The sequence below is a fragment of the Netta rufina genome, assembly GCF_964035555.1.
Source record: "Netta rufina genome assembly, chromosome: 9".
NCBI lineage: Eukaryota > Metazoa > Chordata > Aves > Anseriformes > Anatidae > Netta > Netta rufina.
Window position 1 is genome coordinate 16,828,688 of NC_140132.1, and position 223,770 is coordinate 17,052,457.

The window sequence follows — 223,770 nt, forward strand, 5'->3', positions numbered from 1 at the left end:
TTTGGGGGAATTATAGAGGAATTATCGGGGAATGGCTGGGTAAGGGCGGGGCAAGGCTGAGGTGAGGGCAGGGGCAGGACCCCCCCCCCCCATGAGGCGCGAGGCCCCCGGGCGCCGCCATGAGCGGGCAGGGCTGCCCTCCCCGCGCCTGCCCGCCCCCCTTTCCCATCAGGCGCTCTACGCGGCCACCCCCTCCCGACAACCACAGGGGCCCTGCCGGAAGGGGACCTCGGCGGCACTTCCGGGCCGGGCAGCAGAGGCGGCGGAGCGGCGGCGGCGGCGGAGCGGCGGGGGGGGGCAGCGCCGTAGTTGCCGCAGCGGGGCCGGGCGAGGCGAGGCGGGGCGGAGCTGGGCGCCACCTCCGGCCGCGGGCCGCCACCATGATCACCTCGGCCGGTGAGGGGGCCGCGCCGCCCGCCGGGGTTTCGCTGAGTCAGGGCCGGCACCGGGCGCCGCCGGAAGGCCGCGGGGAGGCCGCTGGTGGGGGTTATGGGGGGGGGGGGGAGCAGCACGGGGAGCTCTGTAAGCACCGAGCGTGGCTTCTGAAGGGAAATGAGGCCGGGGAGCCGCGGGGTGAGGTCTTCGGGGGGGGTCCTGACCCCACAGAGGCCTTGTGGGGGAAGAGGGAGACCAGAGGGCCCAGGGAAAGGGGGGGGTGGGGGGTGTTAAGCGCTGCTTCTGGGCCCGCTGGGGTCTTTCGGAGTGTAAGAAAATATAAAAAGGGTTTCTGAGGGTGCTCAGGATGGAAATCGGTGTGTGGCCGAGCCCTGGTTTGTGAGGGAAGTGGTGCAGAGGGGAATGGTCTGCACGGAGCTTTCTCTTTCTGAGCCCTTTGTTGTGTGTTTTAGGTTTTTAATTGAGTAGAAGCAGGAGTTAATTTTAAAGGCCTATTAAAGTGGAAGTGGTGTGTTGAAGAGCAGTAAGATTGCTTTTACCAAAAATGCAGGAGCTTATAAAAACGAAACGTATACTTGGAGCAGAGTGGCAGAAAACCACAGGAAGGAGGGGTGCTGCCTGGCGTGGGGCCACCTCAGTGCTCCTTGCTGAGGGATGTTTGTGTACCTTGTTTTTTTTTAAAAAAATCTGGTAATGGGGATTCCACAACATCCATAGGCAAAATGAGTAACTTTATTTCTGTCAGAAAACTTTTCTTATCATTGCACTTCAGCCTGTACAGCTCCAAATAAACCTTGGTCCTACAGCTCCTGTTCGTATCTGACAGCGATCAGATCGTTCTCTTCCTGCTGACACCCAGCTTACTCACATGTGAGCTGTGCTTGTTTTAAAGATGTCAGTAGACTGAACAGTTACAGCCCTCCCCACACAAGTGTCCCAAGCTCTGAGCCCTGGACCTCTTTGCTCGTGTTGCTCAACGCCCCGGTTTGTTCCAGCTCCCGAAGCAGGGCTCCTGGTGCAGGACACAGCACTCAGGCGTGTCTGTGCCAAGTGGAGGGAAGGATTGCCTCGGGTCTGCCAGGAGACATTCTCACTTACAGGTCTCAGGGTGAAGCTTGGTTCTGTGCCTCCTAGGTCAGCCGTGTGATATTCTGATCAGGTTTCACCTGGATTGACCCTACTACTCTGCTTCCTTTCTGTGTTGTATGTTTTAGTTTTGTTCCGTGCCCTCTTTTTAGATCCCTCCCCTCTCAGGTTCCTCCCTCTCTTCCCACAGTTTGTCAAAATCTCATGAAAGCCCGACTGCCCTTCAGTAGGCTTCCTGGCCTTTGTAACTTGATGCCTCCTGCAGATTTAAAAAGGTTATCAATTTATGTAACAAGTAGAAGATTAAATGCAGGGAGTTCTGTTGAATTTTGGGCACATCGTCTGTCCACCTTTTCAGTTGCATCCTTGTAGTCTGACAGTGAACCACCTGTAACTGCTCTTCAGAGTGAGCTCTTCAGATTGAGCTCTTCAAGCATTTTGGGCTTCTCTTCTTGATGTGTCGGTTAAACCATGTTTCTGTAGCTGTTTGTACAATTGTTCTGGGATAGCATCAGGAACCGTGATAAAGCTGAGAGATACGATGTTTTCCTGGCAGAAAAAAAATAGGATGTTTTAAAATGATCTTCACGCCCTTCAGGTGAAGTGGAAGTGACTTGCTAGTAAACAGGCAGCAAACTAGTGATGGAGCTGGAAGTAAAATCCAGGTTCTCAGACTTCCTATCTCATACCTTTTCCTCTAAGAAGGATCCTCTTTTTAGAGAGCGTACCTTTCCAATTACAAATTCTGAGCTTTTATATTCATTTTTAATATAAACGTGGATCTGGCCTTTGAATTTTAATATTGAGAATTTTAAACCAGTATTCCGGAGACAGCCTTCTTTCGTCTTCTTTTGTTTTTGAGCTAAATGAGATGTTCACCTTTAAAGCAGAGTCCCAAACTGACTGTGATCTTGTTTTGCAGCTGGAATTATCTCCCTTCTGGATGAAGAAGAGCCACAGCTCAAGGTAACCTTGATTATGTCTGGGAACAAATAATGGCAAATGCATTGTGCTGAGAGCTTTATGTGCCAATCAGAAGTGATTGAATCTCAGTAACTGTAACGGTTGGACAGCAACAAATCATATCCAGCCTGAAAGCTGAAAGAAAAGGCTTAAATAACGTGGTAACAGATGGCAGACTTCCTTCTTCTGAACATGGAGCAAACTGGAGCTTTGCCGAAGCTCCCAGTTCTCTGATGGTAATGGGAATTGGTTACTTACACGCGTGCCAGAGGCTGCGTTCTGACTGTGTAAAATTCAGAGCTGAAGAATATCAAATTTGTAGCACAGCTGGAGATGTGTAAAACAATAATCACATCTGGTTTTCTCTTGAAAGAAAATCACATTGGTAGCAGAAGGGAACAGCAATCAGAGCTCTGCTATCCACGGTGTATGAATCCATAGGACAACACTGAACACCCAAAGTGGTGATGTACTGATTTTAGAAGGGGGAGATGCATCTTACAATATTGGCAATCCCCTGAATATTTCACTTGGAAGCATTTATAGATGGTGATAGGTCTGAATAAGCCCTGCTTTTGCACTGAGCTGATTGCAAGTGGGCTGATTCTAGTCTGGATGTCGTTCAGCTGCCGAAATGATGTGCCCAAATTAATGGTGATGGCTGGTGTAGACCACAGCCAGAGTTCTGTGTGCCGCGCTGAGGTTGCCACAAATGCTTTGAAAACTTTATATTTTTAGGAATTTCAGCTGTCAGTCATTTTTAGCCAATTTGTCATCACAAAGAGACCATGGGAAGGGGCATCAGGGCTCTCTGCCTTAGAGCAGCCCTTTGCAAAGGAGTTACAAAGATGAGTGAATGTTTACAAAGATCTTTTCAAATAGAATGTGATATTTAAGTGGGTCAGTTCTTATCATATTAGTCTTAGTTCACATATCATTTTTATCAAGGTAAGGTAATAAATGCATTTTTTTTAACGTAATATGACTTTTTTTTTTCCATGTAGGAGTTTGCTCTTCACAAGCTGAATGCTGTTGTCAATGACTTCTGGGCAGAAATCTCCGAGTCAGTGGACAAAATGTAAGAGTAAACGCTCACTACTGCAGGGTGTGCTGTTTTAAAACAATATGAGATAAAAATGGATGCAGTTTTCCTTGCTTGATACTGGCGAATATAGAATTTAGCCTCATACATCCAGGAAAGCCCTAATTGAAGTGGATGTGGACTTGGTGCTGTGGTCCCAAAGATGAAAGTTCAGTCAAGTTATGTGGCCTTAAGAGGACTGGGCAGAGAGTTGATGCTCTTCCCTCTCTTCTTTTCAGTGAAGTTCTCTATGAAGATGAGGGCTTCCGGAGCCGGCAGTTTGCTGCTTTAGTTGCTTCCAAAGTGTTTTACCACCTGGGAGCTTTTGAGGAATCGCTGAACTATGCCCTGGGAGCAGGTGACCTCTTCAACGTCAATGACAACTCGGAATATGTGGAGACGATCATTGGTAAGCAACTGCTTCTGTAAAAGAAAAGCTCTTGTGTTGCCAAAACTTCTGCAGTTTAGAGATTTCACTTCTTTAGCTGCTTTTCTCCATATTCCTCTTCCTCTTATATTCATTCAAACTAATGCTGCAGCTACATTTATCCATTTTATTTTTGCATTGTTTCCCATCTGCTTTGGGATTTTTTTATAGTACTCATTTGGGAGTTCTGGCAATCTTCTCCTATTCTTAGCTGTTATCTCACTGCAAGTTCTTCACCCCAAAATTGCTTTGCTTGTGTGTTTTCCCTTCTCTCATTTGTGTTCTGATGTCGTTGTTAATGTCAGCCTAACCTTGGAAGTAATCAGCTAATAAAACTAGCTGCACACCTGAGGGGTACTATTTTATTGCTCCCCCCTTAAACAAAATAGCAGGTCATGCATAAGGTAAAAGTTGTTTTTTTTTTTAAAGTATTGACCACTTGTATTAGTTGCCCTTGAGAGGTTTTGATGGACAAGGGCTGGCTTTCAGTCTCCCCAGCTAATGCTTAAAATGGATCTGGGAAGCCTCCTACTGCTGTTTGTGCATTTATTTAAAATATCCTGCTGTTTGAACAAAGAACATGTCCTTGGCTCCATTTTAAAAATAACTTATTGGTTTCAGTGCTAAAATGAGAGTTTCTTAGGAGAGGTAAGTATCTTCCACTAACATTTGTGCCTTTGATTGCACAAATAGCTCTTGTGCCTCATCTTCATGCAGTTTCCTATGCATTGTGTTTTGCTGGTTGAATGCGTGTACGCACACGCCTTTCAGATAAAAAGACCAGCGTGGTGAGCACCAGGTTACCTAGTTTAGAATAAATTCATATGCTGGCTAGGATTGAATTTTAGGTAGACCCCCCACTGGTCTCTGTTTTCCAACCTATGTGAAAATTGCAAACATCTCAGAAGCTGACATCTGTTCCCCTACATTTTTTTAATGTCTTTTCAGCAAAATGTATCGACCACTATACCAAGCAGTGTGTGGAGAACGCGGAGCTGCCGGAAGGGGAGAAGAAACCTGTCGATGAAAGGCTAGAAGGGATAGTGAACAAAATGTTCCAGCGATGCTTGGATGACCACAAGTACAAGCAGGCAATTGGCATTGCACTCGAGACACGCAGGCTGGACATCTTTGAGAAAACAATCCTTGAATCGGTACGTGCAAGATCCAGAAGCGAAGTGCTGTGTTGCTTTGGAACTTGAACTGTTTTGTGTGGGCAAGATAAGAGATGAAAGCTGGGGGAAGAGTTTATGCAGCTTTTGTGGAGGGGAGTGAGTTGGGACAGGGGGTTCACTTCAACATGTTCGTGGAAGACAAAGCTGCTCAAGACTATCATTAATCAATTATAAAGAGACCACTGCTGAGCTGCAAGCTGCTGAGGGAAAATTCCCAGAAAGCCTGGATGCATGCTGTTTGCTTTAGGTATTACCTGTCAGCTACTAGCAGAGATGATACTGGGCTAAGCAGACTGTAGGTCTGGCCTAACGTAAGAAGAACTTGTATTTTGTTGTGCCTGTCATCTGCTGTGATTCAGTAGAAGGGATCTTTAGGGATAGGTAAGTGATTTATGTATGGCAGGTTAATAATAATAATTAAAAAAAAACAGCATGATAATAAATAATATCCAGTTGCTGGGTGAGGTGCTCTAATTCTTAGAAAATGGCCATGTGCAAACTTAGTCCACCCTGGCTGCAGGGCAGTACAGTCTGTTTAACGTGTCTCGTTGAGGGTTTAAGATAAATCGTTTTACCAAGACATAGCATTAAGAGAAGCATGCCTGTAGTAATTTGCAGTAATTCTGTGAGTATGTCTCATCTTGTTGTGCTGCAGTGCCTCAGTCGTATGCCAGAACAAGTAAATCCTTTAAACTAAGAAGTGGTATAATTTAGAGCTTTCCAGTATTCTTGGATGTCTCCTATTTCTGTATTTGGGAGTGATAATCATCAGGCATCTGTCTCGCTTTCCTTGTTCCCTTTACTGTGCTATGCATTTACTAACTTCATTGCCTATTACAAATCACTCATTTCAAACTGCTTTTCTGAAGTCTAGTATGAAATCTGTTTCTCAGTCTCTAGCAAGAAACAGGTGTGTTGGAGATATTTTCTTGATTCACAGTTTGGTTTGCTGACATTTTATGTTAATGCAGTGAATTTCATTAGGAAAGCAAACAGGAAAGGTGAAGGGGGGAAATAAGTATCAAACTTTTAAATTAATCTTTTGCATATTTTAGGTCTAAATTAAAGACTCAATTTAACTGCTGAATTGTATATTTGTCCCATACATTTTCTGGTAGTATTTTTTTCTTTACATTGCAATATACCAGTATATAAGCTTTTCTAAAGATGGGTCTTCTGCAGAGATTCTTCTGAAAAGGGAAAGTGTGAAGTTTTATGTGTGTGTGTCTTCTCTGGGGTAGCTTTATCCCAATCTCTAAATCCTTTCTTGTCAATCCAAACCTAAACTTCATATCTCTGACTTTTGTTTCAGAATGATGTTCCTGGGATGCTAGCCTACAGCTTGAAGCTCTGTATGTCTCTGATGCAAAATAAACAGTTCCGTAATAAAGTCTTGAGAGTTCTAGTTAAAATCTACATGAATCTAGAGAAACCAGACTTCATCAACGTGTGCCAGGTAAACTTCTCAGAGTGCTGTTTAAAGATCACTCAGCAGTTGTTGTTCTTGTAGATGTCAATTCAAATACATCTGTGATCTGTTGTTTTTTGTTTGTTTGTTTTTTCAATTAAATGAAATACTTTTTCCTGGTTGAGTAATTAAAGTGTATGTACTAACGAAATCAACATGAAAGAAGCGATGGAAATACTGTACACTTGATCAATTAATAGTGAAACGTTCAAAGGCAGTTTGGAGACACAGATGGCTGATTATTTTAAGCTTCTGTAGGGAGGATCAGATAGCAGCTTCACAGTTTGGAATTTTATTTATTCCTCCAAAAAACAACTGGTTTTTTTTATAAGCTGTTGTCTGAATGTATTCAAACAACCAGATACCAAATTACTCAGATTCTCAAGCATTTGACAATATTGGGATGCGATGTACACATGACTTAGGAGTGTTACTCCTGTTGCATTTTAGCGGAGACAACCGTACAAAATGACTGATACTTTAATGTGCTTTGGAAATTTGTGTTTAGTAGGATAACATGGTCAGTTTCCAAAGATAAAGCTGAATAAATAGAAAAGCTTGAATGGTGCGTCTTGAATTTGTAACGCTTGGTCTTGCTTTTAAACTGACCTGTGAAAACTCTTTGAAGATTCTTATCTGCTATGAGAGAGAGGGAATGGTCCTTTCTCTGAAGAGGTGCTCCATAGAAGCAGCAGATCAGGCAAAAGGGAAAATGGATTGTGGCCTCACATTGTGTTTCTTTTTCATTCTGAAGTAGATGATGTCTTCTGATTTTTCTTTTCTGTTTCCCTTCCTTTCCCTCAGTGCCTGATATTCCTGGATGACCCACAGGCTGTAAGCGACATCTTGGAAAAACTGGTGAAGGAAGATAACCTCCTCATGGCCTACCAAATTTGCTTTGATCTGTATGAAAGCGCTAGCCAGCAGTTCTTGTCCTCTGTGATCCAGAATCTCCGCACTGTCGGAACTCCCATTGCCTCTGTGCCTGGATCCACCAACACTGGCACTGTCCCTGGATCAGAGAAAGACAGGTGGGGGAATTGGCTTGAGGAAAGGCAGAATTGTTCAGTTACAGTCCTGCTCTGGTGGAGCCTGTTGTTCTGTGTATGGCTCTCCATTCCAAGCAGTTGAGTTATTCCATTTAAGTTAGGGAAATAAACATAAAATTGAATGTTACCAGAATCCACTCTTTGAGAAAGTGCATTTCCTGTGCAGTTGATGCAAGCATGGTGCACTTGTGTGGCTCGAGTAGCTCAGCTAATGAGCAGTAATGAATTAAGCCATAGTGCGAGTTGCTCTGGAGTGCTCTGATGTTGTATGGTCTTCGTAGAAGTTGGTAGGGCTAAGAAAGTAGTGGGTGTGAGCAAAAAGTTGTGGGTTTTGCTTCAGATTGTAGCTGTTCTCATGCCTGCTTCTGTGAAGAGTTCATAGATGATATTGTAGTATTGCTCCAGAGCTGTCATGGCTGTGTGCAGCCTGACCCCTGCACTATCTTTGACAATGTGTGATGGAAAATGCTGCCTAGATCAAGGCTGGCTAAGTGCGAGAGCTTATGTAGTTGTGAGGAGCTCATTCAAAAAGCTTATAAATCAGCAATATGGATATAGCAAGCATTATTTCACTAGAGAAGAAGAGAGAATAAAAGCCAAGGCACAAAGTAATTGATAAATCCCTCTTTGAAGCATTAGGACAAGATGCTAACAGCAGCTTAACATCTTTTGTTTCCGTTTCAATGCTCTAGTGTTTATCTTAATAGTGATGAGCTCAAGGCTTTTGGGTGAGGACATAATTACCCATGCTGCCTGGTTGTTGACCCTGTTTTCTCACTTGTCTCTGCCTGTTCCTTCCATACCAGCATCTCTTTTTTTTGCCTCTCTGGCTGGAGTTGGAGGGTGGGGATTTCCAGGCCTTTGTCTTCAAGTCCCCTGGCAACTGAACTGTAGAGTTTGCTTCTCAGCAATGACCTCCAGAAAGACAGCCCTTGTATTGTCAAAGTCCTGTTATTTTCAGCTGTCATCTCCAAATCCTGGACTACTGTTTCAGAATAGTGTTTAGCCATAATTACAGTACTTGGCTAGCTCTGAGTGATGAACTGGGTTGCATTTCTATTCTTTTTCAGTGATGCTATGGAAGCAGAAGAGAAACCAGGAAGCAGCTGTGCAGGGAAGTCTGCAGAAGTTGTGAGTGTCGTTTCCAAAAACGTGCCTTGCTTAATAGTTCTTATGTGTTAGAACCTGCAGTTGTTGGGTTGGTTCACCTAATGAAAAGTAATTTCACTTCTGTTTTGCTGGGAGGCAAGGTGACAATCTCTGAGGACAAAGTAACTGACAATATAAAAGTCCAACAGTTGAGATACTGAAAACTGGAGGAATTAAGTAATTTCAGCAGGTAGTGCTGAGCCCAGAAAAGGGGAGAAAAAAACCGAAGGAGCTGGGTTATGTCTTTGCTTTTTTTTTTTTTTTTTTTTTTGAAATAACTAACTGCTAGAAGAAAGAGCCTGAAATTTGACGGATGGTGGCTGTCTTCCTCAGTGGAATCCTTTTGTTCAGATTCTTTTCCCAAGTACTGAAGAAAGCAAGTTCACTTCTGACATGCACGTGCAATTGCATTTCACCATTTTATGCATAGCTAACGCAATTCTGATCCTGAGAAAAGGAAATGCTACCTGAGAAGGAAATAAAACCCAAGACAAGCTGTTTTTTCACCTTCCCAAGTCGCATTTTTGCAAACTAGACTTGGGAATCTTTGAGAGATTCTTGCAGATCAGTTAAAAAGGATAATGTTTTACTCAAGGGCAAACTGAATTGTTTTCTTGAAGTTATATTCTGTGAGGAAAACAAAAGGGGTGAATTTTCTTGCCTCATCAAGGAACCTGTAAACAGTGCTTTTGTGTAGTAAAGGTGTCTTGAATCAGTTTCTGCTGAGTTGGCATTGCTGACTGTGCTGAGGGATAAGCACATAAAAATGATCTTTGGGGCCAGAAACATTCTTGAGCTTAATCTTCCACAATACAGAATACTAACTACAAAGAAATAATTGAGAGGATTAGTTTAAGGGCTGAACTACTTATGTTTGGCTGATCTCTGACCACTAAAGTAATGCCAGAGAGCAGCAATGTACTTTACATCCTTCTGAAAAGGTACTTCAGCTGGGACTTAAGGTGTGGAAACTGTTCCACAGTGGGAAAGGGAGAGTCTTTCTTGAAGAGCTCTGGAAGATAGCTCTGGAAGATGAGTGTAGTAGAGAATCCTAGATCTACTAGCTGCTGTTCTAAATAAAGTCTTTGGGCTTGTGCAACAATGTCCGTTGGGTCCCTAAACCTGTCAGATTTTGGAATGTGGTGGTGGGGACATACCAGAGTGGCTTTTCATGAACTGTGTTTTCTCAGAGCTTTAATTAGGTTCTCACTTTTCTTTTTCTCTTTGCTTATATGTAAAGAACCCAGAGCCTAAGGACCAGATCTCAAAAATGATTAAAATTCTAAGTGGGGAAATGGCCATTGAGTTACATCTTCAGTTTTTAATACGAAACAACAATACGGACCTCATGATCCTCAAAAACACAAAGGTAAGAAGCTTTGTAAATTGGTTGTCTTGGATTCATCTGATTCATCTTGGGTTTGTAAAGTAACAGTAATGTGGTCAATACAGCATCTTATTGTCTTAGCATGACCTCCCTCCGTTTTGAGGACACAAATCTGTGTTTTTGTCATAATACATTAACGTTTATAACTTGAACCTGTGACCCTGGGTAGTGCTAGTAAACTGAGTAACTGATTTTGTTTTGGAATGTGTTGTTCAAGGATGGGCAAATAAGTTACAGGTAAATCAAACTCCTTCTGTTAAGCTGAATGATTATTAGAAACCACAGGAAGTTGTTTTTTTATGTATGAAATGAGATGCATGTCATTGGCAAAAATGGTAGGGGATGATTGTCAGTGGGCTCATCTGTTTCAGGAGGTACTTTAAGCATATCGGAAAAGCATTTCCATCTGCTTGTTAAGTGCTTTGGAGTCATCCTGTGTAGCGGCTGAGGGATGGCTTGAAAAAGTCAGCAGCGTGCACTGCAATGCTTGGTTTGGAAAACCAGAAGTGGGATTCTTCTGTTAAGCTGTAATTGAAGCAATCGTGCCTCTGACAGAAACTCATAGAGAGGATAGATTTGCACTGGAAAGATGGGTTGAGGATATATTAGAGTGTATTAACAATCTATTAACTCTGATTAAAGGGAAATTGCTGGTTAAATTGAGTCTAATTACAACCCATTTTTCTAGTGTACTGGCAAGCTTGTTAAGTGACCTGGGGCATGTCTTTGGCTGGCTGTGATACTGTTTGTTTTTATTCTTTCAGGATGCAGTGCGGAATTCCGTGTGTCACACAGCAACGGTTATAGCAAACTCCTTTATGCACTGTGGTACAACCAGTGACCAGTTCCTTAGGTAAATCCATGGCAAGGAAGCCCCGGTATTATTTAGAAGTGTATAAACAGCATTGTTGCCCTACTTAGCCTGATAGTTTTAATGAGTGGCTGCAGAACTCTGGGCTTAGAATATAAAAAGGTCTGAAAGCTAAGTTGAGGATAGAAAGAAGAAGCTGGAATTATTTACTTTTCTCTGTCCTCACAAATAGGCTTTATTGGGACGGTAACCACACGAGCAGGTTGGAGGGTTTGGAATTTCTGTTCTCCTTGTTTACTAGTTGGAGAGTTTCTGCGATGGTGATGTATCTTCTCTGGTAGAGACTGACACTGGCTCTTGATGAATGACTCTGGGAAGGGAAATGTCAGGAGTGACCTTCCCAGGAAATTGAGGAAAACACCAGAAACTCTGCTCAGGTTTCTCCCACAAAGCTAACAGGCTGCTTATTGACTGACTGTTCTCCATCCTTCACTGAGATCACTGCTATGTAGGAGCTTGACTCCTGCCAGCCAAACAGCAGTAGTGATGAAGGAGAGAGAGGTACAAAGTGTAATTACAGTTAGCCTTGCCTTCTGGAACTGTTTTCTGGTGTGAAAGCAATCTTTAATGCTGTGAAACATTGCTTGCAGAGTGAGGAGTGGGCTGTGTGTAAAATTATCTAACCTGTATCTTTTTGTCTTACAGAGACAATTTGGAGTGGCTGGCCAGGGCCACTAATTGGGCTAAGTTTACTGCTACTGCCAGCTTGGGTGTTATACACAAGGTAAAGTTGCATTCATTCCCTTCTGTTCAGTAGGAGAGATTTATTTCTCAACGCAGAGAACATTGAAGGGGGGATTCTGAATGTTGCCTGTACTTCAGTTAACCTAGTCTGTTGCGAGGCACAGCCATAACATAGCTTGTGTCTTTGACCTGAAGAAAAGCTCTGCTTTATCAAATCCAACATGGTGAATATCTCATCTAGTTCAAAGTGTATTTTGCTGATGGTGAGAAGGGGATTGGGTAACATGGCTTAAGGAGAGAGCCTTCAACTGCAGTCAGAACTCAGTAGCTTATGAATGAGTGTTGTGATCAACTTAATGGATGTACCCAGTTAAGCCTTTTCCCTGGTGGACAAAACATCTCTCAGGGATACTGAGCAGGAAGAGTCTCTTGCTGAAAAGATTTAAATACCTTTAATCTGATAGATTGCACATGTCTTGTGTTGAATGCTTTGGGATAGAGGAGTTAGCTGAGGAGTTAGGCTAGGCTGACGAAAGCTGGATGGCTTTCTTGGTACTGTAGCATTAGAGCAGGTACCTTTCTTCCTAGACTCCTTCCTAGATCTTCTTTTCCTTTGATAATTTCGGAGGATTGGTAATTTCTAGCTATTAAAATTGCAGGTGTATATTAAGTGTATTCCCTGGCCTTGTGACAGGACCAGAGTTCTCACTGTTGTAATTTTCATAAAGTTTCAATGGTGGACTAAGTAGAAGTCACTTTCTTCAAATTCATTAATGGAGAAGGTATATTTAGGGGTGTTTTGAAATAGCAAGAAGTTTTTGTAGTGGTTTTATTTGCCTTGATCCTCACTGAAGTGCTCTAGTGAATGAATCAATGTAGCTTCTGGCCAAATTTGTCCTTGATTTAGATCAGTGATCGAGTGATTGATGCATACTCCTGTTCTGGGGTGGATAAAATCTCAGTACTGAAGGATTCTTTGCTGATCATACAGCACTGAAAGGGTAACTTTTTGTGAAGAAAGTAAAGCAATGGCTATGACAAGTTTTCTCCTGACTTATTTAAATATTGTTTAAATGTTATTGCAAAGTGTTTGCATCCACTGTTTTTTCACCTTTCAATTCTCCCTATTTTCCCTTTCTGCTGGACTCTGGACATGCAGGGTCATGAGAAAGAAGCACTTCAGCTAATGGCAACGTACCTACCCAAGGACACTTCGCCGGGATCAGCCTACCAGGAGGGCGGAGGCCTCTATGCCTTGGGTCTCATTCATGCTAACCATGGTGGTGACATCATTGACTATTTGCTGAACCAGCTGAAGAATGCCAGTAATGATGTACGTACTGGGTTTGGTAATAAACCTTGATTTTTTGGGGAATGTCCAGAAGGGTGCTAGCTGGTTTAGAAGTAACTAAGTCTGTGACTTCCTATGGGTTTTAGCAACCTTTTGCTAACAATTTAAGTAAGGTTTTTAGGAAGTTTTTATGTTAATGACAGTGAATCTAGCTTCATTTTCTTACTACTTAATTATCTTATTTGTTCTGCTAGTAGACCTCCAGTGCTAAAGTACCATTACTGTTTATGGCTTAGCTGTCAAAGGAATAAGCCACAAAATGCTTCTGCCTCCCTGTAGGTTTGAATGCATTTTACACAAAAAACGTGCTTTCCTTCCCCACTTAACGTTTACAGACCACTACAAAAAGCCTCCTTTAAAGTTTAAATTGATTAGTATTTCTCCCAGCATGTTCCTTTATTTTCTTTTGGGAATTTCAGACTGTATCTTTGAAAATACTGTGAATGGATCCCACTCATCTTATTGCGAGTGTAGTACTTTTCCCATATCCAGTTAGAACAAGAGGGGAGGTACAATTTAAGTGGGTACTGATTTACCTTTCTATATAAATGCTATTACTAGGCAGCAATTTTTATATATGGTACAGCTTTGTGGTACTACATAAGTCACTCAGTGGGGGGAAAGAGCTTAAAGGTATTAAAGTCTCACGTGCTATGTGGAAAGCTTCTGACACTCGTTATGGGCTTTGAACTGCTGCTTTTAATCTAGCTTCTTTCTTTCTAATCAGTTACTGCCTTAAAAGGTAAAAGAGGCTTTTCTGACAGGTCAGGAGATCATAATGGGTGGTTTGGGGTTAAAAGTTTGCAGGTTTATATTGCTAGAAAGACATCTGCTTCAACTGAAGCCATGTTGTTACTGTTTTATGATGACTCAACTTGCATATGCTTCTCTCTAGATTGTCCGACATGGTGGCAGCTTGGGTTTAGGTCTTGCTGCCATGGGGACGGCACGTCAAGATGTGTACGATTTGCTGAAAACAAATCTATACCAGGATGATGCAGTGACAGGTAAATGTTCAGCTTTCAAAGCAGATAACCATCTGAGGCCTTATCAGGCATCTGTTTTTTTTCTAAGTCTTCTGTTAGCAACATAGATCAATTTTCTGGGTTGCCTTAGCTGTGTTTTATTAGCTAACCTTTTCCTGATCAGCATGGTTCTTTAGTTAAGTGGTAGTAATGGTCAGAGGTCCTGTCAGGACTGGTCTTTGGCACTGTTCCAATTGTTAGTAAGATATGGTAAGTCTTTAGACAGTCTCTTATTTTGCTCTATTCTTAACTTTGTCATGTGTTTTTTATTCAGTGTAGTTGATCTCCAGAGCCATGTGCCCTTTTTTTGACTGAGAAGCTTCTGAAGGGCTACTGCTGCATAGCTTGGGGTTTGCAGGAAAATTATCTGAGCAGCTGTTGGCCTACGAAGATAAATTGGAACTTGGAGGGGGAGGGCACTAACTCGTGGCTGGTGGGTTATCTTTACAAGCACAGTTGTCTGTGAATACTGGGGTTGCTGAGTATGGTGACGTTGAAGTGACCTGTTGGCCTCTATCCCGTGTAATATTTACAGCTTTTAGGAGCTGAGTTTGCTGGATTTTGTTTTTCTGTGCTGTGCAGGTGAAGCAGCTGGCCTGGCACTGGGACTGGTTATGCTGGGATCTAAAAATGCTCAGGCAATTGAGGACATGGTTGGCTACGCACAGGAAACCCAGCATGAAAAGATTTTGCGAGGCCTTGCTGTTGGAATTGCTCTGGTGATGTACGGGAGAATGGAGGAGGCAGATGCTCTCATTGAGAGTCTCTGCAGAGATAAGGTGAGTTTAGCTGTGTCTTAATCCCAGGTCCTTTTGTTATGCAGGTGATCCGCTGTTCTTTTCTGAAAATTCAAGCTGTGGTGGGTTGGCTATTTCATCCCAGGGAGGTTCTTACATAGAATTAAAGTGGGTGTGTTTCACACATTGCTTTCTCCTGATCAAAAATACAGGAACAATGGTGCTTAGTCTTAATATTTCCTTTGTGTGATACTCAGCCTCTGTAACAGAGCACCAAAGGGCATAACAGGATGTAATGGTTAAAAACAGACGAGGCTGACTGTGGATGGTTCGCTCATGAGGATCTAATAGTGTTCAAAAGCAAATAATGAATATGAAGCAGAGTAACACATCTACCTGATGCTCTTTGGCATCTGTGTCATAGCAACTTTCTGGCCCACTGAAATAGGTAGATGACATATCCTGCTTTGGGAATTGTTCTGTTATTCATCCATAATAAACAATAAAGCACAGAGGCTGCCTGCTTGCAACTTGCAAGCCCAAGAGAGGAACAGATTTGTATTTGGAATTACCGAGTCTGATAGGATATATGTTAAATATTGACACTTTCTCTTCCAGGATCCAATTCTCCGTCGTTCTGGCATGTACACAGTTGCTATGGCATACTGTGGCTCAGGGAACAACAAGGCTATCAGACGCCTGCTGCATGTGGCTGTAAGTACTGGGGTCTTAGGAACACATAGTAAGACATTAGTGGTGAGAGAGTAAGCACATTGCTTTGGCAGGCTTTGCGTCTACAGTGTTAATGTTCTGGTCCAAATCGGAGAAAGTAAAGTGATGAAAGCTTTCTTTAATACTGGGAGTAGAAATAGTAGGTTCTTCTTCTGGTATTAGAATAAGTAGACATACAGGTAGAGAATCTGGTATCACAAAAACGAATCTATTAAAAAAATAAAACTTGATTCTCAGGTAATTGGTAATGAGTTTGCAGTGAATGGTCTGCATAATGACGGGCTGGAGGAAAAAAAAACACTTAAGCCTTAAAAGATGGGGTCTGCCTCCTCTTTGATAAGCTTCCAGCCACAGTATGTGAACCAAAGCAAAGCTGTTTCAGCTAAGGTTTACCATGATTGTTACCTTCCTTTCTGTATACATCTGTCTTCCTGATTGACCTGTGTGCCTGACAACTCATCCAAAATGTTGCAGAGTCCTCAAGTGTTATAACTACATTCTGAATATCCTGTTTTCCACCTTGTAGGTAAGTGATGTGAACGATGATGTGAGGCGTGCAGCTGTTGAGTCGCTTGGTTTCATTTTATTCAGGTACAGTATCTTTTTTGGTCACTTCCACAGCTTTTGATTTGGTGCCTGTTCTTTTCAGGAAATGTGTACACTATTGCTGGCATTGAATAACTCAATTGCTAGCTGAGTGAAGGTTAAAAAATATCAAAAAATTGAGAATTAAAACTGGGTCCAAAATAGGAGCCTTCTCAAATGTTCAGTAGATGCTTAATGAGCCTTTTAGCAGGTTTCCGGACTTCCAACTTCATCTAACTCTAGTCAAACAATTAAGATGACAAACAGAATGAAAAATTAATATTTGCAAGATTGAGAGTTGATTAAAAATTAAATATACAGTGCTTGTGCCAGGCATCCTAAAAGCTGTGCTGATCAGACAAACATGCCTACCTAATTGCTAAAATGTTCCTGGAGATTGTGACTTGGTAAAACTAACATGAAGAAGGATGTTGAAATAGCCTACATTTTTTGCTGTTGTTTTTTAAACATCCCCTGTTAAACCCTGACAGGTTACTGGGCTTACATTGTGGTAATGGCAGCCCCACTACAAACTGATTTTGATGTTTGCTTTGATTGTCTAAAGTAAAAATCTGTCAGTGCACTGGTATTTTTGTAGTAGTGCTCTACGGTTCCCTAGGTAAGAAGTTGTGTGGGTTTTTTTGTATGTGTATCTGGGAGAAAGAGGAGGTTGCTTTGGGTTTTTGATCAGATTGGGGGAATTGGAAAGCTCCCCAGGTACTAAACCATGTCTTTATCTGTTAATACAGGAATTTGCGTAGGCTGAGCATTGAGCCAGGCAGTAGCCTTTGAGTATGTCTGAGAGGTGGTAGTGCATACTGGGGTCCAGGGCTGTAATTTTCAATGGATATTTTCTAAAATCTTTGTGTTCTTTGGGTTAGTAGCAGTACATAAATTCTTCTGAAAAAAGCAAGATAGTAACAGGTGCTTAAAGATGGTTTGGGAAAAAACAGGTTACTGATGCCACCAGCCAATTTGTCATTAACCAAGTTGTTTCTCATGTAGAAATTACTCCATTCTGTTTTATCTGAAAGTTGAAATTTAATGTATTTTACAAGCAGAATTAATTCTTTTTGTGGTCAGCAGGCGTCTCTCAAGAGCTTCTGCTTGGTTTCATGAGCCCAGATCATTCCTCTGTGTCTCTCCTGAAGCCAAAGGGTCTGTTAAACTGACTTCTGCATCTGTGTACAGAAGGAAAATTCCACACAGGCCTTCCATAGTTTCAGGAATCTTTTTCTTCCAAACAGGTTGTGACAAAGCACTTTTGATCTCTGAATCAATACCATTGTTCTTTTCAACAAATGCAAGACATAACTGGACATGTATAGCTTCCTACCAAAATAAGAAGCTGTCTGGGCTTTGAGCTCCACCATTTACCAAGTAGTGGCATTTTGTTGGAGCACTAAGTGCCTGTCTGCTTCTTCAGGTTTTCTCTTTAAATGAATGAGGAAAGCAGGGCCTTAGGTAGTTAAAATCTAGCCAGGTACGTGGAAATCTGAAACCTCATCTTACCCCTGTCCTGTTCTATTTGCACATACAGCATTATGCTATGTCTACATAAGTTGCCCTAAGGTATGAATTTTACAAGATAGTTCTGGGCCTGTTCTCTTCACGGTCAGCAATGAGGAAATAAATGGCAGTAACTTTTGACTCTTAAAGCTGCTCTGCAGTGATTCAGATCTTATCCTGCCTCTTTTCTTCCTGTTATGGAGGGGTACGGTCCAAAACCTTCTTGCATAACAGGGAGAAATATTTCCTTGTAAATTCAATTCCAGTGTCCACATTGGTTGGTAGAAAAGGTCTAAAACTTTGGTCTGAAGTAGTAAAGGTCTAAAGGTTGGATGAGTGCTCGCCTGGATGTGTGAACGTCTGCAGACATGGTGCTCTAGGAGCAACGCAGTAGCCACCGTGAGAGAATACATTATGTTCATATAACACAAAGCTAGCTTCCTTTTTCTGTTCTTGGGCTCCCTAAAGCTTTCCAGGGGTTCGTGTATATAGAATTAAAGCTTACTTGACAGCAGTCTTGCTTTACTTGTTCTTGACTACTCAGAAGCAGTCACAGATCTGTAGACTGGGCATCAAAACCAAAGCTCTAGGACTTGGTGTACCTTTTTTGTCTGTGGTTAGTGCCATACAAAAAACAGGCAATGGATATATATCTTGTGACTGAGCATTTTCATGCCACTATATTAAATTATCAGAAAATGCTCTTGTGCAAGACACTTGGTTTAAAACTGTCTCCTCCTTTCTTCTTCCTTACAGTTTGTAAGACCGTCAAAATAACATCGCATAAAAACCTGAGACTTAACTTCTTCTCTTTTTCAAAAATGACTGCCTCTTAGAGGAGACACACTTAACTAAAATATTATTTTTAAATGGTATGGAGACATGGAAAAAGCTTGCAGTATTTGGGGATGACAGTGCAGATGACACGGCTGTACAAAATTATGTGGTGAAATAGCAAGAAGAGAAGTGATATAATGACTTGGATAGTGTAATGCGTCTTTGTTCTCCCAGCTCTGCCACTTGTGCCGGTAGATTGTTGTGATCGTAGACTACAAATTTTACTTTATTACTGATGCTTATACATTAATCCTTCTTCCTATCAAAGTGGTTTATAAAATATTTAGCGTGGCTGCTGAAAAACAACATTAAATATGCTTGTAATTTCTGGTCAGCCTTTTTTTTTTGATTATTATGATGAGATAGAAAACGCTAGTGTTTTACTTTATAAAAATGGATTTTTTTTAATCTTAATTTTTACTACTTTAGATCATGAAATGATGTTTATTTCAGATTGAGATGTGATTGATCTATGCAGTCAGCTTTATTTTTAAATTGTTATGCGTTAGGGCAATGAAGCGGTGTTTCTAAATACCTACAGGTTATAGATGAAACGAGGAGCTAGAAGCTCTGCGGATAAAATAGAACCGATTAGGTAGAAGGCTTCAATGTGGACAGTGCTTGAAAGCATGAAGTGAAAAGGTTTAATTGCTCTGATAGCAGATGTTAAGCCCAGGGGAATAAGAAATACAGAGAAGCCGGACCTTACTGCTGCTCTGAGTATTACAACAAAGCTCCCTGAGGCACACGGGTTGTGGGATGCTACTGCCATAGCGCAGCCTTGCTAGTTCCTCTTTGGGAAAAAGCTAAAGGCACGAGAGGGAATAATGCAGCCTCTAGCAAGTCCCAAAAGGAAGGTGTAGTACCAGCTGCTGGGTGTTGGCTGCCCAAACGTGGAGCACTGCATGTGGTTTACCTTCAGTTCATTGGTGTAGGATGAAGCAAGCAAAACAGAAACGTTTCCTGCTTTTGTGTTCGTTGGGTTTATGTGGTCTTTGATATTATAAAAGACACATTTGTTTTAAAGCAAATGCAGATCAGATGCTTGTATTTTGTTCGAGTAAGACTTGGACAATTTGTTTTGTTCAACTACTGCAGCGTATCTTTACCCAGCAGGCAGGTGGCAGATCTTCGTAGCACCTGAGTATCAGCCAAACAGTCAGTCTAACTTGTGAACTTCAGTGCGTTAATTGTGAAGAGGAGGAATGTAGTGTAACATATCTGCTTGTTAATTCTTGTGTAGAAAAGATTTAAAGATTTTTGTTTACTCTCCAACCCATTTCATTGTCATCATCCACAGTCTTGGTGGAGGAGAATAAGGAGCCCCTTTCAATGACAGGTTAAAAGTAACAGAAATCTTTTTTATAATTAGAGGAAGCTGTAGACTTTCACTGAAGTCTTTCTGGATTTGAAAATGTTTCCTTTATCTGCAGATCTGAAACTTGAAAGAAAGCTGTGTAGGACATAATGTCTTGGTCTTCACTTACCAAACTGTAGTGATCTGGAGAAATTCCTTAGCATTTCTGGAAAAAAACTAATCTAACTTCTAAGGAAAATTGTAGGTGTACAATCAGATTGCAGGAATACTTTGTTTCAAATAGTATGGAAAGAGATCTTGCATTAACACTTTACCTGCTATTTTATCATTGTTCTAGACTATTTGTATGCATGAGATATTATTTACTTGAGAAACCAGTGCTCAGAGCCTTGTACCACTTGAGTTCTTTTGAAAATCTCAGTGAATGTTTTAACTTTCCACTGTAAACTGGAATGCCTGTGCAGATAAGTAAATTAATGATTGGCTTAAACCTGAGGTAGTTCTTTCAGTTTTGCTTATATCCTACTCAAAACTCAAAAATATTCCTTCAGGAAGTCATTCTCTCCTTATGGCCTAAAAATACTACCCACATTGCCTATAGTAAGCTTACTGAAGATTTTCAGATCACAGAATTCTTAAATTTCCTTTAAAACTACTGTTCAAGCAAAGTTTCACATTAAGTCATCAAAAATGCTGAGATGCTTTGAGCCATTAGGTTAAGTTGATTAATGTTATTTTTCTATGGCAAAGTCTTCCTGTTGGATTTTATTAGGGAATATTGATGTGCATCTAACAGAATAAAAGGCTCATCTGTTGTGCAGAGTTTAATGAATTTGCAAATGAAATGCATTGCTGTCGCCTGTCCAGAGCATTTGTAAAGAGGATCCTTTGAAGAACAAAAAGCTTGTTAGTTTTAAGAGAATGATGTTGTTTTTCAGGGCTTGGAAAGGGCTTGAATACCTGGGTGCTTGGACTCTTATATGTAGCTAGAGAAATTATGTTTGACATGAATTATTAAAAGTAATAATTATAATAAAAAAGGACATTTCAGCAAGCCGTCTTTCCTATTTTTTTCACTAGCTTCCCATTTAAAAAAAATAAACAACACCGCTTCTTCTGTTCTGCAGGGCAAAAGGCTCTCTTTGCAGCTGGAGGAAACAGTTCCTCACAGGAACTGACACTGACATTAAGCACCATGATGCCAAATGCCAAAGCAAAAATATGGAAATCAATTCTCTACTGACTGTTGTTTTTGCCGTGTTGATGGTTACCTAAAGAGCCAAAGGGGAAGCGAAACAACAGAGTGCTTCTTAGCAACAGTGCATGAGCATCTTTATGAATCTGGTGAAGGAACTCTAATGCTTCGTGGTGGTATTAAGTATGTCCTGAGAACTGGACAGAACTCTGGGACTCCTGGTTCTAGCTTTTAATGCACAAAGCCAGAAAAACTCTGGCGAGCAGCCTCTGTTTTGGGGCTCTGTTGTCCCAGGTTGCTCAGTATGCCCTTTCCAGGCTTATTGTGCTTGCACTACTGTACCTTTTAAGGCTGATGTTACATAGGACAGCCTACAAAAAGATGAAGGGAACAATGCTTTTGCTTTCTCAAAGCAGCTTGCAGTGCTGTGGATTTTTCCACAAGAAATCAGTGTAGGAAAATGTTATCTGTGAAGAAATCAGTGTGCCTCTTGTCTTGTTAGTGAGCAGCATTATAGTATTAGTGACCAGCTTTATGGTACCAGTCTGTTTTCTCAGTGCCTTGACTTCTGTTTAACACTGGGTTATTTTTTTTAACTGAATTTTGATGCATTAGTATGGCCAGATGTAATGCAGTTGGGAGCAGTTTTGCACACGAAGACAAGATGAGTGGTGAATGATTTTTTTATGGCTGCCTGAAAGTTTTCTGACAGAATCTTAACTGAAGGCTTGTATCTTGCAGAACCATGGATGGCTGGGAACTGGTTTCCTAAAATGCGTTTTATATCCCCATAGTTGAGATTAGTTGAAATAGGCTTAAAGGTTGGTTTTGCTTGTTTGTTTTTGTGATGTGTAGTTTTTTACAATATTCCCTTTACTTGAATTTGAAGGCACTTATCCTGTTAGCCTTCAAATTCTGTTATTTTTCTCTTAGTAAGACTGTTGAGGTGGATAGGTCCATGTCTGTGCTTTAATTTTTGTTTAATTAGATAGCCAATGTTCTGACTGCCTATCTCCTAATGTATTTTAAATAATTGACAGAAGAACAGCAGCAACAAAATACTTGACCATTGTTCCTCTAAAATTTCTTCTCAGAGTGGTTGCATGTTACAGAACAGCTTTAACTTTTTTCTTTGTTCTCTAGTTTTTTAAAAGGGAGTGAAATGTACTGGATTACAGGTTTCTGTAATAATGAAGAAAACTCAACTAAGTACTCTGTGAGTTATTTCCTGTAGTATGTAGGGGGCATAGAGCTGGTCAGGTGGCTGGCTTGGCATGAGCTAAATTCTGAAAGAACTGAGAACATTTCACTCCAGAGAAAAGAATGTTGAGTTTTCTGACCAAGTCTTTTTTTGGTAAAAACGGGGAGTGCATGACCCCTAAAGGTCTTGTGTTCTGCTAACAAGTGACTGCAAATCTTTTATCGATTAGAACTTACAGTGCTATCTTTATGTAGGAATCTCAAAGCTATAAAAATACTCTCTTTTCAGAACCAGCATCTAAAAATACATATTTGTGCAAGTGAGTGTAACAAGATGATGGTAGTGAATGTAGTCTTTATCCCATCTCACTCATCTGTTCTGTATGAACACATTGTCCTTAGTTACAGTATAACTAATTTGTGCTTCCTTACAGTAGCTTGCAGTGACCCTTTTAATTTTTCACCATGTCTTGCTAACGAAGGCAATGTCTTTGTTCGTACTTGTTCTTGTAGATACAGTTTCCAAAACAAGAACTCTTCTGTACGTTGTGTTGTCTTTTTATTTCATAGTTCTCCATCTTCATCTTTCTTCTCCCTCTGTCTGTATACTTTACAGGCTTGTTGCCTGAATTCTCAGGTTGTTTGTTTTGTAAAAGAGAAATTGCTTGTGCATTAACATTTAGCATGTTAAATTGAATGTGCATGTTCTCTAGCTGATATGTTTCTGTGCACAGAGAATTAATTTTTTTTTTTCGTAGGAAGGCTAGACTTTTGGTTAGTCACTGGTCCCTTTGAGGTTTATGTCTCAATTTAGCTATTGCTGCTGACTAAATTCAGTAACTGGAACCTGGTGACCTTCTATTTCTGGTTATTAAAATTGAGAAACGTGTGTGCTGGCTTGACATAGCACATTTTTGCTGGGTGAGACCTTTTCAGGGTTTTTTGTTCCTTGGAGTCCAACCGTAAGTTATAAAGAGTCTTTGGTATCGTTCTCTAGGGAACGCTTGAAGCAAATTACTTCTGCTGTCGTTGCTCGCTGGAGATTGATGGTTGTACAAGAACAGGGTCACCCAGAAGATGACTAAGCTACCTCTTGCCCTTTCCAGATGCTGGTAGCCATCTGTGGTGTTTCTGCTGGAAAGATCGAAATTGTTGCTGACGGTGGGATTGTTAATCCAGTGGTTTTCTTCCCAGGTTTAAGATATCCCTCCCGTTGTTCTTGTAATAACACACTAAATAGTGTTTGTTTTTTGAGCTCAATAGTACATTTGCTGGGAAGAAGGGAGGACAGCTGCAAGATTTCAACAAGCAATCCTCACAGTTCTTCCTCCCCACTGTTTCCGCCAACTTCTGAAGAGATGGAGATTTTTTTTGAGAAACTGGGTGGACTGGGAGCTGTTGCCACTGAGATCAGCAGATGGGGGCAGTGTGTCTTTCTGAAAGGCAGGGTTTCCTTCTCATCTATCTGGCCTTCCCCTTCTTCCTATTCAAGTGTGGTGATCTTAGCCCAAGAAGCTGTCTTTATTATCAGAAATGAGGGATTTTAAATTGGAGGTTTATCTTCATTCTGAAAGTAGATGATTACTGCTTTTATTGTATGCAAGTTTTTTGTTTAATCTGCAAGGATTTATTAAGAGGCAGGAGAGTTTTCAAAGATGACTGCATCTTGCTCTCTGGCTGCTGGGAAATAACCCCTCAAGTACTGTGCCCATTTGACACTTTTTTTTCTTCCTTATGAAGGCTGGTTCCTGCTTTTCAAATAATGCATGTAATCTTTTTTTTGGTGTTTGATCACAATGTCTATAGACATGATTGCACTTCTACCTGGTACCAGTACTCCTGCTTTAGTGTAAGTGGGATACGGATGTGTGAAGATTTCAGCTAAATGCCTGGAAGTTTGGGGGTTGTGGTGTTTGTTTGTTTGTTTGTTTTTATTACTACTCTGTCTCCCTTAAGAGCTTTTAAGTAATCTACTAATTTAGTAATCTACTAATTTAAGTAATTAAAGGCTTTTGATCCTCAAATATTTTTAGATATAGGCATCTGCCACAGCTATAACAAAACAGCAATTCTGGCTTTTAACTACAGGATCCTGTTGAACAGATTTTGATTACTCAAAGGGTATAAGAGCAGTTAAGAGCTTATCCTAACTTTCAGTGGCTAGTGACTATTTCCAAAAAGGGTAGGAAGGAGCAAAATTACTGTAAGTACCACAAAAGTATTTTTAATACTTTCTCCTGGAACATGCTGGTATTTGTTACATCAGGCTCTGTTTCGAAGTTGCATATGTTTTAAATTAAATATATATAAATAAATGTTGGAAGGACATGTTATCTTTAGTACTTTCTGTTCTGTGGATAAAAAACCTAAGCTTTTTGCTGTACATAATTTAAGCGTGTAACTAAAGAGCTCTGAAAGCATTAAAAATGAAAACAAAGCTTGGGTTGAAAATTCTGCTGTAAATGGAAACTACAGGGGAAAAAATGGTGACCTGGCTGCTTACTGTCAGAACTCCAGTACTTTGGGGAAATCTGATTTTCCTTCCCAGAGGGGATATGGCCTGGGACTGTTAGAAGCTCCTGACTTCATAGAGATAATCTTAGCTTGTCTGGATTGTGAAGAGCAATTCTTTCTATGAATTTTGTGTTCTCACGGAAGATTAGATTTACCAGTGTTGTGGTTAAGAGAGTACAGGATGGGACCCGTGATTTTACAGCATTAATTAGTCCAATGAAATGCTTCTGAGCTAAGCTGAGCAGTTAATGTATACAGGCCTAGATACTGCCCTTATCCCTGCTGCCTCTTGGGAGCACAACTGGCAGACCACGGACAGCTTTTACTGAAGTTCTGAAAGCTACAAAAAGGAACTTTGCTCATATAAATTAAAGGGATGTTCCAGGTACTGCCTGTCCTGTTTCACATATGATCGTTCATGCGGTATTGCCCTGTTTTAGTTAGACGCTCTCACTTTCTTAGTATGAAAAGAAGAAAGGCTATTTTTTTGTGACAAATTTGCTAATGCCAAGCTTGTTTGTATGTGAGAGTAATGGTGATGAAATTCAGGTGGGTAAGAGATTCTGGCTTCCCTACAGTAAAACCACAGGGATAATTTCCACACATGGATTATTATTTTTTTTTTGTCACCTAGTTAACAGAAGGTTTTACTGCTTGTGGACTGTGAATAGGCACTTTATGGTCTCTGGAACTAGTGATTTTGCTTGTGATACCCCCAATACAGAGAAAGTCTTGTATCTGAGTGTGCAGTCTCAGCAGTGGAACTGTAGGAGGCAGTGCAGTGAGCGTGTGTGCTGTTTTGTTTGCCCAGAGTAAACCATCGTAGGTTTAAATCAAGAGACTGTAGATGATGAGAACTGAAGTTAGATACTCACATTGATTTAGCTTTTATTTATTTCCCTTTTTCTGTAGGATACAGTTTTGCAATAGTCATTGTTTATCACGGAATGGGAGGCGAAGATTTCTTATAAATTTATAAGGTATTGCTTGCATAAATAAAACAATAGTATTTATGACCTCTTATAGCACAGTTACCTAGAATAATACAGACAGTAATCCTATGATATGGACATGGCTGCCATTCCACTATACATAGCTTACTTGTTCTTCTGTTTTATCAACTTCATTTTCTGTGAGCAGCAACGTGTCCAGCAGAATGGCTGATGATGCTTGGATAGGTGAATTCCTCAGCCTCATTGGGCTCTGGTACATTATGGGGTTAATCCCGTTTCTCATCCCGTGCATAACAAAGAGCTTGGAATTTTCTGTCACAGAATTCCTGAAAGAGATCCTGCTGGAACACTTCCGAAGGATCTTGGCAGGCTTTGTGGTCCCATAGTTGCAAGTGATATACCTGCTGAAAGCCTCCCTAAATGTTTTGTTGAAGAGTGTATAGACAAGAGGGTTCACTCCCGAGGAAATGTATCCTATCCAAACAAATATCTCCATGAGCTTTTGAAAAATTTCCTTGTTGCAGGAGTTGCACAGGACTGAACTTATGTTAGTTATGAAGAACGGGCACCACATCAACAAGAAAAGTAAAAATACAATCCCAAGAACTTTTGATGCCCTTTGTTCATTGGTTATGGTTTGCATAGACTTCCTCCCAATTGTAGACATTCTGCAGATGGGCATATCGTTGGACAAAGTCTTGTCCTTTCTGGAGCCGTTTAGCATGGCCACCTTTTCTGGTGAGTAGGAAGGTGTTGTGTCACGCTGAAAAACCGTGGACACCGTTGACCAAGTCAAACGTTGAGGTGGCTTGTTGATCAAGTAGGCCTTCTTGCGTAGCACTTGGATTGTCAGAAAATAAGTGACTATCATGATAGCTAGGGGAATAAAGAACGCAGCCACTGATCCGTATAGAATAAAGTCATGAAAACGATCGGGCGTCAGAAGACACGTGATGTTTGTAGAGTTGCCATTTCCATCTTCAATGCCTCTGATAGGAACTGGGATAGCAATACCTAGAGGAGAAAAAACAAATACTTCAGTATATGGTGATTGCTTGTCTTATCCTTTCTTGGGTCTGAAGCCTCAGGGTCTCTAAAGAATTCCTGAACTCTGGAGTAGGCACAAGGGTTACTGAGAAAACATGAGTTGTTTGAGGGCCTCACGTGGGTAATTGGGAAAATAGTACTTTGTGAGACTTGGCAAGCTCAGCTTTAACAGAATGCCCTTTTAACGAGATTGGGACGAACCCTTAGAGGTTGAGGAAGCAGTATGAAGTTGCCAACTTCTCAAGTGTAAAACACATGAATTGCTTTGACTCTAGTCACTGCAATTAGTATGGCTTTTCCTCCCTTGAAATGAGTTTCCCTAATGCTCTTCACCTCCTTCCCTCTCCCTCTGCCCCCCTTTTTTTGAGGTAACTGTTGTACTTCTTGAAGGCTGGTTCTGTAAATACTTAAAACTTGTCTTTCCCTCTTATCTTAATGACATCAAGTGATTGAATACAGCTGATTTTTTCACCCTGCTTGACTGTGGTATATACAAGTAGTTAAATAGATGCCAGAATTATGCAGTGTGTGTATTTGAGATGGATTTGTTGTTTAAAGTCTCTTGGATATTTAAGAGTGTTTAAATGAGGCTAGCTAGCGAGCTCTGTAATTCACTGCTCATTTAAAAAAATTAAAAAAAATGTTAGCAGTCTTGTCTTTTAAATGATTTTTTTTATAACCACTAAATTACAGTCAGCACTTCATTTGCCAGCAGTCTGACATTACAATGAAAACAACAGGTTCCTTGCTGTCTGGTGGAGGTTATTTGTGCTATGTTTCCTGATACCACTTAAAAATGTAGGTATTTACTGCAGTCCTCTGCTACTCTGCTTACCGAGGTTGGTCGGGGGCAGCAAGCAGAGAAATGATTTACCCTTCAACCACTTGACCCCTTTCTTAAGTGGAGGCACACCTTCAGATAGAGCAAATGCTTAAAACAAGGATTGAATCAAATTAACCTTTGATTTCGAGAAATTTGGCTCAGCTGCAGGGTACTTTCATGTTAGATAAAAAGCAATGAAAAGTACAGCACTGATTAATAACAATACATTGGGTATTAAAAGGTCAGCTTGTAAGTGTGTTGTCTCATTAACAGTTTCCTTTTTTGCGATAAGATAGAAATATGTCTTTTCTCTTGTCATCATCACAGCTCTTCCAGAATTTTGTTCAAGTTGAAATTTCTGGGTTTAGGCACGTATGTCTAAGTCAAGAAGATGGATGTACCTATTCTTGTATGCGTCATTGGCCTAAAGTAATCCGGAATAATTTTGTTCTTCCTCTTGCATACAGAGCACAACAGCTCTATGCTTGTGGCTGCCTGCTATGCATTTTAGTTACTTGAATTCAATGTTTTCACCTCCTAGCTCATTTAAAAGACTTGTAAGCATTGAAAGCAAGCGATGTGCTACATACACAACAAAGAGAAGCTAATATCATAAATGTTTATACATTTGCATCCTTTATATCAACAGTTTGTTTTGGTGTTTTGTTTTGGTTTTGGCTTAAAGGTAGCCTTTCTGTATGATGTATTGCCAGTGCGTCTCAGTTTTCAGTGTGAATATTGCCAGCTGCTCACTTATCTTTCATTCTTTGGTGCAAGTAATTAACCTTTTCAAAATTTGTTTCATGAGATGATTGTAAGTAAGGCACTGTTTTTTAACAGCATATACTCAAGGCTTAAAATTACGTTTGGGACAGAATACTAGATTGTTTCCACAGAAACATGAAATCTTGCATTCCCAGGAGACATGCTAGCCATGCAGACGTCTTCTGACTTTTGGGACCTTAAAGAACTGTGATGATTAGGCCTGCTCAGTCCTTGACCTTTCTAGTAAGCTTGATAAGGAGCAGCTATCCAGGCAGATTTTTGATGTAGCTACACATGATCCAAGTGGTGGACTTAGACCAGCCCAGGTATTACGGTCTGCAAACCATATAGTACTTCGTCAAACTTGTCTTTGTGCCCAGCTTACACCTAGTTTTTTGGACATGAGAAGCTTCTGTATTGCTTTTCCAGTTTCCGAGCCTCACATACCTATTGAAATGAGCCAAACGATGATGATTTTGATGATTGTTGTAGCCCATGAGTTGTACTGGCTAGCCTGGATTGGCTTTTTAATCGCAATATAGCGGTCTAGTGAGATGGCACAGAGGTGCATGATGGAAGCTGTGGAAAAGAGGACATCAAGGAACAGCCAGATAGGACACAAGGCAGCTGGAAGAGGCCAGGCATTATCTGAAAGAGAACAGAAAACTCATTAGAATCTTTTCTTGAGAGACTGTTTTTGGTGTGTAGGTTGTTGTTTTTTTGTTCCCTCCTTGGTATCAGTATCCTTAAAGTTCATAATTCTGCAGAAACTCAAGTTTGCCACCACCTCAGTTGGATTGTAGTATTTTTCAGTTGACGTCTGATTGGGATAGTTGCCATCGTCACACTGATCAGGATGTTTGTGTATAATAAATCTATCCCTATCGTTCTGTCCATTTTAGATCATAATCTCTTTGTGGCAAGGACTCTGGATTTAAAAATAAAAATAATAATAAAAAAAAATTAAATGGGCCAGGACTGTGTTCAGTGCTTGCACCCTGATTTTAAATGACTTTTTTCAGCTCTGTATTTCTGTTAATCCTGTGATTCAAGATTGTATTAAATGCAGGAGGTAGTAGGTCATAATCAATGTATTAGTCATTACAGAACCATGTTTGGATCTTGAAATTAGTGGTAATCTTGAGGAGCCTAATTGTGCAGAAACTAGAAAGAAGCAGGGCTCTTCTGACTAGACATTTTATAAACATCGAGGTGCTTTGTTGTACTTTTTTTTTTCCAAGAAGGATGATATGAATTTTTTAGTTTTTAACCCAGTTTCTGACAGCAGTTACCTGTCTCTCATGTTAATCTTCATAGCAAATGTATGGTCTGTCAACTGCATTGGGTCCAGCTAAAAGTTTTGTAATGTTCAGTGTTGCAAAAGGCTGGTATTTTAATGGTATTGACTGATTTGCTTAAATTCTCCTTCCTTATAAAACTCAGCTGTGCTTGATCAGTAGGTTCATTAAAAGTACTGTCAGAGAACTTGGTTCTTTGTTGAATAATGACTAAGAAAAAAAAAAAGATATTTGTGACAAATGAAATTTGGTTTTAATCTCCTTATTCTGAATGTTGGGATGTTGTAATGCTTGATCCTGTCAGTGTGGTGACGGTGCAGCAGTTTGACATTAAAACATTTTTTCATAATGTGACTGGTAGATGGAAACAGCATATTGCTACCTTGACTTGAGTAATAAGCCCCAGAAAACAGAAAATGGTGTAAAGACAGTATGTACTTTTCTGCATTGCTGCCCATGTTTGGAAACCTTTCCTGTTAGATAGAGAACAGGTCGATGAAGCGTTACGCTGGATGTCACCCATCCCCAAAGCAGGGGACTCCAGGTGAGGATGGTGTAGAAAATGAGGCAAAAAGGAAGACGAATGGTCTAGTTTAAAATCAGTAACCATTGAATTTTAATATCTAGCTGCGTATTTCCAAAAGTAGATATTTTAGTTAAAATTATGCTTGAAAAATGTCATACAGTTATGAGAAAGTCATAATTAGTATATTTTGAAATAGTTGCTCATGTTCATGATTTCTATCTACACTTTTAACTGGCAGTGAAGTGTGTTACCTCTGAACAACAAGATAAAGGAAATCAAAATGTTTTGTGGTTCACGCAAACAGAAAGCAAGCCAGAATAAAAAAGAAAAACAGTTAAATAATTGATTTGATGGGTTTTAAATGTTCTTGCTCACTCCAGAAAAGTAGAACTATTTCTTGACTTACATGATGAGTGATTAGTTGAGATAAAATATGAATAATGGAAAGCGTATTCTACATCTTGAAGGACACACAGATAACACTGCTAGATTTCAAATGAGGAGCTAACACTTCTGTTCAGAGTGCTTACGTGCTGCTCCCTGGATTATAACTGCTTTGCTTTCTGGAGAATTGCAGCATAAAAAACTCTTTCCATTTGCAGTTAATTTGCCTTTTGCAAAAGAAATCCCTCAAATACCTCACAACAGAAAGTGCTTTTCTTTTAAGTATAGATGTATTGAAACAGCTACCTGACACAGAGCAACTTTGATGAGTTGTAGGGCATTTGTTAGTTGGGAAGTATAACTGAAGAGAGAAAGCTTTTTCCTTTTTTTCTTTCGAACTGCATGCAGAAGACAGTAAGGTTCTGCATTCGTGGCTATAGCATTGTGTACTGTTATATTTGTGTGTATGAGGTGATATTATCCATACAAAATCAGAGTAGGCGGTAAATGCAGTAGCTAATGAGTTGATGAATATGGTTATTAATTAAACATATATTTGTAGTGAAACTCTGATACCTGTAAGTCCTGAAGAATCACCTAGTCGTCTGGGATTCATATTTTACTTTGTTTCATTGTACACGTGTTAGAAGCTCTGTGCCTAGCCCTGAACATACTGTTCCAGGCTATGATTTTGTGCTTTCCTCATGTATATTATTTTGTCTGTTCTGTTAGTTCAGGAGTAGGGAAGAAGCAGAACATTAGTTTCACCTCAGGACCTCGAAGGCATGTCTGACCCTAAAGAACAAACAAGCAATCGTGTTTTTCCACTTTATAATTTAGGCTGAAGGTAAAATGGGTGAGTCCTGTCAGAGCAGTCCCTACGGAGTTGCTAACAGGTCGTGCTTAGTTTGGATTGTTGGAAGTTCGGATTCTCCTATTACAGATCCACACTTCTAGAGGAAAAAACAAAGCATTAAATGGTTTACTCTGCTGGGATTCTCCACCTTTTTTTGTGGGGAATTGAAATGAGGATTTTAACAACTAGTGGATTCGATTTATTTATTTATTCAAATGCCTGTGTTAGCTGACAAATGTGCTGGCTTGAAAACCTGTTTGCTTTCTCTAGCTGTTGGGTGCTATAAGATAAAAAGATAGTCCTTACAATCCTGGTCTCAGACCCTCCTAAATGCAGCAGTGCTGCTGTTGTGCATTATTTTCCTTATTTCTAGTTAATACAAAATCAAATACGTATTTTAAGGTTTCTCTTGCACCTTAAGAAAAGTAAGATGAGCTTTTAACACAACTGTCTGCCCTTGTTTAATAGAATCTTTATTTCCAGAAAGATTTATTGATAGGAAATACCTTGGAAATGTGTAATCCTCAAAACAAAGTACAGTATAGAAGAGCTGCTCTTGCTGTAAGCCAAAAGCTTTTTTTGAAGGCTTGGGAGAAAGCACCTATTGTGTGCATGCATAGGCATGATTGAGAGATCTTTAAACAGGCTTGGAAATTGTTCTTTTGCTACAGGGGCTCCTGAAATGTGTTGCTTGCAAGTGATTTAGTTACAGGAGTCATTTTGTTGCTGTTAGACAACAATGTTTTCACCAAGAAGGAAATCTGATGCTTTAATCGCCAACTGAGCTAAGCCTAGGCTTTAATCTTCAATTTGATGTGTGCGTGTTTGTGGTCTGTGTGTTTGTTGTTCACCCTCGTGGCAGCATTCGGCTTTGGGGACTTCATAGGCCTGGGATTTCTGGGCTGCTGCCTTGCTTTCGCACTCCCATGGCTGCTTGCTTTTATTTCTCCACTCCAATTGTAGTGTCAGCAGTGGTTTTTCACTGTTATGCCGTTTTTTGACCTTTACTTAGGTGTTCTTTTTATAAAAGTTGCTTTGTTGGAAATAAACCCTGGTTTTATTATTTATCTTTAGATTTGAGATATTGGGAAGTAGCCATCAATGAAATAAGTCCTTGTTACCACAAGCAGGAAGGAAATGTTTGCCGTGGTTCAAAATCAATAACGGGGAAAGATGGTCAGAAACCTTTTGACAGGTCTCAAAAATTAGTGTTGGCAGCCTGGGACACACAGCTTTACCTTCTGATTTTTAAGTGCATGTACGTGAGAATCGAGAATACAATTTAAAAGGTGGCACATACCCTGTCTGCAAGTAAACCACTGCCTATGAAGGCATGGACAACAGACTTTTTCTTGCTGCAGGCTTTGCAAATTAGAAGTTCCTTCTGAAGAATTTGCTAATTTCGCCATCTGATAAATAGCAACGTTTTTGTTTTGCTTTGGTATTTCTTTGGTAGTTCTGTGTGTTTATAAATTTTGGTAACTTCTGAAAGCTAGATTTCAGAGAATGCAATTATTTCCTAACACGCCTGCCTTTTTGTGGAAGAAATGAGAAGAATTTAGTAACCAATAAAAACAATGAATTGTTTGTATATTCTGCAACTTGTATTCTTAAATCAAAATCGCAGTGTATATTCAGACTGGAGAACATCTTAGTCACTGCTGGGAAGAAGAAATCTGCTGCTCATGGTATTATACCTGTGAGTTGGTTACAGATTTTTTATTTTATTTTATTTTTTTGAAAGAGCAGCTGCTTATCACAGTGACAGCCTATTTCTGAAGGTTTTCCTTTAAGCCTATCGTCAGGGCATGAAGCCAATAGCTGTAGTAGACTTTGAATTTGAACATTGTGACATTATTTTTTTTTCCAAAATCATTTAACGTGACCGCATTTTAGTTCACACCTTTTTCCTCAAATATTTTCCACATAATTAAATATCAGTCTCATCTGAAGCATAATATTTGTATTCTGTATCTAAAAACTGCACACAGCTATTTCATTATAACAGAAACATTCCTGTGTGAAAGTGCCAGGAGGCCAGACTTAATTGGCTTTCTGACTATCAATTATTATTCTATGTTCAAGCAGTTATCTGGATAATGTAGCTTCAAGATTTGGACTTGTTCTGTACTCAGAAGTATGTTCTTGCTTCATTCCAGTAACTCCTTATGTTTTGCTCATGCTTTGGGCTTCTGTAAACACCTCAGCATCTTCTGCCAGTTGGTAAAGAGGCAAAGCAGCTTTTCTGGTCGGGAGCCAGAGAGAAATGCAAGATAGCAGTGGCTGAAACTGAAACGTGAAGGGCTGGTCACAATCTCATTTAGTTAATTGTCACTAATTTTACTGCTTTCTGGTATATTTCCTGCACTGTGAAAGATGCTTTTGTTTGTAAGATTCCTAGCATGCTTTAAACTGTTGTAACCAGGGTTTTGCACTAGATTAATTGAGAGATTAAGGAGCAATAGTCTCTTTATAAAGTTAAAAAGAAAGGGAGTTACTAGTTGAGCAAAATTTAAAAAGAAAAGAAAGAAACCACCCACACCTTCACAAAGCCCAGAACCTGCCCTCTCTTTTTATTGGTTGCTAGTCAAATACTAGTGCTTTTTATCTTAATAATTTTATTATTTCTTTTCATTAGTGTGGTCTTTGGCAGGAGCTAAGCACTTACAGTATCTGTATATTAGTACATGTTTACAGAAGTTTTTCACCTGTACATGTGCACATACATTACATCAATTGTTTTTGTAGGCAGTGGTATTTTTTCAAGGTAGAAATCACAATTTTGGTTATATACATTCATTTATCTTTATAGAAACTGTTGCTTGAAATAAAAAAAAAAAAAAAATCTGCCTATTTTATGATATCAACCCTGAATTCTTCCCTCCAATTCATAGACTGTTAAGGGTGAAAGTCTGTACTATACAGAAATTCAGTGTCCTTTAATGAATAAACACATTTGTTAATAAAGTGATACCAGTCTTCTGCAGCAAACAAAAGCTACTGATGCACTTTCTGAAATGAAGTTTATAGTTGTTTGCTTGTTGCTTAGGCAACTTTTAGAGAGATAGCAAAGGAAACATGAACTCCTGCAGCCTTTCATTATCTAGAGCCCGGTGATATCTATACCTTAAAGATAATTCTGTAAATCCTTAAGCTTTTTGAAAAAGCAATATCAGACTGCATTTTAAATTGTCAAAATGATATCAGATTGCATTTTAAATTATCTATTCTAGTGTCATACAGGTGGGAAAAAATATTCTTAAAGAAACTTCAGGAGTAAAAAAAAAAAAAAAAAAGACTTTTCCATGCAGCTGTTTCTGATTGGGTGTCAAAAGTAATATTTGAAATAAAGCTGGGCATGAGAAAATATGAAAAAGGCATTCTTCTTCTGTAATGACTAAGTAGAAAGAAAATGTCACACCCGATGTATAATCATATAAAATATATATATTTTATTCCCTGTGAGCCAGACTGAATGGTGAATCTGAGTCTTGAAGATCAGGTACATGGATGCATTGAGGCTGCTGTGGCTTGACAGATGAATTAATTCTATGGGACACTTTACAAACCATTTTTCCTAGGGCAGGAGAAAATCACTTTCCCTGAAACTGAGACTGGTAAAACTTGACATTGATGCTTCCAGGAACCATCTCTGACTGCTCATGGAGTATGGAATTGATATCAAGACAAAACGAGGTGGCTCTTAATCCCAGAGAGTTAAAAACTGTTCAGTTTAGTTATTTTAGCCCAGATCACTTAGTGTCACATTTCTAAGAGGACACTGACTGCAAGTAATGTAATACCCAGTAGAACAGATCTCAACATTGTGCTGAAGTTATTAAAAACAATGATCGACTGCACAAATGTTCCCATGTCCCTGTCTGATTTAGTTCTAAGTCTCAGGTGCTTTTTCGATGGTTTATTTCAAATCAAAGAACATAGTGGGTATATTTCCCATAAAGACATTAGGCTGTATTACAATTAAAGGAAGGAAAGATTTTGGAGCCCTTATCCGAATGATTTTTAAAATCCTAATAGTGGAAAGCAAACAAATTTTCTGTTTAAATTAGACTTCCAAGTTTGTGCCCAGGATGCTTGCCTGATGAAACAAACGCACTGTACTTACCAAACAATATTATGAGAAGGGCAATCGGCATCACAAACAGTCCCACGAGCAAATCTGCCACTGCCAAGGATGTTAAAAAGTAGTTGGTAGCATATTGCAACTTTTTCTCCAGAGACACGGCCAGGATAACGAGAATATTCCCCCCGATGGTGGGGATGATCACCAGCAGGAACAGCAAAGCCGCCCAGCGCACTTTGTTCCCTTGCTCATCATTCGGGTAGTTCTCTTTGGGTTCTCCTGTTACTGAGAGGGGTGACAAAGATCCGTTGTCAGCTCCAGACCCGTTCAAGAAATGTAAAGGATGGGACATGTTTGTTTCCAGCAGAATATATTCAGGAGCCGTATTTTGGGCAGAAATTGCGTACGGTGTAAGACTTCACTGCGCCTCTCTGGTCCAGGATGGTCCTGAAGAAAGGCCAGCATGGTCAGTATGGTGAACTGGTCATCTGCTATTTTGAGCCACAGTAACCATGTCAGAGCTGGTATCCAAATTTTTTTTTTATCCTGTGCGTTGCTGAGCACAGTTAGTTCTTAAAAATGAAAGTCTTGTTTTGTGTCCATCTCTGGCCGCTCAGGTTTGGTGGTCCGGTCTCCTCTTTAGAGTGAGGTTTGGCTTTCAGACGATCACACGAGAGAATTCAATAGCTGAGAAAAGTAAGCAGTGCATTAGCTCCAGTCTTTTACTGCTGTAGGGGAAAAAAAAAAAAAAGTGATAAGATGAATTTGGATGCCAAACGGTTCCCTCTAGCTATAGAGTACGTAGATTTGCTCTTTCTAAGTACAAACTGATGCAAAGACAGATGCTCGCATTGTGTGTATGCAACTCCTCCTCTCCCCAGTGTCTAGTCTCCAGCAGTGTGTGCGTAGGCAGACGGCAGTTCCCATATTTCCCCTTATTAAGAATCCTATTTCTCCACAGAGGGTCACCCCAAAAATATCTTCAGAAATGATGTATGAGGCTTCGGTTTTAATGTCTACAGTTCCTAATTTATCAGGTGAGGGTCAGGAAGCTGTAGACAATAAAACACTGGTGACAGTCTCAAGGGGACAGTAAAGATTTATGGAACTGAGACATCTAAATTTACCCATTACTTGAAGGGGGGGAGTGAGTAAACCTTCTTTTGTTTTTGTAATCTGAGCAGGGCTTTTATTAAGCACAGCCTTTTTTTTTTTCTCTCTCTCTCTCTCTCTCTCTCAACTCTGCTGAAGACTTAACGCTTACATTTCCCTGTTCAAGCAGACACTAAGCCAGTTGTCATGTCGATAAGCTGAACGCACTCGGGTACTGGCAAGATTTGATGTGCTGTAATTTTCAGGTGAAGAAAGCCTTACCTTTTTCTCTTGGATTTCAGTAGAGTTCACTTTATATCCAGGACGATCCTTTGTAAATTATTGTTCTTTTTCATCATGTGATGGATTTTAAGATGCTTTTCACTGTTTTCTAGAAAGCAAGTTGTTCATTTGGTTTTGTTTCTTATTCTTTTCTGAAGTGTCTCTCTTTGCCTGCTTTTGTTTAGCACTTATGTTTCTTTTCACTCTAAGATTCAGAATTTCTCTTTTGGGAAAACTATCTTCCTTATCCAGGTATTTTCTCCAGCTCTTGAATGGAGGAAAAAAAGTGTTCTTGCTGCATTTAAGAAAGATAAAAGTAAGATTCTTTTTTTTCTGCCCTTCCATTCTTTTGATGATTTTATTTAAGTAGTTAGCACAGTCTCAGTGCGATTTTCTTTGTTCGTTAGGAAAACTTGCAGTCCTCTGCTACTGCTGTTTGCTGATTGATTCATTCCAGTGCATCCAGCTCCGTGCCTGAAAGCAGGGAAATAAATGAGTGGGGGCTCAGCTGGAAAAAAGCCAGAGAGGGTTAATTGATTGAGCACTCCAGCGCTCTAATGTATGCTCCTTGTAGCTGTATCAGGATGTGCAGACCCTGCAAAGAACCCTTCCTGCTGGACTATTGGAACTACATGCAGGATAGCGTGTGTGCATACGCGCGCTCGCGCTCTCCCTCAGCTCTCTCTGCTTGGAAGCAGTTAACCCTAAAAAGTTCTACCGCCATGTAAACACTCCAATGAGCACACTGTTTTAAGTGTGTGGGCTGTGATTTTCAATCTTTCTACATGCAGCTGCTTCTTATTACTGCGAGTGTTCTCTTTTGTTACCTTCCAACTTTCAGTCAGATGTGTGTGTAGTCTCTAACTTCATGCATTTCTGCATAAAAATGGAAATAGAGTTTACTTCCAAGGACATTAGCTGGACAGTTGTGTAAGAGTCATTGAGTTTAAGGCCAGAAAAAACTGTGAGATCACGGTCTGGCCTCTGGTATATTACTGGACGTTGCAGTCCCTGAGTTGTTCAGTGCTCTCACCGGGCTCAACCTGGGAATTGGATCATCGAGGAACTACAAATCAATTCATATTTGTTTAGAAAGCAAACAAAAACTTCTTTTGGATACAGCTACTTTGGGGCTAAAGAGAGAAAGCTGCTGTCAGAAATGAACAGAAGTATTTAACTTTTTCAGATAGCACTGTAGAATTTCCAGAGAAGTAGTTACAACTTGTTCCTTTTTTTTTTTTTTTTCTTGTTAAAGGAAACTTTTGGTAAGATTTCATGATGTCTTCATTTTCAATTGACTTTTGACATCTTTATTCTTCAGAAAGTCCTATCTTAGGAAATAAAGATGAATCCAGCTATGGTAATTGTTTCCTTATGTGACCACCTCCCCATTATCACCTCTGACAGCACTGACAGAGCACATGCAAGGGAGTGAATACATACAGATACAGGAACGGGGATGGAGCAGTACTGTATTGGACTAAGAAGCTTTTAGATTCCATTTTCCTTAATCTCAACTTTGTCTAATCAGCTTCTGTACTATTTTATGAAATTTGAAGGCTCTCCTAGCATTAATTTAACTGGAGTGAAATCTTTACCTTTTAAATTTTCTTTTGGATTAAACACGGCCAGTTTTCACTCCTTCTGATTGTGCAGATGAAGCTTGTTTTCCTTCATCACTAACACCAGAGCTATTTTTGTCCGTGTTGAAAAGTGGCTGGAACTATTGCCACTTTCTGGTGACAGAAATATTGGCAGGATGGTCTAAATAATGAATGTGCGGGGGAAAAAAAAGTTCCACAGTAAAACCACTGAAGTATAGTAAAAGATAAATTAATCCTTTAACTTCAGTGGTCTACTTGTGGGTATATGGCATGTGCTGATCTTCACATCACATCCCCAGATTTAAAGAACAGAGTTAAAAGCTCTGGGAGTTTAAAAACAGACAATGCATCTATCAGAAACCAGCTCATCATGAGCATTGTGTACTGATGTAAGCCTGTGCTGGCTCTGAAGCATTATCTATAAAGTGGTTTGTTGTTTTTTTTCTTCTCAAATTTTGTCTTTCACAGTGCAGTAGCACTATCCTTCAATCACTTCAATGTGGGGGAAGTATCAGAGTTAGAAATGCAATTTTGTCAGCTTGAGTTCTGCATTATAAATTTCCTTCACAGATCTTAACCACATCTGAGAAATATCTCTGTAGGTTGCTGCATTAAAGAGTTGTTTTCGTCAAAGTGAAAATCAAGCGTTCCCACTTCTCTGGAATGCCTCATTGGATTTTATAATGTAATTTATATGATGAAAACATCTCTTTAGCTGCTAAAACGGCTAAATTAAACAAATTGGGAGGGGGGAGGCACTTAGAAGCACCACCTGAAGGCTGTACTGTTGCTTGCAGACCGGTGTGATGAAAGCATTCGTATCTAATTGAAAGGGGAAGGATTTGTTAATACAGATGAAAACAATTTTCTTAGGACCTCTCAGAGGACGAGAGTTTGGTTATGTGTCGGCTTGTACAGCACGTAAGCTTGCTTTGTGTGCTGTTTCGTTTCAGATGGTGAGAGCTTATCTGCCTTTTGTGATGTTTTTTTGAACCTTCCCAGGCTTGAATAATTTCTGAGAAACGTACATGCCTGTGTATCTGTGACAGATCTCAAGCACACAGTGAAGAGAGCTTAGTTACTCACTAGGCCTTTTCTGTAGGCCCGTGCCCAGGCCCTTTCCTGTATTAAAACCTAGGCCTTGCTAAGATGGTCTACAGTAACCTGAGTGTTTGAAGTGTGCACAGATCCCCCTGCTGTTATTTCTGTATTCACGTTGCCCATGCTATTGCATTGTAATGGGCCAATATCTATATCAGATGTGAGCTGTTGCTGGTGACAGAGCTGTTTGGGAGGTGCATAGCCCTCCAATTCAAATGCTGTGGCTGTCTGCAGCTCTCAGCCTGGTCCTCCTGGTGGTGGGAGGCCTCCTGGAAGTTCTCATCCATCAGCAGATCTTGGGTGTGCAACTGGGAGGCACTGCAGAGAAAGACATTGAGGAGAACCAGCCTGTGTCGCGTGAGATAGCTGCAGGAAATGCCTGCCATGGGAATCGCTTGGATCCTTTCTGTCAAGAGAGAAGGAGAGGATTTGCACCAATGCTTAACGTACACTGAAATATGTCAACTTGTTGCATTTTTCTCTGCATTTTTCTGTGTTGTTCCCTATTCATCCATCCTCCATCAGAAATGAGTGCAAACTGCAATTAGACATCTACATTCCTCCCTTATTAACTCATTCTTGTATGAAATGGAATATCTATCAAGCTTTTCCTTTTGTCACTGGACAAGAACAGCAATGTGTAGAAGTAGTACTGTATCAAACGATTAATTCCTGCCCAATAGTTTAGAAAGTTTATAAATATTTTGAATAACGTGAAATATGACTGGCGAGACTTAATGAGGAATTTAAAAGATATATTTGACATTTGTTCTTTAACATTTCATATTTCACTTAGTTGTAAAGCCCTTAAATATTTAGACTAAAAAATAAATGCATGTTACTGATGCTTCAGACACTTCCATTTTTAGTCTCAATTGCAAGAGCAATCTGATGGCTTATTTTCAGCATTCTGTTTATTTACTTATTGATGCTAGCTTTTATACATAAACATGGTTTCATGTTCAGATATTGCTAAAATAGAAATGGCAATAATCCTCCACCCTTCAAGATGTGTTAAGTCGTAAAATTGCAGATAAATTGCACAAAGGTGTTCGAATGTGATTCTAACTGGGATGTAATCTAAGAAACTAAGTGCTTCAAAATGTGGCAATCAGAGCTTTTAGCTTGTCTTGTGGTATGGGTGTATGCTTCTTGGACAAAAAAAAAGTTAAACGATCAATGTATCTAACAGTGTTTCTTAACTTTTAGTGTGGCAGTAAGGCTCTTGTAGGCAAATCTTGAAAAGAATTGATTCTGCATCTGCACATCTAATTTATGTTTAGAAAAGCCACAAGGTAGAGATACCTTACAGATTCCAAGTAAAGCTACATTAAAAAACAAAACACAGCAAACAAAAAAAAAAATACTACTTCCTTTAGTTTTCACAAACTCTAGGGCAATTAAAAGCTAACTATCAGCCCTTATATATAATACTTATATATAGAGATCTCACGTTTAATTCACATTTAATTATAACCATAAAGGAGATGAATATCCCTAGGAAGGAGATCAAAGCTGCGGCTAAAGTTGAGGTCACTGGGCAGTAGTTAGGCAGCGCCTGTCCATTTCAGTAAAGATTCAAAATCCTCAGTTAAGTAGGATGTTTGTTTCTTGTGGTGGTTTTGAGGGGAACCAGTTGGTGAGTAAAACTAATAAAATGCTAGCTGCTATGTTTTGCTGATAATCTCTCATTGCTGTCGTGGTGCATCTTAATTTTTTTAAGGTTTTGTTTATGGCTTCTCAAACAAACCAAACTGAACCTTGGAGCGAGTCCTTCATCTGCAGGCCAAACATCACAACAATAAAACTTATCCTGGCATCGGTTGGAAACAAATCTGTAGCCAGCTACTGTGTAGAAGTCTATAGAAAAAAAAAAAAAACACAAAAAACCTTGTGAAGTTTCTTTGGCTTATTTTATTTCCTGATAACATAAAGGATAAAGTGAGGCAAATTATGATGCTGTTTTTTGGATATGGGCGTGGATTCATTGACATTTGTTTTGATGGCTTACGTAGGAGCAGTTGAGCAATTCTCAAATGAAAATGAAGGAAATAATCAGGCAGTTCTTTTGTTGTTTTGCTGTTGTAGTAAAATGTAATTGCAAAAGCAAACTGCTTGAGCAAAACCAGCGTTAGGAATAAAGGAAGGAACCGGTGCATTAAAGATAATTTGGTTTAAAAATAGACATGGGGCTGTATATCTTAGAAAGATGGGCAGTTTAGAGACGTGCCTCAGCCTTTAATGTAGGAATTTGTGCGATGGAATTACTGGCCTCTGTTACGGGAAGATCAGAATAGAGGACCATGATATGTTGCCTCACAATATATTAAACATACTCCAGGCTTAGAGTTTTTCCTCTGACTTTTAAGAGGAGGGGAGCCTGCAGATGAAACTTCTCCCCACTAGATTTCCAGATGTTGTTCTGTTTTTTCATGCGTTGTTATCATCTGTTTAATTTGCAGTAACAACCGATGTCCTTACTAACACTTAGGAGTATCCAGTTCCTGAGTGTGACCTCTGATAAGCTGTGGTGGAGGTGTCCAGCAGGGAGCTGGAGGGGTGCAGTAGGTTTGGGAACCAGCATGGGGTCTGGTCCCGGTGGAGTGGAAGCTTCCTCCAGCAGCAGCAGCAGAGCTGCCTCCTGGTTGTGCTGAATGTCAAGTCTGCAGTTTGCGTGGCTGCACTCTAAGTGAGGGCTGGAAACCTTGGGCTAGTAGAAGGAGAGCAGGATCACTTTCTAACCATACTCCTCAATTGGATTACCGGTTGGAAATAATGCCACAGGAGCAGGATTGCAGGCTGTAACTGCATATGAGAGCGTTTTAAGTTTTTTCCTTTGATCGCTTGACAGAATTGTTTTGAGTTTTATGAATTTTACTAAGTGTGGTTTGGGGTTTATATTGGCTAACCTTGTGGCAACAGTGTGTAAGATTTTGTAAAGCATCTCAGCAACGGAGCGAGCAAACAAATGTTACAGCTGTAACTTCAATGCCAGCAGTGCTCTTGTACATTGAAGTCCTGTTCCTCTGATAAGCATTTTTACAAGGCTCTTCAGATTCCTCTACCTGCTTGTGATTCTGCCTTCTACTTCTCTAATAAGCGGGAAAGCACTTTTTGAAGGTTGCAGGGTTCAGAGGGCTGTGGGACCGAGGGAAGTGGTGGGGTCCTTTCAGTAATTTCAGCTCCCGAAGTGGATTTACAGAAGGCCACCTGTCAGAATGTTTGACTGTTTTATGGGTAGATATGAGACAAAAGCATTCACAATAAAGGCTACAAATAATGTAAATCTGACTAGGAATTCTGTATTCAATTGGTGTGCATTCATCTTGATTTTTTTTTTTTTTTTTTTTTTTTTTTTTTTTATAAAAAGCTATGCTGGAACTTCTGACCCTGCAGACACAAAAATCCATCCAAGTTAATGATTCTATAAAATTCAGCTTTCTGAGCAGGAATTTTATGATTAATGCTTCAAAGTGCATAATTACATCTTTGCCAGAAGATGTTTTTCTCTTCTTTGGCTCACAATCTGCCTGTTCAACATTTGCTGAAGTTAAGCAAACACAAAGGTGTTAAGAGTCTTTGTTCAAGAGCTGAAATCTTCCGTGCAGCTGAATGCTTGCGCTCGTTTATTACAGGATTTGTGCTTCCCAGTCTCCACATCAGCTCATTTTTAGTAAACGTTGTCAGCATTCAAGCTATTATTTGACCAACAGACTGACAGGTAGTTTTAAACGTGCCTTTTAGTTTATAGTCTTCACTTCTGCTGCTTGCCTGTGGGACAGATTTGTTTTGTTTCCCAGCTTTCCTTTGCTTAATGTTCATCATGGCTGAACCGTAGAGGCAGCAGAGCTTCCAGCTATTCCCTTCTTCTTGTGTGTGGTGGTGTTTTTTTCTTGTATCCCCCACCGCTGGTGTTTTAGGAAAGACTCATAAAAAATAGATTGCTGGTGGGTTGAGTAGCCTGTGAAACGTGGGTGCCTTCAGGTCCCTTCTGCAGTGCCTGAAGCAGGGCTGGAGCTTGGGTGGGTGCTGCTTGTCTGCGATAACAGAAGAAGAGGGGAGTGTAAGCAGGAGTTTAGGGCTAGTTGTCAGAGAAGACTGGGAAAAGCGTTGAAATGGGGAGAGATAATAGCTAGAGTAGAAATTAGCTGATCTGCGCAGTGCAGAATTGATGTACATGGTTATATGAATTTGTCTTGGGTCTTCAGTCACAAGAAACAAAAGGAATATATTATTGCTTTGAGGTGCCTTTACCTGTTTTCAATGATTCAGGGATGCATTTAAATAAAAACAACGCTGGAGCATACTCCGTAATATCATTCCTACGTCTTGAGTTGGTTGAGCACTTTGATAGATGCCTAATAATACAAGGTGATGATTTATAGTTCCCGTGTACCACAGCTACTGCCTCCCACCTTCATCTTTCATTATGGCAAAGGTGAGAAGAATAGAGCCAATATCACAAACTGCGAACTGAATGCCAAGAGCCAGGAACACCTTAGTTTTCACTTGTACGTTTTGATCTGAAATAGGTTTATAGTCAAAGTAAATTATTTGCAAGACTGTATTTAGGATTGCAAGCGTGGCAGATACAGAGCTAGTCCAGGCTGCAAGGCAGTGAAATGGAGTAGATAACCGGAAGATATCCACTTTGAAACCAGCTGTAATTTAATCTCTTGCAATGTATAGTTTCCCATCTTTCCTTTCATGAGCATGTACTTGCCAAATGCATTCTTGCGTTGCTCTTGTGTTTGTGGTGTCATGAGATTGGGTGGATTGAAAAGATGAGCTGTGGTGGATGTGCTTGCAGTGCCTATGAGTTCAGAATGCAGATGTGTATGAAACGTGCTTATTTTAAAAACATTTTTGTCTTTGCTGCATTAGAAATGCTAAAACAGACAGTGTACAATGTTATGAAATGTCTCATAGAGCATCAAAATTAACTGAGTGATCAATACAACTACACAGACAGGAGGAAAATGAATATATATCTATACCTGCAAATGAGCTTTAGAATACTTCAGAAATATTTGATATTTATGAGACTCTTTGCATTAGCGATGTGTGCTTCTTGCTGTAGGAAATTAAGAGCTTTCTCTCATCTTTCCCAGCAGAGGGCTTGGAGTTCTGTTACAGTAATGGCCAACAAGACGTATCTCAGATAGTGAGGCATAGGACATACACTCCAAGTTCAGATCTCTTAAAAGACAGCAACATCACAGCGTGATATTGTGAGGAGGCAACAGTACACAGTGCTGGTACTCTGTTTGGAAGTACATTTATCAAAGTTTCCTCACAAGCCCTGACTGTGAGTGTTAGGTGGAGGTGAGGAGGAGTGAGCAGAAGCAGTAGTTGCAAAAGGCAGTTTGGAATCCACCAAGCTGTCCATCCACCAGGATTTCTGAATACTGGAGGTGGTTTTATGTCTGCCGATGGAAGGTTTAGTACTGTGTGTCTCACAGAGCATACACCTGGGAGTAGAAAGTCAGTCACAACGGTGTGATTTCTAGAGAGAAAGACCTCAGTCTCAATATGTATGTCATTCTGCTGGGTAACTTTTTAATGTCTCCATAAAAAGTAGACACTAAAAAGGAAGATCTTAAGAGTGGGAACCATGTGTCATATCTGCTAGGATGGGGAAGTTTATTCGTTTGTGCTCTCTTCCCAGTTCTTCTCTTGAGTCCACCTGTTCCACTCCTCCAGATATATTTTGAGAAATGCAAGCATATTGCGTGGAAGGACAATTTAAGTTTTCCAATATGAGCAAAGTAAAGTCTCCAAATTTTAAAGAACAATAATAAGAAATAACATTCTCTTTTGCCTTTCTTTAGGACTCCTGAGCAGTGTCCAAGTGTGGTTTCTTTGCTGTCAGAGAGCTACAATCCCCACGTGCGTTATGGAGCTGCCATGGCTTTGGGTATCTGCTGTGCGGGCACTGGAAACAAGGTGAGGACCAGTAGTCATCCACTCTTTCTTCAGTCTCCTTCCACAGCAACATTTGTGCAGAAATGTCATGCACATAGATCAGATTTCTTGCACGTGCACACTCCTAGCCAGCTGGAGGAAAGCAGTACTTCTTTACATTTTTTAACTGTCCTGGGCATAAAGACTCTTTTCCTGCTTGTGCAGAACAGATAAAGTAGAAGAATGTTTTTATACGTTATTGCCACATTCTTGGAATTTTATCTCTAAAACTTTTCTTGGAGTTTTCTTACTGACAGTTGCTACTCAATATTAAATACATATTCAGTACTCCAAAATCATTGTTCTTTGGAGCTGATTCTGTACGCATCACTTCAGAGGAGGATGGGGGATGTAAATGATGGGAAAAGAGCAAGTACTTTGCATAACTCCTAGTTCTTTTCTTCTTTTCTGTGGTACATAGTTCACAGAAGATCCATATAGAGTGAAGTGCAATGAAATGTACTGTTTTTTCAGGTGAATAATATACAGCCAGTAAATTTTACTCTCAATTTATAAGTATTGGTAAAAGATAACTATCACAGTGGGTGGCAGTGGGCTTTTAGAGCAGAAGGATTCCCACTTCTGTAGGATGTGAGTGCTCAGTGTGGGACAAGCAGCAAGTAAACTCTGGGATAAGCTTCCTTGCTTTATCCACAAACGTATGCAGTCTGTACTGGTAACGAATCAGTTTTGAGATAGGTAGATTGACCACGTGAAAATATTATTTCATGCTTCTGAGTTTTTGATAAAACTCTCATTTATCTGTATCATCCCTTCCTCAGCTAGTATTAAACATTAGTTCTTTGGCTCTTGCACACGAGATTCCACAGCATGTCACTTGTGTTGCGAAATGTGCAGAATGCTGACATACGCTGCCTGCCATCTTTAGCATCCAAAGCATGCAGACTTGAAAGCAAACTTGAAATACTATTTTTAATTCAGGTTGCTTTATTCTCAAGTGGAAGGTGGAATCAAGGAGCTAATTATTTTTAACCTGCTGCATCTGACAAGTTGATTTAAGTGGAAATGCTTTTAGTGGCACAAAGTCTGTTTTATTTCTAGATACTTCGTGTGATAAAGATCTAGATCATCTGATTATACAGACATATCATCTGAAGCTTATATTAGTAGGTTTTGAAAGTCCACATACATGTATATTTGACTTCAGAGATTGGAAAGCTTTTTGTAATGGTGGATGCTCTGTATATGGTGTTGAATTAAAGCCAAAAAATGAGGCACCTGTGATAGCTTCTTTCAGAGAAGTGTAGTCTTGAAGTTAGCTCACATGGAAAAAAGTGAGGGCATGGGATTATTCTAGAAGTTTTCCTCAGAAATAGTGTTTTGTATAAAAACAACTTGTTTGTGGAAAGCCTCACCCTGAGAGAAGTACACTGAGAGGTCTGTGCTGGGACACTCGTGCATTCAATTGCATTTGCTCATGTCCTCAGTTTGTGTGGACAGGAGAAAGCTCAATGCATGAGACTGCAAAGTGATTCTGTCCAAATCCTGTAATCAGAAGATCACATAATAAATTAAAAGAGCTCTTTCATCATCTTAGGGTGGGTGTCAAACTGTTGCATTGTGTTCCAAAAAGCATCTAACAGCTTGCTTCATGTGACATTTTGGAGTGCTTTTAGACAGCCCCTGGGTTGTCACAGACCAAATTAATCTGTACAGCCCACGGCAGTACAAACTGCTATTTAAGGTTTATTCCACTTAAATCTGAAGAGTGTGGGTGGTGAGTGTTGGCTGAGCCCCCTAACAACTTGCTGTTGTTGACACAGGTAGCCTCAGTCCCTCTTTCCACCTTTCCCTGTGTTATGTCCAGCTCCCCAGTGCATTGATGCAGACACAAAGTCAGAGAAAACTCATCCAGACAACAACACAAAAAAAAAATGTGAACAGCTCTCTACTGATTTATCAATCTGGGAAAGCTCACTAAGAGGTGTGATGAGGGCTGCAGCTAGCACAGCAAAGGGGAGGATCAGTACAACTGAAGGGAACCTGAGGAAGGAGAGGATCTCCTTGTGGCAGCAGTGAGTTTAGGTCAGGTTGGTTGTCTTGTGTAATGTGCACTGAGGACCTTGGATGGTCAGAAATGAATTAGTGTCTATAACAATTATTTGTATGTTTAAGTCATGGCTTGCGAAGTGGCAGAAGTGTAAATAGAGAATAAAAATGTGTCCAAAGAGATGATTTAGCCTGAGAAGTCTGCAAATTGCATGTGCTGGTCCTGGGTATGTTTAAAGAGTCCATTGCAGTATATGCTGCTTACAGCTTTTCATAATTCATATTCAATGTCCGCTTTGAAATGAATGCTTGTTGGTAGATCCACTGTGGATCATGTTCCTGTTGTGTTTACCTGAGCAGTTAGTAAATTTGGAGAAGCAATAGATGTTTTGAAATGTTTTTAAAACCTGGATTTACTGTGTAGGTGCTTATAGGCAGCCCCAGCTGATGTGAGTTTGAGATGAGTGCTTTCATGTGCTGCTGAATGTTACAGATTCTAACAATAAAGTGTAAGGCCAAAAATTTGGGACCTGGATTACTTTACTGGCTTGTTTTATAACCTCTGACGTGATGTTTGATATCTCAGGATCATCTGTTCCTAAGTGGAAAATGAAGTTAATGCTGATGTATTTTGTTGGGAAGAATGGCAAAGAAAGTATAATTTATGAGTAGATTTAAGACATACCTTTGTCATCAGTTCTTATGTGCTGAATGTATCTTACTTCTGCAGGTAGATCTTGTTCTATCCATCACTTTTTTTCTTCCCAATTTTTAGATGAAAAGCCCCAGCTATATAGATTTCTGCTTTATTTAGCAAGAACATGCAAAATATGTTTAAAAATGTATGTGACAGCACCAATCTTACAACCTAGGATTAAAGGACTGGATCCTGGAGTACTGAAAATAGCAGTATTAACTTTGTGATGATTTTTTTTTTTTTTTTAGGAAGCGATTAATTTGCTTGAGCCAATGACAAATGATCCTGTGAACTATGTACGTCAAGGAGCTCTGATTGCATCTGCCCTTATCATGATCCAGCAGACTGAGATTACCTGCCCAAAGGTAATAAAGAGTGCCATACCTTGCATACCAGCTTGCTGGGTGGGAAACATGATGCCAAGTCATTAGGTCTCAGCACTACATGCAAGTCTTGGCAGGAGGGTATGTGCCTCAGAGCAATATCTAAATGCACAGCAGGAAACTCCTGCGTGGATCAGAGCATGCACTTCTGAATGGGGGAGCAATGCATGCTGATAGAAACATGCTTGGTAGATGACAGCATTTCAAGTTGAGTTGTTACATGAATAGATACTCTTTCTTAAAAGGTCTAAAACCATCTTGTACCGATACAAAGTGACTGGATTCCACTAAAATATATAGAGGCCTCTATACTTCCGATTTATGTGAGAACCGTTGTTTAGTAAAGTTGTTTCTTGTGATACTAAACTTGATTTTTGATGTGGCCACCATACAGGGTAGCAATAAAAAAACTGTTTCTTTTGTAGCTCGACAAATGCTTTCCAGGTGAAACAATTTCTCCTGTCAGATCTGTCTCAGTTGCTTTATAGCAAATAATTTTTTTTAATGGAGTCTTTCTGCTCGGAAGGCAAAAAGAATTGCGTGTGCTGTGTTTAGCTTTTAAAAATAGATTGCTTTGTGAATATATGACAGATGATAATATGCAAACATTTGTACAGACGAAAAGTCTACATTAATAGAAGCTCTGAGGTTTCACATTTCATCTGCCCTGGTGAGTGCTGAGACAGAGTTGTAGCTGGTACTTTGCTATTGATCTGTCATATAGGGGTTGCTTTTATCAACGTCATTTTAGAAACTGAACTATGATAAAAGCAGATACTTTTTTTTGCTCAATTTGTATGGGGAGAAAGTGGGGTGTGTGTGTGACTTTGTCCAGTGGAAAGCTGTACTTGGGAAAGTCGGCAAAGAACATCTACAGATACAGGTGTTTGGGTGTTTCCAAGCTACAGATCATGAAGATTTGCTAGCAGATGGTTTGTTCCTTTAAATTATAAACCAAAAACAGACCATTTTCACTGAGCAGAATCTAGCATTAGTATTACTTGCATTATCAGAATTGTAGTTCAACTGAATAAAACAGTGGAGACCACTAGAGATCTGTAGGATCCCCTCATCTTACAAGATATGAAATATGTGTAACATGATGCTGAGTGATTCTCTCTTCGGGAAGAGACTCTTTTTTGTTTTCACAATTTCTTCCTTAATCTAGTGCTTGGAATGCCAGCCCTGAGTATAGGAATCATATAATCATTTAGTTTGGAAAACACCTCTAATACCATCAAATCTAACCACCCACATCTCTACCAAGTCCACCACTAAACCTTGTCCCTAAGCGCTACATCCACACTTTTCTTAAATACCTCCAGAGATGGTAATTCCACCACTTCTCTGGGTAGCCTACTCCAACGCCTTATCACCTTTTCCTTGAAGAAATTCTTCCTGATATCTAATCTAAACCTCCCCTGAAAAAAAAAAGAGGCTATTTCCTCACATCCTGTCACTTGTCACCTGAGAGGAGACCAACACCATCCTTGCTGCAGCCTCCTTTCAGGTAGTTGTAAAAAGCAGTTAAGTCTCCTCTCAGCTTCTTCTCCAGACTAAACGACCCCAATTCTCTCAGACCAGGCTTAATCATTCTTCTGCACTCCTCTCTAATGTTGGGCAAATTGTATAGCTCCCCTGTGCCTCAGTTTGACACCTGAAATGAATAAAGATGATACTTTCTTCTGTGAAAAGACATTAAGAATAAATTCATTTTAGTTTGCGAAACACCCTAATCATATTGTGAGCTGGTCTGAACAAGTCAGACATCCAAGACTGTTATGGATTACTTGCTGAGTCTGTCTATTGAGTTTTCAGTTCTCATGAGATGATTGGTGAGAGTCTGTATCCTAAAGAAAAGTGCAGACAGAAGAAACGGCTAGCAAAAATACAGATTGTTTTAGGTGTGTAACAAGCCAGATCTCTTCCCCCGAAGAGTCCTGCTAACCTTGACTTGAGAGGTACATGTAATAAGTAGGTTTCCTAAAGGGGTTGCAAATTTGGCTAGCAAATACAGGATGAGGTGTTCAGTCTGGGGTTCGGGGACTTGTTTAAAAATGGGGATTGTTACTGAAAAAGCTTTATGCTAAGGACCTGTTTGTAAGCTATAATTTGAGCAGTGTTACACAATATAGATACAGAAAGCAATTCATTACCCAGTCATACAATTGCTACCGATATTAAAAACACAAACCAAAAACCCTAGCGATTATAAATAATAAATCCTTGAAATAATTTGAGAATACAGGATCTCAACACAGAATATATAAATTTCTCTTCTTTTGAAGGAAGAAGGTTCTCCAGAAGTTAGCAGTAGCTATCATGGCTTCTTGCTCAGAAGTAAAAGGAATATTGTGAGGAATAGACTGACGGTTGAGTTATTTATTATTCCCATTTCCATGGGAAACATTTTTGGAGCTCTCTGCCAGTCTAAAGAAAAAATATTCTCATGTGAAAGGGTGGAGTTCAGATAACGAGACATTTTTGGATTACAGTGACATTTTGATCCAATTAGACCCCTAAATCACAGGGTGACGTGTTGTATACCAAGCGTATAACCTGATGTATGTATTTGTACTGCTAGATAAGCAGCTAGTAAGATGAGCATGGTGGATTTTATGTCCCACAAGCTGTGTTTGTTGTCTTTAGGGGTTACTGAGAAGCGAAATTTTACATTTAAACACACTTCATATCATTGTCTCACTGCTGATAAATATTTTGAGATGCTTTGCATGCAAGAGAGTGATTTTATAAAGATTGTGGCATATAGTCTGGCAAGCTTCCTGTCATTGCTTCTCAGTTTCGTGTTTTCTGCTTTTTGTGCTTTCGTAGACTTCTAGTGAGCTGTGTGCTTTGAGTTAGATGGACTTTAAGCTCTATGATAACTTGGTATGAAGAGAGTAGCAAATAGAGTAGTTGCCTGCTTTATCCTTCTTTCCAGGAGATCTTACATAAATTCTGTTTTAATCATTTTTTTTCTTTCCATCCTTCCTTTAACATTGCAATCTGAGGCGTGGGGAATGATAGTGACATATTTCTCAAGCTGTTCTAGTAACAGGCTTTGCTCTTAATTTTGTTCACGTAAAGCACAGCAAATAAGGTGCCATACCTGCTCGTGGAATTAATTGCCTCGATTTCCCCCACCCCATTCCCTGAGAATCTAGTGCAGAGGTGTTAGTGGTTCTCCAAACACCAGCAGTCCTGCCTTAGGACCGGAAAGGAGACTTAAGAGAAAAGCATTCTGTAAAAATAAATAATAATTACAAATATTGGAAAAAGACAACTTCAGATTTTCAAAAAAATACTCGTTTTGAAAGCTGAGTGTTGCAATGCTGAAATGCCAGTGATAAGTAGAGATTTAATAATCAAAGTATTTTGATTTAAAATAAATTACTTTTGTTGTGAGAGAATGTAGGTGTGTATCTTTGAATAACTTTTGCTTTCCTCTTTTCTTTGTATTGGTCTTTGTGCTCACTCGGTTTAAGCAGACAGCTGAAGTAAGCGGTGTATTTCATAAATGAAGGATGGAGGTCCCTAGAACTTACAAGTTGCTTAAGTGCTAAAAAGGGTAGCAACTCTTGTATAAAACTGACTTGGTCTCTTTGATGTTCCAACTCAGACTCCTCTGTGACCAGCCAGTGTGGTTTTTCCTGACCTCTGCTGATACATTTAAGAGCCATATTAGTGGAGGATACAGAACAACAAGTTGATTTTGTGAAATGGAATCCTAAATTATGGATATGATGAGATCACTGTAACAGAAATCAATGGCAACTTCGTTAAGTCTTTGTGACCAGCAAGGCAATTAAGGCAGCAATTTGTGAGGCATGCTACATGTCTTAACATCTTGAATTGAATTTACTTTTGCTCTTTTTGCGTTAGGGTAGTCATCTTCACAGACTGAGAAGATAATAAGCAAGTTCAAAGGTTTTCTTCCCTTCTCCTTCCATCACGGCCTGTTATCGTTAATATGTGAGGAAGCCAGGACCTGAGAGTTCTTTTTATCTTATCTTAAATGAAATGCCAGATCTTGCTAGGATGCAAGAATATTTTTTTTGCAGTGTTCTAGTAGCACCTTAACTTTCCTTCACATAAGCCTGTTACTGTTAGATGTTTCTGTATGCTGTGTGCTCTTACATGCTTTGAAGAGAGCAATCGTAGGTAGAACAGCTTTGACTTTTGAAGATGGAGAGAAAAAGCACACAAGCACTTGGAATCTTGTTTTTATTAAAAACAGATTCCTAAATAATCTTATTTTTAAGAATTTTGCATTTGCAATAAGCATCACATGCGGACTGTCACCATTTCCTGTGGCTGTTAATGAACAGAGGCCGTATTCTTGACGATTTCCTAGGCTTCGCATACATGACGGTGACTGGTAGAGGGAGAAGTGGTAAACAGCCTATTAAATGATAAATAATACGAGCCCCTCGGGCTTGCGGTAGGAAATGGTGCTGTACCATTCTCATGTCTTAAAGCCTGTGTTTTCCTCTGTGTTTCCAAGGTTGCACATTTGGCTTCGTTTGAAATCAGCGGCATGCAGTTGAGGCCAGCATTAATTATCAGAGTGGTGTGTGTGGATTGTTAGGAAAGATGAAATGAGTCACTGCCCATGTTTTAGTGTTCCCCCTGGATGTTGCCCAAATCAATTGCTTGATAACTTCATAGCATTTGGAAAAGTGCTTGAAGATTTTGAGGGGGGAAACAGAGCTTGTGAGTTTCACAGCATATTATTAAACAAACCTATTTGGTAATTTGGGATGTGCTCATTGCCATGATTTGAAGGAAAAACAAGAGCAGATTAAAGGGCTCTCTACTAGACAAACTCTGACAGGTTTTGTTTCAACAGCTTTGGAAGCTGTTGACGTCTCGATCCATTCTGTAGGAGGTGGCTGCCACAGCAGCAAAGGTAGAACTGCGTTTTTGTCTGAATCTGTTTTTCTTTCTCCGGAGGGATGGAGCAGTGGCCGTGTGAGGACGGTACTTTCCTGAACTGCTGCTGCTAGATCTGCCAAAGCAGGCTTTTCCCAACCCTTTCAAGGAATGTTTTGCAGCTGGGAGCTGATCTAGTTCAAAATGTCCATTGCTGTGAAGCATTTGCTGTATAGGAACAGCCTGGAAAACGTGTAGGCCGGTAATACGTGTTTGAGTGTTGAGTCAGTTTTTTGATCTAGGTTTGCCTGGTGCCTAAGGCCAGGCTGGGTAGTCTCCTACCCTTTCATAGAGCATTTGTGCTTCTGCTAATGCTAAAGTAAAACTTTGAATGGAGCACGCTATCTTAACATGTTTTGCAGGTTTGGCAGTGGTCCCCAGCTCACAATCCTCAGGTACACAAAATATATCTGAAAGCAGAACTCTTACTGTGGCACTCTGTATTTTGTATTTAATAAATACAGGGTGTAAGGACTATTTCTTACTCTAGCTGTTCAACATTTGTTCGTGACAGCCTGCTGTCCACTAATTCCCTACTGTAACCTGTCCACATCACCTGGAGATGTGGCAATTGTTCCCTCAGGTGTAGCAGCCAGGTTTCTGTCGCTTGGTCTCTTGCAGTCATAGGTGTCCCGGTTAGCTTGCTGCTCTGCGTGGTGTCCCAGTACCACAGCTGGTTGGTTCCTGCTGGGGCTGGTACCAGCATGATTTGTTCATCTGCTCTGGATTCATATATGTGAGTAGGAGCAGTGGAAGCCGTGGTAGGGAAAGGATGCTCAGAGACTGCCAGCTGTGACTAGGGGAAGGAAGTGAATGACTTCTGCTGCTAGCACTGGCTCGTGTTTGCCAAGTGAGGTGTTTCTGCCCTGCGCTCCGAGGTACTTCTCTGTCAGACTTCAGACGCCAGCGTGAACTTTAGCAGACCTGCTGAACACCTTCTTGCTTTGCCTAGGGTTTTGTTCTCTGAAGATTTGATTACTGTGTAAATTCCAGATTACAGTCCACTGAATGAGTGATTTTTTTTCAGAGCTTTGTGACACTCAGGATATTCTATGATTCTATGATCCCTTTTAATAAATATTCCAAGCCTAGAAGCTGAGCCCAGAGTTACAGGAATGATGTGCTTTAAACAGAGGCACTAGAATCCTACTGTTCAGCAAAACCAGACAAATAGTTTTACATGTTGCTTCTGTGTCCATCCCAAATAATAACTGAAGGTCTTGGTTTAGCTGGCCTGCATGTGGTTGCCTTGCTCCAGGTTGCTGGAGATCAAGGTCGCTCCGGGAGGAAGCAGGTGGTAGGACATGTTCTGTTTCCGAGGCTGTGAGTATGAATATTGAGGGAAAATAACACCGTGAGTACAAACTGAGGTATTTTTCCAGTGTACAAGAGGTCAGGCATAAGAAACAAACTATTTATATTAAATGTGTAAACCTCGGTGTAAGCTTTCCTAAATAAAAATCAGGAGAGCGTGAAAAAGCATAAATAGAGTGAAGCGGTGGTGGAGTTCCTTCAGTATATCGAGAAGAAACCCTGTGCTGTGTGTGCAGTATCACCCCGCCACCCCATCTCTATGTGTGGCTGCCCTGAAAATGTACATTGCTCCTTTTCCTTAGCATTTATAAAGGCAAGGACATTTAAGTCACCTCCATTCGGTGGCCTTACCACCTAGTAATGAAGAACTTAATGCAAAGGAGAACTGGCAAATAGGGAACGGATATTAATACACAGATTGTTGGACTTGGGCTGAGACAGGGAAATAGCTGACATTTTTCCTGTCTGTTTTAGTAAATGCTGGGCTGCTGTTCTGCTCAGCTTTGCTGAGGTGGCCAGCTGCTGTGGTGCTTCGTGGTTGTGAGGCTGTCCATTTGTGGGAATCGAAGCGAGTAATTTTATTACAGCTGGTGTTCAGCAGGTCGGGGCTTACTCATGTGAGCGTTCGTGTCCTTCACGTAAGCCAGAGACTGGGTTAGATTGCATCAGGTTAGATGTCATCAGTGCTAAAGATGTTGAGGTGCCGATTAGTACAGCTGGCTTAGCTGCTGAAAGAGCAGAGGAAAGGGCAGTGATTGGAATGTGGCTTTTCCTTTAGGGCTCCTGTGTTTTAAAAGGTGTGGTGAATTGATGCCTGTTGTTTCGTTGTTTTTTGTTTTTGTTTTTGTTTTTTTAAACAAAACCAGTTTGCAGAAAGCATGCAGTCTTTATCTGAAGTCTACTAATTATGTAGGCCTATCAGATGGTGTTGGGACTCTGGTATACAACGCTCTTGGGTTGGGAGAGGCAATTTGTCTTCTTCCACCCCAGATATTTAATATAATTTCTCAGATACTGTCTGGTGGGTGGGAGCTGGCTGCAGTAGCACAGCTCTGAGGCTTGGGGCGTTCTGCACGTGCAGGGTTAGCAGCCAGAAGGGAACCTTTCAATATCTGGTGGCTGTCTGGCAACTCGAGGTAGAAGTTTGTCCTCTTGTCTGGCTGTAGCAATAGGAAGAGGACTTGGGTCCAGTGATAAAATGGGCTGATAGTGGGGAGAAGCTTGTTGAAGACTTCTTGTAAGGAGACTTTTTGAAAAGACCTCCTTAGCTTTTGAGTGTGTCAAGCAAAGGCATAGTATGAAAACAACATTTTCCACAGATACCTGAAGGAAAATGAATTTAGGGAAGAGGCACAGAAGTTTCCTCCAGACATTCAGTGGATTGGATGCAGCTTCTCAGCTTTTGACTGCATTGCAGATTGGGATTTTCTGGTCAGCTTCTTCAGCTATAAAAACCACTTGAACCGTATTGTTGCTCCCCTGTATGCACTGAAAGATAAGCTATTAATTTTTGATAGATCCTTAGGTATTTCTGGATGTGATACTCTTCTATCTTTACAACTCTTAGTGAATCAGTGAAAGATGAAGCTGTTGGAAGCAATGATGATAATGTAACCAAAGGTTTAGTAATTTCCTTTATTAATGCGCACTTAAAACATTGTGGTAAATGTACCGTGGCATAAGCTGTTACATTATTAATTATTTTCATTAATGACTTTGACTTAAAAGGTACGAGTGCGGTAGCAAAATCTGATGACGCACCGTAGGAGCATTATCAATACAGCAGAACTATTCTAGAGGAAAAACAGAATAGGTTTGAGGTTTTCAGCAGTAGGAATTGGAGGAAATTTAATAAAGTGCAGTGTCACGCACCTAAGAACATATAGTAGTTGTCGCCACAAAGTCATCAGTTGGTCTGTTATTCTGCTGATACTCCAGAGATCGTCAGGCTACTCACGTAAGGCCTGCAAGATGTGGTTTGGAAATCTGTCTGTGCTGACTATTTAAAGTCGCTATATGGGTATCTTCAAGTGGGAAAAACCTCTGCAATTAATTATGAAACGTGTATCACCCATGATTAAAACCACTGAAAAACTGAATGTCCTCCTAGGATGCAGAAATCCAGGATACTTCCCATAATGACAGAGTATTTGACTAGTGCAATTTTATAATCTTTCTTTTTTTTTTTTTTTCCCATCCAGGTCAGCCAGTTCAGACAGCTCTATTCCAAAGTGATCAACGATAAGCATGATGATGTTATGGCAAAGTTTGGAGCAATCCTGGCTCAAGGCATTTTGGATGCAGGTAATTCCCCAAATATCTAAAGCAGTCAAAATTTCTTACACTTGCTTGACTATAGAATGCTTCTAATAGATGTAATATGAAATTTCATTTGGGAGATGAAGTGCTGGCTTTATGCCTGTCATGTAATAGCAGCACGAAGTCTCTGATTTCAAGTAATTTTATTTAATTAAAGAAATAAACCCTGTTTTATAGTTCCATCTTGTATCAGTGTGCTCCAGTTAAAATAGACCAGTCCAGTCATTGCAGTTGGTCATTTGTCCAGAAGTCTGAACAAATATGATTTTTTTTTGCTCTATTTTGTTGTCCTTTATGGTGATTTATAGCATTTTAGATTGCTTCTTTATTTTTCTAAGGTCCAGAAATTTGGACACCTTGTGGTATCCTGTCTTTTTATTTTGAGATTTCTGTCAAAATCTGAAATGACCAGCAAAAAAAAAAAAGGCATTAAATATTTTTCAATCACTAAGCTTTTCTTCTTCCATGATTATTAGGAGTAGTGTTACATAATGCGGGAAGCAAATTTAACTGTATTAGTGTTACTTCAGAAGACCCAGTTAGTCACACGGAGTCACACTGCCTTTTCCTAGCGTAGCGAACATTTCATGAATGTTAATGACTAATGTTGAGCCAGGGGGTAGGATCCTGTGAAGGGTGTAAGCGTTTCACAAGGGCTGAATTGCAGGGCCTATTAAGGAAGGTTTCTGTAAGCAAAGAGGGCAGACAATGTTTTGTTTTGAATTTTTCCTTCTGCTGGAGTTAAGACATGTGAAGTGCTGTGTGTCACTAGTACCTCCTTTCCAAGTTTCCAGTGCTGTCCCATGCATCCAAACAGTTTGTCCCTACTGGTCTCTTGTGCTGTGAGCTTCACTGGACACAAAGTTCCTTGTCCATATTCTTTGTGGTAGGTAGAAACAATCTGCTTTTCCAAGTACTCTCAAGATCAAGGTTAATCCAGAAGTCACACCAGCAAAGGAGTCTAATTTGTCTCAGTGGCGTGGCTTAAGCACAGCACCATGCCCCAAGCCTTGTTGTTACAGCGTCTGTATGAAATCACTACATTTTCAACCCATGTGGTTGGGGGATTAAAACATAGGGCTGCCTTTGCCTATCTGTGTGGAAGCGTGCTTCCAGACCTCTGTTCCTGGTGGGCATATGGCAGTCAGGCTGCTCTGTGCTCTTTGACCAGGGCTAGCCAGAGAAGGAGGCAACAGGAATCACCAACAGCCTCCTTTGTCTTCCACCTTGTGTCCCAGGTACCTCTCCCAGAGCTCAGGCTTACCAGGACTCTTGGCACAAGATTGTACCAATAACTTTTGTCATTCACATTCTCGTAATATGTTGCTGGGAAGCTGTTTCAGCTGGCTCAGAAAGATTTTTCTCTCAGCTGTACAAACCTGTATTAAATTCTTACCTCTAAGATTAAATGTAAAAATGCAGCTAAAACCTTATGTATTTCATGCATCGCTCATGTACTACACAGTGATTTGGGAACCATAAATACCCAGTTTTAGTAAACTACATGTGAATTTGTGTCAACATCTTGGCTCTTTATTTCTTGCTGTGCTGCTGGGGGAAGGCTGTGACCTACCCTTTCTTAACCTGTTGCCATTTACATTAGAGCCTCTTCAAAGAAAAGTCTTTTTTATCTCTCCCATACAACTCCAAATCTTATCTGAAACAATGAGCTATAGAATTTAATTATCACTACCAGGAAAAAAAGGTTCTTTGTGTCATCTGCCATACTTAGGTCTATGGAGCTTGCTTTTTTTTTTTTTTTTTTTCTGGGGGAAGTAGAAAAATATAATTCTCTTTCAATGACAGGCTTTGATTAAAAGTGCAAGATTTCTGGTGGGCAACTGGGAAATGATGCATTGGAGGTGGCTTTTGTGCTCAAAGAATGAAGCAATCGTCAGACTGGGGGTTTCATGGAAGGAGGGGAGGCTGCCTTGGGAGCACTGAAGTGGAAATGAAAAATTTCGTCATTGTCTAATTGTTAGGCCCAAGCAGCTACTTTTTTACTTCTATTAAAATAAGAAAAACATAGACACTCTAAATTTAGATTTATTTTTTTTTCCTCCAAACGTCTGAACTTTTATAATATTCCCCTTCATGTACAGACATGCACTCTTGTTCCAGGCTGATGACTCCCTTTCTGTTCTTTGCAAAATGAATATGCCTTATTTTATGGAATATGTGTCTATAAATGTGAGCTATAAAAGGGATGTGGTGATGTAGTTAGGCATCAGCATTTGACCTACTTGAAAACTATTTTGCCCTCTGGGCTCTAGGTATCTTTGATTCTTAATGCAACGTTTCTCAATTGATGAGAAAAAAGGGAGTGATAACATGTAAATATTTATGTATTACATCTGGAAAACCCTCTCTGCATTTAGGAAAAGTCTAGGTGGGGTTAGCTATGCGTTGGGTTTGGGACAGACTGTAGCCTTGGGCAGTGCAGGCTGAACTGAAGCAGCTGCTGACAGCGTGAAGGTGAATTTACTGTTTTCTCCACGGTTTTGGAGTCAACTGTAGTGAGTGATGGGAAAGGAAATCTTTCAAATTACAGAGGAAGGGGCTTCCCACATTGCTTTCCCTCCAAGTATGTGTCTGATGTGATATGTTGCATTTTGGCTCTTAAAGACTTTAGTACAATAAATAAACTTTGGTGTTCATCACTTTGGCCCTCACACACATTGAATTCAGTGTTAGTGTTTCCCACCTTTCTCCTGGTTGTCCCTGCTTACAGGCTTTTAATGTAAAGTCAGGCATAACTGGTAGGTAAGGGGAAAAAAACCACATTGTATTAGGTGAGGGTTGCAGTGGGGCTCGTTGCTGATGCTGGCACATGCTGAAAGCCCCTCTGCTAGGGATCGGGCAGATGATGGATTTTTGACCTTTCTGTGCTGCTGCTAACAGCTCGGGTCACCTTCATTCATTATGTAGATGAAGCAACTTGTAAGTCTCTTCTGATACAGAAGGAAGTGATAGGATATTGTTTGAAGATAGGATGTAGTTTAGGCCAAGGTTGGGGACTGATTTCCTAGGTCTCTGAAGCATCTGATGAGCACTGTGCTAGTGTGCTGCCAGAGTATTACTAGCAAGGTGTGTGCTATCAGAAAACTTGTCAAAGGAACCAAATTTGTAGAGTTGAGTGATGGATGTTACAAAAGTGCCACCATAATTACAAGCTGTGAATGAGTTCATCAATGTATATAGATCATCAGCATCTGCTTGTTGCACTCCCTCTCCTTGTTAACATTAAGTTTGAGCCAGAAGATCCTCGTAGCCTTCAGAACAGCCCCTTTAATTCTGGCAAACCTTGCCACAACAGCAACACGAGCTCAGGGAGCTCAGGAGCCCTGAAAATCTCGTGTTCTATTGGTTTGGTTTTGAGGTAATCATGTCACAGCTTACATTCATCTAGCTAACAATCTGGAATGTATTCCTTTCCAGGTTGTCAGTGCTGCTTCTTAGTCATGAAGATCTATCACAGTTGTGCAATATCAGCCCTCTCCACCTTTCCTGCTCCACGCAAATCCCTGGGAATGAGGGTGGGCTGTGCACGGACGTGAAACAGCAGAGAGCAGCAGCATGACAGCATCTTTGGAGTACGAAATCTGTTACTCATCCAGGAAATTCCAGAGATTTGATAATAAAATTCTGAAGGTTAAAAATAAATTTGGAAAATAAAATTCCAAAAGTTTGATAAAGTATAGCTAAGCTGCTTGTGCAACATTCACTGGGCTGCTTTACCCAGTATATCCGTGGATTACTGACCTGGCCCTTATATAGCGATGCGGTGAAGGAAAGTTCAGAGTAAAGATTGAGGAGAAGACCAGGCATTCAAACATGCAATGCTTGGTATGTTTCAGGATAGCACAAGACCTCAGGCACTCCCTTGTTAATGCTACTGCAAATTCAAATGCAAGTATGAGAGCGGTACCAGAGGGAATTAATGAGAAGCACAGCAGACCTGGCAGTGGGAAAAGCAGAGATCACATCGTTGCCTTTCTTCAAAAAGGCATCTGGAAGGAGTTCTCTAGTCAACCAGCAGGAGAAGTATTGCTGCCACAAAAGGAACAGCAGGGAGATAGTATGTATGCGGGGTATACTATAGGAAGACATCAAAATCCTCCTCCTTCCACTGCCTTTCCTGGGACTCGCTCTGACGAGTGCCTAAAACGAGATTACTGCCTCGTTCAGGGCTTTCATTAGTTGTGGGAGCAAAAATTATTTTTGATTTCTTTAAGACGCAGACGGCACAATTGCTGCCTGGCCCCGCTACAGATCGCTGCTTATGCATGGCAGAGGAATGCTCCTCCAGTTTGGGATTTGCAGCTCTGAAGTGCCCTGAGTTAGGACAGAATGGGGGTTTGTATTTTAACCGAGTTAACCTCCCTGCACCTGGTCATGGCAGCGGTAATGGACTTGCCTGGTGCCCTCTTCAACTCAATTCACTGTGTTCATCAGAAAGCCGAAGATCAGATTAACACTTTCTCGCTCTGTCTGCAAGCCCAATCTTTCAATTTGGTCTCTAGCTGGATGTTTCTGCACTACATCAACATATGGAGTTGTTTTGGTCTCTGCTTTGCAAGTACAAACCTAGGACTTGGGTTGTCTGGCAGAGATTTAATTTTGTTGCAAAGACTGCAGGAGCTTGTCTCTTTGCTGCACAGATTGATCACCTCCAGAAGCAACTTCTGAAGTTGCTGCTGTTTACATTTTTTTCTTCTGAGATGGTGTAGGATAAAAATGCAGGCGTATTTCTTCTGAATAATAGGCAGCTTAGGGAGGCAGACAGAGAGAAACGTTTATGTATAAGTGCCTTATGTGTGCTGCTTTCTTTGTGATTCCTGCCTTGTGGCTCATTGATACGCTATGTTTTGAAACTGGTTATAGCTAAGGACTGCCTTTTTTATTCCGTCTCTCCCCACCTCTGATCTGTACTTCTGCTTTAACTGTCTCCTGGCAAAATGAGCAGGAAAGGGCTGTAATCATTGATTGCATACGGGTAACATCTAGCAGATATATAGAGCTAGACAGAGGTGGTTACACTGCTCACGAGTTTCACTGTGAAAGGTGAGAACAGAGGAGAAAGCTGACAGCATTGTGGTCTGGCTTGCGCTTGTAGCCCCCTTGACAGCATCTGTTTTAAAGATGCATCACTCAGGAATCCTTGTGGAGTTACCCAAGAATTCATTAATCCATTTGTGATTCCTTGCAGGGGGCCATAACGTAACTATTTCGCTGCAGTCAAGGACAGGACACACTCACATGCCTTCCGTGGTGGGAGTTCTGGTCTTCACCCAGTTCTGGTTCTGGTTCCCCCTGTCTCACTTCTTGTCACTGGCTTTCACCCCAACCTGTGTCATCGGCCTTAACAAGGATCTTAAGGTATGTAATGAATGGAGGAAAAAAGGCAATGATAGCTGTGTGAGAGACCTGAGTGACATGCCTGCTTGCTTTTGTTGGTTTTCTTAGAGTGCCTCCAGCTTGTATGCACCAGAAATGGTGCTAACTGGAAGAAGTCTGAAAAGCAGGCTTTAATTGCAGGGCTGGCAGAGGACTAGGGACAAGAGAGATGTGAATAGCAAACTTTGTCTCCTTTACTTCAAAGTAAATTAGGAAGAATGGAATTCTATTCAGTATGTGTGGGCAGAGACCACCCTGCTATCACTCCAGAAGATCAAAATTACTTTTTAAAAAAAAAACAAACAACTGTTCTTAAGCCACCCTCAAATGAATCATGTAATACTCTTCCCTATGGCAGGTAGCAGTGGAAAAAGGGGATTTTTTTTTTCAGTTCCTGAGGGAGTAAACATTAAACCACTGTCCTGGGTACTGCACTTGCCTTGCACATTTGTTCCTCCAGCTGATCAGTCGTGGTATGGCCCCTGTGAGCTGTATGCCATGCTGGGTCTCCCGTGCTGGAGAGCTGAGCTAGTAACTTCCACAAAAAAGCTTCAGAATACACATCCCCCTCCTGTCACTGCTGCAGGGTTATTCTGTGATGCACAGAGCATGGATAGGGCTGTGCTGGTCTTCAGAAGCCCCCTGTGGGATGGAGCCAGCTTGCAGGATTGCAGACCCTAGACCAAAAGCTTACAGCTGTAGGGTGCACTTCTCCACCTGTCTTGGGTTTAGCATTCAGTCTATACACAGCTCAAAATTACTGCTCTGTTTGAAGAAAGGCTTGCATTTAAAATGCCATTTTCTCCTCTCTGTCTTGAATACATCAAACAAATTGCATTGCAGCTTTGTCAGTGCACCTCTGCAGAGGTGATAGGCTCAGCACCTTTCTGCCTGCTTGGCTGCACTGCCATTTTGTCTCCTCTCCCCATCACTTAGAGTTTCCAGCAGGCCCAAATGGCATATTTATGTGGCTAATATGTGTGTTATATTGTTATATAACTTGGCCTGAATACTAAAGCCAGCTAGGAGCTGGATGTATATTCCAGGCAGCACCACACCCACCTTGCTTCCTCAGAGCACTCCCTGGTCTCTCTTTGCTCCATGACGTGTTTTGAAGGAAGAGACAGGAGAAATTAATTTAGCCTAAGAATTCAGATGGGCTATCAGGAGGTGCTTTCTGGCCTTGCTTATATAGACAAGTGTAAGACAATATGTGAAATTGGTTACCCACCCCCAAAACAGACTGTCCTTTTGCAAGAGGTGAGCGTCAGGCAGCGCTTGGTTGGCCTAGCATGCACTGACAGATCTCCACTTAGATCTTAAACCAATTTTGTGTTAATAAGAGCAGGCACAGCAACAACATTAAAACCACAAAAGCATTGAAACAATGAAAACAAAGCATGGTGTGAATAGCATGGAGTGTATGGAGAAGGCTAGGAGAGCTTGCCAGAGTCAGATTATAGAATAATTAAATAACATTGTTCTAGTTGAACCGTTGCCACTGATAACAGTTTCTCTGCTTCCGGAGGGGGAGTAGGGGAAGCTCGTATTCTTTAGAGGATCTGTGTTTGTCTCTGCTGGAAGGAAAATGAAGCTAAAGTAATTATTATGCTGTGGACTTTTTCCTCTGCTTTTCTTGTCTCTAACGATTTTTTTTAACTGTTTTTCTTAGATGCCAAAAGTCCAATACAAGTCCAACTGTAAGCCGTCCACATTTGCCTACCCCCCACCTCTGGAGGTTCCAAAGGAAAAGGAGAAAGAGAAGGTATTTGGGCTAGCTTTCCATGTGGTGAAGACCACCCCATTCTCCCTCCTAGTATAAACATTGACTTTGGTGGCACTAACAGGGTACTTGGAGAACAGGAGAAAAATTGGCAGGCGCTATTGTCTCTGAAGGAGAATTCTAGCTATTTTTTCCTGCTGAGCCTGGGACCGTTGCTGATCATGGCATAGAGCTGCTGTGCTACCGAGTCACTGGAACTTCCCTTATCTCCAGTGATCAAGCAGAAGCACTGTTTAACACTTTTTTTTTCCATGCCCTGCTGATTTGTGTCTCATTTTTGTGCAGCACCTAAAACAACAGCGTCCTTGTCTGTGGCTTGGGCCCCAAAGTGCTGCTGCAGTGCAAACGCTGAACATATTAGGTTGGACAGATCTTAAATAGTTCCATATGGAAGGACAGAACTGTACCTGGTCTCAGGGTAGTACAACCGTGTGCTAGGATGTGAGTTATTGGGCCCATGGATTGCAAAAAGGTAAGCGTGGAACTGAGAACATGTAGGTGTAGAAAGGGAACAGATGAAATCAGATGGCTGGCAGGCAACAGTGGAAGTGATTTGTCTCCTGGCATAAGATGGTAAGAGCTGCTGAGCAGACCACAGCAGCAGGCAAAGCAGCCCTCAGGGAGCAATTGCAGCAGTGGAGACCTCAGGCATGTCACGCTGATGAATGGCGTTGTGTGAAAATTGTAAAACATTTTATCAGAATTGAATGATGGGCAGGAAATCAGTGCCACCAAGGAACCCAGAAATGAACTCTTAACAAAAGGCAAAGTTTACTGCTCATAGCTGCATTCTCGCCTTTGGAATAGGATATGAATTGGATAAATCTGTTTTTGTTTTAAACTTCCCTGGCCAAAATTAAAACATGCCACGAGGCTGCGTTCAGCCTAGAAAGCCTCACCAGCAGCATGACAAATGCAGTTGCTCCCTGTTCCTCTGAGGAAGTTACTGTCTTGTAGAGGCAGCTGCTGTGGATAGAGAAAGATGTGCTTACTCGAAGGGAGGAGACGTGCTGAATTCTTGTACTGAGCGTTGCTTCTGGGTACTTTGTGGCTCAGGAGTGCCAAAGCTCCATGTGGTCTCCTTCACAGGGTATTTTGTGTATCTGCTTCTTTAGGTCAGTGAAAAAGAGCTGTCTGGTTAGGAGAGTGGAATAGCTTTTCAGGTCATTCTGAAGAGAATCTATAGACGTGTTTCTTTATCATAGAAACTCTAGCAACAGATTATTTTTTTTTCCAATAACAAAAAATCCATTCTTTGCTCTGTTAAATAAAAATCTCATGTAGAGACCCAACCAGTAATTATTAATCTCTGAATTAGGAAATTCGTCCTTCTGCATGTGTGACTGTACCCAGTCTGTATGCATGGCATCTTTTGTCCCATCTGTACCTTTTATTTGCTTCGGTGGTGGAGTATTTGTCTGTTCAACATAGCAGTGCATAGGTAGAGGAATTGATCTCGTTGACAGCTGCACTGAGAACTAACCTAACAGTGGTTTCCCTTTGTTCCCCTGCTTGGGGAGCTGAAGCACAGCGTAGTGTTGCAGTCATACTGAATGCCTGCCTCCTCTGACATATCCAGGTTTCCACTGCCGTGCTGTCCATCACTGCAAAAGCCAAGAAGAAGGAAAAGGAGAAGGAGAAAGAGAAGAAGGAAGAGGAGAAGATGGAAGTGGTGGGTGTAAACTTTGAAACTTAAATGTCCTCTTCCCTCTGCCCTGTAAATGTAGAAGGTGTGTCATGAAAGCTGGCACCCACTTAACACTGTACCCAACACTGTGACCCGGATAATGAATTCTTGGTGGTTGCTGTAAGTTGGAAAATAGATGGCAGCTAAAATTCTTGATGTACTTTGACAAAGGACCCTGCCTTTTGTGCTTACATAACAGATGCAAATATGCCAAGAGTAACTGTAAGCTGAAAAGGTGTTATGCTGACCAGCTCAGTAGAAACTTTTCTAATTCCAGTTTAACATCTCTATGAGTTGTTAAGCAACATGGTCAGGGAGTTTTAAGAAGAAACACACAAATGGTATGCAAAGGGAGTGTGTCGTAAGATCAAAGGTGTATGTGTACAATAACTATGCAGACCTACTTAAATATTGGCCATGTTGTAGGTGCTGAACTTTCTGCAGTTGGTTTAGAAAATGAATCACCTCAGGTTCAAGGTAGAATCTCTGTTTTTTTTTTTTGTTCCTTTATCAATGTTCCCTTGTCATCAAACCATCAAACACTGCCTTTTCTTTGAATTATTCTTGCAGCACTATTGACTAAGCAAAATGTGCTGAACAGATGAACATTTCTTCCAAAATCATACACAACCTACAACTAAGTAAAGGTGTTGAGAGGAAGCATTGTATTGGAAGGGATTTACGTGTTGGGCTGAGGGATTCACATGTTGTATCTGTGTATGCTCCAACTGTCTGAAAAGTTTTCTTGGCTGAATCAAGCAGAAGAACGAGGATAGCAAAAAGGGAGCTTGCTGCCACCTGCTGTGTTTGAGTTCAGTGCTTTGCTATTGTCCAAATGTTTTAGAGGTATAATTGCTTTCCTGTTTTTCTCGTATGCCTATTAAGTGACTAGTAACCCACAGCTTCCAAGCGGTCTGCACAGCAGCAAACAGTCTCTGTGACAGAGATATTCCTGTTGCTGTTATAGGACATAACATGCATTTGGTGGTGTTTCTGATCGTTTCCTATTGGTTGTTTCCATCTTCTCTGCAGTGTTCTTTTTTTTTTTTTTTTTTTTTTTTGCAACATGCAGATGTCTCTGAGCAAGAGGAAAAATATGATCCACGTTCTTCTTAAGTATATAAATGATGCTGTATTTTTTTTCCTTCTGAGCTTTTGCCTCCAGCTGCTGAGTCAGTGGTAAAGGAGCATCTAACTGCATTTCCCTAGGGAGTCGCTGGAGTTGAGTCATTTTGGTTGAGCTGCTGTCGCTACCGGTAGTGTGAAATGCTAGTGATGGTTTTATGGCAGTGAAAAGACAAGGGTGGTTTGGGGCAATTTTTATGTGCTTAGTAATGATATTAAAGAATTTTAAGTTGTGAATAAAAGTGGAGAGTGAGTTTAAGAGGAAGTATTAGAAAGAGAAGCCAGAGGTAAAACCATTCTACTACCACGTCTTGCTGAACTTGCTTTCACCTGCAGTCAAGAGTGAGCCATTGCATTGATGAGGGTACTTAGATCCACACTGATTTTGCTGATGCCAGCTCATAGACACATCGTAGCTTGTTCCTCAGATGGTGAATGGCTTCTCACCATGCTCTGGAATTGCTCCCTGTGTGAAGAGTAATTATGGAAGGGTTAGAGACTACCATTAAAACAACGTTGATTTCCTCTTCCCCTCTCCACAGGATGAAACTGAAAAGAAGGATGAAAAAGAAAAGAAGAAAGAACCCGAACCCAACTTCCAGCTTCTGGATAACCCAGCAAGGGTCATGCCTGCTCAGCTCAAAGTTCTCACTATGACAGAGAGCTGCCGGTATCAGCCTTTCAAACCAGTAAGTGTCACATTACTAGTTCATGTGCTTGACTGAGCATTCCCTGTGCTGGGCTTATGTATAAGGACCCTGAAGCTCTATGTTTATGTGAGAATGCCACTCACATGTATTGCATCACTCTAATTTGTTTCAGGGACTTGCAACTTCACTGTTGTCATGTTTACTTTCTAATATCCCTCTCCTCAAATGATCGTGTACAGTTCTAGCTGGGGGAAAACCAGAGCTGCCACAAACCTTTTCACCATGTTGATGCTGCTTTATCTCTTTCTTCTACGTATGACACATGCTGTAACCTGGAAACCAGTTAGACACTCTGTGTTAATGACATTGCTGGGGACGTAGAGACTGAGACGTGGTATTTCCAATGAGCTGAAAAGTTGAACCAGCTCATTGTCAAAGCAGTAAAATAAATACATGGTGACGATCACCCATCATGTGCTGGAGCCTTATTATTCTGCAGTGGGGGTTGCCTATAGAGTTGTGAGTTTTTTCATTAAACAGATTTATTTGGTTGCACCTGACTTTAGAGGAGTGCCTTCATCTCCTGTTAACAAAGAGAAGAGCATGTAACTGCCAAATGGAGAACAAATTAGCATTAGCCCAAGGGATAACTAACTTTTCTGTGAGATGCTCCAACATATTGCAAATATAAGTTTTTTTCCTGGCCTCTGTATCTCCTGAATCATATTCTTCTGGCTTTTATTTTTGTCCAACAAATAACACTACATCCCCCTCTTGCAGTATTGTGCTTGGGAAAAACATGTGCAGAGTGGTTTTTTTGTGTGTTTTGTTTTGTTTTTTAACTGGGAAAATAGTTGGTTTTATTAAGTGGATTTCCTGGAATTCCATCAGCACATCAGAATCCACTTTACATCATCCCTGTTTGAGACATCTCTTAGCAAATCTATGTAGGGATCTTTCAGTTTCTAACCTCTAAAAAGAAGAGGCGGCCCAACTGGTATTTGGTTTGGGAACATCTGCTACGCAGTCCAGTAAGTGTCCACTCACACAGCCGAAACATGGATATTTGAAACTGCTTGCTGCTTGTTTCACTTTCAAAAGAAGCAGAGCCCTAGTACAGAGCTGTTTAGTGAAGGGAGTACAGTTTCCTCCCTTAACTCTCCCCAAAAAATTGGTTTTGAAGAGAACTGAATAGTGCACTTTTTTGCTGGAAGTAGGGTGTGTAACTAAGGAGTCTTGAAATGGAGCTGTTTGGGAGCTTTGCTCTACTTTGGGAAATGCCAGAATAAAAGGCCTCTTTGAGATGCTTGTTTATAGCCTGGAGTCCTGGTGTGGTCAACACTGATCCCAGCCAGGCATGACACAGCACTGCCTCTTCGCACCTCATGTTTCACTCCTTGAGACGCAGGGATTTACTTCAGCCTGCCAGGATGTTTGGTTGTGACCTTTGTAATTAATTCCACTTTGTTTTACGAGGTTCTGCTAATAGGATTCCTCAGTCAGTGGAAGCTGGTGATCAGATTAGTCTCTGTTTCAGATAGCCTCCTGGGAGGTGGCTACGGAGAGAAGCTTCACTAGGCTTTTTTGCCCTGAAAGGATGAGCCATATAAAGCTATTATAGTTCAATTAGTTTTTATGTGGAAAGTGCCAGACTGGGACTGGGGTAAAGCTGTGAATCCAGATGCCATTTTCTATCAAACTGAGGCTTAGATAATCGTAATATAAAAAGTAGTCTGGATAGGCTCCGTCTGCTCCATCCCCTTATCGGGCAGGGATCCATGTGGGTGTCAGATGCTTTGCTTTCTGAAACTTCCCCTTTTTCTGGGAAAGTCATACCTTTTGGCACAGAGCCAGTCAGCAGAGAATCAGCAGATACGGTGCTATTCCTGGCATGAAATGTTGGTGTGAAGGCCACCGTTGAGCAATCTTTGCTGTGACTCCTTTGTCTACGAGCAGTGAGGAGAAAGGAACTGCTTTTTGTTTCTTTTCCTAGATAGCACCGAATAATTCTTGAGGGGCTTTGCTTCCTCCTTTCCCCTTGCAGAGGCATGCTCGTGAATGGCTGGCGCCTCCACTAAGACTTTCAGAAGTCTGTGAGCATTTGGCCTAGATACTCAGTGAGCTTGTAATGCAGGGTGCAACCAAGTAAGGAAGTGTAAATTACCATTAATTACCATTTTTATTATTACCAATAAATTACCATTGAATTACCATTTGTCCCACTTCTCATGGCACCTGATTTTTGTCCCTGCCAGCACAGGGTTTCAGTTTGATGTAATTTGTAGCTACATCCTAAAGGCCCTTTTCTCCCTTTGGTGTCAGTTGAACATTCGTTCCTGCTTATGGGGAACCTGATTCATCTAGGATAACATCGTGGCCATAAGCACTCCACCACCAGGCAGCAAGCTGCTTCTAACGCTCACTGCACTTGTCTTGCAGCTTTCCATCGGGGGCATCATCATTCTGAAGGACACCAGTGAGGATATGGAGGAGCTGGTTGAACCTGTGGCAGCTCATGGTCCGAAGATAGAGGAAGAGGAGCAGGAACCTGAACCACCAGAGCCCTTTGAGTACATTGATGATTAAGACCTGAGGTATAATATAGTGTGCAGAGTCACCTTTATTAATCCCAGTGAAGCAAAAGCCTCTTTGGACCAACTGAAGCTGTTGCCAGCATCTGGCTGTCTTGTTTTAGCTCTTTGCTTCTGCATCAGATTCAGAAATACGTGCTCAGTATTAATTTAGAAGAATTGGGTAGCAGTAGAAGGGAAAGCCCGTGGTTCTGGATGAGGCCTTGACCCAGTCATACTGGATCTAGTCTCTAATTGCACAGGCTTGGCTACTTTTGAATAGAACCCTGCTGGGCAGAGTCTGAGCGGTGTATGGGGTCACAGGCAACAGCTGAGCTGGGAATACTCAGCTCATGAAGGACGGTCCCAGAGGAGCAAGTGGTTTATGTAAGAAAGCTGTCATCTACTTGACCTCAGTGTGGCAGGATTGGTCGAAAAAGACCTACTCTGCTCTCTCGGGTTGCCTTCTATTCCCAGAAGTTCTTAGCAGAATTTAGAGACAATTCAGTCATGGGCTCTACGGAGGGCTCAGAGAACATTACAAGGATCTTTGTAGAACTGTTCCAGGCAATGAATAGTGCAGTTCTCAGGTTCCTTGGTTAATGTGCCTGAACTGATGTGCAAGTTTCTCACTGAGAGGCAGAAATCCAGTTACTTTATTTCCAAATATGGGCTGGCATGTCCCAGTGCTCCCACGAGCAAAGATTATGCACTTGAATCAGTGGATGGGCAGGAAAACAAACTCCCTGCTAAAAACTGTAAGTGTTGCGTCAGTGGCAGGCTTGGGTGAATGTGTGGGGCCAACCACAAGAAGCCTTAGTTAAATATGTTTGCTTTTCTGGTTTCTCTCTCCCCTTTCTCCAGGATCATGTCCTCTAAAGAAGACACTATGCTTGGTATCGGAAAGACAGACATGAAGACCTTCCTATCGAGATCTGCTGTTCAGTGCATGCAGCCCCAATCTGTGCTGAGCTAAAGCTGATAGTCCGTGTTTTATGGTTGAAGAACAGATATATGCTATTTAGTGTACTCTTTCACAAAACCTTGTTTTCAAATAAATATATTAAAAATTCTTGACAGAAAACTTAGTGCTTGGGGGGGAAAGAGGGAAGCCTACCAATGTCCTCTTCTATTCATCTTAGGAATTAGACCCAAGTCATGCACATTCTTCCAGCAGAGCTCAACTGACTATTCCTCTGTAGCACACACTTAGGCTGACCTAAGCTAGTCTGTAGTCACTCACTACAGTCTGACCCAGCCACAGAACTGATGCTACAGAGACAGCAGCTCTCTACTTGCCACCATCTGTCTAGGTAAGGTCTGCTTCCAAATTACCTCTGTGATACTCGCTTTACAGTGATCTTCCCCCTTGCTCCTCCTGGTATTCCTGTGTCAGCGTGGGGCTGACAGAAGGGCTGTGGGTGTTAGTAGTGGAGAAACAGAGGCATGTTTCTCTTTGTTTCACAGAATCCCTTTTTTGTGGGCTTTCACCAAATACGAGCATTCTCTGATGTTAGCAGGCAGCTAGAAATACGTTACAGACCTCGATGGCGTGAATCCAGACATGCAAGCATCATTAGCCAAGGGGGAATTTGCAGTCAGGGGTATGCAATGAGCAGCAGTCAAAAGGAAAGAACGCAGCTCAAGCGTTCGCTGTGGGCCCAGCCAGACCCTCACCTGTTGGGCTGTAACACTTCACAGGTTGCATGGCCAGCGAGCCAGCCTGCAGCCCTGGTCGGCTGAAAGCCAACTGCTGGGCTATGCTGCGTGGCTTGAAACGGCATTTAAATGGAACGAGGGTTTTATTACATGGATGTGGGAATATCTTGCTCCATGTGAACATACCACAAGCTCATGTGCATCAGTAATAATGGAAGACAAATCTTGCATGTAGCACCCGGGAGTTTCTCCAGAAGATGGTTTATTTTGGTGGATGTTTCTATAGCGATCGAATAGTCCGCCTTTGTTCTCTGCAGAGCTTCAGCAGTACAGCGCAGAGCTATGGGCCTTGAAGCCAATTCTGAGTCCTAGGCTTCAATCAAAGTCCCTAAAGTTGAAATGTCTCAGTAGGGGTGCTGGCTAGAGCTCGCTGTAATTGTGATCCAGATCTGTTCTCCCATGCAGCAGAGCTGAAAATGAACCTGAAACAACTACAGACATCATTACTGTGGGTAAGACTTGGAAACAGGTAATCAGTGCTCCAGTCCCATGGTTGTTAGATGTCAGACCTAGCTATTGTGGAGCAAGAAGCAGAAGCTGGACAAATATGAATCTTGTGAGTCTCCCCACCGCTTTAATCCTTTCCCTTTGAGTGGGTGCATGTAACCTGTATTGCTGCTTGTTCTGCTGATGCCAACCGGCATGGAATTTGTGTTTTTCAAGCAATTTGTTAGTAATGCCTCATGCCACTTACAAAATACCGCAGAGGGGAGGGCAAGGGGAATTAAAAAAAATAATAATCATTTCAGGTCATTCAACAACCGGCTGGGTAGATAGGTATTGCTAGGAGAGCTCGAGTCCAAGTAGAAATGCTGGGAAAAGCTGGCTTAGAAAGGCCTGAAGGCCTTGATGCCTTGGCCATGCCGCGAACAGACAGCTTCTATTCATGGGAGTTTTTGCTGAGTCTTAAATACTTTAATGTATGCCAGGGTAGCCAATGTATTCCTTGTGCTTTCTGCAGGTTTGGTTCTCAGTGTGGCTGTGTAAATCTACACACACACACACACACACAGCAGTTCCCACTGAGCCATGTAATGCCTGGGGCACCATCCAGCAGACTTGATTCTTGTGTTCAATGTTTTTCTTGAGCCTGTGAAGTCCACTCCTGGAGCTTTCTTGGTACAAGTACAAGTAAAAACCAGATTGTCCCAAACTGATTTCTGAGCTGCTACTCTGGGGACATGTGGCAAGGTTACACTCAGGTGGCCAAATCTTCAGCAGAGCTTTTTGGTGGCTGTGGAATAAAAATGTCATGTGTGCTGGGGACCCCAGGAGGGAAATCTGGGAATTGGCCTGTTCACACTTCCCCAGCTCTGCACTTGCCGTGTCTTGTCTGTGCTGTGTAAAGACACATGGGAACTGCATGGATCGGGGTGACTGCAGAGATGCGTGCACAAAGACATCTGCTTTCTCTCTAGGGCTGCTCCGGAGAATGTCAGCAGCGCCGTGACAGTCCTGCCAAGGAGCCTGGGTGGTGGAGAGGAGCTGGATGAGTGCTGCTGGAGATGGCTACTGGTTATAGGGTGAAGCAGGTGAATTACCGGGTGCCCCAGCAGCATGCAGGAGGCTGCATCTGAAACCTGAGCGAGTCCCTCTGAGCTGAGGGGGAGCGGGAAGGGGCAGCTCTGTGGGATGGTGCACAGGGAAAGGTAAAGCTGCTCCTCTGGGTAGGACAAAGTTTTCCAGTGAGTTGACCTCTTGCTGGCGGGCTGATGATTGAGAAGTCACTCCTCTCTCAGCAGGAGGATGCACGGTGAGTGGCTTTCAGGGATTTCAGCCTGTCTGCACCTCTTTATTAGATCTTGATCCCCTTTTCAGTGTATGCTGAGGAGCCTGAGCAGCTTCCCTGGGGACTGGTGGGGCTGGGCACTGCAGGACCGGCTACGTGCTGTGCTCAAATGGAGGCAGCTGCTGCCTTTCCGATCTCTGGTTTTGGAGAACATGTGTGAGAAGCCTGAACGCTGCTTTAACGAATGTCCTTTAGCCCCAGTGACTCACTGGTGTGCTGATTCCTCAGGAAGTGCTCCTCTCCTGGGCCCACCTGGGAATGCTGTAGGGAAACCCACCCCTGGGGTGCTTGCCAGGGCCTTAATTGGCCCTAATGCTCCTGGGTTTGCCGCAGGGAGAGGCAGAGGTGGCAGGAAGCCTGCTTCTGTCCCTCCTGAGTAAAGGGCCTCGTCCCCCTGAACCCTGGTGACAAATCACTTCAGAAAGCGTGCCGCTTCTGACAGGTCCCAGGAGGCCCTGGCCATGTCCTTAGTCCCATTTTTTCTGTCTAACTCGGATTAAAAACCTTTGGGGCACTATGCTGGGGCCTGGGGTGGGGATGGAGATGCTGGCGGCTCCCAGGAGGGGCTGTTTGGGGATGGGGCCGGCAGCATCTCTCTGTCTGGACTCTCCCCATGGTGGCGGTGCCGCCCTCCCTATCTCTCCCCTCCCTTCCAGGGCCAGGCCAAGCTCTTCCTCCTCGCCAATTCCTGCCGAGGTTGGGCGCTGCTGATAACAATGAGCACTTGGCCCTTTATCTCCCCGCATCCTTCAGGCCGCAGCGTCTCCCGGCCTCGCCCAGGCCCCAGCCTGCCCCTGGTTGTTCCCTGTGGTGACGGGCTGGGTTTTTGGCCCAGCTCTGGGCACACCTTAACCCTGGGGCGGTGGCAGGATGGGAGAGGTCTCTGTAGGGCTTGGGGTGTTTTCTTGCACCCTCTGGGACCAGTGATTCTGAAGGCCTTCACCCAAGGGTGCTGATCTTTCCTCAGGGTGTCCCCACATGGGAGCAAGGCTCTTTCTTCCCCTCGTGAAGATACGTGGCGGATATACTGGGCTGTGCCAGGCCCAGTGCAATGTGGTTTTCTGGCACTGGCGGGACTGGGCTGGCCCCGTGCTCTGTGCCTCAGGTGAGGAGAAGCCGCCCCAGGCCCTGCCACTGGGTTTCAGCTCAGGCCTGGCTTCACGCAGCCTCTCCAATCCTGCTGTGTGTGGGCAAATGGCCCAGCTGGCAGGAGCCCAGGCCTGGAGTTTTGTGTTGGGGGCTGTATTTTCTGCCCCAAACCCTTTGGATCCCAGCTAGTCAGAGATCCTGGAAACCATAAACCACAAACATCCCAACCCCATGCACTTGGGCTGATAGGCCCGCTGCCCCATGTGTGTGCACGGGGGTGTTTAAACAACACCCACCACTGCTTTTCCTTTGTGTTGGTGAAGGACTTGCAGAAAATGGATGGCAGAGGGTCTGTGCCATGAGGGTCCAGGTGAGGTGGGTCCTGGTGTGCAGGACAGCACATAGAAGCACCCCAGGGCTCACTGCCTGCGGCCTTGGCTCTGGGCTGTTTGAGGGGAAGGGCAGAGCCCTTCGGATGGCAACAGCATCCCCGGCCAAGGGTATAAATTAATAGCTGCTCTGGTGACCCAGGGAAGAACCGCCATGCAGGCAGGGTTAATTGTCAGCAGAAATTATGGGAACATTGTTCCTCCGAAGATAACCTACAAGGGATGAACCACGGAGCAAATTTTTCCCCTTCAAAGTGAAGGAAAAAGACCTGAAATATTGGTGTGGTGTCTTTGTTCTCAGCATTAGGCTGGCTCTCCCAATTAATTGTTTTTCTCCATTTCTTGTCAATGAGAAGATGGATGAACTTTTTGTTCCACCACTGTCTTCCCAGAAGAGCTGAGATAGCTCCGGTAGGGCTGGGCCAGTTCTCTGTTTTCTTTACCTTCACACTGAGACCATTTTATCTTTAACCTACACATGAAATTTAGGGTCCAAGGATGGATTGTCATTTTTGGCAGGAAAGTCTTTGGTTACAGAAAATTACTGGAGAAGGGTCTGCACGTAAATAGCCTGGCATGGGGCTGACCGCATCCTTCTGGGCAAGGTGGGGACAGAAGCTGGTGGCTCGGCAGCAGCTACATCCAAGGGAGACAGAGCAGCTTTATGATCGCCCAATGCTGTGGAAAACAGAGAGCTTTTGCAATTACATTGCCTCGGTTTTCCTTGCAGAGGGCCCTGAGGGTCACGCTGCTGCGTAACTTGAAATGTGAGCAGTGTTTGCACGGCAGGGTACCCTGCCTGAGCGCAGGACCGTGGTCCAAGCAAACTTCTCTGCTCCTGGGCAGTACCAGTAGGAGCCAGGCCGTGCTCCAAACCCAACCGGCAATAATGTGCCATCCACCAAAAACTGATTGATTTATTGTCCAAATGCTCCTTTAAAAGTATTCACAGAAAATCCAAGCCAAAATCATTTTTAGCAACTAAAAGCTGAAGTTTGACTCAGAAAATAACAGGATGTTTAAGTTTTGAAAAACGTTCCCCTCTTGCCTGCTTGCTTTTATTTTTAATGCGACCGCTTGGAAAGGCTACTGAAAGAAGAAATTCCCTGCAAAATCTTCCACTTGGGCATAGAAAATAGCAACCTGGTTTTTAATTTAGCAGCAGGTCACCGCCCAGCCCAGGACCTGCAGCCAGCCCCAGGAACATTCAGCTCTGTGGCAGAGGCAGTGCCACCTGTCCCCAGGAAAAAAACCCTCTAAGCAGGGAGCTGGATGATGCCAGATGATGACATTTCATAGTGTTTCATTTAGAATTCAGATTCATTTAGTATACAAACAGCCTAACCCAGAAGCTCTAATTGCCAGCTCAGCTGTGTACCCAGCTGAGCACTTAGCAGTGCACGCAGAAGCTGCCCAGCCAGCCGGAATGGTGAACGTCGCGCGGTGAGCAATGGGAACACAGCCTAACGATGGACACAAATTGCCCAGCACCTCCCTGGTGCTTTATAAAGATGCTCCTGTACTTTCTAGGAATTCAGGCAAGATCCTAGGAATCTCTCACTGCTTCCTTGAAACTTCTTTGTGTCTTTTTTTTTTTTTTTTTCCTTTTTTTCTTTTTTGAGTATCTATGTTCTTTTTAGGAATAACAAGATCTTTATAGGAATTTACACACTGAAATTCCAAGGGGCTTTCTGAACACCTTGGTGTACCTCCTGGGAATTTCAGGATGCTTTTTCTTCTAGAGTTTTTCAGGCCTTTCCCTGTGCTTTCTAGGAAATTTCAGGTGCTCTCTAAGCATCACAGAGTCATTTCTAGAAATATCTAAATGCTTTCTTGGGATGTGGATGTGAATAAGAGCACTTTCTGGAAATTTCCCAGTACTTTCTAGGAATTTCCCTTTGCTTTCTAGAAATTACCAACTGCTTTCTAGGCATTGCTGAGCGCTTTCTAGGACTCGCAGTGTGCTGCCCAGAAACATCTTTGATCCAAAGTCCAGGCTGCTAACGTTCTCCAAGAAGCCACAGGGCTACACAACTGTCTCTGTTTGCGGCACACAGCATCTATTTCTAAATAAATAGAAAGGGGCCTACCTATTTTAGCTTTGAACAGCAATACTGTGGCAAACCATAGAAGCACAGCGGTCTGTTGAGCTTCTGCCATGGTTCAGATGTTTTTTCAAGGTCTGGAATTCTCAGCACAAATAAATTCAGGGATATGGCAAAACGGAGCGTATCTGGAGTGCTTGAGCAGGGGGTGATGCCCCAGTGAGAGATGCTGAGGTTCGTTATAGCAAAACACTTGCTCAGGGGGAGGTGGCAAAGGGCTTGCACAAGCTATCAGATATTCATCTTCCCTTTCAGAACAAGCGCTGCTCCCAGTCCTGAAGCCTCACACCTGATTTTAGCATCATTAGATAATTCTCCCTGAGTGTCTTCTGCCTGAGCTCAGCCACCACATTCCCTTTCTGCAGGAACCGGTCCTGGCTCAAACCACTGCTCTGTCCCCTGCCTGGACAGCCACCATTTGAAGAAGGAAGGCATGGCAGGGGGGATAGATCTCTAAAGGCTGCCTCTGCCCTGCGTAAGGTATTTCACATCTTGCTTCCCTTTCCCAAAGAGTAGCAGTCTGCCTCAGTGCTTCATTCTCAAATACCAACCCTCTGCAGGCTGGCAGTGGAGCAGAGCTATTTGCAGCAGTGGTGGGCTGATGATTCCCACGAGTTATGGATGGGATGCTGGTGCCCGCTCACTCAGTGTGACGTGTTTCTGTCATAACTGTTTTCCATCACCTCTCTTTTTCCCAACATTTTTCTTATTAAACCGATAATTTTAGATCTGTTGAGAATGTCTGAGGGTGATTTTTTTTCCCCTGTGCCTTCAATTAAAAAAAAAAAAAACCTGCGTAAGGAGAAAAACACCCTTAGATCACTAGCCAAGGGCAGGCTGTGCCCTGAACCACATTCATACTGAAGTGCCAGTGTTGGGAAGTTAAGGTTTGGCCAGGAAGTGGTCTCAGCAGAGAGCAGGGCCTCTGAGCTGTCTGGTGAGATTAGCTACTGGTTTTTGGGAGGTTATTGCGGTTCAAAATCCGTGGCTGGGGCAGAGCACTGCAGGCTGTTCTTGCTGCCTCTTTTGGCAGCCTTTTAGAGGCAGGAAGATGGTGTCATGTTGTGTCTGGCTGTGGTGGGGAGGCGAGGAGGACATGAGTCTTCCCAGGAGTTCACCTGAGGTATGGGCAGAGGAAAACACAGCTGTGCAGGTGAGACCAAAATCCCAGAGAGAGCATCACTGGTGATACAAAGACATTTTTCTGTTTCTAGCAAGTCTTTCATAGAAAAGTGGGTGCCTGTGGGTCCCTCCTCTGATGGCTTCTGCCTCTCCACCGTGCGGGTTGTGGCATGGCTGTGTCTCAGCTCGCTGTCACCAAAAGCAAAGCCCTTCTGCCTTTATCTGATAACTTAATTAATTTTCTAAAGGGGGCAGTAAATGGAGCAGGTAACCTTTGCCTATGCGTTGTTTCCAAAAGAACAGAAATTACAGTTGCAGTTTGCATTTGCTTAACAGACTGCGCCATAGAGGTGTGCAGGTGTGGATATTGTAGCATGTGGCATTAAACCTTATTATGAAATTGTTTAATTGTGCATCCGAAAGCTCTGCCTTTAGGCCTGCAGAGAAGATGGCGCCCACAACTTCTCCACAACCTCTGGGCTGTGCGGGGTGTAAGGGAGCTACACAACCTGTATGGTAATGTGGTGTGTCTTTTTTCTTTCTTTTTTTTTTTTTTTTTTTTTTAATTAATTTGACCACAAACACTCCTCAAATAACTTTAAAAAAGAGAGGACTGAAATACAGCAGCCGTTAGACAGAACCAGCCCAACCCCTCACAGACTCTCACCCCCCCCCCCTCCCCAAGGGCCGCCCCGCAGCGGCCGCCATCACGGCGAGGCCGCCACCACCCCCGCCACGTGACGCCGTGTCCCCGCTTGGCATTGGCCGAGCGCGGTCACGTGCCGCAGGAGGGAGGTGGGGGCGTGAGGCCGCGGTTGCCACGGCGACCGGAGGCGGCGGCGGCCCGCAGGTAGGCCGCGGCCTGGCCCGGCCCGGGGCCGCTGTGGGGCCGGGGGGCTCTGGGGTTTTTTTGGGGGGCTCTGAGACCGCTGTGGGGCTGCTTTGGGGCCGCTGACCCTCCCCTCTTGCCCTTCTCCCCTCCAGGTGTGTCGCCGGTGAGCCCCGGCGGTGCCGCTCGGCGATGGGCGACGTGCTGGCTTACGAAGCCGAGCTGCTCGGGCTGGTCAGAGAGGTTGGTGTGCGCTTACTTTCCCCCTTTTTCCACCCTTTTTTGTTGAAATGAGCAAGGGAGGGTTCAGAACACTTGTGTTTGGGAGCAGGGTGGTGTAAGCGCTGCGTGCTGTGGGTGTGCCGCCGGGCAAGCGTTTGCTATGCCTGGAAGTCAGAGGTTCACAGGGTTTAACGTGCATTAAATGCCAGCAGCCACACGTCTGATAATTAAAAAGTATCTATTGTTCGTCGTAAACGAGGCTTTCGTTAAAGGGACAGTTAAATTGATTAGATTCCGGACAGCTCTGGGGCTCGGGTCCAGCGTGCGGCACTGGTGAGAGCCTTAAGCCAGGTGGCTCAGCTGCCATCTGATTTTGTACCTCTATAAAATTGCAGAGGCACATAAAAGCCCCAGAAATGACAAAGCGCAGGCTGAAGTCCTGAGACCACTGGTCTCCACGGTTTAATGCCTAATCACAGTTCTCTAGCTAGGTGCTCCTCTATCCACATTGCCCATTAGATGATATTCTGAAGTGTGAAACAGTCCTATGGAAAAAAAATGCGAGAGGCAAACTTTAAAGGGTGGGCATTTCTCTGGTGGTTTGTGCTTTTGCCTTCCAGATAAATTGGCTAAATGGGATGTTTGTGACTGGGAACAGGGACACAAGCTGTGATCCCTGTTGCTTGTTACTGTCACGTTCCTTTGATCAGCACAGTCTCAGTAGCCTGACTGAGACCTGAAGTGAGCAGCAAACAAACCAGCAGCCTCCCACCTGCACCGTGTGCTTGTGTGACCCAATTTGCTGCACGGTTCTGCAGGCGCCAGCGCTGTGATCAGGGGCAGCAGTCAGCCGCTATTGTGCCCAGCTTTTCCCAGGCTGTCTGTTGAAAGCTTGGACTCTCTGCCTAAAGAGTTTATCAAAAGGCAAAATCTTACAAAGCCTATTTTGTTTGTTTGTTTGTTTCTCAGAAAACAAATTAAAAAGTTCTAAGTACTCAATTATTAACGTAGTACTGTTTATGTTAACAGTGAAGAAAATAAATGATTCCAGTTCTCTGTGGCAGCGTTGGACACCCAGATCAAGGTTACAAGACAAAATGTGATGTCCTGCCACAGCAACCAATAACTAAGGCTCATGAGATGGGGGAGGAGAGGGAAGACATGTAATATCATGACTGTACATTGTGGGAGGAAGAGAGGGGGCTGTTCTTCTCTTCTTCAGATGAGCAATGCTTGGTTAGCTGGCCGTTGATTTGGCTAATGCAACTTCACATATCATGGGTGAACTGGCTTAGGATTCCAGCTTTGTGGCTGCTGAAGAGTCACACTTAAGAATTCTGTCCGCCGAGAACATTATCTGCAAGGAAGTTATTTACTTTTTTATTCAGCTGAGGTGTTGGCAGTAATGGATTTTCTTTCTTTTTTTCTTCTTTGGTTGCATTAAGTTACTGTCTAAACTGGGGGGCATCATACTTTTAGAGACAGTGTGCTTGGTTTCAAATACTGTTGTCTAAGATGTAGAAGGAAACCTAAGTTAAGAAATGGTAGGCTCTCACCATGTGAGACACAGTTGTTTGTTCCTGTATAATCTTTCAACGTTTATGGACCATACTACAGAGAAACTTTTAAGGACTTTGGCAATTCATGGATCACTCTTTGAAGCACTAATAATCTAAGAAAAATATTTCTGTATGTTTTTATCTTGCAGTATTTGGATTTTGCAGAATTTGAAGAAACAGTGAAGGTATTTGCAAAGGAATGTAAAATAAAAGGGAAGCCTCTACCCAAAACAGCAGGTGTTTCCTTGAGAGATTCAAAAGCCTTGCCTGTGCAGGTAACGCATCACTTGCACTTATTTTGAATAATACTCAAAAGGGTTTAAGTCCACTAACCACTGTGTGAATTATTACGGCACTGTCTGAACCGATTCTTATTTATTTGGAGAAGGCTGCTAGCAGTCTTCTTTCAGTGCAGGAACCTCCACATTTGCTTTTTTGAAGAGCTTCAATCCTTCTGAACCTGAGGCAGTAGTTCTAGTTCACAGTATTTTAGGCTTTTAGCTTGATGTACTTTGAAAAGTTGATTTTCAGATGCTGCAGGTATTTGTTTTTCTCTTATGGTGAAGGTGGGTCCCCAAGTCAATGTTTGAAAATTCTTTGCTTCTTGTATCAATGGGTGATTCGGGCTCTCAAAGACATTAGAGATAGTTGGAGAAGGAATATTTAGCCAGTCATCAAATGGTAAGAGGTTTTGGGTAAAGCTTTAATTCAGCATCTTCAGATGGCACTTGGATTCTTCATTGACTAGCCTGGGTAGCCTTTGAAAAATGTTACTCTTCTGTGTTTGTTTTTTGACTGAATGCTTTTGCCTTTTGCAGAAAGATTTGCTAGCAGCATTTGAAAATGGTGAGCAGAAAGCTTTCTTCCAGCTCTGGGAGGAGCATGTTTCATCTTCAGTCCGGGACAATGAACCAGCTGCTCAGAAGCTGGAGTTCTATCTTCACATATACTTTGCTACATACCTCTTGAAACACTCTGTGGGAAAGCCTGTAAGTTTCCTTGATGGTTTGAACTTCAAATTGCCTTCATTTGTTTTACTTGATATACTTGTCTTTAGTGCAGATGGCAATGGGATGCTTAGTAAGAAGTCACAGAGTACACATCTGGATTTTGGGCAGCAGTCCACATTTTAGATGAAAGCAGACACTTGTATTGTGAAGTACAGAGATGGAATTTGTTCCTTATTGTGGAGCTCCTGAAATATCTTGGAAAATACCAGTGTACTGATATTTTCACACCTCTAATTGTATACACTGAGATTTCAAATTTGAAGTTTATGTCTTTAGGTCTCTGCTTACATCTGCCAGCTTTACAGTGGATTCAGAACAGCAGTCTTCTAAATAAATATGTGGTTTTATTTCCTAGGACAAAGCTGAACTTGAGGAAAGGATTTCTCACTTTAAAGCATACCTTGAAACAAAAGGCGCTGCACTGAGCCAGACTACAGAGTTTCTTCCCTTCTATGCTTTGCCTTTCGTTCCCAACCCTATGGTGCATCCTTCATTTAAAGAACTTTTCCAGGTACTTTGCAGAAATTGTATTTATGATGTGTTTGTTTGTTTGTTTGTTTTCCCCTTGGAATGGTAGGTGTTAAATGATATTTGATTTGGTAATTGCTTTTATCATTTCCTCTAACAGAAACTGTACAATTATAAAACAAGACGTTTCATGGAGGAGTGTAATCAATAGCAGAGTAACATCTTAAATATTTGAGTCTTAAATGGTGTGCTGACATTAAAAAAATAAATAAATGCCTCTTCTTCCTTTCCACACAACCCTGAAATATGCTTGCTTATGGGAGTCACTGTGTAGTAGTGCAACTCCACTTATGTGCTTTGAGGATGTTGCCCTGGGGTATTCCACTAACTGTGTGTACAGTTTGGTTTTAAAACACGATAGCTAGGCATAAGAAGATTGAAGCAGTTTCATTTAATGTGGAAAAGAGAAAGTCAACTTTATAAGTAATTAACTAATCTTCCTGTAGCAGAAATTGAGGATGTAATTGTCTTAAATGAGACAATAAGTCAGTGTTGTCTGTGTTCCCTGGGAGTTGTTGTTTTTTTTCTTCCCAGAAATACTGGAAGAGCATAGCTGTGTTTAGTGGCTTAGTGACTCTTGCCACAGGCATTTTTACTGCTTAATAAATCTTGTTAACTACATTTTAGCCTTTGCCTGTGGCTGTTTCAGAGTTCAGTTCTTAGGCATGTGCAAGTTTTTAGGCGCATGCACATGCAAGGTGAGGAAAGAGTATAAAAGTTAGTGTGGTTCAGCTTCAAAATAGATTTTCATTGCCAGGTGCACTGATAATCTACAGTTATTCTGTTGATGACGGGGTAATAAAGCACCTTCACGTTGACTGCCTTCTGAGCACCAGGCAGGGGGATGCTTAGGAGATGCTGTCTGGAGCTGCGAAGTATCAGTGGCAATTCCTTTGGGTAGGGTGCTGCTCCCATTCCACCTGCTGACAGCTTGTTCCTGCAGTGGAAAACTGTCATTAACTTCTTGGTTTTGTGGCACACAGCTGGCTGTGCTGCTGCACTTGACCTGGATCGAGAAGCTGAGCTGCTTTATTGCATGTGAATGTGTGGGTATAGAGCTCCCCCATGTCTGCACGCACATGTGCACAGATTTGTTTGTGAAGTACATGTAAACCCCGTTTGCAGGGCTTGATGTGCCCCACCATCCTACCACCTGGGCGGTCGTGCTGGCTCACCTAAGAGGCTGTGGGCAGTCACTGTGGTGGGAAGGGGTATTTTAATCCATGTTTTTGTCACACGTGGTTTGATATCAAATCAAACCTGAAGTGATGCTTGCCCTAGGGCTGACTTTATATGTAGCAGCTGATGAGGAGCTTTAGTTTAACACCAAAAAAGGCGTATGCTGCAATTTTCCTTTGGGACTAGCTATAAATAATGAGATGTGCTAGTTGACATCAGGCTTGGGATATGACTACTTTTTTAATTATACTTAGCAGCTTTTTTTGTTGTTGTTGTTGTGGAATGCCTTATCTAAGACAAGATCCTGGGGTTTATTCATAGTAACTCTGTCAAAGCTCTTAGTCCGCAGTCACTCATGTTTTCTCGTGGGAATTGTACAATTCACTCTGTGTTAGTGTGGAAGCACAGGTTGTTTTACATTTGAGAAAGAACAGCAGTGAGTCACTAGTCTACCAAGCAGTGTTCTTACAGCATTACTTTTTTCTCAGGCATCTGATGCTTTATAGCTGGAGTTCCTTGCTGCTTGTTTAATATATATTAAAAAATAATATACACTTCTTTCTGTAGCAGACACAGCTCCTTTGCTAATATACAACATCTTGTGTGGTACACCCTGCTTGTTACTGAACCGGTGAATGCAGCAAGTAAATTCTGTACACTCTCCAACATGGTGAGATAAGGGTAAAAGGGCAAGTTCGAGCTGCAAGAGCAGCTTGCAATGTATACAAATACAGCAGTAAAGTAGGAAGCCCCTGCTATTTTTTTGGAACATGTTGCTTTTTCACTTATTGGAAGATAACTGCTTTTTCATCTATTGGCTAGCTTTTAAGCAGAAACCAGCTGAACTGAAGGTTTGAAAAACAAGAAATGAGTAATCAGTGAATTCTTAGGTGTATTTTTTTTCCTTAACTATTATTTTCTTGTGCTTATGAGACAGAGACACTATGTGAGACAGAAAACAGTATTCCAGTTAGTGGCTGATGCGTTAGTCCAGATTTTCATACGTGAGTCATTTTTTTTTCTCCAAATGTATTTTGGAAATGTTGTACCCTGACCACTGATGTCACGTCATGACGCTTGCAGTAGTTACAGACAGAGTCTAAAGTCCCAGATTTTGTCAGGAATGAAAGATGACTTCAGGGATTTCCTTTTGAAGAATGGAAAATAGCTCATTTTGTGCTTTATTTTAAAAATGCTAAATTCATATTATCTTTTTATCAAGTTGCTTGTATTTTAAAGGTACTTGTAATTGAAAAGCAGTTGTTGCTTATTCATACAAGGCACCAATACTGTGTGACAGCTTTCTAAAAACATGATGTGGCTTTAGTTCAAGTATAAGTCTTGTATAGAAATAATACTGAATTTACTCTTGGTGTACTTTTATGAGTAGTTAGCAACCACATTCACTGCAGTAACAGTGAAAGAAAAGCTTTTCACTATAATGTTGGATGCCTTGTTTACTAGTGGAAGGTTGCTGTGATCCAAACAGTACTTCCAGCAAAGCGTACATATTTGGCGAACAGCTGTCATCATTTGTTTTTCTTTTGAAGGATTCTTGGACATTGGATTTAAGGACAAGATTGGAAAAGTTCCTGTCTCTGACTCTCAAAGCCAGCCAGACTCCCAGGCTTCTCACTTTATTTGTATCCTTTTGAGAAAATACTTTGAAGATCATTAGAATTACTGTAAAGAGACAGTATAATTTATCAGAAGAGTATGCTGGTAAGATCTATTGTACAACTGCAGTAACATTGCAGTTTAATGTGTTTTGGTAGGAAACATTCAAAACTCTATGTTCAAAACCAAACTTTTGAAAAAGTAATGCAAAGACAATGTATGGATGCATATGAAACTGTGTATTTATTATATGACCCTTCTCTGCTTCTGTGTGTGATGTACAGGATACCCCAAAGCCCGACCCCTCTCTCTGTGTTTGGAAAGCTCTTAATCTTTTCAATTAGCCATTTCAGGGACTAGCTGAAAGTTTTCCAGAGCCTTTAAGGGTTCCAGAAATCACTGTTTTATTAAATGAGTTGTCTTTCAGACTAATTTTTCTTCTAATATTGTTTAAGCTGTGTTTTCAGGCCTTATTTGCAGGCTAACTAGCTGTATGACAAGATAATGTTCTCCATTTTTGGTCAGTATAGTTAAAGGCAAGGCAGAGAGAACTAAACTGCAGTCTTTGTTTCTGCCTGCCTCCTGTTTTGACAGGACAGGTTTAAAATCCTTTTCCTCCTACATCTTACTCCATCCTAAAACATCATGCCACTGTGGAATTGAATGAGAGCTGGAAATGATATTTTTCCTGCGCAATTCTATTTGCCAGGATAAGGAGCAATGATCAAAAGAGTCTGCTTTCACTTCCATGTTAGAGCAGTTTGTGTGTGTGTGTGCGTGACATGGAACAGTTGTATTTCTTTCTGTTTATTCATCTTTATGTAGTAACGTACTGGATCCTGACTGAACCCTAAATATTTGTTAGAATATATTGTTTGCATATTTGTATATTGATTTTATGAGCAGTTTGACTTTTTTGTTGTTGTTAATATATTTAGTCTGGATTTACCGTATTTTCAGATTTGGATCTTGTATGTGCAAAGGTCAGCAAAAAGTCTCATGTTTCTATATAACGTTGTGCACTTGAAAGATTTTTATGTGTTTATTTTGATTCATTTATTACTGATTTTCCATGAAGCATCAGGCATGGGCTGTTGCCTGGGGCTGCAGGAATATTTGGCTTGGTTGGGTGTGCTAGTTGGTTGAATTTCTCGTTCTATCTCTGGAACTAAATGCATACTTGAAAAGAAATATATTTTCCTGAACAGTTCCTACTCATACAACAGAAGGAGAATGGACAGTGCAACAAAGGTAAATGTGGAGATGCGGTAAGGATATTCTGTAAGATTATTAGGGGCTATAAAAGTAGCGGAAATTAGGCCTAAATGACAGGGAAATATTTTGATGCATGTCAAAGTCCTTTGAAATCCATACCCCTGTTTTGGTGGTAGCTATTGCCAGGCTGCTTGAAGCCCGTGGGCTTGAGCACAGAGATGTGCTGGGAATGGAAGGAGCCTGTTAGTGGGATTTGCATTTTATCTCTGTTCTGTCCTGAAATAAAATTATGGTAAAAACAAGTGGATAACTCTGTACAAAATGCATGCCATCTCTCTGTTTTTAGTTATGATTAAAACATGTTTCCTCAGATTTGTTTCCAGTACCCACCTAGGCCTATCTGCATCTTCCAGGCTTCACATCTCAGTCCTTTACTCTGAAGGCTGTCAGACCTTCTTAGAGAAAGTAGATTTGTGTTCCTATTCACTTACCCTGTTTAAACTCTTAACATAGTACAAATCGGTATCTCCTAAGAATCTCTGAATAAGAATGTCTTAAATATTTTAAGTAGGCTGTTCATAAACACTTATCTAAGTAACTTGGGGTCCTTTAAAATGGTTATTTCAGTGCTAAATCCCATTAGATGCAGATGGCACTTGAAGTATATGCCTTTTAAAAATCGGTTCAATAAATAGAATTGAAGGTCCTAAGTCCATTGCGTTCATTTTTTCAATTGACTTTTTGTGTTCAGTTTGTTGATGGGAATTTGTATGAGCTCAGGTTGGGTTCCTAAAATTTTTCCTGCTGAGTTGCTTTAATCGTAGTTTTACCTTGAGAATTTTTTAGTTGTGTATTGAATTAGAAAGAAAATGAAGGTCATCTCTCATTGTGAGGTTTGGGTATTTTTTTTTGTAAGTTTGTGCTTTACGTTGTTAGAATTTCATTGAGTAATAGATCTTTATTTGCTAAAAGTCACTTTTTTTCCTTGTCATGGAGATTCCTGAAGGCGGTAATTCCATACTCTGATTTGAAAGACATAACTACTTGAATGGGCCTCAGTTATTTAGGGCCTAAGTATTCTTTTATTTCGGTAAGTTCTGTGCTCTGTATGAGTACAGAGATGGTCACAGTATTGACTCCACACAGCCTTAATTTGTAGATCTGTTACATGCCTTAGAGTTTGAGTCAGGGTGGATTTTTCGTAAAGGCTATTTGAGGTCTGTCTCATTTGAAGGTACCGGGTCTGAGACATTAGTTCTGCAGTATGTTTCTTGGATCACGTGGGATCTGCAGTATGTACTCACTGCTGGAGAATGTTTACATTATCAGTGAAGAAGAAATGTAAAGAAAATTAATAGGTAACATATGAGTGAAGAGTGGTATGGCAGAGAGTCCTCTTAAACAGCCTTTTGTAAACAGTTGCCAGTCATTAGTCTCACATACTGAAGCACTTCAAGTTTGGGTGGGATGGTGCATGTGCTTTCGAAGATGTCCTGGAGCGTTTAGTGGGTGTGCTTTTCCTGACTAACCTGCTACAGTCTCTGGCTCTTCACCCATTTGCCAAATGTTCTTCTTAAGAAGACGTGACAAATGAGCAGAGATAATTACATAGATGAGAGAGCAAGCCAAGAAAATGGGTATCAGGAGATGCCTGAAGCCAGCACCTTCACTTTGCAGAGCCACTGGCTTTACTGTACACTCTATCTTCCTAAACCAGGTTAGTCCTCTGCTCTTTATTGTCCCATCTTTCCCTCCACGTAAAAGTAATGATTGTGGTAGGTGTTAGGTCTGGAGCTTGTTTTCAATCCTCTGTAACCCTAGTTTATTACAAGTTGGCTGTAGAAAGCATTTATCTGTTGGGAGAGAGAGGGGAAAAAAAGAAACCAAACATTGTGTTACTCTGTGCTTCCCGTTACAGGGGCAGTTTGATTGCTGCTGCAATGTCACTTAGATGGAAAAAGTGTCTTTCAGTGGCAGCTCACTTCTTCCCATTCTGACTCAGATTGCAATGATTTAATCTTTCAAGCAAGCAGCTAAATAGTAATTTTTAACTGGGCTGGTGGCTCCCTGATCAGTCTGCATAAATGCTGGTATTGATTATGGGGATGTGGCAGGAATGCAAGGGGGGGAAAATGGAGCAGAGTAGGACCAGCTCTTACAACAGCCATCTGTACACGGGTCAGTTACATGCCAACAGTCAAAGCTTCCTGCCTTGCTAGTAAGAGAAACTTTCATGAAATATTTTGCCTTTTTTAGTAAAATTACTGTTTGAGAAGATAGTGCTGTAAAAAATGCAAACTATGTCACGGTTTCATGATTCTTCTCTTTGACTCCTCAGTAAAGACCAGTGTTTATAACTGCTAATCCCTTGATTTAACAGAAAAAGGGTAAGTTGGCCGGTTTCTCAATTGCTAAGACTAGCACTCATGAGCTGTGTTGAGAATTGGTTTTGTAGTTCTTCCTGCTGGCTGTAGTTGGAAGATGTATTTTCATCACTGGAAATTTTCTGTAGTAGTCTATGTAAAGCAAGCAAATGATGAGAAGATTTATGTTTCATGACTTGATGCTTCAGACTTTCCTCTGAGTGAAAGTCACGCTCTGGATATATCCCCTGGAAACTTCTGAGCTGAAGTTGAATAAAAATATATTCCAATTTGGTCATCCAAGCAAAAGAAGAATGTGCTGAAGAGCAGTTTGCTTTGTATAACGGATGTTCTCAGGGTCTTAATGCATTTAGTATTCTTGTTTCAGAGCTATACGATACTAAGGCTGTGGTAGTTGTTTAGCAGTGGTGGCTATAAAATAAAAATTAACTCAAAGTTGAATGATTATTATCAAGGAAGAATAATTCGGGTTGTCTTTGGAATCTATCTTAGCTCTTATTTGTAAGTACATTTTGCTGTATTTGAACACAACCTGTGGCTTGTCCCAGCCTCTGTTATTTCACACGGGTTTTTGTCCCTCCAAGGAAGTATATAAAAAAAAATACCATTAGGATTGCTAGATTTGCAGGTGGATAAAAAGCATCAGTCACAAATCAGGTGCAGAGTGCCGATTCTTGAATGATTCTCAGAAAGGAGCCACTCTAAGAGGGGAGGAGGCTGTCAGAATAAAATAAAGTCTTTTAAAAAATTATAAATTAAAACATATAGATCAGAAGTAAGAAAATGTACCTTCTCTGCATTCTGTGCTTTATTTTAAGACTGTAAATTTATAGCTAAGGTTTATAGCTGGTTTATTAATACACTTTTTTTCTCTAAAAGGTCCCATAAAAAGTTCATTTTGCTAAATTTTCTGAAAGCAGAAACAAGCTGTTGTGCCATCTATTGCTTTTCGTATAAATGGGATAAAACCAGCCTATTTCAGAAACCCTGTAAATCCATAAGATCTATCAAGATCAGAATTCAAAAAGCTACATGATGACTTACCTTTTTCATTACCTTTTTCATTTATAATGATGGACTTATGGGCAGTTCTACTTGAACAGTATTGTCTGACAGCCTTGTCTCTGAAGTCCACGTGTTTATTGCTTTAAGAAGCAATTTGTCAGCAAGTAACTTCCTGTGCAGTTACTTGGGTGATATTTACACATATTGCAGATAGCAATATACTAATTACAGCTTGATGGTAGAAGACAACTTGTGAAGGTTCTGCAAGATAAGCCATGGTATTTAGATACCACTTTCACTCCCTGTTCTTCACTCTGCTGATTATTACCTTGTGTGCAAGCCACCATGGAACAGAGCAGAGGTTTGTGCATGACTTCAGAGAGCAGGGGAGTAAACGGCGAGGGACAGTTATATTTTTAAGTAACTGTACATAAATTGTCCACAGCTTGTTTCTCATAGCTGCAAGGTGTTCAGCTCAGCACAGCATGGCAGTATACACAGCAGTTGTGCATGCTGAGTTTTTTTTCAAAGAGAGCGTAACTGTGCAGTAAAAGTTTATATTGCTGTAGGATTCTCCAGATAACTATCCCACGGTTTTCCACTTATCAATTATGTTTCCCAGCACTTCTGTGATACGGGAAGGTATGATTTATATTGTTACGGAAAGAGATAGTGAATCATGAAAGCGCATGATGGTTTCCTTAAAGGTCATGGACAAAGTTTGTTCAAAGCCAGGAAAAGGAATTTGTTTTTCTAATTTCCAGTTTTGCATCTTGAGCTATTTACTTTCCTTTTCTGCCTTCTGGGTCTGTGTGGACCTGAACTGTGTTATATGAGGCTGCTTGGAATGCTGTATTCGAATCCAAGAAGTTTTGAAATCTGTGAAAAAGAATCCTACCTCTGTTTGGAATTCCATAGTCAAGCTAATTCCTGCACCTTGTTTTAACAGCAAGTTTTATGGTAAATATTCAGCCTGTTTGCAGATGGGTGCTAGCTCTTTTTCACAACACAGGAGCAAAGCTGGCTTCTCATCAAACTATTTTAAAATGTAATGTTTTAGCAAAATACATAAGCATCAGGAGTAAAAATAGCGTTATTGTGCCTCTTTTCATAGTTTTGTCTGGTTGTAGGGATGCCTGCTCTGGTTCCAGCTCTAGATTGTGTTCCTGACTTCCATGTATAATGTTAATTTTGAAAGGTGTGAAAACAGGAATGCAGGACACAGATTTTGGCATTCAGTTTGCTTCTTTCATCTCTAAATTAACGTAATCTGAAGAAGCAAAATGTATTAGGAATTTTACTTTTCTTTAATTTAGACAAAATAAATAGAAATAAAAAAGAAAAATTGGTGTTATTTCCAGAAACTGAAGGGGGTATTAAAAGCAACTAATATAGGTCACCATAAACAAGAAAATAATGGAATCACCTGAAAAAAAATGTTGGAAAATTGAAGGCATCTATGATCAAATGAAGTAGGGACTTACCTGCAACTTCTAAGAATCCACTATTTTAAGAATGAGTGGAGAGCTGGTTAACTTGTAGGTGATTTTTTTTTTTTCTGAGCTGTTCCATTTTCTTTAAAAGATGCAAGACTTAGTATGTATTGTAGAATATGTAGAGACCTACATAATTTAATTGTCAATGGACTATGTCTATAAATCACCAGGAAAAAACTCCCAGCTTTACAATGTAACCTTCCAAGCACTTGCATTAATCTTTGTCACTTTCTTTCTCCTTTTCTGTTTTATTTTTGAAGTAGCAGCTAGAGCTTTGCAGTTACTCTGTAATGTTTTTACCTTCTGTTACTTTAGTGAACGTATAAGATGTTGCATGCATCTGGTGTGTAGGTAACAAGATCACTTAACCACATCTGGGCTGCATTTTGTCACAAATTCTTCTGATTAGATGATCACACTCGTTTTGTCTCTAACAGCATAGAACTTCTTGTTTTAGGACTTTGTTTTAAAACAGTATCCTTTTCACAAGCGTATTCAGTGACTTTTACTGTCTTGTAGTTATATTGCTGCAATACGTAACTGTGAAGCACTTGATTGTGCAATTAAGATAAGTACTTGTAATGATGAAATAAAATCACACTGCTAGTGTGGAATTATCCTTGCAGTGAAGTTCCACCCTTTGGGTAGAATTCCACATCAGCAGCCAAAGTTGTCCCTTCAGAGCAGTAAAAATGCTCCTGGGTTCTCTGCCCTTTCAGTTGAAAAAGTGAATTTATTTCCTTTTTATTATTATCTTGACAGAAATGTTGCAGCATCTTCATCAACAGCTAGTGGAGTCTGAGCACAGGACCATGACCTACCTGAAGCGATTTAACAAAATGCAAGCAGACTACCATAATCTCATTGGAGTCACTGCAGAGCTTGTGGATTCCTTGGAGGCAACAGTCAATGGCAAGATGGTAAGAGGTGACTTGGATGTGTACCTACTTCACTCCTTCCACCCCCCCCCCCAAAAAATGGAAGAGAGAATGCCACTAAAAAGTGAATTAAACTTCGTAGTTAGAAGCATTTCTGTAAGTATTGTGTCTCTTTACTGATGAAACAGTGCTTGGGATGAGTTTCTTCCATTGCCCCTGTGTACTAGGATAAAGGTGGTGCAGGCCATGAGTTGAGTTGTCAGCTCAGAAATCTTGTAGAAAGTAGCATCATTTCACAAGACCTCCCAGATCTCTCGTGGGAGTCTCCTTTTGAGCTTTGGCATAAGTAGTGATTAGAGGGTGTTACTGTGATCACTGACTGCAGTTCAGCCCATCAGAAATCCTTGTGTATTTTAAAACAGCTGCCAGGTCTGCTTTAAGTTGCACAGTGGTGGAAACAATCTTCTCTATTTATTCAAAATTTCAGTGAGGAAAAGCTTTACTCTCTGTTCTGTGAAGCTGAACTTGTTAATTTAGTTGGTAAAGGGAACTGGTTGGGGAGATGAGCGAGTCGTTTACTGTATCAAATGGGCCACACATGTATTTATTTGACTGGAGAAAGAACAGCTTTCTTACGGATATTTCTTATCCAACGATGTTTTACACTTCGTCTTTTGTGCAAGCAGGCCTCTGTTCTATAACTTCAGTATAACCTGAAGATGATTCTTACAGCAGGTGTTAGTGGCCTCTAGGTGATTTTAAGGGATCTGTGAATTGTTAGCAGGGAGAATGACCTTGGAGTTCCCGTGCTGCTTGCTGAAATATCAGTATGTACCTTCCTCCTCTCATCAGCATGAAGATCTTGTGGCTTGCCACTCTACAGCTGGGATTACTGTCTGCTTATATCACTACTGCAGGGAAGAATTTGCCTACATGTGTGGATTTTGTTTTACAGCAGATTAGGAAACGTATCTGCTGATACATTTCATGAGTGTCAAAAGCAATAAGAAACATAGCAGTCATTTCCTGCCTACCGTTTCAGGCTTCATTGCTCTCTGAGGTGATATTCCCTTACGTTCTGTGGTGGAGGATAGATGCTTGTTAAATTTTTTTTTGTAAGCCTTGTGCCAGGCAGTCATTTGATCCTTCCCAAATGTGTCCAGTTGATGGTGCTCTTTCGTTAGGATTCTTGGTTTCTGTCACTCCAAAGCGGAGCTGGACACTGAATAAAATAATGTTGAAATTACAGCATTCTGAATTTGAAGGGTCTTGTTTTCTTGCTATACGTGTCCCTATTCCCCTTTCTGTAATCTCTCTCCTCTGTTTTGGGGTAACAAATAACTATTCTGCAGTTAGGCAGTTCTGCTGTGGTGTAGATTTCTCAGAACAAAAACTCTAAACCCGCTGAGATGTTTTGCCTTGGAAAGTAAAGTCCTGTACTGCATAACTTATTTTTATTCTCTCTTCTCTACAACTGTGATTTAAATTCTTCTCTTCAGATAGGTAACACTTCAGCGTATCGTTTATGTCTAAAGCTTAAAACTGCTTCATACTTATTGTTGGAGAACTTACTTCCTGACTGAGGAAAATCTATATGCAAACACTGGTGTGACAATTCACTTTTTCTTCCAGATTCTGAAATTTCTAATGCAAGTTCTGAAAAGCATAGCTATTCCCTGATGAAGAAAGTTTACAATTTTCTTAATTTCTAAACAAAACTATAGTTTGAGTATATACCTTGCGCTTGCATCAAGTGTGTGGTTTCTAGCCCTCAGAAACCCTCAAGTATACAAACGCTTGTCTGGTAGAAAATGTCAGTTTTATATAATCTGGTTCTCTTGTTTTATTTCCTAATTTTTAGATCACACCAGAATATCTTCAAAGTGTTTGTGTTCGCTTGTTTAGCAATCAGATGAGACAAAGTGTAGCACAAAGTATTGACTTCACAAGGCCTGGAACAGTAAGTATTAATGTTTGCATTTTGTTTTTTTTTTCTTCTTGTTTTGTTTTGTACAATACCACTTGAGCTGTGTATTAAACAAGGGATTTGAAATAGTAAAAGATGAAAGATAGTGCTCATGTTTGCATGAGAACGTGGCGTAAAGTTTTGTTGATCTCATGTGCTGGTGAATGACAGTTACGTAGTTATAGCTGCATAAATATGATTAATTCTCTTGTTATGATAACACAGTGAGCTGTGCGTTTGTTAAAACTGCTAACGATGTGTGGGTTTTTTTGGGGTGAAAAAAAAAGCTAACGTCTTTAGTGTGGTTTGATGGCATGTACATGTGTTAATCGATTTTAATGTAGCTAAGAGGAGGTGGTTGCATTGCTCCGCTCTGGACACGTGCTCTGTTCCTTTCTGCTTTCAGTGATGCTCCTATAATCCCAGAGTGAGTTGGTTTAACCAGCGAAAGAAGGAGCATCAGACAGGATAATGAGAACACGTGGGGAAAAGAGGAGGAAGGGAGGACTTCCCTTTTTTTCTAAGAGCTGTTGTTAGAATCATACATCTAAGCTACCTTGTTGATTTAGATGATGGGCTTAGCTTCATATCTAAAGTTCTTCATTCTTACCAACAAGCATCTCAGGATGCCTGTTTGGTTTTTTGATTCCCTTTCCATCAGTCTCTTGTTATTGTCAGATGGCTACAGTTTACCTGGCAGCTTGTGCCCATTTCTGCTCCGCTCAATCTTTTATGCCATTGTGGAGAGGGAGCTTTTTTTTTTTTTTTCAGCAGCAGAACGATCTTAGGGTAGTTTCTAGTATCCATGAAACTGTGCCTGCAGGTGTGAAATATTACATGACTTAATGATAGTGTAAGAGCTGTTCAGTGGCACAACCTGTTTTAATACCTAGCTTGTTCAAATCTTGTCTTGCTTCATGTTTTTCAAATAAGTGTTAATATTAGAACTCCTCAAACATTTGAATAAAATACTGTGCCACTGCTTTAGAATGACATGCCAAATTCATGACTTAAGCTTATTATCTTGGCCATGGCAGACATTCACGTGTACTTAACTTTGCTGTAAGAGAGCTCTGTGAAGTGTCAAAGGAAAAGCAGAAGAAAATAAGATTCTCGTTCCTTGTTCTAGCCAAAATTTTTAATAACAAAACCACTACGGGTACATCTTGTTCCTCTTGAAGATCTGTTACAGAAAGATAAGGAGATAAGAATATTCCTTTTTCTTTTTTTCTATGTTATTATTTTCAGAGGTAGATATTATTCTTCATTGTTCTTCAAGCTGAATTAAATACCCTTGCTTCATTGTTGATGGTCAGAACTCCTGTCTCATTTAAGAGGTGCACTCTTTTGCAGGCTGTGTTTCCAGGGGTTCAGGAAGGAACCAGGATCTCTGTCAGCTACCTCAATGTCAGGGATAGTCTATAATTCCTCTCTGATGCCCACCATGTCTGTGGTGCATGGTTATGCCATGTCCCACCCCTTATCATAGCCCCCTCCTCCTGCCAGCCTTCTAACCAACAATTTTCTGGGATCTTCCATCATTCCTTATTGACAGCTTTCCAAGGTAATGCTTGGTGTACCCCAATCATCTGCGTTTTGCCATCTGGTGCAGCCATATGCACTCTGCTGTCTGTTCCTGTACTTTAGTTGCACCAAAGCTTCCCTTCTTCTACGCTTTCAAGTTGCTCCATTTGTGTAGTGCTACCTTATTATTTCTGTTCTTTGTGTCATAAGTTGACCCTCTGATCTCTTGAACCCTTTTGGGAAGGGAGCAGAGGGAAAAGTGTCATCCCTGGGGAAGTTGCTGATTTTTGTCTTTATCCACTGCAGAGTGTATAGAAGTGATTGAAGCTGCATCTTCACTGATAAACACTGGGTGGATTATTGCTAGACATGTAGCTTTTAGCTATAAATGTCTGTTTCATTCTCTGTGAAAGAAGACTTTATAAGACTTTTCAGATCAATAAGTGATCATGGAAGAAGTGGGTGAGCAGCAGTGTATCAACACAGTGTATCAGCCAGGATCTCTGTCACACTTTTTAAGAACCAAATAGACCAATAGTTACTATTTACCAGGAATGGTTGATGCTTGGTTGCTCCTCCAGGACAGATTAGGTGACAGTTCAAAATCTCTTCCTTTTTCTTCTACAAAATGATGCTCAAATCACTATCGACCTTCTGTATCATGTTTGCTTACTGCTGCTTCTCTAAAAGCATCTCTAAAAGCGTATTTGCTCTGGAAATGCATTTGCCGCTGTACTTGTGCCAATGTGCCCACTTTAACGTAATCTCCAGCTATGTAGGTAGGTCAGAGAAAGAGGTTTTGATGGTGGTGGTTTTTCTGCTCTCCTGGAAGTAAATTTTTGCCTCCTTTCTGTCCCAAATTTACTAGGTTAAGCTGAGTATAACTGTGTTCTTTTGGCACAGTTGAATCTGTTTTTATATGAGGTTTTACTCACATAACTGTTTCAGTGTGACTTTATGGCTCCCCTACCCGCAGTACTTGAGGCAGTTGTTGTGCCATCAAAGTTCTCTAGGGAAGGGCCAGGACAACTATAGCACTGAGTCTATTTAGATTAAGGGTTTCTCAGCTGGTTCGGGTCACTCCTTGACAGTGAGGTTATAGTAGCTACTGTGGTTGAAATCTAACGCCGTTTCTATAAGCAGGCTCATGTACTCAGGCAGTCCGAGGCATTAGCCGAGTTACGGAGACAAGGCTAATCACAGTCCTTGCTGTAGACCTTGACTAAAACATAACCAGGTTTCCCAATCTTATCCTTGTATCCTCCTTGATTAATAATATTTTCTTGTTTATTTCCCATGTAAAGAGTTCTGTTTTCATATGTGAACAGCAAACATGCAGAAACACAAATAAGTAAGAAGAACAAATATATATGGTATGTATATAGCCCCAAAATACTTCTAACCACTCCCTGCCCCTGTTGATCCGTGAAGCCAGATGAGACTGACTAAAAACCAAATTCAGACTGTTGGTCATTAAGGTATCACATTACGTTTTCTTTAGGAGTTCCAAATTCCTCATTGTTATACACTTAGCTGTTATTGTTCTATCCTTAAGTGGTTTCAGGTTTTCAGATAAGTTTTGGAATAAAGCTGGAGGCATCATGACCTAGACAACATAGCAGAATGCGTTTGCAGCATCTGTGCTGGATTTGTGTTGGAAGGTCCCATCACTTCTTGCTTATAATTAATTAGAGTCACTAGAGTGTGGTCTTGCCAGCTACTCTGTCTCACAAAACTCCTTCCACTGTAAGGAGCTATCACCTACAGAACTGCGGAGGGAAGAGACTAGCACTCCTTTGCTCATCCTCACCATTAAGTTCACTGTGTAGGCAAGATAAGCGAGATGTGTTTTGTTTTTTTTGTCTATTTCTAAAGATTGTTTTCAGCCATTAAAAATCTTTTTTTTTTTCCTTTTTTTTTTTTTTTTTTTCTTTTTTTCATCTTTGCCAATAAAATTGATTAGGCCTTTATAGTTTACCTGGGTTTTCAGTATTCTGGATTTGGCCTTGTCCCAGTGACACCATTGATGTCAGGCCCATAAATCCCTAAATAAATTAATTTTGGTGGATCAGTATCTCTATATAGGTTAGCAGCTAAGGAAATCATTAGGTAGAAAGCTCCTTTTTTGTTGAACTGATACGCAGCCTTAAATTTCTACCGCTTAGGGGATGTTTAGATGTTTGTTATGTTGTTTGGGAAGACTGGATGCTTGAGTTCAGTCAGCTGTGCTGGCACAACTCAGGACAAGCCAAATTTGGGAGCAGGTTCTGAGAGCAGAAGATGTTAAAGCCATTAGTGCTTCTAGGAGGAGTGTGTTTTTAGTCATCCCTTAGCTGTGTAATGAAGATTTTAAAGGCAATTAGGAGGTGATGCTTCAATTTTTTATTTACTGATAATTTCTGTCCTTGAAGTAAATCATGCACAGATAAACTTAAGAACTCCTTTTTAGGAAGGTAAGAAACCATTTTTGCTTTCTGGCTGCAAACAGGCATTCTGTAGTCCCGTTGACATTAAAGACCTGCCACCCAGTGCACAGTTGACATGGTCTAAGATTGTAGCATCATGCTCTGAGATGTGTACCTGGGATTTATGGTGGATTTTGTAGTTTCTGCTACAGCACAGTGGTAGTTTTAGGATAGACTTAGAAGGAGGCCTGTACCAGTGCTGTACCCAAAATGATGTATTGCCCAAGGAAGTTAAAGAGTGTGCCTTGGGTTATATCCTTGGTGGCATTACTTGGCTGTAAACTTCATTTTGTTCCCAGTGCATTGTACTTGGTGCACAGCTTTTATTGCCTGAAAAGCAGTGTTGTATAATATAAAGGCTTGAGGTCTCAGGCTTTGAGCTTAGAGCAAAAGCAGTGTGTATCACTTACTAATGTGTGCTGTTACTGTACAAACATCAGCTTCCTGCTTTGTCTCCTGTGGTTAAAGGCCCGTCCTTTCATACTGAAAGAAATCCATATCAGAAGGACAAATCCCCAAACTAGTCTTTCTTCCAGAACTGGCTGTGAGACTTGAGGCAAGACCAAAAGACTTTCCTAGTGTAATCACCCCTGTGAAATCTTACTCAGTGAGGGTGTCTGGTGTTGGCTGTTGCCCTGTGCTCTCCTGCAAGCTGGCTTGGATCTCGTTCTTCTGCAGAGCAGCTTTATGCCTCTTGCCAGCTCTGAGACCTCGTGGGTCAGCCTGTGAGCCTGATCTGCTGTCCATTAACAGGATGCATCTGGTGCACGTGGGGGGGAATAGAGGCAGCAGCACGGCATTACAGATGGGAGATGTTTCTAACGCTTCTGTAAGGCCCTATTGTATCATAAGGCCTTTTTTTTCCTAGCTGCAATTCAATGTAATCCCCATCTTTGATCGTGTCATTTGACGTGTGGGAGATAAGGAATCTGAGAAAATTGTCGGAGCAAAAAGTCTGCATCTAAGAACAGGAGGTCAGAGCACCAGTCCTGACAAGTTGAGGAAGCATTCAGCTGAAGATTTAATCAGATTCCTGACTTCCTAATGTTTGTTTGGGCAGGAAATTGATGCGGGTAATGGTGGGTAAATTTGAAATGAATAGTTTTAAATACAGTTACTTAATATAGTCCCTTATATTTGTAAAACACTTAATAAATTGTTTTACTTTTTTTTTTTTTTTCATTCTTCTAAAACTGATTTGTCCAATGGATGAGAAACATGGGTTGTAGTCTTTTGTTGCATGCAGCTGCGTCTGTTTAATACTCATCATGATGCCTAAAGGATTCTGGCTCTTTACTGGCTTGGATTTGATCCTCTGAAGTCTTGTACCTTCAGTCCCCATCCAATGTAGTTCTTAAGCATGGGCTCACTCTTCCTGGAATTTCTTGAATTAGGGTTCCTGTAATAAGATTCTCTAAATTTTGGATTAAAGGAAGAACAGGAAGCTCTTCTTCACGTCTGCAGTCTCCATCAATAGCCAAGATGCGTCTTAACCACTGGAAAATGGTTCTGTGACTAGAAAGCTGTATAGTTGATTGCATATATTGTTCCTCTGTCAAGGAATAGAATAAACACCCATTACATTTTTGCTGCTATTCAGTCTGATTATATTTACCTGTCACTCCAATTAGTTGAATTAATCTCCCTTGCAAGATTTAGATGTCTTTTGGCACAGCTCTTTTGAAGCTGGGCTGGGAAGTTTGTTCTGTCACACATTGGACAAAAGCACCAGTTCTTTGAAGTTAGCCTGTGACTCACGAACTGTAAACAGGGTAGAATTTATTTTTTTTTAATTTGTTGGAAAAGCCATGAAGACTAGCATGTTTTTTGTTTTGTTCCCCCATAGTATGCACTTTTTTCCTCAAAAACTTTATACTGCAAACGTGAACATGCCACCAAGTTGTAATAGTTAATGGCAGCCATTCTGTTTCTTATTTGCGATAATGTTTTCAGCATCAGCAGTCCACACGAAACCTAGGAGACATGGAAAACAGAAGTCACTTTTTATTATTCTGAGCCATTCAGAGTGGATTCACCAAACGTTAAGTGGATGTACACTCTTTCATTTCAAAATACTACATGCTGTTTGCTGTGAATGTAACTAAGCTTTTCTTAGGATGAAGTATATATTTCTTCTCCATCCTTGTCCATGGGATGCTTCTTGTATGTTATATGATAAAGAAGAAACAATCTTACCTTCTTGTGTAAACAAGGATAAGTCCCTTTTTTCTGCTGTCACAGTATGTGATGCCTTTTTCACATATATCTGCTACCTGCCACAATTTGGGCATCTTCTTTGTATGAACTGTTACATTCCTCATCTCTAAAGGTAAGGCATTGACATCAGTAGGGGCTTCCACAAACTTTTCCTATTACTGTCCTCAAATCCTTTAACATCATCTTTGTCTTGATGCTCGTGGACTTTTTCATTGGCTTAGGTCATGAGTGTGTTGAAATTCCATCTCATCATGCCAGAGGTTATCTCCTAGTTTCTTTTTGCTCATTTGTTGTTTCTCTCAGTGTTGCCTATTGTGTTAAATTGCCTCAGCCAGGAACTGTGTGTGTGTGTGTTTACACGTGTATAGTGCTGGTAGAGTTAAAATACTCATTCACTTCAGGGAATTCAACTGCTCTTTCTAGATATTAACCTGTTCTAGGTTAAATCAGTTAAATATAGTAGTCTAAGTAAAGAGAATATGGACATATTACTATACTACTCAAACCATGAATTGTCTTTAATTTTTTACTTCAGTAGTTAAATCATAGGTTTCCTTCTAGAGACTTTTCCTTAATATAGCCTTGGAACCTTTTGGGATGAGGAATAGGTAATGTTGCTGAAACACCTCAGGTTGTGTCAGCTTTCATTATATGCTGGTGAGAAATGTGAGCCAAGTATGGAAAAAATCCACAGCTGCTTTCTCGGAAGCTGAGGTCTTCTGATTGATACTATGTTCATTGGTACCTGTCTCTTTGGCTGCTTCAATGCAGAGAACAACAATTCATGGATCCACATAAATGTGTCAGTGCTTGGTACACATCTATTCTAACAGACAGTTGCAATGGAATAATGTGCAAACTAGGTATGTTACAAGAGAAACACGCTGATTTCAGTCCTAAAACGTAAAGTATGTGGAATGGGAGAAGATGCTTATACTTTTCTTTTCAAAGCTAATGGTCTGTTAATACTTAGCTAATTTTAATTTGTTGTTTTCTTAGAACTGTGCATTTCTCTGTGATTTATTTCTGTTAACTTGTGTTTTGTTTTTTTTTTTAATCTTCTTTATTTTAATGTGTGCCTGTTTGCCCATAAAGGGATATTACTCTATGAGCCCTTGTGATGACGGATATGTAAGTGTCTATATCTTTATATCCTTTCACGTTGCCTGCTGCAGTCTGTCACAGTTTGTCTCTCTTCATTTCACAATGTATAACAATTTTCTATGCATTTTAACTTGTCATTACATTAACCGTATGGTTCATACAGAGCCAAAAACATGTGCAAGGCTTGGAATTTATGCATGGAGAACAGACTAGAAGTTCTAAGTAACCTTATGGCTTTTAATACACGTAACACAGCATGTCAACAAAAGCACAGCTTTGTCTACAACTTCTCACATGAAACACAGCTTCTTTATAATATGTGGAAAACTATTGTTTCTTCCATGTGAAAGTCAGTGAATATAACCTGAAGTCTTCAGTGTGCCAACACCATCTGATCCCACAGCACCTTTGAGTAAGCAGATAGATATCAGTGCTTAAGACAATGCAGTAAATTGAACTGTGCTTGTTAGAGGTGCGTCTTATTTTTTGTGTTTGTATTATGAATTTGTAAAGTGAAACTTTGTAGGAGATATTATCAAATTGTTTCATGCAATTAAAATGGCCCTCTTCCATTGAAAACTGAAAAAGCAAAACAATATTTTGTGTACTGCCTGTGACTTCTGTAACCAGATGGAAGTCTGTATTCTGGCAATATCACAAGTACACCATAAGTATCTCATTTTGCCTGTAGTCAGTGCATTCTTTGTAAAGAGAGGAAATGAGTCTACTTCTGAGTAACTCAGTTTGTAATCAAATCATAAAAGTGATTGACACCAATTCTGAAAAATGTCAGTCAATATTCTACTTGAAAATCATCCATATTTGTATTTTTTTCTGCTTTGTTAGGGTAGAACAAGATTTCACTTTTCAAGGAAAATTGTACTTTTTCCTCAAATGTATTCCTCACCTGGAACTATAGTAGCCTGGGTGGACAAACAACTTCCTACTTAAAACAACATTTTATTTTAAGAAATAATCACTGAATGCAATGGATTATTCCTTATGTGCTTCTTTTTGTCTTGACATAGAGAATGTTACTCATGTTCACCTGTGTGATCACAGGTACCAGAAGACTACCTCTATCGAGCAACGTGTTCCTGCTGATGATGTGAATGGTCATACTGGCCAGCTTTTGCTTGGTGTTTAGCATTCTGTTCCCTTTCATAATGGTGTCTTTTGAGATTGAGAAAAGCTGTTTTCATTCACAATTTCACATCTGTAATTATCTTTGCTAAAGAAAAGTTCTGCCCATATGCAGGGAGTCTTAGTACATTCTGCATTGTATAAATTATATGCAACTATTTTACAACGCAGAATTATTTATAATTTTTAAAGCTATCTGGCTAATTCTGGGATATTTCTCCAATACATAGATTGGTTTCCTCTAGCATATCTGCATTGTTTATATATAGTATTTTCTTTTATCTGTCATCTATTGTTATTACGCTATCACGTAGTATCACAGGGTGACTTTTTTTTTAATACACTTCAGGTCTGTTACAGAAACTGTTTTATATGCCAACTAGGAAGTTTTCATAACAGCATATGTCTAGTATAAGTAAGATTAAAAAAATAATAATAATTAAAAGCATTTGCAGATCTTCTTATGAAATAAATTTGCATGGTCCCAGTGGAGACTTGCCAGGTTACACAAGCTCAAAACCTAAAATGCAACAAGCTGCATGTAGCAGTCTTCTTGTCACTAGTGTGTAACGGATGAGCTGAACATACACATTTATGATTTCTAATCACACGCACAAATTAGCTAAAACTTTGGCTTTACTCCTCATGTATTCATCACATATCTTGGAGTATTAATTCTGAATTTGCATTGCATTTACACTGAATTTTATAGCTCATTTTCATAATGGTAACAGAGGTCAGAATCTGGCTTTCAGCTTCATCCTTCAGCATATTATGAATATATACATCAAATTGTAAAGTGGAGATGATTTGAATACAGGACTACAGGATTTGATAAAATCAGTTGTGCTTTTGGCTTCCAGATGAAATGCATCTGTTTTCTTTTATAAATATTGATATTTTTTTTCTCTTTGAACTTCTTTATTTTATTCCATGCTGTTCATATTCAAGCCTTTCTTCTTTCAAAAATGAAGGGCTATCATCTGTGGCTAATCTGCACTGTGACAAAATTACTTAATATGGCACCTGGTTTGGCTTTGGTAAGAAACAATACAAACATAAGTCATACCCCATGATCCTACCAGAATGAGCTGTGCTTGGGCTGTTTTCTTGTGTTTGTTTCTCTTCTTTCCTTAAGACACCTGGTTTCTGCATGTGCTTTAATTATTGAAAAATGGTTCTGTCCTGCGGTTCTGCATGAAAAACATTTTGTTTGAGATTAAGTCTGTTAATGTTGGGAGTCAGGTATTGCAGATAAGTCATGTATACTGTGTGTTCTTCATAATCATTCATTGACTGGTACTGTACAAAATACTTATGCAGAAGCTTGAATTAGTGTTTAACCTATTCCAGGAAAGGTAAGACCAAGGAAAGGACATGGGAGAAAATGTTAAGGTTAAAATACCTCCCAAAAGCAAATCTTTTTCATCTGAGAAATTGATGGTAAAGAGGAGTTGCCTAGGAAGGGCATTGTCTGGAGAATAATGTCGGGTGCAGAGTGAGAAAGATACCTTTGGCAGTGCTGCTGACTGAGTCTCACTCTGTGGCTCTGGATTCATCATTGCCAAAAAAGGCCAAAATGGACCCCATTCTGCCCACTTTCATTATAAAAACTAGTCCAAACTGTCAGTTAAGACTTGAAAATTAAACTTTTCCTCATTTAAATGTATTCTGTTGTCCCTAAAAATAGTTTTAGAAGACTATATGTTTCTATATGTACCTACAACAAGCAATTTTGCTTGTAAAAGCATGTGGCTAAAGTTTACAAATAACTTAAACAAAAAAAAATTGATTTAAGTTTTGTAACAGGGTAGGATTTTGTTCCTTAGCATCACTTGGTTTTGCTTTCCATAGCAGGAATATGTTGAGGAAGGAAGGCTGGTTAAGCTGGAACTCCTGCCAGAAGTAAAATGTGTGAAAGCTTGGCCTTGAAGCTACTGTGTACGGAGATAATGGTGAAGAAAATGTCTTTTTTTCCACTGACCAGAATATATGGCTTAATTGCACTAACGGTGCTCCTGATTTAATGAAGCCCTAGAGCTACTTTGTAGAACCCAGCTGTGTTTGAGGTTTTCCCTTTTATTAAAGCTAATGCCCAAGTAAAGAACTAGAGCTTAGCAGAGCTTTTTGGGGTTAGGTTATGTAAAGATGTTTAACTGGGTAAATATCCTGAGACTGGGAAATGTCAGATAGCACCAAAGAGGAGAAACAGAAGTGAACAAGCAAACAAATGTTATCTTGTGAACTGTGCAAGGAGGTACTGAGGCTGAAGAGTTGTTTGCTTTGGTGGGCTGCCTGGAAGGAGCTGTGTAGTACACATTGCCCCACACGGGGAATCGGAAGGGTAAAGGCACTTTGTGAGGGGCAGAAGAGCACTCTGCTTAAGGAATAGAAGTATTGAAGCAAGTTAAAATGAAATGTTAGAATGGTTCTGCATTTCTTCCTGTTAATTAGAAAAGATCTTGGGACTCTCAGGGGCAGAAAGTGAGGAGGAGCAGAAAGTAGCATGTATGTAGCATGTTATGTTATGAAAGCAGGTATGACTTTCCTCTTAAAAAAAATAATAGGATAAGAAGATGAAAAGATGAGAGTCCGTGGCTACAGGTAATCTGGATGTTAAATCGAATGATCAGTGTTTGTTGGTACTGTATTTAGATCACTTGTTTGAAAACTAGACATTGAAAATGCAGAGGAAGAAAGGAGATCTCTGCCTGTGATGTGGTTGCACTCTTTCTTATCAGTGGTGCTGCCCGTGGTCAGGCAGGCTCCAAAAGGCAGGTGCAGTGAAGGACAAACCAGCCCTGAGAATCCCTCTGCTTTGCCTCGTTGAACCTGATGTAATATAAACCGTATCCAAGTTGCTTTCCCAGGAGCACCGAAAGCCTAAGAAAGCTGCCTGTATCCTGCGTGGGTTCTAGAGGGGTGAACCTGGGTCTGAGCAGGAAAGCGAGTGCTGGACCAGAAGGCTGGCCATCGAGGTGCTCCTGCCCTCAGAGCTTGAGTATAGGGTCAGCATCGTTATCCAGGGCCTTTTCGTGTGGGGTAACTGCAAAGCCAAACCTTTATAAAGGCTGTGCTGCTCTCTAGCTGCCACCTTAGAACTAATTTGAGAATTAATAGGACGTTGTCCTGCTTGTTCTGATTGATTGTAAAAACCCTAATGTTTTTCCAATTGAATTGTCTTTAGTTTGAAATTTATAGAAGCTTTCACAATCTTACACTTACCAGAAAGGTTTATTTGTATAGATGAGGGATGTGTGTGTCTTTACCATTGTGGATCCTTTATTTGGATTTTGGTTGGAGCACATTTTTCTTTTTATGGCAGTAAAGAACTAGTGGGTAAAAGACTTTGCAGAGGAGCAGAGGGCTTTTATATTCATTTATTTCCTCTTAGTAACCTGCTCTGTTTCTTATTGTTGTTTTTTGTGTCACGTTTTCATCTTCAAGGACTCAAGGTCATTTCTTTTGCTTTAGGGTGCTATGGCCACTTTCTTCCATGTTTCCTTTAATGGAGGAGGGTGCTAAGGAAGCAAGAAAGTGATTTGTGACTTCATTGCACACTCAGGTGCAAGCTTGTAGTTTTTGAAGTGGAAAACAATTTTGTTTAAACAAAAGTAAACTTTTAGTATTTATTTTATAATAATAATAATACAAATAAGTGAGGGGAAGACAGTTGAAGTGTATGTGATACTTTGAAAGACTTCTCCACTGTGTAAAATAAACTAATATGTGAGAAGTGCTGTCAAGACAAGTTAATTTTGAAGTGCATGACCTGTTAATTAGCTATTGTGTGCAGGTCATTCATTGACTTAAACATAATATAAAATGCTTTCTGATGCACATGTAAGCTTATTTCACATCTGAGAGAGCAGTTCCTTGCATTACAAAGGATACCCATGAGGTTTGTGAAATCTAGCACGTTCAAGAATATGTCAGCTGGTTTAATTTAATATTCTCTATGGTATTGCATGCCTTTTGTCTACTAAATCCCTCAGTTTTAAACCTGACAATAGACGTGGATTATATAGCTCCCCTTGAAAGAGGCCAGGTTAGAAGAGGAGACTGGTTTTAAAGACGTAAGTGGTAATGAGAGATTTCTTACAAAGTAAGTAGTGAGGTCAATACAAAAGAAGACACAGAATATACTGTGAATGTGGCATGTGGTTGACATCAGAATGCATGATATGAAGCGCTTCCGTGCCAGAACTGCTGCTTCTTGGCTCACCTACAGTTAGCTCTAGCTAAAAAATACTTATTAAACCAGACAACTTTTATACCGTGTTGACATTTTGACTTGTGCAACAATGGTGCCTTCCTATGCCCTGTGTCACACTGCAGCAGAGAGCAAATATCCAGGCTTAAATTGAACTTACCCTAGGCAGAATCCCTGAGAAAAGGCATGCTGTTCCACATCCCTTTTGTCTGTACTAGAATGGATAGTATTTTCTTTACATAATTATAGTTGTTTATTTAGGTGTATGTTAATATCAGCAGGCAGTCTGATAATGTTAGTATTAACAAGAGTGAATTGTAGCAAACTTGGATGCTGAATTACATGGTAGATCTCCACTGGAAAAGAATTACAGCTTTAAGGTAATACCATTTTTAAAGTCAATAAATGTCTTTAACAAGGTCTTCATCTTTCTTAGTGGGCTTCAGATAGTATTTTCTTCTACCTCCCCCCCCCCCTTTATTTTTAAATGCTCTCAGTGTAGGTAATACTTGGAGTATGAAAGTAAAGATAACATAACTAGATCATAACACAAGATGTTTTAACTTTTGAACTACTCGGAGGGAAAATAAATGAAAAATAAAGTCCTCTCCTTTTGTTTTAATCTGCGTTTCTAATCTGAAATGTAGGTTTTATAGGAAAAGAACTGCAGAACTTGAGTGAGATAATTCACTATGAACCTCATTAATAGCACTCCTGATCTGATATTTGGACTCAACTGTTGTGATTTCTTTTTTTTTTTTTCCTGATCCAGGCTTCCACAATGTTAAGAGCATCAATAGCACCTGTGTAAGTATTTATTGAGCAGCTACAATTATATCTGTAAAGAGTAGGAGGAGGGGTTATTAAATTGAAGTGCGCTACCTGTGGTCTGCAAATGAGAATCAGCCTGTGTGCTTCCTCTGATCTCAGTGAACATTACATGCAAATGTCCTCTGATCAGTATTCCTCTGCTGGGCAGGTTCAATAACATCCTAATTTCAGCAGGATGTTGCTAATCCAATAAATCTGCCACTCCACACCTGCGAGTTGGCTGCTTTATTTTCTTTGCTGTTTCCGCACAGTACGGTCCTATTGTTGTAGTTGGTTTTTTGGTAGTTGTTTTTGCTTCCCCCAAATCCAGGAAAAGGGGGAATGGGTAAAATGTTTTTTTTTTGTGTGCTTCAAGATCAATTCTTTTGTGCTTAATTTGATATTTTTTTTGCTTATAAATAGAATAGATATGGTGTGTCTGAGGAGGTTTTTAGTTGTTTTGAAGCACTTTTGATCCTTCCATTGTTTACGAGATAATTAAAGGGTCAACTATATATAGCATTAAAAATTGTTTTGAAAAGTAGCAGGATAGGAACAGAGGAGTAAAAATTGTTTTAGTGGAATTTATTTAAATAATAAAATTAAAGCATTGAAAGCAATGTTACTATTTTTATTTTTACTAATTTTATTTCTATTGCAGTGTTAAGACTCAAAATAGCAGGATAGTATTGGCACATGGAATGTGATCCTGTATTAAATCTTATGTGGACCAGCATGGTCCAGCCGGCAGCCTGTAAAAACCCATTCAGCTTTGCCTTGGAGAAGACTTTGCTGTGTTTGTGAGGGCTTAGAGGTGTAGTTGGAGCTGCAGCTTGTTACTCTGGCTGTTCATAACCATGTGCTGAGAGCCACAAGCTGCTGTCCTTCAGCCCTTGTGGGCCACAGAGGGCAAAGACATCATTGAACTGATGGCTCTTCTATGCTGCTAAAACACTCAGATAAAATTTTCGTAGTTTAACATCTCCATATTCGGATGACAAATGAGCTGAAAATATAATAGAATATTAAAAAAGAATAAGTCCAGGTTTTAAAAACTTGTTTTAAGCCTGTTATTTTAACATGGTAATAAAAATAGCAAAGGTGTAAAAATGTGGAAGCCCTTCTCCTGCAGCAAACTTCCTGTTTTGGCTCTTGTCACCTCAGTAACATCAGCTGCACTGAATAAGGAGAGGGTTTTGATGATTGTCAAAATTCAGTGAGTTTCCCTTTTGCATTGTAGAAAGATGCAGGATGTGCCATTGTTGCCCTCTTTGGACTATGAGAAGCTGAAAAAAGATTTGATTACAGGGAGTGATCGTCTCAAAGCCTTCCTACTGCAAGCTCTGCGCTGGGTAAGTGGGATAGCCTCTGTACAAACCAATAGGTCCCTTCTGGAGGGGTCCAATCTTGTGGGCAAGCTGATTGAACTCTTCAACAGAACAGCATTATAGGCACCTTCTGTCTTTGTCAGTGAAGCTCGCTGATGCTCTTGAAATGATGAAGAAAGCCCAGGCAGTAGGTGTGTATTTGTAGCAGTGTCCTCCCTTTCTGAGGAAAGCCAGATAGAAATTCCTGAAATCTCCAGTGGAAGTTATTTCTGATGTGTTTTTGAGAAAATTGTTGCTCCTGGCAGCTCCTTTTTCCATGTTTTGCTCTGTTTCAGATTTATATAAATGCTACTGTATCAGAGAAATACCTGAATCTAATCACCAGTTTTCCTTCATAGTCAACGTATGCTACAGGAGCCTGCAGTTTTAGTTAACTCAGATCATGTAACGGTATTTTGTGAAAAATTAAAGGTGACAACAGGAAGTTTCATTTTCCTGCCGAAAAGGAAGCTGACACTTTCAAAGTGACACGTGAAAAGTGATAATAGTGAAATTCTGGTCAAGCTTCAATATCCATTTTTCACATTTAAAAAAAAAAAAAAAAAAGGCAAACAAAAACTGTTAGGTCTGACTGGTGGTTCCTCTAGCCCAGTATTCTGAGATCTTTTAGAAAAGCACCACATCTGTAGCTATTAGAGGGGCTTTTTAGCTTTATGGGAAGTCATGCTGTATCTCTCTTGTATGGACAGTGATGATAGCTTATGAGTAACAGCTCTGTGATGGATCGCTTAGCTGACATCAGGTCAGTTCATTTCATCTCATTCCCTTAGATCACTGAGGTTGAATTCCTTTCCTCTGTGAGAAGAGGATTAATTTTCAACTATGGGGTATCTGCACCTTTTAAATCTTCAGTGGTCATCAATTCACATTACCATTCATTTATTTGACTGGATTATTTATTTATGTTTTTGTGTTGTGTTATTTTGTGTTTTTTTTTTTAGCGCTTGACAACATCATATCCTGGAGAACAAAGAGATACTGTCCTGCAGGCCTACATCAATAATGACCTCCTAGATTGCCACAGCAACTGTCAGGTCAGCTGGAATGGCTTTTCTCCAGCTTGTGTGCGATATTGCTGATTTGTTTCTATAAAGTGCTGATCAGAAAATATTACTGCTCTCTGGAGCGTGGGGGGGAAGCACTAGTACTGCCAAAATTGTGTGATACATTTAACTCCTTCGCCCCAGTCTTTAGATGTAATTGGCAAAGCTCGGCGTTACAGGAGTTCTTGATTTAGATCATCTCAGCAAGTGTATACAGTCCTTGTAGCCAAGGGGAAGTTTGTCACCTCTCCTGGTTTTTGATGTCTGAGTTGAGCAGAAGCCTACTGAGCCCCCCACATAACAGTCAGCTCTTGTTTACGAGATGCTCTGTCTCTTTTTGAGTCAGTATGTGTTGTTAGATAATACACTCATTTTCACTGCTCTAGGATAAGAGCAGAATTAGCACTTCAGTCTTAATACGTGCATGGAATGTCTGATTATGCCCATGTTCAACAGTATTTTAGTGAGTTTAGAATGGATTGTTACCTTTCTTTAGAAGGGGGATTATCAGGCATGTTGATTTATTCACTGATGATCTAGTACTGTTGCTAACAAAAGGGAAATATTTTTTTCATTCATAAAGGTTAATTTTATGCATGGTTGATTTCCCCAGTTGTTTAAGCTGTGGACCTGCCTGCTGCATTGTCATTGCAACAGTAACTTGTGCTATTAGAAAAGTTAAAGGATTAATAAATCAATGATCGCTTTTTTTTCTCCCTGAGAATTTCTGTAAGAGCAAAGTTATGCAAAGGTAATGCCAAAAGTAAAACAGATTAAAAATAGTTTGCAATGTGTTGTTCTTTGTAAGTTACTGAGCTGCTTTCCCACACTCCTAGTTGTCAAACAACAGCATTCCTATTCGGATGACATTAATATTTAGCCAGTGACCAAGAAAACCTGTTAATTTAAGTTCACAAACAAAATGCGCTAATTTTAGTTTTCCTCTTTGCCAGTGCTGGTTAATTATAATTCTTATTCTACACCATGGAGTTTAATAACATTATAACAGAGCTGAGTGGCTGTGATCTGCTTATTTTCTGTCTCTTCCTTAGCCACACCCCCACACCAAAATTTAAAAAAGGAAGTGGAAAATTCTAAATCACAGTGACAATTTTTAAGATATCGGTATGCGGTTTATGCTTGTTTGCTCTGAAAATTTACTGAAGCTTTTAAAATGTTACAGAAGACTAGGTTTGTTTTTTTCCCTCTTCGGTGAGCTATTACTAACATTTGTTTTCTTTTTCAGAGAAATGTCCTTAAATTATTACAGTCTAAGAGCGAGGTAGTCAGACAGTACATGGCAAGGCTCATCAATGCTTTTGCTTCATTGGCAGAAGGTAAGAGATCCATGGTGAGGGGAGGAGGGTTGCAAATCATTTTCATATAATGCTGGCTCATAGGTACTTTAAAAAGTGCATGTCACCCCGTGTGGGAATTTAGAGTCTCATTGGCATACTTTTTCTAGGGCTTCACTGTCTTTTGTTACGTAGATTCAAAAGAGTTTTTCAGTGTCTGGAAAGTTTTCATTTTGACACTGTGTTTGCATCATTTCTGTTGTTTTTGATGATTTGTGGTCTGTGCAGGAGCCTAGCCAGTTGATGTCTTTATGTAGGCTTCAGTCTCTTTATGAAGGTCAAAAAATATATATATGGAGAGGAAATTCCCCACTAGTTAAAGTGCCTGTTGGCAAACCTGCTCCCAGACTGCGTATCTCTGCCTGTCCCAAGTTAGCCACCAGGTCTGGTGTTTCTTCAGAAGCTAACTATTGCTAGGACCTGAAATCCCTTTGAAAGTCAGTAACACCTAACTTACCTGAACTCTTTGGACATCTCAGTTCTTTTTGTAGAGTATGTAAAACTGTAATAAATCAGAAAGCATGTTCTGAAAGAATAGTGGATTCTGTGTGGTACAAGCAGAGGTACTAACTAGGCAGGTAGGGACCTCTAATATGCCAAGCGGGTGGATTTGGTCTGCTAGGCAACTCATTTGTTCGGGTTTGTTTGGGTTTTGGCACATTGTGGCTCCTCAGGAAAAAACTAAGGTCAATCCAACGTACTCTTTCAAGGAGAAAAAACTTTTCTGTCATAAGTTGATATCTCAGCATCTGTTCTTTCATCACTCTTTGCACCAGGTCGTCTCTACCTTTCTCAGAACCCACTGTTGCTGCGATTGCTGGAGGAGAGACTGAAAGCTGAGGACAAGGATTCCCTTACATGGGAGAATGTTCTGGGGGCTTTGCAGAAATTCAGCCTCAGGTGATGAAAGCACAGCACTCAGTGGTGACAGCAGGGGAGGAAATGCAGGCTAAGTTAAGCTCTGTTCAGGGAGGAAAGAAGAGTGCTTGATTTTCCCATAACAATCATCAGACCCTCTGATGACCGATGAAAGCGGTGTCATTTATAATGGAGGAGAATTCAGTTTTGCTGACTGAATTAACCTGATTTCCTACCAGCTGTCATGACTTGAGTAAACGTAAATCTCCTACCACGGCTCTGTGCACTTCTCTATGTATTCTTTAACTGAACAACTGAAGTGAAAGTCTTAATGTAGAAAGTTCTGAAAATGCCACACAGGAGAAAAAAAAAAAGAGCTGTTTTACATTCCCATGCATAATGTTTTCATTATCCTTTCTGCAAACATTTTTCAGGGATTTCATTCTCATGCTGTTGATCCTCTTTCCTGGAGCTGTCTATACATGGGCTATTCTGTTTTTTCCTTTTGAATTACTGACTCAAATGAAATTTCACGCAAATGCAATAAAGTGCATGATATTGCTCTCATTTTAAAAGTAACTATGATCTAGGACCTCTGTTTTCACAGTATTTGGGAGGAATATTCAGCTCTGAATAGCTAACTAAATGTAAGGAGATAAATATATCTCTCTCTTCTAAATTAAGACTGCAAGTTGTGTTATTTTGTTTGTTTGTTGTTGTTGTTTGTTTGGGCTTGTTGAAGAATAAGTGCTGCTCTTGAATTTGCCTCATTTAGATTTTCAGTAGATAAAGTATGTGGAAATGTGCATAAGATTCTGCACTGCTTCCTTACATAATACCTTACATATATTTGAGAAGAAATCTTCATATCCTACTGCTTGAAATCCTAAACCGGTCTTAGACAAAATGATTTTTCCATTTAAGCAGCATTTGATAGAACAGTTGAGTTTGAATTTTGGGGTCAGGAGCATTTTTGTGAAATAAGCCACTGCAATTTTTGTTTTCAATCTGAAAAATAACAGTTCATTTTATAGAAGGTTAATGCCAGATACTTGACATGTGGGACTTTTAATATAGGGTCAGATGCTCCCTTGTTTTGCCTCAGTCCTTGGCACAGACCCACCCTACGATCCAGGACCGAGGAAGTGTGTGTGAGTTTTCAAGGGTAATCTAAATCCCAAATACTAAGACCAAGGAAATAACCGTTTGATCTTTGGAGTTTAGACTTGCTGGCTGTAAGAAATAAAGTAATTAACAAGTGATGTTCTTCAGTAAGACATTTTCCACCACTTCTAAGAGAAAAAAAAAATTCTACATGGGGTGTGTATGTTTGGTGTTGTTAAGTTAGGAAGTTCTGTGGCAGGAGTCAATCACAGTTGATCACCTGGCACTTGTCAGAGACAACTACAGTTTGAGGAAAAAATTTACACAATATAACAATCCCTAGAGAAAGTGCAAACAGATCTAAGCAAAGATTGCATCTGCCTAATCAGCAGTACAAAAATGCTATAGTGCTTTGTCAAACAGTAATTGTTTTATGGGTCTGTTATGTGTAGCTGTTTTTTTTTTGTTTGCTTTTTTCTTATTTTAAACCAATTTGAAGTCAATGGAAAATGCAGTATTAGGTGGAATTAGCCTTAGAAAGCAATGAAACTTACCCCAGCAATTTGCAGGTGTACACCCAACAGTATTTCAGTCTTCTAACCCTACAGGAATCTGCATCTACTTACCAGGCTTTGTTAATTCACTAGTATGATTCTGCAAAATGAGCAGTTTATTTTTTTTGTTGGCGAGCTAGCGTATGGCAGGTAGATACAGTAGGTATTTAATGTGCTCGTATTCAATATAAATGTATTCAAAAGGTGTTTACCTTGTGGTTTGCTTTTTTGTGTGTATTGTTGTTTTTAATCCTAGGCGTGCACTGCAGTCAGCAATGATCAAAGATGGGCTCATTTTCTGGCTGGTTGATGTTCTGACAGATACAGATAGCCTGTCTGATTACACACTGGAGTATGCTGTTGCCTTGCTCATGAATCTGTGTCTGAGGAGTGCAGGTATCTTACTTCTGAATTACAATTTTATTCCAAGTGGATAGGGAAGATCCTGAAACCTTTCACTGTTATCCCTGGATTCTTTCAAGTAACTATATTTAGTAGCTGAGACTCAACCAACTAGTGACATTTGAGTGTCATAACCAGTATTTAATGAGCATATCTCTTTCCCAAGAATCCCAGACTATGGTGGTTGGCTTGACCAAAATCCCAAGAACTAAGGAAGCAGTTAATCAATGAAACCCTCCAAGATTTGATTTTTTTTCGGATCAACATGTGAGGACTGCCGTTCCTACGTTCCAGGTCCACTTTTAGAAGGACACTTACTATTTAAGAGATCTGTTTATGTAAAAGAAAGTCAGAATTGACTTAATCACTAATGGCAAGGAGCTTAACCTTCACCATGTGAAATGAAATACTTGTGTGCTATACTTTACTGTGTAGAGATGTCCCCTGAGAAAATAAGGTTCCTGTCTTAAAAGACTTAAAAGAACATTAAAGTAAGTTTCGTTTTAAAAAGGAAAGTAAGGCAAGGAAGAGAGCTTGGCATAAGAAAAATAATGCCTTTGTTTAACTTTGTTAAATCCCTTTGTGTTGCATCCTGTCCAAGATTGCGATTGTATAAAACTGGAAAACTCCACTAATTTCAGCTCAGTTATGAGCAGCATTTGGCAGGAACAGTATTGCTCTGTGTAAATTCATTCTATTTAGTACTGATTTTAAGAAATAATTAAGACACTTTCTCTGATCTGCTGTTTTTTTGGTGTTGTTTTTTTTTTTTTTTCAAGCATATTTATTTTCGCCCTTTGCAGGGAAGAAAATGTGTGCAAGGATTTCAAACCATGTGCTCAAAGTTCTCTCTGATCTTCTTGGCCATGAAAATCATGAGGTACTTGTACAGCAACTTAGGGTTAAGAAAAAGGTAAAAAGGAAAATTAAAGATGAAAAAGGCAAGAAAGGAAGAAACAGAAATAAATATATAAATTGTCTTTGTTTCCCTTGTTAGACTTTCAAGTAATTAAGTACCTCGAAAGTTTCCTAAAATTCACAATTCTGTGAATTTGATTTCATTGGACACAGATCTTTCTAGATGTAATTATGTCTTCCTTTAACACAGGTTGATAGCCAGAAGTGAAAGTCTTGTAGGTGCCCAGCTATCGTGTAATCCACATGCATTCTTGACTGCTGTTTCTGACACTGTTTAAATGTTATCTCAAGACCGAGAGGATTTGGTCTGACTACTTCATGAGCTGAGGTGCAAGCCATTATGTAAAACATTGGTACAAAAAAACAAATCTGCTGCTAATTTAAAGAACGGTACAAGAAAGCAGTACACCTGTGATGTTCAAGCCCAAATATGTTTTTGTCTGCCACTTTGTTTAACCTGCCTCTTTACTGCCTTGGGGTTCAAGCTTCTTTTCTGTCTCCAGACACACTTGTGCCATAGATGTTATATTAAACAACCTCAGAGGAAAGTGTTAAAGGTGATAGTTTATTTCTGCCTAATGTTTTCAAGACATCACTCTGATAAAATTTGTCTTTTATGTAAAGCATTGATTCAGCTCTCTCTGCAGAGGAGTACTTCTTTTAACCATTTGGTAGAACTGAAGGGAGGAGAAAATGCAGACAAATATTTTTATGAAATTGAAATCAGAGAGAGGGAGAGTTTAGTGGGATACTCTTGATAGATAGATAGATCGATCGATCTTGATAGATCAATTCCTTGATGATTTGCAAGGTGGTTTGGGACATCCAGTAAAAACAAAATATAAACTGTGGGATCTCATGTTTATATCTAATAATTGGATCATCAAGAAGGTTTTTTTGTTTATCACTTAAGCTGGAAACAGTGAATGTTTCAATGAACTATTAGCTCCAGGTTTTATGAATTAATCAGAGGGCGTAGATCAGTTCTTTACTGGCACTGTTTTAATTAAGACAAATTTTGTCATATCTTTATTGAACTCTTTCAGTATTTTTGTTTTTATGAAAGGGAAAGTTAATACGATACATAGTAGTACAAAATAACATCCCAGTTCCTAGACTGAAATATTTAGAAAACGCTGTGATACAGTTGAAGTCTGTGCCTTAGAAGGACCTTGAAATTTCTTTTTAAGGATGGATTCTTAGGACTTCGTACCAGTGCAACTGATGGAAGTTTTGTTATTGCAGTCAAAGGTACAGGGCAGCTCTCTTGGGTGCCAAGAGAACTTTCTGAGAAGCTGTGGAGCCCTTGTGTAAATACTAATCCCTTGTCTTTCCTTGTTTCCTCTGCTCACTGCCTAGCTCACTTGTTCGTTTTTCCAAAATACAGTCAGAGGATGACTGGACGTCTTAGTGCTCCAACAGTAACTGGCCAACACAACGGGTCACATAAGTGCTACTAAAAGTAGTTTGACATATCTGGTGGTTTTCACTAATCGTATTACCAAGTTTTTTTGCTTCTGCTGAGGGACAGTAAATAGGAAGCTGAGTGGGAGGATCTTTTACATTTCTTCAGCTTTTATCATCCTGCTTAAGGCTACAGTGCTTGAAACCCGTCTGTGTTTATGCTGACATGGTTTTGTCCCAGTTGTTTGTCCTTTCCTTTTTTTTTGTAGTGCTAAGCAGAAAAATTAGGTTAGTTTCTGACTTTCTCCTTTCTCTCTCTCTTTTTTTTTTTTTTCTTTTTGGCCATGGGCTAGGTCAGTTTGCAAGAACACATTAACACATTTTCAAAAAAGGGGTGGGGACTATCAACACACAGCAGTACTGGTTTAGCTCAATCATGTCACAGTGTACTTGCATCCCCCCAGAAAATCACTGCTTACCAAGTGGGAATTTTTGCAAGTGTGTAGGCTACCCTGATTAAACTCTCTGAACATAGTTGGTTCTGTTCCTTCACTCTTAAATTTTGGTTATAGTCTACTTGGCTGAATGTCAGAGTTTTTCTTAGTGGTCTGACTACTGGCAAGTATTTCTTCCTCTTAGATACAACCATATGTGAATGGAGCACTGTATAGCATTCTCGCCATCCCTTCTGTCCGAGAAGAAGCCAGAGCAATGGTAAGAAGTTCTGCTTTGCTTAGCACAGAGATCACTTCATGCACTGAAGATGACGTGTGTGGGTATCTGTTGAGAGGCGTGCAGCAGATTTGTCATAGGCATAGCATTTTGAGAAGGGAATCCGCAGGAGGCCCTCCACCTTTGATACACAAACAGGTATAAATGTACGTCTTGAACATTTTTGCCATATTTGCTAGCCTTTTCCTAAAGGTGAAGCCCCAGCAGCATAAAGGATCCTTCTTAGTTTATAAATGAAAGATGTTATTTTAGAACAGTTGTCCATGTAGCATTTCATAGATTGGATGTGGCTCAGAAGATGCTTTCATCTGACCTGCTATTTATGGCCTTCCCTGAGTTAAGTAATTCTGCTCAAGTGAGCTAAGGGGATAAGTGTTCTTCTTGCTGTTTTTTTTTTTTTTTTTTTTCCTGTCTGGTCTAGACATGGTTAGCTGGGGAGGGCGGGAGGAAGGTTTTCACAGAACTAGGAACTGGTTCAGGTGAAAGCTAGTCTAATGGTAACAAAAGTGTTTTGACTTGGGGTTGATGAAGCTATTCCAGGGACAGCAGTGTATCCTTGTATTTTAAGGACTAACCTAGAAAGTTTTACAGACATGATTGTTGTCAGATGTTTTACCTAACAGAACACAAAGGATTGAATGTCATCTTAAATGATTAAAGGCACAACATCAAGCCTATAAGGGACTGCAAAGGAAGAAACGGAGTTTAGAGAAGGTCAAAGAGAGTCCTGCCTTTTGCTTTCCTTCTCTAAATCTTTCACAGTTATCTCTGTGAAGGCAAATTGGCCATTTTCTCTTGACGCCTGTGTTAACAACTGAGTTGAGAAGGTGGAAGCAGCAGATCTATTAAAATTTGCTGCTTATCGTGGATACTTCCATATCTAAATCTAGAAGCAATGTACACATCCCATTTCTTTGGCCTTTGGGAAGTGTATGGACAAAAAGGAATGTTTATTGCTGGACACAGTTTGTTTCACACTGCCAATATTCTTCCCAACAAAACAGTGATATTTTAGCTGACAGTGCTCTGTCAGTGTGGTCACATGAAACACTAACCTAGCAATGTTTTCCACTCCATCCAGGGAATGGAAGAAATTCTGCGCTGCTTTATCAAGGAAGGAAGTGCAGAGATGATCCGGCAGATTGAATTTATTATCAAGCAGCTCAATTCAGGTCAGAGGAACAAATGCAGCTATCTGAGCTGTACATCTTTCATAAAAGTCAGAAGAAGGCTCATTTTTTTATTTGGCATTGAAACTCTTGTAGAACTACAGTAATGTGATGGGCTCAGAGAGGGTGAATAGTTAATGTCAGGATTTGATATGTTTTAAAATTGATTTTTGTGTTACATTTATAAAGAAGAAAGAAAAGGCTGTGTAGTTCCCAATCCTGAAGTTTTGGGACTGTAAACAGAATGCCTTTGTCTGTGTTTTTTTTTAATGCCAGTGCCCTCACAGTAACAAGAGACCAGTGTCAACTGCAAAAATAAGCAGGTGATACAGATTGTAAAGCAGGATTTGGTGACTATGTCAGTCTCTGCTCATCTCTCGTTCTGTAGAGGAGCATAGCTCTGTTATCTGCAATTGTTATTGCAGATACACTGCTGACCTTGGGGGGTTTTGTTGTGTGGTGTGTTGTGTTTTTTTTTTTAAATTCGTATTGATCTTCTGTATTCTGCTATATTGCACAAAAGTTAAAAAATATATATATATATTTTTACTTGTGGACAGTATAATAATGAAGTGCTTGTAGAGAGAAGTAGAATATTTTATTAAAAGTTAGTTGAAAAATAGACAAACTTGCAAGCACACACTCTCATTCAAGTCTTCTCAGTAAATACACTGAGGCATCATAGTAGGATTTATGAGAAAAGAACCATTCCCAAGTGTTTCTGTTTCTGCCTTTTTTTTTTTTTCTTGGATATGAATTGGCTTCAGTGATTTCTAGCATGCTTTATAGGAGCAAATAATTCCAGTAGTTGTCTTGAGAAGAATGGTGTGTCTATAAGAGAAGCAAGCTAAATCTGAATGTTCCAAAAGAGGGGCAATAACTAGAGATTCTTTTAGGCTAGACGTGTTCTTACAGAGTTTCATTTTGCTTCTTTCTAGAAGAGCCATTAAATGACAGTGCCGTGTCTGATGATGAAGAGGAAGAAGAGGATGAGGAAGTAAGTATAAAGGCCCTCTGGAACCTTTTAGAAAAATCCTTAGTCCTCTAGACAAAAAGTATTTCTGTCAGTAAACCAGACCTTGTTTATTCCATGGAGGTGTTCTTTTTTTTTATTTTCTTTTTACCTTTGGTTGATTTTGGTGGTGGTGGTTTTATTTAATTACCATGGTAATATTAACAAGAAAATTGTATCCGTTTACATTACCTTTACTCCATCTGAAGTCCTATACTTTTATTTTGACAAGTCACCTCCTTTGTGATAAATAAAGGATTATAGCTGGAAATAAGTAAAGAGATGAGCACAAGTAGAAATCTTGCTTTCAAACAGACTTATTTCAGCAATTAAATATAAAGGAAGTGAATGATCCAGTATATCACCAGAATAGCTTTTAAAATATTGTTGTTTTTTTTCTTAAGGTATCTTTATCTGTTTAATGTGTGACTTCATTTTGCTGTTTAGAAACTTTTAAATATATTTCGTAAATTGTTTATGATGAAGGAAAACAGTAATTCCAAATTTGAAAATAACTGCCATAAAAAGAGAAGAAGAAAAAAATAAGATAGCAAGTATCAGAAACAGCACAATAGCGTAAACTGGTGAGCTGTATATTTCCAGCACTGTTAACAAAATTTTTTATACTGATGATTTCACTTCAGCATTTTTTAAGAAGCTGTTTGCGTAGGGTAATAGGATTCCAGGTGTAGACAGCATGTAGTGTAATTAGTTTATTCGCCATGATCCCATGGCAGGGAAGTCAGACTAGATGGTCTGAAATGGTCCCTTTAAACCCAAATGTTCCTGTGATTCTGTGATTTAAATTAACCATCAAAGCAAGGTGTAAACAATGTTTAAGAAATTTGCAACAGTCTTCACTGGTGTTGTTACAAAGAATAAGATGCATAAAACTCAGTAAGCCTGTTGTGTGTGTGTTTGCTAGCTTGTTGCACGTTAATGCTTAGCAAGAGTGGTGATGCTGCTGAACCCAGAAGGTGCCCTGCTGCTGCAGGTTGACTGAGCGTATTTTCAAGTGAACTTTGAACCTGTTACATTGTGAAAACAGAAAAATATGCAAACATCCCATTTGTAAAAGGTGTGGTTTACTTGTAGCCATGTAGCGTATCACTTTGCAGGATCCAGCCTTTGCTTGGCAGTGTCCAGAAAAAAAATTGTATTTGCATTCTTTAGCTGTTTTGTGTTGTGGCACAATAGGTCGTGAGAAGCCTAGACCAGATTATCTTTTGTGCCTTTCCCTAATTTTACAGCCATGTGGAAATTCTAACATTACAGCTGTATGGAAGCTTTCATTTACAGACAGCTCTTTTTTCTTCTAAAGGGGTTCAGCAAACTCTTTTTTTTTTTTTTTTTTTCTATTAGGATTGGATTATTGTAATTGTATCATCTCTTGAAGTTCTGAAGTGTGTTTTCAGTAATCTTCTCTTTCCATGACTCCAGACCAAAACCAGTGCTTTATATGCAAGGTGGTCTTTCCAGGGATTAACACCTTTTAACTGGTTAACACCTTTTAACTGGTGTTCCAAGGCTTTTGGTGTCTCAGATGTATTGTGAGTATTCAAAGTTGAGATATTTTTCCCCTGAACGCCAGTATCCTTATTTTGAAGGTTACTATGATCTGTTATGAAATCACAGAGATTGGGACACCATTCATGAAAGGTGTGGCTTTAAATTGTGTGATGGTGTCGCATACTTTTATTGTGGTTTTTACTTCTCTTTTTTCCTGCTGATGATTTCTCCTATTCAGTCATGTCCTCTAGATGAGTTGCTGCTGCTCACAATCCCAGCCAAGGCTCTAAGTCAAACCAATTGTATGTGAAATGTGTAACAGGCTTCTGTCAGTCCTTATTTTACTCAAATATAACAATAAGTTCTTGAAACAGAGAAGTGCCTGGTTTCAGTTTTACAATAGCTTTGAGATTATATTAAAAAGAAAAGGAAAAACTCTTAATTCAGGCAGTTTTACAACTACTTCTATAATAATGATGTGGCGAGTCCTACATTGTAACTGCTTCTGGCACTGTAATTCTGTTCTGTTCCATGTAGGGCTGGTCTGTCGGTCTTTCAGAAAGCAGAATATACAAACTGTGGCAACAAAAGGCTATACAAAACTCATAATGTTGTTACTTTCTTAACTAAGCAAAGCTCTGTTGACTCACTGCCTCGGTGCTTGAGGCCCTTTTGTATTTTGGAAATGCTGTGAGTTATTGTTCTGTGGAGTTCTGTGATAACATCTGGTGCTGTGATCTGGCAGCACAAAGTTTTGAAAGACTTTGTCGGAAGCCTTGCCTTGACATAATGCTTAAAAGCTACTACAGAGAATATATTTCCCTATACGTCTATTTAGTGACAATATGTGACATGCATTCAGACTGCCTGCTGATATCATCATTTGTTGCTGATTTACTCGGCACCAGTTTACACCTTCACAGCTTAAGAAATAACAAAGTGAGTCTTTTATGCAGACTCTTAAGTTGCAGTTTCTACCCAAGCTTTTCTTGTTTCCAAAAACATGTGAAGAATCCCCATGCTGTTACCATTACCTTTCTTGTTGTTTTCTTCCTTTTTTTCCTTTTGCCTGCGATTAATTTAAAGTTGTTGAATTCTCTTCTGGCTTTGAACAGACCTTGTGGTACTGACTTTCTCCTAAACACTGCCGCCAAGATGTGGTTGAGCTTGTTGGAGGATGAGCCTGAGATTTCTAAGAGAACGTCACACACTTGGAAATTAAGATTCTGTAGTGTGTGACATCAGAGCATATATGAAAAATTTCTGCGTAGTGTTACTCAGAAGAAAAATGGCTTTAAGGTTTGTCTGCCAAGCTTTACATTGATTTATGTAGAGCTCAGGATGCACTGTTTTCCACAGTATATGCCCACTTCGTTATATGAGCTGTCTGGCATGTGATGAGAGCCACAGTTACAATGCATAATTTTTGATGCTTAATATTCTTTTGACTGTTCTGTTAAATACTAACGTATTTTATATTTAATATTTAATCTTTATATTTGCTTTTTTATTTGACTTGGACCTTCTTAAAAAGCTGCCTATAAAAGTAAATATGTGATATCATAGCTCTAGCTCAGAAGTTTACTTACAAGCTCGAGATATGTTAGATAACTGTACAGTGACCATTTATCAAACACCCCGTGATGTCACCATCACTCAGCACCTGGCAATAAAATTAGTAAACTCCAGTGTGAAAATATACTTCAGACGAAGGGTACATCAAAGGAAGAAGCTTAATCACGAGGCTTCGAGCCATTGCATTAAAGGTTTGCTGCCAACAGTGGTGAATGGGGCACCAGTTGTGGTGTTGCAGTGGTGGAAGGATGACGGTACATATGTCAAAGCTTTCCTTCTGTGCAAGGAGGAGCTAGAGGAGGGAAGCGTTCAGGATCAGTTACCTGCTATGGTAAATAATGTTAGAGAGCAAGATTGACAGGGAGAGGTACTTCCCAAGAGCCAGAAACTGCTGTTCTCCGTGTGGCAGAATGCCTCAACCAGCATATTGGGTGAGGTGGAACCTGGGGAAGCTGAGGAGATCCGTGAAGAAAAGCTAAATACATCGTGCATGCATGGTAGCTGGATGAAAATCTCCACCAGACTATTTATAAAGCTCATCTTTGCGAAAGCATGTACAGTATATTGTGGAGTTTAGTCTGTTTTTGTTGTTGATTTGCTTGATACAGGTGATTGCTGGCTACTGTACAAGTGTTTATCTGTATCTTTTCCATTATCTGGGTTACCTTTCACACCTACCCGGCTTCCCAGCTGGTTTTAACATATCCTGGGAGAGAAAGGCAGATGGAACATCTCCCTGAGGTCCTGTACAGCCTTGTCCTTTATGTCTGAGTGTCAGGAGGATGAAGAGGATTAACAGTCTGGTATCTCAAAAGTACCTTTGTAAAAACTATTTTTTATTAAATCTATATACAGAAAAAATAAATTAAGAAAAAATTGCTCTAAACCTCAGAAGTCTGTTGTTCATACACAGACATCTAATGCCTCTAAAGTTTGCCTAGGATATCAGTGATCATTGTTTTTAATGGCATTTTTAACAGGCTTTCTACATTACTTTAAATATACCTTACTCTAACAAGTCATTTAGTTTTTCTTAGTCACTTACATTTACTGTCGCAATCTGTTTTCTTTACTACGTGTGGGGTGGTTCTTATCTAGGTTATCACGGGCAGCTCGGAAGAAACTGCTTTCCAAGAGCAAAACGCAAGCAAAAATACTGTCATGCATGACTACTTTTGGTTTGTTGGAGGAGTCCCTCAAACTTTAATACTTCTTGGTTTGTATGAAAGCCGAATCACCACAGTTCTACCAGAAATAGACATGAGAGAGTGAATTCTGGATACTTCTCACTTGAGAAGTTGGTTACTTTTTGTATGTGTGAAATAAAGTCAACAGAGGACTGTCAATATATTGGTATCCTAAAGTACTGCTTCCAAGAATTTTGTAGCAGCCCCGAATTGTGAGCTTTAAAGATTTGGTGCAAAGCTGAGTTGCTGCTGCTGCTTCATATTGCTCCAGAAACATCTGCTTTCAGATGGCTGCCCCTGGTCTCCCCTTTAAGGAACCACTGCCCTCAGAGGAGCTTTGCATGCCCAGCCATAAGGAATTTTTGTCTCGAGTCATTAAAAATTATGCCTCCCTTTTCTCAAAAATAAGTAATAAAATGCTTTTGCCCCCCAGATGGGGAATAAGCAGCAGTAAATTACTTGAGTGTTTTTGTGAAGGTGTAGGGAAGAGTGCTCAATACATATACGTGGGCATTTTTACCTAATCGAATGCTAGCATTGTGTTCAGGAAAGACTATGAATTGTTTTAATGTGTGGTTACTTTATTTTTACTGCTACTTGTAATAATCTAATCTCAATCTATAATTTTTATTACTGTCACATGATACTGATTCATAGCAAGATCCGTACAAGTTCTCTGTCATTCTATTTGCTTGAAAGATAACTGTCTTGTATGTTTTAGTTTTAAAATTGACTTTTAAAAAAAATGAAACAAGGATATCCTTTTCTCAGCTTCCAGCGTGGCTGAGAAACTTCATCAGGTTGTTTTTTTCAGTCTGTATTGCACGACTAAGTTGGCTGTATGACTAGATCTGCAAAAACTAAAACTCCAAACTTCACAGCAGCTGCTTGTTAAAGATGGAGCATTGCACCTCCTCGGACTAGAATGTGGTGTTCCACAAAAATACCAATTGCTGAGATTTTCCTGAGTCTTTATTAAGTTCCGCAAGGAATAATGATTTGAGCTTGAGGAAATTTGAAGAACAACTTTTGAAATTCGTGCTGTGCCTTCTGGAGAAGGATTTGTAGAGAAAAAAATGTTTCCTTCTCTCAGGCTTCTGTAGTTTCTGTTTGTATCAAAAGCTTATGTGAGTTTTCTTAGCTATCTGCATTTTTGATAGAAATTGCCTGCTTGTTACTATTTGCATGTGCAGTACTAAGTCATTTACCTGGAAAGTAGATATCATCCAAGTGACTACTGAAGTGAGAACTAAATTTAAAAATGGAAACGTCCTTGGAACATGGGCTGAGATAACGCGTGTTGCTGTTGCAGGAAGACCATGACATCATGGAGGCTGATCTGGACAAAGATGAGATTTTACAACCTCAACTGGGAGAACTTACAGGAGAGAAGCTGCTGACAACTGAGTACTTGGGAGTGAGTACCAGTTAGTATGATCCTGAAATAAATGAATTTGCTGGGTTAAGCGTTTAATTTCAGTGGTTTCATCACCTTCTAAAATCTTTTCTTCTTCATTTTGTTGATTTGGACTTGCATGGCAGTCCAAATCTTTCGCTATTAGTTTTCTAAGCTGTAGTTCAGAAATAGAATAAGTTTGAAAAGGCAGCTGCCCCTTCTTGGGAGGTAATCAGGCTGTGACTTGGTAATAAGCTAAGGACAGCCTTAGGGTTTTAGTGCTAGATCGCTGACTCTGTGGCACACAAAACAAAGCACTGAGCAACTTAACGCTGAAACACTCTGCTGGTCTGAAATTATTTTGACAGGGAGAAAAAAAGTTGAAAAATTAACTGTTCCTTCAATCTTTATGCCAGATCAAGTACTGTATATCTTACCTCAAGCATCAAAAAGACATTAAGTAAAAAAAAAAAAAAAAAGTTGTCACAACTGCCATTTAGTATGCTGCAATTTAATGTGAGATAAATGTGGCTGTATGCCTTCTGAATGTCAAAGTCCACACTCAGGTCGGGCTACAGTGATGATGAATGAGTGATGAGATGAGATGTCATGGGACAACCTGTAGTGATTCCACGGAATTTCATGTACTGATACTGGAACACAACTTAGTTGCTGTTGCAGTGTTTCTACAGATTTTTTTTTTCAGTGGTTCTAGTTCCTGGTCTTTCCGCTACCTTCTCTTTGTTTGTTTGTTTGTTTTTGTTTCAATTTCTTTATTACCTGTGTATCAGATAATGACTCATACTCCAAAAACCAAGAAGAAGCTGTTTCCCAGTGTCCAGCAGAGTATAGACGAGCCTCTCCAGAGACCTGTGACACCAGGTTATCACAGAACTGCGTACCCAATGTAAGTCTAAACAAATGAGGCAAAGCAGGATTTTTTTTTAACTTAAAAAGTGACCTAACAAATATCCCCACTGCCAGATAAATAAAATCTCCATACTTCAAAGTGCATTGGCATTGTCATTCTTTAAAGATCACTTGAAAGAAGAAATAAGAGTGCTGTAGGCAGAGAAAGGTCTGCTGGCTGAGGCCACATACTTTGAATAGTTGAACAAGTGTTTACTGATCAGTTTGATTTAAAGTAGCGTTATATCCTGTGTGTTCTTAATTCTTTCTTCTTCTCACAATATATTCTATTTGTAAGTTGCATGGAGTGTGTAAGATGACTGGGATCTTCATGTTATAAGCAAAAAAAGTATATTGCTCTAGACAGATACGCTATCCACCCATAAAACACACTAAAAAGAAAATGGAAAAGACAAATCTTAGTATGTCTGATTTCCTGTTTAAAAAAAAAAAAAAAAAAATCCAATGGGGGTGTCTGTGACACCTTGCTCTTGGTTTGATTGGTTCATTGTGGGGTCGCTGTTACCAGGTTCGAGGTCCCACTTCCACTGCATGGTACTTTTTCCAGTGGTAGACTAGAGGAGCTGGACTGACTGTCTGGCACTGGCTGTTTAGGTAGCCTTACTTAATATAAAGAAAACTTAAAATATTTTTCAGGAGTAGATTTTAGTTACCGTGGGAGTGTTTAAGCATTGCATTCCTGCTTTTTAAGTGGAGAGGAAAACAAGCATGTGACAATGAAGTGACTTGCCAAGGAAAAGTCAGAAAAACAGTGGCAAACCCGAGGGAATAGCTTTTATTTCCTGGTGCAATGTAATGTGCTACAGTTTATGTACCAGAAAAATGTCTAGAAGTGATCAAATGCCTCTTTTTATCACCGTCTACCCAGGTAATGTTTGCTTAACAAAATCCCAGGATTACCTGAGTGACACTGGTACTTTGTTGTGTCAAAGCTTAAATCTCCTTACGGACAGCTTTGCAGCCTATTGCCTCTGCAACACAACTTGAGGTGTGATTAAAAAAAATCATGTTGATTTAAAAAAAAAAAAAAAAAATCTTTCTCTACATAGTGGTTCTAGTAGCTTTGGGTCTGAGAAAAGTGGTGGGTGAAGCCTTCTTTACAGATCGCCTTATTGTGTAAACTAGAGAGGAGAAATGTCATCAGCAAAAGTCTAGCATGGTGAAGAATATGTGGAAATTATTTCCCTCCAGTTTTGCCAAGTGGTGGAAATTATAAGAGTATTTGGTGCTTGCATGTAGGAAGCATGAGATACCACTGTGAATTAGAAGTTTACATTTTGTATATAATTTATTTGTGCAAGAAAACTGCAGTAAATAGTAACATGCTTGAGGTAGCTTTTGCAACAGAAAAGAATAAGCTTTGGAGGCTTTATGTCTTTCTAATTTTAGTAAGAATTCATTTAGTAAAATGAGGAAATTACTTTCTTAGGAAGAGGAGGGCAATAAAAGTAACCAAATCATAGCTGCCTTAATATGAAATACATCCAGTTCAGATATTGCTTTCAAATTTTTAAATTATTTAAGTGTCTCATGTTTGCATCAAATGAAATGGTATGAAAAATGTCAGACTTCTTACTCTCCTGTACAGCTTGTTTACCTAGGAATAACCCAGGACAGTTCATCTGAAGTTTTTGATTCAGCCAAGGTTAAACTGCATAAAAACACATGTAAATGCTTGCATTCAGAATTGAATGTAACCCGTTTGAAGTTCTTCTGCGAGACCTGATGTAACACATTCCATTTCTCAAACAAGGTGAAAAAGGAAGCAGTTGATGGAGATACTATAATGTGTCTCTTTGAGTTGTTAGTTCATACCTCAGAAAGGGGAGGGGGGGGCTTCCAGTGCTGAATAGGAGTATTCACACAGAAAATTAATGCAGAATAGCTACTGCACATGAAGCAGATATTCCATGCTCATTTTTCTACGACTTTCCAGTACAGACAAATCTCTGGTTACTTCAGATGGATTGTCATGGGATCCCTGTATGGACAAGCTCCTGTTGTATGGGGAAGCCAGGAAACATTGGAAAACTGCTTTTTTCCTTTCCCTTCCCTCCTCTTTAAAGACTCACTGCTGAGATCACTCAAGAGGGACTGAGCTACTCAATATTCTGCTCGCTGTTTCCTTAGAAACTGACTTAGCTGTGAAATCATTAACTGCCTCCTTGGAATGCATCCTTTCTCACTAGAAATATAGCCTAATTACCTTAACCTGATATTGGGCAGGGAAACTTGCTGCGTCTGCCAACTTCTTTTCACACACGTTTCACACCCGTCTTGCTTCTGCTGCATTTTGTTGCTTATTACTGAGCAATCTTGTCCCTGTTCTGTCCTTCAGCTGCTTAAGTTTCTCATTGATCCACCTCGCTTGGGAAATCAGCAGTTCTACTTCTTATCTACTTTAAGCCAGTGTTGCATGTTGCTCTCTATAAAGCAAAATCCTTGTAATACTCAGGAGCAAACCCTAAATCCTTGAAAAAGCTGAGAATTGGAGACCTTTCAGGCCTGCTACTATATTCTTTTCTTTAAGCGTCCTACTGGTATTTTGAGTCTTCAGACTGCAAGGAGTTACAGTTTCCTTTCCTTGGCTCTTTATTGCTGTAGGAAAAAATGTTAATTCCGAATATGTATAACATCAGCTGGGTTGGGGGAGCTGCAGTGGTGCAGTTAAATTATGACATTGGCACTAGTTTGCAAAGTGAAAAAATAGGTATTTTAATTTCTTCCATGTTATTACAGGCAATGAGAAGAAATCAGAATTTGCATTCCTGTAACTTTTTAGACTGCAAGTATTCATCACCCTACATTCTCCTTTCTCCTCCAGGTCAGAAAACGATGCCGTCTCTTGTCATGATAGGCATGAGAAACTGCAGTCTCTGCCGAGTGATTGTCCTCCTGTCTGTGGTGGGAGCAGGTCCAGCATTTCTGACCTCTGCATTTCCTCGTCATGTAAGGATATTCCGTAAATGGTGTTATTGCTCATTGCTTGATTAGTATTATTATTATTTTTTAAATGTAGCCTTGGAACTGGGTCTCTGTTTGTAGACCCTAGGGCAGTCTGCATGACCTTGGGCATGCATTTGGCTCCAGCTGGATAAATGGCTGCAGGAGGTGATGTGTGGTCAGTAGATACTGACAGCCACACCAGCCTTGCTCCATCTCCCTTCCTGTGGTAGGGCCAAGGATCATTCCCAGGGCTTCCGACAAGCAAAGTATATTTTCTTTCACTCCGTGATATCCTCTGCCTAGGGAGAGAGCTGCAGCCCAGATACAGTGCACTTCCCAACTGGCCAAGCTACTTACTTGATCAAATATACCCTTGTTCAGATCTAAATGAATTACTGTCTGCTGGCACCTGCAGGCTCGATTGGCTGGTCCTCTGTATTGAAGTTGAAGGCAGCTGCAGCTCTCTGCTTCGTTTTGCAGCTGCATTCAAACCATGAAGGGTTGTGGAGGATGGGGAGCCCTGTGTGTGTAGCTGCATTGTGGGTGATGCTGCTAACGATTCCGTCCTTGCAACTTAAACAGAAATTAATGCAGACTCAGCTGGACCCGAGAGTTCAGAAGCATGTGTTGGAGTTTAAAAGGTTATAGGCTTCTGAAATACTTTTCCTCATCTTCCAATATCCACAGGCTCATGGAACTTCTGATGTGAGTTTCAACCTGCTTGCAGGGATTCATTAACATTTCCAACCAGGGTTTTAAAGCAAAATGTTCTGCAGTCTTAGATAAAGGATCTTGAAGCATATCCGGTACAGAATTACTAATAAGTTCAGGCAAAAACCTGCCATTACTTTGTTGAAAAATATGCTTTGAAGCAGCAAAGGAATAGCAGGCTTTTTTCTTTTTCTTCTTGTTTTTTAAATTTCCTAGAGGAAATGAAGAGGATTCTGAGAAAAGTAACCGAGATCTTGCAGGCAGGAATCTGCTTGCATAATGCCTAGAGCTGATAAATACAACGTGCTGAATAAAAGGCGTATGAGAGAAGCAGCTGAAGCTCCTGTTTGAGATGGGCACTCGGGTCCTTGCTGTTGTGCATGAACAGAGAGCTGGTGTCCTCAAGCCTTGCTTGACACAGTAGCATGCCGAGTAGAGCTAATTCTGTTCCACACAGAGATTAATTAGCTGGTCAGAGGCAGCAGCTCAGAACAGAGGCTGTGAGCTAATGAAAGCATGCTGACTCGACAGTTTTTCTGTATAGAATAATAATTTTTAAAAAGGGATTGTGCATATTCATGCTTTGTAAAGGAAATTAGGCAAAGTAGGTACCCAATGTGATGCTATTTCCTGTTTTAAAATGTACTGTAGATAAAACCTACCTTTGGATGTAATTTCCAAGGTATTATGCAGGCACCAGGAGCCCAGCATGCCTTCTGAACCACGTTTTGATAATATTTTATGTTCACTCACCTCTGTCACCTTTCCTGTGCCACTGATGCTGTCTGATGGCTTGCTTGGAGAGGTTTTTGGGGAGGCTTAAAGCGGGAATCTGAGCAAGTCAATGAAGTAATTCATCATTTTGGTGGAGATTGTTGATTTAATGCCTTAGTGCTGAAGAAAATGCTGCCAATTTAATGTATTCATATTTTCAGAACTTTAATTTTACCCACTAAAAAGTTTGCTAGCTATTTTCGGTCAAAACTGCTTACAGATGGATATTAGTTAGAGAACTAGATTATACCGTCTCTTCTCATGGAAAAAATTGGAAGTCAGAATATACAGCATATTGCAAGTTTATATTCATTATGCATATAAGAACACTAATTATTTTTATGCGTGACAGAGACAATTCTTAGCACTAACTGAGGCTATAAAACAACACTGAGTTACTCAAAGAAGGATTGCCAGAGGTTTGTTTTCAGTTTTTGCAAGTAGCCAGTGAAATACATGCTTAACTATCTTACCTTTTGAGATTTAGAAATGAAGAGAAGAGACTGCACTGCTGGATCCCATGGCAGATCATTTCATTGTAACTGGACTGGATCTTTGGACATTGCCTGTTTTCCAAAAGGCAGTGTTTTTTGTAAATCTTAGATTGAATTCAAAACATTGGATTCAAAACAGTACAAAACAAGCCCTTGAAACCATAATTAGAAAAAAAAAATCTTACTATACAAAGCTTCTGTGCCCTTTTTCTTCTAGTGCCTTCTAAGATAAAACAGGAATCACTGCGTAAGAAAGATGTAAAAATAGTTGTACTGCTTCTAGGGGCTCCCATCGTGCCCAGGCAAATGTCATTGCTGTGAAATGGAATATATAGTGTGTTGAATTCAGATCTCGGTCTGACAGTCATCGTGCAGCACCAGAAACCTGCTCACTTCAGCATGTATTTTCCCACATCACATGAATATTTTGGGTTTCAGAGTTGCACGCAATCAAGTTATGAAATGAATAATAATAGATGGGGGGGGAGAGGAAAAGAATAAAAGCTTCACGTGAACAGTCAGCATCATCAATGTCATGTCTCAAGCAAAGCTTAGCTTCAAGAAACTTTTATCCTCTTCTGTTTTCTAAAAATGAAAGTAGTTCTCAATGTTCTCTGCACCTGGATCTACTCATCTGTTCTTGAGTCATATTCTTTTTTTTTCTTTTTTTTTTTTTTTTCTGATTCTGTCTGGGACCGTCCTCACTTTTTATCAATTTGGTAAAGAGATTATTATTATGACTTTTTTTTTTGTCTCCTATGAATAGGCTTGCATACTAAAGATGAACCTTGGTCACCTTATTTACATATCCAGTGAATATCAGAGAGAACATTAACTGGGCAGCCAGGTGCTTGTCTGGAAGTGGCCTGGTTGGTATCCCACTCAGCAAGTGAGAGCAAATAAAAACAGGAGGGCAGCCTGTCCCAGGCATGGGAGGAATGCGGAGGAATGGAGCTGGGAATTTTCCCTAGGCTCTTACTGGACTTGCACGTCTCGGTAGCCTTGTGATCCTCAGCAAGCTGCCTGTCCTTCCCTTTTGTGTCAGCACAAGGCAAAATGTGAGGTTTAGTGGGCAAATGTAACAGACCTCAGTTCTGATGGAGGTGTTTAAAACAGCTTTTTGTCTGCAATGTCTGCCTGTCACTACAGATGTGGACAGACAACTGCAAGAGGTTGCATTCCTGTGGCTTTAATGAGGTATCAGCTAATAACTGATATATTTTAACTGATGAATGCAGAGTATAGCTGCTTTAAAAATGATCCAAGCATGATTTACCTTGCAATTGCAAAGGGCTAGGAGGATGCACACATGCAGTTACCTCGGCTCAGCTGATGAGCTATAAACTCTGCCACAGTAACTCAGTAGCTTGCTTTTGTCTCAACCTTTCTTTCATACAGCAGGAGCCGTGACTTGATTGTATTTCTAGTGAATTGTAAAGAGCCAACTTCTCACTGAATTGTGTTTCCTTTTTAAATAGCAATTGAGACGAAGTCGTCCAAAGTATTCTCATCAGGCCATAGAACGGACCGAAGCATCCCAGGTGGTGACAATATCTTGTCTTCTCGATCCACTGACTTCACCCAGGACAAAGTAAATGGGCAATCTCATAGGTATGATTTATTCAGATGAGTATCTAAGAGTGCAAGAGGAGTCTGAGGGGACTTACCAGCTAATTCCATGCTGCTGTAAAGACAATCTGTGAAGTCATTTGATGTATGATGTAGTCTGGTCTGAGACAGCTGTGGCGGTGCTTGCCAAACAAAATACCCTTAGTAGTGCCAGCGGCAGCTGTTCAATTTCTAAGCATCTGGTCCAGAATAGGAGAAACCTCAAGCAAGACGTTATTAATGAACGTCACATGTATGCACAACCCGGTCTCCTGCAAGTAAAACTTCCTGATTGCTTCCGTAGATGACTGTACTGTACCCCATGAAAAATCATTTAAACAGTAAAGAAAGAGGGACAGCAATGGGAACAGGGCAGGAATTAACATGCAAAAGAGAAATTAAGCATTTAAGTGGATTTGTGTGTTTAAACATGCTGTGTTGCTAACACAGCTGACCAGAATCCCTGATGATTGATTTGCTAGGTGGGTATAAGAAAGAACTAAAATATTACAAGTTCTCACAAAATGGGTTTCAATTTTATCTTGGAAAAAAAAAAAAAGAAAATCTGTCAAAAGAAGAAGAAAGATCTTGCTCTCCTGTTCATGCATTGAGTCCTCTCTGAAGCTCCTCATATGGAGGACTGTGATGTTATATACTGGGTGAGAACTAGTAATTCATTAGGAATTGGACTGAGATTTACCAAAGCTTTTCAGGACCCACATGTGTCCTTCAGACATTAACAGCTTTTTCCTAAAGGTAGTTTGATTGGGCCAAGTTTTAAACAGTGAGTGTAGAGAAATGTTAAAAGCAAATACATTCCAAGAGTAAAATACAGAATGGGTGGAGATGTGTTAAAGGAGAGGTTTTACAGACTCTCTATGGGTCTGATTTTTTTTCAGAAATGTTCAGTTACTTGTGTTAGTTAAAGCTCTAGCACTTCTGAAAGCTAGATTCTCTGCTTAGAGCTTTGTTTCTTTCTGGCCTACAGATGCCTTTGTAAATATTTTTTTTCCAATTTTGCTCTTCCAATGGTGACGTCTGAGAAATTACATGCTGTTAACAAATTAGCACTGGCAAGTAATTGAAGTACGTAGTAGTCATAACCCTGTTCCTGCATTATTGGTTTTACTTCCGTGTTAACATAACAGTATCTAAGCACATACTGCAAATACAAACAGAATTTGATGGCAAAATTTTGCTTGCTTTGTGCGCTGGCTGATGTAGCGAGGTTACTATTCAGGCATTTGCTTGCAAGAGATCATAAATAGGCAGTATCTTGTCCCCTACCTTAGTGTGAAGCTTTGCTTCTCTACAGTTATAATCCATTGTTTAAAAGGTATGTCCCTAGTAATCTTTGCTCTTTCTGAATACAAGGTTATATAAATATCGCTAATAGGTGGATCCCTAACTGAAATTAAGGATGCAGTATTGCAGAAGGAGATCGTATCTGTGCATTGTACGTGTATGCTTCCTTACCATGCAAGCGATAATCTCTATTTACAAAGCAGCCTCGAGTTACGGATATGGGAATGTAACCACTCATAGTCCAAGCAGAACACAGAGTTTTCTGTGTCAGGGGTCTTTTGTTCATGTGCTCATGTTGCAACGACTAGGCCCTGCCTTTTTATTCTTCTTTCATTTTTTCCTCCCTGGAAGTGTATTTTAATGTGTTTGCAAAACAGAGTGAATAAATCACTGCTTTGGTCATATGTCTACCACAAGAGCTGCCTTCCTTCCTACTAGGCAAATACCAAGACGTTCCTAGAAAAGGTATGTATGAGAAAAGGAAGGTTGACTTGTGGTGATGCAGCATTTTGATCATATATAGATGTTATATGCCTTGTAGTTAGTCAAGCATAAACTTGTGCCTAATAGACTTCAGTTTACGATTGAGGCTTGCTTGAAAAATTCCCTATGTTTTATTGTGACTATGACCAGCATCGTCACAGTAAAGAGATTACACTCTGTAGGGGCCTTCTTTGGTTTCTAATAGTCTCACCTTTGTTATAATCAGGTAAAACTGGTCAGAAGTCCAAGTGTGTTTGTCTTGGAAAAAGCAGTCCATAACTCGTATTTGAATGTCGAGTCTTCTCACGTCTTGGTTGGTTATTCAGATCTCCGTGTCAGTCTGTTGTGTACTTTTTGATAACTATCTTATTTTTTTTCCAAGTAATCAGTTTTATTTCTTGTCAATGCAAACGTAGGTTTCTCTGATTTATTTTTTGTTAGAAAGTTTGCTCTCAAATTACCACACATTGTCACAAATGACTTTTTTACTAAATACTATAGAACATTTTTCCACAGTAGATTTTGCTGCTTCTTTCTTCGTCTGCCCAAGTCTTAAAGGAAGCCAGATAGAAGGATTTTTATGGTACTTTGAAGATTACCTCTTTTCCGTAGGTCTCTTTTTATTGTTGTAGGAGAAAGTCATTCTGGGACACCTGCATACATGGACACATCCTACACATCCTGACAGAACACCAGCAGATTTTTTCTTTGAACTTTATGGTGTTTGCTACCAATTTATTTCATATAATCCTTTCCCAGAGAGTTTGTAAATATGTGAGCCATCGTACGTGACTGTTATATATTCTTTCTCTTTCATCAAGTCCAGTGACTGACTGCATTACGGTGCTTTGTCTCCCAGGTGTGTAGAGCTGCCTAGGTTACTCTGGTGAAACTGAGATTGTTCATGGCTATAAAAATGCTTTTTAGTGCTTAGGAATACAGATGCAACTTTTTTAATCTAGTGCCAAATAACAAAAAAAACTAATTTATGGCTCAAATACTTCTGTGAGGCTGTTGGGTCTTGCTTTTTCATCTGTGTCAGCGTATCGTAATCCACACGAGGTTAACATGACTGGCACTAGTGTATTGAAAACCCAACTCTTGAATCTGAGCGAATAAAACGACAAACAAGCAATAACAATGAAACTATTTTATGGAGAGAGACATTTAAATACATCTGGGATCCACGGCTTGGGGTGAATCTAGCCAATCTTACTTTTTTTTTGGCTTGGATTTGCTGGTTTTGCTGCCATCTGCCACCTTCCCTTTTGAAACGCTTCAAGTTTAATGCTTGTCATGCTCAGTGATAGGTAGAGGGCTGCAGAGATGGCTCTGAGGAAAGGAGTTAGAGTGTCTCTGCCCTTAATAGTTAACATATACAAATGCAAAATGCAGACAATTAATGCCACTTAAAATATAAAAGAAACGTTTGCTGACAGATCTCCCTGCAAGGTGAAGCAGGGGAATGGCTAATCACTGACTCAGCAGCATTCCCAGGAGAGCAGGAGGGATTAAATGTCTTGAAAATCCTCCTAATCACCCTTTCTGATGGTCACAAAGGGTTCTTTGATGAAGCTAATAACACGGGGACTTTCCAAATAAAATTTTAATCACTTTCCTTTCGATGGCACCTTTATGATTCTCTTGCTTTGGCTCTGCTTTCACTTCCCTTTAATATGATGTGTTTCTTCATGTAGCTGTTATTTCAGTTTAATCTTTTCTCCTTTTAAGAGAAAATTGACTCACTAGAGCCAACATGAATATAGATTCAAAATTATTTAAGGCTTACTATTTCCTGGTAGCCTTCACTTTTTGTGTATCAGAATATATTGATGCTAGGGGCGGGGAAGGACAGTGTGTCCTCACGCAGTTATGGACTACATTTTAAATAATTGTATTCTTGCAGCATGTGCAGACTGTGAAATAACAGCAGCTGGTTTGTGTTCTCAGCACGAACAAGGAACCCGTGTGCATAGGGAATTTATTTTATAGATGCCATCAGAGCTTTTTGCTCTTTCGGCAAAGACCTTTTGGGAGATCCACGAATCTTGTCACAGCTGGGAGCCAGGGAGGATGCCTGTGTCTGCCAATATTATGACCTGTATGTAATAGTTAGTGCCCTAGAACGATTTATTCCTGTGCTGTAGCTTTCATATATGCTTTTTGTACCTCAGAATGAGTCTGCATATGATGAAGACAATAGAAAACAAGCTATACAACACAAGCCAAACATCTATTATTTATTTGCAAGGGGCTTACCCGGACCTGTTCAATCCTGTTGTCCAAATAATCAGGTTTGAGTAGGATAGACAGGTCCACAGACCCAGTTTAGGGAGGCTGTACAGTGAGTACATACCCCAGGGTAGTACCTGTGGTGCCATGTTCCTCTCCGTTTGTAGTCACCCTGAATTTGGGGCATTCTGGTGTGGTGATAGCAGGCCAGGTTTCACTTGGTTGCAGACTTTCTGTGCGTATGTTTTTCTCTGTGTGTTACTAACCCTTTCCATGTCCTCCCACAGCGAGTTTTTCTCGGCCTTTACCAGCAAACCCAAGATCCCTCGCACTCCTGAAGTGCAGAGTGCCAGCCCCAGAAAGGGAAAGCTCCCGACCATTGCCCCGCAGTTTTCTCAGTCTGGTCCCCAGCAAACGAGCCGGCCGAGCTCCTCAGGATCATCCACAAGGAGCAGACAGAGTAAGTGGAAAAAGTCACCCTTCTCCTTGTCAGCGCTTGGGATGGGAAAGGAGGGAGCTCTGCGGGAGCTCTCCAGGAATGAAGTCGTACTCTGCGAATGTGCCAGGAGTATATGACATTGTACTTGTCATCTGCAGGATGCACAACCATGGAATTATATCCTGCTGAACACTGCTCCTATTTCCAGACTGTCATGTGAACAGTTGGAGACGTGCTTTTTCCTGTCTCTGGGTGGAGAAAAGTGGCTCAAAAGTATGGGGGGAAGCTTCTTGTCTCAGATTAGACATTCTCTGGATGTCATTAGACTGTCTCCTTTTCTTTAGACACTTGTTCACTCCACTGTATAGCTTGTCTAACGTTCTTCAGTTTGGATTCCTGGGTGTGTCTGCGCTGCACTGAATGTAGACCAGATGTCCGACGGTTCAGGAGATGGGCTAGGGCAGCCTAGCAAGAAGGCTGCCAGGCATGGTGTGCTGCTTGTGGCAGTCAGCATTCTGCTGGAAACTTGGATTTGAGAACCAGATGGATGTGTTGTTGCCTGCAGAAGCGTAAGCAGTGCTAGGTTGCAGTGGGCTCAGAGGAGAGGAAGGCAGGGACCTGAGGTTGGAGGGAAGAGGTGAAAGCATGCTTTAGGCCTGCCAGCATGAGCCCACTAAAATAGAAATGTTGGTCTCAGTTGCTTACACAACAGTAAACACGTATGGAGATGTGGAGGGTGTGAATAAGTTTTTTCTCCGGGGTGCAGAAAGGACTAGCTGGATTCAAATATACTCCTGGAGCTGGACTAGCCGCATTCAGGTATATCCCTGGTGCCAGCAGCAATAAAAATGGAAATAGCAACGTGCTATAGGTTCATATTTCAATTGTATCGTAAAAGTTTAGTGATGATTATCACAACGTAACGTCAGCATGACTCTTTAGCTGTAACTGTTACCTTTAACCATTTAAAAACAAAAAAAAACAAAAAACAAAAAAACACACCAGGAAACTAATAGCACTTTGTAAACCTGCCCATGGAGTTTGAGATAGGTGCTTATCATTAACTTTTAATTACAGATAAGGAAAACTAATTGTAGGGAGCTGAAATAATACAGTAAATCAGCAACAGAGCAGGAAGGAGCTTCTTGAACCTTCTATATTGCTTACTTATTGTCATTTCGTGTGGTCGTATATGTGAGGAGATTGCGTGGTTTCATTCAGGGAGTACAGGTGAGGCAATGAAAGAGGATGTCCCTGGTAACTAAGTGAGATTTTGACCTAGCGATTATTTGCTCGAGTGATCCCATGCTTAGGTAATAACTGCCAGCTGCTTTAGTGTTACTTTCACTGCGTATGCCCTGTGTTTCACCTCTGTCATCAATGCTTTCTTTACATTTCCTGTGAGGGGAGTTCCATTCTGCCCTGGCTGAATGTGATGCTAACAGCCAAGAGTCTGTCCCTGTTACCTGTTTAGCTTCATTTCCAAAAGCACTAGTCCATTAAAAAGGAAAGAGTATATGTGTGCACACAAACTTGTCCACATGTTCTAGTTTCTCCAGCAGAACTCTACGCTCCTGGGTGTCTGTGCCCTGTGAAAGATGTGACACATGCATGGTTGCTTTTGTAGGGATGTGAATTAAGTTCCTTTTCCAGTGGCACAGTGCACAATCTAGCTTATTTTGAAGTTGAGTTAAAGGAGAGTTTAATCAGAGTTCTGTGTTGTTTGTGTTTCTTTATTGATTCAGTGTATGTAACTTGTAAAGCCAGACTCTTGGGCTCTCTTAATTTTTAACTTTTGTTAGATAGGATTTGTCTTACAGCATACCTGTGGGCATCATGCACTGAGAACATTACATCTCATTTTGTGTCCGTTTAGCTTTTCTCCAGAGTTTTTCATTGGGGTTTCAGGCAACTTGTTTTCTATCTGTCCATAGGTTTCGCGAGACAGACTTGAAGGCAGCAAAAGAACGCTAAACTCCTATCTTCCTGCCAAAAAATAGCAAAGAAATTGTTTTGCAAACAAGCTGCCATCCACCCTATTTTATTCTGTATTGTTGTCTGCTGTCATAAGGCACCTATTAGTTACTCTGCATCTTGCAGGTGGCTTTCACACAGGTATTTATGGTTTGGAAAATTGAGAGGCTGGTGTTAAAGACCTGATTTTTAAAGGACTTTAGAAAGGCTTTAAGCACCCAAGTCCAAACCCTGGGTTTTCAAATTTAATTCCCTTTAAGCTTCTGCTTAAAAGTACAGGGTACAGGGAAGCATCTGAAGCAGGTGAGCCCCTGATAAAGCTCTGTTTTGCTATTCCTTTGATTTCCTAGTTGACTTTTGTAGATGAGTTGGAAGTGGTGTCAGATGCACAGATCTAAGCAATTAGTAGATCTCAGCAGTTGCTGCCTTCCATTTGCCTACTGCATAGGTATGTTGGTTTTTTACATATTAAAAGAGACTTCTGGAGGATTGTCTTTACCTCGTGGATTCCTTTGTATTTCTGGAGAAATAAAAGTTTATATAGCTCTGGACAAATGATGAGAAAAAGATTAGTTTCTGATTGCACTTATTGATGCGATGGCTTATTTTAGAGACAGGTTTTAGCTTGTTTTTAAAATTTATTGTAGGTGTACTTACTGGAAATAAGTTGCTTTGACGCAAACCTAGCTGAACTAGCTGGACTGCTGTTCTTGGAGTGTAGAGTGTGTGGAATGCCTGAGGAATGCAGAGGAAGCACAGGTACTTAGTGCAGCTACAGGCCTGGGGCCAGATTGCTGCCTGAGATGTAGCCCACTGTTAGTGGAGTGTTAAAGCTGTACCTTACAGCAAAACTGAGCTCCTCGAAATAAAACCAACCACGTTGGAGCTTTCTGCTGAATCCCCTTCCTAGCCGGTATAGGGGTGACACAGTGGCTAGAAGACAAAGAGGACCTCCAAATCTAAACTTTTTCAGCTCTGCTTTATGTGCTCCATGTGGATGGGAAAGAATGATTTAGTCTTCATGCATTACTCTGCATCTGTTCCAAGCACCTCTTTATGGACACGCTAAAGGTACGTGTGCAGCATCCCACGTTGGTTCACTCTAGGGCACAGTGAAACTAGACTGACAGAAAAATCTGTACCAAAAGAATGAGGAAGGATTTTATCAGGAGTGTGACCTGCCCCTGTGGCTTCCTGCTACTCCAGAAGTTCTTTCAGTGACCCCAGACAGCTGGCTCCCATAAGCACATTCTGCATTTTGAAGTTGCAGCACCAGTGGTTAAGGTGCCTTTGTGTGTGTTCTTTGTGCTGGTTGTGTCACTGTATGGATCAAACAAGTGTTCCCTCAGGCAACTCCTGCCTAGTGATAAATCCTGCTTTCAACTGACAGAGCTTTTTTTTCTTTTCTTTTTTTTTTTTTTTTTCCTCCCTGCAGGCAGCCAGTCCTCCAGGAAGTGAGAACAGTTCCTTTCCTCAAGAATCACCTGTCACTTTACTGAAGGGCAGAAGCAGCTTCCTGTAATGAGCTTTACTGGCGACCTACCGAGAAGAGGTTATTAACATTGCACGGCGTGTGCCCTGCATGGTGATTCAGGGATTATCTGATGGGATCCATCTGTAGTCCTCTCGAAAGCTGGCTAAGACAAAGGCCTTGTTACAATTCAAGGTCTCAGCAGGTGCCCACAACTGATACGGTAGATGGATATAGTCCCACTGTCTCTGATAGTTTATTCTAAAGTGACATTGCTACCTCCAGAAGTCTCTTGCTCTCTGCTTTTTGTGTCAGAGTAAATGGCCTTTGGAGGTGGTCTGTAGGGCTCAGCACAGGAGTCTGGCCAAGCAACTGTCTTGTTTACATATTGCTTGCTGAACAAGTCTGTAACTTGCTTTATTTAAATTATGCTGTTGTGAATGAGTTAGGGAATATCTGTGTTCAAAGGATCTGTATCTGCATGAGGAAGGAAAGTGTACGCTATCTGTGTAGCCTCACTGCCTGGAGCAGTTCTATGTGGAGTGAGATCTCTGTTTGACCACCAGAGACTGAAGAGAAAGTATTTTATCAACTTCTGATTGTCCTAAGGCAGTTGAAAAACTGTGCCAGTGCCTAAAGCACCATCCAGCCATGCTTATCTCCGAGGATCTGGTCAGCAGGTTTATCTACAGTAATTATTCCTATTCATTCATTTTTTTCCCCTTAATGTTGTTTCTTAACATTTGTAGAATGAATAATTAATTTTCCACTGGAATTAAGAACTTTCTTCATTCACAGGAGAAACCATGAGATGTGAACAGATTAGAAACAGTGTTCTGTGTGTGTGTGGCTGTGGACAATGACTTTTGGTCTTTGTCACATTTTAAATTCTTCACTTCTGAACAGTGATTGGTTATGTCTTTATGGAATTTATGCTGGTCTTCAGTGAATACAAAGTGCTGAATAGGTAAGGGTAATCAGGAAGCCCTTCGCTAAATCAAAACCCAGCAGTTAGTTCTGCCAGTAAATTATGAAGCCTGCACATCCCTTTGTATGACACAGCTCTTAGGACAACAGCAAAAACTTTAACAGAAAAGCAGTTTACCTTGGAGCTTGGCTGCCACTGAAGCAGAAAACATTGTAAATGGACTTCAAAGCAAATGCTTTAGCAGGTGTAAAAGGGAGAAGCCAAAGCTTTTGTTTTGGAGTTTCACCTTGAGAAACAAACAAGAGGAACCCAGCCTAAAAAGTCAAGCAGCTCCAACAGTGACAGCTGCCTCCCGCTTGAGTAAAGAGTTGTAAAGCCACCAAACATTTCCGTAGGAACAGAAGAAAGCTTTATGCTTGTGCCGATGAGACCTTGAGTTGTTTGTGTCTCTTGGTATGTGATGGCAACTGAATAGGCAAGGCATTTCCTCACTCGGTGTAGTTGCCATGAGACCCAAGACCAGTGATGCTGCGTCAGGTTTTTGTGGAAAGGGATCCAACAGGCAAGTTCCTCTAACCCCTTTGGCTAATAGACTTCAAATTGGAATTAAGATGTTTTGAAGGACAAGACAGTTGAAAATCTGGTCGTATTCACGTGAAACTTTCTGCTCAGTAACTGCACAGACTAACACAAAGCAGGCAGGGTATGGGTTTTGCTTTAATGCCCCAGCTGCATAGGACATAGAGTAATTAGAGACAGTCTTTTTTCCTGTAGATTACAGTGATAGATGAATCACAGAAAACCTCTGATTTGTGCTTTGTGAAATCACAGAAAATCCCTGATTTGTGTGCCCACCCGCTCTCAAAGCTGCTAAACATAGATAATGAAAAAAAATGTCCTTTGATTTACAGAAGGGCAGCAATAGGAGGCAGCCATAAGAACTCACCTAGTAGTTTTGCATGGCAGGCAGTTTTTCTTTTCCCTCTGAAAAGCTATCTTTTTTCCAGCTGGTAATATCAATGGGCAGGTTGTTAACACTGAAGTGCTAAGCAAGTTCATTTGCATATGTGGATACACAGAGTGCCCCAGCAGTTGAATTTTATTTATTTTACAGCGGTGTTGAGTTTCATGTTTGAGCAGACCTGATTCTCTGAAATGCAGAACAGCCTTTGAAAAGAGTTGAGTGCAAACTATTAAAAAAAAAAAAAAAAAAAAAACTCCCTGGGTTTACCGTTAGGTGAGGTTAAAACTATCACTCTGTAACTCAGCCAAAAGTAGCTGCCCTCCACTAGATCAAGATAAGTGAAAAGCAAAATACAACCAACAGATGAGGAAAACTGAAAGGAACAAACTGAAGTGTATGTCCTTGTGTGTTTCTTATGCAGGCCCACTGCAAGGCAGAACTCTACGTGTATGTTTTTTCATGTTCAAGTCTTAGGTATCTTGGAGTGAGTACAGAGTTTGAAAACTGTGAGAGTATTTTTATATTAATGTTTGAGAAACTTCATTTTCCAAGTACTTGAGAGAGAAACTGTGTACATGCTTTGAAATAAAGTAGCAGCTGAGCAGTAGCTTATGAGGCTGACAAAGTAACGTGTTCTCTGTTTCTCTGTGTTGCTCACAAAAAGCCCCTGCGATGCCAGTCAGGAGGTTTTGAAGCTAATGTTAAATGCTCATTCTGCCTTTGTTAGTGGGGCACCACTATTTGGGGTTGAGAGGTCCCTGGATAAAAGGTCAGTAACATGCATATAGCAAATTCTGCACCTCGCTCTTAAAAGTTGTTAGGTACTTTTTGTATCTGTCACGCAGAGGCTGCTGCTAGATACAACACCATCCTGGTAAATTTGTAACAGGAACAGTGGAAGCTGCCTCCTGAATGAGAGGGAGGTGATTGTACCTAAACTGATTAATTTTATTTACGATAAGCAGATGCAGTAACTGAACGTAACACACAAAAAGTCCCCTTCAGCTGTTTGTGTGACCAAAGTGCTACATGATGCTGATGTGCTTCTTGTGTATAACCTCTACATTCAGTGTTAATGGGGCACAGAATCATACAGTATCCTGAGTTGGAAAGGATCCGCATGGATCATCAAGACCAACTGCTGGCCCCACACAGGACCACCCAAAAGTCAAACCGTGTTTCTCCAAGTGTTTTCCAAGCATGAACTGCCTATGTCTATTTAAACTTGCATGTCAGGCTCATTCCGTACAGTTGCTTTAAAATCATCTGGTGCTGACCAAGTAGAAATGCTTCTGAAGGCACACGTGAATTTTTCTTTCTGTGCTAGGTTTCCCTAGGGTTTCATGCACTTTCAGGCTGTGCGTTTGCTTGCCTTGTGCTGTTCTATTATCGACAAATTCTGTCTCAGCTGTTTTGTCTCTACCTGAATTGGAAATGCATCTCCCTTTGGTTCAGCCCGGCCTGCCTCTGCTGTCAGCATTGTTTGCCCAGAAGTGTTGCAAAGCAGGTGTGTGCCACACATCGTTTTTGGTCTCATGAGGAGAGCCCAGGCATGTGGGATGCCACCACTGACACTTTTTGGGTGTCAGAGCTGTTATTCCTTAGAGGGGCTATAAGTGTGGGGGGGAGACAAGCAAGGAAGTTCTCTGGAGACAAAATATTCCTGTGTTGGGGAGGGACAAGGGTTGTTTGGTTTGATTTTTGAGATGTTTGCTTTAAATAAAGTTCACTGGTCTCTAAAAAAAAACACAGCAGGGGTTACAGCATAGGGATGAAAAACACTGCGTTGGCTTCATGCCCATGTTGGAGCAGTAGCAGGAGGAAGGCAAGCAAAAGCTACCTTCCCCCCAGGTATTTCCCCCAGCCCCTCCGTTCCGGGACCTGGAGTTCATCTTTGAGCCAGAACTTCTGGCAGCGTACACCATCCTCACGCGTGGCTGCAGTCTGGTTCAATTTGGGGACAAATCATTCCCCAGCAGAGGAAGTGGCGGGGAGCAGGGAGGTGCACCTTGCACAGTGAGCCGATCTAATCGTGGGGTGTTTGAGCCAAGCCCTGCAAGGTTTGGACACACCTGGTTATGCCATGTGCAAGGTGGTGCATGGGCTTGGCTAACCAAGAGGTTAGAGATACAGTTTTACAGGTCTCCGCTGACCTTGGTGGGAACTGAGTATTAAAACACCTCTGTGACTAAGCCGTGTGGCCTCCTGCACTTTCCTGACCTCTGCTATTCATATAAATCAAAAAAGGAGGGGGACTCTTGAAAATGCAGTGACAGGTGAGAAACAAGATGTTCTGGGGCAAACAAAGCAGATGAGACTCGGCTCTTCCAGCCAGGTTGTGTGGGAATCTGCTGCCAGCAGACTTTAAAGGAACTTGGTGCAGAGCCCAGGGCAGGCTGTGTTATCGGACCAGTAATCCTTCTACCTGGTGCCTGGTCAGTGGTTGGTATCTGGTGTTTCAAAGCAGGTTTCTTTCCAGCTCCTGGCTGCATTCTGCCCTGCGGAAGAAGGGTGTTGTGTTCAACTCCAGGACCATGAGCTAAACTTCCACTCCTTGAGGATCCAATGTTCTCCAAACGACAGGCCAAGTGGCACACCCTGGGACATCTAATAATTTTCGGGAACGTGCCCTTTTCAGTTCTCTCGGCTGTCCTTTCGCATAGTCCAAGTTTCCGAGGAGCTATGATATTGATTTGTGGAAAGGAAAGTGAGAAAGCTTCATGCAAATTGTCAGAAAGTCCAGTGACAACCTTAAATGTTTGCCTTGTGCTTATCTTCTTCAAATATGGGAAATGCTGATCTCATATGATTTTAGGTCCACAGTTTTCGGGAGTGTCACTTACTTTGCTCTGGGTATGAATGACCTGTAATTAAAAAGATGGCATCCACTACCTCTCACTCTTTTCTTTTTACAAGACATTAAACTGTTGCTTCATTTTATTTGTTTTCCTTTTCATAGCTCTGGGAGCTAAATCCAAGTAAAAGAGCAAACAGGGCAATAAGGAAGAGTGGATACCACAACCAACAGCCTTCATCCTGCAGGTGCTTGAGGTGCTTTGAGGCTGGAGCTGACAGCTACGACCGCTGCGGCCAGCCAAAACTCAGCCCTACCTACTAAGGGATTTTTAGCAGGCAAGGACATTTCCCCCTGCTGATCCCAAGGAGAAATCCTGGCCTTTGTAGCTGGAGATTTCATTACAGGCACGTAGTCCTCTTTCTCTGAAGAGCGAAAAAGCCGGGCTAACAGGCGGATGGGATGTGAGTGCTGGAAATAGCAGCTCTGTGCCAAGTGATAGTTCCTCCTTCGGGCTGCCATGTGCCGCTCTGACGGCCGTAGCCCTTGTCTGGATCCGGCTGACTGCTGGCAGAGGTTGAATGCTTCCCGAGAACAAATCCGTTTATTGTTTGTGTCTGTTCATGCACTGCCTTTGGGACCATGGTTCGTGTTGGTAGCAAGGAGCTGGGCCGTCCGCGCCAAACGAGCTCTTTGTCAAGCAGCACGCCTTGCTGACATTTCTACCATTTTCTCCAACTGCTTACCCCAAGCAGACAACTTGTTTGTTTTTGTTAACGTGGCAGATCGTGGCCTGTCGTGATTTCCCATGAAACTCTTTCAATTTCTCTCCAGGCCTTGTGACTGAAGGTGCTGCTGGTGTGGATGCAGGTTTTCCCAAAGCCGCGCTGAGTGCTGCAGCGAGGCCTGAGCGGCTGCCAGGCTCCACAAATCCTCCTGCAGCTTCCAAGGTCCTCTGAAACCGCACTTAGAGCTCCTAAAGCAGAAGCCAATACTGCTTGTCATGTCCCACGTCACCCCGAAATGGCAGCAAAAAGAACCAATTTCAGGGTGAGTCCCTGCTGGGTGTCCTGGTCCCCAGGCCCTACTCGTGTAGGGCAGAGACCCAGGCTTTTAACCATAACCAGCCCAGGTGATCTTACACATTTCTGGTGAGAACACACTTGTGTCTGTGAAATCCACTGTGACAAAAAAAAGATATCCATGCTGTAAAATTCATTATGTTCATTACTTGCTGTCTGTGAATGAATACATCCCATATTTCAGCTGAGTTCAGCTTCCCCCAAGCGGTTGTGAGGAGACAGCTGATTTTCCACCTGCACTCTCTTCGCTGAAAGCAGGGAGAGGGCTTGAATCTTCATGGAAAGCTGGTTGTTTTTATCCAGGTGCCTGAAAATGTGGGTTTTTCAGAAAAAAATCATCTCTCACACCCCAGTGCCTGCACAAAAATCTGGCCCTCCATCCTGCTTCAGTGGCCTTTCTGGAGAGCATCCGTGTAGTTTCCTGTCTCTGCTTCCTTCCCTCTCTCTAGCTTTTTGGTTTGGGTTGTGTTATTTTTTCTGTATTTTTTCCTGTGATGGGAATTACGCTGCAGGGCTGGCTCGTGCTCGTGTTACGGAGGTGAGGGAGGCTTTGAGAGGTGCTCATCCCACGGCAGCGCAGGCCTGGTCCCGCCAGCAGAGGAGAGCTTTTCCACCTCCAGCTGGAGTTATGCAGGAATCTCCTTCCTTCGGCGCTGGGGCTGATTAAAATCTCTCATTACCTTTACCTTCTGACTTGTGACGCCAGTTCTTTATGCAAAACCATTTACTAATGAGAACAGTTTAGGGCGAGTCAGTCACTGAAGTGTTACCGTCGTGCATTACATTCGTGCAGCCGGGGGTGAGACCTCGGTGCTTCATTAGACACCTCTCCATCCATTCCTGGACAGCGGGGCTGGGACTGTGGGGTGCTGGAGGACTTGGGACCAGATTTAGTCTTTATAATAACCCCCCAGGTTGTGCTGGGCAAAGCAGTAGGTCACAGGCTGCCTTATCTTACGTGACTCAGCCTGGCACTGCTGCTCGGCGTGGTTACGGCACTGCCCACGTGTTCCTTTCAGTGACCTTCCTCGGGGCTGCGAGTGTGGTTTGTACCAGGAATGCCCTGTCCTGGCTGGAAAATCGGCCCCTGGGGAAATGTGTCCTTGCTTAGGCTCCCTGGAGATGACGGGGGAGGTGTTATGGCCACAAGTGTATGGGTGCAGGTCTGCACTGGGCTCCAGCTGTGCACCGGAGGAACGGGACGGCCGGCAGCAGAGGCTGCTGTGAGGCTGGCACCCCGTTACTCAGCACAGAGTCATTATGGGGAGTAGCAATTGGGGTTTCCTTTAACCGTGTGAGGGGGATCTGTGGACATGTGCCCTGAATGCAGTGAGAGGTTTTGGTCACGGGCTTCCTCACAAGGAGTGTACACTAGACATATCCAAACCCCGTTTAGGCAGGAGGGATGCTTACCCTGACATCAGGCAGTGCAGGACACGGGCATGGAGGGGTTTTGTGCTTCCAGCTGTGGGGACTCTGGGGAAGGTTTTCCCCCAGTGCCTGCTGTCCGTCTTTTCACTGTGTGCTGGGCTGGATCAAAGGGAACAAAACTGCTCTGGGAGGTGAAGCTCCCTTTGCACCAGTTCAACCAAGAGAAGTTTCTGCTGTCGCAGCAGCTCTTCTGCACCAGGCTGCTCCACCTGCCCTGGTTTAGCTCCTGAGCCTTCACAGCCCCAAGCCTTGGAGGAGGATATCAGGTTTTTAACCATGAAGAGCTTTCCTTCTGTGCCTTACCACGAACTGGTGCTATAGAGGACCTGCCCCAAACACGCTGCTGCTGGTCCCAGCTTTCTGTGCAGACTGGTGCTCTGAGACAGAAGGAGAAAGCAGAGAAGCTCCAGGCTCTGGTTTGCTCATGTAGCACCAGGTCTGCGTGAGAGCAGCTTTCAACCTGTTGTATTACCTAATGCCATTTTGATACATAATGAATTGATCTGCATGAATTATGTTAGAGCAACTCGAGTCCGGTGGTAGCAGTTTGCCTTGCACACCTTTAAGCGTACATGCAGCGAGGAGTTGCTGTTAGGCCCTTCAGGGAGAAGGCAACGTGATGTCCTGGTGCAGGAGGGCCTGAAGCATTGCGAAATCCCGCTGGAGGTGGTTCACAGCCACCAGGTAAGAGCAGGGAATAGAAACTACCACCACACCCACTTCCAGGCCTTCTCGAACATCACAGAGGGGTTGAGAAATAGGGCTGTGACTGGGTGCAGGGCAGTTGGCTCTGGTGCAAACCGAGCAGCTTGGAAGCATCTCCTTATTTTAACCCCTTCCTGAGACCATTTTGCACCTGCCCAAGGCTTGAAGATCCCTGGAGGCGGAGATGTGGGGCTGAATCTTGCTGGAGTGCAGGCAGCTGGGGCTGAGCAGGGTCCTGGGCACAAGTGCTGCAAGGATGGAGGGCGGGAGCTTTACAGACAGCCCTGCTTTAATCCTTATTATTTAATCCTTATTCTTTAATTATTATTTATTAGGTTCGTGGCTGTCATTGGTGTGGGCGACTTGTGATCCCTCGGCGTTGCTGCAGGTGTTATCACAGCAGGGCAAGCAGAGCTCAGGGTGAGCATGGGGAGGGTGCAGGGCAGCAGGGAGCACTGCGCCGTGGTGCTTAGGAGGCTGCAGCTGGGAACTTAAATCGTTCATATAATCATTAGCAGCTTATGCTTATATTCTTTTCCCAGCACAGCATAAAGCTTTTATTTGCGAACCTAAAAACTGATTTTGTTTGTCAGGATGGTGATGGGTCATCTCCCCTGCTGCCATGGTTTAGGGAGGAAGCTGGCAGGGAGAGCTCCCGCATCTTATTAGGGTGAGAGTGAAATTGCAAGACCTGTGATCCTGCTCTCTGCTTGGCCCTGGGGCTCCTGCGATGCACAGGGGGCTGGCAGTGGGCTCCGTGCACTGGCAGCTTGACCCCACGGCCAGGAGCCTGGCTTCTGGGTGACCTTTGCCAGGTTAAGTACAGGTTGCCAAAGCCTTCCCTTGGCTTTAGGAGCTGAAGAGGAACTCGCTGCTACCGAAACCTGGCAGGCACCCCGAGGCGAGGGCGGCTGCCATGCACACCTCGGGCCCTCAGATAACAAATTCCTCCCCAAATTCCTCCTGTGCAGGTTTCTAGATTTTTCCTTTCTCACCTTGTTCGTTGAAGGGAAAAAAAAAAAAAAAAAAAAAAAAAAAAAAAAAAAAAAAAAAAAAACAGCCTGACTTCTGGGCAGCATCTTTCTATTTTCCCATCCTAAGACAGGTGCCCAGGAGCGAGGGGGCACCTCGGAGCCGTACCCAAGCCCCTGCTGGGGAGCGCTCGTGCCAGCTGACCGGGGATTCCCCTCCAAGCCTGGCTTTCTGCCCTTTGCGGTGTTCACAGCCAAGTTTGTAGGGTTTTCTCCTTTCTCCAGCCTGCTCCCTAGCCCACAGCAGGGTATGGCGTGGCCCTGCAGGCTCCATTCATGCACTGCAGGTGCATGAGCAGTGACCCCTTGGTTTGGGCTGTGCCAAGGGCTGCGATAACGCACGGGCCCCACGCACACACCCCTGCCTCTCCTGTGCACCAGTCTGTGACCGATTTTTCAGGTAGTTTGAGTATTTTGGCAAACTGGAAAGAAAATCCCCAGCAAAACAGACAGGAAGGAAGCAGAGACAGGAAACACTGTGCATAGAGGTTCTCTGGGGCTTGCTGCTGCGGATATTTTGCTTCCCTGTGGTGTCACCCACAGAGAGGAGCTCCTCTTTCACTGGGTCCCTCAGGGTGTGCGCACCCTGCTGTGACAGCCCCAAAGCCACAGTTTTAGGGGTGTAAGGGCCCTTTTTGGGGTACACCAGAGCAAGATGCCACACATGGGCTCCCCTGGGCTCCGGCACCTCACACAGGGACACAAGAGGGACAAGTCCCCGTGTGGGAGCGGGACTGGAGCAGTGCTGCCCGCGGCCACGAGCCTGCAGCCCATCTCCAAACCCGTTCTGCAGACTGCTTTTCCAGCGGCTCCTCAAAGGCAGGATTTCACAAGGTGTGCAGGTGAAGGGGCAGCTTAGCCGGGGCTCCCACCCCTGTGCCACGGGGTACAGAGGAGCCTGTTCTCAGCCCCGGCCCCGCACAGAGCCCCGCTGTTGGGGAGGCTCAGAGAAAGCCTGGTGAAGGCAGCGGGGAGGGAAAGGATCCTGGCAGGGCCAGGAATTGTCCTGCTAGCAGCTCAGGATCCTTTTTCTTCTCCAGTACATCTATTTATTTTTATTTTTATTTTTTTTTAAGGCTGCTGGATTTTACTCAAAGGCACCCGGGCTGGCCAAGCCAGCCGGCTGCTTTCTTGCTTCTCCTGGCCCGGGGCACACCGGCAAGGGCTCTGCCCTCCTCGCCCTGAAAGCCTCCCTCTTTGCAACCGCCGCTGATGTCTCCTCTTTGGCCTGGAGCCCATGCCCTGAAGAATATAAGCATAAACTATTTAATGCCCCCTCGCCTGAGAAGAGGCCTGGGGGCTCGGCGGGAGCACTGCCCCGCTGCCGAGGCCGGGAAGACTGGGGCAGTGTTTGGGGCCGGGCGCTGCTGAAAGGGCTCAGTGTGTGCTTGGCGTGAGTCACCGGGGAGCCGGGAGCCAGCAGGAGGGGGGACGGAGCGGTGCTGTGGGAGGCATCGAGCCTGAAAATGAATATCATGAGTGTTGAGAGGAGGCAGGAGGAGGACGGGGAGGGGAGGCCGAGAGGCTCGGCACTGCCGGGGGTGGAGGCGCGCGTGGAGGACAGGAGCGGGGAGCACGGGGGGGGGGTGCCCTGGAGGAGCGTTTTTTTTAGCATGGATCTGAGGGTGTCAAAGCAAAAAAAAAAAAAAAAAAAGCTCAAGGAAGGGGCCTGAAGAAGGGGAGCTGCCCCTTGCCACCCCAAGAATTGGGCTGCAGGGCTGGAGCTCCGTCCTGGCTGGCGCATGTTGTCCTGGGCCCGATGGTTTTCCTTGGCTGTCTCTGAGGCTTGGTCTGGCCGATCCACACCCCGCGGCTGCCAGGCTGTGCCAGCCTCTTACATGTCCTCAGTGTCACCTTCCCTGTCCCCAGGGTCCCCACCTGCTGTGACAGGCACAGGAGGAGGCAGGAGCATGGGACGCTGCTGGTGGCTCAGGGCCAGACCCCAAAGGGAGCTTGGCTCCTGGGTGAGGTCCCAGCTGAGCTGGGATATCGGTGGGATGGGATTTCTTCTTCGGGGGGGATTTCTTCTTCAGACTGAAGGTCTGGGTCAGTCCCAAAAGCCCAGAGCCTCTGGAGGCCGGGGCCAGCATGGAGGGTGTGCACGGGAGGCCTTCCAGCCGTGTTTGAGCAGGAAACGAGTCCCACACAGACACGCTGCTTTACGGGGTTTTGGTTGACCGAACTGGAGTTGAACATTGCTGGAAAGTCACGCCAAAGTTTCCTCCCAGCACCGCGGCCCCAGCGCACAGGGAGTTGAAGGATTCCTCCACCACCCCTCGGGGTTATTGATCCACGGGGTCCCACAGACCCATGCCATGGGTGCATGGGACAGGGGTGTCCCTGTCACCTTGCCCTGGGGACGTTGTGCCCAGTGGGGGCTCCATCCTGCCCTTTACATGATTCACAAGCTTTCCGTCCTTCCCCACCTCTCTGTAACACTGGGCAGGCCTTCAAGGCCTCAGCCCTGCAGCAACGAGCTCCCAGGGTGGTGCTCGTCTGCCCTGCGGTCACCAGTGGCTGCACTGGGATGAAGTGGGAGGGAAACACCCCAGGGGTCACAGCCCAGCTGGCAGGACCCACCAGGACAGTCCGTCCGTCCCTCCGCCCCACGACAGGACCCATTCACATGGGATTTGCCTTGTGCCTGTGCCCGGAGCTTCCCCAAAAAGGGGATCGCCTCGAGGGAGGCTGAGTCCTCAGCTGCTGGGAATCGGGGACGGAGCCGGCTCCCTGCATTAACTCAGCGGCCACCTCAGCCCGCAGCATGACTTCACCGTCGGGTGAATGGCCCACCATGGAAACCAAACCTCAGGAATGCGGCTGGGTGTGCCGGCTCCGGCTCCGTGCTCCTCTCCTGAGGGCTCAGGCACGGCTGGAACCCTCCCAGCCTAGCAAATGGCTGTCGCCCCCCTCCCTCTCCAAAATCCTGCCCCGGCCCATCTCCTTGCTGGAGATGGACCCACCCGTGAGGTGTGTCTCCGTTGGCAGAGGATAAATTTTGGGTCAGCCGGTGAGACCCGGGAGCAGCAGGCACTGCTGTGGTGAAGGGGTCAGGGGTGCAGGTGCCTGCTTGGGGGCTCGGTGGTGGGCACGGTGTCTGATTTTCCATTTGGGCTGGATAAGGGCTGTGAGCGGGCAGCCGCCAGGCTCAGGTGCCTCCCGCACCAGCTTCTCCATCTGAGTCACGGGAGAGGCCAGCAGCACGCTTGGAAAACTCCAAAATGCTGCTCAGCTCCTGAGCTCTGGGGCCTCGCCAGCCCCCCTGGGCCATGAGCACCACGTGAGGCTGGGAGGGGAAACTGAGGCACGGCCGGGCTGGCAGGGACGAGCCAGGGCTGCTGGCTCGCTGTCGTTATCCACACGGGGATCCACAGCATCGGGCTGCCTGGGGAGGGGAAATGTTTTTTTTCCCTCTCCCCTCCCTTCCCCACGAGCCAGAGGCAGCGTCAGCCCGGTTTCCCCTGCGAGCTGCCGCGCCAAGCGCCTCTGCAACCGCTGGAAAATGCATAAAAGCCCCGGGCAGGGCTGCAGGAGGGTTCCTGGCAGTCACAGCTGGATCCAGCCGCTGGCTTAAAGCAACCACACGGCCACGCCGGGCTGTGCCCTGTCCCCTGTCCTTCCCCAGGCTGTGCCCATGGGATTTGGACAAGCTCACCCCATCCTCTTATTTGGAGCTCTGGGGTCTGTCCCCCCAGCACTGTGCTGGCACGGGGCAGCCCAGGGGCAGGAGAGAGGCTGTGGGGTTTACCCTGGGGATCCTGAAGCAGAGAGGGGCTGGCCCTGCCGTCACCCTGCCAGGCACGTCCCTTTCTCACCTGTTTTTGGCAGAAGTCATGCAAAGCCCCAGGGGTTTGATGCCACGCAGGGCAGAAAGGTTTCCTCAGCTTGGCACGGGAAGAAAAACCCAAATGTGTCACTGTGCCACCAGTCTCCGCCACCGCAGGTCAGGCTGAACCTTGGGTCCTGCCCCAGACACTCAGGGTTTGGGGGAGGAAAGGGCTCATTTGGGATCCCTGTGGGTCGTGGCCCTCCCAAAGGGAGGTCCCTTGGCTCCTGTGGGATGCCCAGCCCCAGGTCTGCGGTGCTGGCACGAGCCGGGCAGCTCGAGGTGCTGGGATAGACAGGACACGTTCCTGTATGGGTAAGACTCATTAGCAGAACAGAAAGAAATCAGAAAAAGAAAAGAAGAAAAAATGGAAATCCCACAGCAAAAAAAAACACCAGGTCGTGCCTTTTTTTTTTTTTTTTTTTTTTTTTTTTCTTTTCTCTTCTCACTGAAACAAAACCCAAACCATCAGTGGGAAGGCATTGGCTGGGTCAACCTGCCAAAAGCCAGTCTTTCAGCATTACATAAACGTTACAAAAAAAGCTCCCTTCTTTGTCTGTACTTTTATTTAAAAAAAAAAAATAAAAATAAAAAAATAAAGCAGGTCTGCTCTGAAAAAAAAAAAAAAAAAGTCTTGAAACAAAAAAAGAGCTGTGGTTTGCTGTGAGAACGTCTAACTGAGCCACTTTGGCATCATCCCAATCCTCTCCCTTTCCCTGTGCTCAGAGATGCCCCGAGGCCCCAAACCATGCCCCGCAGCCACACCAGGTGCCTGCCCTGAAGCCTCACACCCCACCAGGTCGCCTGTGCCCATCTCCAGCAGGGACACCACCGGGGATGCCCTAACAGGAGCTGGGGGTGGCTGCTGTCACACTCAGGGGGTCTGTGCCTTGCCCCCCTGTGCCTCCCCATGCAGTGCTACAGGAATGTGCCCAGGTGCCCTTTCCGCAGGTCCCTGCCAGCTCTCACGGGGCTCAGCACGGCTCGAAATGTCACTGAAATGTCACCAGGGTTGTGTAACTGCTGGCTTTTGGTTTGGCTTCCCCGTGCCCGAGGAGCTGCCGTCCTGTCCCCTCCGTTGGCCAAGCGGTGGAGGGGGGCAGGGGCTGAATCCAGCCCTGTGCTGGGCGCTGAGCGGGGCTCTGCCTGCTGCTGAGTCTGGCTGCCTTCTCTGCCTTCTCTCCAGCTCCAGGGAGAATAAAAAAAAGCCAGGTTTCGCTTCTCCCGGTTTTGCTGTCGGCTGAGGGGTTCTGGCTGCTCGGGTCAGAGCAGATAGCACTGTGCTGGGGCAGGAGGTGAGGGAGCACACGAGGCAGCAAGGAAAAGATGTGTGGAGGAGTGGTTTTGTTAAAAAAAAAAAAAAAAAACACACACTTTCAGTTTGCTTCTCTTTCTCCTTTCCCAGGTGAACGTGGGATTTGGCCTCAACTTTTCTAAGTAATGCTGAACCAGATGTAAAAAGTGCTGCTTCATTTTGAGGCCGTGGGGAGGTAGCTGTGGGGTCCGGCTTTGGATGGGGGAACTCGAGCCAAAATCTCGTGCAGAAGCACGGGAGCACCCAGGAAATCCCTGCACTTGTGGCCCAGACACTTTCCTGCATGGAAGCAGCTAAATTTTCAGGGCTTTGGCTCTCTGTCTATTTGTGATTGGGGTCTCCCCTCCTCCGGGAGGTCCTGGGGTGGATTCACACCTCGCAGACACCTCCTTGCCTCCCCCTGCAGCCAGGCTGGTGCTCAGTGGGGATCCCACAGCCGAGCCTTTCCTGGGGCCACAGCTTCAGCAGACCCCGACTTGCCTCTGGGCTTTGGGACCGGCCGAAAAAAAGCAGTCAGGGAAGGTGTGCAGGGACCTTTGGTGGTGGGAAGGCTGCGGGGTGCTGTAGGGCAATGATTCCCGGGGAGCTTTCTGCCCAGCTGGGTGGGAAATATGGAAACCGAGCTAAAGGGGCAGAACTGGGGAAAGAAATGCCACTTTCCTCCCCACGCAGCTGGACTTGGGGGGGTCCTGGAGCTGGGCCAAAAGCAGTTTTGTGTAGAGGGGGTTGTGTGGGTCCCGCCGTATGGCCAACCCCATCAGGGGGCATGGGGAAGGGACCGGGATATCTCTGCTGGGCAGGAAGGGAAATATCCCAAAGGATTTCCTGTGGGCTTCGTGGCTGCGGCACGTGGCTGCTGGGGATGGGAGGATGATGACAGAAAGGGAGACATCAGAAATGGTGGGGGCTGATTGTCACGGCTGAAAAAGTCCCTGTACTGAAAAATATTGCATTTAGGGGAAAAGGAACAGTTCCTAGCAGGCAATGGGATGCGCCGTGTCGGCATGGGGGGATGCTTAGCACCAGGTAGGGTGGGGGGTCCCAGCTGGGTGCCTCCATCCCCCCAGGGACCCTAATGGTGGCTGTGCCCTGTTGCAAAGCTAGGATTTCGGTGTCCTTGTGCAAAACCGGGGTTTGGTCCCTCTATTTTTTTGGGGTTCTCCCCCAAATGACCAGCTGGTGTCAGGGGAGCAGAAAAGACACAAGTGGAACTTTCCCTGAGAGCACTGGGACCCCCTCCCCACAACCGGGACCCTTTTTGGGTGCCAGCTCCGGGTCAGGGCTGATGCAACGCACCGTGACTGGGGGCCAGCAGACACCCAGGGGTGCTGGGGTGTCCCCCTAATCTCCCAGAGGGTGTCCCCTCAACGAGGGGATATGGGGGGTGCAATTTGGGGTGTCCCCATCCACTGCAGCCACCGAGGGGACCCGGGAGAGATTTGGGGTTGGGGCGATGTCAGGGGGCAGGGCAAGAGTTAAGCTACCTGCGCGTCCATCCCTCTTGACTCCACCTCGAAGTCCGAGGGGAGGGAAGAGGGAAAAAGAGAAAAAAAAAAAAAAAAAAAAAAAAGAGGAGAAAGAGGAAAAGGAAGAGGGCAGAGCGCCGCGCACGGACCGCGGGCAGCCCCGTCCCGCTCCCAGCATGTTCCAGTGGTGAGTGCCGGCCACGGGGGGGTAAAAGGACGGTGCCGTCCCCTGTTCCCTGTCCCCTGTCCCCTGTCCCCTGTCCTGGGGGTCTGCAGGAGGGCAGGGGGCTCCGAGGTGCCCGCACCCCATAGCTCGGGGTCGGGGAGAAGGGGGTGAACGGGGATGCCGGGGGGTCCCGTCCCGTCGGGGGTCCCATCCTGCCCGGGGTCCCCTCCTCCTGGGGGTCTCATCCTGCCCAAGGTCCCATCATATTGGGGTTTCCTTTCCCATCTCCTCATCCTTTCACGCCCAGGGGACGTGTCGCCAGCTTGGGGACAGCTCTGCGCTCGCGTTTCCTTTTGGAGAGTTTTTTTTGGGGTGGGGGGGTCCCAGCCCTGCCGAGCCCCCTTCGGTCCCAGCACCAACACAAGGGCTCTGTGCTGCTGCTGTCCCTGCCGGCTCAGCCACCCCTAATTACAAGGGATAATAAAATCCTAATAAACGGGTGGTCCCTGCCAGGCAGAGGGGGGTTGTGTGCCTCTCCAGGGGCTGGGGGACACAGCTTGAGCCTCCTGGTGTCCTCAGCACCACCCCTAAAGGGCGACCAGCCCCCCTCTAATTTGGGGTTATATCTAACCGCCCTGGGCACAGGCAGGGCAGCCTCACAGGGATGCTTTTGATTTATTCCTGGCGGAGAAAAGGGAAGAGGAGGCCTGGGTCTGGACCCTTCAAAGCCCCCTCGATGGCACCCATGGCAGCCAGGCCCGGTTGGCGCAGGTGGGAGGCACCAAGGGGTCACCCCGCTGGGGACACATCAGGGTCCCAGAGCAGGGAGTGGGGCTGAGCGGGGTCATTCCCATGCTATGGTGGCTCCAGAGAACCCAAAACACCGTCCTCATTTCTCCTGCAAAGCGGTGGTTTTGGGGTCCCGACAGCGCAGGATGGGGGCTGCTCCCCCTCGTGTCATTCCCACCTTAGGAGACCAAAGGCCAGAAAGACTGGAGGTTAGAAAAGCCCTACATATAATTACTATTTTTATTTTTTTATTATTATTTATTTTTCCCCATCAAAATGCCTGATTTGATGTGGGAATTGCCCCAGGTGGTGGCTCAAGGTCCCCCGGTCCCCGTCGCTTCCCCAGGACGGTGCCATGGGGTTGTGCATGGGGCGAGCAGGGTTTTAAGCACTGTGCTGGGGTCTGAGCTGCTGCTGTGCCGGGACCAAAGGGGTCCTGAGAAACCCAGGAGCTGCGAGGCGGGGGCTGGAAAGGGTTAAAGGCAACGGTGAGCTCTGATCTGAGCTGCTCCCTCATCAGTCTCAGATGAGTGGCCGCATATAAAACCAGCTGGGACTGTCCATGCACCCCTTTGCCTGTAATTACTTATTTCCATGCCTGTTCTCACAGTCCTCACTAGCGATCGTGCTTTTCCCACATAAAGATGGGGCTGAAAAACGTTCTCTGTGCGGGAGGGCGACACCAGAGAGAGGAGCTCCCGACAGCTCCTGGCTCCACTCGTAGGGTCCCCGTTTCAGGCTGAGCAGGGTCCCTGCCACCAGCTGCCAGCGTTGTTCCCCTCCCTGGGGGTGTGAAGCATGACAGTGCATTTGTAGGATGCCGTAGTACATCAGGACAGAGAGTTTTGTTTCTTGAATTTATTACAAGGCCAAGGACAGCAGGTATATGCCGAAATGGGCGTACTTATACGCACCACCAGGAGCGGGGCTGATAGAGGGCAGAAAACCCTCACGTCACATCACCCGTGCCCGGGGTCCCCGCTGAGATCTGGGCTGGAGAAATCCCTGGGAGAGGTTTCTTTGGGGCAGATCTGGAGTTCCCACAGCGCGGGGAGGCACGGCACCTTCCTACGCCTACAGCTGGGGCCAGCTTCTGTTTTCCTGGGCATTATCACAACTCCTTTGTTCTGCGCTTATCGGGGCTGTCCCAGGCTCCCCGCTGCACTTCTCAAGGATGCTGCAGGTTCCCAGGCAGCTTCTCTCAGTACTTTTCCATCAGGTCGGGTCGCTCTTAGGGCTGTTAGTCCCCAGCCCCTGCCCTCGGGCACCTGAGGCCGACAGAGCAGAGGAAATTGGTGCCCGTGTGCCAGCTGGGGGGGAGCCAGGTGCCTGGGGCAATGCGGGGTGAAGACGGGGCATCAGCAGGGTGAAAAACCTGCTTTGCTTTAGCTGGGTGTGAAGAAGCAGCTTGGGGGGATTACGGGGTGCAGCAGCAATCGCTGGGTCTCTTTTGAGCCCCCAACGAGCCGCACGCAGGGTTTGGGAGCTGCCCCCAGACACAGATCCACAGCGTTTGGTGCTGCAAGGAGAAGTGATGGGTCCCAAGACCTGGCCCCAGCTGTGCCCCAGAAATGCTGGGCACGCAGGGATGTCTTTTCCCAGCCCGACCTTCAATTTCCTTTCAAATACCAGTATTTTTTTCTTGGTCCCGAGCTGTTATTTTGTAATGAAAAGCCGCTGCCTGCTTTGTGTCGGATCCTGCAGCCTTCCAGGCTCTGGTTTCTCAGGGCTGCGCAGCCCGAGATGCCAGTCTAGGGCCATGGGAAAGGACGTCCGTGTTTTGGAGCTGATGTTTCCCTAGAAAAGATAATTTCTGTGTGCTGCTTTCCCAAACTGAAATTTTCAGACAGCCGAATGAAGGGTTGCCCTTGGGATTTCCTCCGAAACAGCTGCTCTGATGAAACTCCCGTGCCCAGCAGTTTGCAGACACGTACCCCGGTGGCACCCTCATTTCTCCTGTCTTTCCCTGGCTCCATCTCCCTCCCACCCCATTTTCTCCTCTCCCCTGAGCCCTTTCCAGCTCTTTGCAGGGACCCAGGGCTGCCAGAGGACATTACCTGTCCCTGCCTGGCCTGAGGGTTGCCCCAAAATCAGGATACGGCCGTGGGAAGAGCGTGTGGAGGTGTCCCCCAGCACTCCCCTCAAGGCTGCCACCTTGTGATGGGTGCCGGGCTGTGAGCAGCCCACGATCCTCGGCTCCTTTTGTCGATGAACTTGCCAGGTCCAGCACTTTCCTCTCCTTACCCGCCCCGTCTCGCCCCTGTAGGAAGAAGACCATCTACAAAACGGTTTGCCTGTCCTTCCTGCTGGTGGTGACGGTGACGGTGCTGCAGCGGGGAATGGCCCCCAGCCAGTTCATGCAGGGCCAGCAGCAGAAGGAGCTGCCCCCTCCCGAGCCCCTGAAAACGCAGAAGAGAGGCGACGCCTTCTCCGTCACCAGCACTTTCTGGAACAGCAAGAAGGAGAAGGCTCCCGCGAAGCAGGAGGAGAAGGAGGAGGAGGAAGGGGTGACGGAGAAGCAAACGAGGTCGTGGGACATCACCACCTCCAACTGCTCGGCCAACCAAAACCTCAGCCAGGCGGAGTGGTTCAAGGGGCTGGAGCCCCACTTCCAGCAGTTCCTGCTCTACCGGCACTGCCGCTACTTCCCCATGCTGATCAACCACCCCGAGAAGTGCAGCGGCGGCGTCTACCTGCTCATCGTGGTCAAGTCCATCGTCACGCAGCACGACCGCCGCGAGGCCATCCGCAGGACCTGGGGCCAGGAGAAGGAGGTGGAGGGCAAGAAGATCAGGACGCTCTTCTTGCTGGGCACGGCCGCCAAGGAGGAGGAGAAAGCCAACTACCAGAAGCTGCTGGATTACGAGAACCACATCTACGGCGACATCCTGCAGTGGGATTTCCTGGACAGCTTCTTCAACCTGACCCTCAAGGAGGTGCACTTCCTGAAGTGGCTGAACATCTACTGCGACAACGTCCACTTCGTCTTCAAGGGCGACGACGACGTCTTCGTGAGCCCCAGCAACATCCTGGAGTTCCTGGAGGACAAGACGGAGGGAGAGGACCTCTTCGTGGGGGACGTCCTCTACAAGGCCAGGCCGATCCGGAAGAAGGAGAACAAGTACTACATCCCCAGCGCGCTCTACAACAAAAACAACTACCCGCCCTACGCGGGGGGTGGCGGCTTCATCATGGCTGGGTCGCTGGCCAAGAAGCTGCACAAGACCTCGGAGACGCTGGAGCTGTACCCCATCGACGACGTCTTCCTAGGGATGTGCTTGGAGGTCCTCAAGGTATCGCCCGTCGGGCACGAGGGCTTCAAAACGTTTGGCATCGTGAAGAACAAGAACAGCAAGATGAACAAGGAGCCGTGTTTTTTCCGGGGGATGCTGGTGGTTCATAAACTGCTGCCTCCGGAGCTGCTCCAAATGTGGGACTTGGTCCACAGTAACTTGACGTGCTCGAGAAAACTCAACGTCCTTTAGCTCAGTCTCTCTGGAGAGCTGGGACTGGAGGGGCCGGGGCAGCTGCTCCCTGCCCCGGGGGCGCGGTGAGCCTCGGCTCGTGGCACACGAGGAGGGCAGAGGCTCCGCGGCCACGGGCAGGGCTTGTGATAGTGTTTGTTCCTGTACTGTAATGTGGTTCACTTATCTCCAGCTGGGTTGGGGGTTGCTGAAAAAGAAGAGAAAAAAAAAGAAAAAGAAAAAAAAAAAAAAAAAAAAAAAAAAGAAGAAAAAGAAAAGGGAAAGAAAGAAACCCGAGCACTAAAGGGAGAGAGAAAGAGAGGGAAGAGGGTTTGCTCTCTGCTTTAGGTACCACCTCCACCAGAAGATGAACGATGGGGCTGGGGGGAGGCAGGAGGGACGTGGCACGCTCATTGTTATTTTTTTGGAGATGTTCAGGGTCTGGCAACCCAGGGAAGCTTCTCCAAGGGGGCTGAGTGGTTTACATGTACGTGAGCCCCCCACCACTCAGAAGTCAAGGGGATTTTGTTGTCTGAACCACCTGCTCCGTGCAAGGTTGAACCTGTGTGCCTTGGGCTTGCCCCCTCACAAAGTCCTCTCCGTGTCCCCAGTGTGTGGGTGGGGGAAAGGGGCCAGCCCCTCCCTGGGGCCAGCCCTGAGCCCCCATTAGGGCTGCTGGTTTTCGGCCAGGAGGTCTGGGAATCGGGGCTTTATCCCCCAGTGGAGGTTCCCACAGGACTTTGGTTCCCGGTGCCAGCCCTGGCTGCGCATGCGTTGCGCTCGAACAAACACACCCAGCCAAAATTCCTCAGGGATTTGCTCTTCCTGGCAAGAAAGCGAAGAGCTGGGGTGTCCTTGCCCATGGCCAGGGAAGCAGCAAGGGCACCGGGTCAGCCCCAGGTGGGTGCTGGAGGGCATCGCTCCCTGCCTGGAGCGGGGTCCCAGGTGAAGAAGGGTTGGTGCTGTGCACCGTGTCCGCTCCTCTCCAGGCTCTCAGAGTGTGCATTTCTGTACGGTGTGGCCCAGGAGTGTGACAAGGGGTGACACCACAAGGCATGGCCCTTTTTCTGCTCCCCACCATGTCTTAGGGCCGCTGGAGGTGTCAGGGTGAGCCCCAAGCCAGCTTCTGTGGTGGAAAACCCATGCAGTGCCGTGGCCACGCACCCCTGGGTGCTCTCCAAGCCACCAACTGTGAGCTGTGCAAGGCCACACACGTGTGCAAAGCCACATGGGCTCCGGTGTGTCACCTTCTGGGGCGGGGGCACAGCGTCTGTACACCAGACATCATCCCAGAGTGCAGGGTTTGTGCAGCCGACTGTCCCTGTGCGTGGTGGACGTGCACAGCCACAGCCACGGCCCTGAACACGAGCAGCGAAACGCGCACACGTGTGCTCTCTCTCCTCGCTCTCTCTCTCTCTCTCTCCTTCTCTGGTGCCAGACATTGAAAGGAAAAAATTTCTACTACCTCAAAGGTCCCCCTGTGCAGTGCCTTTTTTTTTTTTTTTTTTTTTTTTTTTCCCCTTAATGTGTTCTGGAAACGTGCCTGTTTCATTCACTCCAAGCCTGTATGTTCCCCAGGTTAGAAAACAAACAAGAAGGGGCGCGCGGCAGCCAAAAGAGCCACCCGCGCGCCAAGCCACGCCACTTCCCCTCTGCAAATGCCCCTCGTCGCCTCCGACGAGCTGCAAATTTTGGAGAGGGAAAACCAGAAAGAAAGGGAAAAACAGAAAAAAAGGGTAAACCGTTGGGTGGCAGGGCTGGCATTTGATTGACGACGTGCCCGGCGGAGCCGCGGCCCTGGGGCACCTGCGGGGCAGAGCCCGAGGGCATGGTTGGTGCCCACTGGGCACCGAGCACGCGGTCATTTCCCATCCTCTCGGTCGTTTCCCATCCTTTCATGGGTTCAGAAATGCTTCCCCAAAAGGCACCTCTGTCCCTGATGTCGGGTATGGTTCCTTGGTGTCTCTGCTTGCCCCGTAGGTGGGGGTGGCGCTCGGAGAGCCGGGGCCGCGTGCCGAAATCTTTCAGTGTTGGCTCTTCACCTGGCGGGACCTGTACGGAGAAACCGTGTAGATTTGGTGAACATTTTTAGTTTCTAAATAAAGGTTAAAAGAAGAAGGAGAAGAAATAAAAGCACCCAAGCCCCGTGTCATTGCTAGCCCCCTCCTCAGGACGGGCTGGCTGCTTGGGAACTGAACCTGGTGGTGGGCCACGGGGGCAAATGGGGCTGCAGTTGTGGTGTGGCTTCGTTGCAGAGCCCGTTGTGGTGTTTAACGAGGTCCCGTGGATATTTTCTGTCTTCCAAGCGCTCCTCCAGCTGCATTTCAAACCCAGCTCAGCTTCAGGCCGCCCTGGCACGCTCCAGCCCCGTGGGAAGAGCTGTCTGGACACTCGGCTCCTGGCAAACCTGTCCCTGTCACCCTCTCCATGCCACTTTTCCCCCGTAGCACTGTGCTCGCTGCCTTCAGGAGCATGCAGGGCAATGGGGACCCCAAAGCAGAGCGAGCCACACGCACAGGGACAAACCCACATCGGGTTTGGCGTTGGCTGGGGCGGAGAGAAGGAAAATCATGCCAGGAGATCGATGGGTGTCAGGGGCTGGGTTTTCGGGGCTGGCACCCACCGTGGCTGCTCAGCCCAGTGACGGATGCAGAGAGGTGACCAGAGGGGATTGGGATCGTGTAGGACGCTGCCAGCTGGGCCGTGCTGCGTGTCCTGTTCCACCCGGGCTTCCCCAGGTGTGAAAAAGGCAAAAAGCCAAGCTCGGGAATGCTTTTGCTCTTTCAGGCAGGACCCAGGGCTGCAGCACCGCTCCCTGGGGAGCCAGCGGGGAGAAAATACCCAAGGTGGTGGTGTGGGGAGGCTCCACGGCAGGGTCCCGGAGCGAAATCCAGGTTTGGGGGTGAAGGCAGGGCGCTGAAAGCCTCCTGCGGGCGGGTGCTGCCCTCTGCCGCCCGGCCCCGCCGCCAGCCTCCGACCATTTGCCGCCGGGGCCAGCGACCCGCCTCTAAAATGGCTGATGGCAGCGGGGGGAAGGCGAGCACCGAAGCCAAAAAGCGAGCCTTGGCCCTGGTTGAGTATAAAAAGTTTTATTTTCATGTGCTTTGCAGGGCTCCAGCTGCTAATGACAGTTCTTTTCTACATACACCCACTGCTCCCACGCTTAGGTTTTCAGACAAGAAGGGGCAATGCACTGTAGCAAATCCTTCTCACATGATTTGTTTTGGGAATTAGGAAGTAGAAACAGCATTTAATGGGCTGCAGGAGCTTGGCCGAGGCAGGTAAGTGCAGCACTGCCACCACCTGCAAGGTGTCACAGCACAGTCCTGTGCTCAGGGTCATTGTCCCCTGGCTGGGAAAGAGAGAGGGGGAAGAGGTCAACTAATTTTTGGGTGAGAGACAGAGGCCGCCAGCACAGCTTGCAGGACGTGACATTTATTTGAGCCTGCGCAGCCACAGGGTGCTGTGAGCAGCCCTGCCCCAGCTTGACCGAAGCAGCAGCTGCCCCTCTGCAGCCACATGCTGCAGTCACTCAGGAGCAGCTTTGTCCACCAGCAGCTGCTGCAGCAGGAGCCCAGCCAAGTCCTGGGGGAGGAAAAGAGGCCCAGGAGGGCAGCTCCTCACCCCCACAGGGCTGTTGAGCAATCACACTTACCCAGACCAAGAGGGGACACAAGGAGATGGGCAGTTGTTCAGAGTTAAAACAGGATGGGGAGCATTCCCCACCATGTTTTAACAGCCTGCTTCACAGCTGGAGAGACAAACATGAGGCAGGACTACTGTTGGTACTGGAATATTCTGTGAAAGTATACCAAGCTCCTGCTAGTCAGTCACCAAATCATTTTTTTTTTAAATAAGCAAGTGGAAAAGACCATGGTTTGTCTTAATCCTATTCCTTCTTGTAAATAGATTATGCTTAGAGTAACCTACATATGTTGGTAGTTGTCATTGCAGACTAAACCAGAAGCAAAGTTAGCAACCTTAAAATGAAGGCTGAAGCCAGAATTTCTCCCAGCCTACTTTAGGTGGCACAGAATTAACACGAACCAGTTTAGGTCCTTTAATCTGTCCAAGACAGGGTGCTGAAGCACAAATGATAAAACATTCTGCATTTTTACAGCAAAAATGCTACCGAAGTTTATAGGAAAAAAAATATTTTTGTACATGGGTAAAACATTATAAATTCAAGACAACTCACAGACAAGGGGTAAATTCCCACATCTATCGCTCATTTCTTTTAAAAAGTTCACTTGAATGGGCAAGCAGTCAAAAGGGCTTGCTCTCTCTTCCTTGAAATGAAAACTGTTTCTTCCAAGTGGCTCACAGTACTCCTTTGCACCTTGGAATGTCCTCCGAAGGCTCCGCCGAGATAAAAGGAGAATAAAAACCCCCGGAGTCCTTTCAGATAGTCTCAGAGAGCAGGAGAAGGGAAAGGAAAAGGGAAGTTTATTCAAACTTGATCTTCTTCCCTTGGGGCTTGTGATCTCCACCTCCTCCTCTGCCTCCTCGGAAGCCACCTCCTCTACCTAGAGAAGAGATTAGGTCAAGAAGTGAGATTAGGGCAAGAAGCAGAGCTGCAGGTGTCCCTGCACACGTACCACTGCCCTTCCAAACCCCTCTTGGTACAGGACAGAAAACAAATCCACATCAGGCACTCACTCTGTGGTGAGCACACCATAATCCCTCAGCTTTTTTTGCCCCTTAGGAGAGGGGTATTCGCATCTCCTTACCTCCAAAGCCTCTGCCACCACCTCTGCCACCAAATCCACCTCTTCCTCCTCCTCGGCCTCCTCTGCCACCACCTCTGCCGCCGAATCCACCGCCAAATCCGCCGCCACGCTGGAAATCGCCCTTTGGCTTGGCAAAATCAAGGGTCACTTTGTTTCCATCTATCTCCCCATCCTCCATGGCTTCTTTAGCTGCTTTGGCATCTTCTGGGGAGCTGAAGTCCACAAACCCAAACCTAGGCAGCAGATTAAGAGAAAGATGGTCAAACTCCGTGAACTGAAGAACTGTAGCACCACCTACAGGCATATGATAGCAACAGCTTAGGAAACAACTATGTTTCTGCAACCAGGGATCAGAAATGTTACTTGTAGAACAGTAGTGGCTAATCGCAACCGATGGAGCCATGTTACAAGTGTGCCAGCACTGAACTGTTAATATCCTTCTCGTGCGAATCCATAGGCTGCCACGGAGGTGTTGGCAGGAAGGAGCTCATTGAGAAGTGAGCACGCAGTCAGTTTGCAATTAGTAGCATGCTACTGGACCCAAATCCCAGATCATGCTTAACGTACCCTTTAGAAGATCCAGTGTCTCTGTCTGTGACTATTCTAGCACTTATGGAGCCTTCAAATGATTCTCTTAGCGTCTCCTCTGTTGTGTCCTCAGAAAGGCCTCTGACAAACAATGTTTTGCTTTGTTCTGTGGAAAGACAACACAGAGCTCGTCTCAGCAAAGCCACCATCAACCTCTCAGTAATGCAAAGCTGGATTTGGTACCAACTCCAACAGCAGCTTATGTGGTTCAGGGGTTTGGTTTCAAAAGGAAGCCCAGAACAGCTAAGGCACCCAAAGATGACCTGGGAAGCTTTTTCAGGACTATTTGTCTAAGAGCATCCCCATGTGGACCAGTTTGGTACTGTCAAATTCACCCCCCCCAGCCCTGTAATAAATGATAGTCTTATCAGTATGGATACTGACTGGACAGACTCTGCTGGATCAGCACTTGACTATCTAGAGGAATTTGGAAACAGTTTCATCATCATTTCAGATAATCAGTCATCATATCCAGCACACTCACTTATGATAGAAAACTTCTGTACCACAGGTTTACTTATTTTTTATAAAGCAGACCAGGGTTTGTGTGAATTGTACACTCCTATCCCAATATCAACTACTTAAACGTGGAGTACTTACGGTTAAATCCTCCTCTTGCATTCGTGTTCCCTTTCTGCCACGCTGGTGAACTGAATTCCAGTCTGATTGCTCTGCCTTCGATTTCTGTGTTGTTACAGGAATTCAATGCCTCTTTGGCATCCTCGGCTGTGGGAAATTCTACAAACGCGTACCTGTTGGGAGAGGAAGACTTCAGTCAGGTTGGGAGCACAGGACATCAGTGCAAGTACAGCATTCACAATGACAACAGAGAAACCAGTTTTAAGTCAAACATACCCTTTAGGCCTGCCCTGGTTGTTCTGTGGCATCTTGATGGAAGAGGCTTTTTTAAACAGTTCTTGGAGAGTCTCCTCTGAGGCAGCATATGAGAGGTTGTTTACAATCAGGGTCTTTGACTCCCTCTCTCCACCTCCTACAAAGGAAACAGTGCTTTTTAAGTACAAGTTTGGAGAGAGAAAGCTCCCTTTCCTCTTTATGCATCCCACAGATCTGGAAATGTACCTTTCTGGTTTTCTTGTTGGCTCTTCTCACCGGTGTAGTCAATGACCATGGCACGACCATCGATCTCTGTGCCCTGCTTCTCCTCCAGAGCTTTGTCTGCCTCAGCTTCTGTTTTGAATTCAACATAGGCCATCCTACAGCAAAGGAAAAGAACATGAACCAAGGTTCTTTTGGCTTTTGTAATGTCCACCTTCCAGGAATGATTAAGTGAATGAGAGGGAAAAGCATGTAAAAAAAAAAACACTTAAAAATAATTATTTCAGTATATCTAATCCAGCAGATTCCTTAATGTAGTTAAGAGACAGACTAGCTCTTCAAAATGCACAAAGTCTGAGAAACGGCAAATATCCAGTGTCCCCTCAGATACGTACCCTTTGCTGCTCCCTTCCTTGTTAAGTACTATTCTGACTTCTACTGCATTTTCGAACACGTTTTTCATTTCCTCTTCAGTTAAGCGGTAGGGCAGATTCTTCACGAACAGCGTTCTGGCATCTCTCTCTGCAAAGAGGAAAAAGTTACTTCCACCTGATCAGCTCAAAGGCAACAGGTCCTAAAACTGAGGACAGAACCATCCCCCCTTGCATATCCATCCTTCCTCCCCATCCCCCCCTTGCATATCCATTTCAAGGTTTAAGAATCTGGTTATAACAGAGCTCAGACCAGGGAAATGTGCTTCAAGAGCAGCACATCAGCCATCAGTAATAGCACAAGCCCACTCCAAGGAACGATTACAACCATTCTTTGATGCATACAGGTATTCAGAGTTGCATGCCATACCTTTCTTATTTTCTTTAAGACTTTCCTTGCTTTTTGCTTTTTCCAGTTTGATTTCCAAGCCCATCAGCTTCTTTCCATTCAGTTGAAGAGCTTTATCCATATCTTCAGCAGATAAGAAGTCTACATAGCCAAATCGTCTGAAAGAAAAGCAACTTTACTGCTTAAGCTGCTCTCTAGCAGCAGACAACATACAGAACCACAGGGAATAGGTCAAGCTAAAGCACCAGTGAAAATTCAGGCAAAGAGGTGACTGTAACAGCTCTGTGCTGAAGTGGCAGCTCCCCCTTCTGGGATATACTGCTTGAAACAGCTGCAAGCCTGGCAAGTATAACACCCATATCAGCACCGCACATGTACTGTGCCTCTTCCAGCTTCCATACACTACCAACAGTGATCCCAGCATCTTGAAGGGAAGCTGCACCAGCACATTTACCTATCTGAATGAGCTGTTGCCAACTAAAAGCAGCATCAAAATTCTACAGATGAACTTACTTGGAAGAGCCAATTCTGACTTCTGAAACTTGAAGATTCTTCTTGCCAAAGAACTCCTTGATGGCAGTCTTCAGTTCTTCGTAGTCCTTGGTGGGGCACAGATTTTTCATGAAGAGTGAAAACGCTGAGGCAGGAGCTTCAAATGAAAAGACAAATGAGTGTAAGGCAGACTGAAAGAATTGGAAACTAAACTATGGACAGCATTAGCACATCAGCTTCTGCTCAAAAGTGACATCATGCTTCAGTATTAAGTCCCTTATAATCATCATTTGTGCTGGAAAAAAGAAACACTGAGTGCCCAGCCTCATTATATGCCTAGCAGGCCACTAATAGCTAAGTGAGCATCATTTGATGCCCCCATGCCACCCACCTTCTGTTTTCTCTGTTTTCTTTTTCTTGGCCTCTGGTGCACTTTTATTGGCCATTTCTTTCTTCCTCTTTCCAGGTGCTTCCTTGACAGGTTCTGTGATAGAGAACAAAGAACACTGAGATGAAGTACAAGAATAAAAACAGCTTCTTCTGTGCTGGAGCATTAACATCTACACCATTCATACATGAGACCTGCTCTTGTCATTACAAGCAACTGTTCTTCAGCCCTAGAGACCATAATGGGACAATTACTCATACGTCCTCTCTTATTATGGACAGTTATGTTCTTGTTAACATTTAAACTCACTTTCATCCTCGCTTTCTTCCTCATCTTCATCCTCCTCCTCCTCATCTTCGTCCTCTTCATCTTCATCCTCCTCCTCATCATCTTCCTCATCTTCAGACTCTGCCTTGGCTTTTACTGGTGCAGCCTTTGCTGGAGTAGGTTTCTTCACTGGAACAGGTGTGGTGTCCATGGCCTCATCTTCAGACTCTGTAATGAATTGCATGTGAGATTTCATGTGTGTTCAAGATCAAGTCACTTTTGAGTGTAACAAAAACATAAATCGGCTAAGTATTTTTTTTCATACCTCCTGAAGCTTATAAGTTTTCAGGAAAGAAGTTTTGTAATGTTATACTAATAATCCATTGAGTTAACCTCCCCCTCCCCCAAGCTCCCTCTCAGTGTGTATCAGTTCAACACGTTCTAAATTTTCTAAGAGAATCCATTTTCCTAAATCCATTGTGGACCACATACCCTCATCTTCCTCATCATCATCTTCGTCGTCGTCTTCCTCTTCCTCAGATTCTTGCTTTGCTGGCACAACTGCAGGCTTTTTGGCTGGTACAGCTGCCGCGGGCTTTTTGGCTGCAGGCTTCACAGGCATTGCTGGTTCCTCTTCCTCCTCTGCAACAACAGTACAGTAAGTGTTTATCCACAGCACTCAGCCTTCAAACTCAGTCAAGTTCTTTGTTTCACTAGATTTTGGCAGTGTTCGGAAGAGAACAAACAGGAAATTAGAAGGTACTTCATGGGCTTCATGGAATACAGCCACAGTACAGCAAGTTCTCCAATATTCACTGAACACCTGACTTTCCTCCCTTGCTACCTCTGATCAATGAAATCCCCTCTTTGGGGTGTTAAGTCACACTGAACTTAATTTCAACTTCAAAGGTAACGAAATTTAGCTACTCAACTGGGTTAACTCTATAGTTGGGCATTTATTCCACAAGTCACTTACCAGAATCATCCTCTTCATCCTCATCCTCCTCATCCTCTTCCTCATCCTCCTCATCTTCGTCGTCTTCCTCACTTTCTTCCTTCTTGGCATTCTTGCCATTTTTTGCTCCTTTACCTATGACAGCAGCCTTTTTAGGTGATGGAGCAACAGCCTTTTTAGCTGGAGTAGCCACAGCCTTCTTGGCTGGCGTAACTGCTTTTTTCGCAGGAGTGGCAGCCTTCTTTGCAGGGGTAGCAGCCTTCTTAGCTGGTGTGACTGCTGCTTTTTGTTGTTTCTTCTGAGGGACCATCTGAAAGAAATTTGAGGATTAGACTTACATTGTTGCTGAAGGGATTTCACAGTGACAAACACGACCCCATGCTGGCATTGTGCCTTGACAGACTGGAAGAACTTTGCAGCCACACTCATGAAAAGGGCACTACGGGAGCTGCAGCAAGCAGGTAGCTGCTACCTCTGCACACCCAATTAGTCAAAAGGTATGCTCTCGGCGCCACTCCTCCCTTTACTAATTCTGTCCATTCTTGCTCCTACACCTCGTGGCTAGTGCTTCAACATGGCAGACAAATATACGGCAACTGTGACCTAAAGCTTACCCTTCTGACACTTGTTTAGTTTGTTTCCTTCGGCTTCCTATTCTGTTGAATTAATAAAGCTCAAAAGCAGCCTTTTCAGGTTTTTAACAGGCCAGATCTGTAAGAGCAGAGCCTGAAGCTATAATAATCAATCTCTGTAGCAGCACCCAAAAGCTTGAGGTTTATGGTCCTGTGTGCTACACGTGCTTGATAAATCACTTATCGCTGATGCCCTACTTGAGTAAGTAATCATCCTTTTGCTCATCACTACTAGGAACAGCTCTAACATCCCAAGTAGTACTTCTGGAAGTACCGACTTAGCCAGTTTTTTCCCCCGACTATCAGTTTACCCCCTAACCTCAACAAATACGCATGCTAACCGCTTACAGACGCGGATTCACCCTCCCACGTGCGCCCCGAAAGCCTCCCGCCGCTGCACACCACGTGCGGCCACCCCCTCACCTCCTCCCCGCTGCTCTCCTCCAGGTCGGACGACTCCTCCTCCTCGCTCTCCTCCACCTTTTTGGGGGGCGGCGGAGCCATCTTCTTCTGCTTCACCTGGTTTTTGGGGGTCTGGGATGGAAAAGAGAGAGGGGGCGGGGGTTGGGGACACAGAGCCGTCATGCACCGCCAACACGTGGCCGTTCCCGGGCGCGCGCCCGCACGTGCTCGCGCGCCCCACGTGGCCGCGCCTCCCCCCCCACCCCCCCCTCTCCGCGCGCCCCCTCCCAATAGGGATAAAAAAAAAAGGGGGGGGGGGGGGGAAGAAAGGAGAGGGGGGGGGGGCTTGAAACCGCTCCCGCCGCGCGCGCCCCTCCCCTCGCCGCCATCTTCCCGCTGAGGGCATGGGGGGGGGCCTGGAAACCGCCGGCGGCGGGAAGGCAGCGCCGGGACCCCCCCCCCGGGCCTTTAACCCCCCTCCTCCCCCCTCGATCTCCGCCGCCGGTCCCGGTCCCCTCAGCGCGGGGATGGCGGCGCTGGGGCAGGCCCCGAGCGCAGGCCTCACCTTGGCGATCTTCACCATGATGGCGGCGGCGGTGGCCTGAGGAGGCGCAGGGGCGGCGGCCGGGCTGCCTCGGGGAAAGGATAAAAGGGAGCGGGGAGGCGAAAGAACCCGGAGAGGGGCCGCGGGGAGGCGGCGGGGCGAGAGCGGCGGCGGAGCGCGGCCGACCCGGAGCGGCGGCTGCGGGGAAAAGAGCGAGCGCGGGGCCCTTCCGCTGGCTCGCCTCGCCCCTCAGCTTCGCCCCGCCCCCGCCGCCCCCGCCTGGGCCAATCGGCGCGCGCGCCGCGCGGCGCGGCCAATCGGCGCCTCCGCCCCGCGGGGCTCTGAGCCAATCGGAGGCGCCGTGGCATCGGCCAACGGGAGGCGGCGTTACGGATGGTGAAAGAGGAGGGGGAGAGCGCCGCGGGGGAGGGGGGGACGGGAGGATGGGGGCAGCCAATGGGAGACGGGGGAAGCGCGGGGGCTGAGCGCTGATTGGGCGGTGGGGACCGGAGGAGGGTGGGAGGGGCTGGGGCCCAGGGAGAGCACGTGGCGCGCGGCGGGCCACGTGGTGGGGAGGGCTGGGCGCGCTGGGGCTGGGGGCTGCGGGCCGGGGGACCCGGGTTCGAGTCTCGGGCCCGGCACCAAGCCCTGTCCCCATCCCTGTCCCTGTCCTTGTCCCCGTTCCTGTTTCTGGCTCCAGCCCCCTCCAGGCTGTGCCCCCAGCAGCAAGCAGCCGGATCTGGGGTTTTATTCATCCATCCCCAATGGGACGGGGTTGGGGTCTCCCTTGTGCTGCCCCCCTGGGCTAATGCAGGGGGGAGAATAACCCATGCTTGCCCGAGGGATGGTTTTTAATTCATCCACCAAAAAAATCATCCTCCTGTAGGGCTTAGCCCCAGTATCAGTGAGGATGGGGGTCAAATAACCCGCTGGTGGTGCTGTTCCCAGGCCCCTGGGTGCCCCCTCCAGCTGCAAACAGGGTGTGCATTCCCCCCCAGGGCTCCTGACTCCCCAATGTGTTTCCTCAGCGCCTTTTTCCCCCTTCCCAATCCTGCTGGAGAGAAGCCCCAAAGCTGGGGGAGAAGAGCTCCTCACGAGCACCATCGGCCAGTTTGGGTTGGGATGGAGCTGGGGCGGTGGGGACGCCGCTGTGCTCCCCGTGTGGATGGGCTCTGTGTGTAAAACACGGCCCCGTGGCTCGCAGCCAGCCCAGGTCCCGCCACGTGCTGCAGGAGCCATCCCCGAGCACCCAAAAATTTGGGGTGCGCCCTGCCCCGCAGCCCTGCCGCCGCCCCGAGCCTCAGGGATGAGAGGAGTTTGCGGAGCGGCACCAGCGGGGCAGTAATTGGGCCAAAACGGGAGGATTTGTAGCTCCACCCGAGGAGTAGAAGTATTTTAGGTGCTTCTCTGGCTGGAAAAAGCCCTGAAAAGCCCTGCGAGGGTGCTGAGTGGGGCTGAAACAGGCAGAACCTGCACTGGGTGCGTGGTAAGACAAAAACCAGGCCAACTGTGGTGAGAGGGGGAAGAATCTCCCCAAAACCTGGTCCCATGAAGCCAGGTGAGGGTGTCCCCGTGATGTCCTGAGGGATGTGAGCTGTGCTTTCTCTAGGAAATGTCCTCTCCTGCCCGTCCCACCGAGCTTCCAGCTCCTCTCCCCGTGCCCCGAAGGGCAGGGGAGGCTCGAAGCAGGCTGAGGGTTGTTCCACGCCTCCCCTGCCCGTTTTTAATTGTAGAGCAAACAAAGCAGCGCACTGATTCATCCCGCTGGGTAATTAAATGCCTCGTGCTATCGACTACGAAGACATTAGGGTTCAGCAGCCCAACGCTAATGCATTAATAATCGCTTCCATCCTGGCGAGAAAGGGCCGCGAGCTGCTCTCGAGGAACGTGACGGTTGCAGGGGCCGGGAGCTCGCAGCCAAAAAAAAAGCCTTCGGACCCGAATTAGTGAGTGCACGTGGTGCAGAGCAGGGCAGAGCCCGGGATTAACGCATTAAATACGGCCAGGCGGGCGCTGGGCCAGGCGGCAGAGGGCATTTGCTCGCAGAGCACGCTGTCAGGCCCTGATTTGATTTGTTCCTCTGGTGGCGATGCACCATTTGCCTTCATTACCTTCCCTGTCCCATGCCATAGCCCAGTCATGTCGCATCTGTCCAATAAAGGGCCCATTAATAGGATTTACATCCAGTTGTCACTTTCTGCCTTGTCCAGGACAATGGGCTCCCTGGGCGTGCTGTCGCTTGGAAAAAGCAGGTTTGTTTTTTTTTTTCACAGGTAGGCTGAGCGGGATAAATAACCTCCTAGGACGGTTTATGGCTAGATTTAGCTCCGTGAAGTTGAATTTCTCCCAAAGATTTGATTCATGGCTTGAAACGGAGCCATTTAAAATATATATGTATGTTTGTGGGTATGAATATATGTATGTATTTATTTATTCACTCTAAAAAGGGTGGAAATAAAGAAAAGGGAAGGTGCTCTCCTTCCTTTCCCCTGGGAGACCCTAGAAGATGCCTCCAGCTGTACAGGAGCAGCCAAAGCAGGGCGCTGGGCTGGGGTGAGGAGCAGCACGCAGAGCTCCTGGTGCCTGCATCTCGGGATGGAGACCTCGGGATGCCACATTTCCTCTAGAAAAGCCTTTCTGAGAATGGGATAACTTTAAATAAATACCTATATCAGTACATATGTGTATGAAAACCTCTCTAAGGGGTTTCTTAGGATGGTAGGATTAAAACGTGGTTCCTGACAAGGCTGTGACAGGGGGCAGGCGCATGGCTTTTCGGGTCTCTGCACCCCTTGCCTCTGACTCTCTGGGACATGGCCATACAGGTGGCCAGAAATTCACCCCGGGCTCCCAGGAGCTTGAAAACTGTCCAAAAAAAGCAAACCATGGTGGGTTAAGCCATCACCATAACCCTCTGTGTGGTAAAGGATGTGCTGGAAGGGCTGGAGGATGCAGAGAGCAGCAAGCACCCGTCAGGGTCCCCCTGGGGGCTGGATTTAAAGGCTGCCAGATTGCTTGGCCTGGTCTGTCCTATTGTTTGAGATCCTCCTCCCAAATCCTGAAGCGAGCGCAGCCAGGCTTTGTCACCAAAAACATCCCTGGCACAGCAGAGCTGGGTGTTGGGATCCCGTCCTCACCCCCCTGAGCAGGGCTGGAGCTCCCCAAACCTGTCCCGAGCAGTTCTTTGGAGAAAAAACATAAACACGGGGTGTCTCACCACTAACCCCAGCCTCTTCCAACCCACATGTGCAAAATAAAATTGCACAAGCTCTGGCCAGAGGCCCTGTTCTGCCCCGGAGCCGTGGTGCCAGTGGGATACTGAGCTTGTGGGGTGAGGAAGCAAGATGCGAGGGCAGGGACCTCTCAAAGATACCCATAAAAAACCCATCCGATGAACGTGAGCTGCAAGGAGGGGTGGGTTTCTACCACGACCAGTGGAAACAGGTGACACCGAGGGTGAAAAATCCAAAAATTCACACCCGTAGAGCTCCCATCCTCCGTGCCCCGTCCTGGGGCCAGACCCCCAGGGGCACCGCAGCTCCCCCGCTGCTGCCAGCTGGACTCGCTGCCTGCAGGAAAACAGAAAGGAAACCCAGCTCGAGCCATTTGCTTTCCCATCTGTGCAAGCTGGTTGTTTAAATCAACCCCAGCAGAGAGGTTTGGGGCCAGATCCAGGAGGAGTTTGGACAACTGGAGAGCTGGAGGGAGCCAGAGATTTCTCTTGAAGCAGAGCAGAAATCAGCTGAAAGCAGCAGGAAGGGCAGACGGCTCTTAAATAAAGGGGCCTGGACTGCAGGGAAAAATACAAGGTGGCACGTGGAGGACGGCAGCTTGAGCCTGGGGTAGCCAAAGGGCTCCTGGGATGGGGGTGTAGGTGTGGGATAGGATAGGAGCCCCCCAGCACCCCCCTTGCTGCTCGTCAGTGCGGCAGCGTGGCTTGCTGGGTCTCCCAAATTATGGTGACTTTCTTGTTCTTAACTTGATTTCTTTCTGGTGACAGCAGCGGCAAATTGGTCCCAGCTGTTCTGAGCACCGGAAGAGAAATTAAAAAAAAAAAAGAAAAAAAAAAAAGAAAAAAAAAAAAGAATTAAAACAGGCCAAGTGCTGGGGGGCTTGGGGGCAGGGTCGGAGGGGGGACTTTGTGGCCAGGGCTGGGTGGCGGGGCGGTGGGAGATGCCCGACAGGAGCAGGGGGCCCAGGGTTTGGGCTAATTAACACCAGCCCGTGCTAATTACCCATCGCTTTCATTTCTCAGCCCAAGTATCCGCGTGAACCAAGTCAAGCACCATGCACGCTCCCGGGATGTCGCTTCTCTCATCTTTATTAACCAACCCTGTGCTCCACGTGGCGCGATGGGAACAGGCGTGGGATACCACGGTGACCCCTGCTCAGCGTCTGGTGGCCTTAATGGGCCAAATGTCCCCCGAAATTGTCCCTGCACGCTGCTGCTGGGCTGCTCCGAGGGGGTTTCACATCACGGTCCATGCGTCCCATCACCCTGCCATGGGGACTTTGGGGTTTGGGCAGGGATCCTTCAATAATCAATGGGATTTTGTCTCCCTTTGGCACCGAGGAACACGGGGGGATAGAAATGGAAACTCTCAGCTCACAGAAGTCCCCAAGGGGCAGAATCACGTCCCGCACACAGCTCCTGTCTCTCCGTTTGTCCCCGTGCCTCCCTTTGTGCCGCCCGTCACGCACACTGGTGTTATTTTTCACCTCCGCCAGCGTTCCAGCATAAGAGGAATAATTGAAATACCGATTAAAAAAAAAAAAAAGCAGCCTAAATCTCAATGCGAAGCTCACATCGAGCACATCTCTGACATTTACGCTTTCCTGGTTCCTGTGCCACTTGCAGAGCCCTAGCCCATGCGGGCACGGCCCCGCTGGCGGCCACCTGAGGGCTTTGCAAACTCTCTCCCCTCGAGGTTTGCCTCGAGCTCTGCGAAGGAAGGGAAAAACAACCCTTCCCTTGGCTTTTGAGGGAGGGGCGGTGAAGATTCTGCTGGCGCTCCCAGCGCCATCCATCACGGCTCCAAACACGCGAGACGATCGCTGTAAAACCGGCTTTGGCTCCGCCGAGGAAAGAAAAAAAAGGAAAAAAAAAAAAAAAAAGGAAAAAAGGAACGTGCCTGTTGCAAACCACCACGGCACAAAAAAAAAAAAAAAAAGCCTTACAAGGCTGGGGCAGCCTCCTGGATTGATTGCTTTTTAATCCCCAAGTAAAGGTGATAAATCTTGTTATTGGAAGCGCCGCTGGGGATGCTGCGTGGCCCGGATTTGCTGTGCCGCTGCGCAAGCGCCTGCCTGGAAAGGGTTTGGGGCCGGCGGGTGCTTCAGCGGGACCCGGCTGCTGGAAGGGGGCTGCTGTAAATCTCAGAGGACGGATGACAACTTTTGGGAAGCGGCTCTTTGGAAACGAAGCTGTTGGAGAGGGGCGGTGCGGAGCCCGAGCTGGACACATGCCCCGAATTGCAGGACAGGGATGAGTTCCCTGACTTGTAGGGACAGGGATGAGTTCCCCAATGCACAGCGAAGACCTGGAGCAAACCCATCCACCAACAGCCACTCGTTTTCCCAGCCCCTGTCCCCACCGTGTCCCTCTGCTCCATCCCACCCAGGCTCCGTGATGTCCTGAAATATCATCTGGTGACATCTCCAAGTGACATTTTGGGGACCCTCCATCCACCACGGCCATCCTGCCCCAAAGGATGGCTGAGCCCTGACCGACCACACATGTGGGAGCTGTGGGGGTCCCTGCACAGCCCCCAAACCCCCAGCCCCATCGTTTGGCCCCGGCGGCAGCGCCGAGCCCTGCCTGAACATCAGCAGCTCACCAACTCCCTGGGCTTCAACTCACCGCCTGTACACATGCCCTGGCAGGAGTAATCCTCTGATTTATCCCGGGGGATTTGCAGCCAGGGAGCAGCTCCGCTCCTCTCCTGCAAGCCGCTCTCCCCTCGGCGGGACAAGGAGTCCTTTTTCTAAGTGTACTTTTGGGAAATGAGGCAGAAGCGCTCAGTCACCAGCCACTTATTTTTGAGCCAGGCGTATTTTTGAGCAAGTGCTTGGCTGAGCCCCCGGCACGCGGCTGGGAAGGTGCCACGGGGCCACAAGTGATGCACGGGGGCTTGGGGTTGTCCCCTTGTGCTGTCCCAAAACAGCCAGAGGGGCAAGGTTTGCCCTCAGATCTCCACCCAGGAGATGCCACAGCCGTGGCTTCGCAAGGATGCTTCCCGAGGTGATCCAAAAAAACAAAGCAGCCCCCAGCAGCCCCACCGGGCAGGCACCACCACGCTGGGATCTCACCAGCAGCTTCACCTCCTGCATCTCAAAGAGCAAATTCGGGGTGGCCAAGGATGGACGGAGGGGACATCGGGAGCGTGGCTGCGTCAGGGGACAGCTGGGGACGTGACCAAAAGCCCGGTGCACTGACCCAGGGCATGAGGGACCCGAAGCTCTGCGCAGGCTGCGCAATAAAACGCTATCGACTGCCCATTAAAAAGCCATTCCCTGGAGGTTTCCAGGCGGGGAGGTGCCTGCACGGGGCATTAACAGCCATCAAGGAGGCATCCGTCACCTCCACCCTGGTGGCTGCCTGGGACCGGGAGCAATGGGAGACGGAGGAGGGAGAAACCAGGAGGGGATCGATGCGCTTTGCCACGTCGACGTCCTCTGGAGAGCAGCTGGGGTGACCCTGAAATGTAAAGGTGGCTGCAGCCCTGCACACGTCCTCACCCTACGGCGCGCAACAGGACCCCAAAGGGATCCAGTGGGGATGGGGAGCTCGGAGGGGACCTGGCTGCGCTGCCTCCAGGCTGAGGCTGGGCTGATGCGGGGAAGGAAGGAGCCTGCGAGCCCAAATCCTGGCCAGAGAGCAAATGGGACTGGAAAAGTCCTATGGGAAACATCCCAGCCTGTTTCGGAGCCCGGCTATCTCATCCCACGGGAGGACTTGGTGAGCGCCAGGAAGCCGTCGGCATCGATCCCAGGCAGCAGATCGATCAGCCCCTCCAGCCTGGGGGAATGTGGCCAGCCTGCCCGCCCTCCGTGGCATTTTGTGACATTTCCCCAGCCGTGTGGCTGGGGACAGATCGATCATCACCGCCCTGCAGGCAGCGGGCTGCCCGCGGCCCCGTGCGGCGCGGCGAGCAGGAGCGGTGCGCGTCCCCCTGTGGGAAGAGGGCCGGGTGCTGGGAGCAGAGCTGGGACCCGGGGGATGCAATCGGGGCACAAATCAAAGGGAATTTTAACTGCTGGGTGAGGATCAGGTCACGTAGGGATGAGGATGTCCCCACTGCCCCGTGGGGACTGCGGTGGCTGAGGAAGAGGAGGGAGGCAGGGAGGAAGGCCAAGTGCTGGGTGTGCACCACGGGGAGGAGAGCGGGGCGCCCACAGAGGATTTCCCCTCTCCACCCGTTGCAGACCTCTCCTGACCCAGCGAGCATCCAGGGGGGTCCCCAGCCCACGGGCACCCATGGGCTCATGCTTGAGCCGTGGAGGGATGGGAAATTTTGGGGGGATCGCTGGCGTGGCCCTGGGGGTGCCCTGACCTTGGCTATGGAGAGGGTGCACGGCACGGCGAGGGACAGCCACCACCACCCCGGAGCTGCCAAGAAAACCATCCTGAGGAGAGCATTGAGCATCCCAGCGGAACAAAACCAAAAGGTGGGCTCCCCTTTCCATCACCCAGGTGGCTGCCAGGGTGCAGGGGGGGATGCCGGAGGAGCTGTCCCCGTCCCCCCCACCTCCCCCAGCTCCTCAGCAGAGGGACGTCGCGTGCGTGGCCGCCTGCCCCCCTTCCATCTCCTCCATCTCGTACTCCTCGCCGTCGGACAGGGGCAGCCCGTTGGCGCCGGGCACGGGCTCGCACTCGGTGCTGCGGGTGGTGCCGTGGGTGACGCTGGGCGAGTATTTGCGCGAGCCCGGCGGGCGGTGTCCCGGGTGGCACATCACCTCCTTGAACATCTCGCGGAAGCGGGTGGACATCAGGTTGTAGAGGATGGGGTTGGCGGCCGAGCTCAGGTAGAAGAAGACGCCCGAAATGATGTGGACGTACTGGAACATGTGGAGCATGCGGCTGGTCCAGGTGGAGACGAAGCTCCAGACCAGGCGGTCGGTGTGGAAGGGGGCCCAGCAGATCCCGAACACCACCACCAGCACGACTGCGGGGAGCAGGGGGGTGGTGTTAGGGGGGGGACGAGGCTCACCAGCACCACCACCACCACCCCTTTTCTTCCTAAGGGAGCTGAGGAGAAGGTTTGGATGGACGAGGGGATGTGGGTGTGAGAAATAAAGCCTCAAACCACCGGTTCTGGCCACGTCCCGTGGGGTCCTGCCCCATTTTGGCCTCAACTTCAGCAAATGTCACCCTCCTACTGGCCGAGTCCAAGGATCAAGAGGTGTGTGCCCCTCTCCTTGTCCTCTCTGCTTCTTTTACACCCCAGCCCCGCTGGTGAGGAGGAAAAGGGGGTGACCACTGCATGGATCTGCTGCCCTCAGCCCTGCCAAACCCGTGCCACGCTGCTTCTATGTGCCACGTGGGGACAGGTCCCCCTTTTGTCCCCTCCGTGTCCCATGCCGGGGGAAGGCAGGGATTGTTTTCATCTTGTCGGGGCTGTGGCAGAGAAGCAGCCCTGGCCCTGATGATGGACTGGGCTGGGCAGCTCGCCACGGCGTGCCGTCATGGGGCCGGGAGCACACGGAGGTCAGCGTGCCGGGGGGGGACGGGGACAGGGGAGGAACAAGGGCACGCAGCCATGGGACAGGGGGATGCTGCGGTCCAGCTTGGGGTCAGAGCCTCATCACCGTGGGATGGGGCAGGGCAGGAGGCCACCACGGCACCCCAAGGCTGTGGGGCACAGGAATCTGGGCTGGGGGGGAGAGAGGGGAAGGTCCCCACACCCCAGCCCTGCTCCTTCCCTTTTCTCACCCGGTGCTCTCCTGGATAAAGGGGGGGGTCTCACAGCCAGGAGGGAGCCAGCACGAGCAATCCCACCGCAGGACCCCATCCACCAGCCCTGCCTTTGCCCTGACACCCCCTGCACACCACTCCCAGCCCCCTCCTCTGGGATGACCCAGCCTCAGCACCTCCGCACCGGCCGTGCCTCAGTTTCCCCCCAGCTCCCTCCTAACACCCCTGCTGGCTCTGCCCGTCCCCAGGCTCGGACTCACACAGCATCTTCGTGACCTGCCTCCTCTTCACCTTCTTCTGCCCCCGGCCGCTGCGGTAGTCGCCGTCGCCGCTGGACTTGGCCCCCAGGGCCTCCAGCATCTTCTCCTTCTTGAGCTGCAGGCCAATGAGCAGGTAGAGGACGCTGATGGTCCCCATGGGCAGGAAGAAGAAGACGATGGTGGTGATCTGGATGATGAGGTTGTAGGTCAAGCGCGGCTTCACCAAGGTGCAGATCTCCGAGTCGGGCACGCGGCCCCGGCCGGGCACGTAGAGAGGCCTCAAACCGTGGAGGCTGGTGTTGGGGATGGAGCAGACGACGGCCGCGAGCCAGATGGCGACGATCACCCTCTTGGCGTGGTTCCTGGTCACCACGTACTTGGCCTTGAGCGGGTGCACCACGGCGATGTAGCGCTCGACGCTCAGGGCGGTGACGTTGAGGATGGAGGCGAAGCAGACGGCCTCAAAGAGCAGCGTCTTGAAGTAGCAGCCGCCGGCGCCCAGCAGGAAGGGGTAGTTGCTCCACATGTCGTACAGCTCCAGTGGCATCCCCAGCAGCAGCACCAGCAGGTCGGAGACGGCCAGGCTGAAGAGGTAATAGTTGGTGGGCGTCCTCATGAAGCGGTGCCGGAGGATGACGATGCAGGTCAGGGTGTTGCCCACCGCCCCCACGGCGAAGATCAGCAGGTAGACGACGCAGACAGGGACGAAGAAGCTGGACCGCCGGGGCCCCAGGTACTTATCCCGCAGCTGCTCCTCCGTCAGGTTGGCGTCCTTGGGGTCGAACAAGGCGTCCGGGTGGGTCCTGTTGCAGAGAGCTGGGCTGAGGGGCTCGGCGGGGAAGTCGCGCTGGGGCAGGGGGAGCTCGGGGCCGGAGCAGTTGATGTAGGGATTCATGGCTGCGGAGAGACAGGGTGGCTCGCAGGATGGTTTCCCAAGTCCTTTGTCGCTCCCAAGCCCTCTGCCCTTCTCCCCTCATCATGCCAAGACTGCTGCTCAGCACCCCCAGCCTGCCCCAGGCAAAGTCCTTCCCCTAGGAAACCACCCCAAATCTCCCCAGAACCTCCCTTTAGGGTTCTCACCCTCCCCTTGCCCCGTTTCCCACCCGCAGACACCGCTGGCAGCTCCCCGACCCCCCGCAGCCCCTTCACCCCACCTGTGGGGACACCTCGGGTAGGGGGCACCCCCTCTCCTTGCCCTTCAGCAGAGCAGGATACGACCCCAAAGCTGGCCCCAAACCCATCCCTGAGCCACGCCACGCATCGATCCCGGCTCCAACTCCCCTGGCTGTGCGGAGGGGCAAGGGTAAAAGAGCCGAGGGGAAAATCCCTCTTCCACCCCACGAAGGACTTACGTCTCGCTGGGAAGCTCCAGCCGAAGGACGAGGTCCCGGCACCCCTAACGCCGGACGGTCGGGCGGGGAAGGGAGCGAGGGAGGGGATGGAGACGTCGCTGCCTTAAGAGGCAGGCTGGAGAAATCCTGCCTCTGCTCTCCCCTCGGAGCAAGCGGCTGCCCTTACCCACGGCTGCCTCCCTCCTCCGTCAGCGGAGAGGCTCCCGGGGGAGCTTTTGGGGGCTTCCTCCCCCAGCGCCGCGCGAGCCAAGCTCGGTGCCGAGCCCCTGCCTCCGCCGGGGGCTGGATCCTTGGATCCTCAGCGGCGGAGCGGCACGGCGGAGGAGATGCTCTTCAGGAGGAGAGAGGAAATACGTTAAAGTAATAAACTCCATTGACTCGAGAGAGTCCCGGGGGAGGGCAGCGCGGCCGTCTCCATCCCCACCGGCAGCCTTCGCAAGGCGGTGATGTGCCATTTACGTGGCCTCCGTGGTGAGCGAGGCATCGATCGGCCCCGCTGCTCTCCCGGCAGTGCGGGGGCCACGGCAGCACCGAGTTGGACGGGTTTGGTTGGGGATGGGGCTGCCGGAGCTCGGGGGGCTCCTTTCCATCCGAGGTGAGCCCTCCGGCTCAGCCCCGGCAGCTGCTGCGGGGCAGGAGGCTCCTTTCCCACCTGTTTTCGAGGGAGCTGTTCCCTCCTGCTGTCTGTCTGTCTGTCTGGCTGTCTGTGCTGCTTGTTCTGATCACTCCCCCCTTGCCCACCCTCCTGCGTTGCAAGGAAGCAGCCCTGCTCTGCAGGCAGACACACAGACACGCAGACACCCCACACCTTCCCGTGTCCCCGCACACCATCCAGGCTGCCTGTCCCCTCTCTGCCCCCACCCCGCAGAACCCCTCTCTTTCCTGGAACACATCTTTTTTTTTAATATTTTTATTATTTTTTTAATTTTAAATTTAAATTTTTATTTTTTTTAGCCCAGTTTCAGCCCAACTTCCAGCCCAAGGAGCAGCTGGGCACCCGCTCTCACCTCCCAGATCCTGCCCAGTGGCTCTTTTGGGACACCCAGTTCCCATCTCCCCGGTGCCCCCCATGCCCCCACTCCGTCCCACCCACCTCCATCTCCTTACTGCAGAATTTGGAGCCTCCCCTGTCCCCTTGTCCACCCCTTAGGACCTCATGAGGACATGGGGAGGGGGTCTGGTGATGGGGGGGCTCCACAGCTCCCCATGAAGCCGGATATTTTTCCTCCCCAGTTTTGGGACACAAAGATCCTTGAGGGTGCCGTGGCGCCGTGCCCAGCTCTGTCCCCACCGGGTGACGATGACAAGGAGGGGAGGAAGGCTGCTGGGACACCGATGACACCATTGCCGTGGCACTGCTCGCTGGTGCGGGTCTGCGGCTGGGCACGACGCTTCTGCTCGGAGAAATTTCGGAGCAGGAGAGGGCTGGGAGGGCAAAGGCAGCAGGGGACGATGGCTCGGTGGCCCTGCGCTGGCCCTGTGCTGCTCCCGGCAGCAAACAGGCTGCGAACGGAGGGGAACTGGCAGAGCAAACACGCAGAGGGCAGGACGGGGCCAGCGCTGAGAAGTGACATTCCCTGGCAAGCCGTCTCCCTCGGCAGAGCCGCAGGAGCCAAAGGGCTGGAGGGCGAACGGGCACGAACAAGGCGTTACGCAGGGGGAAAAATCCACCCGGCTGGAAATCCTGGCTGCAGAGGGAGAGAGGAGGCTCTGCCCGCAGCCAGGGGAGTGGGGAGGGCAGAGAAATGTCCTCGGTGGGGCCGGGGACAGGCTGTGCCACGGCACGGTGCTGGTGACAGCAGCCGGGCGCTGCTGGCAGAGGCTCAGCAGACGCCGGGGTGGGTGGCAGAGCCAGGGAGCTGCCAGAAGCAGCAGCTGATGGGCACAGGTTTCTGTCCCTGTTCCCGGCTGCTGCCACAAGGCTGCTTGTTTTTTTTTTTTTCCCCTGGGGATGCCCGAGGCAGGGATGGATCCGTGCCGGTGCAGGAGCAGATTGTGCCGCAGCGAGGGCGCACCGGGGAGGAGGCATTCCTGGAAACCTCATTTTTGGGAAGGGTTCGTGACTCCCAGCGGCTGCACATCACTCCCCACTTCTTTCTGCTCCTTGCCACGACCTGCCAGCCTCTTCCCCTTCTCAGGCACTTTATTAAAACCCTGCCTGGTTTTCCTTGGCACCTAAGCCCACTCCTCGCTGCAGCCTGAGCACTGCTGCACTGGGGATTTGGGCAGCGAGCAGCAATTCAGGGGAACCCCCCTGCGTGCGCCCACCCCCCAAATCTTCCTCCCCACGGTCTCCCCCCCGGTGTGCACCCAGCCTTTTCCGTGAGCTGTCCAAGGGCAGCTGAGGTTGTCCCTGTGACCGCTGAGTCCTCGAGGTGCCGGTAAAGGCTGGCGCCCAGAGGCTGAGCAAGGCTCACACTGCCCGCGGCATCCTCGGGGGAATTCAGAGGCCGAAGGAGAGGCCAAACAGTGCCTTTGAAGCTGGAGAGCTGCAGCCCTAATAACCGCCTGCATCCACTCTCGGCTCCTTTCAAGGGTGCATCACTCATGGTAATTGCAGGGAAGATCAGCGCTGCCTTTTAGCTCCCCGTGTCTCTTCCCCCTGCCTGCACAGGGCTTTGCGCTTTTAATTAACGCCTTCTGCTCCCGAGCAGAGAAAAGCAGCAAGCCCCTGGGGTGGTGACAGTGTCTGAGAGGGGAAACTGAGGCACGGGCAGTCACTCGTGCCCTCTGCTGTGCCCTGCAGCGGGTGCCAGCCCCAGCTGTGCGCCCTCACCTCAGTGGGAGGATGAGGATGGGCAGCCCGTGCACAGGGCATCGCCCCCGAGCAAGGTCCTGGCTGCAGGGTTCACATTTACCCGTGCCCCTACAACTGCTGCAGGGGGTGGGCAGTGGCTGTGCCCATTTTTCTGAGCTGATTGTACCTTGCCAGGACCTTTTCCAGGGCATGGATGCCCCCATATGTGCCGAGGGGTGTAGAAAAGGTGCCTCGTTCCCCCCGGGGCACCCAAACGCATCCCTGTGGGGTCAGCACTCAGCCCCCTCCCACCCCCCTGTCCCTCCCTACAGCACCTCTGAGAAACCACAGGGAGGGGGCATTTCTTTTTTTTCCCTCTAAAACTGGGCCAAAAGGAGAAGGGCAATAAAGAAAAGGGCCATTTGGATGTTCCCGGGGATAAAAGTAACCAGCTTTCCGGGGGACGGCGGAACCGGCCTCCGCTCGGGTCTGCTGGGGGGCCGGGGGAGGCGGGCGCCCTCGGAGCAGGAATTGGGGCTCCATGGCAACCATAATTTTGCTAATCAGGGCCGGCACAGACGATGTGCTTTTCCACCTGGCAGGAGAGCCAGGCTCTCGCAGGTCTCCATCAGGCCGAGCTGCCCGGGGATGCTCATGGCCATGGGTAGGGGAAGGGCTGGGGGCAGCCGGAGCATCCCAGCAGCTGGAAATCCCCTGCCCAAAGCCATAACGAGCTCGGGGGCACCTCGGCTACAGCAGGACCTTCTCTGGGGCACGTCAAAACGGAGCACGGGTCCAGGACGCCTTCCCGAGCGTCGTGGAGACAGTTTATGGGCTCTATTTATTCCTCCTCAAACCTCCTCATCTGTGAGTCATCAAAAGCAGATAAATAAATGGCACAGCGTGGGGACGGCCTCCCTCCCCGGCCCTGGCTTCGGAGCCACTTTGCATTCACGAGTTGATTTAAGGTGCCGGCTGGGGCTGCCGGATTGATTGCCGGGACATTTATTAGCTCTCCTACCCAGCCAGGCCCCTGGTAAATATTCATTCCCTCCCCGCGCATCACCCAATTCGCAGCCGTTTAAATGGGACCGGGGAAGAGGCTTTTGGCTGGAAGGGGAAAAAAAGAAAAAAAAGAAAAAAGAAAACACAGAAACCAACACACTCAAGTTCTGCAAAATCTCATTTGCAAAGAACACCGGGCAAGGAAATAACGTCTCCGTGATTGGATCCCATTTGCCACGTAATGACTCCCTCTCCAAGTCGAGATCAGCCCCACCAGCCATAAAGAACCACCCGCAACAGCAGCGACATCGAGACCCGGCAAACAGAGGCAGAGGCTGGAGGGAGAGCAGCCCACAGCGGGGCCACGCGTGCCCTGATGCCCTTTGCAGATGAGCAAGGAGATGCTCAGGCTCCAGCACGTGGCCAGGCTGAGGGGCAGGGGCACAGGGATACAAGGATGGGGTTTGCTACACGTGCACGGTGTCACCTCCAGAGGTGGATTTAATTGCTGTGTTAATGGCCCCGTGGTTTTGCTCCATGCCTGCTGCTTTGTTTTTTGATGGCTGGCAGCTTTGCTGGATTTTGGGAAGGATGGACGGGGTAAGAGGGCAGGTGGGGAGAGGCGTGTGGGTCACGGAGAGGGTCCCACTGGCCGGTTGGTCCCCCCACCACCCAAAACGTCCCGGCACATCCCAACACATCCCAGCATTTCCATCACATGCAGACCCTGGTGCTAGGGATAAGGGGGGATGTCCCAGAAAAGCCAGGTTTGGGGCCCCAATGAGACCCCAAAACATCCACACCCAGCCCGTGGTGGTGCTGCCACATCCCCATGGCCTGCCTGCCCCTTTCAAAGCCCTTCTCTAGCAGCCACAGAGGTTGATGGCCAGGCGTAGGGCAGGATGCTCTCCTTGGACCTTCTCCATGCAAGTGCCATGCTCTGCTCCAGGTCACGGGATGGGTTTTCCCTTCTCAGCGCTCCTCAGGCACTGATAAACCTCAGGGATGAGCTTTTCCAGGCTTGCTCTGCATCCAAAAGTTAGTTCAGCTGGAAAAAAAATATAAAATGAAGAAAAAAAGTGGGACACACACACACACTTTCATTTTTTCCAGAAAAAAAATTGTGCTTCACCTCGAGAGACCAAAGGGAAGGCACACCATGAGCTCTCAGGGATGCCAATAAGGCAACTTCAGAATGAATGAAAATGGTCCCCAGCTCCTCAATTCTTCTCCTCCTCCCCATGTAACCCACCCACCCCTTGGCCATGGTCACACGGGACACGGCACAGGGAGAAGGTGTCAACAGCACCTCCCGTGTCTCACCACCAAACACTCAGGGATCATACCCGGGGTGGCACAGGAGGGGCTGAGCAATGAGGTGTGGGGCTGAGCCGCAGTTTAATTGTGGCAGGAGTGGGAAAAGAGGGGGAACGTGGGCACTAACGAGCTGTGTGGGGCCGTTCAGGTTGGCAGGTTGGGATGAAAGCCACCCCTGGGGCACCACAGCAAGACACCAGGCAGCCTCCGGGTCCTTAGCTGAGCCCTGGGGACAGCCGAGGGACGGAAGAAGATTAGGGACGGTAATTCTCTCTAAGTGGATAGAGATGAGAGTCTCTCAGCCTGATTTCCACACTCAGAGAGCCCAGCATGAATAATGAAGCATCCCACCTGCGAGCGCCGAGGATGAGCCCAAACCCACGTCATGTCACGGGCGGATCGCATCCAACCGGTCCCAAGGGATCCCCAAATGGACTGCAGGGCGATGGCTGGGCACGTTACTCCCTGCTTCCAGCACCGCTGAGACCAGTGGGAAGGGGCTGGAGGCGAGCCCAGCCTGGCTCAGTGCCCTGCCAGGAGCATCCTGGCATCCAGTGCCTGCCCGTGCCCCAAAGTCCCCGCACGGGGCACTTGTGGCTCCCCCGAGCAGGCAGGATTAAACACCAGGGCTGGGATTTCCTCTCCCAGCCATGCCAGGCTGCTCTGGCAGCAGAGCCAGGTGCCGCCTGCCCGAATTCAGCCCAAATCCCATCTACCCCTGGCTCTCCGAGCCTCTGACGTGCCAAAAAATCTCCCGGGTGCAGGCAAGGGGCTGGGACCCCGCCATCCGCTCAGGTTCTTGCGCCCACAGCAGTTCTCGGTGGCTCAGACATCTCCCAAAAAAGGCACCCGATTCACTTGGGACTTCTGTGAATCCCACCCCATGTGGCTGCGGCTAATGACAGGCTTTAAATAAACGAGCAAATTCTCAGCAAACACGAGAGGTTTTCCTCTGGCACCACGCAGCGTCGCCGGCGAGGTTTTTTTCTCCGTCTTTCCCCCCGGCTCCCATCTGGCGGGTTGTTTCCACCCTGCCAGGGGAGCACCAGGAGCATCATTCCCAACCTTCCCTTCCTGCTGCTTTGCGTCTGTGTTAATTTAGACCGATGACACCCTTTACCCGGTGTTTAGAGGGGAGCTGCTCCTTCCTCACCGGTGGTTTGGGTTGGGAGAACCCCAAAAGCCAGCGAGGAAATTTGGGGATGCTCCAGGCACAAACTGGGGAAAGCACGTGGGTTTTCTCCCTGTCCATGGGGCTGGACAGGGTTTGGGGCAGCTGGCAGGGCTTTTTTTCTGGTGGCAAAACCCCACAGAGGGGTGACAGTCCCCGTGGGGCCACCCACGTCCCGGCGCCCCGACGCCACGATGATGGGCGCACGTCGCCGGGCGGATTTGGTGACATTTGGGCTCCCTCTGGTGGAAACGCCTGGGAGCTCCGGCCTGGCCCCCCCCCGCCCGAGGAGAAGCAGCGGTGACCGAAGGGGACGAGCAGGGTTTTGGGGACACCGGGGGGGACACAGAAATGCCCCCCCCCGGGGGGCAGCAAGGGGCCGGCGGAGCAGCGCTGCGCGAGGGAGGCTGTGGGGACAGCGGCTTTGGGGACGTGTCGCCTGTCCACACGGTGGCACCAGGAGCCAGAGCGGTGTCCCCAGGGCACGGGGAGCATTTGGGGTGCTGGCTGGGCCGCTCTGGAGCCCACAGCTTTTGTTGCAGGTGTGGGAAAGGAGAAAGGGGCCCCAAAGCTGCTCCTCGTGCTTCACCCCATCACCCTGTGCACCACCGCTTGTTCCTGGCGGGGCTCTCCACGTCACCCTCCCCAAACCCCCCAGCTTCCCCGGCACCCCACAAGGTCACAAACCGTGAGTTTGGCTGATGATTCCTCCGTCCAAATCCTCATGCTCCACACCAGCAGCCTCCTCAGCCCCCACACACCCTGGGACCCCCAAGACACCATCCCCTGGAGGCTCCCAGGTGTCCCTTTTATCAGCTGTGCGGGTAAAACCCCAAATGTGCTCACCTGGGTGAGTGGGATCGTCACTGCTTTGGCCTCAAGGCTCCTCTTACTGGGCTCCACAGCGGTCTGGGGGGTCCAACATTCCCAAAATGGTCCCCGTGCCACCAGTGGGGACAGGGACATGGCACAAAGGGGCCACCATCCCCCTGCCCGGACCCCCCAGTGCTTGTCCCTTGTCCCCCTCTGTCCCCAGCCACCCCCACATCGGGGAGTGCCCCCAATTCCCCCCACCCCATCATAGGGCCGCACGTTTCCCCAGGACCCACAGAAATTGCTCAAACGGGCAGCTGGGCCGTCGGCGCTTCTAAAAATAATAACTCAGACTGTGCCAAAAAAAAGAAAAAAAGCTGTTTTTTGGGATTTTTTTCCCACTATTTTAATAAGAAGCATTCACAGTCCCCTCGGAAGAGGTCCCACGGGTGCCCGGTCCCCCAGGGACCGCGAGTGGCCGCCCCCCCCCTCCATCCCTGGCCCTATCCCCAAGGGGGGGCCCCAAATCCCCCCCTTGCTGTCACCATGGTGACAGTGACATCACGCGGGGCCCGTCTCGTAGCAACCTCCCGGTGACATCAGAAACCCTCCGGTTCCCATGGCAACCCTCGGGGCTTGGGGGGGGGGGCAGCTCATGGAGGGGGTCCCGGGGTGACCCCCAGCCCCACCGCCCCCCTCTGAGGGGGGACCCCAACCCCCCCCTCTCTGGCAAGGAAAGGGTTAACGCGCATAAATCTGCATATTTTAGTGACGTCAGCCCCGCGCCAGCCAACCCCAGGGGGGCTGGGGGAGGAAATGGGGTGGGTTTTGGGGAGGGGGGGGGATGCTCTGCACCCTATTTAACCCCCCCCAAGCACCCGGCGGTCCCAGCCTGGCCCACCCGGACCCCTGGGGACAGGACCCACTGGGGGGGCACCGTGATGGTGTTCGAGGTGCACACCCCAAAACGAGCACCCCCTGCCCTACAGACACCCCATGGGGCTCTGCACCCCATAATCAGCCCCCCGTGTGTCTCCCCATTCCCGTGGGGTGACCCGCACGGCAATAGGGGCAGGGCACAGCCCCCCCGCCTGCCTCCACGTCCCTCCCGCCCGCTGTGACTCACGCTCTCCGGCCGCCTGTTTATGGGACGCGTTCCCAAAATCCCCGTGGAGGCAACGGGGGGAACGTTTGGGCTGCTGAGGGAAACCCCTCGGAGGTCAGGGAGGTGGCAGGAGGGGGACAAGAGATGGACCCCGGGGACTTTACAGAGGGATGGAGGCCGCCCCGTGTCCCCAAGGAGCTGGGGGTGGCACTGCTCCGACAGCCGGGTGCCTATGGGGTCGGGGTGTCCGTCCCCAAAAGGCCAAGTGTCCCCAGCCTGGAAAATGTCCCCACGCTGCCTCCCGTCACCCAGAGGGTGTCCGAGCCCCACTGAGCCAGGGGACAGACCCAAGAGGGTCCCCAAGGGGCTGAAGGCAGGGAAAAGGAGGAGGATAACAACCCAAAAAGGGTCGAAATATCCCCAGAGGGAGGTTCCCGGTGCGGGCATCCCGGTCCCATCTCCGTGGGGGGGTCAGGAGGGGAGGACGGCCGCTCTGTGTGGGTTCCCAGTGCGTCTGTGCCCTTTGAGTCCCCACGTGGATGTGGAGGTGGTAAAATGTCACCAGCTGGGTGGTGGGGCCGGGGCCGGGAGCGGAAAATCCCAATAAAGGGTGGCCATTGTCTGGGGCTGGGGGGGGGGAACCCGCTGCTCGCCCCTCACCCCCGCCGCCCAGGTGCCCGAATGAAGGGGCAGCTTTATCCCCCCTAGCCCTGTGTGGGAGGCGATGCTGATCCCAAAACGTGCCCCTTAAGCAGCGGGGGAAGGCACGGGGACACCGTGTGCCGGCGCCCCGACCCGCTCGGCACTGCAGGGCTGCTCTCCAGCCCCTCATTCCCACGTCCCCGATGATCCCTCCCAGCCCCTCCGTTTTAGGGCCTTTTATGGCCATCGGCTCCGGCGCCGGCAGATGCTTCCCGACCCAAACAATCCCTGCCAAACAGGGGCAGGGACGCAGACGGGGGCACCTGGGGACACCCCCAAGTCCTTTCTCGGCTCCCTTTTGGGGGCTGCTCGTGGCACGCCGACGGGTTCGCTGCCGTGCGCGGGGCTGGGCAGAGAGAAGGCTGATCCCAAATATTCAGCAAGGGTTTTGCGAGCTCCACGGGGTCCCGAATGCCCCCCAAAGCTCACCCCGGAGCTGGCTGAGTGAAGGCAGAGGGAAAAGCAGTCCCGCAGCCGCGGGATGAAAGGTGCTGCCGCAAACACCACCCGTAATTTCCTCCTCCGTGGTGTGAGCAATGGAACAGGTTCTTCGGCGAGCCCGTGGCACGGTGACAGCACGGGGAGAGGCCGGGAATGGTGCCAGCCCAGCCAGCCAGCACCGCCACTTGTATGGCTGGAGAGGGGCCCCGGGGACCCCAAATGTGCCCAGGGGAAGCTGAGGTGGCCGGGGATGGCGAGGGGACCACGCGGGTGGCAACTTGGCCAGGACCCCCCTGGGGCAGCCCGAGGGAGAACGCGCCATATGGATGTGGTTTCACGGGGCTGGAGCCCAAATCCTGCTGCGGGGACAGGGATGCCCGAGGCAAAACCCCGCTCCCAACCCCAAACCAGGGCCCCGAATGGGGTCCCCGTCCCCGTTCCCGGGGGTGCCAGCAGGGCAGATGGGCCGGCAGCTCGGCGGCACATGGATCCCGGTGTGAGCCCAGCAGCGGGCGTTGGCGGGGCGGTGACGCAGGAGACGTGTGACAGGAGAATTGTCGCCAGGCTCGGGGAGGGATCCAATCGCGCCGGGGTGCTCTCGGCAGATTAAGGATTGGAAGGCTCCGGTAATTACTTTGCAGTACAAAAATAGGCCCGGCTTTATCCGGCGCCCTGATCTCCCGCCCTGCCCCGCCGCTCCCCCCACCCAAGGGCGAGCTGATGCCACCCACCCGGCGGGTGCCACCCACCGGTGGTGTTGCCAGCAGTTTTAGGGCAAAAGGGGGGAAAAAAAGAGCTCGAGGGGCTCAGGGGGGGTGGTGGCAAGCGCAGGAGCAGCGTCTGGGTGGCACGTGCGAGCCGTGCAGAGCAGGGGGTGGGAGAGGAGCTGGTGTCCCCACGTCCCAGGGCAGTGTGCCAGGGGAGAGAAGAGCCTCGGGGACGGCAGCGGAGCAGATGCTTGGGGAGGAGAGGATGTCTGTAGGAGCATGCAGCGCTGCCCAGCCCTACGGTGGACCCAAAGGACGGCTGCTGCAGGCACAGGATCGACCGGGCAGTGCCCAGGGTTCCCGATCCCTTTGCTGGGGGCCGGGGCCACGTGGCGCTGGGAGCCAGAGGGGCAAAGCGCGCGGCACGCGCTCCCAGCCTGCATTCCCACCTCCTCCCGCAGCCGCCTGCACCGAGCTGCTCCTCACGGCACGGCCAAAACGCGGCCTCTCCGCTGCGTCCCCAACCCCACACCACGCCGCCCGCCAGCTGCTGGGATCAGGACGAGGATGGAGCCCGGACGAGGCACCGCGGAGCACGCCGGGACCCGTAGTCTGGTGGCCGGCCCCGTTAGCCCCGCGGGCTCCCACCCACCCCGTTTCGGCAGGAAAGGCTGCCGGGGGGGCCGGGGAGGGGGCTGCGACCCCACAAACCTCAGCTGGTTCAGCAGCGTGGTCGATATCTCCTCTTGCCAGGCTCGATTCAAGATCCCGGGAACGTTCCCCCCCCCCCACGAGTCCCTCGGTGCCTGCGCAGCGCAGCCCGCTCCCCCCACGGTGCCCCCGTTCCTGGTTCACAGCCAGGGCATTGGGGTGCAGAAATTACCAGCAAAACCCCACATTTCTGCCACCGGCACCAAGCGACGCCAGCCCCAGGAGTCGCCCATCTGCCCCCCCTTGGCCACTCGCTGCCCCCCCTCCTGTTTTCCTTTACGAGCACCCCTAAAACCACCCCATGCAGAGCCCCTGTGCAGCACCCCCATGCACACACTCCGGGCGCTCTGCACCCCAAATCCTACATCCCCCAAGCCTATGGGGGGGGCAAAACCCCCTCACCCTCATCCACGGGGGTGGGTGCCCCCCTGTGCCCTACAGATCCCCCACCCCACTGGGATGCTCCGGGCACGGCGCCCCGACACCCCCAACCCTCCGACACCCCCATTTGTCAGCCTCCAGTATTTTTCCATTCCCCCCCCAACACCAAACCCTTTGTTCTGTGCAAATCCCGGCCCCTTCCCCACTAGAAGATTTCACACACCCCTTCCCCCCCAAAAAATAAAAATAAAAATACAAAAAAAATCCCTTTTGGAAATTCACCCCCAGCCCGGCAAATCCCTCCGGCGGCGGCGTGGGCTGGGGGGAACCGGGGGAGAAGGGGGAAAAAAATGATCCCCCTCCCCATGCCCGGCAAATCCCTAAACCCACTTGCCTGCTGCCTCCGGAGCCACCGGATCCCGGAGCCACCGGGGTCCCGGAGCCACCGGGGTCCCGGAGCCGCCGCCGCCGCCGCTCCGGAGCCTCCCGGTGCCGGTGCCGGTGCCGGGGCCGGGGCCGCCGCTCTCCGCTCCTCCCCTCCCGCTCCCCCGGGCAGCCACCGCCGGGCCCTGCCGGGGGGGGCTCCGTGCTCCCCGCCCCCGTTGCCCCGTGGGGGGGGGACGGGGGATGGAGAGAAGGATGCTGACCCCTTCACCTCCCCCCCCAAAAAAACCCTGCTGCGAGCCGGGATGTTGTGGTCTCACCCTCTCCCCTATAATTCTCCCCCCTCCCAACCCCAAATCTTCGGTCTGTGAGGTTTGCTGCCCCCCCCAATCTTTTCTCCCATGGGTGCACGCACTTGGGTTTATCGCATCCCTTCCTGCCCTGAAAGCCCCGCACCCAGAGGTGCTGCTGGCTGGGTGGCCCCAGCTCTCCCCTGTAGGTTCCCCCCTCCCCGGCACGGATTCCCCTTTGGTCCTCATCAGACACGGCCCCAAGCCCCATCGGTGCCACCCTGGGGAATGGGGGGGTCCCTGCAAAAAAAGGGGACCCCTTGGAACAACCCCGCCACCCCAATCTGTGCAGGGGGGAGAGGTTGCTCTGCCCTGGGTCCAGTGGGACCCCAAGCAGGACCCCAAGCTAAGAGCAGGGTTAAATGACCAGGGAGTATGGGGCAGGGGAGAGGGGAGCAGAGCCCCCAAAACCACGAGAGCAAGGTAAGGGACACGCTGGGACCGCCCCGAGGATGGGGTGAGCAGCAGGTACCCCGGCACCGAGCTTCCTGCACGAGCCATGGGGTGCAGGCAGCTTTTTGGGGAGGGATTACAGAGAGTTTGAAGCCCCTTTTTTGGGTTTTACTGAGAAATCCAAGCCCGACCAGCCCGCCTCGTTGCCTTGGCTGTGCCCCCCGCCTGGCAAAAAGTCACAGCCCCGTCCTTGCCCCCGAGGTGCCGCGGACCCCCCGCTCCTTTCAGCCCTCTCCGCGGCGGGGAGCGGATCGCCGCGCTGCCGCACGGCACGCCGAGCTGCTCTGGCAGGGAAAAGGTGAGTTAAACCTCCCTGCCTCGAGCTCCGCCAGGGAAATCTGCACAAATCCAGCGTTATCCTGGCGTCCGGACAGCCCCGGCCCCTGGCACAGCCCGTGCAGGCTGGCACAGCCCTCCCTGGCCACCCGGCTGCTGCGCTGAGGCCGCGCCAGCTCGTTTCACCCCCGGCGAGCGATGCCGCAGCATGGAGAGCCTTCGTCTGCAGGAGGAAGAGGAGGAGGAGGGCTGGGGGGTTGGGGGGTCGAGGGCCAGGCTGCCCCCTTAAATCCTGCAGGGGAAGCGTGGGTGCTGGCTCATCGGCTACGAAAAGGGACCGCACGGCACACGGGTCCCCCCCGCCACCCCCAGCACCCCCAGGCTGTCGCTCGGTGCCACGGGGCCAGCTCATCACACCCGGTCTTTGCCCCCTGCTTCCCAGCTCCCGGAGCTGGACTGGAGCTGTGACACCGGGACCACACGTCCCCGGGTGCCACGGCCCCGTAGGTGACACGCGTGGGGTGGCGGCAGCGGGATGGGGAAACTGAGGCACGGGGGGCAGCGCCCGGGTGGAGCGGGCACGGCGCTTCCCCAGAGCCGATGGCGGTGGAGATAAGGCTAAAAATACGCCGGGCGCTTTGTTGCTGGCGACAATAGCCCGCGGTATTTTTAGCCGGCGTGGCGTTAGCGGCGGGGACGGGGACGCTTCTCCCGGCCCCGCTGTCCCAACCCGCCCTCGGTGCTGTCGGGGGGCCCCCCGCGGCCCCCCTGGGGCTCGGGGCTGCTTCCCCGGTGCTGTGGAAACGGTAACGTTAGAAACTAAAACACAAACACCTCGCCCGCTGCCACCCCCGGCTGAGTCACGGCGCTGCCTGCTCCCCTCGCCCCTGCCGCCCCCCGCCGCCCCGCTCCCCCTCTCTCCTCCTGCCCCACCGCCCCAAAAAACCCGTGGCTGGCACCCCGAGGCCCAGCCCCGCTCCTGCTTTTGGGGGATTGCCCCCCCATGCGGGATGTTGGCTTCGCTTCCCTCCGTTCCAGGACTTCGTTTGGGGATTTATGGGGCAAACCCTGCTGGGTGGCATCGATGTCCCCAACCCCATGGCATGGGGACGCCCCTCGCTGCCCCACTGCAGGGCACCAAACCCCGAGCGGTGCCCGGCTCCCAGCACAGCCCAAAGCCCTCGCCCCAAACCCTCCGGTGGCTGCGGCTCCAGCACAGCCTCCCGTCCCCAGCCCGCTGCCAGGGATAAAAATAACCGGGCAGGAGAAGGGAGAGGCAGCGGGAGCCGCAGTGCGCCCTGCTACCGGGTCCCCTCTGCGTGCGGACGGCCAGGCTGGGGGGCTCTGCCCCCACCGAAGTGGGACAGGGTGCACAGCACGGTGCTGGGGTCCTTGTCCTTGACATGGGATGAGAGGGGACCTGGCCCACTTTATGGGGTAAAAGGGTTTCGCTGGCCCCCATGGGGTTTTGGGGATAATTTGGGGGCACTCCTTCTCCCAACCCCATCCCCAAGCAGCCAGCACCCACCAGAAACCTTCCGGGTGGGAAAGAGCAGTTTGTGCTCAAGGGACGGGGCAGCGGCCGCGCCGCCTCCTCCCAAAAATCCTGCAAAGGGCTGCAGCCACGCCGGGGGCGGGCGGCCGCGGCCGTGCCTATGTTAGGATGTTCTGGTGCCGAGGGCAGCTTGCGTCGCGGGCAAGAATTAATTAACGCTAAGCACTTTTGGACAGCGGCCCAGGCTCTTTTTGCTGTTTTCATTTCTGCCAGCTCCAACCGAGCCCTCCGGTGTCCGCTGGGTCCGGGGTTAGCCCACGGCGTTGGGACGTCCCCGGTGGGGTGCGCGCACAGCTCCGGCGCTGCTCCCCGTTGCCAAAAGCGGCGCCTTCCCGGCCACGCCATGCCCGATTCCCCCACACCACCCGTGTTGGAGACCAGGGAGCGGCTCCACAGCCCCCTCCTTTCCCCCTCCCAGGCCCGGCTGCCTTTAAATTTAGCTTTTTTCCATCTCCGGTTGTACGAAGCCGGGCCGGCGGCCAAAGCCCTGGCCGCCCTGCGCAGGACGCCAGCCCCGCGCCGCGTGGGTGAGCGGGTGGGTGCCACGGGTGTGCAACGCGTGGGCAAGCCCAATTTAGTTATTTATTTATTTTTCGGGGGGGGGGCTGTGTGTGTGCGTGCTCGTGCTCGGTGCGTGCACGCGCACCCAGGATTGTGGGCAGAGGTGCACGCGTGTGGGGAGCCCCCCCCGTGGGGTTTGGGGTGTGCTGGGGGCAGGCTCCAGCAGAGGGTGCCCTGCCTCTATGTCACCCTGTGGGGACCCGATCCTGTGCCCACATGGGGGGGGACAAGAGTTGGGGGACACGGGGGTGTCCGCAACGTGGGCTGGGGGCTCAGGGCTTCAGGCTGGCCCCCCCCCCGGTTCGTTGCCACCAGGCTGAGACCTGAGCAAACTCATCACATGGGGACGCAGAGATGAGGGAGGTGGCTAAGAGCTAAGGGGGGGAGTGGGGATTTCTGGGGATTTCAGCCCCAATGACCCCACCGACTCCCTTCCCACGTCCCCATGGTCCCCAACACAAGGGGACAGCAGAGTGGGTGCCACACGACGGTCCCAGCCCCTCCCGGGACCAGCTCAGCCCCCCACCACAGCTGGAGCACAGCTGCCCTCCGCTCTTCATCCCCGTGCTGCTGGCTCTGATACCCCACGGGGGTATTTCTGCCCCAGCCCAGTGACCTTGTCCCCACGTCCCTCCTCACCGGGACTCTGGCTGCTCCCGGCGAGCTGCAATGGGGCTAGGCAGGAGGATTGGGGCCGCCCGGGAGCCACCCCAGCCCCGCAGCGCCTCCGAACCAGCCCGACCTGCCGGGGAGGCTGGACCTGCTCAGGGACTGGGATTCCCACGGCTGGGGCTCAGCACGTCTCTCCCTCCCCTCCTCAAACCTCTCCCCGAGGATGGGCCCCATCCCAAAAACCTAAGGGATATCCTTAGCATCCCACGTGCCCCTTCTCTCCCCACTCTGGAGCGGGTGATGCTCCTGGGGTACCCGTGGGGCTCACCCGTCCCCAGTGGCACGGGACCTGCAGCCCGGCGTTTTTTGGCCACCCTGGGAAGAGTCATCGTGTTTTTAAGACAAAGAGCGGGGCACAAAGCAGCTTTGTGTCCCGACTTGCGAGTTTTTCCTGCCTGCTGCAGCACGGCTTTGTCCCGGGACATGTAGGGGCACGAGCACGGCTCCACGTCACGGCGGCGCCTGCTCCACGGCTGCGCTGCCGCGATGAGCCCCGAGCCCACATCCCATAAAAGTGGATGGACCTAAAACGGGGACCTAAAATGGGCCAGGGAGCAGAAGCAGAAGAGGCAGCCAGACCCTGCTCCTGGGTATGGGATGGGAACCGGCCAGGGCATCCCCCTCCTGCCCTTGGGATGTGCCCAGAGGTGGGGCTGTGGGGGCACTTTCCCCGTGCCGTTTGGGGCAAGGGAGCAAGCCCCCTACCCACCCATCCGTCCGTCTGTCTGTCCGACCATCCGTCCCTGCCTTGCTGCCCCACCAAACCAGCATGCCACAACCCCAATCCACCCTCCCTCCCCCAAATTTGCCACCCTACTCCTCACGTGGGGGCTCTCCGGGGGGGTTCATCCCACCGCGGCGTGCGTGCCACCACGGAGACGTGTGAGCGGCGAGGGAACGTCCCCGTCCCCAGCAGCCACGGCCGGCCTGGGACGAGCCCCTGGCTGTGGGGTGACCCCTCTTGTGCCCATCCCGGCTACCCCGAAGCACCCCGAGGTGGCCATCTCCGTCCCCGTTCTCGTCCCCGTGCCGGGGAGGCCGCTCCGCACGGGCGTCCCGCTGGCCTCCGTGTTTTCCCTGCAGCCTTTTGTGTGCGTGGCGGCGTGGCGGCGCACGGGGAGGCCGCATGGCGCCCGGCCTTCCCCACCTCCGTCCTCCTCCTCCTCCTCCCCCCCGATCCCCGCCTCCCCGGCCGCCATTTCGCAGCGCCGGCCGCACTCGCTCTCCACATCATGGAGGACCGGCGTGGGGGGGAACAAAGAGCCCCGGCCTGCGCCGGTGCCCCCGGCCTTGGCGTCCCCACGTCCCCTCCTGCCGTGCCCACGTGTGAGGAGTTTGCTTGGGCCTCAGCCTCGTGGCCAAGCTGCTGCGCTCCCTCCTGTCCCCCCCCAGCCCTCGGGGCTCGTCCTGCCCCGCTGCGGGGTCCTGTGGGGTCCCTGAGGGTCCCAGCACGTGCATGGGGAGAAATGGTGTGTGCGCACGCGTGTGTGGCGCTGCGGGCACTCGTGGGGCAGTTTGTGTGCACACACGTGTGAGATGGGGGTGTGCACACGCGTGATCACGCACACGTATGCACAGATGGCGGCCAGCACATGTGACACGTTTTGTACCACGCGTGTGACACCGCTGACGCGTGGCACTCTGCACGTTCGTGTGTAACACCGTGTGCTCCCGGGGCTGTGCACACACATGGCAGGCTGCGTGTGCGTGACAGCGAGGACATGCGTGTGAGTGTGCAAGCGTGTGTGGTTTGGGGTGTGCGTGGTGTGACTCCACACGTTGGGCACACCCGGGTGGCACCCGTGCGGGCTGGGTCCCCCCGTTTCCTCCCTGGTGTGCGAGCAAGTGCTCAGTGTGAGGCTGCGGGGCAGGCGTGCTCCGGAGGGGAAAAGGAGGGTGTGTGTGGGGACAGCCCTGTCCCCCTGGACCTGTCCCGCCATGGGGACACGCAGCAGGTCCCTCGCTGGAGCTCTGACCCAGCAGAGGGGCCAAAAAGATGGGGCAGAGGACACGGGGGTTGTGTCGGTGCCCCCCTGCCCCTGGTGGCTGCTGCGTGCTGAGCGCTGCTCCGCTCCCGCTCCCTTCCCCTCCCCGGCGCCTTCCAGCCACCGACATCAAGGCACTTTGCAGGCATTAAATATTCAGTTCCCTTCTCCTTCCCCTCCCTGCGAAGGAGTTCAGCATGGCAATGAACCCCGTGCCCTGCACCGGAGGGATTTGTCTGGGAGGAGGCTGCTCCGAGCCAGCCTCCCGCAGAAGTCCCCAGAGGTGGCCACGGGGGCTGCTGGTGCCCATCCCCGCGGCCTCATGCCACCTTCCCCCCTGCTCTCCTCTGTATTAACCTGCTGCAACACGGGGTTCAGCCCTCTCCACGTCTCACCCCGGGCTTGGATCCGGCCAGGAGGTGTCCCTGTTCCCCCGGGATCCCGTGACAGCGGGGACAGATGGATGGCAGCGGGAAGAGGTGGCTGCCGCAGCGAGGCAGGGACCGCATCCTGCACAGCGCCTGCAGCCGGGTTACGGCGGGGCCAGGAGGTGACAGCAGTGGCAGGGGTGCTTGTTTTTTTTCTTTGTTTTCTTTTTGTTTTTGTTTTGTTTTGAGTCAGAAATAAACGTTCTAGCTGGGGAAAGAGAAGCGAGTTCTTCTGGTTCAGGAGGGCCCAGAAAGTGTCAAGCCACCACGGCTGTCTTCAAAAATCCTGGGCAAAATCCTAGCCCGAGGGGCTCTCCTTTTCCTTTTGCCTTCAGGTCTGTTTTCAGGCTTCCCTCTGTGACCGCAAAGACCAGGAACCGTGGGAGCCCAGATCCTGCTTGCGGGCCCACAGCACGTGGGGGAACCAGGACACTCAGGAAAACACCGGGTCACGGGAACATCGCGCAGGATGCACCCTGCGTGTCCACAGCTTTTTCCACAAGGCAGAAGTGCCCTGTTTGCAGGCTGGGATGGGAAATACCCAATGCTGGGGGGGTCACAGCCACGACGCCAGCAGGAAGGGGCATTGGGGACCCCCAGGAGGGTGCTGGGGTATGGCTGGAGCAGCCCCGTGCCAGCCCGGAGCAGGGGCGCGCCATCGCGCCATTCCTGCGGCGTGGCATCATCGGTGCCGCCGGAGTAATTGCAGCTGGGCTCGGTGCCAGAGCAGCGCTCAGCCCCCGTCAGAGGAGATAACTCTAGCCCCACGCACCGATACAACCCCATAATGCTCAGCCCCATTGCACTGCCTGGGGCTGATCCCCTCCTGGGGCGAGCCAGGAGGGAGATAATGGGGGCACCCATGGAGTGGGGGGGCACGCAGCGGGCACAAGCCCAGCTCGGGGGCCCCCTTTTCCCCGTGCCCCGCTATCCCGGCTTCATATGGCTGCTCAGCGTCCCTCTGCAAAGGCTGCCGGAGCGTTTTAAAAGCCTTCTTTCAGCCGGCTTCCTTCCTGGGAATAAACCACATCCTGGTGGTGCCGAGCGTCGAAAGCAAAGCAATGGGCAGCGGCCAAACGGGGCAGGCAGCGGGGCTGCAGCCTCCCTCCCTCCCTCCAACCCGCCCAGCCTCGGCCTCATCCCCGGCCTCCTGGTGGAGGCGACCTGCCCATCCTGCCACGGGCACGTCCCAGCCACCCTCGCCAAAAGGGATGTGCCAAAATCCCCCGTGGAGCCCCAACGAGGGGCCTCCCCCTGGCCTGGCACTGCTCCGGGCGTCGCACACCGAAAGGGACCCTTGTCCCCAGGCAGGGGAGGGACAGCAGGGCTTAGATCCCCCCAGTTTATTTCCACAGAGCCTGGAAAGGTTTTATCCTCATCATTTCAACCTAAAGCTCTTTCCTGATGATTGTTTATTAAAAAAATAAACATTTTTTTAGATAAAACAGCATAAAGCAAGCGCTGCTGCATCTCAGGGTGCCCGCTCGCTGTCCCAGGCACGAGCTGAAGCCACCGTCCCTGCTGCGAGGTGGCACGGGAACACCACAGCAGCACCAAGGGGATCACAGCCTGTCCTGCATGCAGGGCTTCTCCTCGTGGTGTGGCTTCTCCACTGTCTTGTATGGGGTTGAGCTGCAGAGCTCTGGGCTAAAGGAAAGGAAAAAACTTCTCCCCCTCCCCTCCCACCCCCAGTTGCGCACTTGGGGCAGCCCTGCTGACCCGAGGGTGTTTACAGCTCCCTGCCCTCCCGTCCAGCGGGCTGGAAATTTGGTCAAAGTTTATTAGGAGGGCACCAGCCACACGGCCACGTGTGTGTGTGTGTGTGTGTGTGTAGGCAAAGCGTGACGGCGCGACCTTTGTTTTCTTCGGAGGCCGCTCTGGAAAGCGAGGCCACGAGGGGAGGAAGCGAAGAGGCAGGAAGGGGACTGGGTGTTTGTGCTCCCAGCTGCGCTCTGCCTCCAGCAGGGGACAGCCGCCGGGAAAGGAGGACACGAGGGCGAACGGCAGGAAAAAAAAAACAGGGATTTGCAAGGGAGGCAATGCCCCAGGGGGCAAAAGGAGCCACCGTGTCCCTCCTGTAGGGTGAGGAGGGGACAGAGCCTGGGTGCTGTGGGGCACACACGTTTCCTCCTCTGGGGCAGACGGAGCGACGCCGCTGCCTCCCAGCCAGCAGCACGTGGAGTCACAGGTCCTTATAACCTGCTCCCCTGGGGACAGCCACCACGGGCTGCACCCTCCCACGCCGGGACGGGTTTGTCTTGGGACAGAGCAGCCCTGCTGGGGCACTGCAGCCTCCCCAAACCCACCGCTGACCCTAAATGTGGCCAGGGAAGCGCAGCTTTCAGGAGACCACACTGGTGCCAAACCCTTGGAATTGCAACCCTTGCCCCCCACAGTGGGTCACCACCCCAAATTGTCCCCAAATAGCTGCAGGACCTGGCTGTGGTGGCAGCAGCCACGGGGGCGATGTAGGGACAGCGGGGCTGTGCCATACGCAGGGACCAAGCCTGAGAGCAGCAGGGGCCCCGTGCCCAGCCCGTGGCCGGGGGAATTATGGTGCCGCCCTGGCAGGAGCCCGGCCAAGGCTCTTGGTGGGCACCAGAGCGGTGTCTCAGGGCCAGGACAGCCGGCCACAGTGACTCAGAGGCGAGAAAGGAAATTCAGACTCACTCCCGCCCTCCGCAGCCCTCTGACCAGTTTCCTGGCTCCTTTCGGTTCGGTGTAACAGCCCGGCTGCCTCCTGGGGCCCCCCCGCAGGCATCGGGAGCCCCACAGCCGGGGCAGGATCCTGCGGTCAGCCCCAGCTCTCGCTCTTGCTCATGCAAACGGCCACAACAACAGCTGGCTGCACGTGGGGGCTCGCCAGAGCCTTGTCCCCAGCCCCAGGGGACACCGTGAGCCCCACCGGGCGCATCGAGCTCTCTGGGTGCCCGGTGTGGGGTGCATCTCTCCGTAAGCACAGTGGTGGTTTATTGGGGCAGGGAGAGGTGGTGGCTGTGACCGATGTCCCCTCTGTCCCCTGCCCACGTGGGGCTGGTGGTTTTGACACAGAAACGCCTCCGGGGCATCCAAGGTCGCCGTGGGTGGCTTCCCACAGAGCAAAGGTTGAGGTCTCTCCTCCTTCCCCCACACCCCCAGGACCCTGCCAGCCCCGGGGAGGGCTGTATGGCCGTGGGCTGTGTCACCCCCTCTGTCACTGGCATGCCTTAGGGAGCAAACAGCGAGCCCAGCCAGGAGGGAGGGCCAAACGCCACGTACCTGACCCAGCTCCAACCAGTGCCACCAGCGCGTCCCTCCCCAGCTCCAACAGCACGGTTTGGGAACAAACTGGCCTCCCCCTGCCGGGGCTGGGGACGCTGCAGAAAGTAACCCGGGCTGGATGTGGTGCCCGTGGTGCTGTCAGCTGGCTCCAGCGTCGAGGTTTTTGGTTTTCAAGGGCGCAGCACAGCTCGCTTTGGCCAGAAGGCAGGGCTGAGGCTGAGCTGGGGGCTGGAGGGGACAGCACGAGGCTGTGAGCACCGCCCAGAGCCACCACTCGTGGCGGTGCCAAGGCAGGAGAAGCTGCAGGGACACCCTGGGTCAGCTTCAAGCCACCCCCAAAACTGGTCCCGAGGGCAGAAGGGGTGTCAGCAGCACAGAGCTGCCTGGCTCCAGGTAGGGAAACTGAGGCAGGGGCTGGCCACACACCCCCTTCAGCCCCCCAGCTCCCATCTCACACCAGCACGCACCCCCCAGTGCCCCCCAAGCCCAGCCACAGGGAGCAGAACCCAGGGGTGCACAAACAGCACCAGCCCCAAGCCCCCCAGTTCCCAGCGACCCTACAATAACAGGAGCGCCTCCTCCCCATCCCCACAGGCAGCGGGGTCACCACGCTGTCCCCACAGAGCCCAAAGACCTCCAGCAGCATGCAGCACCCCAACACACCCTATATCACCCCTAGCAGCACCCCAGCACACCCCGCAGCACCCCACCCGGCGGACCCTACCATAACAAACCCCCATGTGCAAAGGAGGAAGGAAACCAGCCAGTTAGAAAAAAAGAAAAAAAAAAAAAAAAAAGCCAAAAACCAACAAACCCAGACCCAGCACAACTGCAGGCAGGGTGAGCCGAGCCACCCTGCGTTTATTGGGGTGCAGGAGGGGTGGAAATACCTGCCGGCAGCCCGCCGCGCTCCCTCGCAGCCACCCCACTCGCAGGGCTGCAGTGCACAAAGGGCTCCACTTCCCCAGCCCCCGGTCCTATATATTTATATATTTCCCCCAACCCCACCCGGCCCTGATTGGTTGGGCCGGGGCAGCGCCGCAGGCTGGGCACCCCCCCACCCCCCCCCCGATGGCGAGGAGGGGGGAGAAAATGGTAAAAAAAAATAAAAAATAAAAATAAAAAATGAGGAGAAAGTGCAAACCGGTCCCAAACACCGAAAAAAAAAAAAAAAAAAAAAAAAAAAAAAACGAAAAGCCGAAAAAATCCAGCCCCCTGTAGCCGACCCCTCCCCAGCCTCCGGGCTGGCCCCCAGCTGTGGTTAGGTGGTGGCTTATTTTTTTTTATTTTTAATGTTATTTTTATTTTTTTTGTAGGGTTTGGGGTGCCGGCGGTGTCCGGGGAACTGTGCTTTCCCAGCTCGTCGGCAGGGGGTATGCTTGTACCGGCTAAGGCAGCCCTTTCGGCCAGGCTGCCGGCCCCCAGCCCCGTCCCACCGGGAGCTGATCCTTTTTGGAAACCCCCCTGCTCGGATATTTGGGCTTCGTGGGCGCTGGGCATGCCTTGGAGCCGGCTACAGCGAGAGAAATTGAACCACGGGGAAATGTCGGGCAGAGAGCCCAGGGCAGAGCCAGCACCCCGCTGCCATCCCCATCCCCATCCTGGGACAGTTTTGTCTCTCTGGGGATGCACCAAAGAGTTTTGGGGTGCTCGTCCCAGCAGCAGGGGCAGGGCAGTTTCCATCCCTCCCATCCCCTGCGCTGCAGAGAGGATGAGCGGGGCTGGAAAAACAAATGCGTTTTTCTGGTCCGTGCTGAAAACCTTTTGGAAAGTTTCCTGCCCCTCGGAGCTCCAGCACGGGTGCTTTATAAAAGCATCCCAAGCTCGAGCGTGAAGCACTCGTGACCGATTTTTTCGTAGTATTTGGGGTGCACGTGTGGAGCATCCCCCTTCGTCCAGCCACCGGGCTCCACTCTTGGCCACGCGGGGATGGGGAGCCACCAGCCAGCGGGGTCATCAGGTGTCTGTGCATCTTCTGTCAGACTTGCCTTTATCCTCCAGGGGGGAAACTGAGGCACAGAAGGTGGGCACCAGCACGGGTCCCCAAAAGAGGGGTCGTTCCCATGCTTTGTGAGCAGGTGCTGGGTGACGGGGAGTGCGGTGTGGCTGCCAAAGGAGGGGGAGACCCTTTGATTTCTTTTTCTTATAGGGAACGTGACCCGGCTCTGTGTTTCTGCCCCCATTTTGCAGATGGGTAAACCTGCATGGGGATTTTGATCAGGCTGGCTTCTCAGGACGAGAATTAACCCCGGGGCTGAACTGGCTGGGCTCTCAGTGCTCAGGGCTCCCGGACCAACAGTGCTCATGATGCCACGGCATCATCCTCCGGACTCGTTAAAGTACCTGTACCTGGGCTCCGGTGGGCACAGAAAGGGAACGGTGGCTTTTGGAAAGCACCAACACTCCTCCACTGGGGAGAAACGATTGAAAAGCACACCCTGCACATGTTTCACCTCGCCTGGTTCAAAGCAGCTCAAGCTGGGAGCTTCTCGTCACTTTTATCCAGAAGTTTGTCCCCTTGGGTGGCTGCTGGAGGAGAGATGGGGAGCTGTGGGCACCCCGGACTGCCCTCGGTGCCCACAGTGCTGCAGGTGGATGTGAGCTGTCCCTGGAGGCCAGGGGAGAGCGGCTGGCATGGCCCCACTGTACCAGAGCCATCATTTTGGGATGCTCCGTCCATCCCCGGGGCTCACCTCGCCGCTCAGACCTTCGCAGGCTGCTGGGAGTCGCTGGCCACGCACAGCAAGTTCATCCTCATCTGTGCATGGCCCAAAATGGGCCGAAGCCTGAAGGAGAGGAGTGCCACCAAAACCAGATGCCTTTCCCCTCCAGAAGATAAATCTCCCGCAATAGCCCAGGCAACAGGGAGAAAACAAACACAAATACTGAGCAGCGAAAGTTTGGCCGGAGCTGGCTGCAGCATCCTGGCAAAGCGAACGCTCCCACTAGGGTTTGTTCCAGCCTTCGTGCGAAGCCCCCTCCCCATTAAGCGGGGTCTTGGAGAGTCTCACAGCCCGTGGGAGCAGCCTGGTGGGGCCGGGCTGGCTGCAGGAGGGCTACGCCGAGCCAGGAAGACCTCACCCAAGATCTCGCTGCTTTTTCCAGCAAGAAATGTAACAGCATTGCATTGGTGGCGTGGAGGGAGCATTTGTCACGAATAATTCACGTGATGGCACCGGCGGGGTGAGGAGGAGCAGGATGCCAGCACCCAGACCTCAGCAGCTCCATGCTGCTTGCACCCAGGCTCCTGCTTTTGCTGCTTGCATGCAGCTGGGGTAGACAGCATCTGTGGTGTCCCCATCATCTGTGGTGTCCCCGTCATCTGTGGTGTCACCATCACCTGCGGTGTGCAGCCAAGAGGCTGTCTCCCCTTTAGGATGGGGCATTGCCCCCTCGAGTGTTCTCCACGCTGATCCCATGCATATTAAGTCCTGGGAAACCACGGGGACCATATATTGAGCAGGTCACTGGGTTTCTCCCAGCTGGCTGGATGGATCTGCCCCGGGTTCCCTTTCCCTACCATCGCTCGCCTCCGGTGGTTTTGGAAGCACCGCTCCAGATGCAATTCCCACCCGCTGCTGCGTTACGTGCGCACGTGTCTCTGTGTGCTCAGGGCCACGGCAGCTTCTCCTGGGCTCTCCTCCTGCTCTATTTAATGAGGCACCGAGGGACAGGGACAGAAACCAACAATTAGGTGAGCTGGAGGAGTGCCCTGGTTTCCTGGCCTCGCTGCTCCGAGCACCTTGGGAACCAACATCTCCCGAGACAGCAGGAGGAGAGGGAGGGAGCCGAGGCTCTTGGAAATACAGAGCAGAAAAAGCTCTGTATTTCAGCTGGGAAAAGCAAGGTGCTGGGTTAAATTGTGCAGGCGATGCAGGTTAACTCTCCAGGAATGGGTGATCCGCTTGGGGTTTGCTCCTGGGCTGCTCTGAATCAGCAGGGCTGTGGGACCGTCAGCATCCTCAGAACAGAGCAACCTCCTCATCGGTGCCCTGGGAAGTGCTCAGCCTGAGCTTGGAGTTGTCTGGGGACCACTGAGCTCTTGTCATCGGTGATTGCACGCCTTGTCCTTTCGGAGCTGACTTGGGATCGTCAGCTATCGCCCTCCCCGTAGCCGTGGGGTTCCTGGCATCCTGCAGAAGGAATTACCTCCACCGCCAGCTGCGCGCATGGTCCAGCTGGAAACGGGCCCGAGCAGCCTCTGCCTCTCTTCCCATTGCCAATTCGAGGCCTTGGAGCCGATCCCCAGTGTCTCCACGAGATCAGGTCTTGGCCCTGTTGGTAACTGTGAGCAGACAGCTCGAGGTGCTGCGCCAGGGGCTGGGCTCCTGGAGAAGATCCAGGGGGGAGATGGGGTTTGGCCACGTCCAGGGGGGGCTGGTGGCAAGGCAGTGGTGGCATCTGAGCAGGTGACAGAGGTGACCCTGACCTAAAGCCACCTGGAAATGTACTGGGAACCAGAGACCGGTACCTGCACCTCACTGGACATGGGAGGCACTTCGAGGCTTTCTTGGTCCTGGTCTTTCTGTAAGGCTCAGCATTGGCCTCGCCAAAGCTGGAGCTGTCTCCAAGAAGTTCCTGCCAAGACGTTTTTTGGCCAAAGTCCTGGAGGCAGGATAAATCAGTCTGGATTTGCAAGCCCCAGGCGAGCGGCCGTGCGTGTGCTCAGACACGCTCCCCTAGGAGAGGCCACGTCTTAGCCGCATCCGCTCCTGCTGATCCCCCTTCGCTCAAGGTTGTTTCAGCCCTTCTCCTGCTCCTGGCTCAGCTCCCTTAGCTTCAAATCCCATTAGGCTTCCACAAGGTCCCCTCAGAGGGCTTTTCGGAAGGGTTGCTCCCCGCTCCCCCTGCCCTGGTGACACAGTGTGCAAGGGGGACGCGGGATAAAAGCACCCATCTGCGCACACCAAATGGCCTGGCAGTGGCAAGAGCCACCCCTGAAGGGCACACAGCTCCTCAGGGGCTGATCCTGCCTTCCTCATCCCCTGGTGGAGCTGCTCTGGTGTCCCCAGGTCCACGTTGTCCTCCAGACGAGGCCGCAGGACGTGAACCTCGCGTCCCTGCTGCTGCGCACGGGAGCCTCCTCTCACAGGGGCTGAGAGGGCTGGCGGGGAGGCAGATCCCAGATCTGCCAAATTCCCCAGCAGAAACAAGATTTGAAGCCATCCCCGGAGCCGCTGCCGTCCGGGTGCATCGATCGGAGGCGTCTGATACATTATTCATCGCCCACCCGTGCCGCGGCTCTGGAGAAAGCAGTGAGCAGGCACTTCTTGGGACATGCACCCCGGAGAGCTCACGAGGCCATGCCCGGGACCGATGGTGTCCCGAGGGAGAACCAGGACCCAAAGCACCGCTCACAGGCGTGTTGGGTTTCCCCAAGGGGAAGGGAAAGGGATGGAGAGGAAGGCAATGGGGACACGGTGAGGGCATCTGCATGGCTTCGTGCTTGGTGTCGTGGTTCAGTGTGGGAGTCACAGCCCCAAATAGGTGCTTTGGAAAGCTTTGGGGAGGATCCCATGAAAAAGACCGTCTTCCCCAAATGCCCCAGAAACCAGAGCATCTCAGCCCAAGCTGCAGAGCCCCTCTTGGGGCAGCCGGGGGGTGTGTGAGGGGCAGGGGGGGAGCAGGGCCTGCTTGGGCCTCCAGGGCCAGGCACCCCTGCTTGACTCCCTTCCAGAGGGGTGACCGATCCGCACCGGGTTTTGCTCCGCCGTGGACCAGGGGCAGGGGGCGCCGCAGCCCAGGGCTCAGGCCAGGGGCTGCGGGGGCGGGGGGAAATCCCGGCGTGGATTTCGCCCATCCCGAACGGGGTCTGTGTCACTGCACTAGCCCACCCGCACCCCGCTGCCCCCAAACCTCCCCCGAGGCCTCCCCATCCCCTCTGAGCCGTGCCCCCATGGGTGCCCACCTCCCCCTGGTCCCACCGGCATCCCTGCTCGCCCCTCAGCAGGATCTAGGGGCATTCATGTAGGGTTTGCAGAGAACAACCCAGTGTGGCTGTCTGTAGGGCCAGGGTCGGGGCAATGAGGGGGCAAGTGGCAGCGTCTCCCCCATGGGACCCGCTCCCCACAGCTACGGGCACCCCTGGGATCATGAGGCAGCTGGGTGACACAGGGGACATCTGTGGGACACGACACCACCGTGCTGCGGGATCAGGGCTGGCAGAGATGCTGGGCTGGGGCTCATTGGGATGGGAGAGCATTGGGTTTGGGGTTTGGGGGGTCCAGCAGGGCTAGGAGGGCAGCCACGCTCTGCATTTTTCAAGGGGGAAGCCTGGCGCTGGGCTTTACACCCCTGCCTTCAGCAGCAGCCCCATGGGGACGGAGGGGAAGAGGCTCACCCCCAGCCCTGCAACCCCTCGAGCTTCCTCTGCGAGGCCGCTGCTCTTCCTGAACCCATTTCCTCCCCTTCCCCGCGCCCGGGGATGCGATGGCTCTGCCAAGGCTGCAAAAATAACCCAGCCAGGCTCGGGACACCGGCTTCCTCCTCCCTGCAAACACAGCTGCCAAAATTCCCCGTGGGGCTGAGGTGGACTCCGTACGGTCACGGTCTCCTCCCCGGTGCAGTGTGGTGCCTCGCTGCCCTCGCTGGGGGATTAAGCTCTTTTTTTTTTTTTTTTTTAATTTTTATTTTATAATATGCTTTATTAGCTAAACCTAACGAGGCAGCGGTCATGCAGGCCCTTGAGGGCAGGTGGCTGGGATTTATGACTGCAGCACTGCCGAGTGACCTGGCACAGAGGCGGGCAGGGTATAAAGGAGAGCGGGGCACCTCGCGCTGCGGATCCCCACATCCCTTGGGATTCCTGGGAGCAGGGGAAGGAGCAGCAGCAGCAGCAGCAGCAGCAGCGGCAGCAGTGGCAGCAGCAGGGAGGAGCGGGCAGTGCCATGCCCAGTGCTGGCAAGGATGCTGTGCCATGCCGAGAGAGCGCCCGCGCTGCGAGAGGCACGGCTGGCACGGGCGAGGCACCGCGATGAAGGGGCATTTCACTGCCCAGACGGCCGCTGCGCATGAAAAGGGCATTGTAGGGAAGCGTGCGTGGCTGGGGAGCAGCTGGCATCGGCAAAGCACCGCCGCCTCTTAAAGGCGCACAAAGACCCCCGCCTCCTGCCCCAGCGCATGGGTTTGAGGCTGACAGAGGGGTGAGAAGAGGGCAGGGCATCGCTGGGGGCAGCGCACATCATTTATAGGGACGTGAGCACCCGGGGGATGTCACAGCCCTGCGATCCAGCGGTGCCGTGCCCGTGCACACCGTGGATGGCATGGAGTGGGGTCGGTGCTGCCCCTCGCTGCCTGGTACCCCACGGGGTGCATGGAGCCACTTCGATCCGCATAGACAGAGCGGATTTGGGGACCTATAAATGCCTCTTCACTCCTTTTTTTCTAAGCAGGGAGCCCCATCCCGTGGCTACTTGCAGGACGAGGTCACCTGCCCCCGTGCCTGCCCGCATCCCGCTGCGCCCCTGCGGTGAACACCCCCTGCCTTGCCTGGGGTGGGGGCAGCGTGCCCCATGCAGCTCTGCGTAGGCCTGGTTCACACCGAGGATCAGAGGATCACAGAAGTTTCCTCTCGAAACTGGTTTCCCAACGGGCTCGGCTCACCCAGCGTGAAGAGCAGGCCGGGCACGGCGCGGTGCAGACGGCGCATAAATCACCCCGCGGCTGCTGGCGGGGGGCGCGGGGGCAGCCGGAGGGGACGTTTCTCCGAGTTTGCAGCTCAGGGGCCTGAGTGCGAACCCACGGCCACGTTCGGCTTCAAAAAGGGACCGGGGACAGGCAGGGGACACGCAGGGGACACACAGGGGACACGCAGGGGACACGCGGGGCCCGCTGGCAGTGGAACAGAGGAGCCAGCTGGATGCTGCGATGTCCCAGACTGCTGCTGCTGGCCCTGCTGGTGCCAGCCTCCCAGATCAGAGGGGATGAAGCGATGTGGGGTTTGGGAGGGCACACGGGGAACCTCCACGGTTTCCCCCACCGGGAGCGGGGCGCGAGGAGGCCTCACGAGACGAAAGCGCTCGGCGGCATCCGCAGCAGCCAAGCTCACCAGCCCGGGCACGCCGCGCCCGCCGCCGAGCACCTCTCTCTGAGAGAATGAAAAAAAAAAAAAAAAGAAAAAGAAAAAGAAAAGAAACCCTTTGAGGAAAAACCGGGGAGCGCAACCACGCTGCTCCTCCTTCCCCTGGGGGGCCAGGCCCCGCTGGGTGGCATGGAGGAACCCCAAGGGGAGGCAGGCGCCGGCGGGGGTTCCTCCAGCATCCCCGGCTGGAAACGGAGGAGAAAAGCGGGGAGAGGGGGCCAAGGGGGTTGAGACCCCCCCGAGGCGTTGGGGGATGTCCCCCTACAACCTCCCCACAGCTCCTGGGCCCTCTCCGTGCCCTGTTCCCCGCGGCAGAGGGCGCCCCGCTCCACGCTTGCGGCGCGGCTCCGGCGCCGGTGCCCCTCGGTGCGGGGGGGGGAGCGGAGGGGATGCTCCGGGTGGGGAAGGGCACCGGGTCCTGCAGAGGGCACGGGGAGGCCGAGGGGAGATGCTAGAAGGTTCTGGCACCCCAAAAGGCACCGGGAGGGTGAGGAGGGGAGGCTGGTGCTGCCGCCAACAACAGAAAAGCGAGAGGAGACGGGAGGTGGAAATAAGAGGTGGGGAGGGTGAAAGGGGGTGGCCGTGGGGAGCCTCCTGGGGGCCCGGGGGGTTGCACGGGGCTGGCAAGCAAACGGGCAAAGTTATGGCAGAAAAATCTCCAGGGGAGACTTGTGCAAAAGCTCCGGTGCCAGGGAAGCACCTCGGCAGTCCCAGGTGTGGTTCCTGCTCCTCGCCCAGCATCTGGGGAGCATCCGGGTTTGGTTTCCACTGCAGGTGGGGCACTGGGGGGAAATGAACCTGTGGGTGCCCCACTCTGCTGCTTCTCTGCCTTCACATTGCCCGGATTTCACGCTGCACTGTGTGCTGCCAAGCCTTGAAATGCAGAGGGCTGCATTTCAAGCTAATATGATTTTCTAGGCACTTTTTGCCCCTACAAGAGCCCAGTGCCTCCCACCCATCAATACCTGTCCCACCTGGCTTCTGGGTTGCTTGTTTTCCTTGCACGAGCAAAGGACCAAGAAATAGACCGTAAAAAAAAATAAATGCCTGCAGCTAAACTTTTGTAGGAAGCCAGGATACAGAGGAGGTGGTTTTAGGGGAAGCTGGTGTCATAGGATCTGGATGCAAACCTCCTCCTTCCACCCCAGGGACAAAGGCCCGTGTTCGTGCGGAGGGAGGACGGTGCTGTAACTCGGATGCTCCTGCGATTGCAGAGTGTGTTGACGCTGGGAAATCCCCAAAGCTCATTGCCAGATTAAGAATTAACTCCAGGCTGCAGCGAGAGGTTTCAGCGTCCCGATGCGGTTACCCTCAGGCTGCCCATCGTGGCTGCTACCTGGGGTCAGCCCTGGATGGTGAGGGGAAGGGAAAGCTCAGGAGGGAACCAAAGCAAATGACTGAGAAACCTGCACTGTGCCCTCAGAGCCAGGCCTGATCCTGATGGCCCGAGCTCTGAGCTGACTAACAGCAGCTTGATCTCTCCTTAAACACCACAACCCTGTGTGTGCCACCCTCCCTTGCTGCCCAGGCAGCAGGAAAGGTCCCTGGGGACAGATCTGGGTGACACAGCCACCTTGCAGAGGCAGGATGGGAAGCCAAGGGCTGGAATCACAGCGAGGAAGCAGCTCTGGCATCCTGACCCCCTCCCAGCTGGGAGCAGGACCAGATTTTGTGCAGCCCCAGGCACCAGGCAGCCTCAGCTGCAGCTGGAGAGCTGGCTGCTGCCCGAGGACATCGGTATTTCTGGGGGACAAGGAGGGGCTGCTGTCCCCTGTCCCGGGGTGGCTGCGTGTCGGTCCCTGCAGGCCTTCTGCAAAGTGGGGTTGGGGCAAAAGCTCCAATTTTCTAACAGAAAAGATTTGTTGATGTTTTCCGGGTGGGACTGTCAGTGGAACAGTTTCCCAGGCTGGAAACTTTGCCAAACCGCAGGGGGACAGAGACGGGTGAGGGACATCCCCAGGGCTGCTTGACCCCGAGGAGGAAGGAGGCCACAGAAGGCCAAGCTGGCCACCTCCTTGGCAGTCCTGGGGCTGCCAGATCTCACATTTTTCCTTTCCTTCTTCTCTTTTCCCCCCTCCAGCCCTAGACAAAAGCCTTCTGGCCTCCTTGGTCTCCTGGTTGCAGGGCTGGTGGCTCCCCACACACCTTTGCCAGGCCAGAGTGAGGGATTTGTGCTGGAAATGACATCCTACAACCATTCTCTTGTCCCACAGCCCAGCCAGGTGGCTGTTAAATACCACACAGACCCCGAGCTGTGGGTGCCCATGGGGTCTGGTTCAGTGCTGAGACACCTTGGGGAGCTCATGGCTTTGGGACCACCCCAAAAAAAAACACAGGAGAAGTGGGGGATGCTTCAAACCAGGAGGCCAGACTGGGGAAGTGATGCCGTGGGCATTTGGAGGAGATGGATTATAGACTGGGGAAGGAGAATCAAAGCCTGGGGCTGAGAGGGGAGAAGCAAAATGGGGGATATGTAAATAGCTTGCGATCTGTAAAGCGTGCTGTGTTTTCTCCTGGAGGAAAGGATGGGAGATGTAGCAGTGAGGCTGGGAGGGATTTTGAAGCCATCTGGAACATCTTCACTGGTGTAGCACACACCAGCATGGAAGAAAGTCCGAGGGGTGTTTGCAGAGACCCCTCCAGCCCTAAAAGAAAAGGAAAAAGGTGTCAGAAGAGAGCTGCTGTGCTGGTTTTGTCAGGGACACCCTGACTACACGCAGACTGCCGGCGACCGCCGCAGCTTTGGGACGGGCTGGTGGCAGTCTGGAGAAGGGCTGGGCTGACAAAGCAAGGCAAAGCCGCCGAGGAGATGAAAGCAGTTCAAACACAGCGTGTTAGGAACAAAACGAGCCCATGTGGCAAAGGACATGCCTGGAAAATATTTGGTCCATGTACACAAGGGTTAGATGTGTGCTCACCGAGGCGAGGGCACGGGAAGCCCTCCTTGCTGAGGACCGACCTGGTGCCATCAGTAGGGACACAAAGCCACCTTTTTGGTCCATGAGAGGGGAGCTGTGGCCTGTTTGGGGAGGACAGCATGCGTGAGAGCTGTGTGAGAGGGAGTGCTTTACGAAGGGGATGCTTCCTGGGCTCAGACCCATCGATAACCGCGAGCGCAGGATCTGGGACGCACATGGACCGAGGCGCTAACGGCAGCGCTCGAGAGCTGTCCTGCCTGCGGGTCTGTACCAGGGACTGAAGCAGGGAGCAGGAACACTCCTGCTAATAAGTAAGGAGATAAATGGGAAAAAAAAAAAAGTTCTCAGGGGTTTCACTTGGGCGAAGACCGTCCTGAAGGTCTTGCACACCCACGGGTGAAACGAACGAAGATCGAAGGTTGCCACAACTCGAGGTAAAATGTGACATGAAAAGAACCACGCAGCACACCAAATAACGTGAGTCTGGGCCTCGTTATGTCAGACACGGGTGAATTAGTTGCTGGACTGGAAGTTTGTGGCTGCCTAGGGACTAGTTAGCATGGCCTGATCCCATTTGTTTTGGGAAAGAAAAAGGACGCTTCTGGCTCACTTGTGCGCCCCGTATGTGCGGTGCTTCATAGGGTTAATTTTCCAAGGCTGGGAGAAAGTAGGAGGGAAAGTGGTTGGGAGGAATAATTTAGAAAAATGTGAGAAAATATTGCGAGCTCTTTAGAAAGAGTTTTTGATAGCTGGCAGGTCACAGTGCAAACAGAGAGGAAACGGGTTTGGCTATGAGCCCATTCTGATTCAGTGGCAAACTGGAAACCAAAGAGCCACACGTCACAACTGGAGGGGAGGGAGGACACTAAAAAATCAGTCAATACAAATGGAAACTTAGGAAATTGATCAGGGAAGCTAAAAAAAAAGAGCAAGGAAAAAATCCACGCCAGGCAGGGGCAAGGACAACAGGAGGGACTTGCAGGGAGACGGGGAACTAAAGGTATGGAAGCATCGATGCAGCCTCCACCTAACACCATGGGGATGATAAAACGAACAGTGATATGTAAAAGTTGTTGTGCTCAGTAACTAACTCCATTTGGAGAGCAGGAGGGGGATATGCTCATATCAGATGAGATACCATCCAGACCACTGGAATCTTGGAAAGATATTAGAGCACGCTCAAAAGTAAACTCGCAAGCCCAGAAGAGTCCTTAGAGAGCTGGCAGAGGTGTCCCGCGTTACTGATCTTTATTTGCAAGAAGATCAGAGAAATGCTAATGTTTTGCCAGAATTTCTAAACAAGGCAAATGAGATCACTGGATAATTCAGACCTGTTAACCTGGCATCATGCAAAATAGTGGAAGAGAAGCCGAGCTTCAACCGACACTGAACTAACAGGCAAGAAAATAAATAACGATTTGCTCTCTTTTTGTGGCAACAGGGCTTGGTATAGGAAAACGATCCTGGGTTTGGCTAGTGAAGTCACTGCACCACCACAACATCGTTCCTGCGAACTTTTCAACAGAGGGCTCTGCTATAGAAAAATCTGCTGTAGCCCACAATAAAATATTTCCTACAGGAGCCAGCTGCAGATGGGCCTCAGAAGTAGCTGATCTCTGTTGACGAACGGGAGCCTTTCCCACAGGCTTCCCCTGGAAGGGAGATGCTCTGAAGCCTTCTCACCGCTGATAACGCCGGTGCACGGCAGGAAGATGGGCAATGAGATAAGGGCCTCACGGTCCTGCTCCGTGGTTTGCTCCTCCGATGAACTCAACCCATTCAAGCCAAACATCTTAGCAAGTCAAATGCAAGGAGCAAGGAGCGGGTTGTGGACTTCACATACCAAGTGGGAGGATAGAAAGTTCAGAGCGTGCAATTTTGGGGTATTTAAATAGGGAGGAAGAGATGTGAGATGACATCTCCTCTGGCTATGACCTGGCTGATGCAGAAGTCCTGCCTGTGTTCCTGTGTTTTGTTTTGTTTTGCTTTGCTTTGTTTTGTTTTAATGAAGACATGAGAGGAGATGTAGAAAAGGACCACCGCAAGGAAGCCAGGTCATGGGAGAGAACAAGAGCACACATGCCTAGTCTGGTTATCTAAATGAAAAAGAAATTAAGGGGTGTATGAGTGTTTTCCTAAGGCTGCAGGAAAGCTAATTTCAGTTGTTGTAGGTAACACTGAACATTTACAGGGGAGAAACCAACCAGGTACAAACTCTGCAGCCTGCTGCCGACTCGGAGGACGCGTTCTAACAGAGTAAAACCTCCAGCCGCTTCTCATCGTGTTCCCAATCTCTCTGGCTTGGCAGAGGGAAGATGCATCACAGGTGTCGGAGACCTCACCCTGGGAAACAAAACCCTCAGACACGCCCTTTGATCCCCTACAGCTATCTCAACGTACCTATTCGTCTCGGCGTACCCCAGGCAGGCGTCCCGCAGCACATGCTTGGGATACCTGCCTCTGCTCATTGCCCTCGTATCAGTTCCGCCTTTGCCGAGGCATTAAGGCCACGTAACGGATCGTTATCCGTGTTTGATCTCAGAATTATCTTAAAGCAGTCGGTGTTAACGCGGCCGGACTTTGGTAATGTTTTATGAAGATAGCTGATGCTGAAGTATCCTTATTGCTCTGTCTACACCCATTTTAATCTAGCGCCTTTTACACATTGAGATTTATTGTTTTACCACTCCATTAACAAAATCATACACCTTAATCTAAGGTCCTATGACTCCTTTCCCTACACTAACTGACAAAACCCTTAACTAGGTCTCTCCGGAGCCTAATTGCTTCCATTTCAATGCTAAATGTTTTAACATAGACAACAAACCAATGGCTAAATTCCAAAGCCAGATAAACCCACGTAGGAACGATCACGCTTCCTCAACGAGGAGCACATTTCACCATCAGAACCAACCAGCTAGGGGATAAAACTCTGCCGCTTTATCTCCAGATCAAGACTCAGTTCCTTTCCAGGAGAGGCGTTGCTGACAAAACCCAGATTTGGCATCTGGTGTAGGAGTAAGTGGGCAAAACCTTTAGGGCTGAGGTGGGAGAGCAGCCACGCGGAGGGGTGACCGTCCATTCCCTCCTGATCCCCCCGGCTGGGCTGCACCTCTGTCTGCTTTACCCCGACCTGGGGGTGAGTGGGTGGCTCCTAACATCAGGGACAGAGCTCATCCAGCCTCTCACCATGCTTGAGAGAAGTCCCCTCAGCTGGCAGCCTTGTGGTAGCTACACCAGGATTGTTATCTCACAAGAAAACCCATGTTTTGTTCACCTTCAGCTGCCACCTGGAAGCATCCCGCAGAGAGGCTTTGCTCCAGCTGGCAGGCCTCGCCTTGTCCCTCTGGTTGTGGCCACATCCCTGCCATCTCCCCCTTTCCCACCACCATTTCTGGCTGCCCCACAGTGATGCCGTAACACGGACGTGAGGAGTTTTGCCCTGAGGAGACAGTGGTGTTGCCACATTTATCTCCAGCGACTCATGCGGAGTGCGTCAAACCTGTCCTGAGCTTTCCACGGAGGCCTGCTGAGGGCGAATGCTTTGCCCTCCAGGCTGTTGTGGAAGCGACCTTTAAGTCTTTGGCCCTTGGTTTCCAAAAGAATAGACTTTTATCTCTTTACTGAAGCGACATCAAGCTCTCCTTGTCTTTGGGTTCTCCAGGCTGTGAGAGAGGCTGGGGAGGGGGGGCATTAGCTGCTGCTTTGACACAAAGCGTTGAGGGCACCCAAGGCATTGAGGGCACCCAAAGCACTCAGGGCACCCAAAGCAAGGGATCATCGACTAGGATCATCTCCATGAAGCACGGTGACACCAAAGCAGGGCCCCCACCGGGGCCCACGTGGTGTGGGTGTGTGTGCCTCGGGGGGCAGCGCAGCCCCCATGCCGTTAATCAGCACCAAATGTGCGTGCGGGGCGAGCAGGGGGAGAGCCTTCGTCAGACGACAGCGACCGCCGCTGCGGAAACAGCCTGGCTATTGTCTGAGAGCCGATTTTCCCCTCGCAGTTTACTACTTTTTACTGCTGGTCTGGCCTGGGAGGCTTTATTGCTCCAAACGGAGCCGGGAGTTTGTTCTGAAGGCAACACGAGGAGCCTCCGAAAGCCTCGCGTCTACGTGTAGGTGTGTGAGCACACCTCCGTGCACGCACGCCCGTGCGCGTGGGCACCAGCACACGTGTGAGCACGCGGGCACCAACCCATGTGGAGCTGTTCTCCTGCGTTTCAGCCTCAGGGCCGGGCTTTCAGCAGCAGGAGGCTGAGCTCCGACCTCTCCTGCTGCTTGCTTGCAGCCCTCCCGTGGCCTCGGGAGCGGCAGCAGGCACGGCGGCCGCACCACGCCACGGTTCTGCCGGCGAGGAGGCCTTTGAGAGGCCGGGATAATGGCTAATAGTGCTGTTTTCCCCTGCTCTGCTTTCCTTCAAGTGAATTACCAGGGCCTTGCTGGGAATTATCCTGCCATTACCCGGCGCTCTGGGGAGCTGCCAGTGATTTACTTAACAGCAAACAACACAAAGAGCCGGACACGGCGGGAGCTACGCTGCCGAGCAAGCTGGGGAACGTGCGAGTGGAAGAAAAACCTCGTAGGAACCACCAGGGCACGGGACTGAGGCCGGAGATGGGCACTCGTTACCCCAAAGCTTGGTGGGCACAAGACCGGGGCACCCCACTGCAAGCAGCAGGGCTCTTTGCACACCCGTTTCCTTGCACACTCTCCCTCTGCGTGACATTTTGTGACCCTTTTTAGCATGCCAGGGCAATTTGTTCTTCTGGAGCCCAGCTGTGGGTATGCTCATGGTGTGGAGACAAAGAGTGGGTCCGTGCCGTGCCTGGGGACAGCGCTGCCACCAGGGTAGGGGACAACAGCCCCCAGGGAAAACCTGCTTGTCCCCAAGGCAACCCCAGTTCCCAGGAGATGGAGCGGGGGCTGTGGAAGTGCCCCCCTGGGTTAGGGCCAGGGGGAGCAAGGAGGAGGCAGGGGGAAGCGGAGGCAGGTGAAGTGTCCACCAGCAAGGTGTCCCCACAAAGAGGTGAGCACTGCAGCTGAGAAATAATCGAAAGGAGAAACAAACAAACAAACAAACAAACAAAAAACAAACAAACAAATTTCTGAAGTTAGAGGGTGCAGTAGGGTGCCTGAGCATCCCGGCTGAGCTGGGGACAGGCCTGAGATCCTGACTTGTCCCAGCGTCCCAAATGACATCCTTGACCTGGATATTAGAAATGGTAGCCCAGACAGTGCCTTGTAGGCAGGGATCTTCCCTGTGTTCCCTCCCGGGTTTGTAGGGCTGTAAATGCATCCTCTGTTGGCTCCCCAGAGGAGCTGCATGACACAGGGGACACGCACCCATCCATGACCCACCTGCGTGGTGTTTCCCCTTATATCCCACTTAGATCTGCCTTGGGTCACAGCAGTGTGAGGAGCATCCTAATCCCAAATCAGAAAAGCCTCCTCTCGAGTCCACGCAGCCATGAGAAGAGACAGCCACATCGGGGTGAGAATTAACCCCCTGCACACCAAAAAAAAATAAAAAATAAAGGGAAGGATTTGTTTTCAGCCCGAGCTGTCCCCTAAGCTGACCCCTGCTGCAGGAGCCAGCCCCAAGGAGGCGGCGAGGCCAGGCGAGGCTGGCGGCTCCTTTTGGCAGCCGCGCAGGTTTCGATCAGCTCGAAGCCACCGTGCGATCACAGCCTGAACTTCCAGTGACTCACCCAGAGAAGGGAAACTTCCTGGCTTGTGTGCTCCAGCATTTCTGGAAAAACTGCTATATTTGGCGTGGAAAATAGGAAGGATTCCTCCGGCCACTCCAAATGGGAGCAGCAGGAATGACTCAATGGGCAGTTTCAGAGCGCCAGGCGAGGATGCTCCCCAAATTACTCCTCGCGACTCTCCACATCACCCGCAACGGCCTCACGACACACTTTGGCTGTGTGCTGTCGACTCCGGACCTTTTGGGCTGCTTCCCGTCTGTTTACCAACAAACACGGCTCCCGGAGGTGCGGCATTGTGCTTATCGCTACACGTTGACCCAGCGTGAAAAATCTGCCAATTTCTGTGTTCCTGACATCAGTAGCTAGAAACGCATTTCTTGCCGGCTTCAAACACTTTCAACTGTTTCATCTACTATGCTGGGGAAAAAAATAAAAAGAGAAGAAACTACTCTTCTGCAAATTACTGAAGTTGGTGGAGGGGGGGCTGTTTCAGAGGATTGGGAATGGATTCTGCTCCTCTCCTCTTCTCCTTTTTCTTCTTTTTTTTTTTTTAATACTTGTCCAAATGGTTATTCAAAGAGCTTGTTCACTCGACACCCGAGCTGGTAAATGAAAATCGTTATTAACACAGATCATAACGGCATCACCTGAAAGAAAAAAAAAAAAAAAAAGAAAAAGAAAAGAAAAAAAAAGAAAAGATGTGAATAAATCCCGAGGGGAAAAAAAAAAAAAAAAAAACTTTTCATGAAAAATCAGTTAAAAAGAAAGAGAGGCCTGCAAACATTTTCCATTGGATGAAATGCCAACCGCCTCCTGGTTAGCATAAATTAAATTACATATTCAACTTGGTCATGCACCACTTTTATTGGCAGATTCAGCATCGACAAACAAATATGTCTAGCGCAGGGAGATGCCTCACCCCGCAGCCCGCCAGATCCCGCAGCAGCTCCGCCTCGCAGCTTCGGCCGGGAAAACCTCCTCCTGCTGCGGGGCTGATGCCCGGGATGCCCGCTGACAAAAGGGCATTTGTCTGGTTTGTTGTTAGCCTGTAAATTTTTCAAGCTGCTCCCCACGCCAGGAGGCTGCCGTGGCAGGAGAGCTGCCACTTTGTCGGCCCGGAGCTTGCTGCTTTCTGGTGGCCCCACGCTCTTGCGGAGGGGGCTCTGCTTTGCCTCCCCGAATGCAGCCCCTGGAGGCTCGGTAGCTGCTGGAGACTTCTGGGCCATCAATTATTTAATTCCCTCCAGCCATGTGGTCTTCAGCCCTGCACGCTCGCCTCCTCCCAGCGCACAAGCCCCCGCGGATGGCAGCGGGGACGTGGTGCTGGGGCAGCACCGCCGGGAAGCAGCACGCAGGGACGGTCCTGGGAGCTGGAGCACGGAGCCGAGGGCTTTTCTTCCCATTTCCTCGGGTCGCAAATTGCCTCCCCGCTCCGTGCCTCGCCTTCCCCATCTGTAAAATGGGAGCAACGATTTCACGAGCGGAGCCAAACGAGGTGCGAGCGCCGGTGGCATCGACCATCCGCCACCACGGCACATTCGTGCTTTGCAGTATCGGCGGCGCGGCTCCCAGCCCTGCTGCAACGCCACGGTGAGACCTTAGCCCGTCGGCCAAGGTCCCCGCTGGCCCCTCTCGGGCCCCCTCTCGCTCTGCCCGCGCCTCTCGAGCTAAACCAGGCGGGCACGGCGCGGCGGGCAGGAGCGGCAAGCCGCGACAGGCGGGCAGGCTGGAGCCGGGTAGGTGTGTCCCTCTTACCCAATAAATAACACAAGCCCTAAAGCAGCCCATTGTAATTACGGGGGCCCCGCGCGGATTGAAAATGAAGGGGGAGAGGAAAAAAAAAAAAAAAAAAGGGAAATCGAGGTTCTGCCTTTCCGAGGAGGGAGCGCTCTCCGCTGGGAAAGCGATGGAGGGGGAGCGGTGATTTATATCTCTCCGGAGGAATTCTTCTTCCCAGGGCCGCCCCGAGCGCCAAACCGCCGCCAGGTTCAGCTGAGTTTCTAATCTGAATATTCATGAGCCAGTAATTAATTCTCTCAGATAACAATCCAGATTCGGGGTTGGTTTGGTGAGTGTGTGTGTGTGTGTGCGTGCGCGCGCGCGCCTCCTCCCAGGTGTGCAAGGAAGGACGAGAGGAGCGAGCGGTGGCTCGCCACGTGGCCGTCCCCGCTGCACGACGTCCCCTGGCACCCCGTGGCCCCTGGGGACACCCCACTGGGGACAGCGGGAGGAATGGGGACGGAGGACAGCGTGCCGAATGCCAGGGTGCAGTCCCTGCCCCGCCGCACGTCCAGCCCCGGGTGAGCACAGGGATGTTTTCCCTCCTGCTAAGCAAATCGCAAAGACCTCGTGTTTGCAAAGCACTGGGAGAGGCAGGGAGGGAGAATCCGGCCTTGCCTCCTCCCTCCCTTTCTTTTCTTTTAAATCTCTTCTGTGCAGCTCTTTGAGCACCCGGGCAGGAGCCCTGAGGAGCGAAACTCCACCTCTGGCACCGGGACCCAGGCGGGGTGTGGGTGTGTAATCGCGGTGCGATGAGCCCTGAGCCTGATCCGTGGTGTTGCACACTTGGGCTTGAAGTCACAAGTGACCTTCAAATGGAGGGGGTGGACAGAAAAATAATTAAAATAATAATAATAATAATAATAAAGAAAGGGAAACAACTGCTTCCCAGCCTTACCAAGCCCACCCGTCTCATCCCCCTGCCTCCAGGACAGGCTGCCCCCATGCCCTGCTCACCCTTCCCTGGAGAGAAAGGCAATAATCAGCTTTGCTGCCTCTAAACCCGGCTGGCAGGCAGCTGGGTGGGGAAGGACAGGGCTCTGAGCACCGGCTCTGGTGGCATGGTGCCACCACCTCGGTGTCCATCATCGTCCCCCAAGTCGTGTCCCCACCCCGCCCGCAGGCAGGAGCAGAAGCAGCAGTGCCAGGGGGGTTTGTTACCCTCAACCTCTCCCTGGCAGCTGCAGAAAGGGTGTTCCCGTGCCCTGGCCCCAAACTGGTGGCTCCCTGCAGCCATGGAGAAGCCACGGAGCATCTTGGACATCAAGGGACCGTGGTGTCATTGCCTGCTGGGGTCAGGGCACGGTCCTTGTCCCACATCCTCTGCTCCCTGTGTTTAACCCTCCCCAGCAAGATGTCCTCGCTGCAGGCTCATGCTTGGAAGCGGGGACATCAGTGGGACCACGCCACGTCCCTGCAGAGCAGCCGAACGTCCCACGTCCCGCTGAGGGAGCCCTGCAAACATCTCCCCGGGGTCAGTTAGCGCGGGGCCGGGAAACGCCAGTGAGTCAGAGCCCTGTTTTGTAAGCGCGTGTAGGAGCAGGGATGGCCGTGAGCTCAAGTGTGGGGCCCGCCTGGGCCTTTTGCAATCCTCTGGGGAAAGGCGAAGGCTGTGTCTCCAGCTCCTAATTAAAGGCACCGCAGAGAGCTGCTCCCGTCCCTGCTCGGCTCACGGGGACGCACGGAGGAGGTCGGCCCCGTCCTGGCCGTGGTGGCCGGCGTTCCCCAAGCGTGGCCTCTGCCTCCTGCGGCCAGGTCTCACAAAGATGCTTCTGGCACCCGCGGGGCACGGTGCCGCCTGCCCCCTCGCCCTTCGGGGCACAGAAGGTGACACAGGCAGGATGTCATCTCCGCTGGCTTCACGTCCCGCATCGCCAGCCTGACCTAGAAACACCACCGCGTCTCGTGCCGGAGCCCGGCGATGCTGCAGGCTCATCCCTCTGTTTTTTCCAGAGCGCCTGAGTGACAGTCGCCCCTCCCCTGCCTCTCCGAAAGAGCGTAATGAGAATTT

At 47.0% G+C, this 223,770-nt stretch overlaps 6 protein-coding genes across 6 annotated transcripts; 3 read left to right on the plus strand and 3 right to left on the minus strand.

Annotated features, from left to right (window-relative positions):
* The first annotated feature begins 223 nt into the window (after nucleotides 1–223).
* On the plus strand, nucleotides 224–71,469 carry PSMD1 (proteasome 26S subunit, non-ATPase 1). The gene is made up of 25 exons (XM_084291991.1): nucleotides 224–396; nucleotides 2,405–2,448; nucleotides 3,450–3,523; nucleotides 3,766–3,935; nucleotides 4,902–5,107; nucleotides 6,441–6,584; nucleotides 7,401–7,627; nucleotides 8,716–8,776; nucleotides 10,035–10,163; nucleotides 10,946–11,034; nucleotides 11,698–11,776; nucleotides 12,896–13,069; nucleotides 13,983–14,094; nucleotides 14,695–14,891; nucleotides 15,468–15,563; nucleotides 16,108–16,172; nucleotides 45,386–45,500; nucleotides 48,474–48,590; nucleotides 57,056–57,158; nucleotides 62,383–62,552; nucleotides 64,243–64,335; nucleotides 65,933–66,025; nucleotides 67,708–67,854; nucleotides 70,255–70,409; nucleotides 71,250–71,469. Exons 1-24 carry the CDS (start codon nucleotides 381–383, stop codon nucleotides 70,399–70,401), a joined length of 2,868 nt encoding a protein of 955 aa, XP_084148117.1. The 5' UTR covers nucleotides 224–380; the 3' UTR covers nucleotides 70,402–70,409; nucleotides 71,250–71,469.
* HTR2B (5-hydroxytryptamine receptor 2B) lies at nucleotides 25,826–36,012 on the minus strand (the record flags this gene model as incomplete). Its single annotated transcript, XM_084291637.1, has 3 exons — nucleotides 35,518–36,012; nucleotides 28,775–28,975; nucleotides 25,826–26,706 (listed from the first exon to the last, which is right to left on the minus strand). The coding sequence occupies exons 1-3, from the start codon at nucleotides 35,825–35,827 to the stop codon at nucleotides 25,826–25,828; spliced, it is 1,392 nt and encodes a 463-aa protein (XP_084147763.1). The 5' UTR covers nucleotides 35,828–36,012.
* An 8,104-nt stretch (nucleotides 71,470–79,573) lies between the features above and the next one.
* Nucleotides 79,574–143,332, plus strand: ARMC9 (armadillo repeat containing 9). The gene is made up of 25 exons (XM_084292301.1): nucleotides 79,574–79,670; nucleotides 81,358–81,483; nucleotides 82,027–82,197; nucleotides 82,574–82,729; nucleotides 85,476–85,568; nucleotides 86,769–86,793; nucleotides 92,405–92,562; nucleotides 94,382–94,480; nucleotides 101,788–101,823; nucleotides 107,925–107,959; nucleotides 109,203–109,314; nucleotides 110,292–110,384; nucleotides 111,640–111,730; nucleotides 112,525–112,648; nucleotides 114,521–114,660; nucleotides 115,470–115,546; nucleotides 117,628–117,702; nucleotides 118,802–118,892; nucleotides 119,828–119,886; nucleotides 125,485–125,589; nucleotides 126,360–126,475; nucleotides 129,323–129,447; nucleotides 132,902–133,034; nucleotides 137,339–137,511; nucleotides 140,900–143,332. Exons 1-25 carry the CDS (start codon nucleotides 79,620–79,622, stop codon nucleotides 140,920–140,922), a joined length of 2,487 nt encoding a protein of 828 aa, XP_084148427.1. The 5' UTR covers nucleotides 79,574–79,619; the 3' UTR covers nucleotides 140,923–143,332.
* Nucleotides 143,333–156,612: 13,280 nt separating this feature from the next.
* On the plus strand, nucleotides 156,613–160,917 carry B3GNT7 (UDP-GlcNAc:betaGal beta-1,3-N-acetylglucosaminyltransferase 7; the record flags this gene model as incomplete). Its single annotated transcript, XM_084292051.1, has 2 exons — nucleotides 156,613–156,664; nucleotides 159,699–160,917. Exons 1-2 carry the CDS (start codon nucleotides 156,654–156,656, stop codon nucleotides 160,915–160,917), a joined length of 1,230 nt encoding a protein of 409 aa, XP_084148177.1. The 5' UTR covers nucleotides 156,613–156,653.
* A 4,025-nt stretch (nucleotides 160,918–164,942) lies between these two features.
* Nucleotides 164,943–171,984, minus strand: NCL (nucleolin). The gene is made up of 15 exons (XM_084291790.1): nucleotides 171,752–171,984; nucleotides 171,208–171,318; nucleotides 170,174–170,462; nucleotides 169,690–169,839; nucleotides 169,240–169,425; nucleotides 168,934–169,026; nucleotides 168,564–168,699; nucleotides 168,072–168,208; nucleotides 167,666–167,792; nucleotides 167,295–167,428; nucleotides 167,070–167,205; nucleotides 166,815–166,966; nucleotides 166,194–166,320; nucleotides 165,627–165,859; nucleotides 164,943–165,422 (listed from the first exon to the last, which is right to left on the minus strand). Exons 1-15 carry the CDS (start codon nucleotides 171,767–171,769, stop codon nucleotides 165,343–165,345), a joined length of 2,109 nt encoding a protein of 702 aa, XP_084147916.1. The 5' UTR covers nucleotides 171,770–171,984; the 3' UTR covers nucleotides 164,943–165,342.
* Nucleotides 171,985–179,491: 7,507 nt separating this feature from the next.
* Nucleotides 179,492–181,799, minus strand: NMUR1 (neuromedin U receptor 1; the record flags this gene model as incomplete). The annotated part of the gene is made up of 2 exons (XM_084292233.1): nucleotides 179,492–179,895; nucleotides 180,905–181,799. The coding sequence occupies 2 exons, from the start codon at nucleotides 181,797–181,799 to the stop codon at nucleotides 179,492–179,494; spliced, it is 1,299 nt and encodes a 432-aa protein (XP_084148359.1).
* Between the last annotated feature and the right edge of the window lie 41,971 nt (nucleotides 181,800–223,770).

Coding starts and splice junctions, on each gene's coding strand:
- ARMC9 (XM_084292301.1), top strand. CDS start 79,620: ATGGGCGACGTGCTGGCTTACGAAGCCGAGCTGCTCGGGCTGGTCAGA. Junction 82,198..82,573: donor AACACTCTGTGGGAAAGCCT/GTAAGTTTCCTT, acceptor TTTATTTCCTAG/GACAAAGCTGAACTTGAGGA. Junction 119,887..125,484: donor AGGAAGAAGAGGATGAGGAA/GTAAGTATAAAG, acceptor TTGCTGTTGCAG/GAAGACCATGACATCATGGA.
- PSMD1 (XM_084291991.1), top strand. Junction 15,564..16,107: donor GACGCCTGCTGCATGTGGCT/GTAAGTACTGGG, acceptor TCCACCTTGTAG/GTAAGTGATGTGAACGATGA. Junction 57,159..62,382: donor TCAAGGCATTTTGGATGCAG/GTAATTCCCCAA, acceptor GATTCCTTGCAG/GGGGCCATAACGTAACTATT.
- NCL (XM_084291790.1), bottom strand. Junction 167,793..168,071: donor TCTTAAAGAAAATAAGAAAG/GTATGGCATGCA, acceptor TCCTCTTTGCAG/AGAGAGATGCCAGAACGCTG. Junction 167,429..167,665: donor AAGGAAGGGAGCAGCAAAGG/GTACGTATCTGA, acceptor CCTTTGCTGTAG/GATGGCCTATGTTGAATTCA.